This window comes from Falco biarmicus, chromosome 12 (assembly GCF_023638135.1).
Source record: "Falco biarmicus isolate bFalBia1 chromosome 12, bFalBia1.pri, whole genome shotgun sequence".
Taxonomy (NCBI): domain Eukaryota; kingdom Metazoa; phylum Chordata; class Aves; order Falconiformes; family Falconidae; genus Falco; species Falco biarmicus.
Genome location: NC_079299.1, coordinates 9142267 through 9430624, shown reverse-complemented (window position 1 = coordinate 9430624; position 288358 = coordinate 9142267). Strand labels below are relative to the sequence as shown.

The window sequence follows — 288358 nt, the reverse complement described above, 5'->3', positions numbered from 1 at the left end:
CATGGTTAGCAATTTTTTCTCCATTTGAGCACTGCATCCTGCAATGTTGCATGTTGTCAAGTTGGTTGAGTACTTTTCAGCGTGAAATATGGCATGAGATAAAGTCAGAATTAAAACTGCAAGAAATAGGCTAAAACATACTTTGGCTCTATTTGCTTTTCTTAAATTTTGCAACTGATATTCTGGAAGGTTTTAAAGTATCCCTCTCCTAGAAATTTTCACAGTGACTTTCCTTGCTATTAAAGAAAGTCACAGCTATATGACAGTCATAACATTGGGAAAGCCAAATCAAGGTTTTCTCTGAAAATCCCATTGCCAAGACTGTTAACACCCCTTCACAGAACGCTGCCAAGGGCAGGATGGACTCCCAGGACAGTGCTGATACTTGAATCCAGTTGGACAGAGTACTTTTTAAAGCCATATGCTTACCGCAACTTCAGTAAGTCCCTGTCCAATGTTCTGATCTGTACTAGAACACTGGTCTTCCTGCAAACTACTTAAATGGCTCTCTCTGCTGGGCACCTTCCATCCAGCTGTGTTGCAGATACAATGTGAACCTTGAATTTTGAAAATTCTGACTGCCCCAGAAAGTCAATGAAGATTAGGTACCAGATAAGTGATTGAAAACAGGTATATCAGTTTAGGATTGGATCTGTTGTTGAACTTCAAATGTTCATGGCAAAGAGAAAAGAAAAAAAAAAATGATTCTTGGGTTCACCTATCACTTTGAGGATGCCATGAGGATTCCTTTCTCAGATGGATCACTGAGATCCATTTTTACTTCAGATCTGAGTAAGCATAAAGATTTTTCAGAACTGAGAAAATCTGTGGATTGTGTGCTTCAATAAAAATGGTTTGATATGAGAGAGGGAATGTATTTGACACCATTTTTACCAACTGATTTAGATTCACTGGGTTCCAGATAAGGTTCAAAGTAAGATCAGAAATTCAGAAATTGGCCTATTGATGTTTAAAAAGATACTCCAAGTTTGAAAATGTCTGGTCCAGACCCGCCTACAACCAAAACTGTATACTGCTTTGTGAGCAATGAACAAAGATTCTCTGTACTCGTAGGTAAGAAATTACCTGCCGACAGCTCTGCAGGCACTGGTCAGCCTTCCTTCTCTTCAGTCCTCTCACTCAGTTCTGTAGGGCACTGTAGCTCCAAAAGTGCTCTCTTTCCCATGATATGCAACCTGAATATTTAAGGCTCTTAAAAGGTCTCAGAGGATATTACCTGGCTCAGGTCATTACTCCTCTCCCCAGCCAACATGCTGCTTAAGAACTTTATGCTCTGTTTGCCTTAATACTCCTTGCTGGTTCAGTTAGACATGGTGTGCTTCCCCTTTCCTTCTCCTACCAGTTGTAATTTCAAATGCATCAGAATATGACCCAGTTTTATTGTAACAGTGTACTGTTTGCTGCACACGGAGTAGGTAGGAAGCTCCTCTAAGCTCCGTGTCTTTTTGAGTCATGGGAATCATATGGTTAGTCTCACACATCCTGTGCCAAGCTTGTACGAACTGAACTTCTGTCAAAGTAGAGAAACACTCCTGTCATTATAGTATTTAAAGGAAAACCTTTGGCTTTGCGTGCCTTTGGAGAGCCTGCTCTTGAAGTGCAAACATTATATAGGTAGAACTGAATATCAGATCTTTCTATTTCCAAAAATTATTAATAATAAAAATATCCTTCTATCTTCCTGAAACACTGCTTTGCCAAGACTTTCCTGATCAATAACCATGCTCCTATACGATTATTCCATTTAGTGCTATCACCATACACTTTCTATAGCTGGTGAAACTGTTCAGTTCAATTTCATGGTTTCACATTCTGCAAACAGAACACAGAAGAAAAAAGGAAGACACTATCTAGGAGGTGAAGCAAAAACTGAAGCCCAGTCAGTACATATCAGATCTTCATAATCAATATGTTTCAGCTCCACTGGTAAAGAGCTTAAATCACTTCTCCCTATTTAGTTGCCAGAAAAATCTCAATGTTCTTGTACTAAATATAATATATATACATATATATTATTTTATTTTATTGAATGGGTTCCAAAACCAGACCATCAGCTCTAAGAAGTGCTTGTTAATACCTCCATCATATGACAGCATTTGGATGAAAAATTTGGATGCCATGTAGTTTGGACTACCTTTTTTTGTCCCAGGCAACAGCTAAGAATTTTACTGCAGTATTAAGAAATTTTAATCATTGTTAAAAGGTTCCTTAATGACTATAATAAAGGACAATATTTTATTGATGTCAGCAACTAGCAGTTAACTTATGCAGTACTACTTTTTAATCTTCTGGTTTGCTGTGTTCTTCTTATATATCTTTGCGTCAATTCTTAGAGCAAAACCTTCTGGTGCATCTTGGCTGTGACAACAGATTTACTAACAGTGCTAAGGAAGTTAGTGTTGAATTCAGTTAATGAAGTAAGTGCTGTCTCTCCAGTGTATGTTAATTTTGCATGCTCTTTCCATGCTCATCTTCATTTACATTGGGAAGGCTGTCTATGAAGCTGTCCAACAGCTCGCCTAGGCTGGAAATGCAGTCTCATTGTTCATGCCACAGTCATTTTTCCAAGTCATCAGCAGAAGGTCCAAAATCTGATTCACAGGTAAAGAAGACATTCCAGGCTTAGACACCCAGTCCATTTGATTGTCATCTATTTTGGTAACAGAAATTCAAGCAGCCGTTTGTTACTATCTGATGCTCTTTCCTTAATATCTGTAGAAGTGCCTATGATGATCTGTCAGGACATCCTGAAAGACTACAAGGAGAAAGGCAGAAAGTCTTTGAAAAACTGTAAAAAGATAGAATTAAGTAAGCAATATTTTTCCTGAATACACCCACACTGTACAGAAATGAGATGTGGCTGGGGTTCTAATATATTTACATTTCTGATTTACTGTACGACCTTGGGCAAGTCACTCATTCTTTTTGCGCCTCTGTTTTTGTATCTGCATTACAGAAATAGTAATTACATTTTCTGCTTCACACGGTTCTTCTGAGGCTTATTTAGTGTTATCAATACACTGTGCTTCTACAAAACAGTGGAATTATAACAAATATTGCAATCTAGAATGACCACTGACAATAACAAATTCAGAACCAGTTCTTAAAGCAGTTCTTATTTCTGCCCCCAAGATTCCAGCCATCTATCTGATAGAAAAATCTCTTAAAGGATTGTATTATCAATGAAAGGCAGTAGTATCAAAGCCCCAGGGTTGCTCTGGCCTCTAAATGCTATTGTAAGAACATAAAGGTGAAAGAGATGCATGGCTGGAGCAATCCTCATTAACTGCACAAGAAGGAATTAACAGTTAGGGAGAAAGTCTAATGCATTCACTGGCTCCCCTGACTGGGCTGGCTGTTGCACAGCAGAGAACAGCCCATTGAAAATCACACTGCCATCTCACACTGCTCCTTGCAGAATGCTGGAATCCCGTTTGATTACTTCATTGCTTCCCCTGGTCGAACGTGGAGCCACGTCTTGCACACGGAAGGTGAAAGATAGAGAGGACAGAGGCATGAAGGCTTCCTACACAGAAGTCCAGCAGTTTCTTGCAGCTTATTACCAGACCTCCCAGGTCTTTACAGAGACTAGGAGACCGCGAATTAACAGGAGCAATTAATTAGTCACACGTAAGCTGCTGGACTCAGTCTGGGGGAGTGGAGAGGACGACAGTCCACGAGGTCAGAATCGAGCCTTAATGAGCCTTTCTGGCCTCAAACCCTGTGACTATTCAATTAGGCGTGAGACCTTGTTGTGCGCCAAAAGGCCTTTCGCCACAGCCTCCGGTGCCGTAGCTCAGCCTTGCTCTGCACAGCACTTTGTGCCAAGCCACAGACCTTGCCCTGGAAGTCTGGGCCTTGGTTAAACGCCGGGCAGTTGGGCTGCTCTGGATCTCAGCCCTGAAACGAGGGCAAGCAAGTGACAGCCCAGCATAACTGCAGCCGCTCTTCACTTCGGTCTTGCCTTTAAGGGCATTTTGTTTTGTCGTCTTAAATTACAATAAAATTGCAGTCAGCTGGGTAAACCCAAAGGACCGCGTTGTACTTCGCTGGCTTCTGCCATTCACCGAGTTTTCTCTCATTGAATCTCCTACACACCTATGGTTATTCAAAAACGCTTAAACACTATAATGTTCAACTGAAGGGGGGGAATTTTGTGTTTTAAGAAAAATAACCAATTTCTTTTTCATATCCATTTGCTCTTTAAACCTGCCTTACAAATCGCCTTTAAAATGATCCCATTTTAAGTGATTAATTTTCCATGAGAAGATGCTAACACCAGGACAGTGCAAAAATAAATATCAGAAAAGAGCAAGCAAAAGGGAATGTTGTCACATACTGACTACAGGGAAACAGTGCAAAACATCTAATCACGGCAGTGCCAGGAAACTTGAACCTGTCCAAAAGGATCCAGTGCTCTCAATGTTTAATTGCTGTTGATGGCTGCTGGTCAGTCATGCATGACAATGTGTGTGTCACGCTGCTTCCTGCCTATGTTCATTCCTGTCAGCCTTCACTCCAGGTGATGAGTACTGCTTCTCTGACCAGGGGAGAGAGAGAAAGGGAAAAAAAAAGGAGCCCTCACAGACACAAAGCAACATGTACCCAAATAACCCAAGCCACAGGAACAGAGCACCAAAAAGGCACAGCGAACCCCAGCTTTATTCAACCCCTCTACCCTTCCTCATTTAGACTAAAAAAAAACCACCCCAAAATGTAGCATCTGTGACCAACAGTATTCCAACTGGCAAGGCTCAAGTCTCCTGTTTGCCTGATTATACATTTGAACACATGCTTGGGGCTGCATGGAGCAATTTGAATTACAATCGAGTAGCAATGAACATTATCATTTTTGGTGAACTGGGGCTTTAAAAACCTCCTCCTTGAGCTAATAAGAAAGAGATAGTGGGAAATGTAGGAGATATGACTTAAAAGGTCTAGAAATTGTATAACAGCTTTCCACCATTTTCTTAAAGTGACTGTTTAATGGTTTATGTATCTGGGCCCAGATTCAGCAAAGCACTTAAGCATGCATTTAACTTTAAGTATGTGAATGATCTCATCCTTATTCAGCAAAACCCTTAAATAAATGCTTAATTTTAAGCCTATGCTTAGCTGCTTTGCTGTAGCAGGGCCTTGTCATACACTTCTGCATCCTGTTATGTCTGTAATATAATTAGAAGGAGTGCTCCTCTTTTACCTCCCCCATCACTGTCTTTTCAAAACAAAGATCATTATTCCACTGTTGTTTAACTTCATTCTACTTTGGGCAAAACCAATGCCTCAGCATCATTACATTTCTTAAACATCCAGGACATATCTGCTCATTCACGTTTCACTTCAGATCCACCTGCGGGCAAGGGGAGTCCTGCCACTGTCCTCAAGCGGGAGCCAGGTGGGGCTTTCGGTCAGTACCACGCTCGGAATCTGTTGCAGTAATACATGAACTGAGTTGTGTAAGAATGGGAAAGCCAGTGCAACAGGGAGACCTGTCTGCAACAAAAGCATGGTAACAAGGCTGCAGCTGTTTCAAAACCAATTCTACTTTAGCTGCAGTCAGGATACTTTGAGGAAGGAACAAACCCATCATTTCTGGACCACCACATTTTAAGCAATTAGGACACAGAATATGACGTTAGTTTCGATGATGTAATTGTTTTATGGTCATTTAGTTATTCTGGCTGTGTACCGTCTTCATTCATCTCTCCAATAAGTTGGAATTGAAGGTAGAATACAAAGCAGGGAAACGAGGTTGTTTCACATGATTTTCTGGCTCATTTGAAGATGTCCCTATTACAACTGCCACCCTTTTCCCTCTCCATCCTATTGCAATTGCCCCCCTTTCCCCTTTCCATATCCCCACCCACCCACCAGTGAGAGTCAGGAAGGTAGCTCAGTTTCACTGATGGGACTCATCATTCAAGGATGATGATGAGAATCATGTTTAAGCAGCAATACACAGATACACACCGAGAAATGTTGTCTGGGGGACCAGTCCACTTTGTCTTTCCTGAATGGGCTTTTGCTGGCTTTAATATTTGGAACCACTTGACTTCCTCTTACATCGCTGAAGAGAGTCTATGGGTTTTAAAATTATTATTATTACTACTACTACAAAAGAGATGATATGGACTAAGAGAGTAATAGGTGTACAAGGAAGAATAACTCTACTCGATTTATGTTATTTAACATATGTGCTCATTCCTTTTTACCACAGATTGAAAAGCAGTAGCAAAATAACTCTATAAAGAAGTCCTGCGGTACATTCAAGTGTCACATTATCTACATTTGGAAGTGCCATGGAAGGAAAATAAAAACATAAATAAGTAGTTTTGCAAGAACAGAACTAATGAAGCCCTGCTTCCTACTGTTTTGTGCCCCATAATTAATTGTGAGCTACAGTTGAAGCTTTTCCCATGGGTGGGGCACATATGGTGCACCTCTCACACTCTCTGAGAAATATATATACACACACACACACACACAGAGTGTGGATTCTTTACAGTTAATAATGCATGAACTCACTCTGCAGTCTTGTCGTTAGGCAGGGTCCTTATTGGGTGTCTTTTCTTCACCATCCTCCTCCATCCATCCTTCCTTCTGCAAAAAGTAGATGATTTTTTTTTTTTTAAATCTTAAAAATATTTCTGTCAAATCTGGCTGAAAACATTAAATAGATTAAAACCTGATTAGGTTAAAATACACACATGCATATACACAAACGTGCAAACTGTGTGATTGAATAAGCCTTACATCTTTATGAAAGGTGGCTCCAAACTGTATACAATACCAGCAGGCAAGTCTTTTCATAACATTTAAAAGCAAAGGGAAAATACTATTGTTTAATGCCTTGTCCTTTTTAGACATCTAATGTTATAAAAAAGAAGTCACCAAAACTCATGAGAACTGTGATATAGATAAGCCACACGTGCTCACAGAGGGCTGACAAGCTCGCTGCCAGGGTGGGAACATATCATGGACGTTTAGTCTATGAAGTTCAGGTTCTGAATGAATTATGAATTCTGAAGAAAAGCTCAGACCAGTGGTGTACATGCTGGCAATGAAGAACTTTGTTGTACATGTGTCCTTTTCTTTCTCTTCCTCAGGGAAGATTAATGATTTAAAGCATTATAAGGCATTGTTCCCAGTTATGGTGATTTTTAGAAAACGGGGACTGTGAAAACAGGATTATCGAACCCTTGGAAACTTCAAACCAGTTTTGAAGTTCAGGCTGTGTGATGACTGTGTAGAGAGAAGATGCAGCAAATCGCTTGGAACTTGGCCCCCAATAAGATAGCCAAAAAACCTCATGCAAAATTAATAAGCAGGCTTTCTTTTAATTTTAAATGCAACCAAAGCCCAAATGCTGGAATAAATACATTCTGTATACAGACAGAATTTTCATAAATCAGCCATGCTTATCCATATCCTTTGTACTTTGTAACCATTAGCCATACACTCTATTGAACATAATGTTTTCCAAGATCCCCAGTGGCTTCGGTATTAATCTGAATTCTGTGATTCTACTGTCAAGTTTAAATTACAGATCTGACCGCAAACTCATTAGAAAATATACTGCTCTATTCTGTGCTTTGCCTTTCTTGAGGTTTCATATTTTTACAAAAAAATTCCTGTTTGCTCTTGCAAAAAACCTGATCTCTATGATGTGGCAATGTACCAACTTTATTTTAGGAAGTGTTGAAAATAAAAGAAAAAGAAATACTTTCATTTAATCGATAACTCTGAACGTACATTGGATGTTTGATGTTATATATTTATAACAATTCACCCTGCATTTATTTATTTATCTATATTTTATGTAAAGAATGAAAGCTTAATTCTCTTAAATACCAGGGGGCAAGTATAATCTGTCCAGAGGAAAGCATAGTATGGCCAGGCGAAATGATAGCGCTCTCACACTGCTCTGTCATTGCAACTAAGCCCTGACACGAAAGCCTTGGGGGTGTGGTAAAAAGGACTGCCCTCCAGTGTGCTGAGAGGAAACTTCAGCATCCTTGCTCATTCGTTTTTTGTATAAAAACTGACAGATGTGTCAAAGGTGTGATAGTTTCGTGAATAAGTAATAAGTCCTGACAAGTTGGACCTTATCATTCCCTTCAGCCTAAGGTGAGGAAGGAGCCTGGGGTAATAACGAGGGCAACTGAAAAGCCCTGGATGGGACTTGTGGGATGGTTCGCCTTGTTCGTCTGTGCTCCTGCTGGTACAAAATGGATTTGATGACAAATCTGATCAAATTCATCCTCGGTGTAATTTCAGAGAGGTCAGTGGTGTTACACCAGGGAAAGCATTGGTCCCTGGTGTTTATTTAGGGAAGACGACAGAAGCTTTGGAATAAGAGCCGCGCACTGAGCCATAAGCTTTCTTACCCTCAGCAGAGCAGTAAGGATACTTTACAAGGGCAGCGGTTATCAGAATAAGGTACAAGCACTTTGTTAAAAATCTGCGTTTCAGCATGGTTCAGAGGCAGGAAGGTGCAATTAGTGCACTCAGCCACTGTGACCCTTAGATGCCTTGCCCAACACTGCCGGATCCACCTGAAATCTCTTTCCAAACAAAACCAGACCAAGATTCTTCTCTTTGCAGAGGGATATCTGGGTTATATTACAGGAGATTTACATTCAAGTGGAAGAAAAAAGGATTGTAATATATATTTGTGAAGCAAAAGGCTTGCCTTTCTGCAGGGATAGCAAAACTTATATTCAAAATACATACACCTGCAAAGATCACAGTGCACTGAGAAACATGTGTGAGAGATTTTGGAAAGCAGGAATCCCACATGGAAGGCAGCATATTCAAATGGGCACACAGAAATATTTTTACATTTTTACCAGTAAACGCTCATGCCCTCAGTATATGATTTTCATAAAAAGCTTTCATCAGAAGGAAATAAACCAATATGGAAATGACAACAGCTGAGATACTTAGGAATGTGATTAGCTCTCTAACTTGGAAAAAAAAGTGTATGGGAAATGATAATGCTACTTAGTAGATTCACTTATCTATATATTTTCCCACTCAAATATGCAATAAAATAGGAAAACTTAATATAACATTCCAGATAGAGGGAAAAAGGAAAAAAGATCGGGTTAGTATATTGTTATTATACATGCAACCTATGTAGGCCAAATAGACAAAGGATGAGAGAGAGGGATATGGCGTTAGCTACGTGCTGTGCAATAGCAGGCAAATGCCACTGACTTTGCAAGTGATGGATCGAAGACACACAACCTCAGGGACAGAGGAAAACTGGGATATGTGGAAAGCAAAAATGGCAGAAGTGTGAGGGGGGACCTGCAGGAATGCAGTGAAGGACATCTTTGGAAGAAGTCAGGAGAAGGTCAGAGGCAAGAGCCAGACGTCATAGGGAAAAAACCAGAGATCCCATTTTCCTGAACGAAGGGTAGCTGGAAATGAGGTCTGGCAAGGGTGTTGGGGGGCAGAATAGATGCAGTGGGGCACAGATCTGAAATACCCCTCAGTGAGGCCAGACGAGTGCTGGCACACGGGTTTGGGCTGGGGGTAAGAGTCTGTTCCACATTTCCCAGACCTAACTACTGCCTGCCCCTCCCTCCTTATTTTTTAAATTGCCTCAGTACTGTCTTCCCTCATTTTTTCTCCTAAGGCCTGAAATGCAATGCCTGCTATGAACACTGTTTTCTTTTGACATTTTCACTCCCTGATAATGCTGCAAGCTAGCCTTGAATTTTAAAGAGTGGCATGCATGCACACACTCAAGCACTCCCACTCTGAGGCTGTCATTCTCATCAAACATCTGGAAGTCTGTTTGCCAGAGTGCCGCTGCCAAATGCTACTGCCTCATCCAGGCAGAATTGTGCTTCCCTGCTTCCCCTACAGGGTAAGCAAGAAGAGCTTGAGAGCAGATTTACAGCTGTTGATGTGGCAGCACTGAAGTCTCGTGCTGCAGCTCAGAGCTCCTTATTTATGATTTTAGCCCTCAGAGGAGTTTGGTTAGGGAACGGATTGGATGTGGACATCCAAAGCTTTCTTGCAGCCCGAAGAATCCTTCCTTTTCCTTTTATTTCTAAATTCTTTACTATACAGCCCTTCATAACTCTGGCCAAATGCAGATGGCTGTAATTCCCTCAGACTCTGAAGACTGCATCAGCCTTGGTACAGAGACCTTGCTATGTGAAGTGCCACAGGATTTCACCATTTCAGCCCAGGGGAAGAAGGGATGGGGGATCAGACTCCAAGGCATCCAAGTAATTAAATCCCATTCCCTTTCTAAAGAAGTCCCTAACCTGAAGCAAATTCTCTCTACTTCAGGCAGGACACATGAAACTGGTAATAAATATTGTCTTGTCTTAGCTCACGTCATAGGAATAAAGTCCTGTTCCTTTGCCCTTTTCCATCCCCCACCCCTCAAAAAAAAAAAAAAAATCACTAGGGAAATGAGGGGTGGGGGCGGTGAGGAGAAGGCATTAAGGCTTTGAGGTAAAAGAATGAGGAAAGATATGGGTGAAGAACAGAGAGAAATGGACTTTATTCAGCCCCCAAAGGTGTTTCTTTTCAGTACCGGATAGTGAGTGGCAAAGCAGAGGAAGAGCAATGGGAAGTGAACAGCACCAAGGCAAGATAACGACAAGCCACCTGCAGAGGCAGAGAACAGCAAATGGAAAGAAAAAAGCCATTCGTGAACCTCCCACAACATCAGGGTCAACATCCAGGAAACCCAATGCAAACCCCAGACACAGCTGTTACCTTCCTAACCTAAACAACTTAATAGAAAATTTACATCCTGGCTAAGACATTCAGCATGCTGGTGTGCAGCTCAAAACTACCTGATTTCTAAAGGATTTTCCCCCAGAGGAGCAAAGCTTGCACACCAGGACACAGGGAGGCATTTGATAGCACAGCACGGAAGAGGGAATGACTATTCCGTCCCTATTAGGACAGCTGGAAGTTACAGTAAATGGGCTATTGAGAACAATGGGTTGGAGCCAATGGAAAGGCAACTTCCAAATATTTCAATTTAAAGGTCTCTCAGCTATGGAAATTTATTGCCATGGCGCTCTGTTTCAGGTCAGGGCACTAGGGATAGTGCATTTAGAAAGCACGACAGCCCATTTAGCAAGCATTCTTCAGCCATAGGCAGAGATTCCTTCAACAAATGCTCAGTTGTGTGTGTGTGGAGTCTTCATCCCACTTGTAGGAAGAACACTACTAAAAGATGAGCACTTTTCAGTTGTGTTTGAATGGAAAAGCTCCACACAGGCATCTTCTCATAGGAAAAGGAGTTCAGCATAAGGAGAAGCTATTAGTAACTGCTGTGCTATTTTATGGCCAGCCTTTCTGACACACTATGAGAACTATAGTGCATTCAGTTTTGATGATGGAAAAAATGAAACACAGTACATTAACAGCATTATCTTGACTGCTGAACAGCTAGAATAAAATCAAGGCATTTAGACAGTTTTTTCTCCAAGTGTTTATAAACTACTTTAGTACTCCAGTTATGCTTTTCTGTTTAAGAAAAAGTGTGAAGAAAACCAGCCACTCAAATAACCCTGAAGAAGTTTAAAAAGCGCAAAACACATCAAAAGCTTGTTTGTATTTGGACAGTCCCATCATCTGCCTTAGTAATCAACATCTAAACAAAAGGAGGCTTAAAGCTATAATTTTTGTAAGTCCTGAGACAAAATGCAGCCCTGATTACTGTTCACTATGGTTCACTTGAACGGAGGCATCATTTCAAGGAAGGCTGAATAATTGCAGGCAGAGAGAAAGGGTAGCCCCGTACTTGGGACGTACTGTTTTTGAAAGCGTCTGAAGTAAAATTCAAGAAAAACAGGTAAAGGGAAATGTCACTACATTTTGCTTTTTGAACCTTATTTATCACTGCCTGTTTGTGCTCTTACAAAAAGGAGGAGGAGTGAGGTCAAAAACCAGTGAGCTAAGAGTTAATTGGCAGATTTAACACTCGTTAAGTTTAATTTTTGTTGTCCTGCATCATCATGCATTTTATGTCTTGCTTTCTAATATCACACACATCCTGTCACATATGTCCTGCATCAAGTTTCACACTTGTGTCTTTGTATCTGGAGATTCAGGGTAGCGGCCCAGGTGTCAAAATGCCATCTCCTTTTAAGCTCTGAAATGAATCACTTTGGATGCTTGATTACCCAAGAGCAGAGAGACTTATATGGGAATTAGTTGCCGTCAGCAGATGATCAGCTTATTCTACAAGTCTTATAATTTTATCTTGCTTGGGAAGAATAGGATTTAGGGGGAGCCTGAGTCATTCTAATAGAACAGATAATCGTGCCTGTTTTCTAATTGTGAGAGTAGGCTTGCTATATTCATTAGCTATCTCAGTTGGCAGGAGCACTGTTTATAAAGAAGTTTGAAGACTACCTGAGGCAGCTTAGGCTTTTGAACACAAAGGAACAGCAGTTTTGAGGTACTAAAGTATTAATGGTTTATTTCCCAGTCTTCTTCCCATGTATCAGATGTCTCCTATCGTAGAATGTGAATGCAGCATGTATGAAGTATAGCACTCCTGGGAAGAGAGGCAATGAAGACTTACCAGCACACTGGTTCAGAGGTACAGCAGCCAGGGATGTGGAAGAAAGTTTGGTCAAGCGTAATAAATCAAATCTGCAAATATATGAAAGAGTCAACAGAGGTTTTGAGAAAAAAAGCATCATTTATGTCCCCAAATCAGTGTTTGCAGAGTAAAAAAAAGGGTGATGAATAGCTTCAGTCCCAAAATGAAACGGATATGCATTAACCTACCTTTTAGAAACCCTTACAGGCAGAGATCTAGTGGGTACAAAGATGTGTGTAGTAGATTATAAAGATCTTTGTTTGGATTTTTCAGTGGTTCCGTTACAAACTATTCAGTTGTTTCTTGGTTACATGGAAAACATAAAAGTCTCATTCATTCTTTATGAAAAAGACTTCACACAATCTACAGATTATGGGGATTTGGGTCTATTGCGTCTTGCATGGATGGCTATCTGTCTGCTACCTTTTGTTTAGGGATCCTCCCATGTAACCATAAAATGATTCATGTGCCAAAACTTAATCTTCATCAGGGTCAGGGTGCAGATTCAGCACTTGCAGGTTAGAATCTTCTGTCCCTCTTCTATTTTACATTTTTTTCCCCTAGAATGACATTTTAAGAGGAATCCCCCATTTGTTAGCTCTGCTTTTTTCCATTCTAGCCAGCCTTATTATTGTTATGTGCTTATGTGCGAAGGTGGTGACAGCTGATCTGATTTTTACTATATTTGCTTTTCTTCTGTTGCACACTCTTCCATACTTTGACAGAAGTAAGATATCAAGGAAAAAAATCAGAATAGTAACAAAAAATAAGAAAAGATTGACTGCAACAAAATTTTACTTTTAATCAGCTTTGTTCTAATTTCAGCTTGCCCAACAGTTTTTGATATGCAAAAGAAGTGTCCTTCATACTGATTTAATGAAAATGGTCATTTTGCTGAGGGTGTGTGTATGTATCATCCAGTCGAGATTTGAATATGCCCAAATGAGCTTTTTTGAGTTCAATATGACCTCTGGTTTGTTTCCCACTGATTTTAAAATTATAACAACTAAATCTGTTACTTGTGCTGATTCAAACATTATTATTTTTTTTTCATAGCCAAGTCACCTGTCACCACTTTAAGTTACTTCTCTTAAGGCATTTCTCTGGAGGTATTTCTTTTTCTCTCTCTTCAGCCTGTACCCACACCAATTCATCCAATATATCATACAAACTGGTTTGCTTTGAACCTCTCCTTTGGTCAGCCACAATACTGTGAGAGGCAGTGATTTGTAGGCTTGGAGCAGCACAGACAATACATGTCTGGGTCACTAGTAATTAAGGAATGTCAGTGGTTGAGAAGGAGAAAATTCAGTTCAAGCCAAACTGAAGCATTTAGATATTTTACTGCTGCATCTTTTAGGCCTCTCTCAGCTTATAAATATTAATTTAAAGACTACCAACAAGGACAGTAAACGGATTTAGGCATAAAACTTCCTGTCAGCAGTGATTTGTGCCCAATAAAAAGAGAGCTGGATAGAGAAAGCCTGCTTCACTAAGTTTATGATAGACAGTGAAAGACTGCCATCAAAATAAAAAGGCTTTCACTATGTAGTCTTTTGTATTGTGATCTTCTATCCCAACGAGTATCATACGTGTGCTGTGTTATTTTCTTCCATAAGCACATTTGACTCAGTAAGGGAAAGGTCTGGGGCAGGACCAGTGCTGGCAGTGGGCTCTGCACAGTCAGCATCATGAGAGGAGAACTTTTACATCAGCAGTGCCTTGTAGTGAACTCTGTCTTGGAAAAAGTTGACAAAAGTTCATTCCTCTTCCTCCTAATGCCCAACATAAAAGTACAAGTCAGTAGGCCTTGTATAGTCTACGAGAGCATGCCTTTGAAATGTGACTACATTAATTACCTTCTCCTGGTCTCCTCTCTGTAACAGCACAGGAATGATTCACTCTAAACAATGACTTGTTCCATCCCTTGAGAGAAAACAGCATCAGTTTTGGGTCTTTTCTTCATTTCTCTGAAAGATTAGTTTCTTTTTCTTTTCCTGGTAAGCGATGCTATTGTTGGGTGGCATGATGATGAAAAGCTGAATACCTGCTAAATATTAACCAAACATGAAATTTTAAATTAATTCAACTTAGCACTTTCTCCGTACTTAAATAATTGAACCTGGATACAGCAGTTCATGCTTGCCACAAGTTTAGCCTTGGTCTCCGCAATACACACTTGGCTCATGCTCTGTCTCTGTCGCTAGATCCACGAGCAAACAGGCACCTCATATCTGACAGCTGTGTATATTTGGCCAATTTATTTACCCACACACTCCATTTACTGCTAGAACAGCATCGGATGCTGTTACATGGTGCCATATCCTTCTAGTTTGCCTTGTTCATCTCAGGCTTGCAGCTGTAATATTTTAGGAAGGCCAATTAAGAGAAATAAACTCCTCCATGGATTTGTAAATCACTTGTGGTCTCAGTAAGTCATGACGATTATTTCCTTGCCTGGAGACTGTGGGCAGAAGTCATGCACAAAATGGCTGGCCAAAAGTCCTTTCTTCTACAGAAGCCGATACCTCCTCTTCGGTTCATCGTCGAGGCTTCACCCATGGGGGATTGCTGGGGAGAAAGCACTGCAACCTTCCGAGCGGAGGGCAGTGGGAGGAGGAAAAGGGAACATCTATGTGGGGAAATACCCTTATGAAAAAATGCTGAAAGACAGAGCTGCGCTTTGTCAGTGGAATTAACATGAAGCAGGGGCCCTTAGAGAGGATCATTCTGAAAAGAAATGAAAAATACATAAAACTTTGTTTAATTTATGGAATTTATAGGCTGCTGACCAGTAAGTATAAAGTTCTGTTCCCCTGGTCCTCACTATCACTCATGTATTACTTGTCAGTAAATGTGGTGCACTCAGAACATAACAGCTACGGTAATATTTCTGTTCCCACTGCAGCTTTACTACACCCATGAAACTCTGTAATCTTTAAATTCCCTCACTGTTAACATCTGCTGAAACATTATTGGTCCCAGCATAGCCAAGCTGCTCTGAAATTACATTTAGCAGAGTAGTTAATGTTAACAGTATAATTCTAGAAGCAACCATGTTTTAAAAAAGCTTTATAACTGGTGCAGTGGCTGTGCTTCCCCTCTGCTTTCACTCCTTCCCCACTTCTCTGCTTTTTTTGTCATTGTCTCACCTGCACGCCAGAATTCACATTTAAGCAGCATTTTGTTTTCTGTTTTGAATAAAACATTGTAATTTTGCTTCTTGGCCTAGACTGCCAAAACAAACTTCTGAAAGCACCCTTTTTTGTCCTAGATGCAACATTAAATTTTAAGAGTCCAAGAGACTGAAGTTGGAAATTGATACAGCTAAAAGTAATATCTTCTATTGCCCATATAGGAATTTTTAATGACCTAACATATAAACAAAATAAACTGGTTGCCATTATTAATGATGATACTTCAATATATTCCTTTGCAGCTCATAAATGGCTCATCAGTTTGGAGCTTTGCTTTTAAAGTAAATGTTGGACAAAGGGCATATAACTTAATCACTGAATGTTGTAAACATGTAAGTATTACTCAAAAAATTAAAATGCAAATGCAGTAGAGTATCTGCAATTGTGCTATTTTTTTAAATGCTACATAACGTATTTTAAAATATGTATGTATGGCTACATAATGCCATATATAAAGCTTTATTTACAGATATTTGACAAAATAACCATGTCTTAAAAGAAAATAATTCACATCTGTTTTTCTAAAAAACTAAGCTGAAAACAACCACTTTTATTCCAGTCAATGAAAAAAACCCCCATCATTCAGTACTTACCCCTTCAGCTAGCAATGCTGATAGCTCTTTGTCAAAAAGCAGCCTCGAAACACACATTCTAGAGCTGAAAGATGACTATTGTGAAATGTTTATGTTGCCGTTAGATTCTGTAAGTAGTGTATTTAGAATATTACCCTAAATCTAAAAACTATGCTAATTAAAAAAAAATAATCAAGACTTTCTGTTCAGAAAATAATGAGCCATATAGCTTGCAACTTTGAAGAATAATTATTGTATTACCTACCATCGCACAAGGATAGATAGACTGCTAAATCTGTTAAATTTAACTGGTTTCTGATTCATGAACAGCAGTAAATGACATCTGTGCCAGATGGTAGTCAGCATTTGTGCATCGATACTCTGATTTTCTCTTCTCGCATCCCATCTAGTCTCTGTTAGTATTTGCTGCTTAAGTGGCAGTGTCCATCATGAGATCATTTAATGTAGGTTAAACCACGCCAGTGAAGGAATTTCCCAGTAACACCTTGAAGGTTTTCTTAATGCTATTGCAGTAACAACAATGCTATAGTCAAGACAATTTAATATGTATTCTCCAGTCTAGTTTAATACTTCCTCCCCCACATCTTTTCTAGAGACATATTTTTTAAGAGAATTTTTGTTATTGTCTTGTTTAAAATGTGACAGCATGTCTTTTCAGCAAATTAGTAAACTAATGATTTCTTCACAACTATTAAAGCAAGTGTATTGCAGTATGGTGCTCTTTGAAGCAATGTGAAATAATATATTTTGAAACTTTGCATCAAAGTGATGTTCAGTGTAATGTGGTTTGAGGTGTGGATCCCTTCCTTTCCATCTGTCATGCCCACGTCTGAAGTAAGTCCTACTACTTGCCAGGAGAGACTCCAAGTAGTTTTCCCAGCCAGAGGGAATTGCAGAGTCTTTGAAAGTAAAAGCTAGGAGCTGTTTTATGCATCATTATCATTACACATCAATCTCAGAGCACCTCATGTGACAGTATTTTAGAAACTTTTTAATGTGGCTTTTTGGAACCAGAATTTGAATGCATTTTTTCCCTGTCTTCCCCTGTCCTGACAGAAGCTGACACAAAACTGGGTAGAAAAAGCTGTTTCAATGCAATGATTTGGAAATTTCCACCTCTCTCATCTGGAAACCTGTAAAAGCTGCAGAATTTTTGAAAAGGACCAATGTTGGCTAATTAACTTCTAACATTCTTGCTTTAATTAAAACAGAACCTGGGACCAAGCCATTCTGGCTGGAAAGTTGCCTTTGGAAAACTAAAATTCAGATGACAATTGTTTGTGTTTGCTCAATGCCAGCTGTGGGTAGGAATCTCAATTCTGCTATTTCTGAATTGCACTCACATAACAAAGCATAATTTTGAATAATGCAATATTTTAAATCTTACTACTTTAGTCAAATACACATCACCGGAATACTTGTCTCAGTCTTAAAACTGAGGTGCAGCTAGTCTAAGACCTTTTTAAAGGATGCCATACAGGCTGTAGGTCAAATACCAACTGAATTGGTAGCATGGTACCCGTAGGGGTGGTGATATCTTCTGTACTGTGCTATACAATAGGCCTCTCTTGCCTGATGTGCATAAAAAGCCCTACAAAAGTAATTTTGAAACAGCTCTAGAGATAATTGGCACTTGCTGAGGGTTGTCATACCTGCATCATTTATCATAATACTAAACCCAGTACTTCGCTATACAAAGCACTTCCATGCTTCTTGCTTTTTTTCAGTGCTGTACAAATATTTGTTAATTCCATTACTTGCTGATTATAATAATTATGACCTGACTTTAACGATCAATAGATGCACAATATTCTTCTCATTTATTTTATGTGTAACTCCAAGTATCTTAAGAGCCAACATGCCCACGAGCTGCCTTTCACAAAGGGAACAGCAATTTTCTTAGGTCCTAAAAGTCACTCAGCCTTTGGCCACCTTCCCCACCAGTCAGACCACTTGGGATGTGTTGTCCCTCTCGTTGCATTGCTCCATCACAACATGGCCTGGCCAGGGGACAGACAGCTCCCCGGTTCATACACTATCATCAAGACTGCATCGTGCCTGAGCTAAATCTAACTAGCTTATATGTTGGAAGCAGCATAACAGTGGTAGTTATGGTAAAACCATGTTATATCTACTTTCAGGCTGTAAGGACCAAATTAAGGCTGTATAAGCTATAAATCACAGATGGATCCTGGAGTCCTGACTATAAATAGTAATAGCGCTCTTTTAAGTAATGCATGAGACTAAAATAATAATAGAATATAAAATTATACAGTAAATATACAACCCAATATATAATAAATATATCATATATAATATATAAAATGTGTAAAAATATAGAAGGTAAAAATCCATGCCCTTGTGGGCAGAGGAGGAGAGCATGCAGCAATGGAGGAGGAGAGCATGCAGCAATGGAGGAGGAAAGCATGCAGCAATGGAGGAGGAAAGCATGCAGCAATGGAGCTGTACTTCTGTACGTTTGGCCCAAACTTGACTGTCTTAGCCTCTTCCCCTACAGACTGTCCTTTTCCCTATCCTGCTCTTCTCTGCTTTTGATTCCTTCTCTCAGTCCCATTCTCCACACATAATCAGGTCCAGCATTACATCCTGGTCCTCCGTTCACACCCCTGAAGAGCCCTGGAGCAAATGTGTCATAAATTCAGAGTTAGGTCTTTTCTCACTGATTAGATCTACTGGATTTCCCACTCCATGCTCTCACTTTTTGGATAACAGTTTTGGAGCATACAGCCCTTTACTGTAGAGGAAGATGAGGTGTTTAATGCTGAATTAGATTAAATTCTGGCAGCCACAGGCTTAAATGTTAAACGTGGCACTGCCTAACTAGTTCCTGCTCCAAACCGTATATTTTCCTCTAATTGGATTAAATTATTTTAAGTCATTTGGAGATTATACATATATAAAATTTCAACCTCAAAGAAAATATGTGGCATGGTTCATTTCAGCACACGTGTAATTTTGAGGGATTTCTTTACAACTGGAAAATCTAATTACAGGGAAGGCTACAAGCTCATTGTGGAATCAACAGGTCAACACGACCATGTCTACTGAACAATGCTACAAGACAGCACTGACACTATTGGACTTGGTAAGCTAGATCATCATCAGCGGGTTTTGAATTTACAGGTTATGTTCATGAGTAGGGATGCTAATAATAGCTTCCTGTCTTTGCATTTGCAGACATAGGAACGTAGCCCATCCAGTCAAATCCCTCTACCCCCCCCTACCCAAAACCAAGTGCCCCCTCATCCCTTCTTCCTCCTTTCAGAAAACCTTCTTAAAAAAACTCCCCACAGTTGAAATCAGCATGGTCAAGGAAGAACAGAATAAAAGCTCTCAAATCCAACCATTTGTTATAATGCTTTAGATTATCATACTACTCCCACCAGTCAGATCTTCTCGCTCCGAGGCTGACAAGCACCATAGCTCTCATATGAAGACGGCAGGAAAAGAAGAGTCCTAGATCCACACCACGTCCCACCAGCAGTTCAGCCACACACCCTTCCAGACCTGCCCATGCGCTGATCGGCAGCGAGGATTTACGGCTGAGGAGCTGATGCTCTGAGGTGGAGATGCTGCAGTTAAACCTGGCACTATTCTGATGCTCCTCCTGCAGCACTGCGAATGAAAAGTGCAGCTGAAGCAATGCTGCTGTTTACAGATTACAGCTCACCGTACTCACACACTTCAGAGGAGTAATATGTAATAACAGTGTAATGCTATTATTATGATAATGATGATTAATGCACAGCCCTAAGCGATGCTAGTCTAAATGTTGAGCTCCACTGTAACTTTTTCTGTCAGAAAACTAATTCAGAAAGAGGTGAAGAATTTCCTTAAATAGTTTTTAGAAAGACACACAGAAAAACAATGCTTTGATACTTAATGACAACCTTTTTGGAACAATGTGTTGCAACAACTGCTGGCTTCAGCTACTTGTAATGGCATGCAGTAATAAATCGATAAATAAAGACAAAATCAAAATGCAATTTTTACATTGGCCTAGGACAATATTTTATTCTGGGGCACATGGTAAATTTTTTGAAGGGTGGCCTATGGCCTTCTTTCAAAGCACTATCATTAAAGAAGTTCTTCTCTAGCCAGGCTCAGGTACTTCCAAGATCCTTATGCTGCTCCTGATTTTTAAACAAGAGGGTGACATGGGAGGATAAGGATTTGTTCCACAGGCTGCAGTATGTGCTCACATAGGATGTAATATGAAATCATGGATGATTGTTTGCTGCACTAGCATAATAAAAATAACAATTTCTGTATTATTGGTATACAACAGTAATAAAATACCAGTACTGAATGGTAACGTTATTTCGCAGAATTAATTAAATCGAGATTTAGCTGTGAAACTGATGTGGTCAGTGACAACATTTTACTGAGTTTATGAATTGCTTGACCACCTGTGATAGACCCAGTTTCTCCTTCCCCAGTTTTAGCTCTCTATCACAAATATTATTTGGCAAACTTCTTGGATTTCTAGTTTTGCTTCTTCAACGGAAGTCCAAAGCTGCTTAAAAGTCTTACTCACCTAGAAACCTAGAAATGTCTACTGAAATTAGCAACCAAGCTAAGTAGTCTGGGGGGGTGATTTACATTTATGGCACTTTAAGAATCCTTTACCTTTACAGTTCCTGAGCAGTGGAAAGGTAGGTCAGCAAAAATGAGAATCAGGCCTTAGGACTATGCTATTTATAAAACAATCAAAAGAGAATGTATGAAAATGATAGAAAAAACAGTATTTATATCCATGTCCTGCTGTTGTCTTATTCTTATGTCATAAAACCCCTTTCTTTTCTGATTAGGAGAGATTTCACAGTACAGTAAAAATTGTATTTTTGAAAAGAATTGTTTTATACAAAAGTTGAATTAAAATTTGCAGAGCCATACTGTAATAGCATTAAGACACTCCTGGGCATGTTTTAATGGTCCATTAATACACGCCTCTGGTGGCTGAATGCATGAGGCTGCACATCTACAGCATGTATTAATGGACCTCTGAAACATGTCCTGTCATGTGTTAATATTATTTTACAGTGGTACACTACCTGGGAAGCCTCAGAAGTAACTTCAAAAAAACCACAAGAACATTTTTGATCTTTGGAAAATATTATGATTAATCATCTGTCTGCCTGTGTCTATTGTATTGGTCAGATATTCAATAAATACCAAAACTGTATTAAAGCAAATAAACTCTGTAACACCTATAGAAAATGACCTGGCTTTAAATATTAAAATGCACGCTGAACTACATTAAGCCTCTCGTATACATGCAGAATGATGAATCCTTGCCTTAAAGAGCTGATAGGTAAATATGGTATAGCTCAAGGAAGGTTATATATGAAGAAGTTTGGTAAGAGATGCCTGGTCTATTTCAGTATTTTTGCTCTACTATTTTCCTTCTCTATTTTTATCTTCCACTCTAACCTGTCCTTATTTTATCTAATGTAACCCTTTTTTATTCTTTCATAAGAAGGATTTTGAAATATGAGATGTTATGAGCCTTGATTAGCTAGAGCAGAATACTATAGATCCTCATTAGAAAGAACTTCAGGTATTTTTAACTCAGAAGGGCCTTTCAAGAAGTCTTGTGCATGGATAAGCCTCTTGAGAAAAATACTTGAGCATATACTAAAATGTCCTCCCACTCAGCACAGCACTGAAGTTTCTCTATGAGCCTAAATTCCATTGAGCTCCAGTAGAAGTTTCCTAAAGATAAGCACACGTGTACTTCTTGCTGGAAGAAGATGCACTGATGATGCAGGGCCAGAGCGGTCTGTAAAGCTGCCTTTTCCATGACACCACATAATGCTACACATTAAAGTCCTGGGAAAAACAAAAATTTGGCCACAAGGAAGGAAGGAAGGTGTTTTAAAAATATAGTTTCTTTGCCTTAATGGGAGGAAAAAGATACGAGTATTTCATATGCTTAAAAATTGTTGCTTCATTTAGCATCTCCTGTTGTTTTGACAATTAAAAATATAATTGAGGAGAAAATGAGCAATTACCCTACAGATTTATGTTCCTCCTCTCCTGCCTTTTGTGACTATGGTATTTTATATCACTGAGAGGCCTCTTCAATGAGATGTATTAAACAGCTGGATTGAAATAATTGCTTATTTAAAAATAAATAGAATACGCCTTGGAAGAGATAGGAGTAACTACTTACTAGGCAGACTTCTTTTTCAGTCCTTTACTGGCAGATTGTACAATTCCAGCATCACAGCGAATTCTCACCGAGTGGAGGTCTTTACACATTTTCTGGAGTTGTCCTAATGTGTGTGGCTGAGAAGTACCTGAAAGGTTTAAATATTGAAGGAAACGAGACAAATCAAGATTAGGTAACTTTTCGTAAGTTGTGCTTTACTCAAATTGAGCTCATCACAAGAGACACTGGGGAAATGTAAAGTTGCGTGATATACAGAAGGTCTAATACAGCCTCCTGGCAATGAATCGACTTCCTGATTAGTAAGCAATATTTTTTTCTTCCAATTCAGCAAAGGCACGAGCTGTGGTGCTTTGCTTGTAACTGCTCACGCTAGTTGATAGATGTCTGCCTGCTGCCTCTTCCAGGGTCTGAATAGCCCAACAAATGACGAGGAGACCAGACTGCCTTCAGATACTCAGCAGGCTGGGCCCTGAAATATTCTGTGTCAAACCCACCCAGTAAACACATGTCTCAGCGCTACTTGGAAGATCACTATGTCTGTTGGGGTTTCAGATGCTCGGCGAGACAGGATTGTCCAAGCACAATTAATAGCCTGCAAAACAGGCATTTCACCTAGACTCGAAATTTTAAGGAAAACTAGATCAAAACTCTAGGACCAGTGTCCTGGCATTTATCACACAGTTAATTAGACATACTGAAATCAAGACAGAGTTTTAGTTTTTCAAGCACTCTTACATGTCACACTTTGGACCGCATTTCACCCTTCGCCACGCCGGGGAGATGCAGGGCTATATTGACAAGGACCACAGCAGAAAGCTTCTGCCTCTCCTGCCAGTGGTTTCAAGGAAAGGCTCCGGCTCTGGAGCAAATTCCTCAGCCCCGTGAAAGGGCCCTCAGCTCCTTGTTGTGATCCCATTTTGTAAGCGGGTGAACACCTGCACATCCATCAGCTGCAGAGCAGGAGTGCTGGTAGCCCAGCAGCTCTCAGCTGCAGGGGGATGCCTGTGAGGTGCGATAGAACTCCCTCAGAACAGGTCTGCATAGTTGTGCTGCTGATTCAGGCAAACTTCCATTTCTCCTCAACTCTAACATGCTCTCAGTTTTCAGGTAAATTGCTCATTTCTGTATCAGAGGCCTTCCCACATCTGTTTTCTTCTGAAAAACCTCTCCCCTTTGTTTTTTAGACCTCTTACTTGTTGGAGTTTTGCTCTCTGTCATGTTTTCTCTGTCTACTTATGATTTTTCTCTTGGAAGCACTTTCCCATTTCTGAAACCAGTGCTGGCCCCTTACCAAACATAGCAGATGTCAGGGCCTTGTGATTCGGTTACCTGTTAAAATAAACAGCGATATTGTGTCTGGCAACATGATAAGCTCTCTTGCTGTAAATAGGATGCAAACACTAAGGAAACTTTACCTACACATTAAACTGTAAGCCAGACATAAAAAGGAACATGTACTTTAAATTTTTGCTGCAGAGTTATGAAATGGGGATACAGAATCATGTAGTGATACCTCCAAAACAGCACCAATAAGAAAATTCAAACACAGGATATCCCAAGACCAATAGGAAGACATCAAGGTAGAGAAAATTAAAGTTCCCAAGAAAAACTTCCCGACATTGAAATGCACTAAGCTTTCAGCTTATCCCTCAGGGGAACAGAAAGGCCCATCACTTGAAATGTTTAACACTAGACGGGGGGCATCACTAGAAAAATATACTACAGGGAACAACTTGTTATTGGCAGAAAGATGGACTGAATGCTGTAAAAGGGATTTTCTATCTCTAATGTTTACTTTTTATGATAGTCATTTATGTTTTTCCTTCATTACAGGTAGAGAAAAATCTATAAAAGTTATTGGCTCTGGCACAGCATATTTAATTTCTATACAGCAATGTATTTGGTGTGCTCTAGCAAGCTGTAACTCTACCTCTTGCTTTTCCTCATGCGTTTTTTCACATACATTGTGAGGTTCTTCTTAGTAAAAATGGTAAAATCTTCACAGCACTGAATGAATATTCCCTCCTTTTCTCTGAAGCCTTCTTAGCATGTACGCAAACCCCAAGGAAACACCCACCTAAGCACCCAGGTTTGGATTTAGTTTAGGGGAGAGAGAAAATGATGTCAGAGGTTTAAAGGGAAAAGTAAACCAGCGGAAGCATAAATGGAACATTCAGAGCATGAGAAAGGGAAGGAGGACGACATATGGATTTGGGAAAGTGGGAACTGCATGCATCCACAATGGGAGATGGCTTGTGGGTCTTAGAAATCGCCTAGAGCCAAGTGGGCTGGGAGGCACTGCAGAGCCGCACTGTGTAACATGAACCTCTGCTTTGGCAATTCTGACTTTTGAAGGAGATAATTTCCCACATTTCTAAGTGATGAGCTGCATCCGGGATGCGAATATCATTGTTATGAATACAGGAAAAAAACCAAAGAGGGAAAAAGTAAGGGTAAAACTATACCCCATTGCCCTAGTGTGGTGTAGCTTATTTGGGTTAAAAAGATGGGTGCTAACAAATGAAAGCAAACAAATAAAAACCCTTCTCTTTTTGTGCGTAAAAAACATATGCATTCACTACACCCAAACTCTTTTTCTCCCAGCAGCAAAGTCAAAATACCGACTTCAGATTTCAAATAATGTAACAGCACTGAATATGCTAAAGGTTATTTCTCCCCATCAGCCCCTGCCCCTTCACCCTGCTCATTGCAGACCACCGGGAACCCTGGGCTGGCTTTGCCGCAGCAGTGCTACCAGAGGGATGGGTGGAGGACAGAGGTGGTGCGGGGTGACCCCTCCGGGGACACTGCCACGACCCAGCCAAAAGGCATCTATTTTACCATGGAGAGAAGCGGGATGAGGAACCATTTCCAAAGACACAGGCCTCTCATTTTTGCCAAGCAGCTTGAGTCTCCCTGCCTAGCTGCTGAGCAAAGGGTATGATTAATGAAAAGATGTCAGAATGATAATCCTTACTATCAGGAAATAGTGGACAGGATTTTTTTTTTTTTTTTCTTCCTTGGCAAATTGGGATGGTGGTGAGAAGAGTGAGAAGAGAATAAAAAAGCAACCATGAAAAGGGAGAGGTTTTGTAAAGAGAAACCGGTAATTTTATATATATATGTACCTATATATCTATATCTATATGTAAAAATACAACCTCCCCTCTTGCCCACCCTCTTTAATGTTTCTCTGGTGGAGTAATAAGATACCTTCAGCGTTATAAATAGCAGCACAGATGTTGACAGAAAAATGCTCCCTTAATTACCATACAAACTGCTTTACTTGAGTGAACCGTTTAAAGTGGCCTCCAAAGGAAGTTCACTCAAGCAATTCCACAGATTACAGCTAATGAACGATATTTCCTCGCTCCTATTTAGTGCTCATTAAAATGTAAAAGCCTTTCATTTTCAACAGGCACACAATAAATAATTCCTCTCTCTCTCTCTCCACTGCCTGGGAGCAGCCAGGATGGGAGCAGGGAGGGGAAGAGACCGGCAGAGGGAAGGGGGGCTGCAGGAGGCAAATAAGTGGGCTGGAGAACAGCGGCCAATTCATTAAAATCCCTGGAAGGGGCAGTGGTGGCTGCTGCTGCTTGTTGTGAAAGGCGAGGCGTGTGTTTGGCGCTGGGCAGGCAGGATTGGAGTTGAGCAGGCAGCTCGCACCCACCTCGGCCGCGCTGCAGGCAGCCCCAGCAGCCCCGCTCCAGGGACAGCGGGGGCACGAACACCACCTATGCACCCATAAAAGCCACACAGGTAACGGGGAGAGGACAAAAGATGAAAATGCTGTGATGAAAACCCTCGTGCTGAGGTGTGGTTGGCCCCTTTTTAAAATTTCTCTCGCCAGCTTCAAGCCTGCGACTAGCCAGCCATTGCACAGCAAGCCTTTTGTGCTCGTTTGCAGCCCTACCAGGTTGAACAGGATATTTGCGGTGCTGGAGGTTTGCTCCATTCTTTAGCTACGAGATGGAGCACCGTGCAGGGCCAGCCACACAAACGGTGCCTTGCTGAGCAAGTGAGGTACCGGGGGGCGGAAGGCTAGAGGGGTCTGCAGACACTCAGGTGCCATGGGATGAAAGACCCCATGATTACCTATTCCCCATCCTCAACCTACTAGGATTTTAGCTTAATTTATAAAGTAAATGTTTTACAAGTCAGTCGAATTATGAACCAAAGCCTTAGCAAGGCAAAAAAAAAAAAAAGAAAAATCAAAGTCCAAAAATCTGAAATCATTATTTTAAGTAGAATTCCAGTGAAGTGGATGATTGGGAAATGCAGAGGTACCAGCTGGATTCAAGTTAGTCGCTGCACCTGTCTGCTCACAGGTAAATGGCACATAGAAACAATCTCCTTTGATTTACATAGGAATTGTCGAAGAAGCAAAAGATCATTAAAAAAAAGAGTTAGCAAGCCACTGAGATGGCATGCAGACAGATACCCGTTTGAAAGCTGCAGGAAATTGAGCCTATTTCACCCTCTGCTTAAGACGAATGGGTAAACCAGCACGTTAATGAAACACAACACTGATGGTAAGCTGGGGTATACGGCAGAACATAGCTGAAAGGATACAGAAACAGACTTTAACAGGCTGCGATTATAGATGGAAAGATGACTCTTGTTTCCCTCATCTGCCAAAAAACCCACAGTATCCCTTCCCACTGTTTCACTTCACTGCTGTGGTATTTTTCAATTTACTTTTTTTCTTCCCCCCCCCTCCCCGTTCCTCCACACTTCTAAGTGGCAGAGGGGCTTCACAATCCCTTCCCGCAGCCTGTCTTCCTCCCACCCCCGCTGCTGGAGCCCCTGTCCCCTCTGCCCCTGCGAGCCAAGCCACCCCCTCCCCAGCTCTGCACAGCAAAGTGAATTAGCAGGAGAGGCAGTTGTTCTATCAAAGGCAATGTATTCCTGGGGGGGTTGTGTATCTCAACCTTGGCAGGAACTGCCCGAACAAAATCCCTGATATTAGCCTCCCTGAACAGAGGGAACAATCTGAGTAGGATAAAAACCATCAGAGCTTTCTCCTGTCTTTAATTTCAAGGCTTAAAAAATTGACAAGTGTGTTTCCTGCGGTGATACTGGAATACCCTATATCTGAGCCATAAATAAGACTGTAGTGGTATTCAATCATCAGAAAAGAAAAAAGAAAGTGGAGAACTAAGATCTTATATTGACCTAAGCCTCAGACTTAGATAAACTTGTCAGGAATACCACTTTGTGGTGACTTTATCTTTGTTAAACTTGTACGTGGGGAAGAGGCATTCTCACAGCTTGCAGGGGCTGCTGTGACCAGAGGAAACCCACTTGCTGCACTGCCACAATGCCACCCTCTTGCAGTAAAATAAAACCTTGGCTCAAGCATGCAATGAAATTTCTACGTCAGGTTAATAGCTACAATAATATGTTTCCTTTGAGAAAAATATTTGCAATTAAATAATTGCAAAAGGAGCCCAGAGGATTATAGTTCCAGATCCCAGTCCTGCCCGTGTCCCATGTGCTTTCAGAAGAGGTGATGCCCTGCTCTTACTGTGGTCTCACTGACCAAAACCTGTTAGGGTTTGTGCAGTCATGAATGGTGCTACTCAATATCTTGCCCTCACATGCTTCCCGTGAGCTGGCAGCTCTAGCAAAGAACTAAGTTTACTAGCAGTGCAATATTATTGATGCTTTCAGCACTCTGTACTTGGCTTTTAACTAAGGTCATTTGAAAACAGTCTTCAACACCCATCTCATTTCCTTTTTTATACTTGCCAATTTAGTGTTGTATTCACAGTGATTAATTAGTTTGTGGTGAAGGTTTATTAGGTAATCTTTCTGTCAATCAAAAACTCCCAGAGACTCCTGAGCAAAGAACACCCAGAGATTTTATAGATATGGAACTGATATTGTTGCCTTTGTGTTCAAAAAGCAGGAGCTTAGTCTCAACATGTGACCATGTACAAAAGACTTTAAAGCATTTATCCACAATAGCCACAAAAGCAGTTTTATTCCCTCAGATTTTAATATTTTTAACAAGAATCTGGAAATACCTTTACCTTCTATGTCTACAGCCCATGTTTACTGTCTGATGAACTTGCAGGGCTATTCTAAAAGACCAAGCAGACTCCAACAGAAAAAACTGCTGTAGCTCAACACCTTGGAAATCTGCTCTGTAGTTCACTCAGCTTAATATGACCCAAACCAAGATAATACTTCATGAATTTAAAAGCATCTTCATCTCAAAATTCTTTGAAATGTTCACATTTGGGAACACAACTTGTATAAAAAAAGAGAACAATTTTAAGAGATTTCTGGTTTTCCCCCTTTATGTGTGGAATGGTAACAGATTCCTTTTAGGGAGGGGTGAAAGATTATATCAAATTTACTGTTTCTAAAAATCAAGACTCACCAGCATGCTGTGTAAGAAATACAGACAGATTATCATCTGCCTGCCTTCTTTATGCATGTTTTCACTGACCTTCTATATTTTCCCAGCATTGTGTGAAAATTCACTGCAATCCATACTGCATTATTTTCTGTTTATGAGCTTTCTTGTTGATGGACATACCTAAAAAGCTCCACAAAAAACAATTCCCAAAAGAAAACAGAATGAAAATTCAGAAAATTGCAAGACACTTGTTTTCATTTTAAGTAGGTTACTTAAATAATCTACATGAACTCAGTGTTTTCCAGAAGATCTTGAACCTTACTGTGAAAAATATAGTGAAGGTAAATGGCTTTCTTGACCAGAAAAGTTATGATATTGAAGAGGCTGGGAAACGGGCTTGAAGATATTAGCTGATTAAATTACACACTACGTAAACGTATGTCACATTATGATTTTTACAGTATTAAGGTAACATGTAAAAAGATACAGATTAATACTAAGAATCTGTCCAGTTTACCACTTCCCAGAGCCATTACCGTTTTAAATTACATCGGTGTTGGTCTAAGAATGTAAAATGGTATACACCACTGTGAGAATAAGTAGTAAGTTAACTGGACTCCTTCCTCCGTCACCTCCTTGAGAAAGCTGTGGGTTATTTCTGTCACTCAGAGGTGATGAACAGGCAACAGCAAAATCAGATGACAAATTCAGATGAAATTATACAGATGTACCATTTTTTCCCCCCCCTAGCTAAATTCAGGAGTTCTTTTTGTGGGCTTTGGGATTACAATTCTGGAGCTGGAACAGGAGAAGATAAAGGGCACGCGGGGCCACAAATTGGATAACTTTGACATAAGGGCAGATAATATAAAACTATAATCTGTTGAATGTATAATCTGAGTATTTAAAAGCAGCTTTTCCAAATAAAAAAAGAAATAGGCAAGTATATGTCTGTGATAAAATAATTACAGCACATGTTCTAGAGCTTTGATAAACACCCCCTCCCCACACCCACTCATATACAAACCCACTAGAGATTGACTACAACTGATTAATGTGAATATAGACAGACAGGTTTCAGCTGAGAGTTCACCCACAGACTGAGCTTGACTATGTGAATGAAAGTGTCTTGGAGTGTACTATTTCAGTGTTACAAACCTAGCAGCTGTATGAAAATACGTTCAAAATCATTCTGGAAGCCAGAATAATGTAATTTCAATATATCTTGATTAATCACCATTTTTGATTTTATTGTTTCTGTTTTAGTTAGACTGCATTTTATTGAATTGGCTTTTGAAAAGGCTTTCATGGCTTTATTAAAAATGGTAAGGCTCCATTCAGAGGTTTCCTTTCATGCCCAAGCCATGAAATTGTAGTAACCAACAATTTGCACGAATAATTCCAGCATACAAAATGAAGGAACAAAGAGCGAGGCAAAAATTGAATCTGCTGCCTTCCCAGTCTTATTGCAAGAGAGCACTGCAAGGAAAAATAAAAAAAAAGGGAAGAAAATAAAAGAAAAAAAGGCAAATTAGCTGTTTTCTTGAGGTTCCCCCAGAAAGCTGTATCACCAGCATTTCGTCTATGGGTATGCAGGAGACGCCAGTATGCCTCACATGCCCGTGGTAGATGGATGATACTGATGGCAATCTAACTGGAACATCCTGCCTGAATATGAACAACAGATTTGTCAGTGTGTGACAGGCTGACAGCCCAGCTCCCAGCTGCTTGTCCACTGTTGTTAAATCAGTACCTTGTCTAAGTGTTCAGCAAAGAGGCAATCTGCTTCCTCCATTCGTACAGGCAGGTTGCCAGTTAAAAAACAAGTATTGGCTTTAGGCTGCAGTGCCATAATGCATTGGAAAGATGCAATCTAAACCTTTGTATACTCCTTAGGCAACAAAGAGCAGGACTTGGAAGTACAGGCTCAGACTTGAGACTATCCTTTTCAAAACAACAAGGATAACTCCACAGGGGAATCATGAAAGAAATGCATGAGGATTTGAAAGCTGTGGATGACTTAATAGAACTTATTTAAGGAGGAAAATACAGTTTATTTTGGTAGCAGGGAAGCAGGCTCATGCTACTGTACTCAAGAATGTGCCAGAATTTCCTTTATAACTCTATTTTTAAGCAGTTTATAATTCACCAACAGTAACAATTAGCTCTAGGCTGAAATTTCATATGCAAAGATGCAATCCAGAAGCACTTGGGGGTGGGGGGGCAGAGAAAAACAAGAAAGGAAAATCCCCGCTAAAAAACCCCTGCTAATGTACACAGCAACACTAAGTTACAGAACATAAAGAAACAGCTTCCTGCTTTCAGGAGCTTTTTTTTTTTTTTTTTTTTTCCTTTTTCTTTTTTTCCCCTGGTTTTGGTTCTTTAATTTGTTTGTTATTGGTTAACCAAATAAAAGAGACGTTTAAAAATTGTGGTGATAATGAAACAAACTAAGGAAATCACAAACCCCACCATTAATGCTAATGTTTTCAGCTTTTGGGTGTGGGGTGCACATGAGGCAGCCTCTGGGGTGATGCTTAGTGACCCGAGAGCTGAGAAGGATTTACACCACCAACTGCAACGTCTTTTTTGAAACAGTTTTGGTCTGTCAAGTGATTCACAAGGTATATTCAAGAGCCTCTAAATACATATCTATACATCAGACCTCTACAGGCTCAGAAAGAGCCATTGGATCAATAATCATCATAGTCTCATCCACGTCCCCCACGTGAGCCAGGCTTCCAGGTGGTGTCACCAGGCACCCTTGTCCCCAGGTCAGCGTACAGTCGAGGTGGTCTTATCAAGCCTCACATTTTCTCCCATTCTTGGCTAGGAGCCTTGCCCCAGCTTTCCAACCCTTCCAAGCGCTGCTCCTCCCCTGGGCAGAAATTTCATCTGTTGCTTCCTGCACCACGGGGAGCCTGCTGCACCTCCCTGCCACCGTTTAGATGATGCTCACCTTGGGCCAATAAATTATACTCAAGTCCAAAGTATGCAGCCGCATAAACATAAAAGGTTCTTCATGTGCCTGTATCTTCTTCAGCATCTTTTCCACCCGGTCCTAGTTCAGGTAAGTACTCCTGTTCAGAACAATGTTTATAAGCATACATTTCACCTGAAGTCACTGAGATTTAAACATGCACTTGTTACCGTCTTCCCCAATGACAGCCCATCTCCATTTAAAAGTATCTCTGAAAACAAGGGTAAGAAGAATAATATGCATGTACACATATACATATATTTTTGAAAATTACCCATTCCAAAGTAATCACAGAGGCTTCTAAAATATATTAGTTATCAATTTATCTTCTTCAAAACCCATGATATAGCCTTTAGAAAATAAGGCAAACTGGAGGATGAAAAGACATGTAAAAGAAGCCACTGCAACAGAATAATTTGCTTGCAGAATATTTTGCAACCTGTGTGGCCTACATGGAATACATAATGGTTCAGAAAAAAAGATAGAGTTGGCAGGTTTAAGTGTGAATTCTCCTCTTAGTAAGAAAACCATGTCTAATGAATGCCGAAAGAAACTTTAGGTCACTTCACACCATCAAGCATGCTGATAGCTAATAAAACAACTACATCTTATGAATATAATGAGAAAAAATTAAGATAATATTCGATTATCCTGTGTTTCTCCAATTCTCTTACAATTACCAAGTATCAAATCAGTTTGTATTATGATGATTCCCCTTTTTCTAGCAGTTGTGTAAGATTTAGCAGAAAGGTAGGGTACTTGAACTACAAGCTTTAAAGCGAGAGCATGATCTGTGGTTTCCAAGTAAACTGTAGCTGGAGTCATTTTTACTGTTTGCTGTAATTTAAAGGGAAAGGGGGCAAAATATTTATGTAAGAAATGCCCGCTCTGCATCTCATGTCACTGTTGTTAGGATGTGTCACCAAATTCAAACATAATTCTGTGACAATTAGCTTCCTAATAACACATTCAGAAATACAATACTGCATCCTATGCCAGAAACTATTTTCTGCTTCAGTGTTTTACTATGGCTGCACATTTTGAAGGGGCCAACTATTTTAAAGCAAAGCTGCTTTATTTCCCTGCCCCCTCTCCGGAAAAGTAGGGCATTAATGTACTCTGTTGCTACCCACTAGGACTTCCCCATTTGTGGAAGAAGAGTTGTATTACAAAAAAGAATCACCAAATCACTGCTAAAAAGTTCAGTCTCTTCATACACTTCATGTTAGGACATTTATAAAATAATATACTTGTTTTACCAGCCTGCTTGAAGATTATCTTTAATTAAATCTGTAATTTAATTATCTTTTTACTCATTTTGTCCATCTTTGTAACCTGGCTAGTGGCAGCGAACATCTAAATTGCACCTTTATTTACAGCTACTTTCATGTTTGTTTCTCAAGGATAATGAAACGAAATGCCTTCAGCAGCTCTGCTTGCACAAGAATTTTTAAAGCAGCTGTGTATAAATGATAATTACTATGATAATTAATGTGGAGGCATTATCTTACTTCTTTATCATGACGTTGATGCTAATGAAAAAGTTACTGAGATGTTACTTGCTTGGCCAAAAAATAGTAACGATCAAAATTTCTCTTGAATCCAATGGGCTTTGGCTATATTTTTTGGTAGCTTATAGCTAAGAATACAAAAAAACCCTTGCATTATTTCATGGAATTTTTTTTTCCAATTCCTAATCACATACTAAAGTATTAACTTCAACAGCCTGAGACCTGGGGAAAGCAAGAGGATGTCAACGGGTGACATCTGTATCTCCAGTAAACCTGCGGCTCTGACCCTGGAGTTTCCTCTCTCTTCACTACATACATAATCAGGAATAGCAATGTACACCCAGAGAAAACATTCTCCTCTTCCCTCTTTTTTTTTTAAATTCAGAGGGAAGAGGGCTTTGTATGTGGATGACTACTTTTGCCTTCATATTCCCCATTTCAAGATGATTTTCAGTCAGCATAATATTATGAATCCTATTTAACTATGCTTAAGATCTCTCATTTAGAGTTAAGTGGAAGAAGAAAAGGCAAAATTGTCTCTGCAGATGTTAAGAAGAAATTCATTGCAAGCAATCATCATTTAATATCCAGTGCTGACTTTTGGAACAAGTGCTTTCTCTAAATAATAAATCAAATGAGTTGGCACTAACAATAATACCTTCGAATATGAATGAGGAAAACAAGAATATTAAAACAATAGAAACATTAACATACAAACCCCTGCTATTTATGGGAGGGAATGGCAGAGGACAGTGTGAAAAATAGCTGTTGCTTTTATTCAGTTTTGTTGTGAACTGTCACCAGCAGCGATGACTGCTGTCAGGGACAGAGACCTGGGTCCTTCCAGCTGCCAGGTACTGTGTCCCCTAAATCTGAACCTGCAGTGTTTATTCTTTAAACAGTAAGTGACGATGCTGAACAATGCACCAGAGCGGGCTGTTTTCCCCATCCCGTCTCCACCAGTGAGTGCTCACTCACACGGCTGGGTGGGCTGGCAGGACACCCCCAGCAGGAGCCCCCTCTTTCCTTTTGCCGCAGGAGTCTCACCCCGAGCTCTGCTGGTGCTTCCCGGGAGGATGCCCTCCAGAATCACAGCAGTGGAGATAAATATCTGCAACCTGCAACAGATCCATGAGTGCATATGGACCCCAGGAGTGCTGTATGTTACTTTGTCACCAACACGCACCGATGAGATCACCTGGCAAGTACTGGGACCTCGGTGGGTTTATTTTATCTTTGCCTTCTGTCGCTGAAGGGTATTAGATCTCATACTATACAGTAGGTTCCCCTATTAACCAAAAGGTGCCACATAAGAAACAGGAGTAGCATGCAGGTTAAGCAAACTAATTCGAGTTATGGATGCGAAGTCCACACCTGGGGAGAAAAAATACCTGTCTCTATGCAAAGCTAATGATGGTGCTTTTCACATGTCTGTATGTGGGTGCAAGGAATGTGGGACTTGGGAACTAGGCAGCACTTTGATCTAGGTGTACGTTAGCATCACTGCTCTTTCTTTGGTCCATTTTGTATTTTACATGTATATTTTATATATTATGTTCTGGATTAACCACATTACTTGTGAAAATGGCTTTGCCTTAAAATCTTTGCTATATTGACTAGCTGTATAGATAAAATATCAGAGGAAATGAAAAGTGAATTGGCAGGTTGAAGAGACAAGTTCCAAACAAAATGAGCAGCAACTTCAAGATTAGTCATTAAGCACTTAACTGGTTGAACTGTTACGATCAGGGTAGGCAATTACTTTCAGCCACCACGCTCCCGTATGCCTTGACTTTCACAAAGATACCTGGTACATCTTCTAAGCATCCTGATGCCAACAAATATAAAGGAAAATATTAAGGGGAGAATGGTAACCAGGATTGACCTAAATCCATTGACTGTTCTTGTGTTTGGGCTGGATTAACATTACACCTTGAAGCTGTCACGGAAAATGAGACGGAAAGGAATGTGCAGAAATCTAACGCACAGGAATAATCTGGGTTTTCTCTGGGAGAATGGCATCACAGAGAGACTAAATGCCTTCAGCAAGGTCGCAGGGCAAGCCTAGTGTCACCTCTAACCAAATCTCCAAACCAGTCCCTTAAACACAACGCTACCCAAGCAAAATTGCAGTGACATTGAGAATAGGAATGCAACCCCTTATATGCTGTGAACATCGCTGCTTCTTGGGCGTTAAGAACTGAGAAACTCTCCTGCAGACAAGTGCCATGTAAATGTACACACCTGCACATCCCTGATCTGCTCAAGCCTGCTGCCACAGGAGCAGGGCTGGGGGGCATACTGGCAGCCCCGGTCCTGCTGCAGAGGTGAAGGGGTAGCAGCATCAGTGCTTCCCAGCTTTGGGGACTGTGCCAGCCTTGTGTTTCCGATTGCCCCAGACCTCTCTCTGCTGGAGCTGGCACAGGTGGGGAAGCTGACTATTACCTACTTTATTACCAACATAAAAATGGCATAATATTAATTCCTGTTGTTCAGCTCTGTTTTAGTGACCTTATACCAGTTCCCAGTACAAGAGCATTATTTTTTTTAAATCAACAAGTGATTTTAAGGACCCTTGAGATAACTGCACTTCATCTTAATTATATATGAAGTACACCCACATCCTTGCTATGCTTTCTGGAATTCACTGTGGCTTTCTCTTTGCCTTCTTGGGGTATTGTCTACACAATCTCACCTACTATGGATATGTCTAAAATATAAAAAAATAGGGATTTGGAATAAACTGCAACATCCTACAGTTGTTCAGACAGTAAGGGAAGATGCTTTAGCAGCACATTCCTACAGGCTGATGTCCTAGACCCTACAATCAGATGTGATGCTGTATTTGGAAGCAATTGTACCAGATGGCTGCATATTATGGAAAGTTCAGCGCCACTAAGAAATTCAGGATGATAATAATCATAATTAAAGGAGGACGGCTTCATAATTTTGCTCGTGGCAAAACTATGGTCTTTTTAAAGGTGATGACCAAATATTCAGTTTTTAACACCCACTTCGGATGCTTGTTTCAAGTCAGGCTACAGCAGCATGTAGCTACAGCTAACACTCTGCTTAGTGTGTGCAAAGCAGCAGGGAATCTTCAGTGTGAATGGGAGGGGGGAAAAAACAAGGCAGTGATTCACCAAAGCTGAAATCTTCACTTTGCTGTATACTGCTATTCTTCTGAGTGTGCATATATCATCATACTGAGTAACTGCTGAGGGCTGAAATGAAAATTTCTCCTAGATGGCATTCAAGTTAAAATGCCGCTTGTTCAGTATGCACACATGCACGCACACCCAGAGAAAATATAGCAAGTCCATTTTTGGAACATCCTCCACATCATTTCATGACAACTGGGACAACAATGGTTTTGTTGGTGAGTCACATTAGAAAGTCTGCTAAGGAGGGACACAGCAGCCTGCCACAATGAACAGCAAGAGGAGGGGTCACTTCCCACAGGGCAGATGTTGCCATAGTCACAGATGTGAACACAAGCGAGTGTGCGGAGTAGAGGCTGATGATGGAGGGATATGTCATCATGTAGGCTGTGGGCACGCTCTTCACTCCGGGAAACAGCAGGCACCAGCACTGGGATTTCCAAATCCTACTACGTACCTATAAGGATGAACACATTTTGTCAAAGACTTAGAATACTCGCACAGGGGATGGATTTCAGGCTGCTGGGTAGTTCCTTCAGTGGCAGAGGAATGAGTGTTACTAGTCTCTGCTGTTCACAAGCACTGTGTCACAGGATTCAGAAGGTAAATTAATAAAAAATAGCACATACTCAATGCTCTGAGATTGAACTGAGCACCTAAAACTGTAGCAAATGCACTTATTGTATCTGAACGCCTTCAGCTAACTGCAGCTATTTATCCTAGAGATACATCTCTCAAGATATGTTTCTTGTAGCCATTTTGCGTATTTGCCACTACTTTACCCAGAAGCAAATAAAAAAACCTTGTAAAAAAGTTAGCCAATGCTAAAGTGGTAACAAAACTGAGTTAGGAGCAGAGAACTATGAAAGTTACTTCATGAAAATAACATGGAAAAGGTATTTTAGACTTTTTTTTCTGAAATATCTGCTGTAAAACCACAGAAGAATGTAGTTCGGATCATGTAATGCAGTTCCCTCTGAAATCTTGACAAACAGGTCTTCCACCCATCACCCCACTTTAAGTCATCACACAACCCACTGGCCAGCTCTGTACAGGGATCCCTAACAAACTGGAAGTTCACCTTCAAAGATCCAAAGTAAGAGAGCATCTGTTGCTGCTTCCCAGAGACTAGCCTTCTTATATATTCCCTCTCCCACTACCAGAAAGTCCGACTCACAATAAAGTTGCCTTTTGAAATCTTTCGTTGGTACTTGTCAAAAGCTATATATAGATTCAGGACTTGCCAAGAAGAAGGAGGAGAAAAGTTAAATTATCACAAATTCAGTGTAAGATTAAGCAAGAGAACAATACCAGTCATTTAAGTAATATTTACCTGGGATAATGCTAGGCTTGTTGTAGCCATAAACCGAACTGTAACAACTGATCCCAAACTGTAAACTTTTAAATGATTACATGGTGGACAAGTGCAGACATACAGTTTAATATATTGAGATCAGATCCAATTGAGGTCTGGTCGCTCAGGTTGCTACTTACAATTATGATGTATTTTGAATAAAGCAGCTGAAAACAGTCAGGCAAGGCTTTGCCACATGTAAACGTTTAGTATGGGCCTAATTATAGTCCTCTGAGAGAGAGTTTTGATTAACCATCTTCATTAACTCTCTGCTCCAGAACAGAATGTCTAACACGATGGCTGGCCTAGCACTGTGTGGCACCATACTTAGACATATCCAAAGCTGAAGCTTTCAAATCTTTCTTCTCTTGGAACCACGTGCAATCTGTAGGTGGCCATTTCTGCAACCACGCTCATTTAACGTGGTTCGGGCAGCCCGTGCCATGTCTGGCAGGGCTCCAGGAGTCTGGCTGCTCTTCAGGGATAGAGATGTCTGCTCACGAGGACAGGGGCCAGAGGGGACTCGATGAAGACTTCCCAGGTGCTCCTTCTCTGCCATCCCTACTCTTCTTGAAGCAATGGCAAAGCCTCCTGAAGTCAAGACGACATCATCTCATGAAGATAATTTGGATACCAAGGGTTTATGAAGCAGACAGTTTTACAAAATAGTTTCTTTTCACCTCTTTGATGATCAGATGTCAACTGCACAGCTTCCTGGCCAATATATCCCTGTATTTTTACACCATCCTTTCCTAATTCCTTCCCATTGAGGAAAATGAGCTTCCCGTATTTCAGACAATGATTCACGCTTGAAAGCTACTGCCAAAATTGTAGCTTCCTGGTGTTTTGTCAGAACTTGCTTCTTAAATTCATCATTTGCCCTGAAACTTTCTTTAAAATTGTTAGGAAGGTGTAACGGTTGCAGTTTACAGTATACGTGCAATGCTGACCACCTTTTGCTTTGTTGTACTAAATCTCCAATAAGCAAAGTTTCTGTTTGTCATAAATGTATAGCTTGCAATAGGGTACAGCTGTGAAATCTCTTTCTCAGCAATATGGATGGGTTGATGTCTTTTTACAAACGAGTACTTCAGAAAAGGCTTAGCTGAATAGTCCTAAATGATTATATTTAAAATGTAGAAATTATCAAACTATTTATTTCATATATTTTTATGGAAAACCTGCTTATTTAAATACCCTGCACACACTGAATTTCCTGGTTATGAAAAAAGTGAAGAAAAATACTATTTGCTTTTAGGTAATCAGATTCTGTGGGATCTAATCCTATATCCTATTTATGGCTGTGCTAGCTATTCAAAATTAAAATGAACCTTTCATCCGTGTGTATCATAAATGGGCATTTATCAGGATTATATGATTTTGCAATCCATCTGAATATGTAACCAGAATTTGTTTTCTTTCCGTTTCACTATGTAATTACCATGCAACAATAACAAAAGTGACATGTTTGAAGAACAGATAAAATGCTGTAAATTGGCCAGTAATGGTGATATTTCCTCATCTTCTGAAAAACCCATTTATTCTCTCTCTCAACAAATCAAGGCATTGTCAGCCCATACTCATCTTGTGGCCAGAGGGGCCCTACCAATTTCTAGATGTAAGTGAATACTGGAATGCAGATGAGGGCTACTAACTAAGGCTTTCAACCCAGGCAGCTGGTCTTAGCTTGCCTCAATTTCTAAATCATCCATAATGGGGCCAGGACCTCCGAAGCACTAAAAAGAGCGAGCTGACATGCTGGACAAACTGTTAATTTTTTCCTGAAGAAGCTGCTATATTGCACATCTGTCACTGCTGTGCAGACAATTACTCACGGAGTGGAAAAAAAATCTGCTGCTTGTTTCTAGTGTAGTTGTTAACAGGCGTAATGGAGAAACACAAGAGTGTGAGAGCCATGGCAGGAAGGCTCCTCAGCCTTCTCCCTCCTTTTGTAAAGTTGGATTTAGAAATTAAAATACATCCACGCTCCACGGCTTGCAGAGTCTGAACTGCTACAATTAAACTCATACCTTAAGTCGTTTGATATTCTATAGCTATATTAGAGGTGCAAGTTGCAAAAATGTTTCTCCAACTACTAACCACCCTGAAAACCTGTCTCTCTAAATTGTTGCCTTGCTCTGTAGCACACACAGGTCAGATTTTCAGATGCCACCATTGCACGATGATAAACGTAACATGCTGAAAGTGTAATTTTTCATACCAAATTTCTTAGATATCTAGTAAAATTAACATGAAAAAATGCCTAATTGTAAAACGTCCACAAATTTTAGCCCAAGAGGTGCTCAAACTATCAATAATTGTTCTGAGCCAAGTGGGGAAAATGATTGCCAGGGGTCCAAAGCAGGGGCAGCTAGCCAGCCTGCGCTGGGTCCTGGAGAGTGTGGGCAGCAAGAGCTTGGGACCACCCAACGGGCATGAAAACTGCCAGGTTGGACCTCACCGCAATATTCATCAGAGCTGGCAAATACATAAAAATAACAACTTTCAACCATGATAGCCACACCAGTTATTAAACATTTAGTATAAAATACTGACCTAAGACAGGCTGATCTATGGAATAGTTTTAATAATTATTAAATCAGCATAGCGAATGATGAAAATATCAGCATTTGGTGTTCAAACCTTCCTGATGGCAGGAAAACCTTGGCACGGTAACCTGCTGCTCGTCTACAAGCTTTTCCCCCCTGGTTTAAGAGGTTACATGACTCACATGTTGACTGAAGCACACACCTTGTTCCAGACCTAATTCCGCCAACCCCAGATTTTCAGAAGTCTTGGCTCAGAACTAGTCTTCCATCAATTTATTAATTTGAATTGAAATAATTAAATTAACTAAGAAAATAAAATATTACCTTCACGGTTCTTTTTCCTTTCCTCTGGCACAGGAACATCGGACACAGACGGGCGATGTTTTCCAGGTAAAACTTTGCAAGATAACACACAAAGAGAAGCGGTGGTCTTCAGCAAAACATACGGTATTATAGGAAATTTCCAGAATATTACACAGGACACGATCACAAGGCCTCACCTGAGGTCAAAACCAACAAAAAAAATTCAAATCCATTTCTAAGGAAAAGGGGTTGATGCTAGTTTGCAGATCAAAAATTCAAATCCATTTCCAAGGAAGAGGGGTTAATACTAGTTGGCAGATCACCACACCAACAGTAAAAAAGCAGAGGTGGACAGTCCTGGAGGAAAGGTCTGTAGTGGGGGCGGATGGGCAGCTGAGAGCGGGGTGACAATACCCCCCCACGTTCTGCAGGGACATTTAAGAACCACCAAGGAACGCTCTTCTGTGGCACAGCAGGTGGTGTCTGCCCACCAGAGGATGGTTTATGGTCTTTGGCAACTCAAGGGCAGAAGACAACTCCAACGCACAGACAAAACCAAAAGTGGCAGGAGTAGATCGTACCCTTGGCAGCTTGTGGCACTGGCTTGCTGGAGAGAAACTGGGATCTACTCAAAACGCCAGGTGTGGAACGTAAAGCATCTGTGCTTACCAGGACACCAGCATGAGCCTCTGCCAATCATTTGATAGTTGATTACATCTTATCATAAACCTCCTAAATAAAATTGTATTTATTAACAGTTGACTCAAAAACCCCCACCAAACCACAAAACCAGAATGCTTTTAAGAAATCTTTCGATAGAAAAGATTTTTGTCACATTAAACTGAAATTTAAAAATACAGTAAAGATTACGAAGATGGATTAAAAATCAAACCAGACTAAGAGCATATTTCCCTTATCAGAATTAATAGCAATGAGAAAGTGGCAGGTTGCATCACTGCAGAACAGATTTTAATATTTACTTGGGCTGGTTGTGAAAAAATGGGTGAAAGATGCCTCAGAATGGAACAAAACTTCCACTTGTGCCTGCAGCGACTCCTGCCTGATCGGCAGGTGATGCCCATGGCATCAGGCTGGCCACTTCGAAGGACACTGCTGATTTAATGCTTCCTCTGAAAATTCCTGCTTCAAGTAACATCCAAAGTATGAAATCTGGAAAGAAAATGCAGCATCTTGATTTCTGGGGAACCGTGACCTCCCGTGCCTCACACTGCCACACAAGGTCAGGCTTTCAGTTTTCCTTTTTGTTTCTGGGTGGTTTAATTGCATTCCTTCACCACAGATACGACCTACAAGTACGTTTTGTGAATTCTGTCTTCCCTTGTTGTTAGTATCTTCTCTCACGAAGGATCCAAATGACCTCGGCCCACCGGGGCTGCACGTACAATACCTGCAGCAGCCAAAGAGAAGAACGGCTGGCTTTGGGCAGCCAAGAAATTCTGGCCAAGATCCCACATAATTTCCCCTTCCACCTGCCTTCGCAACCCTCACTTTTTCCTTCTCTTTATCAGTATTTACTGTGAGAAATAGCTGCTGAGTGTGGCCCCACGTGAACAAAAGGAGAGGTCTCATTCATCGTGCACTTCAGAAACTGCCTTTTACCCAGGGAAATTTCTTCAGAGTATTTCTCTCTAAAGGTATTTTTCAGAAACAATTAGGATCACAAAGGTACTATATAAAGTGTCACAGAATTTTTCTATGGCTTGAAAAATAATTATCAGCTTATTTGCATTGTTAAACGTTAATTAGCTATGAATGGTAATTTTTTTTTTTAACACTGCAATACTTCAATTTCTCATTACAAAATAATTTCAGCTCTATTAATTAGTTCTAACAGTAACTCATAGTAATGGATGACACCTTAAGTGAGCTATTAAATGCACTTTACCACTGATTAGGAAGAAGACAACTAAAAAACCCAGCTAGGTTTACATAAAGACAGAATATGAAACAATACATTGTAGATTTACTGACTTTCGTAGAAGCTGCTCACCCCTTTTAAGGAACGCAGACTCAGCTTAATCAGAACTTTTGTCACTTCTGAGAGGTATGTGGGGTAACCAGTAACAAATGGTTTAGTCATTTCACTATTTTTTTCGTAATTTTATGCAATACACCGATCTCTTTAGAGGTGTACATCTATATGCATGCATCTGTGTGTGTTTGTATAGACACATACAGGCAAACAACTTCATTTTCTCAACTACACAGTAAAACTGATCATTTTTTTTCTATTTAGTTTTGCCTTTTCATTCACTAGGTCCAAAGACAGCGCAGGGATGTGGTTCTAGCCCAAATTATTCAAACAGCCACTATCCTGGATGGTGACAAAAAGCACTACAGAATACTTCCCTCGCCACAACATTGCAACCTTTTTGTCACAGTCTGGTATAATTAGTCTCGTAGCAGGTTTGGGAGGGTCTCTGGCTCAAGCCACTGCCCAGAAATCTGCACCTGTGACCGATCCTGCAGGCCAAACATACGGACCCCACAGACAAACCAGCTCCTCTGTTCCATGGCAAAGGGGAGCCCATGCCAGGAGCAAAGACCCACGGCAGCGGCCATCAAACCCCAGGAACAGCATATTTGACCCTACTGGCCATGCCGCAGCCCAAACCTCCCACGGCACGGGCAGCCAATGCTCCTCACTTGCAGTAACAGGTAACACCATTGTGAGTGGGTGCAGCAGAAGTTGCCTCAGATGCTGTCCTCCACAGGACATTTCAGCAACTCCAGAAGTTGTGGAGCAAGAACGTTTTTCAAAACCTACTTTGTTGAGCTGGTGCTCCAAGACCTCCCCTCATACCTCACACCTGGGGTCTCTAGACCTGCCCAGGTTGCAGCTCCTTGGTGGGAAGCTTGGGCATTCCTGCCTCCCCGGCTTCCCAACACATGTCCTCCTGACCTGGAAGCATGGAGGCTGCTGCCAGGGCAGCCTCCGACCACTGAGCTGCACCAAAACCACAAAAGCCACAAGGTGATTTCAGGTTTTCCCGTTCTTTGCTCTGTGATGGGGAACATGCAAGTCTGGAGAGATTTTGTGGGATCTCCTTGCTGTGGGACCTGGAGCCAGAAGGTTTCAGGGGCTGTGAATGGCCAAGGCTTCCAAGCTCTTTACTTCCAACGAGGGAGCTCGTCTCCGAGTCCTTGGCCTGTGGAGGGGGCCTGGCGATGCCAGAGGTGAAGGCTGTGGTAATCTGGTCTCTGAACGACCCATGGAATACACAGTATCTTGGCCACAGCTTATTAGAAAAAGCAAAATCCCACAAAATATTAGATTTTGCTGGATAAACATCCTCTGACAGAAAAATTCTTACTTTGGATGCAGTCTAGATTGCGTACGAGAGTAGCTTGAGTCTAAGGAGTGCTTTTTTTTCCTCTGAAGACATGACTTTGGCACCCCATAGTGAAAATTCAGATTTTATTCTATTAAATCTAAGCCGGAGAGGGAGGGTCACAGTCAGAGGCAGCTGCCCAGTGCAAAGTGCCTCTATTATCAGCTCTCCAGAAGCCCCGAGTAGCGTTCGTGGCCCTGGATGTCCAAAAGGGAACCCAGCTATGGGATTAATACTTCTCAGTGTTAGCAATAAACAAGCCTAACAGCCAAATATCAAGTGCTTAGACAGCAGTTGGCAGATCTGAGCCCCTACACCATTTCTTCATGAACCTTCATCATGGAAAACCCCATGCCTACCGGGAAAACTGCAGGTAGGTACAATATAGAGGTTGAAAGATGAGAGGATTCTCTAGATGGTAAATTACTCTCTGCTCCAACACTTTAGCAAGTGGCAACATTCCTGCCTGGACTTCTTGTTTGTTTGAATTCCTGGCCAAGAGCTACTGTTTAGCAGCTGAGCTATCTTTGTGGGTAATGGGTAGAAATTGCCTAAATTCAGTTAATAAGAACTGTAATTCACTAGCATTCATATGCTCACTGCCAAAAAGATGAAAAACAAATCAACTTACACAGCACAATGAGTATAAAGGCAACCTGGTAATTGTGTTACTTATTATTTACATCACATTAAGAAAACCCTTAAAATTATTATTGGTTCACTCTCAAAATCCCTCATTTCAGTAATAAGGTGTACCATGGCATATAAAAAAGAAATCTGTGACAGATTATTAAAGTGTTCTCTCAGATACTGGAACTATTCGTGTTTAATCCAAACTAACATACTGAGTATCACTGATACTCTTGTTCAAGGAATTTTTACATCTTGTATTAACTATACTTATGTATGTATGGTTTATGTTGTAGATCATCTCTGCTACTACCAGAAATGAGAGGGCCAGCATCACCTATACTGAGATTCCGGCATTTAGAAAATTTCAGATAAAATACTCCACTTTTTTTCACAAATGGCAGAACATCTAAATGCTTAAGATAACCTGGAACATTTTGAAAAAAAATAAGGCAACACTCGTGGAATTCAAACTTAAGACTTGAAACCAAAAGCACAAATCTGAAAATTTGCATATTTGCAACTGGAAAAATTCTTGTGCCCTCCACAATATTCTGTAAGAAAACTGCCAAGTTTGTGCAAGAGAGAAACCAATGGGAATATACTGAACAGCAGTAAGGGTCTTCAAAGAAACCAAGAATCTAAATGCAAAAACATTTTATGGGAGGAAAAACTAAAAACCATTTGTCCCAGTTCTTCAAAGAATCTCCTTGCACTGCTTAAATCTACCTTATAGGATAATACGTTGAAACCATGGTATAGGCAATTTCCAAGAGAGTAGGATGAAAAAAATTACCGCTCATTAATGCAGAAAACACAACTTACGTGAACAGACAAGCAGGGAGCAATCTTGAGGCCCAGCACCAACAGTATGAGATGCTTCAGAAGGTGGAAGAAGTTTGAATGTGGACAAGTGTAGAATAGGCTGACTCTCGCTGAGAAAGTAAGTATTCAAAGTGGTAAATGCATGAGAAGTTTAACTTAGCCCAGGTACTAGAGCTGCCAGCATCCTTCAAAGGTGGGTCAAAACGCCGAGTCTGTTTTGCCAAACACTTTGACATCTTTTTTGTAAATTTGAGAAAATATTACCGAGGGCATTTACATTTTCCTTCTGCATACTTTTGATGCATGCTTTTCCTTACTCATCTGCCCCTACATTTAAGAGCAATTTCAAATTTCTCATTGTATCACAGACTCCGAAGTGATTTTGATCCCTTCCGTTATGTGCAATTACTTTTCTGCTATATCCTTCTTGAACTGAAAACATTTTAGATTTTTCTTCCTGTTTTTGTTGTTACTTTGCTGAAATGAAAGACTACATAACACACACAGAATCAGCCACCCAGTACTAGACTGCCTGCCTGATGGTGTTGACTGTGGCCCAGACAACCTGATGAGAGCGGTTTGTTGCGTGTTGTTTTGAGCTGTACAAAATGAAGATAACTCCAGGTTGAAAAGGCACCCCGAGTCCCTGCACTGCCGGGATGTACTGTGTTTGGTACTGGAAGGACGGAGATCAACACGACCCACGAGCCAACCTGTACCTTGCAGCAGCCAGAGAGGTGCTCTGAAGACAGTCAGTGCTGAAGATGGGTGGGCACAATCCAGCAAGGGGGCAGCTGACTCCAGGGCTCTGCGGGAACTCTGATGCATGGAAAATTTAGGACCTGTATCTTTTAATGGGGAAGGAAGTTAAGGCCCCAATCTGCAAACACTTGCATGCAGGCTTATTTTTAGACCTATGTAGTACTTCACGTCTTGAAGTCACTAGATGTGTTTATGCGCAGAAAATATTACCTATCTCACAGCCTTCATCAGTGGCCCTTCATCAGCTTGCGGCCACTGGAAGGAGAGGAGCCAACACAACAGCCTGCCCAGGCTGAAGAAACTTCAAGTTTCCAGTGTCAAAATCTCTTACAACTGACGAAGGCAACAGTAAGATATTCAGAAAACTGGCCTAGGGAGGTACCGAGGAACAACTTCCCCAGCCTAGCAGAAATGATGGAAAATACTGAATGGTACCACTTCGCACATACATGAATGAGATAACACTTTAAGAGAGAAACACTGGTTATTATCACTTAAAACATATATAGGGTTACACTTTTTCACAAAAATGGACAAATATTAAGAATGAAAGACAACACTAAGGACAAGGCACAATTAAATTGAGCATCTCTATGATAAAATATTCTGAAAGATAATATTTTAATGAGCTCACATAATTAATCAGTGTGACTATGTTACAATAAAATATACATTCCTCAGAGACTAATGTCTTATATTCACCGTTTCAGAAGTCAGAGTCCGCTGTTCTTAGACTCATCATAGCAATGCTATAAGCAGTTGGGCAAAATCATAACTTTCTATAGGTGGAATACCTCTTATTAATTCAAACCACTTTTCATAGCTGTTAATAAACACAGTTCTCGTAGGTGCAGTTTACAGAATCTCAGTGATTTTCAGCCTTTTACTTAAAGACTGAATCTTGCAATAAAATCAATATACCATCATGGTCAACATATCTCCCAACATGCGTTTTGTTGTAGAAGAAGGGAACCATAGGAAGCCCAAACCCTATTTCCACTAGAGTTACTTACTACCAGTCAGTCATGAAATGTTTGTTGCTGTTGTAGTCTTCCACAATAACTTAAAAGCACACCTACATTAAAAAAGTTTGTTGATAGTTTTACTGTACAAACTCTCTTATAGCTTAGTAGATACAGCCTATATCAATCTATGCTGGTAAAGTTTTTATGTAGTTCTATTTAGCAAAACACCCCTCCTCAGACAAGGACAACTTCCATGCTGAAATTGCCGCACCTCCTCAAGACTTTTTCCAGTGTAGCGAAGTCATTAAAAAACAAAAAAATATCCCAGTCTTAAATACTGTACCTGCAAAAAACCCCCGCTTGACCACAATAAAACCTTTTCCAGGGAGAATTCAAAGCAAAACCATATAGCAATCTTTAAAAATGCCATTTTCCCTTTCAACATTTTGCGTTAGCTTTACAGCTGGACTACAGGTTGATAAAAGAAATGATTTACACTGCGTCTTTTCAGACTGAACACACACACTGCCCTTAGGTATGGGACTCTACTGTAGGTAACTCAGTTATGCAATTGCTGTGTGCTAACTATGCCACCACTTCTGAAAACGCTGCTAGGGATGGAAGTCTAATTAAAAAGTCTCTTGATTTTAGAGTATGAGGGAAGGGATCCTCATTTATGATATGCCTTTACTGCCCTGGGAGCATGGGGAGAAGGAAAGTAAACCAAAGGCTGTGTGAGAGTTCTCTTTGGAGGAACAGTTTTGGAGAACTGCTTGAAGAGAAAGCACAAAGTCCTGTCACAGTTATCAAAGTGTACACATACTTAAAGAGTGAAGGGAACTTGTATTTAAACGCCTCAGAAGAATACGATAATACAAGTACTGCAAACATCCTAAATGAGGCATTTCCTGACATCGTGGTGTAACCTTTTCAGATGGATAATAATAACCTAGAAAAGTACTAATAAAAAGGTACATATAAGGTAGTATAGTAGCTTTAGCATAATATGCATCTGCTCAGTACAAGATATTAGCAACCTTAATTATATTTTCAGAAACAGCATGTTTTTTACTCCCCTGTGCAGTAACGATGTTATCGATCAGGGCACTTTGAAGAAAAGAACATACAAACCCCATGAAGAACTGTCTATTTATTTTATTTCATCTTGCATTTGTGCTGTTAAAGCAAAGCATTCTACACATATTATTTAGCTATTTACTGCCGTTCTACACCCATCATTGACCTAATTGCAGAAAGACAAATGCAGGGACAAACTTGTTAAAATGAGCATATTGATAACGCTTCTCTGACTTCGACAAATATTTATTTAAAAATAAGATACTGCTCATGGGTTTCTTTTATTAACAGTTAATGGCTCAATTCACAGAACTTTGAGACACCATGGAACATGTAGCAAAATGCAATGCTGATAATACATAATGTCTCCTCACCAAACATTCTGCAGAGGAAGAATATTATGGTAACAGCTGAGCTACTGGTTAATAAAACACCTAGATGGAAAGAATCTGACAAGTGATTGACGGTAACTTTTAGATACAAGATGATCCCATATTTATTTATATAGGCAAAAAAAACCTTCAGTGTCACAACTATTAAGAATTATTATCTGAAAAACTTGCATATGTATTTTAAAATAACATGTGCCAGCTTTACAGTAGGTATCATGGTATGATTGTAAGTTAGGTATGAGGAGGACCTGAAGAAAAAACCCCAATAAATCCAAGTACTTTGCCCTGTTTCAAAGGCAACTAACATTGTAACAGCTCAAAAAAGAAAAAAATACAATTAATTCTTGTTTTGTTTCTTAACACTAGTTTTAACTGTGCAAAAATCACACTACTGGAGTATCTTTTAAAACCACTCCTACGACATGTGGAAAAACAGAAATAAAATGATACTGTGAGTCAGAATGGGAATTCTACAGCAACAAAAAAAATCTCTTTAAACTCTAAAGTATGTTAATAAATCAATTTGTTCTACAGCTTCTAACAGGTAACACTGACTGTCAGCTGCGGCATCTATGAGAATACCTGCTGGAAAACAGACAAACTATATCTATCGCTATATCAAAATCAATTTGACTATTCTTAATGTCTAATAGTTTCTCACTAATGGATTATTTTAAAACAAAAAGTTGTAAGATTTCCAATCAGACTAAGTAGTTCTTCCACTATGGCTGTTTACTAGGCTGGCTGCTTCACTGTATCTGTCTGTATGCATGGATGAATGAAGAGTTGAATGGACTAAAGAGTTTTTCTCTCAACATGTATCCATTATTTCCCTCTCATCTTTTTAAAACAGAAAACTTTTTCAAGTACTTTCGGAGCTGCAGACTGATTTCTTCAGAATCTACTGCTATGGTAAATTGCACAGAAATACTTCAAACAAGTGCTATATGTGCTGTACTTAGAATTTCCAGCCCAAGATATGTAGGGGTTGTAACCAAAGCAAAACAATGGATTTTAATAGGGAATGAACATTCCTTTACATATTTGCAAACAAAGCTAGAACAACCAGAACTTAAAGATTCACTTTCACAATTTACATTTTAAAAATTATTTGAAGGAATTTTTGATTGTGGTGTACAACACAAAGAGCTCTTTAGAATTCCCTTGCTCTCAATAGCACACTGCATCGCAAGAACCGAAGCATGCCAGGTAAATTCGTTATTGTAAATAACGCTTATACAAGTGGGCACCTCTGCTAGCCGCAGAATTTCAGGCTCTCAGCCCTTTGCAATTATGTGGCCCTGAAATCCTTTGGATATGGAATGTTTTTAACTCAGTTTAGTTGTGCAAGAGATAATTGAAGTGGGAAACACGCGTTATGCTATACCCCAGAACCTTTCAATAAAAAGCGTATGTGTTGATTAAAATCCCAAGTCTGTTTAAAATGTCTTGCTGTTTCAAAAAGCAAAACCACACAATCATATCAAGTATTTAAACAGCAATAAATAGTTCTCCTGAAACTCAGAGAACATGCATTCAGCTATCATTTAAAACAGTATCAAGTACCAAAGTTTTACTCGGCACTACATGTACGGTGAAACCATGTTCCCAAACCAACAGTACTCACAGTGGAAAGCACAAACATTTCTTTTAAGCAAACTCAATGCTATAATGCTGCTACTTCTTTTCCTAGTATTAATTTTTCTGGAAAAACAGGTGAAGTTGAGAGAAAAAGTAATAAAAGCACTTAAAATTCATCACTGTATTTCACAGTCACATCAAGGAAGCTGTGTTCTTTTTGTTCTAAGGAAATATCTTTGCAAGCATCTGGAAGTAAGTATTTTTCTCTGCAGTTTGGGAGCAGAGGAAGAGAAAGATCCTCCTCTCGAAGAAAAAAGAAAGACTGGAGAATCAAATCCTGTTACCTCTGCAGTGAGGGTAAATATTGCCGGCTACTCCAGGGGTGGGAGGGGAGGGAGGCAGGATTTTCTCCTTAGTCCACCTGAACAACAGTTTCCTTCAGCCCTATCATTTAATTTTAAAGTGGAATTTGTTTTATACGGCAGACCAATAAGTACCCTAGGAGCTTGATTGGTTGGTGCTTAATGAAATTGCTTCTGCTGACATTAGATACATTAGGATACTGATTAAAACACTTAATGATCCCTCTTGATTTTAAATTGCTAGCTTAGATTTGTGAGATGCCATCAAAGTACCTTTTTCCTTCCTTTCCTTCACCCTAATCCTGCTCCTCCTTGCCCTTTTTCTGTCCATGATCCTTAAGGGTTGTGGCTCACTGGCACCAGCATGATCACAAACCCAATGGTAACATGATGTTGAACACTGCATTGTTTAAAACATGCCAAACCCCAGAATATTAACACTGAAAAGGCAGTCGTCTTTAAAATACAATTTCCTGGTTCAAAGCTCAAACTGTTCTTAAAAGTAGAAACACTGAGGATTATTAATATAAAGGGAAAGCCAAGTCAGAATAATCTTTAACTTTTTAAAATATTTGATGAAAAAAGATCATCCCGTAAATGTGAAAACAAGTATAAAAGCTTTACTTTTGAGCTTGAATGTGGAAGACAGTGATACATTGCCAGATAAACATGTTGGAATGGCATCCTACCAAAAGAAAGCCATTTTTCATGCTCTTATACAAAACTGCACCCCATATCACCTTCCAGTGGGAAATGTGTACACCTTATGGGCAAAATGTCATCTTTTAACAATCAAATATTGTTAATCGCTAGAAACACCAGGTTTGGAAACTTTGCCTGAAAAGGGGAAAAACACAACAGCTGTAGAAAGTTCCATTTTCCTTGACAAATTCTTATCAAGACTCTCGAGATGAAATCATACTTACAAAAAAAAATAAATTTGCTTATATACTAAAACCTGCTGGGTTAGAAGCTTTCATGAAAAAAGGTGAATATACTGAATTTTATGCTTAATACAAACTTTAAGACCAGAGAAAATAAAAAAGTAGAAGTTTTTGTACATTTTAGCACCATTATAAAGTCAGACTCGAATGCCAGTTGTGTCACTGTGGCTGCACCTTGCAGCTGGTGTAGCTAATGTGAAGCACATCGACTTCCATCATCCCGGAGAGAGGAATAACTGGATTTGCTGATCACAACAAATAATATGTTTGCCATTTTTCCTTTTTTTTTTTTTTTTCTCTTTTTTTTTTTTTTCTCCTTTCAAAATTAATTCTAGGCTTTATTTTTATTGGGCAGCCAGAGTGCATTTCTGTCAGCTAAATCCAAGTCCAAGTCCTTTTGGTCTCTGGACAGCTCGTATCGGCTCTGCCATCCCTTTGCCGTCTGGTCCAAGGCCCGTGCCAGGGGTCCAGCCCATACTCTGAAGCATTCTGTTTCCAATGTTGTTTTCTGGGATTGGTTGGGTGTTTTCACCTACAAACCCTGAGATTAAAGAAACACACAGCATTAATCAGCGCTGCCCGCCATGTGGAGAAGAGCAGGATAATCTCCCTTAAAGCCTTAAACCTTCTTATTCTCCTAATTCACCTAACAGGTTGCTAGAACGGGCTGTTTTTGCACATGTTGACCTTATATGCATGACTGCATATGAATCTAAATAATACAGTCTTAAGCTCTGCTTTATTTTTGACGTTTTTAAAGACTCATTCAGTTTTTAAGTATGAAATACTGTCACAAATCTTTTATACACCAATATAGTGGATTCTACATTTCCATCAAAGAACACACATCACCTGCACAAGTCCACCAATACACCAATACAAGGCAAGATTACCTGAATTTCTTGTCCTATACAGTCACATCATATTAACATGACCATTTCTCCATTCTTAGCAATACTTATCAATGCTTAAGATCTCATTCAGTAAAACACAATTTTCTGATTAAACAGTTATAGCTGTTACAGAAACAGTACAGACAAGTGGTCTAGTATTCCAAATTCAGCTATACCTTTACTCAGTTTCTCTTTTACTGATCATGTAAGAGAGAGTTGATATATCCAAGTCTACTTTCGGTATTTTCAATACCATTAAGTGTTTATACACTTTTCTCTCTGTACCATCAGGATGTCTGAGAAAAGCTGCACACATACCGCAGAAAAGATCATCAAGATTGCAAGTGTTAATGTAACAGATGCATTTTTTCAGTAACAGATTATTTTTTTTTCCATGAATGTGTCATAAAAAAAGAAAGTGAAGTCAAGTAACAAAGCTGTTCCCCCCACCATCCACCAAACTCCTCAAGATAGAATTTGGAGGTGAAGCACGGATAAGCCTTCCCATACATAACCGTCCTGCATAAGGGATATAAATGATATTTATTTAAACAATCCGCATTGAAACTTAGCAAGTTACATCATACAAGATTTTAAAAAGCTGAAGTTTTTGAACTAACACAAGCAGTTGCATGTAGGCAGCTGGATTTTGTTTTCAGCTTTGTTCAGCATCTCCCACCCCCGCTGACAAAAGAACAAAAAAAGAACCCCAACATGTGCCCAGCTTCAAATATTCTCTGTTTAACATTGTACCTGTTTATTCTGGACTGCTACTTTTTGAAAAATACTGCAGGAGGAGACTGTGTTTTTGGAGAGTACAATGTCTTCAATCAAGAGTTTACCATTGATGAGCAGCTGGCTCATGATTATATTACCTTACTAAAGAAGAACACAATAAAAGTTGAACATGCACTTCTGAAAAGCTTCAATTATCACACATATACAAAAAAAGCAAAGCCCCACAGTGGAAACTGCATACACATAAGTTCAAAATGAGAGGTGCACATTAAAAAACTCATGATAGTGATGATGAATTTATAGTACTCCAGCATTATCCACCACAGATCTGTTCATATTCAGTAAAACGCTGGCTACATAAAAGGTAGACAGCTTTCTAGTATCTCAGCTCCTCAGACAAAGAAAAAGGGAAATGCATTGAGAGAAGGCATCCTTTAATACTGGTTTGAAGCTATGCTTAATGCTAGGCTTAAAATAAAGGCTTTTAAGTCAGCAGCCTCCGGTCCCCAAGAGGGTTCCTCTTGAACTGACCAGCACAAAATTCAATGTCCAAGACTTCTTTTCTTTTCAGGCCCCCACAGGCAGAGGCAATTTTCATACAGATGAGTCCCTGACACTGCCTGGCATACACAACACAGGCTTTGCAACCTTCTTAGTTATACCTTCTAGCTCAAAAAAAAAAAAAAAAAAAAGGGGAAAGAAAAAAGGCTACTGTTCAACAAAAGTTCTGGTAAACCTCACAGGTAAAACCCTGGAATTGTGTTTTGGTCCACTTTTCACAACAAGTGATGGTAAGAAATGAAGCATCACTTCAATGAATGCCTGTGGAATAATTAAGGGGGAAACTTAGAAGAAAGATCCAACAGCTCCACCAAGCAGGAAAGAGCAAGGCTAAGAGTATATTTTGTGACATCTAGATATCTAAAATATTGAAGTATTCATAATGCTGCTTAGGCAAAGCCAGCAATGCTGCTGGAATGGTATGCAAGGCATAGCCTGAGACAACGTAAACAGCTTTTTCGTTAGTGTATTTGGGGGAAAACCCCCCAGAGCTTTTCTTCTAATACATGTACCATTCTATATGAATTTCAATTCTCAAAAACAGCCAGAGCAACCTCACAAAAAGAGATACGTGAAAGAACAATTTGTACCCTGATGTGGTTTTTAGTACATCGATGTTTCTATTTTTGATACTTTCTGAAGTAGCTTGATGGTGTTTTTTTTTTTTTTCTGTGACTGACAGGATAATTGGAGTATTTTGTTTTTAAAGACATACAAGTCCTTCTAGAATGTATACTGTAACTATTTTTCCCTCCACTAACACCTTGCGTTAGAAGACAAACCTCTCCTGAACAGTTTGTTTTATTCTCAGATGTCACCAGATTAAAAAAAAAAAACTACAAGAAACCACCACAATCTTGACTTCACAACCCACTTTTGGGCAATCAAACAACATATGCTGTCCAAAGGATGATGTGTTTGGAGGCTTTTTATTGCAGCAAGAATAAGGCAAAAGCAAAACCTGACCCAACTTGCCTATATTACTAATCGACTAATTACTGAATTAAATGTGAATATGGATAGCTTTTAATTCTGAAAAATATTTAATATATGCAGGCCACTCTTTTGCAGTACAGTCAGTTTTTATATGAATGCTATCTATACCTGTCTTTAATATTTCTGCAGTTTTCACTCATTGCTTGAAAAAATTATCTGTAATGCAACATATTTTACTTGACTCAGAAGAATATGGATAGTGGCATTGCCATCTTCCTCCACTCCACGTCCCTTCAACATTTGGGGGAAAAAAAAAAATTTGCATTGCTGATTGACTGCATGACGGGAGAGACCTCTTAAAAATCATGCTACACTGTGTGCTATTCCCCCGACCCCCATTCTTGTGCTTTGGGCTTTTATTTTCTAATTAAAAGCAGTAATTGTCCTTGCAATATTCATCTTCAAGTTCAGTTTGTAATTCATGCCTACGGCACACTTCTTGGAGTAGCCAGTAGGGCCTGTTAGGCAGCACGGTCCAAGCACGCTGGCCTTGGAAACAGCTGCGCTACCTGTGGGACGTGTTCAGCCTCGACCCACCCAGGAGCAAGAGCAAAATCAACTCAATCGCGCCGTCCCACAAAAAACAAATACGGAAAATTGGGCTAAGAAAAAAAGTGGGGATGCATTTTTCTAAGTTTATTGCCATCTGAAGCTTTGTGGGGTTCCAGGAGTTACAAGGAAGTCTCTGTACTAATAATTAGTAGGAATCTCCTGTGCAGAGCCTTTTTACTCTATAGACTGAAAATGTTTTTAGCAACTGTTAACAACTTGGTTCTTGATCTACCAGATGAGTAGTCCTGCAGCAGAAGTGGCTGCCATTACACAAGCAAGGAGCAAACACCGAGGAACAGTAACTTGCTTGAACAGACAGCACTGTAAAATACCCTCACTTATGTTCCTTCCCTTTGCCATACTGCCAGCTGAAATAATAAAGGCCAATCCTCAAATGTTTGTGTATATGAATAAACACACTACAAGGTGTACACATATTATGCATATGACCTTACATACATGGAACATGGAACCTATGAGCAGAAAGAGGCAAAACTGGGAAGGGGAAAACAAAACCTCATCACATTAGTTTAATTTTGGTATGATATTTATGATGGCATTAAAGGCAGGTTTCAATGAAAAATAAAGGTAAGTAATCTTTTCTTAACAGCTGTTGAGACAGGTATGTCCTGGTTAAAGAGTACACTAGTATTCAGTGCCATACCCTTGATTTTACAGTGATTGCCATGAATTAATTTAATTCCATCTGTAAGCTAAAATCAGATCAGAGGTCTAATGCTGCTGCAGGCTCCACATCTGTTTAATCATTTTTGGATACAACAGCTTGCAAAAGTTCAGGTTTTAAATTCGCTTCATATTTAAGAAACAATGTTACACCACTGCACATCATCTTCAGCAAGAAACAAATGAGCCTCTGCACAGTTTTGATCTGACAGATCCATTTTGTTTGCAAAATGCTTCTAAAGACTAAAAGCTCATCATTTAAGTTATCATTTATTACAGAATAATAAAGGAACTGTGACCCCACAAACCATACTGTGACAATATTTATTTGTATGGTCCAATTGCTGGATGAGACCAACATCAAGCATGTTTGGTTTATATTGGGGTGAATAAAATCAGAATACAGCCGGGTTCAATCTCTTCAATAACACTTGTTTAAGAAAATGTTGGGGTTTTTTGGTTTGTTTTTTTTCCCTTCCCCCCAGCTGTAAGAAACAAATGAAGGCATATTGAAGTAATTTCATCTCCGGCCACCGAACTATTTTTGATGTTAAGAAAACGGGTTTTTAAACAGTTCTGAAGAAAATGACACTGTACATAAATATAGCCTTGGCCTTTCATCTTTCTTTTATATGATTAAGACTTGTGAGCAGAACAGCAATGCCTTTGCAGACCATACCACAACTATTATTTCCTCTTCTATCGCTCCCAGCAGCCTTAAATCCTTTAAATCCTTTCCTAGAAGGATCTCTCTTTGCTTGGGTAATTTTTGCAATACATGGCCTGCTAACCCTTACCCCCTACCCTGGATCTCACTTATGTCTATCACAGCAGAGTCAGTCTTTCTACTTCAAATCTTCCAAGGAGCATTGTGGATGGTAATTCACTTGCGTAATTGGCTCAAGAGATGAAAATCTTGTATCTGCCTCTCTTAGCCACTAATCTATCCAGCTGACTGCAAGCCTAATTGGCAGCTTGTTTAGTAATTTGGCTCCTAAAGTGTTGTATTGATGTTGGATAAACAGCCAATGGAAGGAGAAACGATACATGCTGCTTTACTTTAAAAGCCAGTGCACTTTCCCCCTCATTTTCTGAAAGCATTTAATATTCCATCTATTCTTTTTCTTTTCTGACTCCTCACTAGGCAGATGAGCTTGGAACAGTAGGGACTGATCCTGATACATAAGACAATTTTACAAGGAATGTAATTAGAATAACACACTGCTGTAGCATATCTTTTTATGCCAGCTCTAAGTAGCAAAATGGGAATCAGACTGCCTAGATGCTTACATTAAAACTGTTTTGGATAATTGCGTGCTCAACATTGTGAGCATAGCCAACAGCCATATTGTGATTTTTAAAATCAGTACCTGCAGTTGTTTTCAAAATTCAGTATGCTGTGGCTGTATATCTAAAAAAAAAAAGTTACAAAAATCCTACATTACTCAGCTAAATATTTGAAATTGCATTTTTACACCAGACTTTCATATATATTCCTCACACCAAGCTATTTAAGATTGTGTCTAAAGAATAACCTTAGAATGATTATAGTTCAAGTGAGCCTGCTTGCATTGTATTTTACCCTAGCTAGCAGAGAGAGAGAAATAGTGGAGAGGACAGAGCTACGGCTTCAGCAGGCGTTGGAAATCTCAGTGTTTACCCACACCCACTATTAAAGCAATAGTCGCGGAATGGCAGCATGGGCAAATGCATTCTTTCTTGCAGCTCAGACCCTAGATTTAAATCTGTTTTCAACTGTCCTGAATATATAAACATAAATCCATGAACTGATGAAAATTGAGACACCGAACTTTAGGGTCAGCTGGTCACCCAGCATCACTTGAACATGGATCTGCAGGTGCTCTGCTCCTGCCATGCTTTACTGCACTGCACTGTGTGTAAAGTGTAACTTCACGCCCGTTCAGTCTCTGCTACTATTAAAATTGGTTGGGAAGAGTTGGAATTACTAGATTCCCATTTATCCCTCTGTAAGGGGAATCTCTTGAATACCCAAGACTGTCTTTTCACTTGGCTCCAGAGGAGGTCAGTTTTACGCCTGCCACCGGACGGCATTTAGGAAGAAGCACTCTCACAGGGGACCATTCCAAAGTTCTCCTCAAACCCCTGGAAACTCGGCAAATTGCTCCCTTCTGATAAGCATTCCCTGACTTTTACAAAAAGGCTTGTAACCTTATACTGAAAGCCACAGGGAAAGGATTTAAATCACAGTAATACTCTCAAAACGGACAGCACAGTTGTTAATTTCAGCAGAAAGATTGAGGATTAAACTGATACTAGGCCCAGGCACACCATGGTAGCTCTATCTGACCCTAACTCAAGTTGGGATGGATTGCCAGGACACTGGAGATGTGCCTATTGCCTATTCTCTGCCTGTACGGTTGGAGTATTCCCTTCTGTCAAATTATCTTAATTTAAAGATGAAGACTAACTCATTAAAACCAGGCAAATATATCTGCATATTTTTTACTATGGGCTAAATAACCATTTGCCTATTTACTTATGCAAACAATGCCCACTGTGATCCCTCTGTTAGTAATGAAGGCATCAGAACACAAATCTTACTTACCACATTAGCACTGGCAGTGTCAATCTATAGGCTGAAAGGTAAACTTCTTTTACAATCAATAAATCCAAATTTCCTCTGACTGTAGAGGAAATCAAAAGCAAAAATTTTCTTTATGAAATCCACAGTATAACAGGTATCTACAACAGCTTTTATCAGAAACCTTTCTACTGATTGCAAAGCTTTTATAGAAAGACAGAAAACAGAAATCCAAACTTGCCTGTACTGAAAACCTGGTCAATTAATTTTATATTCTCACATCATGAAAATATTTTCTCACATCTTAAACAGTTAGTTTTACTCCTCTGAAGTGGTAAAAAAACCTTCTGCATAAAGCTATCAGGTTTATGCATAGGTGGCCTTTCTTATTCAAAAATAAATTACACGCTATCAAACCTTTGAGAAAAGTGACTTTTGCATAATCTATAGCGGGGCCTATTTGCAGCAGCGCTTCCTATACCCTCAGGAGAAAGTAAAACTAGCCACCATCCACTGAGAGGTTGTTACGGAGAGCTGGGAATAGAAGTTAGATTGACTGGGGAAAAACTAGACATATTTCCTTCTTGCACATTTTAATTCCCAAACTTTCTCTGGTTAACAAATGTCCTTTGGTATTACCAATCTAAACCACACTGTCAGAAATATCAGGTACTGCTTTTACTGGTTGAGTTCTAGGAAAACTGCACAATGTACATCAGCCCTTCTGAAAAAGGTGACGCTTCTAACAAACTGCATCCAAAATGAAGGCAGCTCCTCTCTGTGGGGAACCACTTCATTATGGCATCTGGTAGAGAATGAGCAGAATTTCCAGAGCACATAACTGATCTGGAGGATGAGTCTCCCTGCTGACACCTCTCAGTTTCATTCAAAACCATTCCTCAAGTATACAACCATCTAATGAGACATACCTTTGGAACTGGAAAAAAAATGCCTGGTTTAGCTTCTTTTGAGCAGCAATTTCGTATATATTAAGGATGCTCTCAGTGGTGATATTCTCTGTTAAGCTGGTTTATAATTCTTGACAGCAAAGTCCAAAAAAATTAATAGAATCACAGAATGTCTCAAGCTGGAAGGGAACCATGAAGATCAAGTCCAGCTCCCAATGGAGGCAATGTGAATGCTTTCCACAACCAGGAACAGCTACCTTAGGAAACACTCCTAGAGTAAGTTGAGGAATTATTTTTGAACCTTCCGTATTTCAGAAGACAACAGCATTTAGAAAAGACTGGCAGAGTCATCTATCAACCTCAAGGCTGACTTTATATTGGCTATGTGTACAGCCTGAAGAATACTGTCTTCTCTCTAGATCACAAGAAATCCACCAGCAAATTCTCAGTATAAGCTTGGCTCTTGTCGTATTGTGGATCTTTTCTTCTGAACTTTGTTACTGAGCTCTCCTCATTACTCTGGAATTTACATGCAAGGGGTCCCACCTGAACCAATGACCTCAAGCTCAACATGGAAGGCCTTTTGCTCTGAAGGGACAGCAGCTTCCAACGCTGGATGGCACCCTGTGATCTTTCCATTTTTGAACTGCTTTAGTGAGACAATATGGTTGGAAAAACAAAGAAACAAAAAGGGGTCCCTAGAATTTAATCTGCTGCAGAAACCAACGAAAGAAAAAAGTATCCATAGGCTGGATGATCAAGCAGATATACTGCGTGCGCCAGAAAGGACTTTGGTAGACTAAGGATAACAAGTGGTGCAACGCAACGAGGGAAAGCATTCACAACACATGCCAGTGTCAGACTGTCCTGTGACAAGGGATTTCTGTCTATGGAGTTGTAACATTTAGTAGATAGAAAAGCAGGGAACCCAGCCAAAAAGAAAATAGGCATATAACAGTTCGTCTAGAGTTTTGGAAATTTACTGCCAGTTCACCCAAGTACACAAAAGTCTACCCTTTCACTGCAACTGTCTAAGTTGACCTTCACCACAAACTTAGCCTCAGCACCCTCTGTTATCACAGTGTAATCACAATCCTTTTCAAATCATCATTTTGGTACTGCAGATATTCAGGTCTGATTTTTAATCACTGACATATTAAGCATCAGCAAAATAGTTTGCTTAGCTGTTCTGCTGGCAATTTTTAAAAAGGAATGAAAACATGTACCCTTTTGATTACCTTGTTAAAGTGAGTCATGATGGCATTATAGCAGTGCTCAGTATTTCTGCTGTAATTAAGAATCTGTCATATTTTTCATTAAAACACATTCTTTAAAATGAGACTTTTAACTTGGTCATTTCAATCAGTACCAGCCTGAAGTGTAGCATGCAACATGCCAACTAGATAAAGAAAATGACATCTGAAATTTGCTTTTGCAAAATAGAAGTATTAAAGTCCCCATAACATGCACAGTAAATTTATACATTTTATATGCACATTCTCTTTTGTATTTTAAGTACACCATAGCTTTCTCTTTTTGAAGTTACTTTTTGCAGGTTTTCCATGCTGCTCCAAACTGTAAACCATGCTATGTAAGCAACAGAGCAAAGATTGTTTCCAAATAGAAATAAATAGCCATTTACAAGGCACACAAGTAAAACTTAAATTTTTTTGTTCTGAATCAAACTCCCTATGTTCTGAAAATTAAGTTATTAACATCCCACTGATGTGAAGCAGAATTTCATGTTTTTTCTTCCAACATTTAAGATTTAGAGGTTTTTTATTAAAAAAGAAATCTAAAAGATCTTGGGGATTTAACAGAAGCTGATTGAGAAAAAAAGCTTGTACAGAAGAAGATGGAGAGTCAATAGGAAAGGAACTGGGGTAAACATATTCGGTGTATGAACATGGCTTCTAAAATTCTATAGCATCTGCTGGTTTGATACGAGACGTAAACTAGGTAATCTGACTGAAATTACTGTAAATATTCCCAATGTGTCTGTTTCAAATAGTAGTAATACTTTGCAGAGAATGACCTTTCTCTTGCATGCAAATTTTGTTGTTGTTTTTTTGTTATTATTTTCATTAATGCTGGACCCAGTTTTTCTAGGGCTAGTTCTGTGAGAATGAATTAGTTTGTCTAAGAGGTTTTTATACAAACTTGAGGGTACTGTATTGCTGCAATGAAATATGTCAGGGTGTCACGTGAAATAGCTCTACCACTCAGGTAGTCAAAGAGGGCATAAAGTCATTGAGAATGACCTGGTCCCAAATCTGACTAGAATCACTGAAATAATACTGGTTTCATGGAAAGAAGCTGTGCAAAATGTAGGTATTTATAATGTATGACACCTAATTCTTCAAAGAAATCACAGTAAGGAAAGAATTTTTACTAGTATCTTTTTTTAGTCAATAAACTAATTAACTATCCAGGTTCACAACACACAGATGGAGCTATATCAAGCATCCATAAACCAGAAAATTTATCTTAGTAGAAAAGGCAGAATAGGACACTCCTGCCTCAGTACTGTCAGCTCCTAACAATCTGTACCTATATTATCTCCCATTTTCTTCACTGCTTTTCAACACAGCTTTTCTTCACCTTTACAAATGACATTTCTGAAACTATAAAATGCTCTGTGCTGCTCAAACTTTCTTGCTTCAATAGTTCCTCATCGCTGTACAAGTAAATCTACATCCTTTGTTACTAATATACACAAACCTATTGGTATGTGACTTTGACTCCAGGCTGAGAACAGACTATAAATTTAGAAATCAATATCTAACTCTATCAATATTCATTTTACTTTTTCAATACAAAATACAAAGGTGAAAGAGCAGTAAATAAGCTGGAGTACTGAAATAAATTGGGTGTTCTTGTCACAATTAATAAATGTTTAACCAATAACACTGCTTGCTACAGAAGTCTGCGGCTTTGTAAGGTGTCTGAAAGTAGCAGGTGCTACCCTTGTGAGACTCAAAACCAGAGAACACGTTTCGATACCTCATTAGGATCACCAGTCCTTCTCTTCAGTACTACTGAAGCTAAACGTATAAATGACCATTTCTCAACACTGTGCATAGTGCTACAGGAATTTAATATAATGTATTTCTTTCACATTATTGAACAATGCAATTTATTCAAAAAATGCAGATGGGATTTTTTTTTTTCAATGGATTGGCTCATAGTTGGTAAAACTTTGCTTATTTGCAACACATACAGCTCAAGAAAATGTTCGCAATTAATGACTCATTTAGAGACAGCCTTTCAGATTTCACTATGATGTTAAGTATGTCAATTACTAACAATGCCTTTTTCATTTCCATCTTCTGTTCCTGTAAATACGCAACTTTTGCCTTTTTTTTATTTCAAGAAAAAATTTTACAAATTCTTCTATATAAAATCTAGTTCTTCTGTTCCTATACCTTAGCTAATACTGAAAGAATAATCAAATGGTGATCTTTCTTCTTAACGAAATTTCCAAATGTATTTCCCCTCTAAAAGGAAACCTGTCATAAAATGTTATGAAATACTGACAAAGACAAACAAGGAATGCGATGGATAAACAGCAGTTCAGCTGTAGGAGGGTTAGCTTTTGTGAAAACTTACAATTTATAATATGTTATGCATTACCTACACATATCTGTAAGTTTACTCAGAAGTTTATCAAAGTTTCCATTTGCATACAAATTTACAATGATGAAACGTAGAAAAAACCTTTTATAAGACCACATAAATAATTCTCAGTCCTCCTGCCCAGATCAAAATTGAAAATATTACCTTGAACTTGAAAAACCCCACATACTAGTTAAAAAGGCATGTCACATAACAGCGTTAGCCACTGTTATTCTCTGTTGCTCTCCGCGTAAAGGCAAACTTTGGGGGCAAACCAATCTCTAAATCTGTGAATATATAGATACGTAACTTTGAATGACCACATAATGTATTTGCCTTAGTATCAAAATATTGGCTTTGCAAAGTTACGCAGAGGAGCCAGCTTATAAAATAAAATACTGAACGCTGAAAGCCCAAGATAAAATGAATAATAAAATTAATTTCATGATACTTCATCCCCTCTCAGTACAAAATGACATCCTCTAGTACTTGAAAGTTGTGAAGTGAAAATCACCTTGTAGAAATAATGATATTATTCTCTCTTCAGCTATTAAGTATTTTCCTTTCTCACTTCACATATGTTCAGAGTCTTAGAAACTGACCCATACATTCTCTTTTTCCATACTGCTGCCACTAAGGTGCTCTTATAACATTTTAAATGTTATTCTAGGTCTGTTTCTGCCACTGAGCTTTGAAACAAAGACTTTTCAGGAGGGGGTATTCAGCTGGAATACAAATACTAGGCTTCTCTAAAGACATCTATTTGAAGAACAGTATATGTTGCATATGTTACTATAGTAATTGATATACGACTAGGACATGCAATCCAGATTTCCATATTAACAATATATAAAAAGCCTCACACCAGCACACACGCAATCTAATCCTTCCAGTACGCACGTATATAATTAAAACAACAAACTGATGAGGGTCCTATAAATCACTGCTAAGTATTGAAAAAGTCATTTTCCAGCTGTGACATCAGCAGAATGCATCCAGGGCTGTGACCTCGCATCTGTAAAATTCAGAAATGTGCTTCCAAGTGCCTCCTATATAATCTACAGCACTACTTTTAAAGCTGTGTTTCACAGCCTTATCTCCACATTTTCAATTGTTTGCCCAAGTATTCACATCCTATCTTTATTGTGCAGGGTATTTATAGTATTCATATGCATTCCTCACAGAAAAAAAAAAAGTTGCCTCATGGCTTCTACCTTGTAAGGTTTGAACAGACATAAGCGGTAATCTTCACTGTCTACAGTTCTCAGTATATGAAAAAAGATTTATTCTCTTTAAAGAATGGTGTGCAACAAAGGACTAGAAATTGGAAATATTTGGGGGAGAATTAGGAGACCCTCGTTATTTCCTAATCTCTATTAATAAATAAGGATAGGACACATCTGAAGTTATACGGGAAGTTACTGAATTTATGAAGCATTTCCTCAGGTCGCTGACCTACTGCTTTGTATTTAGAGATTTAACATCTTGTATTTTGTGTTCTGTCCCAGGGAAATTGGTTACCTGTGGGTCCTGGCAGGGGAGCAGCTTTCCTTCTCCGTTTGATGTCTCCCATGCACAAGGATCCTAAATGTACGCTGGTTTGCCTGCAAGTAATTATAGGAGAAAACTATTAACAAAGGAAGAAAACCGCCAAATACACAGCTTGTATAATCTGAACCTATATCAAAACATTCTCAACCAAGATGAAACTGCACCGTCGAGCCACCAATCTTGTTTATATCGAAGCATAATTATGTTTGTTGACAAGTGCTCAGTATCTAAATGCAGCATCATAAATTGTTGCCGGAATGAATAATATAAAGGGAATGCTTCTTAATTTTCAAAACCGGCAATCTTTGTAGCTCAACATAAAACAAACTCGCTGTTGCTCCTGACAGGAAAATAGCTAAGATTAATTATCTAAAGAGATCACAATACTCCTGGTAGGTTATCAATTGGCTAGTAATGCCTGACTGTCAGAACAACGTTTATTACATGAAAAGTATTATATTTTTTTTTTTAAAGGTAACATGAAGAATGAATCAGAAAACACAAAACAGTAAACTCTTCAAAGTTGCGTGAAATAAACTTATAGCACAGCAATTTATCCTTTTCTAAGTCACTGGCAGGTTGTGATAATGGTAACATGAAAGCATACTATCTGGTATACTCATTAAACAACTATGACCTTACACCTGGAGACTGGAAAATCAGTGGATCTGCAGAGGATGGCAAACAAGCAAATCTTAGTGCATTAAAGCCAAGCATCAGAAGTCAGGTACCACAGAAAAGGATAAATTTGGAATTTCCAAATATTGGATTTTGGAATATAAAAAGTCTTAAAGGACAATTATATTTATTATTTTTCTTAAAGCAATGTGCGGTGCCTGTGGAATAGATTATACGTAGCTGGCATTTTTCTGGAAAGAACTAGAACAGAAGGGGGAAAAATGCAGCAATTTCTACACTTTACAATTTTAATCTGTCTCCATAAATGTTGCTGAGAAGTATGATTCTTGCCACAGAAATGTAGTGAATTTTGATAAAAATACAAGTTGAGGATTAAATCTGACTGTCTGCTGTAGCATAGTAACACTGTCACTCATGGGATCTGGTTTCAGTGTGGATATATGACTTGTCCTTTACTGCATTTATAAACTTTTAAAAGCTCTGCTGCTTCTAAATGAATAACAAATAGTCATATAATGTTGAGAGACCTCCAATCTGCTCAATAATGTAAAAGAGTGACAACGCTTTGGTGAAAAAGACGACAATGTACAATCCTCTACACACTTCTTCTAGAACGTTAAAGTAAATTAGCAAGTACCAGAACGTTTTCATTCAAACTGTAAAATTTTCCAAGAAATTTAAGTTTCACACAGACGTGTAATGTAACGTCCCCCAGTGAACGCTTATTTCAAGAGTTATTTCTTTTTGTTTTAAACCAGACATTTTCCTTGCAAGCCTTCCAAGTTGAAATTGTGCCCTATTCTAACATCTGGAAACTAAAACACTGTTGAACTGGTACATTAACATGGTGATAAATTTCAGTGATAAATTTAGAAATAAATCAAAAAATGTAATCCTTTGATAACTGATTGTACAATAAAGGAAATTTGTATTTAAATATAATATGGGGAAAATTATTAGAGCAAAAATATTTAGGATATGTTTAATCATTAATAAATCAATGGTTAATGTTGATATTAAACACACAGAATAAGTTGTGTGGTAAATTATACGTTAAAAAGCATGCAGCTCTCCGGTTTCTCTTCCGAATGAAAAAGGGACAAAGTCTCTAGGAATACAAGTAGGATGAAAGATAAAAATTAATAAAGTCAGGCAATTGAACCTGAAGACCTGAGCCACAGCAGTAACAGCTAGCAGCATTTGAGTTATTTTACCCAGAATTGATTATCTGTTACACTACATTGAGATATCTAAATTATTGATCTGTAAGATTATGGTACTGGGGTCTCCCCACTTTTCCTCCAGGCACACCGAATGGAGTTGCAACAAATAACAATAAGTAAGGACTACTTTGTTATTGTTGTCACCCTTCATGTAGAACATAGCAGTTACTTTTTAATTTAAAATCAATGAGTGTCTGAAAGGCAGCCTTGTTCCTTCAGCATAAATGAATCATTCGCCTTTGCTGAGCACAACCACCTGATCACCAGCCAAGGTGAGAGTGGGTATTTCTTTGTTATCGTTGAAAATTCTGTACACCACAAATAAATAACAATATGTCAGAGCACTAATTAAGCTTTGTCAAACCTAATTTTACGGCCACTACCATCAAACATTAAGCTAACTCATGATGCTGAAGTAGCATTTGCTTTCACCAGGTCTTAACATTTGATATGTGCTGCCCATGTAGATCATAGCAAAAAACCCCACAAAATCAAACAACAAAACAGCAACAAAAAAAGGCAAGCTTTTTAATTTTTTTTTTTTTTTTGAGGAAAAGACAGAAACTATCACTGCTCTGGAACTGGCAGGTTAGACAAAATAAGTAGTATTCTGAAGCTGCACAGTACATTTTGAAACGTTTGTAACGGGGGTATTATAAAGCAGTGAGAACTCTGACCCTCAATCAGGCTGAGTTTGGCATTATGTTTCTTAGCATTAAATCAGAAAAGCGTGGATTACAGAAAAACAGCAAGCTATTTGCCTGACTTCTCTCTACTTACCCCTAGCTTGCTTCCAGCTATCATTTATAAATAGTGCTCTGGAGGGAAGCTAGGCATTTTATTAGGGAAAAAAATAAAACTTGTTAAGACCACCTTGCCTGAAAACTTGGCTTTTGACGTGCTGGTGACAGGCACTGGAGCAAGCAGTGTCAAATGGAATAATTTTTAAGGAAAGACAACAGGAACTTGTCGCCTCATTTTATGCATTTACAAATAGAGGCTTTTCAGAGTATTAGGCCTAGTTAAAGCTGCCCTCTGGATAAAAAGTGTTCCCAAGCAGCCTCAGACAAGCTTGGGAGACAAACAGATGTGACTATGGTCCCTGGCGTTTGGCAAGAACACTCACTGTCAATACAAAAGATATGAGCATGGACAGGGCATCAGCTGCACCACGGCCGAGCAGGCCTGCAAGTGCCATAGCGGCGGCAAAGTTGGGGCAGGGGGAATCGGAGGGCTGCAAAAGCCCGGCTGGTGTGAACTTAGGCTAGCATGCCAAGAATTGTTGTTGTTGCTGTTGTGTCATGCCTCAGCGTATTAAAACAAAAACACTGGAAAAGCCACTGTCAATTTTTATTTGTTTTCCATCTTGCACGGTGTTTAGAGTCTCCTTTTTACATGGTAAATAGCCTCAAAACCGGAGGCAGACAGGGAAGGCAGCAACTAAACCCAACAACTACATATTAATAAATAAATAAATAAAATAAAACATAATAAACAATAAAAATAGTTTTGATACAGCAAATACTTTTATAGAAGCAATGACATGCAAAGCAATTCACAAGCGTCTATGCACGCTTCTGACAAACATTCATTCTGACAGAAATTTTGTTATCTCCTCCTTAAATATTTAGTCTCCCTATCACTTCTTTTTTCAAGGCAATTGCCCTTACTATGGTAACATGCCTGAATTGTCTCTAAGCTCCTCAAACATTTCTATCCATGCTTACACAACACAATGTCTTTTACTGTAATTTTCATAGCTTAGTAAGGAATATTTTTTGATGAGTGCCTTTTCTGCAGTTACAAATGTTCGCTTCTCCAGGGCATTTGTAATAGGCTATGTCAGATTTTTATCTGCCCTGACCTTTGCAGCTGATGGACCATTTGGTCACATTCCCCAAATAAACATCTTGTTCTGCAGGGGAACCTACAGCAGCGCTGCTTTAATTGCAATTCACCTTCTGAGCAACTGAGCACACAAAGTGGTTCCTAACTCTTTCACTAGTAGTTACCAGCCCTGCACTATCGAGTTCCAAGTTCACCAGTCCAGCCACTGGTGATAATACCATGAAACGGGTGCAGAATGGCAGATACTCTCTGGTTTATTACATGCTTCTGTAATCACTGTCATCCCATGTGTAAAAAAGATGAAAACAAAACCTCAAATGCCCAGAACCCCACGAAAATGCAAGAACCCCCCTATCTCCCAAATTAAAAAACCCTATTTCAATTCAGCAATTTTTCCAGTCTCTTCAGAAAGATGCAACGAAGCCGTTAGTCTTGCAGGCACCAATACAACAGCCTAAACTAGCGAGACTGTCTCATCTCACTTGGGGGAACCCTGGGTACTAGTGTATTCGATACACAAAGTTTGCATGTGTATTTTATATCCTTGTAACAACACGTCCATTGGTCACTTCACTTTGTCTGCCGCCAGCAGCTGTCCCTTTCCTTGCAAGCTGCAATGCTTTACTTGGTGTCAGTGCAGTTGCTTTTGTTTGTGCACTGTAATCGTGCCAACGGTTACAACATCATTGAAGGCAAACTTAATTTTATCTCTTAGTATATTTAGCGTCAAACCACTTACCAGATGACACTACAACATTGCTCAGATTGCTTGTAAGCAATGGAGGTGATGGCTTTATGTTCTGGTTGTGACAAAACCGTTAGTAATCAGTACTTTCATGCAAAGGCAGACGTGGAAGAATGCGTGTTTTTTGTTTAACAATATTTATTAAATTTCTGTACTCTAACTTGGAAAATCCTGTATGTTTTTGAGAAGAAAGAATGTTTTCAAGAAGACAGATTTCTATTTCATAATTAGATGAACCAGTAATGATCAATACCTGCATAACCCTTATATTCCAATTAACACCTCTCTCACCTGAGGAACAAATCCACAGTAAATAGCGACACACACCGTTCTGCCACAGTATCAATGCATTCCTGCAGATGGCTGTAGAACTCTGCAAGTTTATCACCACTGAATGCTTCAGCTAATGAAGAGGTTTGATAAAAGTTTGTAAGTGAACTTTCTGCACAAGAGATTACAACAAGGCAAGAGCTGACTGCTTTGCAATTTAGAAGGGACCCAAGAGAATTATTTTGAAGGGGAAATCAAACTGTCAGTTCTCTGTCTTAAAATATAGGTACAGAATAGATTTAAATATGGATATGATTGAAGAAAAAATGCAGAAGACCACAACTCACCATAAGCTTGAAATGACTGGACAATTTCTTATAAACTGAAATTGAGTAGGGAGTGTGTGAAGCAATGTTCAGAGTAGCAGTTAAAAATGAAAAAAACACAACTCACAACTGCATAACACAGAAGCAAGCCAATAAAATAAAAAAAAATAATTGAATGTGTAGAATAGCTCAACTTCATAAAAATCAAAGAATAATCTGAGCAGATTTTCCATTATTTAAGTACCTTTTACAGAAAAGTATCACAGAAATAGTTCTTATATCCTTACACAGGATGGACCTGTAGTGCAGATTCTCTCATTTCTTACATGGTTTAAAATGCAGACACCAGTTATCTGGTGGCCCAAGGAACTGCATCCATTAGCATTGCTTAAGTAAGGGAGCCTGGATGAACTTTAACTCCTACTATACATTCCTAAATGTCCAGAAGTGGCAGACAATGGCTTCAAAAGCATCCAGGTCCATGGAACAGTTTATGATCCCCTTAGACATAAACACCATCAAAAACCTGTGGTTTTTATATATATATTTTTAAACATCCAATCATCTTATTAGCTAATCAGATAAGATGAACACAAAATTCTACACTTCTATTAGACTGATTCTCCAGAAGTATGGACTTAATCAAAAGGTATCAATTCAAATACAGGTACTACACACTTGGTGCTGTAAATACGGGAAGACTCTTCTGTGTTATCTGGGTATAACATACACTTCTAATCTTTGCCTCTGGCACATATCTTAATATAACCACAGAAAAGATGCGTGATGATTTCATAGTATTACACTGAAATGTGCAAGGCACGTTTGTTTTTGAGGATAAATATATGAAAAGCAATGGCTAAGGAATTTTGTAAGGAGAGATCTCCTCTTTCCCTTGTAGCACACAGCTTGGCCAGAACACGGACACAGCCTCTGGTCTCCAATCTGAATGCCCAGAGAACAGTAACACACGTGGTAAGGCATGTGCCCTGTGGACAGTTAGGGGAGGGATGGCTCCTTAACTGTTCTGAAGAAGGTACCTACGTTCTTTTGCTTTCTAAAATACGCACAGTGCATGTGCACTTCCAGGAGATGCACAAGACACTACTTTGAGGTCAAAGCTTCTAGGGAGTAAATGAAGGCAGTTAAAAATGAACAAAACAGGTGCTTTAAGAATGAAAATTTGGTCTCCACATCTTAGTATTACGACAGAGGGCAATCTTGAAAAACTATCCAGCAATGTTTGTTAAGAACATTTGAGATGAACCTCACTCAGTACAAATTTACTTGACTTTAGATCAAATCCACGTCTGAAATTTATTTTGTTACAGAGACATTACATGCACGTGTGCCTGGTGACAACCTGGGAAGTCAGTATACTAAGTGTCTACAACAAAGCTGCCGAGACAGATGCATTCTTGGTGAACACTTCCTCACCTGAGCGTTTTCTCCAGAAAAAAAAACCAAACCAAAAAACTTTTGATAATGGGACACAGAGATCATATGCTTAGACTGTACATAAGGGTACCTCTACTTCCATGAAACCCTCTCAAGTGAATTGTGGAAATTTTCACAGCTTTTACGGAATCCTCAAAAGCAGCGTTGGTGATACACAGCATCAGGAGACAGATTCCTGGAAATCAGAAACTTAATCTCTTTTGATATTTCGCTTGATTTTTTTTTTTAATGTGTGAAGTAATTCAGAAATTCATACATCTTCCCTCATGCTAACTTTCTGCAGGTTGTAGAAAGAACCACCCCCACCCCATGCAACACTAGAATGTTGGCGGTGTTGAAAGGATTATCTCTTGTCAAGGAGTGGTAGACCAGTACTGCTGCAAACGAGTCTTGTCTATAAACTAAAATCTTAATGGAAACTTTTCATTCAGTGCTAAAGAACTGGCAATATAATAATGAAATATAATGCATATGCAGCATATATATTAGTTTTTAATGATTATGAAGATGAATATGTATTTCTTCTTGGTATCACTTCTCAGACATTCAGGTGCAATCAGTTCCACACTTGATACCTTCACACCCTTTACAAACAGTAAAGCTTTTCTTCAGACTTTTCTGAAGAATGACATCATCGATACAACAGATTGCTTCATCTGCCACCACAAGTGTGAAAACCACCATTACATTTAACCGGAAGAGCTATGCATTTTATTTTCCTTTTATTAAAACTTAAACAGATGTGATGAAACCATGCAACTCTACTGAACTCCTTTCATACTATGCCAATCTGTTCACAATGTAACTTTAAACATAAGGGTGACATACCTGTATTACTGGAAGTCCTAGTGTAATCCTATTATGAGGTGAACACGATCTTCCCCGGCCCCATCAGATTACCTCATCACCTAACACTATATCCTAATACGTTCTTCTCCTTTATCTTTTTCAGCACTTTTAAGTGTCATTCAGACACAGCAGTAGTCCAAAATTTACCTGACCCCTACATACTGACACATTCAACTCCACACTGGCATAATTTTAGCAAACACCATGGAAAGTAAAAACTTACATCACTACATATGTTTTGACATCCAATCTCAAGTCACTTACGTACTTTATTTGTGAATTGAGTCTCTCAGATATTTTTTTGTAGCAGAGGCCTACTGCCCTCAGAAAGGATAATGCATTGTTTTTTCTTGTTTCTAATTAGTAATTTAAGCATATGTTCAGCATTTAACTCTAAATGTTTGCCTTTTCCCCAAGCTCTAAGACAGCTGTCCAAGATGTGAATGCCAGAAAACATTTAAATATCAACATCTGTTGAATTATGTTAATTTAGTGTAATATAATTGGGCATGAGTTGGAATTGATCAAAAGTATATGAATTACACAAAGGCAAATCCAAACCAATATCTTGGTGTACAAATAAGTCACCAAGGAACACTGAGGGCACAAACCCAAAAAATCCACTTCTGTTAAAAATGAAGTAGCTAAAACCTACAGTTTTCTTCAACAAATGACATGATTCCATATTTTCGAGACAGAAAATGAATATACTCATTCAGAATATAAATTTTATATTAATTCCGAATATTTTAAATATTTTTGACAGCAAGTTCCGTTATTGTTTTGTGTCAAGCAACACCCAATACAAACAATTCTCATAATCACGTAATGGTGAAATGTAGTTAGAAAATAGGTTGCAGTAACAGAATACCATCCTGTTACAGGACAATATTATTTGCTTTAGAATTTGTGAAACATTCTTTAGCTTCTCCTTCATCTTGCAACAACACTGTTGATATCCAAGAGATATAGGCCCCGATCCAGCTTTGAAGTGATTTGGAAAATACCTTTATGACTTGACTTGAGCAATAACCATGGGCTTGAACAGACATTTTAATGGAAGGACTCAATAAGTTTACTCAGCTATATTATTTCTTCCAGATACTTCTGGATACATACTTGTTTACTACAAATGACATTAATTAAATAAACTCATTGCAGGACAAATATATTTTGTTGAAAAGACTTCGAAAAACACCTCTTAGAGTTCTGGATTACACTTATATGGAGTTAGGGTAAAATATGGAGAACAGTAGCATCATATTAAAAATCCTTTCCTTTTAAAACAGGTAAGGAACAAGAAGCAACACTAAAAATCTAAATATCTAATATAACAGCTCAAAAATGGAAGAAAGAAAATGTTTTCTTGGGTTGGAAGCACTCAATACTCAACCTGTATGCCAGTTTATTTACCTCTGTGCTGGTAAAGTGCGCAAGCATGGCCAACTGGAATGAATGCCATCCACCCGACCAATAATTCAATTAATGCAGAAAAACACCCAGCACAATGTTATGTTTTTTAATCAGTCATTCAGACCTAGATCTCGACCAGTGATCCAGAAGCTTTTTGTCATATAACAATCATTGTGGTCAGTCATTAACCTACTGCCTTCCAATAGGTTCCAAGAAAACAGCAGCTCTGCAGCTGGACCCCAGCATCATTCTCCTCCTTAGCCCCTTTCACTTCCCAATTTTTAATACTATGCTTGAGAAACAACTCTTCAAAACATATTTTCTGGCCAAGTTAGTACAGTTGTAATTCAGTCAAGAAACTGATGAACAAAGACACAATGGTATGCAAGTTGGAAAAAAAGTAATTACTAAAGCTGAGACTGAAAATTAAGCAAATAGTGCTTCCTAACACTGCACTCATTCCCCACAGTAACTTCATGCAACTCTGTTGAGTACAAGGGGTCTGCATGTGTAGGAGTGAATACAAAAATGGACTTTCTAATAACAAAGGAGAGAAGTAAGAGATAATTAAAGAAAAAATGACTTTTATTTGGTCCTTTTTAATTTTGAAATTCTTTAATAGCAAAACCTTATGTCTTTCTGCTCTATGTTATTAATTAGCAATATCAACACTTTAAAAACATGCATAAAAAGTAAGAGGAGAATGGCAAAACTAATTCCAAAATCAAAAAATCAGTGGACTGAACAGTGTCTTTTGCTTCCTTTTGGCTAGGACTGTATCTGAGTCTTAGTTTCCAGAAAGGCTGAAATGTATTGCTACAATAAATGATCACAATTTCAAAATATCAAGAAAGAAAATAAACATAAAAATTTTAAGTAATTTGAAACAAACTACTCAAATTTTCTTCTGAACTTCCTTTCCTTACACAAAACCACAGTCTGGATAGAAGCCAGCATGCCTATGCCTCAGTTTTAGTGAACATGCATCACTGGATGCTGATTTACTTATATGAGGACCAGGGATCCCTTGAAGATTAGTAGGAAACTGGTGTAAAAATGGCACAAACAGTTTAACTCACAAAAAGAACTGGAAGAATCAAACCCACCCTTCCTTCACAGATGGGTATTCATCATTATGCCTGTGGTATGTAGCATTCATGTGCCTGTGTGGTGAACCACGCAGAGAAAATCCAAATTTCTCATGGTGGGGGAAGATGCTGGGACAACTGAGCAGTGGAAAAACAGGTGGAAAACCCCCTCTTTCGCCTGCAATGCTGCTTAACAGCAGGTTAAGCAGTTTGTGGAACTTACAGTGGAAGTTACAGCGCATAGCTCTTGCTTAAACAGCAGGAAGAGTCTTCACGCCTCTGAAGCCCAAAATAACTTCACCCTTGTGCTGTTAGCATTTTAACTGGTAAGCTGAGACAAGCAAAGCTTGAGCTCTGGAGCACAAACTTGAGTAAAAATTAAAGTCTAATGCAGTTAAGCCTAAGAAACAAGCGTACCGTGTGCTAAAATTCAGGTACTTGAAAATGAGAAATCTGCTATCAATTTATTCAAGGGAAAATTCAATCCACTTGGTACATCAGGAGGATCCAGAAGTACATAATGTCTGGAGGTTGTGTGATTTACTTTAATATATATATATTTAAAATCAGAATTAACTAACTTTCTGTTAATTAACATACTCATGTGTACCTGGAATTTAATTTTAAATGACAAATTTTCAGTATCATTTAGCAGCTTACATATGTACAATATTACAAAGTGTATTAGATTTTAGTGCAGTAACAACAAAATTCAGCTTGTGGCTTTGTACTTAATTAGCTTTGCGTTAAAGATGCAATGAAACTCCTCAGATCATATGGAAAAATGTATTTTCAAAACAGAGCATGGTCTCTGCAAATTTTCTGCTACTTTGTAACTTCTAATATTCATTTAATCAATGGATACTTTAAAACTACCCACAAACCGAGGCTTGAAGATTTCCATAAAATTAAAAGCATCACATACTAGCTACATTTTGAAATAACAATCAAACTGTTGTCGCCCCATCCCCCTCTCCCAAATGAAAATCTTTTTGGGACCTTAAAAATAAGGCTGTAGTATAAAAAACTCAATCAGGAATGGCCTTTTCCAAAATGGCACCATCTTTTATTCTTCCCAGAGAAAAAAAAAAAAAACAACCAACTACCAAACTGATGGAATAATGTTGTCCCTGAGGGTGACAGCAAGGGAGGAAAGCAATGTGTCCTCAAACATTCACATAATTTAATCTGGAACTGCAAATATTATTAGGCACCAATCATAACAGTAGAGTTACTGCTTCATGGCACTCCAAAGAGGAGATAAAACTGCTTAGTTGTTAATTTCTAATGATGTAAACACATTTGGATTTTAGCATTATATCTGAATCTCCTGCATTATTAGCTCTGGGGTTACAAGATGTTAACTCACTACCTTGAATAATTTTACACTTGATTTAAAGGCTGTGTTTAAATATTACTTTCTTTTAAAGTATTTTTGCTGAGAATACGTGTTCATGAGATGGCAGAAGTGAATCACCTAGTAAAACCGCTATGCATTCCTCAGCTTTACTGCAGTGTAAATGCATGCATGTTTGCATGCGTAATTTTCAAAAACTGGCTGAATTTACCTCCTCTGGTATTGTAATTTCATTCCGCAAAAGCCACATTAAACAATTACAGTTCTTGTAATTAACCAGTAGTCTAATGTACAGTTTTCTTATCCCGATCCATTAACAGCTGCTCAAAAAATGTAGTAATTAATGGTTTCATTTATTTTTGGCAAACCTGCAACTCAACAAATAGTTTTGTATCTGCTGCAAATTAGGACTCTTTCCCAAACAACAGATGACACGGTGGGAAAGAGGGAGCAGGCAGAATCCTTGCACATCCTTGTCTCTTTATAAGATCAAATAAAGAGCAGCTGTAATGCGATTTGTCACATCTGTGTAAAAAAGTGCCATGATCCGTATCATTAAATGAAAATGAACAAGTGCTGTAAAATAGGGGTTTCCCTTCCAAACTGAGGAGGACATAAAGTTCCGCATCAAACTAAAACAGTAACATGCTTTTGAAAAAGGTCTCATCAGGTCTGGTGGTGTTTTTCCTCTTAGAATCTTTCTGTAAATGTGATTCCCAGAGAATACTTGGTTACAAAAAATGAAATTACTGGAGAGTCACCCTCTTGTACCAACACAAGGCACATACTTAAACACGACTGAGACCAATGAGGGCAAGGAGGGAAAAGAGACAGTTGCAGCAAACATGGAGAAGTTATGACTGATGCTCAGGGGTTTTATTGACACTTATCACCATTTAGTAGCATCTGACATATTTCCTTTATGGAACCCATCTACTACTTCCAGAGCCTGCTTTCCTGAACGCCTCCTCCACATGTGCAAAGACCCATATTTCAGCCTGTGCTGTTCGCCATGGCAGGAGAAGACTTCAAAGACTTCTTGCCAGCTCAAAATAGAGCAGCAACAGGTGACCACTGGATGACTGGCACACAGGCCTCTGGCCACATTATAGAAAGTTGAATAGGTGGCTTCTGCTGATGTTTAAAGAAATATCAAGGTACTACCTCTTCCCTCAAGCTATGGTCTGCTTTGCAGCCACAGGAGATGACTAACTAGTTCATACTATGCTGCTGCTACATTGACTAACTTGTTAACACAACATTAGTTAGCTAGTTGAAACCTACCTTGTGTAATTCTACTCTACCTTGAAATCACTTTTATGAGCATGACTTCTTTCAAGCCACGACTGAACTGCATAAAAATTACAAACAGCTATTTTTTTTTCTTTAAAAGATTTGGGAGAGCATAGAGCTCTTCACATTTGCATGTGAAAAGCCAACACAGAATTATCAAGATATGACCAAAAAAAATATTGGTAAGCAGTACAAATTTGGGCACTATTTTCTTTGCAGTTTCTCAATTCATGTGTGTGCTGAATTCCACTTACAGTACAGTAAGAAAAAAAAAAAAGTAGATAAAATAATTAATGCTATTTAACAGCAACACACTGTAAAATAAATACGACACAAGACCATTAAGTATAGTAACGGAAATAATTACACACAGAAACCCAGAATGGCTGGGGTTGGAAGGGACCTCTGGAGATCATCTAGTACAACCCCTGCTAAAGCAGGTTCCCCTCGGGCAGGTTGTACAGAGTGTGTCCAGGTGGGTTTTGAGTGTCTCCAGACAAGAAGGCAGCCTCTCTGGGCAGCCTTTTCCAGTTCTGTGAAGTTTAACTTATTCTATAAACTGTAAATTTAACACAACTTTAACGTATTCCATAGTCTGCTGTTTTCCCAATCTGCAAAAATCTGTCATTTCTAGATTATGGCATAAATTAACTAGTTATGGCATTGACTGTATGAACAAAGGCAAAATATTAACTTGCGTTAAGTATTCTGGTTATTCTGTCAAATGAGGATAAAAGTACTTCCTAACTTCATAAAGGTATTCTGAGGATAAATGCATTCAATATTAATAGACAGGCAGACATGGTGTGATGGAGGTCCCCCATATATTTAACGATATAATCACACATTCAAAATCATGTTATAGCAGCTCAGCAAAACCCTTCAACGCTGTCTCCATTGCTGACCAAAAGAATCTCTCAGCCCTGGGGAGACTTCTTGAGGTAGAACTCATTTTTATAAAATCTTACAAAGGTGACTTAAGAAAACTGCTTTACCTTATGACGGGAGCAGGGAAACCAGGAGCGCGTGATCAGCTCCGGCAGTTCAGCTGCCAAGCAGCAACTTGTTAACTCGCCATAACTCAATCATGTTCAATTGTTTGCCCACAGCCTCGGGCTACAGACAGACATTTGGTCTGCTAACAACTGCGCCAGATGAAGACATTACTATCCCAAGCTATTTGTTATCACACATCTGCTGGAGATTATCATCTCCACAGCTCTGCTGGAGGAAGAAATCACATGAGCACTCCTTAATATGGCTCGTACAAAACCAGCCAATTTAATTTAAATAGGTGAGTTGAGCTAACCAGGCTGGTTTTGCCCAAAGCATGTTAAAAAATGCAGACAAAACCCCTTTCTTTACTGGCAAAAAGAGCACAGGATGGAAACAAGCAGCTGGAAGAATTAACAACTTGGTGTGGCTGAACTGGGGAGGGAACTGTTCCTGTCCTAATGCAGAGAGACAAGGTAGAGAACTTTTTCAAGGCTATACAGGAGAAATAAATGTAGCTTCTAAACCAGTATTGTTTAATAATGTTTATATAGTTTAAATAATTAACGGGGAAATTATGTCTTTGTAGATTAAAGCTTATCTGTAAAGGTAGCTTAAAACATATATCTATGTAAATACACCGAATACAGAAGATCACATGTTGAACTGTATCAGGTTCTAAGTTTTGTGGTGCAGGACTGTTTCCCTCCTTAACATTTGGTTCGCGAGTAGCCATATCAACAGCTCTCAACAACCTACTTATCTTGCCACTAGTACAAGTTCGTGTTAGTTTATATAGAGTTGGCTCATTATTATAGATTTTGACAGAAGACACCCAATACAAGCAGCCCAGGAAAGCAAAGCTCACCCAAAGAGTATCAGTATTATTCCACTACGAAGACACAGCTGCAGACCACTGCCATGCTTAGAGCTCCTCACCTTTTTGATGTATTTACAGAGTAAATTATTCCACAAGTCACTGATCTAATGTAGCATGGGTATTTACATATTGTCTACATGCTGAGACAAGAACTGTGTTCAGTCATCCAAAAGGGGTAAGAAAAGTCAAGGCAAGCACAGAAGAAGCTGTGGGCACGTACACCTTGTATACACACGAAAAACTGAAGAAAGGTCTTCCAGAACAGCAAACAAAAAAGATAGACCCACAATAACAAATACAGTTGCATGATAACTATACCAAGAAAGACACAGAGAAATTCAGTCTTGCAAAAAAAGCAGATTAAACTGTATTCTGGAAAAGCACAATAATTTTATACAATGTCCAGTACTTAGGCACAGCTGCTGTTCTATCACTGCATTATAGCAATGAACAGTAAGAATACAAGGTCCCAGCCATTACTTTTCGTCTGCCTTTTTTTAAGGGGCTCCTGAATTACCTTTATGTGTCAGCTCCAATAGTTTAACACGTGCAAGCACCAATTTAGAGCCCATTTTCAAAAGCTTCAGACTTTCAGGTGTGAGTAAACACTTTCATTCAACAGAAGATTTAACTGCATATGCATACTGTGCACTGAAATAATGACAGATTTACTACAGTGTTACTTCACTCTGTAACTTAACCTTGTAACATTTGGTTGGTACCACTGTAGTTTACTGGGTTTTAAACTGTTTGTGCACATGCAAAAGTCTAAAGGACAGATTTCCATTTTAAGATTTCATACACATTTGCAGCTAAGGTGACGTTCACCATTTCGTTAACTCTGTGAGCAATATTTGCTATTAATTTGTCATGCTAATAATTTCTGTAAGTACCTTGTCAAGCAGAAACCTTTTCCTTCTCTGTACTATCTGGTGAAACTAAGATTAACCCTTTTGGTAGAAGTGATAATTGGAAATTATGTCATAACAAAATCAGCCTTCAGTATTAACTACAGATAAATCTGATATACGTCACTATGCACCACAAATTTTATTTGTAAGGAACAGAATACCAGAGGAATTCTCCTGAATCAAACGAGGATAGGTACTATGAACATATGAGGAGATGAAAAAAAAAAAAATATATATATATAAATGTCATGTGTTGTTCCTATATATCTGAAATTCAGTGTCTATTTTGGTTGTAACAGCTTTTGATAAATAGCAAAATATTAGGTTATAGAACACAGAAACTATAGGAAGAAAGTAGTCACCAGGAATGCTATTGGCCTGACAGAGAACAAGTTTGCATGTTGTACAAATTAAATTCTTATTTTCAGCAGCTAAACTGTAGCAAGGACATTAAAATTTGTTCAATATGCCTTGATATTTTAAGATAGCAGATGGCCTGTTAAAAATATCATTTTCATAGAAGTTTGAGAATTTCTCAAGTAATTTTAAGGAACTAACAATAAAAGTTTCTGTGGTAGGCAGAGAAAATGGTGGTTTTCTGAAAAAGCACAAATAATTTTGAAATAACCTATCTAGAGGGAAAAGCCTTTGAAAACAAAGATGATGGTACCAGGAGATGTTAGCAGGTGAACCTGCTCTTTTTAAGTGTATTACAGCATGATAATATACTGTAGATTTATGTACGTCATAATAATGGTTTATGTAAGTCGTTCTTTAATATTACAGGTATTTTACGGAAAATGCCAGTTTTCAGTCTTGGATTTGCCACCTATTGCTTCTACACAATCCTGGCCAGATGTTGATTGGGATAACAATCTACCAACATACTGCTGATTGGACATGAAGAGAGGTTGAAGATCACTTCAAGTATTTAACACTATTTTAAAAATCTGTTCTAACTGCTTCTGTAGGTAGCCATCACTTCACAAGAGCATCACTAGTCAGAATAATAAACACACAAGTTATGATTCTGCATTCCTCAGACACCAATTTACATTGCTACAGTATAAAAAAGATCCTAAAATGACTTTAAATATAATCTGTTTCTTAATGCTCACTTTATATCTACTTTATACTCTCAGTTTCATCTAAGCAGCCTGATAGTAAGAGTGCATTTATGGTGAAAATTCATATCCAACGTGAACTTATTCTAAAATTCTGAGCAAAAATATGATTTAACAAATGTGCTCTCCAGAAGACACATGCAGAAATTTTCAAAGTTTTTTTGCTTAATATAAAAGGATTAATAGACAAAGATAACCACAATTTCTGAATGCAATGCACCTGGATAACTGATGGTTGACAGCATATAACCAGAAGTTGCATACAATCAAATAGAATCATCTTTAATATGCATGTTTTTGAAAGAAGTGCTCCTTTCCCTTTCTATCCAGGTATTCCGTCAAAGCAAATATTCAACAATATTGAAAACTTATTTCAGGATGATAACATACATACTAAAAGACTGATCACATATATACTAAAAGACTGCCTGAAAGACAACTGTCTCACTCAAACCCACAGTATTACATGACCATATAAATTGATTACCGCTATTTGAAAAAAGTAATTTGATAGCACATTGCCTAATTTACAGAACAACTCAAAAATTGTGTAAGGTGTTGTACATAGTCAGGGCAACATTTTTGTAGTTTCTCATTTAGAAAAAAACAGACCCTAGAATTAAAATAATTATTTAGCAGAGTATATTCAACAGGTATCATGTACATTAAAAACCCTCTAGGAACAGACTCCTAGACCAGTGCCCATCCGTTCAGTGTTGATTTTTTTGTCTTTTGAAGGGGAGGAAAAAAGCTGGAGGATAGAACTAGATTTGTTTTTAGTAAGTCCTCACAATGAAATTTTTATTGTCAAAATACAATATAAGAACAACTTAAGTGATACAGTATTTGAGTTTTCTTCTTGATTTCAAAAGCATGTAGGCATAACGGTCGTTTTATATATTTTCAGAAATTAATTCACATGCCAGAAGCACTTTGGCATCCATTTAATTCTGATGTTTACTAAAGAGATTAAGTTTAGTGAGTATAGTTGGATATAGTCACCAATACAGTCTAACACTCATATTTTAGGCAAAGGTTATGCCATGTAAAAGAAATTCTTGCAAGTAAATCACAAAAAACCAGAAGACCTCTGAAAATACCGCAAAAGAATGGTGGTGTCATTTTTTACATAAAAAATTGAGAGTTAAGAAATCAACACACTCATAAACAGTATTAATGACAGCTGCAGCATTAACTTACCTACTAGCTGTTTTTACAGAGCTGTTCTTCTTGTGTCCTCTCTCCGATCGGTTGTCTCGCAACAGCTGAAGCTATTGAAAAAAAAAGTGTTCAGAACAGTCTCACAAGCAATACCTTTATTTGCTTTTTAGAAATCTTATCCTGACAATGCCATTTCTTTCTGTCTTGAGTAATCTTTCAATAGTTTTCATCCAAGACTCTAAAAGACATGGACATTAATAGAATTTTACAATAAAAGTCAATATTTCAAGATATATCCACCAATTTAAAATTCCTAAATAATTGAAAATGTAAAAATGAAAGCATGCTCAAAGCAGATTAGAAAGACATGCAATTCACAATTTCATAATTAACTTACCTGTATAATTTTATAATTTTCACAATATCAATTTTCAAAATTGTTTAATGAAAAGTGCTGGAGAACACTTAAGTTATGAAAAACTACTCAGGTTGGCACTTGTATCTAAGCAGTTATGACACAGTTACACTATTCTAAGCCCCAGGAGCTTTTGTAATTTGAAAATTGCAGAATGAACAAACCCATGGTATTAAACCTTCCTATAACAGGAATAATGAAGGACTCATTTAACTGAAACAGTGACTCAGCTTCTGGAACAAGCTCTGATTTACTCCATTTATCTTCAGAGAAATAACTTTTCATTCAGGCTGTCTCCAATACTCAGAAATCTGTTTCCAGCATTTTGGTATTTGTCAGGATGAGTAAAGTAGCAATAACAGTAACAAACGACTGTCAAAAAGTTGCACTAAAGAAAACTAGACAGTATTAAACAATAGAACTGTTTCCTGAAATTAATCATATATTGAAGAAAGCATAGAACAAAAGACTGTTTAGAAACAGACCACAGATAAATGGCTCCAACAGTCACAACAAACACACGTAAACATCCACTGGAAATTAGGAAATTATGAACATTATGACTTGGCCAACCACACCTTAATGTTGTACCTGAGCACAGACTCCACAAAATGACACTATCTAGAATAACACTTCATTAATTTGTCCCCAACTGTCTGTAGCTTGCTTCTTGTATAAGGAACGCTCCCTGTCATTTCAACCATCTAGTTCTCAGATGCAGTAAAACAGCAGAGTCTGGTTTCAAAAGGCAACCTGAAGGATACATAACGGTAGGTCACCTTATTCTGATGCATTTTCGCAAAATACTTTATCATTTTCTTAACGTCAGTGAATCAGAGCACTTACAAGTCATATTTAAATGTAGCCACAGTTTTTACCCGCATGACATTCATACAATGTGTATCTATTTCATGGTCAAGCTAAGGAGAACAGTCTCACTGTTATCAGTATTCACTTGCTGGTAAGTAAACTGTAGTTATAGCATGTACAAACACAGATCACCTGCCAGACCTTAAATCTGGCAAGTTAGTTACATGTGTTCTAACAAAAAAACCTTCAACTCCAGAAATCATTTAAAAGACAAAGTAGTAAACTCATGCAACCAATAGTTACGCACTACAGATCTTAACAAATTTAGTGAGAATTTTATAGGCTGTCAAAATCATCACAGTTACATTGCACCATCACTCTAAACTCCTTTACTTGTCTAAAAAACCCCAAAGAACTCATTATGGGCCAGTAACACCTATATTATATGGTAACATTAGCTTTACTTCAAAATACATTAGTAATCTCTAAGTTATAAATACAGTGAACTTCAGATAAGCTCTGAAAACACAGGTCTTAAGAAATATGAAATAAACACAGAAAATTTAAAATTAATTCAAATCTACTATTATCTGTGAAAAATGAATTAACTTGTCCTTATATTCCAGCTAAGCAGACTTTTTCACACTGTATGTGGAATGGATATTGCCAGTATCTATGATGCAGATTGATGTATTTCTCAGCATGGAAATTTCCATAGTGTTTTAAGCTTATAATCTTTTAAAGAAGTAAACAATATATCTTCAGTTAACTATTATGTTATGCGAGACAATCAAGGTATTAAAAAATCCAATATAAAAAAAAATAATCAGTCAAACTCATTCTAACGTAGCAAATTTGACTACTTAAAGCATCAAAATTTCAGCAATAGGATAAAGATTAGCCCAGGAGAACTTTTTATCATGATTAATTAAGACAAAGCATGGTCATATTTGAAAAGCTCTTTGTTATGTGTTTCTTCTACTAGGAAATGTGTTTCAAAATGATGAGTTAAATGCGAATTATATAAAGCCATCTATTTGGATGTTATGTGTCAGTCAGTTTACTGTAACATGTTAGAAGTTCACAATTTACAGCTAAAACTGTACTATGTTCTGGCAGTTTTGGGTAAATAACATCACTTTTGAGAGACTGAGCTTGCTCTGGAATTCAAAAGAAGGGGGAGAGGACATGAAAGAGTATTTCCTTTCTGATATCAACTGATATTTCAACTATGACTTACTGGAGCTACAAGTGTTCATGATGGATCATCCTCAGATGAACCTTCCAAAGATTCTACAGATCTTGTTTCCTTTTGAAGATTGAAATCTGTTCAAGTTTGTAAATGTACTAGTGAACTGGCATAGATCTAATTAAATCAACTACATTGTATCCATTTTTAGCAACTTAAAAAACGTACTATGGAACTTTATAGTCTTAAATTCCAATGCATTGATGGTATATTCAACTACTTTTACTGAATAGTCCAAGTTAACTATATATTGATGAAATGAAACCAAATTTATTTTCACATTTTTTTATAGTTCTTGGACAGTATGCTCTGTTTAGACCTTACTACCATCCATAAGGAAAGGTATTCCTCCATGTCAGAAGACAAGCTAAAGGAATAAGTGTCATGTCGCTAATCAAATATTAAACGTTCCCTCAACCACATCTCTAGGCTTGGACCTCCTAGGGTAGGGGCTCAACAGACAAACTAGTGGAATATTTTCACCAATATCTGCACCATGATGGAGATTTAACAGTTCCTTTTTTACTGCTGTGGTGAAATGCAGAAAAATGGAATTGAAGTCCTTCCTGCAGAAGCCTACCTGCTCTTGTCACTGCTCTGTATTTCTTGATTTTGTAAGTTAAACGCTTTGCTTTCCAGCGTTTTGAGACACACAACATTTGGAGATACTAGGATTAACAAAATCATTATTAATAATAATAATAATCAGACTTTCCATTTAACCTGTTAAAACTCAAAGATAATTTAACTGAAATTAAATGAGTAATTAAAGATTTTTAATTAAGGGACCTTTTGAAATGCACTGCTGTTAATGTATTTCCTTACAAGAAAATATGAAATCATACCTGCTTTGTTTATATTTTCTTAAAACATTAGCCCACTACCTCTGGAGCAGAGGTAGTTAAATTCCTTTATACATCTCAAGTAAACTGTTCTTAATCAAAGCAGTTCTTACCTGGCTATGTTCCTTCCTAGCCCCAGGGCTAAACCAGTGGCTGTGGGAGAAAAAGAAAAGTTTAACAATATAACTAACAAAGCACATGCTGTCATATGACCAGTCTGTGCGTGCTTTTGGGTATTTTATTGTCTGCCAGGAAAATACAGCCTTTGGCGATGCTTTATTTTAATGGGATATTTTTATTGAACTCTCTAAGTATGTAACAGTTTTGAAAGAATGCACCACAAATTTCGCTTCTGAGCAGCTATTGGCTTTATAGGCAATTATATTTTGTCAAACAAGCTAAAATAATATATAAGTGATAGTATTTTAATATACTGTAATGTATGTGCTATAAATAAAAGTAAATCCATATTTAGTACTGAAGTGTTACATATTAATGATTATAGCTGAAAAGATTTTTAAGTACTGTGGGCTACCTGGTAGTTGTTAGTGCATTACTGCACAGGCTGAGGTCTGAGTTTGAATCTAAAGTGAAATCCAAAGTCCATAAATGCAATGACTTCTTATCTCCATACACTTGTACAACTTTGAGTATTGGCAGCCTTATTTCATAGAGGTGAGAATTTTGACCAAGACATTGACATGCAGGGACAAGAACTCACGACGTGACTTTTCCCTCAGTAGCAGTAAAAGCATATTAATACTGGTTCACACACACACTGTGAGCACACAGAACTGAATTACCATCTGAATGTAGCTGTAGTAAGCATTATACAAACCTGGGGCAAATCTTGATACTTGCAAAATACAAAGAAGGAAAAACAATTAAAACAAGGGGGAGCTGATATTACATGTAGTACTTACATATTACTCACATAAACAAGCAGTAGGTTTTAGGCAAAGCATAAAATAATTCCATCCATTATAATATTGCACAAAACGGCCATCACATTACCTGCTATTATGTTTGTGAATTCCTCTGGAAGTGTAACCAAAGATTGTAAGCTTAATCTAGTCACGCTTTTTCATATGTAGTTCAAATATTTTTTTCCCTACAGCAGCCATATGACACTCAAATTTTTACTTCAATTAATAAACTGAGAAGAAGCAAATTCAATAGAATTGTCAGGTTTAAATGACTTTTGTTGTTGTTTTTTAAAAGTCACAAATCTGAAAATTTTGTGGCTTTTTGTCACTTTTTGTGAGTTTGCTGCTGAGCAGTCAACCCTGTAATTCTTGCATACAAGACCAGCTGTCACCAAAACCTGTATACTCCTAACTCCTTTTTCTAATTTTAAGTTGAGTAAGGAAAAGAATGACAGCAATAAAGTTAAAAGTATACCTTGGGATAAGGTAGACATTTATATATTTTGGACATGAAATGTTTATCAACTGCACGGAACAGTTCAAAAGTCTGAGGAAAAGGGGGGAGATCTCATGCACACACAACTTTGATGTTGGCAGCATGTGAAAAGAAAAAACATCACATTTGCAAGTGACCCAGCAAATATGGTCACAAACATCCAGAAGCTGATAAAGACAAGAAATATAATGGGTTAGATCTAAATTCCACAAAAACGAGTGTCTTGTCTCTGAGCAGCGTCAACAGCAAACACTCAAGGAGGAGCAGCAAACTGGGGTATTTTCCTCCACATAAATTCTGCTGCTTTGTGGCAAATTAGTGGATTACAGACTAAATTATTAGTAAAACATATTTCTATTAAAAAAAAAAATCAAACTAATTTGAATACGTCTCGTACTTAAGCATTAAAACCCCTTCATAAAGAGTAAGATCTTGTAACGGGAAAGTGATATTCATATCACACTGATTTTTAGGATTTTGTCCATTTGCTTTAGTATTATTTGATTACTTGTTTTTTTTTAATAAAAAAACCCCCATAAAATACCAGCTGAATTACTGTAGGGTAGAAGTAACATAGAATCAAAACCTCTTTAGTTAACACACATGCTAGCAAGTTATGGGCTGCAAGAGAAGTGGATTAGTAGCATAAAACAGTTTATACTGAGGATCTGATTTATGTAGCATATTCGGCAAATTTTGTTTCAAGCTGTGCATGCTACATCTATTAGCAGTTAGACACCGAAATGTATCCCCAAATATTTGATATCTAGCCTTAAGAAGTGTAGCATTTTAGTAAAGCATATACTTAGCAGTTTAATAAAAATAAATTTACAAAGCACTGAACTTCATGGTTCCTTAAGAAACATAAAATTAATTACAAAGGATTATAAATATTATTATTGAAGATCATTACGTAACTGAGCTGAGGCTCTCTTATCACATTTGTACAGTTGCAAAAATGTGGCCTTGGGGCAGAGGTAGTACTGTAAGGCAAACAATAATAAAAAGTTATAACTCCCATCACTGACACTCACTCATGGTGAAGAGAATCCTGGGACAAGTGAACCGTTTTCCTGCTACCGCCTGGTCCTGGAGTTATCTAATGCGAAAAAGTAGGGGGGGGGGAAAGAGTTAGAATAATGAGGCAGCATACACACAGAGTGATTGTTTATTAAGAAAATTTATCACCAATACTAAATACAAAATACAGACCGTACACTAGACACAGTAAATGCAATCAGCAATATCTGCAATTTTGAAGTAAAGTCCGAGTGCAGAAAGTGCTATACAAGATCTACCGAAATCCTTTAAGTGTAATCCTGATTGGATGTCAGACATCAGACATTTACAGATGCCAGGGGCTCAAGTTACTTTTGAAAAATCCATGAAGCACTTTATCTCCAAAAAATGAAAGTTAGATGTTTTGAAAATCATATTCAACATACTATCCTTATTTATGGATAATACAGCAATGAATGTATTCAAAAATGCTCCCCATCTTTGTATCCCAACACAAAACTTTTGAAATTCACGTTGATGTGGGATAGAAAGCAAAGATAAAATAGGCTTTACCACACTGTACTGCAGTGCTTGCCTAGTGCTTTATACGTACCAAAACCACACATAATATGCTCAATTTAAGAATGATCTTAAGAATGCAGGACAGCACATGCCCAGTTCTGCACATGATGATATTCTGGTATTGCTCAAGAATGCATTCAAAGAGCTTTATTTTATTTTTTGTTTTAAGAACCTGCTTAATTTTCTGCACATGTAGACAGCTAAAAGCAGAACAAGAGACCACCCTGACGAAACTCATGCTTGAAGAAGCAGAGCAGAAGACACACTTTTCCTGTTTCAAAGATTGCAAGGCCAAGTTTTCAGTTCTTTGCAGATAGTTTTATAGTCAGTAGATGACCAGAAGCAGGAATGAAATCAGATGTTCTGCCAGTTTTGAAAGCAGACCACAAAACCTCAATGATAACACATTTATATGGTTCAGGCTTGCCAAAAATACATAAGCAAAAGATTCACAGATAAAAGGGGCCTACTCGTTACTAAAACAACGCACTCATTAAAGAGTACTATCCCTATTCATCTGGTGTCACAATGGAGAAAAGCCAGGGCAGTTGGAGCTCCAAGTCTGGAAAACTCTTGAAAGCACACACACTGAATAATTTGAAAGCTCTACGATGGTTGAAGTACTTGACCAAAATCTGTTTCTTTGGCCTGAAGAATGATGTCACTAAGGGCTGAACTGAGAAACCCTAAAGCGTTGTCACTCTTCTGGCTGATGGCAGCTGAGAAGAACTGGCTATACTTTACCGCAGAAAAACGTATGCAGACATCCAAGTCCCTAGTAGAGGAAACCATGGCAGCTACGTGGGGGAACAGCACCTAGTGCTTTATCCACGTTCGGAATTCCCTGTTTTACCGGCCGTATTGAAGCCTGACAGAGCCACATGCTAAACAATAAACCAGCGACCAAACGTTACTTTTTCAATGTCATAGTTCACCTAATAATAAGGGCAAGAAATGTCAATTCACAAAGACGCAGCTAGAAATACAAACAAGTATTTTAATATGTCATTTCCAAATTTCAAGATTAATACGTAAACTGTTACTTTAACACTGTAAGTAAACATGTAGCTCGGCTCTTGAGAGTTACATCCCGCATTAATCTCAAAATGAGGTTTTCATGCTATTCCAGTGGGTATCCCTGGAATATAGTAATCCATTTTCTACACTCTGGCTATAAGAAAAGCCGACTGTGCCTATGTCATGCTTTGTTAGAGGTTCATGATCACATTATCTCATGGTGGACCTGACACTTTTATTCAGTTTACAGTATGTTCAGTGTACAGGCAACTTATTTCCTTTGCCAGGGCTGCTGACAACCTTTTCCACACTATATTAATCTTGTTTACAGACTTTATCTTGGTACAAATATCAGAAAACTGAACTTTTTATCTCCGGGAGAAAATAAACAACATGTTGACAGAAGCAAAAGCTATTTTCTGGACCAAAATTGGTTGTTTACCTGTAGCCATACTTATGGAAACAAGTTTAAGCTTCCAGCTTACTCAAAATACATAATATCAAATTTAATAAGCATGGAAACTTCAAGAAAAATCACTTGATAAATTGCCAGTTTTAAAATATATAAACTACAGAAGCATGTTTTTCCACTAATTTGTAAGAGACTATGAACTTGCTTGGAATACAGTTACAACTGATCACAAAGTACACTGCTCAGGTTTCTCTTGCACACCCCCAGACAGCTGCAGTAGTCACAAAATATTTATAAAACCAAACTCATAATGCATGCTTATAGATTCTCTGAATAAAACTGAATGCTGATTATTGTAAGATTCACAATATGTTAATGCAAATGAATTCCTATTTGCAAAACTTACCTAGGGTGTAAAAAGCCAGAGACCCTATTGCCCATCTTTTCTGCCAGCTCACAGTTAGAAAAATATACTCCAAAGATCTGCTGACTCGCTACAGAAGACAGCGCCAACTGCTCCAGAAAGCGGCAGCAGATTGCAAGACACTAAAATAAAAATAAATACCCTCTCAACTGTTCAGATTCTTTATTCATGCAAAAAAACCTCCAAAAAAGCGTAATTATCTAGAATTGCTTTAGGTGATGAAATACCAGTGCACAAGAAGAATTCGGGGGTAAAGTAAGTACTACCTTTCCGTTTGGAAACAGCACTGAAGGTTTGCACAAGTAAGACTTGGTTGGGTTTTTTTTCCCTCTTTTCCTTCCCAGTTGAAGGTATGCTGGCATGCATGTCAGCGCACACACGTGTATCAGGGAATCTGAACTGCTGTGATGAGTGTTCAGAAATCTAACAGATCAGGCCAGGCCTGTTTTAATCTTTAAGTTCATTCATTAACATCGCTCCTCTTGGTAACGGTCAATTCTTACACACTATTAAACATCTCCCTTATATATACCAAGAGTGTTAGTTTTTAACTAATTTGTATGCTAAATTAGCTGTGCGTACTTAATTTCGGAGCTGACACTGTAGAGTTAGCACTGACGGCTACGGTCCTTAATGGCTCTTAGCCACAGGGGTGAAGGTGCCCAGGACTAAGCCATCTGAGAAAAGACACTGGAATTGAAATGGGCTTGTCTTCCTTCTCGTCAAATTCTCCTTGCCTATGTCTGATGTCTTTATGTTACCGCTCCCTCTGAAAAAGAGAGGGAGGGTGCACCTTCTCTTTTTTTGTAGCAAGCACCTGAGCCATGGGCAAGTTAAAGTGCAATCTGAAAAAGCATGCTTTGATAACAACAAGTGCTGTAGACCACTTTTGCCACATACTTCGCAGGAAAAACATGCAGCAGATGTTTTTCTAATAATATAAATACAATAGTTTGGGTTTTTTTCCCAAATCTTTTGAAGGATAAACCTTTGGAAATGATGTCATGGCACACTATAGCTCATATAGACACAAACAGAATTCTGCCTTCAAAAGCTCATTTCTATGAGACATGAAAAGGCCTAGGAAACGCCCAATAACCTCTTTCAAGCTTTTTAGCAGTATATTTAATAGTCTGTGTTTCTAGAACTTGTACTACCCCATAACTGAACATAACCATACTGGAACATAGGTAACTATAATATAAAAATTGGAAGTATTTCTATTTCCTCTATTTAAGAATATCTGCTTTTTAAAAGTTTACTAGATGTAGCAAATGACTAGGAATGATGTCTTAGAGGATGAGGAACAATATCAACCTTCAAAAAGTACAAAAGAACTACCACAGGTCTTCACACAGCCCAACTGAGTTGCAATCTGTCCTGTGGCTTAGTTGCATAAAGCAGAAAATAAGTAGGAGTGTAAAGGGAAACCAGGGAAACCTTTGACCCTCCTTGCTTGTCAGCTTCCTCCTGTGCAAAGTCTCCCCAGCAACACATTGCCCAAGAGATACCGTAATCTACAATTGATTTAACTGCTTTAATATGAATAAACTTTAGGGTTATCTTTGGAACTCTTTAATTTCTTCCGGCTGCAAGTCCTTTTACTATTGCTTGAATAAGACAAGGTGGTGGTGGCTGCATACTGTTTAGAGGGTCCCTGAAACACAGGTATTACAACTCAGAGAAAAAGGAATCCTGTTTTGCAAAGATTGCTTTGCCTGAGAAATTGTGACCTATACTGATAAGACACAGTAAAATAGAAAAGTATTCAAGACCAAGGAGTTTTGCATCAAAATACACAACATAGTACACTGCTGCCTGAGATACCACATACCACAAACTTCAGAAGTGATACATGGAAACACAGTGGGATTAAACAGAAAAAGGACAAGAGAGGATTTCACTCTGCAGCAACGTCGAGCACAGCAACTATTGTTAAGTGCTAATAATATAAAAAGACTATTTCATTTGGAAGGGATCTGCAATGAACATTTAGTCCAACAGCCTGTGTGATTCAGGGCTGACCAAAAGTTAAAGCATGTTATTAAGGGTGATACAGATGTACAGATGTGTTCCAAACACAGTACTTTCTTAATACTTAAAATGCATACCCAGCTATACCTCTTTTCCCTTATTTTTCCCCATGCTATCACACAATCAAGTGAACAAGTACACTTCCTCTTTATGTTTAGCTTAGGAAATAACATTTTTGAAAAAATACAGATTGTGTCCTATTCATAATTGTACCTCAGCTATGTTTTCCATTACTGAAAAAATAAATTTCTTAAATTTCAAGTGATTTTTAAATACGAAAAATGACACTTTTGTATTTTAAATTGGATTTTATGCCAAATAATCCATAGCACATGCAGCGAAAAAGACATTACCAAGCTCGTGTTTTACAGGATGCTGTTTCCTCGCTATGATTTGGTAGACTTGGCAGTGTTAGGTTTATGCTTGGACTCAATGATATTACAGGTCTTTTCCAATCTATATAATTTTGATGCGTTTAAAGAATCCACATAAATAATTATGGAAGCATTTGACTTGAATGCTTAACTTAGCCATCACAGCATGTCACATTCATAGTATGCAAACGCAGTAAAACCGCAGCAAAATTTTGCTGAACACTAGTTGCACAAATGAGCTAACCACTTTTCTAAATGAAAGAATATGTTCCTTTTTCCACTCTATAAATTAACTGCTATGATCAACAACAGATTAATACATGTGAAAAGTAATTATACTAAAAAAATCTTTAAAATTCCAGAAGAAGAAAACATACTTTTTTCTGGGTTCACATATTTGTAGTATGTTTCCCTAAAAACACTATATTGACAAATACAATTTGAAAGTTCAGTAGCAAACCTGATTTTTTCAGGCAGCATTTTCCACAAAACAAGTTGTCAAAAACAAAGCGCAACTAAAATGATATCCTGGACGACAGGATTTTGCACTAGAAATTACAGCATCACAATGGCACTCCCATAAGTCACAGTTCTGTAATTGCCAATTTATAGGAAATTAAATCAAACTGTATTAAAGGGAAGAGATAGAGAAAAATGTATTCTTTATGTATTATTGCGCTGATTACAAGCTATTTTTCATAATTTCAGACATCAATTTGTTATCACTCATTTTATACCCTTCTTCACTAGAAGTATTGGGAAGCACCTACACTAAACAAAGCTCTGGATTTAAAATACATCTTTAAAAAAACCACAGATACAAATTCTTTTACTTGGAGCAAAATAAAAATCTAAGAAAATAAAACCAGCTTTCACAGTATACATTACTGAATCATTGCCATAACCCTAGCTTGACACTACCATCACATTTTTATTCCCTCTAGAAGCGCACTCTTGCTGAAGGGCCCAAACTGACCATTCCAGAGAAGCATCTCTTTAATGTACAGGTTAACTTTACACGATGCTCAGTCAAACTCAGCGAAGTCTTCATGAAGACATGGTTCACTGGCACAATAGTTCTGTTCCAGTTTCTTGCTACTCTAATTTTAATTCTTGAAAATTGGCCCCTTACTAACACAGTGTTGCAAAAATCAATGGATCATTGCCATTCTGCTTGCAAAATATACGCAAGTGATAAGGAAGGAGCAAAACCTCGAGAAAAATAGGTCAAAAGACAAGGACTTTAATCCTAAAGCAAACACACATCTCCCTGTACATGTGTTACTGTTTTCTCTTAGTAACAACAAAGAAAAAAAGACCTACGCACCCTAGGTAAAATGTGAATCACTAAGTTTCTTGGAGTTAAAATATATGTTCCAGTTCCTCAATCTCTCCAGTGGTTTCACACACTGTTAAGAGTTTTCTCTAAATTTCCTTTCACACAACTGATCAGAATATGTTTCTCTCTTCATATATGGTTTTCAATTGAATGATTAACAGATAGAAAAAAACCCACTATCGTATCAGAGATTAAAAGGTGGAAAGTGCTATTAAACACAGCTCCTTCAGGAAAAGATGGAAAATTTTCTGACTTACAAAAGCAGAACAATGAATTTCTCTGTAAATCTTCGCTGTTACACAATTTTTCTCTGCTTTTATAGTAACATGAATTTGAAATTAAATAATTATAAATTTTAAACAAAAAAGACTTTTGTAAAGTGACTGGCCTGGGCATAAAGTTTTTTGTTTGTTTTAAAGGGTAACACTAGCAGAAAATACTACAGACTATGCTTTGTCCTAAATCTTTGTCAAAGGGACAAGCTTTTATATACTATAGAATAGGTAACACAATAAGTGTGATGATGCACTGTGATGATATACATCAGTGCATACATGCTGCCTTTAGGTATGTGATATGGTGATGCCGGAAGAGCTATTAAAGCAGAGAAAATAAGTACTCGTGTATCATGTTAAAAAAAAAAAATAAATTATATGGTGTCTGGAGAAAGTATCAGGTAAAATGAAACGTGTAAGTGTCCCATCTGTAAGGAGGTCAGTAAGAAAGCTGCTTTTGAGATAGTAGTATTTCATATTAAATATTAGTTATGTGGCACCATTGCCAAAACAGCAGCTCACAGCACTGCAACAAACTGGCTGATTTGTAAGTCTCAAGAAGAAATATAAACCAGATTTTATTTTGTTTTTAGTTAAACCTGGTGGTAAAAGGCAAATGTAAGATCCTCAGGATGGCATTAACACACCACACAGCACCGCCTTTTCACTTTTTATATTAGGAAAGGGAAAATCTTCCGGACAGTTATCTGAACTGTATTAGTTATGGCAAAAAAACCCCACAAAACAATGGCGAAAATTTTGCTACCTTACTAATCTGTAAATAACAATATTCAAGAAATTTTATTTAAATGCAACCAATTTTTCCTTAGTACATAGAGCTACTAATTAAATGCTGCAGGAATATACTGCGTATAAAAAAAGTCTCTATCATGATGGTTTAGCTGTCTCTTTTATTCTAGGGTGAAAGCTTCACTAAGTCAACAGGATTTTGATTTCAGTAGTGCTGGGACTGTATCCTTATGAGTTAAGTATGATCTAAAATGCAGAAATAATATTTTTACTTGTAAAATTATCGTCACTAAGTGAAGTTACCCACATGGCAATACAGAAAGTAGGAAGGAGCGAGGCAGCGATTAGGATACCAGCCTTGCCCTGGGAGATGCAGGTTCAACTCCTCACTCTGCTGCAGGCTTGCTGTTTTGACTTTTGGTCAGTTGTTTTCTGCAGCTCAGTTCCTCGTTTGAGAAAAACGTGAAAAACAGACAAACAAGACCCTCCTGCCCTTCCCTCAGCAAAGTAATCTGTAATACTTTTCCCTTACTTCATTAAAGTAAGGTAATATAAAGACAGTACAGATTGTACCAACAACAAAGGATGTCATCAAAAAACATTTTCTTTAAGACTGCTTGAGGTATACTACTGAAGGTGATTTTTATTCCTGCTGCCATGGGACTTATTACAGGAAACAGAAAAAAGTCAATATTAAATGCATTTACATACATAAGCAGAATTACTCATAACAGAACTCTGTGCGGGTACAAGTCATACTATGACAGTTCGTGGCAGCACAAGGTTTCTCAGAGCGGATTAAAAAAAACAACCCTGCACACAAACCCCCCATTTTCAAATGACTGCCCAGCTTCAGTAGCAAGCTATGAGTGGCCTCTACTGGCTGACCAAAGGCTACAGAAGTCACTAAGCTTTTGCTATGAGTAACAACCGTGGTTATCAGCTGCGTGAAGAAATGCTAACAGAAAGAGCATGTTCGTCAGTGCTAAATAATTCACTTATGCTATGGCTAAAACTGACGGCAAACATGAGATGAATGATACAATAGACAGTGAGAAAAACCACGTCTAATACCGGTGATCCCAAGACCTGTCGATATCTAGACTGTAAATATATACATGCAAAAGTCCATTTTCCAAAAGCTGATAAAGGAATTCAACAGTATATACTGTGGTAGCTCTGAAGGTGGAAACAAACCTGAAACTCAAGCAGTTTATAATTTGTTTCTACATTTTGTATGAAGACTGAATTACCTCAATTATGGTATCACTGGTTTGATTTAGACGTGCAATTAGGAAGCCTATTGCGTCATCTGAGAAGGTATGAAACCAGAGACAATCTAATTATTCTTCTCATAAATGTGCAACAAATGTGTCCTTTTTTTTTATTTATAAATATATTTATAAATATATTTATAAATAAATTTCTTATTTATAAAATTAAAACCAGTAAAATACAGAATAATAAAAAATGAAAAACCTGAAGTATGGAAGTGTGTCTATTGCCACAAAGCCGATCTACAATTTCCTCAAAGTACATAAAAAATTACATTTTTATTAAAAGAATAAACCATAATTAATTTGTTAACACACAATAATTGTGGACAGCATAATTTGAAGAGGAGAGTAAAAGCTGTCCAAAACACGGAAAAAATACTTATTAGATTTATCATGCAGTATCTCTGTTCAAATAAAAAATGATTAGATAAACAAAATAGCACCAGTAGCAAGGAAGTAATTATTTTACTTCACCTTTCTTTGCTATAGGAATATGTACCTGATTTGCCATTCTCCCACATTTTAATTGTACCCTATCAAGAAGGATTATTGTAAAACATAAGTGACTACTGATGCCAAAAGGTGACTGCCTTCAGAAGCAGCCGTACGGTGCTCACACCGCGCTGTACTGTGTGAGATTTCCAGCTCCTGTTCTGAATTCTGCCCCATTCCGGAGTTCTACCTCATTTCAGAATTCAGTCCCATTATCTCCACCGCTCAAAACTGTTCACAGGGTTATCTAGCTGACATAGAAGATAACCCTCCGTCTCACTAGACACCACTGGGATATGACATGCTGACCCACGGTAAGCCCTGATTATTAGCTTGAAACATACACCGTATAAATGGAGCTTCGAGCCAAATAACTTGTTAAAAAGTATTTTCATTTTACTCTTACATTAAAACTAATTTTAAACATGCTGACATCAGTTCCATTAATCTACGTAGCCATGAACATATTTAAACACGTTAATGTTAGATTGTTACTATTGTCCATAACCAGATGAAAAATGCTATGATTAGAATGCAAACTGCAAGTAATGCCTTTTTCTTTTCAAAAGGGAAAGGGATTTTAGTTTAATAAATTATAGCTAAATGAAAAACAAATGGCCAGCCGCTGCAATTAAAGAGAATGCCCCATTTTCCGCATTGCACTGCAGGCCACAGTGTTATCTTACTGATGGAAGGCTCACAGCCGATGGTACAGCGAGGTCCCATTCTTTCCATCCCATCTTTTCCACACCACTACGCTTCCAGCGACCGGGAGAGCAGTTTGGATTAGCAGCCCCAGACAGAGGTAGGCAGAAGCGACCTGCTCGGCTAAGTCTCCCTCTCGGCTGGGATGCTTTCCTATCATAGCACCCGCAGCTCTGCGCAGTCTTGAAGTCTTCAACCAGTCAAGTTTCATTTGCATGAAAACCTCGTTACCTTTTGTTTTTCACAGGGGCACCCAACGAGCTATATTACAGCCTGGGAAACGCAAGCCAGACAGCATCTAAACTATTTTCAGGAGAATGTGACAAGAGGAAGACTAGGCACAAGGGGATGCAGATAGCAGCATACTAACAGTCTCCCACATGAAGAAAATAACTCAGGTATCAGAAAATTTTGGTTTAAAACATTACACTTTCGTAATATCTGGGATAAAATACCTTTTAAAATTTGTACAGTTTGATCAGTAACAGACCTTACAAAATTTACATACTTGAACTGCTAAAATAAAATTACCTTTTCCCCTTCAGGTTAGGCAACATATAAATAATTAGTGGCCACAAAACAATTTTCCTGCATTTCAAGTGAAATTCTCACCAGAAGGTGGTGAAACAGCAGGAAAAAGGCTTTAGGGGAGTTTCAGGTACAAAGCTGGCCAGTTTCACTGTTGACAGTATTATGTACACACATGACACTTCTCATTACTTTGCGCTTGCCTGTACACACATGTACACCGGGCAAGCTTGCACAATTGGTAGATTTTAGAAATCCTTTATTTCCCACTTTTTTCTCTGCAATCTGAACTTCTAGCGTGTAACTATAACCATTGTTCCAAATTGTAAATGCCAGCAGAGATAAACATAAGCAAGCTGGAAGCTCAGAAATCAACTTTTCATTGGGTACTTTTAAGGTCAAGCTAAATTCAGGCTTAAGATAACTTTTTTTTTTCTCCCTAAGCAAAATGATTTAGAAAAAAAGTAAGTTTTAAGATACGTCACAATAAATATATTTTTTCCTAGCAGGACATTCTCAAGCTTTTCCATCATCTTGCCTTCAAATATCAAATGTAAATAATTCATGACTTCTATTACAGAAGAAATGGAAACAAGTAGGTTCTAATAGGGAAGAAAAAAAAAAGTGGGAATTCCACTCATACATTTTAAAAGAAACTGTCAAGCTTGTTAGGCTTGATAGCAGTCCCACATTGGAATATCAAACATATCAAACACATGACATTTCAAAACTAACATAATGTAGATACTAAAGATGTATCCTACCAAAAGCTCATGAATGGATTCTGCAAAGCCACCATTAACTTTGATTGGAAGACTAAACTGTATTATCTTACTCTCAAAATCCCTCCTTATCAGTAAGAGTGTTCCAAGGTTCTCTTTGTACGATATCAAGCCCTACATAATGGAAAACATCACAGTGCACTCTTAAGGGCGAGCCCATAGTTCCTTATAGTAATTTACATTTGTAATGCATTAAAATGATAGCCATCCCCAAACACTATTCATAAAGGAAGGCAAAGCCTGTGGTCTAGGAGCAGAACGCAGCTTCTCTCCGCTATCCACTCCTCCAGCAAGATGAAATACCATTGCTGTGTGTTGTCCTGGCACACAACGTGCATTTCCTTGGTAGTTTTATGCTATTTTGTTCATGGGGGAAAGACCGTTCACTTTCCCCTAATGTCTCTGGCTGCATCAATTTTATTTTTTTGGCCAGATCCGCAATAGTAAGTTTTGGTCTCTATGTAACACTTTAGCTGCCTCAGGCTTCTGAAATTCCTGATAAAACCATGTATAGGCAACTTTTGGCTACCAAATGCATAACCCTCTACGTATGAAGCATCGTGGTAGAGATAAAGACAAGAGGAGTAACTGGCTTGTTGGGTCCTGACTACACAGGGAATCCAGTAAAGAACACTTTTCTCTCTGTTGTATTTTATGTGTTTCAGGGCACAGAGAGCAACATCATTTTTTCACATGCAAAGCTGTAAAGCACATTTTGCCAGGTCCTGGAGAAGACTGACTTTCCACCCACCTTGGGTAGAGACCATACTTCACAGAATCACAGCCTGTGGCTATCAGCAACTCCTTGCAAAATGATAAGGGAATTTTAAGCAGCCCTTGAGGAGTGAGAAAGTTATTTTCCCTGTTACTAAGGGAGGAAAAAAAATCAGGAGAAGCCAAAAAGAGGGTCTTTGTCACAGAGAAGATCTTGAACCAAATACTGACATTTTACATTTATATGTATATGTTATTCCAGACACACAGAGTTAATTTAGTCCCTAATAAAGACAAATTGACCTAAAAGCTTACCACTTAGATGTATAAGAGCACGATGTAACTCACCAAGAAAACAGCCAAGGTGAGATGGAAGGAGAAGAGTATGGACATGGAAATACATTGCATCCAGCTATGAGTGACAGCCTTGGTGCTCAAAACTTCTACATGTCCGGAAGTTTTCAGAGACTATTTCTGGGTCAATCTGATGGTCTCCAAGATGCAAACTTCACTTTCAGTCAAGGGAAGTATTTTCACTACCAGTACAAAAAGTAAGCATTCTTCTATGGGATGCTGGAATACATATTTGATTTTAGTTTGGGAAGGAAGAGGAAAATGAGCAAAAATGATAGCAGAAGGTACCATGTGTCGAGAATATCATAAAAGTATTTTTGTATGTGGAAAAGCACACCTTCACAGAATTCTACTGCAAGATAAAACCCAAGAATCTGCTGAAAGATAATAGTGACTATCCCTTCAAGAAATGGTGCTTGGGGAATTGTGTGAATCTCTCTGCTTTGTTCAAAGCTTGAAGACACCAGCTTAATATAACCTGACTCATCTTCTTCCCATCCCCAAGATGGTTGAATAAACACTACCAACACAAAGCCTCGCTGAACCCACCACTTGCCATTCAAGTCGGTTGTAGTGTGATCCTGGGCACAATTTATAAAGTGAGTTATTAAGTTTGCATTTCATTTGCTGCCAATGCCTGTCTGTGATTGCTTAATAAACACAAGTTTCTGGATCAGTACCTTTTATTTAGCTGCTGAAGCAATACTATGATGATGGGCTATTCCATTTCCTACCAAACACCTAGACTTTATACTGTACCAGAATGGAGGCTGAATTAAGAGCACCCAGCATGTTATAGGCCTGGTTTGGTTTGCAGGTAGGTTTAACACTAGAAAGTGTGGTAAGCTCCCAACTGTTAATAAGATGCTCAGATTTCTCCTAGAAAAATGAAAATTGCTGTTCAAGACAAAGCTCATTTATTTTGTTAATAACTGGATACCAACAGGGTAAATGTTGCATTCCACAAGCTTAACTGGAAACAGTGAATTTAAGAGGAGTGAGAGAAAATAAAAAGCTCAAGTAATGGATACCCCCCCCAAAAAAAACCCAAAACACAACAAACCTCAACCAACAACCAAACAAACTCAAAACAAAAAACCCCAACAAACTGGCACACTTGTAACTTTGGTTGAATCTCTAAAGAAATTGCATTTGGTGGCAGCATTCAAGAAACTGTATATATTGGCAGAAAGCACTGTTGTGTATATCATACCCTCGATAGCATTAAATTGTGCAGGTGGCCAAGAAAAAAAAATTATGGAAAGAGCCATCTGAATTTGGCATTACGACCCACAAATATTTAAGTAGCACAGAAGAAAATACATATTGAGTTATTTTAAAAAAATAACTTTAAAAGTCATAAACACATAGTGATATATTAATTAGGAAGAATGGTGTTGGCAAGAAATTCACGTTCGCTGAAAAGGTGCTGTAAGTGCCATGAAATATCTGGGAACGTTTTCAAGTTCTTCCTGCATATAGCCACGTGCTGAGGAAAATAATCAACTGAACAAAGAATACGTACAGAAAATTCTGGAAAGTTATCAAAGCAGTTTGTATTCAAAAGCAATGATTCGGCTTACTATTAAATCAGAGGTCGTCTGTCCGATACTGCATCAAAAGATGGGAACTACTGAGGAAATGCCTGTTCCTTGGGGTGGTGGGGAAGTGGTACTAGCTGCATGGTTCAAGATGCCTTCTTGGAAAAGCAACAGACACAACAATCCTTAGGAAAAAAAGTCTTAGTAACTCTGAAATCGAGTGACACAGGCATACTTGACCTACTCCAGTTTTGTCTAGCTCATCCTTAACCTCAACTAAATCAGGTTCAAACAATATTAAGTGTCCTGAACCTTGAAAATTTCCTATTCACCCAAGCTGATACACAAAGAAATGCTGTTTTTTTTAAAGACACCATTAAAAATACTTAACTCCTTCCACACCTAAATAGTTTACCTGAATCTCTGGTGCCAGGGTAAAAGCAGCAGGTAAATTCCTATTCCCACAAGACAAACCTTTGCAGAAATATCTTTGACTTCAGTCCACTACCATTTTTATTTCCTGCTTTTTCTTGCAGACCTGTGAGATCAGCTTTGAAAGTTTCTCCTCTAACGAAAGTCTTACTTTATCATAAGATACGGGGAAAGAACTATGGTTTTAATTCATTCAAAGTGAAAGCCTATCAGCTCCAGAAGTTTTCATACCAAACTACTTAAGACAGATTTTTGTGGCTAAAATTAACAAAAGTATATTTCCCATTTGTACTGTAGCCTAAAATTTCTGAAGTTACTTCCTATAATTTTGTATGGTCCACTGTTATAGCACCATTTAACCCTGATGAACTATTCCTCTTTCCTATTGTGGGACTTTTCCACGCCCCTTGAATTCTTTGAACGGACTTCACCTTTATGGCAAGAGTTTATAGTGTGAAAAAACAGTTCTAATAAAAGGCAACATAAGCAAAGAATGCATTTCAGTGCTCTCGATTGATTCAAGAATTACATACCACTGTATTTTGTGAAACCTAAATATTGATGCAATTTCTGCCCTTTAAAAATATTTAAGGGGAATATTATCTCCAAGGTTTAGTTTTAGAAGTCAAATGATACACGTATGAACAGACAACAGCAGAGGAAAAAATCCTTGATACCTGAAAACAGATATGACATGCTTCCAGATCATCCTTAGGCAACCGGAGTATGTTTTATTCATTACACCATCAGACTTAACATTCCAAAATTTACAAGACCTAGGTAGGGGAGAAAGGGGTGGGATGACCAATGGTTTCTGTATGTATATCTGCATTAACAGAGTTTTTCAAAATATATTACACGCTTGTAAATTACTGCAGTTTAAAAACAGGAGCAATGTTCTAAATCCAAACATTTCAGTGCCTGTCTCCTTCTACGTGACATCAGTCAACCACCAACGAATGCCTCCGTGGCAGAAGAACAGACCTAGTCTCCCCACGAATAACACTTTCTGCACAACGTGCCTAAGGATTCTGATCTATGGAGAAGTAATTGCCCTTTTTTTCCATTATACAAGCGGCTACCTATGCTTTTGGTTTCTATTATATTTATTTTTTAAACCGGGTACAATACTGTGAGAGATTTGTGACAGGGTTTCAAAATTACTACTGATGAAACCAAGTAAAATATTACAAATAAAAATCCTCAATAAAGAAACTTGAGGCTTAGGTTCAGTGTTAGCCCCTCATCGCCCCCCAGTTAAACACAATTCTGGAAAAGCAGCTCCTAGAAGTTGAAGTTTTCACAGTTCCTTGGGAATCCTCATGAAAGTAAACGACTAACAACATCTGAGCTGAAAAATCTCACCCCTAATAAAACAGAGCTCTTTCCTTCCAACTTCAGAACACATTTCTTGACATAGCAAAAACAAACTTGCAGACAACCGTGCAAATAACAAAATGTGTGGTTGACTAAAAAGATCTAGCAAAACCAAACAAAAGCCCTGCTAATTCCCCCAAAGCTGCAGCCATTCATTTTAATGGAGCACTTAGGTTCTCGCTAGATGTCTAAAAGGGGAATAAATACCGGAGATGAGACAATATGCCTCACGATTGTTTTGAAAGTTTGCTGACTTCAGAATCCATAAAACTTCAGGCTGATTAGGACAGGATGTACTTACTTTGCAAGCATTAAAACAGTCCTCATCTATTATTGAATCATCACTTGAATTCAGCTCATAGAAGTGAAGATCTAGAGTTTAAAACATGAAGTTTTAAAGATGCCACACAGCAGCAGAACAATAGGATGGGTAATCTTTAAGCCCTCTGGAAATGGAAAGCCCGAGGAACCCTAAGGGTCAACGTCATTTTTACTTCGTGCTATACACATCTTAAAAGCTGGATTTTTCTTAATATACACAAAATGCATTCTCACTGAGAGTATTTAGTATTTCTCAGCCATATAACTCAGATACATAAATAAAAACGTCTCATTTGACAGTAAGCTCCCAAATCAAACATTGTTGGAGGTCTTAAACATACCTGTATGCACTTCTTCAGGGCTAGAGCAAATATTAACTTTTTTTTCTGAAGTCTGCCCTGCCTGCTGACTGTTTGGAGTGACTTCAGTCCAGATTGCTGCAGCCCATGTGTCAAACAAGCCTTTTTCTGTATCAGAAATGGTATTTCATTTCCACTTGTCCCCTCTTTTTAATAGAATCATTTGGGGATATAGTTGTGACATCAGCACATTCCCGACCAAAGCGTTTTCTGATGAAACAATTCAGTATATTTTCCTTAACAGGAAACTAAAAATCAAATAAATCGTTAACAAATGTACTGGGTGCATCGTCACTGTAGCATTTCTGCTTGTACTAAGTTAAGGGTCAGAATGCGCCCATGTAAAGACAACAAACGTCTTGTTTTAGAGACAGCTTTGTGCACCACTGCATGGCACACTGTTTGTAGACCTGCTATCACTACCTGACGAGCAGGTATGGACTTGCATTCACTGAATTTAATTACCTTACACTTACACTAAATATAACGTTTCTTCCAAACCAGAGTAGAAATACTTTTAAGTAGTAAATTATGTGTCTCGCACATTGACACCTCAGACTAAGCCTATGAAACTGCCAAATCAGACGTTTTAAAGTGTAAAAGTGTAAGTTGCACTTATTTGACAAAATCTCCTCTTTTAGCATTTCACAAGAAAGCGAATGCTGCTGCAGAGACTCTGTACAAATACAGATACTGTACAGATACACTTCCAGCTCTATTAGTTCCAATTTCTTTTATTTACTTTTCTGAAGGGACGAGCCTTTCAGCTAGTATAAATATGAACACTAAATGAGCTACAATTAATTAATTGATAAACCTACCATCCTTCTCCTAGCTGAGGAGCCAGTTCTAAAATGTACACTCATAAATATTTATGTTTCCAGGACAGTAAACTTCAAATAAGCTTGAAAAAGGAAATGTTAAAATCCAGAATACCGCATGTCTCCTTCCATATTGCTAGACTGTAACATTTGTATTAAACAGTTAATTATCTCATGGTGAGAAAAGGCTCATTGGCTTCCATTTTCAAAGCAGTTATATATATATTTAAACTATAAGCATCTTTTGGTTCTTCATCAAGAACAGACTGCTAGATATTTGAAAAGGGCAGCTGCCACATTGTTCCCTGGGTGCAACACAACGGCAGGTCAAACTTTTGTTCCTCTTGTCCTACAAACAATTTTCAAGCCCATGCTCAATAAATAAATTTGGTCTCAGCACTCCCAATCAGGGCTGCACAATCCCCTCAGTAGCAGACCTATGATAAATGGACTTATTTTCCCAAATCAAACACTTGAATTTAAATTCAGATGAGTTAATGCAAAGGTCAACATTGTAATCAGTTCTTTTGATCTTTATAGAATTTCTAGAGTAATACATAATAAATCTGAAACAAGGCAATTTGCAGCTCTGTATGTGTGGCTGGTAATAAAAATCTTAACGATTAGAGCCTTTATGTACTTAGGGAACGTTTTATAGTAATAGCTATAGTGAGAGCCTCAATGCATGGGGAATGATGGCAATAGATAACACTGAAAGACATGATTGCTTGATTCTTTATATAGTTTATACAGTATGTATAGATTATACATTATAAATTAAAGCACAATGTATCTGAAGAGTCTCCCAATGTTTTTCTAATATTCTATTCTGGATTTGTATCCTCCACAAAATATGGCCTTGATAAAAACATGTGAAATTAATCTCGTATTTTGAGAATTTTATTGTTTCACATACTAGTATGTTACTTCAGCTAAGAAAAGCACAAATGAAAATGTTTTGCACAAGTGTGTGTGTCTTGATGTCTTTGATAGAGGAAGATTCATTTTCTTGGAAGTATATATTTAGAAGTACATTATGTCACATCTCCCATGCACAAATAAAAGGTTATTAGACAAAATTTATTCCAATTAAAACCAGAAACATGTACTAGGAGTAGATTTCAATGTCACCAGTCATATGAGGAAATTCTTAAAATCAAAAGGGTAAAAACTGATTTTTTGAAAATAATCCCTTAATTTTAAAGTTTTCTTGATAACAATCTTAGAACTACCTAATCACTAAAAGCCGTAAAAACATCTTCCTTTGCAATACTGATAAAATGAGACATTTAAGAACTGGTGTCAGAGTACACCTTCCATAAACATGCAATTATGTAGTAGAGTGAATACAGGCTATAATTTAGGAACTGCAGAAAGATTACTTCTTCTGGAAAACCAAGACTAAGTAACTGTCAGCAATGACTGCGCAGGAAGGACCAAGAGTTCATCCACGGAAACAGTGACTGAGGATCCCACTATCAGGGCAGATCAGTTGTCCACATCTATTCCGTGAAGTTGAGATATACAAAAAATAGATCGCTTGTTTACTTTTCCTATTCAAAAGTCTCCTGTTCTCACAGAACACATACACGATCTCCAGCAAAAATAGAATTATTCTTAATCTCACTCCAAATTCATTTAGGTGTTAATTATACAACTACCATCACACAGAAGCATTACTGACATTAAACTGCGTTCATGAAAAACCAGTAAGGCTTATTGCTGGGTTTTGGGTGCAAAACACCATCTCTTTCTAATAAACACAGTACACGACAGTGATCCTCTTGGCATGCTTGGAAGAACGTCTTAAGCCTCATCAACCGAGATAACACAACTGTTTTAAGGTGAATACACTTGCTGCATCATAGAGGGGTTATGAAGTACATCTAAGCCTATAGAATTCTCTAAAGAATCCGACTTGATACTGCATGACAGGTCTATTAAAAGTTATCATTAGTCAAAAATCAATACACCACCTAGTATATATATAATGGATTAAAATCACAGCTGATCATCTTCAGCAATAATTACATATGGGGAATCTTCTTCCAATAGATATATTCCTAGAGGCACTCCACAGGAGTCTGACAGAGATACTAAACAGCAAAAAGCTAAGAATGCAAAATTGGTAAAAAAAACCCCAGTAGGTAAGAGCAGCTGGCATGCAGGCAATGTAAAAGAAAGATGCTATCGTGGCAAGTATAGACAGATCAGTTTTCACAGCTCAAGCTGTCCTTTTGAAAGCGGCTGCTGGGTTTTGGTGACTCAATTATTCCGTTAAACTCCCATCTCCCCTCCTTGGAAAATACTGGTTTATCAAAACTCTGTTCCAGGGGATGGACTGACATTTGTAAAACTGTCACAGTGAAAGCTTTCTCCAGTCTTTCACTGCCATTTCTTATAAAAACCAGAGGAAACCATGTGCTACAAAACAACCAGTAATGTCACGAAGTGGACACCTTCTGGGAACACATCACCTGAACAGTGGTGATAAGATATGAGGAACCAAAGTCCTAACTCACAGATCGTACTGGTGGCTTAGTATGAACAAGACAGAGGAAAAGCATGACATACAGGACTTCAAAGAGAGTAAGTTACTACAAAGAAAAGCACATAAATTCTCACCTATGATTATTACAGCAATAAGGTCAAGACTGCAAGAAGGTGGATTTAGACCAAAAACAATTTTCCTAGGATAAGATCATGGACCGCTGGAGCAAAACGCATCGGGTGGCCCAAGGATGGAGATTCTTCGGCTTTATAGAAAAACACCCAAGAAGCGACCTTGTGGTTTTGAAACAGAAGGCAAGTGACAATACAAGCAAGTATGACTGAAGACCACATCCTCATACTGGAGGAACTGCCTTTGCTTTTGGTGTTAAAGTGACAGTTTGACTGCATCCATATTAAAGATACCTGAAGAACCACAAGGCAGCACGATGAAATTGTCATCTTAGTACCTTGTATACAGAGCTACACGGCACAAGAAAAAAAAACAACTAACAACAAACTCATATAAATTTCCCAAAAGCAAGGTGAGAATCTTAAAACACATTTTTTAAGTCAGATACCTTGCTGTACTGGATTGTTGGCTACAAAAATAGATCTGGAAGGATCTTAAAGAAAAGCACCTCAAGTCTGAAAAAATTGGGAAAGGGAAGGCAGTGGAAGGATGATACTGCAAAGACATTTGGCTACAAAAACAATCTTCCTAACCACATTCTAGATGGATATAAACAGGCAAGAATTATGTCAAGGCTAGACAAGAAACTGTAACTGAAAATACAGAAAGATGGGAGCCTGAGCAAAAGATTAAAACTGTGTAGAAAAGACAGAAAAAAAAAAGAGGCTGTTTCTTAGCAAGACAGCCAAATAACACGATTTAGAACGAAAGCTAAGGCAAACTGACACACACTATTGACTGATATGACAAAGGCTGGGAGCATTCTCCACACTGATTAAATAAGGGAGTGCCATATATATTTAAAAAAAAAAAAAAAAGAAAAAAGAAAAAAAGAAAAAAAAAGATAGCCCAGATGGGATACTGGAATATTAGAGGTGAGAGTGAAGGACTGTGTGATGTGGGGATAAAGAGAAGTTATGGATAATGTCTGGTTATAAAAACTTGTTTTATTTGTGCTTTGCTATAACAATTAAAACCCCAATACTGTATACCACATTCTTTCTACTATTCCATCTGCTGGTATATACCAATTTTGTCTTTAGCTGCTATACCATCATGAATATTTCTCTCAGTCAACCATTTTCTTATTTCTGTTCAAACCAAGACCACCACAATAGTATACCATCATTTTCCTGGTAAATACATGTGTTTTAAACAAAACTATGTTTGTAAAATGCTAGCTACAAACTTGCTTTCAGCTGGCAGATTAGAGCTACACACACACACACCCACCCCCCCACCCCCCCCAATATGCAACTATAATTTAGTAATTAAACATTTTGGGACTATAATTAGTGCAAATACATATAACTTGATAAGGAGGAAATATAATAATTAAGATGTGCAATTATACAATTATCATGTGTAATTACACAGGCTTTCTAGAAACTTTGCTTGAAATGATGAAAGACCATGTTATGAGATTCCAGTTTCACAATTTATCTTGTGGATTACATCCAAATAACCAGTTCATATCAGAGATTTAAATGATGGAATGTTTTTCCTCTAGAAATACCTGTCTGCAAAAGCAAACAGTTAAAATGACAGGCCAGTCATGCAATTAAAAAGCTCTGCAATAATACCTGAATTAAGAGTCTGAGCTTCATAGTATAACCGTATTTTCAAGAGAGTTTCTGGTGCAGAAATGCTCATATTATAAAAGGTGCTTTTGCTCTCCCATATTAAAGAAAAACTAAGTTGGGCTGCAACACATCTGTACCAAATGGGCCAAATGAAGCATGACCATAAGTTTCCATCTATTCTTTGGTTACCATTATTTGTTTTTTTTAAATATAAGCACAACTGGGATAAAAAACCCAAACAAGGCAGGAGCACACCTGTTTCAAGATTCTTGAATAGCCATGATAGTTACAATGTTTCAAAAACCTGCACAAAGTTGTTTTTGTTTTGGAACAGCTGAAAAAATGGAAACAATTGTTGCAAGTTTTAAGAGGGTGAATGAAAACATCTCTCCTCCTGCTGAGAGCAGACTGGAAAGACCCTGCCAGAAACTGCTGCCAGTGTAATTTCTGTCACGAAATAGGTTTCTACAAACAAAATTATGAATTCTTACAGTTTTCTTGTACTAATGCTTTACACACTAAAAGCTCTGCTGTTGGAAAAACCCCAGGGAATTGAAGCTGCAGAAGAGAGAAAAAACACCACTGCGGTCCAAGCAATAAACACATCAGTGCCAGCACCGGTGCTGGGCTCACGGCCAGTGCCAGCACCTCACATGCAGGATTTCAGAACCCATCACTGCAGTACCCCCATTCCACCATACCAACAAGAAAACTTAACCACAAACTAAATGCATTCACCGATTCTATTTATAAACAGTACTATAGTCCAGATTTCTAAGAGCAAGTTAATGATAGAGTATCAGTAGAGGTCTGTGTGGGTGGGTTTTTATTTTCTTTTCTTTTTTTATTGTTTTGTTTTGGTTTTTTTTGTTTTGTTTTTAATAGAAAACCTAGCCAGATAACCAACCTGAAGAAGGTAGAGGCTTATTACAGCACTTGCTACAGGAAAGCTTGAAACTCCTTTAAAGGTATTAATCCAGACGACCCTTCTCTCACAAATGAGGTCTGAAGCGTGCTCAAAGTTCTGTTGGAAAAGAACTTCGTAATTTCTTCCCGCCCAAGCGTCACACCTCCATGACCCTAAGCCAGCTCTTTTGCAGCTACACAGTCACTTTCTAATTCTTGAATTAGTGTACAAAATCACAGTATTTATGAAAAAGTATTTTTTTTTTTTACTGAAGGATAAATTAAAAACATGTATAGACAGTCCTATATGTAGATTCACACATTATAACAGCCAGTCACTGGAGAAACTGCAGAAGTAACTCTAGAAGGGAAAATCTAGGAGTTCAACCAACAGCACACGTTCTTGCTTGTTTTGCTTCTTGCCCCCAAGTCCTGCTTTGCGCTGTGCTCAGTGACACACCGACAGCGGGAGAACGATGCCCATACGGCACGGTAAGCTGCTCGCTGCAGAGATGCAAAACAAGGGTAGAGGAGCTTTGCTAGTAGAGATGGGCCATGAGCCTAGAGCCTGCACCCGCCCTGTTCTGTACGATGAATGGTAAGGAGTGACGCAAAGAACAGGTGATGCTCCTGCCACCACCACCACCGGCGTTGCTTCCCAGGACAGCTATGCAGCTTTAGGTAAGCGTCTCATGAGACGGCTCTGAAATCTAAGTTTGCTGTCAGGAAAGGAACCTGCCTACAGCCCTGTCCCAAATGCCTAAATTCTGCAAGGAAAACTGTTTCAGTTGCATCTCTGTTTGCTAATTGTGTGCATTTCTGCATGGGACTTATTTGTGGCCTGACGGTGAAATGCCCAATGACCTACACATGCACTGAATATAACACTAGGGAATGGAACAAATGATTTTTAAAAAATTATTTCTATTTTCCTTTATCAAACAGAAACCAGCAGAATATTTACTGAAGTGTAGTTTATAGGCATTTACATCTTTTGAGTCTTGCTATCCTCTTAGTAGTAAATCCCTTAATCTACTAAACAGTGCAATTGAGATTTAGTACACATCGAAAACGAAGACACCAAAATGGAAAAAAAATTGGGAATGACGAGAACTATCCTTCTTCAAATGTAATTTAATTTTAATATCTCTCAGTGCTTCAGTTTGGTTGGACATAGTCCTTAAGAAGCACAGGTATATGGAGAAACATTTTTATAACAATTTTTTTAAGGTAAGTATTAGACAACATTAATAAATGTTATTTAACTATTAGTGTTTACATCACTTTACAGTTCCCAGTCACTGTCAAAAAATTCTCGATATCACCTGCACAATATTTGCTACATCAGTTCCTACAGGGAAGAAAAAAAAGCAGTTTAAAAAACCCTTTTATTTCTTCCAATTTAGTTGCATTCAGTGACTAGTCTCCAAATTCTTCAATTCTTCCCATTCTATTTTACTATCCTCCCTTTGTTTTTCCCACACTAGTCCCCTGATATCCTCCCTCTTCTTTCAATTCATGCTCTCACATCCAAACCCCAACCCAATCCTACCAAGATGCAACAGGAATAAAAACCACCTATTGCAAACACAATACTGTTTCAATACCTTGTGACTGAAGTAGTGATACCGTGTGAGATAATCTTTTTGTTTCCTGCTTCTGCTAGTCATAAGTATTTAACACTCTAAAGCTCCCTAAGGTCTTGGATTACTTTTATTTTCTACTTCTGTATTGCCCAGCCCAATGAGAACCTGAAGCTTTGGGGGTCTTACAATGCTCATGCTCATCATTAATTAGTTTATTCGCTAAAAATTTCCAGATGTAATTGACAATTTGCAGACAGAATACACACAAGAAATATCTTACTACTGTTAAAAAGAAAAAGCACAGCACCACCCTGACACCATGCTAGACACGGTGATGAATTCAGCTTACACAAAACTAAATAGTACTCTAAAACACCTGCCTTGGGAGCCTGTGTATGGGGGTAGCATCCACATCCAACAGAGGATTTCAGCTGGACAATGATGAAAAGTCCATATGTTACAGTGCCACCATAAATTATGTTAGAACGTATGGTCAGGCCACAGAGGGGCTCCAAAAATAGGTTAGAAACAGCTCTCTGGCTGAAAACAAATTGCCTAAATTCCAATATGAGAAAACAGTGTTCTTGACATATATTTTCATGTGACTACCGCTGTTTCGAGCTAAGCCTATAGAGATAGAATACAATATGCTGCTACTTTAAATTTGGAAGTTGTTATTCCATCAAGACACTAAAATGCAGAGAAATCTGCATGGGTCTGACGCCTCCAGGCTTCAAGATTTATTATAAAATAAAAAAATAATGAATGATCGTATGTCAGTTGGCCTGGACATCAGCTATTGAACCTGCATTATAGACTTTTAATCATCAGAGACATTTAAATGTTTGTAAAATAACTTATTATCACACAGCTGAGGCATGTATAAAGTGTAACACTTTTGAAATATAAACAAAAGAACATACAAGCTAGAATTATATTCTCCCATTGCAGTTAATACTTTTAAAATTAAAAGAACACCTGACTCCACATATCTATAATGCATCACTTCACAACTTTGAATCTTTTAAAGCCAGGATTAAGCTTTGTAAGAACCTACCGTGAATGCAAAATAAGACAGCTTTACAGAAGAAACTGCTGTTAAGCAGCTTGCAATCCAGATACTATAAAATTCTAACCTCTAATAAAATCGCCTTCATTTTAAAATGATGACATCCGATGGAATTTTTTTCTTGCAACTATCTTAAAAGAGAAGTACAAAACAAATATACAAAGTGCAATTATATTGACTTCATAAATTAATATTCAATAATCTCAATTGTCTTCTGTTGAAGAAGTGCTATACCTCTAAGGCGGTGGGGAATCAATCTGGGATTCGCTGATTAACATGTTATGCTGATTAATCCTATGATCTCATTGAAAAGTCTAAAGATCAAACGAATATTAGATAAGCTGCCACGTTAAGCTAAGCACTATTCAGTTTTCACATTTTATTTCTGGCATACAACATTTTTTGGAATAATCCTTCATGCTTGTCTGATAAATATATTTAAAAGCTACACATGTGATGCAAACCCAGCAGAGTTGTACTTGGTAGAGAAAAGTATCAAGTTAAGATGCATTAAGACAATTAGGATTTATAGTAATTACAAGAAACTTGCCAGGGGCTAAGTAACCCTGCTACTATTTATGATGTTTTTGCATTTTCACCAATTTGTGTGTTATTTTGATATTTTCAAGTAGTCTAAACATGCTACTAGGAAAAAACAGGCAAACCTCTCCACTGTGCATGCATTTCTAAATCTTTTTGCATTACAAAAGTTTTCAATAACTTGGCTTTGACTGGTCTAACTTGACTTCCTGACTAGAGACATAAAAAGCTCTGTTAATGTAAAGATCACTCCTTAGGATCACCCTTGGCTAAGGTAAAACAGAAGCTTGAAATAAATGAAAAATTTAGTTATTTTAATTGCCATTGCTGTACCAAACAGCACAAAGCCATATTGTCCCACAGCATGAAGTGATCAGATATCTGCCCAAAATGATGGACAGCTCTGGCCCAGTGAACAGGCAAAAAAATCCCATTTACTCTCTGCCAGATGGGACCTACTGGACGCTTCAGCGCAAACAACTCATCCTTCTTCAGACCTTCTTGTCCGACTCTTGAGCTAGCTCCAGCTGATAATGATGGATATCAAGGCTACAGTAAAGTGGGTGACAACAGCAGCCTTGTTAAAACTGCCAGTCTTTCAGTCTTGTCATTATTACACATTGAAGATTTATTTGAGTTTATTGCTGTGCACCCGGTCTAGCCATTTACAATTCATCACCTACTACAGAAGGTTCAAGATAGTGGCCATAGCTATAATTGCCACCTCCACCTGCTTCTGGAAATTATGAGGTCAGCAGCTAGGGCAGCCCAGCACCCACAGCCAGTCCCCACGAGCACCTGCAGTGAATACCACCAGTGTTACTTCTGGTACCATTACCTTGGACATTCTGGAATGCCAGGTTTTGTTTGTACTTACATATACACATGCTTCAGTGTCCCTGAAGTTCTAATTCTGTAACAGCATAATAAAACTTTACACTTGCTTCATAATCCAGTGAGACAGTGTCCTAAGTCTTCTATATTTGTAAACTAATATTTATTTTATGTATCTATAAAGAATTAATGTTATCTTAAGTACAATACTTTTCAAACAGGCTTTCTGAGTACAAAACAGCACGATGTGCAATGTGCTAATGTTAAACAAATCTAAAACAAGTAACTTAAAATAATTCCATATAAAGAACCATGTACTTTTACCATGGGTTTCTTACTGCATAAAATATCTTAAAAGTGGAAACCGGTTACTCACCGCTGAAGTTTTCTTCGGTATTGGTAAATACTCAAGCAGACAAATGCTGCCTTGAGACCACCACTGGCTCCTCACCAGCTCCTCCATCCCCACTACACCTACTGAAGTGTTTTCTGGTTTTATTACAATACTGTCAATACCGACTTCTTTTTCATTATTAGAACAACTACCTTTATCCAGAGTGAAAATCTTGTGAAACGTTATAGTCTATTAGCAATCGAGGATATATTATTAAGAAAACTCACCAATTTCTCTAACATCCATAATATTCTAAAACCCCTAAAACTCAATATATGGAAACCAAAAGTAATGCTTCTGCTGTTCATTGCAGGCAGTCATTTAAGATGGAAGGGAACAAGTCAAGGTTTTAGTCAAGTGGGTTCGTGAAGGAAAAAAAATTAAAATTCTGTTCAGGCTTAAGCTGGGCTGAAGGTCATCAGTAAAGAGGGTTAACTAGGACCACACAGTAAGTAGTAAATAAACACCGCAGAAATGCTTCTACCTAGAAGTCATTCAAAAGGTGCAGCTTTCAACACATAAAAATAAAATGTAAGTCTGACCTGGTTAATGGTTACGTATGCTACTTAAACCTGAGAAAGGAAGTTTTCTGGTATTGTTAGATCAGTAGCATCCTTTCAGTTCTTACGTTAGCTATATTGCATGAGGGAGAACCGTGTTATATTTACGCAGAATTTCATAAGTAGAAACTTACTATACGCTCTCAGATTTATGGAACCATCACATGAACATTGAGGTTATTAAAAAAATAGTTCAGGATTCAAGTCAGTCATTAAAAAGGTATTTTCCAACAAAGTCTCATACAGAAGTGCAAACATACACCAAATGATTAAATTATTCAGAACTCAACATGACCCAGCATTATTAAAATATCACTGATGGATTTGCACATTTCACTTTCAAGTAACTCCTTTCATCCAGGAGAAGCTCTCTGATTATTTTTTTCCACCCTTCCCCTGATGTCAGACAAGCAAGAGACAGAGAATTGTCTTGGAGTAATTTCTTCTTTTAAGCAGCATCATTTAATTTCCAAATGCAGAACTACCTAATAAAGTAAAATGATTTAAGGTCTCCATCACGAGGTTTCCAATAAAGAGGAGTACCTTTTCCTATACTACACAAATTTCCTACACAAATAGTCTGGAAAAGCATGTCAGTGTAAGAAAATACTGAAGCACTTTTCAGGTTTTTAATCTCAAAGCAAAGCTTTATTCTGCTATTCCCTAGTATAAAGTAAAATACGAGACTGCTTATTTAACAGATTTGCATCATTATTTCACTTTTTTAGAAGCCAAGTCAGGGCTGAACTTCATCATGTGCGATGAAGGAGTAAATCTACATAAAAAATAAAAATACATATTTAGCTTGAATAGAAGATGTGAGAAACAAAGTGTATATTTGCTTTGAATCCTGAATACATATGGGGTTTTAGCAAACATGAGGGTCTCTCATGTTATTTAACTCCAATCAGCAATAAGCTATGATGTTTCATTTTTGAAATGTATTTAATGCAACCCCAAACGTCTGGCTTTTCATTTTACAATTTAAAATATTTTAGTATTTTAGATTTGTTACAAAATACCTTTTAGACTATAATCAACCCCCTGGTAAGAGTCTGACATTACAAAAGTCATTACAACGGCATCAAACTTTCCAGGTTCCACTTAAGTACAAGTGGTATCCACAAGGGGAAAGTGTAATCAATACACTGAGATCATTTCAGACTAGATTCTTTGTCAAATACATTGCATCCAGTTTATGAACGGTATTTCCAAATAACGCAAGAAATCTATGAAGAGTTGCAAAAATATTGTTTTTTCCAGGATTAGTGTCAGATCTTTAAAGTTCTCTTTTTCCAAATATGTTCTCAAGGCTCATCTCACACATTGCTTCTGTAGCTCAGCACGTTTGGGCAGGAACATGGAAATCCAGGTTCCTTTACATTAATGTAATGTAAAAAATCCTTTACATTACTGTAATGCAAAATGAACTGTTTATATCTTAGGTTTTGCAAATGTAGCTACAGTCAAAAAATGCAGAGCTCTTGAAAGGAGACTGCATTACATCTGTTAAAGCAAAGACCGAGCAGACCAAGAAAAAGCAGCAGGCCAAATGGCATTAGCCTTTCGTTCTGCACTGACAGAGTGAATTGGCCTCTTGGTAAAGAGAGGTAGTGGGGCATTTATTTGACACAGCATCCTTGGGCATAAAAAAAAGCTTTCAATTTAGGTTATTTGTTAAATTAGACATTTATTAACAAAAATTATTCAGCAGCATTTCCAATAGACAAGAAACTCAACAGAAAACTTAATATATTAATGGGCCAGATTATGGAATGCCTTCTCATTCATAATGATCAAGAAGCATGAAAAAGTGACTAGTACATGTGTGTCTGTACTTTAAATAAAGGGATGGCAAGTAAATAGATGTCAAGAATCTGAGAGGAAGAATTAATTCTGAAAAATATAAATAAAATAGTGACAGAAATGCAATGCTACAAATTACTAAAATAGCTTTAAAAAGTTTTTTATGCCTTAATTTGACATGTGATAAAAATCATCACTTAAAAAAGATAACATTATTTGCAAATTGAGCAAGAGGACCTGATGATAGCTATATATAATCAGTTGTCACCTTGCAGCTCAATTAGCCCTCATGTAAAAATGAGGCATGTAAGAAGAAATGAGGTTTTGACATTATCTCTGCCAGCAAGATAATTACACAGCCTTCATTTAACAGTAGGGCAACACTACTGTAGCAACAAATTAACTCAGCTCCATTTGCAATTCATGGTGTGTTTTCTCATTTAATACCATTTGTCTTACCCCAAGTGAATGTTTCCATCAGTTTTCTCCAGCATAGCAAAATACTCTTTGACTTCATACATTACATCACCAACTACTTTAGTTCCAGTAACTTTCAGAAAGCTGTATAAATTTGATTAAGTGATTCTGCCCTCCCCCAGTTTTAACTAAACCATTCTTTTTCTGGTTTACAGCCAAATAATAATACAGCAGGTGCTTTTGGATTTAATGAGCAAGGAACTGATTCCATTCCACGTTCATTTCATTCCTGTAGTTGACACCAAAAGCCTCAATTTCCTTCATTTTTATGACAAATACATGAATACACATGTATCTGTTATAGGCCCAAAGGAAACTTTACCAGCGTTGGTAACTAAAATGATACACGCTGCTTAATGGAAGCGTTATTAAATAGAACAAGTTTGAGCATAAAACTGAGAGTCCAATTAAACCCAGCTTGTTATATCTGTCTTGTTAATGTTCAGAAAACACGCACACAAAGGATTTTATTTTTTTTTTTAAATGCAAGCATCTTCTTAAACAACCCTAAGCAAGGGACTGTGGGGCAGAACTAACTTCCCACAAACCTGGATGTATGCTAAGCTAAATCTTCTAGTCTTAGCGTAATGCTTGCCTGCTCACAAGAATAGTTAATGTTTGACTAGAGCTCTGGAGACTGCCTTAGTACATGTACTAAAGATTCCTGTAGAGACCCTAAGAGCACCCTTCCTGGCAGCAGTCAGCTAGCTCTACATGTAGATTTTGAAGTTTGCAGAATAATCAACAGGCACCTCCTGGTGGCTTCACTGCCAACTAAGCAGAAGGTAACATAAATGTCTGAAAATTACCGTACTTTATGGCCTAGGAAAGTGTTTATGTACTATTAGATCCTGTTTTGTAAATACTTTAATTGCTAGTCATCTTTAAAATGTACACAATTGTTAAATCCTTTTCTGAAGCAACATCAATAGCTTAAAGTCTTCTAAATCTTTCAAAATCCCCATCTTCTAAAGGAAGGTCCAGTCTGAATTGGGATGTCAATAACACTGAAACTGGAAAACGCACAAGTGTCTGTCCTATGTTATTTAGCAATAAATGAAGAAATTAGTTACTGATTTCCATAGCTGATTTGTTAGCATCTTCACTTTCTTCCTCAAAACCACTCCTCCATGGTAATAAAAGAAGATTTTTCATTAGTTATGCAAAACTCCAAGATGACCTATAACTTCTTGATCTTCCTAAGAATTCTTACTATAAAAGCCTAAAAACTGCTACAGCTACTATTGTACTGACAAATACAGAGAGGAGGTAGTAGGGGATCGTCCATCACAGTGACAATCCATCACAAAAACAACCCACCCAGAACATGTAGGCCTAAAAACTTAAAACGGTCACTACAGCTAGTATGAATGGCCAAGTTTCTCAAAAGTAAGTTCATTCTTTGTCTACTTAGGAAACGCAGGGCTATTCCCTCAGCATCAATAAACAAATTTTGAAGAGAAGATATGCGTTGGTTTTAATCACATACTGTAAAAGATTAGCTGCTTTTTGCACCAGTTGTAGGTCTGTTATCATTCCCATCATATTGAAAGCTTATCCAACAGATGCCCTCCTCTTACCCTCCAGTGGTTCTTTGTGCACTCAAGATTAACACACTAACACAATGTTTTCCTGCATTAACCAGCATGAGATATTTGGAGGAGTCTTTGTTGCCATAAAATAAGGAAAGTTGCATTAAAGGCATCTAAATTGCATTCAATTGCAAGGAACAAGAGCAAAATACGGTGCCAGCACTTTGTGTAAGGTATTCCATGCAAAAGCTAATTAAAGGGTTTGAAAAACGGTATTATAGATACTCTTTTGAAACTTTACTTCATTTAAAATTGGCTACCAATGATATGCTGAATGTCACCTTTTTCCTAGTAAGAAAGAACAACCTCTCTGATAATAATCTAAACCACTTCAAAAAGCATAACCAGTTTTTTTCTTAAAGTATTTAACAAAAATGAACTCTGTTCTTGTCAGAGCAAAGCAACAACTATTTTCCAAATTAATTAAATAGAATAACAGATACAACTGACACATAGATGATTTATCTAACTAAAGTTCACAAGATATATTTAGCCTATAGTAAAAGAAAGGGTGTCACTTTTTGTTACATGATTCCAAGGTGACTGCTTATATCGTGAACTGCTAGGCTAATTCTAGCCTGAGCACAAATCTGTCTTTTATTTCATAATTAATTCTCAGTGTCAAAACCAGTAGATGTCTTTTTTTGCATCAACGTACTCTGTCTGTTAATTATACCACCATTAAAATCAGGCTTGAAAACAAAATAATGTTGCAACAGTATGAAAACACACGAAGAAATTTCTGAAGGCAATTCAGAATTCAGGCTCAAGCAAGCAAATAAGCAGTGAGCTCCTAAACTTGCTCCCTCAACTTCACAGAAACTTTGGTTTCTTTTAACACAATAACTGAAAGAAGTATGCTCAAAATGAAATTGGTTTGGTCATGCTGGTAATGTGTAAACCAAATGGTGTTTTACATATGCAAGAATTGTATTTTACATCATTTCTCAAAATACTTGTATACAGAATGCAGAACCTCTACCAACAGAGACAAACGTGTTAGGGGTAGAGTGGTGACAGGAGCTAACAGTAGTGCTTTGGATCACTCTTTGAAAGTCCCACTGTCTCTGCAAGGGCTTCAGTTAAGAGCTGAGGCTCCAAAATTAAATTCTTATGAGTCAGACCCCATGAAACAGCTTTTCCAGAACCAGCTCCATCACTGCTGTTAGTCACCATCTCCAATGCCATTAATAGAACACGGCTGTGCACATCACACAAGAACCTGGACTTCCCTATGAAACACACATTCTCCCTGAACTTTCTGCTATGTAGAAATCCTCGGAGAAACTGAAGTCTTCCTGTGTGCTCAGCACGTTGGTCCTGGGCTCTGCCTGTCTGAAATGGGAAGTAATTTCAGTACCACAGTCAGAATTCTCTGAACAGCATTTCAGCTGATTTCTGTTGCAGCTGAATCAAATGGAGGGGGTCCACCTTCAGCAGCTACTCACAGCATCTGTTGGCTTTACACCAAGCTAGGTCCACACTCTAGAGGATGCTTAGCTCTGCAACCTGAAAAACTGAGGTAGCTGAGGTCCTGCAGTCCAGAACATCCATGCTAGTACCTCTCATATATGCCCATCTTCCATTTGCTAGCTTTCATCTAACACTGATCCCAACTCCTTCCCTGAAACCTCACCCAGACATCTCAATACTAATATAGTTCTGAAAGAACAAAACAAAACCCAGACTGTCTGCTCCTTGTCCCTGTTTTCAAAACCTTTTATAACCCTACAAAACTGTGACCAGCAGTGATAGATTTCCCACTCTCCCTCCTTGCCTGCTGTTCTCATTTTAGGCAAAAGTTTAGGTTTCAGATTCAAAGATTACAGGATTATTTCAATTCTACCACCAATATTACAAAATCTTATTCAAGCCTTTATCATTTTTCATGCCACATACACATTTCCCCCTGTTTTCTCTCATGCCATCTCCTTCTTCCTTGTTATGGAGACCAGATTCTGCAATTTTTATTTTTTTTTTTTAATGCTCCTAGCATTAGCATTTCTTTGACTTCGTCCTGTCTCTTGTGCACAGAACATTTTTCATCAACTCATCTGTACAGCTTTCACCCTTCCTCCAGTTAATTCCCTTTGGAAGACCCTCATCTGCCATGCCGCCCATGGGAAATCCAGCTGATTTATACTGACAAGTTAATTAAAAAAAAAATCAGCTTATTCTTATTTACCAGCCAACAGTCAAATACCCTGCTATACTGTTTCCCTCAATCTCCTTTGCATGTATATTTTTATCTCCTTGTGGCAGGGACAGTGTTTTTTTACATTTGGAAAGTACCTATTACTTTGTGAAAAGGAAAGAAAAAGTACAAGCATGTGACAAGTCCACAAGGAACAAAATTCCCAAGCTGTAAACATGTTAGAAGTGACTAATGAACTTCTCCAAATAAAACAGTAAAAGTTTGATCTGCCAATGTTTTTGCTTTCTTTCATTCAACTGTTATCTTTTCTAGATTAGGCTAGGTCTAGCCTTGCTCTGGAATGCAAAAACATTCTTTTAGCAGAACCACCTAAGTTCTGGAGAGGCGAAATAAGTTATTAATCTACCCTTTCCTAAGTTCCTCTTATATTGCATGCCACCTTCCACCAGCTGTGCCATTTCTGGGATAGAGTGAGCTGATTCAACCCACTGAAATGCGAGGGGAGGGATGGTGCAAGCAAGTGGACAAATTCAAGCTGAGCAATTTCAGTAAAACACTGAAATATTCTACTACGTGGAAAGGAGCAGGATCAACTGATAACATGCGTCCTCTTACACTCTCCTTTAGGGACTGCAAACTGCTAAACCAGTTCAGATGTTCCATTTAACTTCTCCTTAATATACTGAATAAATTGTTAATCTTCAGGGTGCTAGTAGGGGAAGAGTAAGGTAGAAGATCAAGTTCTTTACTGAAACAAGGGCCATACTCCTGAATAAACCTTGAACAATAGGGAAATAGAATCCAACAGCCAACAAGCTGTATATATTAGGAAAACACCCAACAAAACATTTCCTTAAAGAATGACATTACTAAATAAGTTTGGATGAATCATCATAGTGTAAGTTGTAGTATTTTTTTTACACTACTGACATTAAGTCAAAAAGCCTTTTAACTGTTTTATTATTTGAAACAATATTTGGTAACTTTTTAAAGGACCTCATGCATACTAAAAATATTCCATAGAATATACCAACAGAAAGATATTTTATAATAAAACAAAGGCTACCCTTTAAAAACATTTAGTAATTTCTTGACTTGCTTGTAATAAGGAAATACACTTATGTATATTTTAAGTGTTTGGTTGTTCTCTTGTAGCCTTAGTTACATTCTCCTGTCCATCTGACAACTGGTTGGCTAAAATTATTTTAACAAGGGAGTTGAATGCATATTAAAAGAAAATATAATTAGAAAACTATGATCTTTGGCAGTTCCCAAACAGGATCTTAGGATGGGATCATTGGCTGAAAGCAATTAACAATTCAGGTGGGAAGAAACATCAGGAGGTCTCTAGTCCAATACCCGGCGCTCCTCAGCCCTGAGGTTAAACTAGGTCATTGAGGCTTTCTTCAGCAGAGTCTTGAAAACTGCCAAAGATGCAGACTGCACAGCCTTCTGGGCAACACCTTCCATTGCTCAGCTGCACTCATGATGAAGTAAGACACTGCCTCCAATCTGAATTCTCAGCTAGTTAGATAAATAAAATGTATTTTGGTCTTCCAGGCAAAATGATTAATGAGAGGAAAATGCAACTGAAATGAGACTGGTATGCTGATGGTAAAAGAAGCTAGTAAAACATTTTTTTAATTAAAACTGTACCACAGTCATATCCAGATTTTTCTTTGGACAAGATTGTTATGAGTTTCAGGTTAACAACAAAAATAATTTCAAAATACTCTTGTTTATCATTACTTGCCGTATTCATATCCCAGCGTGATTAACACTCAGACTATCAGATACTATTAATGCAGAGAACAGCAACGTTGAATGATTCACCTGAGTTTAAGAACAATGATTTATTTCATATTTTTCCTTAAACAGGGGAACAGAGTTCAGCCACTCCCTCCAAACCAGTAGATGATATCCTTACTTTACACAAAAATGACGCTCTATTACTATACAGTGTCTGTGCACGTCTACAGTGGAATGGCAGCATGTTTCCTTCAGGCAGCAATGGTCTATTAAAGCCAAAGTCACACTGGTTACAAGAATTACCTTGTTGGACCAATGAATATGATTATACCTTTTATTGCGTAGATAAAAAATTTCAAGTTCCACTTGTTTATACATCAAGTATTAACTGTTACTACACGTACAACATAATCAAATGAAAATACTTAGCATAACACAGCATTACTTCAAGAAACAGTATGCAATTTTACTTCCAGCAAAGCAGTTCCTATTGTTTTGTAGACTAAAAGAACGTTTCCATAAGCACGTTTCAGATACTGAGCGAGATGCTCAGAAAGCATAGTAATTTTGGGACCTACCTATACTTTAAAGTGGATGTCAAAGACATGCATGGCTTGGCGCCAAGAAACCTAATACTGAAGATAACTTCCCTGCTAAACAGCAAATGCTGTTTTGGAGGTTTTCTTCTCATGCCTGCCCCTTTCTGCTTTCTACTTATCATTCATGCAGAAACATTAAGAGGACAAGCTACTACATTAGACAGAGAAGTGTTAATGGCTGATTTCACTGTAATTGGTCAACAGCTTCACAAAGCGAAGGTTTTGGACGTTTTGGACAGAGGATAAAAAGACAGAGCTTTCATAAGGCAGCCAGCCAGGTTGTAGACTCTGGCTGGTTAACATTCTTTGCTGATTTAACAGTGGTAATTCCCAGGATAGGCATTGCTTCTGATGTAGGACTACCAAAGCACTTGAATTTAAATGTTTCCCTGTAAAATTTAAGCACTTGGTCAAGTGCATAAATCTCTATCAAGAGACTGCAAGCACCCTTTCAATATTGAGTATTAATCAGTTAGCCAAAAGACTAAGTGAGATTAAGTCTCTGCCAAAACTGGTTCTTAACCACTCAATTAAATCTGACATGCTTTAAGAGACAAAAGGTGTTTAATCAGTTGTTACGGGTTTTTCTGACAGCTTGAGCATATGCAGTCTACTTTGTTCTTACTCAAGTCAATACCAAAAACTTGTGCCATGTTGCTTCAAGGCCATGAAAGGCAAAACAAGGCTGACTTCCCATGTCCAGACTGGATACACTTGGGTGCCCAAAACAAATACGAGGCTTCAGGTAATAGGTAATAGAAAAGACAAAACTAAGCGTATGGGTATCAGAAAGATTATCATTAGCCCATCAAACCTAGACAGGTTTCTAAACTACACAGAGCCTTATTTTTCAATTTTAACTTACATAATCAAAACCTAAAGGTAAAAACCCCACTAGGAAACTGTCTGTCCTAAATGACTCAGTATTGCTAAAAAGAGCTGTCCCACAGCCCCCCTTGCCCACCGGCTGTCAGCTTCACATTCCTTGGAGTTGGTGTTTCTGACCTTCTCCAGATCACTTCCAGTTCTTCACTAAAAAGATCAGAAAGTTAACCGCAAAAGTCTGGGTTTCCCCACCCCCACGTCCTGTTTTGGTGAATTGAGGCAGCTCAGAAATGAGTCTTATAATTCAGAGCTGTGGCAAGCTGTAGGGGAGGAAGCAGATGGCCTGGAGCAGGTAGGACATGGGGTTAAGAAGCTACGACAGTGTTAAAGAAAGAGCAAGAAACGAGGAGGCAAGCCAGTTCCTTCTGGTGGCAGGGGCAGGAAACCAGTGGATCAACTCAGCCACCCTGGAGCCCTTACGTTTCAAATTTGCAGAGATGTTTTCCTGAGTCTTAGGAACCCAAAACATCCATTTCAATTCTCATCAACTGGAGACTGAAATAACTTTGAAAATCTCAAACAAGCGATATTTTGTTTCCTTCAAGCTCCTGACATAATTCAGATAATGCATCGCACCTGAAAGAGGCTTACTGAATTTGTGTGTGACCAACTACAGTTCAGTAAACAATTCACATGCAGAACTGCCTCCCTTTACATCAAATGAATTGCATTATAACGGAATGAGTGTGATACTTGAAAGAATTGCTTACAATTGCACATACAAGAGAAGAAGATAGCTAAGTCTAAATTAAGATGTTAGCTATGAAGTTTCCAATAGGACCTTGACATGACTGTTGACCTACTCATGACATGATCACACCAGTAAGGATTTGGAATTCTATTAGTATTACCAGAGGAAAAAAGTCAAGGAGTCATCAGGAAAACAAATCTATATCTGCTACTCCATCAGCCAATTACTGTTGTTAAAGTGGAATTAGATGAGTATTGACAATGCGAAGGGGATAAGGATTAAGCAGATGACAGAGTATACAGCTAGCATTGCTGTTGTGGGTTTTTTTTTTATTATTTTTTTCCCCCTACAGAAAGCCTGAAAAAAATAAGATGGGAAAGGAATATACTATACAGAATACAGTATTATAACTCTGATCATGTCCTGAAGTAGCACTTACATACATTAGTCTTGCAGCCAATCACAAAACCAGGCCAAATGCTAAAGTGTTGGAGTCCGCTAAGGCAAGAGTATGGCGTGACATTAACTTGAAAACTCACTTCAACCTCAATTATCTGAATGTCATGAAGTAATGCAATTAAACGTTTAGTTCTTGAGAACTATTTTAATGTAATAAATGAAACCATAAACATTTCTCAGGTAAATGTAGCAGTCTTCAAAGTCAGTGTTCTTTTGTCATTTAGAAGTTAACTTCATAGCCTATTTGTAAACCTTTTTAAATACCCCAGTAATGTAAAAAAGGGAAAACCTGGAATTCTTACTGATTATTTATTTTGATTGATAGAGTTATCAGGCTGCAACCTGGCTTTATCGTCGGCTACAATCATCACTGATTTCTTTATAAACACAGACTCAAAAGGTAAAGAGTGTATTTCCATATGGAATAACATACAAAAACTTGGCAACCAAGTTCATAGACATACAACTTCCTTAGTATAAGATAAGGGACTTAAGTCAGTGTAAATGAAGCTAATAATGAGGTTAATGAAGTTGTAATTGTATTTTACTGAGGATGCTAGTACTACTGACAAATATGGCAAATCCCCTGGACAGGTTGTGTCAAATTCCCTTTTGAATCAAACACATCTCCTGAATGCCGCTATTTTTAAATAGTGAAAAATATTTGTTTCCAGCAAAAGTATTAAATTTCTGTGGAATTTTCTCCAAGATCAGCAGTACTGAACCATGAGCTCTGTTTCTATGCAAAACAAAGGAAGAAACTTATATTCAAGCAACTTAGTAACACTGTATTAGTTAATTTGTTTATTTGGTCCAAATAAACACTAAGGATGGCAGGTTACATAGTACAATGTAAGAGGAAATTAGAAGGAATGAAATCACTGAATTTCTAGAAATTAATATTTGAAGCGAGAGATAAAAATGATAGTATGAAGATGCATGCACAAAATTTATTTCATTTAATATTTATTAATGCTCATAGATGTAAATGTGCTTCATGTACAGTTCAAATCCAAAGAATTAGTATACTTACTACTTTTTCTGTTCTGTGCTTCACATGACTAAACCTAGCAAAGAGCCGATTCCTACTCTGGGCTACCAAAAAGCATGCCTGCTTCCTCCTTGACCAATCACTCCTGGAACTCAAGGGACCTGCCCTTCTTGAAAATTTGCCAAGAATTTTCTTGGCATTATCTTTTATCAGTACCTCAGGGAAATTTAACCTTAGACTCTATTAAAATAGGAAAACACAACTTTTTAGATTATTCAGAAAAAAACAAAAGCAAGACTTAAAAGGTCATTACAGCCACAGGTCTAGCCACATAAAAGAAAATACCTCAGTATGGCTTCTATTACTAAAAAAGCTTCAAGTACAATGAACTGAAATATAAATAACATTGCCTAAAATCATTAAGGATAACAGAGAATACTGATTACTAAACATAACTGAACTGCCAGCAAATCAATAAAATCAGTGCTTCTGAAGTTTCTATTCTAACTCTCTCTACCTGTGCATCATGAATTCTGGATAAAAATAAAAGGAAACTGGAAACAAAACAAGCAACTCCAACTGGTTTCTTATGGTTTTACACCTGACATTTAATTGAGGTCTAACAAAGGCACAAATGCTGATCAAATGATGAAGCATTTATAAGGTTACTCCCACATGGGCTTCTTTTATGTTAATAACTGAGTTTATGCCAAAAGCCTTTCCTCAAGGGAATTAATAAATTTAGGTTTGTCACCTCAGCCTGGCTACTTCTTTTCAAGAAACTTAAAGTATTTCATAATCCCTTACATCTGAATGACTGTCAAATTTAAGTGGATTGTCAAATTAACTAGGAATTACCTGAAGATATTGGAATGAGACAGGAAGGAAGAAAAATCTGATGATAGCTCACCTCAGTTCCACAGAAAACCCAGGTAAAGGCAAGAAAAAAATTGGTTTTCTACTAGAGTGACAAAGGACAACACACTCCTCCTCCCCAACAAAACATTTATTTTACTGGAAAAAATAAAGGTACCAACACCATAGAGTATGCCTTCAGAAAAGATGCTACACAATTCTACTTATGCATTTCAATTCATCATCATCAAAGAGTCTAAGATACCTAGGAGTTCCAATTAATGTGATTTGCAGAGACAGAGAAACCTGTTGAATTTTTTTTCTAAGTTACATCGTCTCTATGGATATGAAGCAGCCCTGGTATAATTTTTTTTTTTTTTGCCTGTGTACAGAGCAAATGCTACAGACTCAAAGCATGATTACATGTTCCACTGATGCAAGGCTTTGGCAATCACTATCAGCTTAGTCCTGAACACAGAAACTATGTACCTAATTTCCAGAAGTTTCTCTACAACTTTGCTGACAAACATAGCTCAAATGAAGATTTTTCAAAAGCCCATGAAACTGATTCTACAATTTTCCTTTTCTTCCTATGACTTCAATTAAAACGAAGTAGCTGCTATCTTAATCTGTTCTTTCAACTTGCTGCAAGTATTCAGATAAAAAATTACTACAGTTTTTAGATATTTGCTTTTAAAACTTCAGTAACATGCATGTTTAATACCAATAAATACATAAGAGCCAGACCATATTAAGAGAGAATTTTGACCTTTTAAAAGCGGGGAAAAAAAAAAAAAAGACTGCCAGTTTCTTCTTCAGCAGGAAAAAAAACCCTACTTGCATTCATCACTACCAAAGAATCTCTCTGTGATTTTCTAGAGTTTAAGCAACTGGAACGACAGTATTTCAAACCAAAACACACATCATCACTTTTTGGGAAACTGGTCAGTCCCCAGGTGGATCTACCTGGCATTTGGAAAGATTTATATGAACTTACTATATGAACTAAGTATATGGACAAAAAAAAGGCTGTAACCCACAATCCTCCTTTTATTTGCACCAGATTGATGTTGCACTAGCGAACGTTATGTCCAGCTTTACATCTCATCTCCTCTTCACATCAGCAATCAGCAGAATAGGCTGAGCAGATACACAGATACAGACACAGAAATTTTAACAAAGTTAGAGAATGCCTCTTGTAGCCCATCAACTACTACACACTTGTTCATTTGCTTACTTATGGACAAATCAAGCAGTTTAACCTTCAGGTGCAAGAACACAAAGGAGAGAGAAGTAGTAATATTATTTGCATTGGTAAATCTTGTACATATATTCTAAAAGCAAATTACTATTGCACAAGCAGCTGGCTGATGACAAGAAGTGGACAAGAGATAACTATATTGCTATGTCAAAAAAAGTATAGAACTAACATTTTACTTGAGCACTTACAGTAAAAGCAGTCATTTTGAGAATTCATTACTATTACACTACCATTAAGCTTAAGAGCTCTGAAGACCATTTTAAGATTTTTATGTATTAAAAAAAATCCTAACCTTAGGCAGAATTTTCATATTTAAGTACTTGTTAGGAGTTGAAAACTCAGAAAAAAACCAAACTTAAGAAGGGTCACATTTGAATGACTGCAATTTTGTATGAATCCACAGCGCAACTGGCTGCATCTTTTCTCAGTTAGGGGACACTACAAATACCTGTAACAGTGATTGAGAGTAAAGGGCAAAAGAGCAAGATCACACAAACAAGCAACATGCAGAAATATAAACTTAAACCAATCCACTAAGTGTAACCTGCCTTGCCAGATCTTTTTTAACTTACTGGAAAAGTTGTTCTACTTAATATTGACAAAAGATGTATAAATCAATACATTTGGAACAAGCGATGTATTTTAATTTAAAATGTTCAAACTGAAGCAGTAAATCTAAGCACTTAGCACATACAAATCAGAGAGGTCTTCTTGCTGGGTACTTTTGACACGATAAGACAAGATGTATGCAAAGCTCAGACACAAGTAACAACAAAAATAAACTTTTTGAAAAATGTACTAGCTAAAAATATGAACATGTTGAAATGAACTCTTATTACTGTTGGCTCGAATTTACCCAATAAAGTCAAGGAAAGGACACCATGGAAAAACTATACCAAAACTCTCTGAGTACGTCTGTTTTGCAATCCGCTCCACGTATTTGCTACTGTCATAAAGTTCAGACCCAGGCAGTTTTCAGTAAAATGAATGTCAGAAGGAGAAAAGAAAAAGAGGAAAAAACCAGCTCTAAAAGTCTCAAGTGTAAGTAGTCTCCTCATTTCTTTCCTATGGTATAATACTGCCCCCACACATTCTCCCCATGCAACTTCAAAACCACCTTGCTACCTTTCCTAAACTTAGTCTTTTAGATGTACTAAGTGTAACAAACTTCCAGTAAAAACTTACAAATCTAAAATCCATTATGTCAATTTCACATTTTAACATGGACTAAAGAATGCCATACAGAGAAAAAAACAGCAGCAGCTTTTTTTTCTTTTTTAATTTAAAACACATACTATGGTAAAATTAAGAGTCTCTACATCAGCAAAATATACTCTTAGCAAATTCAAAATAAAAGCTTGTGGGAAATCATTAATAAAAGGGGATGAGGGAGGAATCTATTAGCTGTGTATCGAAAGAGTAATTATTTAAGGAGAAAGAGCAGGCAAGCTGGAACAGTCTTAAAGAACCTCTTAAGTTAAAGAAGTGTTAATTAATATATTCCATAACAGTTATTTGTGATTCTCATTTTGTGTTCTTTATCACTGAAAGGTAATTGTGATAAAGGGAGATAAACCATTCTTAACCAAAAAAAAATCTGTAGAGATTATTTCAGCAATGAAATCATTAGTCTTAAATGTATAAAGTTATAATTGCTTATTTTAGAAACAATGATATCACCTTCATTACATACCACTTGTCCAGACTAAAATTTTTCTTGGCAGTGCTACTACCCCTCTTTATGTTTGCCCTATTTGCTATAGCCTAGCATATAACCAAAGTTTCTGCTGTTTCTGCAAACGAATTCATCAAGTTTGGAGTAATTTGCAATTGGACTACAACTTCGATCATGACAAATTAATGCTAATAAGGCTAACTGTTCATTCACCATGATGCTATACCAAATTTGCGATGACTGGTAAAAGACTGACTATTATTTTACTTGTAAATACAGTAAAGAACATTAGAATCAAGAGCCAGTACTAAATCCTTCAAACTGGATTTCAGTAATTGGGATCTTAGGATGAGTGAGAAAATTTTCCTCTTTTCTCTTCCTCTCCATTTCCTGTAAACACTGACGAGTAGCATGTTCATTTCCAGTAACTAACTCCTACCTGAAGTTAAAATCTAAATACATAAACACTCATAAATGGCTCCTGGGATATGGTTGTGGGTAAGAAAATAAACAGGTGTTTTAAGAATTGCCTCTAAACCCCACGGGAATGTGCAAACCCCAAAATAAAATATTATAATAATCAAATCACAGTATTTCCAACTGCTGTAACTGCCCAGCAAGCTGACCTGGTATCCTTTAACATGACTGAGAGGTGTGTTTAAGATATCATGATTGTTCTTTAAAAACATTTCTCATACGGCATTTTAAGTTGAAGACTCAAGAAAGAACACATCATATTCTTGCCACTGAACGTGAAGAACATCAGAAGCATACTGAAAGCAACTGCAACATCTTCCTGATTATTTAGGTTCTATCTTCAAAACCAGCTTTCTCTCTCAGCCCACACACCCGTCCCATAACAGAAGTTTTGCTGTACTTCGTGTAGAGGAAGAAATCTGACCCTTCCTGGTAAGCTGCCAAGGATTTTTATAAAAGTATTAAGAATTTTCCACTTTGAATGCAAGAGGGTTGCCGGTTACAATACTGCAATCCACGTAAATCCCTTTGGCTGGGATGAATGTCTTGAATTGGTCTCTGAAGTCCAGAGCTCCTAATGCTCCAAAGTAGCTACAGTGTCAACACATGGCCAGGCAAAGTCTGCTGGTGCTTTTCAGTCTCTGCCGTTTACCGCTCTTTAATGGATGGCGATGTCTAAGTAAGCATTAGGCTTACTGTGATAAACTGATTTATTGAAACTACTACCAAACCCAGTACAAACAATGCTGGTCAAGAAGGAAATTATGATTGTAAAGAATACTGACAGAAGACCCAAAGAGAAAATGCCACAAAAACGCTGAAGACAAGACAGGAAGAGAAAATGGCATGAAATGTTTGTGGGAAATGAGACTCCAGGAAACAATATATCTGGCACTACAGCAGGTGGCCTTCCCTCTGTTTCCTCTTCCAGACCTGCCTCTGCAGTGATACTAAGAGGTAGTCCGAGGCAGGACTGATGCAAGAGAAAACAGGGGGGTTCTGGCTTATTTTGTCTTAAACAAGACAGTAAAGCAGAACATTTTTAGCTCATATTTGGACAACAGAGAGCTCTTAACATTCTTACCAAATATAGGAAGATTAATGGTCTGTGGTCACGTACCGCGTGCCTCCGTGCAGTGGGTTACATGATGGGAAATAGAGCACGATGGAGGCTGCTGCGCCAGTCCTTTATGCCGTGCCTCTCCGAACGCTTGCCCCCGCTAGCATGCACGTGTCCACTGAGGCCTAAGGAACGTTACACAGATTTTCTGCAGTTTCTGGAATTCATACATCTAAACCAGGTAGAGAGGCGCCCAACTGGCCAAGTCTGACAATTCAGACAGAATGCCAGGGGTGGGAAGAAAGCACAGCACCTCACTGGAAACACAGGCAATACTGACACGACAGCACGAAGAATCAGACTCCTAGAAATAAAAGCCTCAAGCACAAAGATTTGACAAGACTGTTCTTCATTGTTTTACAAGATAAATATTGCAGGATTTTAATTGTTTTTAGTAAATTAAATAATACTTATTTAATAAATTACTTAAGCACAGGGAAACACTTTGCATTTGTTTTGGCAACACGGACTATCATCTGAATAACAAGCAAAGAATAACCTTTTACCATACCCCCATTTTAAAATTCCTTTATTTAATAAATATGCATCTTTCTGCTACATGCTCTACATCAAAGATCTTCCCTTGCTCTTCTTAAAGCCCATGCACTATAAACCCTATTCTGCGTCACCGATTTTAAATTTCATCTATAAAAGTCATTTTACATATACTACAAATAACAATACATGCCCCGGTTTGAATATTAAAGCTGTAATTCAATTTCAAGGTTCTTCTGACAGTATTCCAGTATCACTTTTTTCAAGATGCTACTTGAATCCTTTTCAGTAAATTCACAAACTACCACAAATCAATAGCTTAAAAGCAGATATATTGCATGAACAACTTCACTAGGTCTTATTGCTCTCCATTCAAACAGTACTGAGAAGTTGGTCCTGTAATATAATAGAAATTAACAAAAATAAACAGTTAAAATGAATAACAAAGTTACATGATCCCATGTTGATAATCCATAACCTGCACACATTCTCCACAACTTGCTATGTATTTTCTTCTTGCATTCCTCTCAAACGGGAGGGCATTATTAGCTATTACAGAGATATGAAGACCCACAGACACGTAAACCCAGATTTACAGTGTTAACTCCACCCAAGACTCCATTCCTTAGATTTTATTAGCTTTAATTTCTCAGAGATACCTAAAGAATAGAAAATACTAGGCTCAGACTGGAAGAAACTGATGAAGTCTAGCCTTTATGAATCTGGATTACAGTCTCAAAAGAGACTTTTTCCTCTATAAAGCATGAGATTTTATCAGTATAGTCACTGCTGGAAGATTATGTAACATACAATCACAAGAGGTATAGTGAGCATATTTACTAAAACTATAGAATTTTCTACACTGAAGTCATAGCTTTTTTAAAAGCTAACCACTGTACTTGGAAATTTACTTACTTTCTCCTTGTTAAGAAACAAACCAGTAGCATAGAATTTTCACTGCTTTCTTAAAGTGTGATTAGTATTAGTAATTATGTACATTAAACATAGCTTTTATCCAAGCACACAAGAGTTTTTGTATTAGTTATGTACTCAGTTTTCAGTTCTAATTTTAACTCCTCCAAGGCATTTTATTGAAGCATATAGTTTGTCTAAGTAACCTTAGCAATAAACAAATGAAAAACAAACAAAAAACCCATCGGTAACTTTTCTCACCCTCTCCATTTCCTCAAGTTTCTCTCTGTACCGCTGTAAGGACCTACATATACAAAACCAAACCAAGGCTATCTACCCTGTATCGGGCACAGCTGGCCAGCAGTTTGGCAGCTGGAGGGAAGACTGCAGGGGTGACCTGCACAGGAGGTGCTCAGGGGCTGCTCTGTGCCAGTCACAGTCGGTACCATTTGGCTCCATGATGGATGAAATGGACCCACTGTGCACCAAAATGGAACCAGAGGAGTCCCTGGTGCTTCCACAAAAGCGTTTAGGAATGGGATGCAAAACTCAGAAGGAGATATGCACAGGAGAATACAGAGGGAAATGTCAGAAGAGGACAGATGTTTAACAGAGGAGACACAAGAGCTGATACTGGGAGAGAAGAGATGTGTGAACAGGCGCACAAGCGAGAAACAAGACAAACAGGAGGGCAGACAGTACAGCAGAACTGCTGAAGCAAATGAGCCACCCAAGGAAGGGCTGGAGACAAGACCGAGGAGGAGGTACAACCCCGAAGGGACTGGAGCTGGTAGGGCAACCTGTGCCAGAGCAATTTGGTAAGAAACAAACAGCAGCAAAAGAAAAGGAACCACAATGCACCGACTCCCATCCCACCGAGGGGACTGGAGATCAAAAAGCAGGGAGGAGAGGTGTCTGGAGCCAAGGCAAGGTGGGTTTGTTTAAGTGTTTGAATGTTTCTGGTTTTCAGCACCAGGATCAGCAATCGAAAGGTTGTTAAATGGCAATAAATTAAAGTGATTGACATTCCCTGGCTTGAAGCTGTGTTTTGGCCCACAACACACCCCTAAGCAAGAAAGCTGCCAGTCTTAAAAACAGATAGTTAAGTTTATCCTGGGACCACGGAATTTAGTAAATATACACATATACTTAATACTATATCCTTTATGCTAACCCAGAGCTTTATCGCTGTTAAGACAGTTTACTGTTGTTTTTTCCATAAAAATAATTGTTCTACTCGTGCTTTCACAAAATATTTTTTTTAGCATGGCTTTCTGAGAAAAAGGAAACGCGCATAATTATCTGCAACTTTTGACCTCCTAGCACACTCCCTCACACTAGCTTTTAAGCCCATTAGCAAATTTCAGCTGGCTCTAAAAGGAGAGATGTCATAAAAATAAGTTTGCATTTGCGACACCTAATGGGCAGGAACACCCAAACCAGCACCCTCTCTCCAGTGAGACATCAGCACCAACTCAGCCAGCTCACACGTGGAGCCTGGAAAACTTCACATCACATGCTGCCTCTTTACAAATTTGCGGTTAGGAGTTATGAGGGTTGTATGCATGTAGATATGAAAAAGGAAACTTTGGGCATCAATGGGAACAGAGGAAAAAACCGAAGTAAAAAAAAAAGGAAGGGGGAGCTAAGGTTACTGCTGCTAAAGGATTTTTTAAAGTGGCAGCTGGCAGAAATCCTTAAGAAACTAGAGTTCTCTGTGATGGTCAAGAAGAATTTTATTTGCTAATTGCATTTTATATATTGTCAACAGGCATTTTGTTATACCTTCAACCTGTTAACCATGGATGTTCAGAGTCTGCTGTGTGAAATTAACACAGTAAATATATGCACTTCATTTTTTGAAAGTCCTAGAAACAGCACCCATTCTTCCTGTCCACAAAAACAAGTCATTGCTTCCCAGTGTAAATAAAAATACATATGGAATTCGGAAACATCCACAGCCAGGAGAGCACACCAATTGATCAATACCTGGCCAGAACATCTCTCAGCAAGAGAAAGACACACAAAGATCATAAGCAAAGGACAGGTGTTAATTCATAGCTTTTAGGTCAGCTTGCTTCACTTGGAAGCTAAACAAATTAAAACAAAGCACACAGCAAAACACTGGGACAATCCCAAAGGGGTTCTGCTGCATATGACAAAACCTGATGGTAATGCCTGCCAACAATGCTATCTAACCTCGAGTGCTTTCAAATCAGCCACTGCCACACAGTAGGTGAGACCCTGCCATACTCGGGAGATCCTTGACCAGGTGTAATTGGCACCAACAGAATTAACAAGGATTCCAGTTCTGGATTATCACTGTTGCAAGAGAAAACTTAAAGTGCCTGCGGTTTGTCAGCCTTCTCCAAATTCTTCTTGAGAGACAAGTTCTGAAGGGTATAGGTGCTGATGCTCAAACAGCAACAAGCAATATCAGGCCACACACCACCTAGGTGATACTAAACAACGTTGGACACATGGCTCGAAAGGACTGATAAATACAAAGCACACAGCCACGCAAACTCAGCATGATGTACAAACCTAGACAAGAACCACCACCTTCCTCAGAACACTCGGAGTCAGATGATGTGCGTTAAGGAAAACGTACAAAGCTTTAAAGAGTCTGCTCTGAGAGAAACTGTGCCAGGCATTTTGCCAAAGGACAGATCATTAATGGTTTCAACAATCTCCCCTCGGAGAGGGGGCTGCCAAGACAAATCCTCTTAGTTATACTAGAAAGGTTAAGTGAGGTCAAAAAGACCCACCTCTCCCCAGCTGTGGGCACTTCACCAGTTTGATAATTTTGATAAAGAAATAAATGAATGCTTTAGGTGTTTACAATTAATTAGCCTTATGCCAGCAGAGTTTCTAATAACTGGTATTATACTTGGGTCTGTGTCCGCTTTGATTAGCTCTCTTAACAGCCGACCAGCTCTGTCACCCTACTGGAATAATCTATTTTGCGCAAGTCAAGGCCATTTGCAACCTCTGGGCTATGTATGTGCTGACAGCACGGCTGGCCACTTCCAGCTCCTCCAGCAAGACAGCAAAAAAACTGAAGGGGACACCAGATGTACCTGAATCTCCAGGCAGTTTTCTATCTCCCTTTAGGTTAAGGTAGACAAGAGAGCCTGTGTATTTTCTTCTGAAGGCATAACAAACAGGTGCACTCGGTAACTCACTTCGAAAGCCACAGGCAGCACGGTGGACAATACCTCAAGGATATTACTTACCTTCCAAAGCAGAGTGTCTAAACATTAATCTGTTCCCTAAACACTGCCATGCACAGGAGGCAAGAATTAATGTCCTTTCAAGAATAATACTTTTACAGTTGATCTTCATGGCAACAAAGGAATAACTGAAAATTGAACAGTATCGTAACGTTTAGTATCCTATCAGAATAGCCACGAGTACTCAGCGCTATTCACTCAAACACATTCTTCACAGTGCAATGTTCCCATTTCATTTCTTTTGAGATTAAGTTTCTTTGCCTTACTAATTTAATGGAAGAACTGTAGAAGAAAAACATCCCAAAAATACAGAACTTTTGGACATAAAAACCCCAGCATTAACTGAAAGGTCACCATTTTCTCTCAAAGAGTAACAAAGAGTACATCACTAGTCTGCAATAATCTTGGATAGTTTTTCTAGAATTTTAGTGAAACCTCTCTTTGAACTCTACGTATCTTCTACTCTCGCCACCACTACATGGTAACCTGGCAGACTACAGATACAATGGATGCAATCTAACACAATATAGTAGTTTCAGATCTATTAACCTATCATTAAAAGAACGCTGAATGGTTAACAATCTACTCTAAGGTCTCACAACCTCTCAGCACGTCACCACAACTAAAAGCAGGCAGTTATACTGAAGCTTTCCGTGTTCATGAGATTTTGAGTCTGCTGCATACTAAGACTGCTCAACAACTCTGACCATAACACTTGCAGTAGTAATTCCCCTGAAATAAGCAAATAATGTACAAACTTCCCTCCACAGAAAAAAACCCAAAATAATCCCCCTGACCAAAACCTTGAAAAAACACCCAAGCAGCCAAGCAGACTGTTTTTTAGAAAACACCTTTCCCACCCCATAACATCTGAAAGAAAGAAAAATATAATGGAACATCTGGAGTGCCACTGGAGTTTGCTGCTAATGGGTTATATTGACTCTGCTTATGTTTTGCCACTTTGTGTTGCTGTACTGTACATGTCTCAACTTTTTTTTTTTTTTTTAAATTGTGCTCACTATAGGACAGTCTTCTGATGTTGAAGAAAACACATCTGCACTGAAAAGATAAGAGAATTCTTTTCCATACAACACATGCACGTTCTGAAACAAAAAAAATCTTGGCAAATAGTAACGTCTAAGAAAGGATAGTACAATGAAGTACTGAGAAAATTATGTTTTGAAGTTAGATTTAACATAAAGTGAAAACGATCAAGTTTTTCTGATACGGCAGTTGTTCCTTTTCGGCGTTTATTTACAACCTTGTGTCAGTTTACTCCATTAAACATTCCTTAAATAAACTACACTTACTGACGCTTTGCTAGCTTCTTCCCTCTCATACACTGCTTCCAAACACGAAGAACGTGGCAAAAAAGCAGAGTTACTCTTCCTACAGATCATGCATCCTCAGGCTGTTGGTTGCAAATGCTCCTTTCAAAGGTAACGTCTTTCTAGATCTTGCCAATTATTAGTACTAGTTAGGTGACCTCCACCGCCCCATGGCAGTGACACATACATATTCAAAGCAATTAGAACAGACAAAGTATTTACAACAATTTGCTAAAGGACAAAATGAACATACACTATAACTGTTAGGTTCTTCCTCTAATTCTGTGGGTAGCTTACCTTCCTCACGCAGGCTATTGTCCTATAGAGTACATACCTCAGGGTTAAGAGTCCAAAGAACATTCTAGACAGATCTGTGTAATTGCTGGAAACTCAGCTTTGTTGCAAGCGTTTTTGACTATTTTTGTAACACACGCTATTATAACTGAAAATAAGAGTCATACTGGGTAGTACTGATTTTGACATTTTGAAGAGGCAATCTTTACCCAACTTAAAAGAATTTTCTAAATACACACATTGTGATATATGCACCCCTTAATAAGTACTCTGATTACCAGACTGCTATTTGTACACAATTAGAGTAAGGCTTAACGAATATATAATAGACTTCCATATAAAAATAAGAAATTAACTTCGGAGAGAGAGGGAGACGTGAACATATTGACACTATTTTTAGATGAGCAGGTAAGACCCGTAATTAAAGCCTGATCTTTGCCTAAGAAAACATCTGTTTTCTTCACTGTGTAATTAGTAAAATTAATGAATTCCAATCCATCCACACAAATGATTTTTTTAACTCCGAAATCAATCACTTTAAAACCCAAGATGCCTTCAGCTACACAAATTGGCTAATAAGTGATACTGTAGATCAAGTTCAAATTATGAATGTAATTTTCTTCATAGTTATGTTCAAAACATTTTCTAGCCCTCTCCCTCTATTCTGCCAACACTGACATTTATGTTATTAAGAAAACAGATCTGTGGCTAAGAAATCTGATATGGCTACATAATAGATTAATACGTAATTCTTGTCAGAAAACTGACTAACAGATCACACTGTTGAACTGGATCAGAACAGGAAATAAGCTTATTCAGAGATTTTGTAAAAAATTAAGACTATCCCTCTCTGACATATTTTATTATATACAGAGCAGGAAACTGCTGAACAGTGAACACAATTTCACCACGCAGATTAGGAGATCAATCATTAGAGGAAGTGATGAAAAATTCCTTTTAAAATATTTCCTTCTTAAGAAAGTGTTACTCCTAAGAATGCGAAGGGGCAGATGAACACATTTGAAGGGGTTAGCCCTGGATAGTCACAGCCACGACAAAGAACGGGAAACACAGTATGCTTTAGCATGCTCCAGTACTATTACTGTCTCCCTGCCATAAAGGGACAACAAAAAGAGGTCTCTTAGCATACCCTGCATGGTCACAGCTGGATTCTAATCCAAAAGGGCAATTCCGATCATCCATACCAAAAATCTTTGGCCAAAACCTATGTATCTGTTCATTTGCTGTAATTGTTTCGATCTTCCTCTTTGAATCAGGGAGACGTGCAGGAGAAAACCAGCTAACAAGCTCATAAGTACTTGTTTTATGAATCTGGCCCTCAGTCAAGAAGTTGCAGTGAAAAGTCTTTTAATCACCTTCTGATCAGAATTTACTGGATTGTATCTAAGTTCAAGGGTATTAAAATGTGCAAAGGAGACTATGAAAAAATGGCTAGGTTATAGATTTTAACTTCTTAACTAGAAAATTGACTCAAAATAGATTTTCTAATTTACAATGAATCAAAAGAAAAAACATTAGACCATAGCAAAAGTGGCACAAATGTATCAAAAAGCAAATGAATAAACATTTGAAAAGATTTATTATTAGAAATTGTAATAAATTTTGGAAAGATGAATCGATTTTAGTTAAAAGGTATAACTGACAATTTATTGGGCGGGAAGATGCATTATTTTCCAATTGTTATCCACCTACAGTAAAACTGATTTGTGTCCTATTGTATTTTATGGAAAAGGAGAGAGCAACTTTCAGTGATTTAGATTAAATGTATTAATCATAACCAAGCACTGTGAACTATATATCTACTATTAAAGAAGATTTTTGACATTTAATTCTGTAGCAATATTTTGGCTCTGTACCACTCTTCCTAAATCCAATTCCTGCTACAGTTGGCAGATTTCTCCCTTTTAATTTTATGGGGCTTAAAGTAGCATTTAACCACCCATGCGGTAAATAATGCAGGATTAGAAATATTTAGTGTTTTGTTTCCCTTTGAAGAGTACTAATCCATCAACCCCCAAATATTTTTAAAACATTTTCCACATTCTAGTAATATTTAATGTAAGATTCAGTAAAGCATCCTATGCAAATAAAGTTGTTTTACTGAAACAAAAAAAATCACATTAAACCCTAAAGAAAATATGCATATACATCACTGACATAGGGGTATTCATTGTATAAAGATATCAGTTTCTGTACAAAGAAAACTTTAATAAATCCTTCGGAGTTTTTAAATATTATATATGATGTGACTATTACATACTTTATTCCCAATAATCTGACAAAAGATAAATTTCCTGAACAAGGGAAAACAGTATGTTTATATGTTTTACAATATTTATGTCCAACTTAACACTGAAACGCTAATTTTTATTTATGCAAAAACCTCCCTCACTTTCATGCAGTCATTTCCCATCTTTCCCTTAAGTGCTATATTGTACTGCACGGGAAAGCTGCTTTATGGTAACTTCTAACAGACAATGTTCTTAAAGTTATTCCAGGTACTGCAAATTGTCTTAAATTGCCTTAGACCTGCGCCAATGATTAGATTCCAGATTTTGAAAACACATCAACAAAAGAGAGAAAGCAGCATGGCAACTAATTCTCAATTGCCATATGCATGCTTTCTTCTTGAAAGCAGAACAGCATGACATAAAACAGGAAAAAGATTTCTTTTCCTCTACTTTGACTATATTCTACAGAGAAAAAAACTCGCAAGCTACTGTAAACCTAGTATCTGTTTAGGTCTTTGTAACATTAAGTCTTTTAGAACTAAGCATTCCAACAGGAAGGGGCCAGGGAGAAGGGGAAAAGGCGTATATTTTATCTAATGCTTTTTAAAGTGAATTTCACAGGCATTTAAAAAAACCCCAAACATCTATAGCAGGACAGCTGCAACAGAGTTTGCCCATCAGCCCGCAGTAAGAAAACGACTGCCTAAATAAACAGTTTTCAGTTCTCTGAACTGAGGGTAAGCTTCTTCCTCGACCTTTAAAACCATAATCTGCAGGAGTGTGAAGTCAAGGTTGAGAAACAAAAGAGTAAGAAAGTTATTCTCATTCCTGTGAATGCAGGTTTTAAAACCACCCGTCAAACAAGGGGCTGAAGTGAATAGCGAGACAAGGAAAAACAAACCACAGCAAAAAGATCATCAGAAGCAAGAGTTTGCTGAATCAAATTGCAAGGGGCTGTGTGGAACAGATTTTGAACAGTTATCAGAACTGTTGGACTGCAAAAGTTCACTTGATCAGTTACAACAGTTTACACTTCACATGGCAAAGAGACAAAAAAAGCAGCTGCTGTGTCCTAACTGAAGGGACAGTAATTAAAAGGCAAGGGCCAACAGCCTGTTGAACAACTCTAGTTGGAAGTGTGCTGATGGCTAAACTTTTTTTTGTTGTCCTCTTTTTCTGATATATATGTCATGTCATTCAGGAATTGGACAAATGATTTAGGTGCACACAAACCAGAAAGATCACAATGTTTTGGAAAGATCATACCAACATTACATGTAAGGTTTTCCACCGCATCAAGAGATCACCAAACAGGGCTGCTTCAAGTTTTCCTGTGACTCGCATCACAACTCACAGCATTATTAATTTATTGATTGCCTTCAAGAAATGACCTTTCCATTCTAGAATTGCTTGTTACCATTAAAGTTAGCATTTCAGTCTCTGATACTGGATGAACATGTTTAAGAAAGTATTCACTTGTGCAACTCCTTCAATTTGAAGATGTCAGAAACACATTAAACAAAGCCTACAGTTCTGGAAAGAAAGGTCTTACCTGCATTCAGTTACATGTTCACTTGCTGTAAACACCACACTATAACGACCAGAACTGGCAGACCCCTGAGAAGTTTTGAGTACTTTCTTCCCTCCTCAAAACCACACTCTCAGTATGCACATTCGATTTTCTTATTTCAAGAATCAAAATGGTAGCAAACGTGCCATTTCCCAGCTAAGTCACTGGTAAGTTAGGCTACAACAACCGTGGTTCGCTCCACTTCTTTATGGTTCTTTTTAACAGGTTATAGAACATTGTCTTTACATCTGACTAACTAAAGTCACAGTAATCAAACAGAATGGCAGAGAAGTACCACTTCATTCCTGTATTATATCTCACATTACAAAAGCAGCAGAACAATTTTCTTGTGCGATTCCATTTCAACCCAATGCATCATGTGTGTTTGCTACTTTGTTTTCGGTGCTGTATTTTGAAGTTATTTTATATACACATCTCCATGACAAATTGCTGGAGAGGGCACTAAAGATCCAGTTGAATTCACTATTTTTACAGTTGCTTCTTACTCGGGGTACAAGCCATATGAACTCAGAATGTATACAGAACCCCACCACCACCATTTTACGTTGTGGTTTATATTTTTGCTTTTGTTATAAATCAAACAAGATTAAAACATTTTAATTTCCCATCTGTGCCTCATAGTAATGATTTGAAAGATAAACTGCCAAATGATATTGATCACTTCTCAGACAAGAATATTTTTAGTATGTATTCTATAAAGCTAGAACAGAGCTAGCAAACAAACGAGTGCATCTGAGTATAAAGCGTGTATCTCTGAACAAATCTAGGTGGTTAGTATTAATAGAGTTAATCTAGATGTCTAAGAGATAGGCTTAGTACTTCCATCAGGTATCTAAAGGGCCACTGTTTTCCCTACAGATGGCCACCGTATGAAATGTGACTGAAAAACCAGACGGATTATTTTCAAGTTCCATCTATTGGTATAGCTCTCATTCTTCCACACCACCTATTCTAGGCAAAAGGACAAAGTTTCCTATGGAGTGGAAAACCTACTCCTGTGAATAAGTTACTATGGTTTGAACTAGCAAGAAACTTCTAACAGTTTAGGAGCTGCATCTGAACTTGTACTTGCCTTCCGTTATAAAAATGCTAAACAGTGTGCTAGCTGAAATCACTGTCATGATTTACTTGATGCTTATGATGCTACTACAACACGAGATGCTGCTCATCAGCTAAGCCATGGTATCTGTGCATGTGTTCCTTGCCTATTACACATACGACTTTCTGCCTATTCTCAGCATTAAATGATCAACTCCCCCATCAAGCTCAGTACAAGGAAATAAAACTCCTAACTTGTCTCCGGATTATTCCGGAGGAACATTAATCCTCCAAAACACTGCCACTGAGGCGTCAAGAAGTTTGTAGAAGAGACACAACTGAGTGAAATTTTTGCAGAAAAGATACTAAACCCAATTACATTTTAAGATAAAATATTCTCATTAGAAACTGCACTGAAATATAAAAGATCAAAAGAACTAGTATGGACTTAGGAAGTCAAAACAAGCAAATTCCAAATGTCTGCAGAAGAAGCATTTCACACAGTCAGACACCAGAAAGGGGGATTTCTTTGTGATAAGCGCAGAAAACACAAAGAATAATTATGCTGCCTCATATTTTCAAGTCAGAGGTTTTAAAAATCATTATTACCTGCGAGGAGTGCTGCAAAACTGTATTAAATGTGTTTTCAAGACAGTCACTAAGTGAAGAATAAAAGGGGTAGTATTATGCTATTTGCCCTGGTTTAAAAGCAAACTTAAGTGAAATGGTAGATGACTACCATTTGAGCGGTTGGGTTAAGGTGAACTACAAGGAATACTGCTCAGACTAACAGTTCATAGCACTTGTCACCATGAATAAACCACAAATTCATTTAAAAAATAAGCAGTGCATTTGGCATTTCCAAAACTAACGCTGGAGGGCAACTATTTTGCTGAAGTGGAATGCTGGTTTTGACACTATATTTGAAATAAGAGTCCAAGAAAAGAGACTGCATCATCACATTCACTTTAGCTAGACACAAGTCAATCTTTGACATTTTAAAGGTGTGCTTTGATCCTCACAGCAGGTGAAACATACCAAGAAAAAAACACTGTGAGCTCTGTTCCACAGAGTATCTTGTAGGTATAACTAGTGAAACAGCTATCTTTGTTTTGTCAATAAGCTACAGTTGTGACCTCTACCAGCTATTAATTCCTTGCTGCATTTCAACTATTACCTTTTTTCTTGATCGGCATACGTTTCATAAGAGTGAAACTAGGACACACCCAATTCGAGACTACATACTAATGTACAAGGTAGGTGATATAGAAGAAACAAATAAACCAAACACATGCTTACCTTCACCAGTTAGTGCCTTTAAAGCTATCAAAAATTAGCTGAGCATCTCTCTAGCTATTTTAGTTAAAGCAGGGAAGTTTTACACTTAGGTGACAGAACTAGTAACAAAACTGACCGACCTTAGATTTTCTGAAATCTAAACACTGGGTATTTGAGTCACTTGTAATTCCTTTTTGGCTAGTGAACTGCAGTTCCAAATGAGACAGAAAAGCTGTGTAGTATTTGTGCCTGTTTACTGGTTTGTTGACACAAAGATGATCACAGATTTTCATTAGACAACTACAAGTGACACAAAAACCACTGTTGGTTAAAACAAACATAGGTTGTAAGGCACACTTTACTAAACCATTCAGATCTCATAAACGATAGGTAGAGTTCAGAATACTTTGTACCAATGACAACTACACTGACAAAACTGATTAATTCTAGTGTTCGGCCTTGAACAATCACAATATTTAAGTGTGCCTTAAGTATGGGTACCACCACTGGTACTACCAGTAATGGGAGCCACTTTGAGAAATACTGACCTACTCTAAAAAAGGGTACAGGTATAATTATGATGCTTTTGATTAGTAAGTATGCTAAGCTATTAACAGAAGTCACTAAGAAGCTTCTAATCTTCCATCAGGTGCTTACCACAAGAGGTGGAACAAATTATATTAAGCCTGCATCATTGAAAGCTTTAGCAAAAATGCACTTCAAAATTAATTTGTGGGAAAAAAAAAAGAAAAAAAAGAACTTCTTACTATGCAAAATACATAGCAGGTATAAGAACAGTAAGCAGTTCTCCCAAAAAATATTAGATACATGAAGTTAAGAACATCACAGATAACATCATCCCCAATATTTATGCTCCATTTTTGAAACCTACACTGTTTATAATGGGTTTTGGAATTGACAGAAGCTTTTCGTTTTTCCCCTTTTCTCATAAATTAAACTTATTTCACCATGTCTAAGTTCTGAAGTCCAGAAGAGTGCCATTTGATTCATTCCTTGGGAAAATTGTAGCATTTTTGCCAATAGTGACTGAACACTGGAAGAATTGAAGGTGGGGCCTAAACTGCCATCCCAGCAGCACATCCTCTGCTAACAAACTGAATTTTCCTGCCTGAAATCTGTATCTGCAGGAAGCACATGACTGCAGGAAACCACCCACTCCTCCAGAAAGTTTTTCCCTCTATGGTGTAAAACTAAAGTACTGAGTTAACTAAAGTGAGGATAAAAGAGCATAACTTACTCACTACATTTTGCATAAGCAGATACAAAGTTAAGACAATTACAAACAAGAAAAAATTTTGAAAAAATAAGAGGAAAAACACAGCAAGAAATGCTTTAAATAGGTGAAAATATTTTTGGTGACAGAAAATCTTAATAACCCCCCCCCCCCCCTACAAAACCCAAAAGCCCCTAACTTCCTACCCACTAAAAAGAAAATTCATTTGCAGCTTTAGCAGCATAAGCTTTCCAAATGTCGTCCTCAGACCCAGAGGCCTAATATTCCTGATCCTGAACAAGTGGAAAGTCTGGAATCCAACAAGACTTTCATTTTGTTAACAGGCATCATATAATACCACTCATATTTCCACAGAGTCTGACATAGACACTATCACTCCAAATGATAGAAGTCATTAAGTGAATAAAAATAATTAAACCCCCCCACACACATTATTTCACGCACCTCACTGAAACTGACTGGTGTTTTATCTGACTGTATGCCACACATCCAATGTAAAAGAATCCTCTGCAACACCAAATCAACTTTACCTTGAGAAACAGTGTTTTTCCCAAAGTTGCAAAGCATCCACTGATACTGTAAAAACAACACCCAACTTACTCCAAGGGAACATGCCTTAGATCTGTAACAAGGTTTCTTACCTAGTACTGTTTCATTCAATTTCCAAAATATTTTGACAAGCAAAATCCTGAAAACACCTAGCTGTTTCTTCAGTTACAAAGCACTTAGAAAGCAGAAACATTTGGTTTGATTTTACATTTTGAAAGCAGTTAACAAAAAGCTCAATACATCTTTTCTCCTCACATCAATAGAGGAGTAGTTATCTGACAACAACTTTTTTGCAAAAAGCTCTTTTATCTTTGAACTTCTGAAAAACTGTCACAGGATTTGACAGAAATACCCAAACACCTTCAGATAATGTCTCAGAAATGTAACTTTCATTTTTTATGTACTTTTTGAATAATTACAACTAGGTATAGTCAAGCTCAATAGTGTAACTGTGCAAAAGGAAAAAAAAGAAAAATCTATCCTAGGACTGCAAGACTTAAAATAGCCTGTCTTTAATATCATGAAATCAAATGCCATGACACAGAGGTGATGGAAAAATTGGCAGAGCTGAAAGAAAGCATCCTTTTCACTGGTCGTGTTTTTTACACTTTAGCCCAGTGAAATCACTTCCAGCTTCCAGCCCAGCCAGGGAATCAAAGCAGGAAAAGACGACGCACAAGAGTCCTCAAACAAAACCCTACAGTGTCTCTCCCTGTCTCAGAGAAGGAACTCCATAACCGCACAAGGAACAGCTAACAGCAGCACTGATTTTTAAAACCTTCACTTATTTATATGGAGGAGTTGTGAACAAAAGTGAAATTTTTCAGTCATCGAGTACTAAGCTGGGCAAAATATTCTGAAGGAAATGAAGAAGTAGTCATGTTCTTCAGCTGCTGTAATTATTAACTCTTTATTTTCTTTAATTAGGGTTTTTGTGAGCTCCCCAGGAATCCATCTGAGATAAGTACAGTGGCCTTATATATTGAAGGTAAACAGTTCACCTAGTATTCTGCATTATAGAAATGCATCTTCACATTTCCAATGCATCTAAAATGTCAGATTTCTGATTTTATTCTGCTACATACCAAAGTTTCATATATAAATGTTGGAAAGGTCAGAGATATAGTCATAGATAAATAATGTGCAAGTTATAAACACATACAGAAAAAAGACTGGATGGAAAAAGCATTCCTCCTAAGAAATCAGCATTTCATTCACAGAACACTACTAAATTGTTTAAATTTTGTGTTACAAAAGAATGTGGGGGTTGGGAATAATTGATCGGGTCATATATAACTGCAAAGTTCAACCAAGCACAGCTAAGATTTCAGGCAATATACCTTGTTAGAGTACTTTAAATACTGGTATGGTATGAAAGTACATGTATCTGATTATAATTACAAAGTTGCTGCTAGCAACTTCACACAGGCAGGATCAAAAGCACAGTGTATTAGAAAAGTCAGAAGTTTTTCTATTTGTTTTCAAACAAAGTTCTTTTACAAATGATGCTGCCACTAAAAGCAATGAAGACTTGAGAAACCAGCATTATCATTGTATGCCAAAATATACGACTGATAAACTATTTAATTAGGGATACCATAAAAAACATGCCTATCACAAGCTGTACAATCCAAAGCATATAACCCCGTTGTGATCAATATATTTTCTTCCATTTTCTTGCTGAGTTTTTTCAGCTGTTATCTGCTGTATGACACCACATTCAAACTGCACATTGCTTTAGGTGAGGATTTTCATAGTATTTGCATGCTAGGTTTTTACTTCTCTTGCTCGTCCAGTGTTATATGATCATTAAAAAAGTATTTTGACTCTAAGGCAGTACACTTGATGACAGAAAGACCCATGAGTTTGTTCAAATTAAGCAACTCATCAATGAAATGCAGGCAGAGCATCTGGACAGAATCTGAGTGCCAGCTGTGGCTACTTCAAGTTAAAGTTCACTAACTGGCCCATAAAATGCAGCATTCTTCCTCTGATTCTCAGCTCCCGCTGCTTCTGGAAACCGTGGTGTGAAAATAACATAAGCTGGCAGTTTCCTCAGTATATAGCAAGTAATAATCACACTCTTAGCCTGATGTTTCTCTTACAAGAAAACACCCAAACACTTGGGCTTGAAATCCATTTTGACAGAGGATGATGATGATGTAGCAAGGTATTATAGCTATTAATTCTGCTTTCCCTAAACCACTAATCTCTTCAAGGCTTTGCTAGCTGCTATAATTGTGAACCTTCAACTAAACTTTCCAAAAAAGTTAAAACACACATTGACTGTATGCAAAGGGCTAACCATATACTCACATCTCCTAGATACAGGATATAGTGCGTGCCTTTTAGGTAGTGTATCTCAGTAGGAAACTCCATTTTTTACTTTTTCTCCCTTTAAAGTCTGTGTAAAAGCAGTGATACAGACATCAGACTCCTTGCTGTTAAAAAAAGAATTAATTCACAACACAACTGTTCAATGAGTTCAGTCAGCAGTGTTCTCTCCTCAGGATATTAATCTTTCTAAAAGCATTCTTGCTCCTCTTCACTGTTACCATCTAATAGCAGTAATTACTTCTTGTTCTGTGTTATCAGATGTCACAGGTATTAAATGACTTTTTTTTTTTTTCCTGTCATTGGATTGAAGTATCTAAAAAAGATTTTCTTTAAGAAGCAATCACTGACAAAAGGAAGCACATGAGCTCTGGCTTATATAGCTATGTTTGCAAAGACTGATGCAGCAGATGTGCCCACAAACATAAATAGTCATTAAGGTGGTCAAAAAACTGCATCTGAAGAGCCAACTGCACATCCATTCTATATATGCATTCCTGCCTAAACATAGTGGCTTAGAAGGTACACTCACACATCAACCTTGCTTCACAACACTAAGATATATTTAATAACTGGAGGTAACTGAATTATCAGTTTTTAGTAGATCAGCTTACGTTTTTGTTACAAAGGGAACTATGTTCCCATCTTTATATATGAGATATCATGACTGGAAGACAAAATGGGCTCCTAAGGACAATCCAGAAAGCGTAGCAGAAAATAAACATTAGGATTTTTTATTGTATATACGCATTCACAGTATATCTTCATCAATTGAAATTTAATCACCTTTTTACAATTTAGAAGAAAAGGCAGTTTTTAGGGTAGTTAAGCCATGTATCATCAATACCATGAAGCTAACCTATCAGTTATAATAGCTCCTATAAAATACCAGAGTGAAATTGCAATAAGCCTAGAAAATGGGCTACAAATCCCAGATATGCTCAAGCAAGCACTGAACCAAAAATAAAAATAGGTAGATAGGAAACCAAGAACTAGATAGCATTCATCTAATTCACAACCACTAGCAGCAGAGATCACAGGCCAAGGTTTTAAGGAATCTTATTCAGCTCCAAATGGAAATTATTGGACAGGGGCTTTAATTATAAAAACCTTTCCCTTTCAGAACGAGTTAAATTCTAACAATCTCATTCTATTCTCTGGTTATATAATAGCTCTTACATTTCTCAGAAGCACCTTATTTTGTTTAGGCAAATTAAAATTTGAAAACATACAATGTTCTCAAATAATAAAGAACATCGAGGTTGCAGTATTTATCATGCTGGAATATGTTTATTACACACTGAGAAAGAGTCTCCCACATTCTCCTTCTCTTCCAAACACTGTTCTGATAAAGTTTTCACTGTGCTACAATGAATACATTTTAACATTGTAATTTAAAAAGTCAAAATTCTCTTCTCATGCCCTCCTCCAATGAAGAAATTCTTAAAAATTCATTAGAACCTTGTCTTAGAAAAAAAGCTATGGGAAAATCCAATTATTAGACTGTACAAGAATGCAAGGACAGCTGGATTTTTTCCTTCACTTATAAAACACTGCTCCTAGAGCTGAAGGCACTAAAACACCCCAAACATCTTTCATTTGTAGTCACAGCCTTAAAACGGACCCAGTCTGAAGGAATGCATGATGTCTATGACAAGTGCATTGCTAACTTGTTTTAAATTTTTTTAATATACCCTTTCCCCAATCACATAGAAATTAAGCAAACAAAAGAGCATAAGGTCAGATTTTTCAAAGCAGACTTTGGAGAGGAAAAAAAAAAAAAAGAGAAAAGTCAGAACTGTACCACAATCCATCCTAGAATGCTTTCAGTTTTAGAAAAAACTTAAAACAGTATCAGACTGCTTCTACCATTCAAGTACACGCAAGTATTCCATTACAATAAAATTGCAGTGGGAAGAGCCTAACTACCAAAAAAAGCAGACGCAGAATATCAGGCAGCAGTGGCAATGTAGTCTTAGCATTTCATTAGCTATCTACAACATTAGGAAACACGCATGAGAGGAATATGCTTTTTTTACAAAAAAAACCCCATAAAACTCTTGAGAATAGTGTATGTAAGCTTACAATAATAAAGGCACCTACCAATGCATTCTGATTTCCTGAAGCCTTTTTTATGTTTCTTGCTGGCATTCCATGAAGATGACTAAATCTACTCTGGAAACCTACAAAAAAGAAGTACAAATTGATTTAAGAATATGTCCTATACCACGTAACCAATAAAATCAAACTTTACATACCAATCTATTAATCTGACTTTAGTTAAACAAAACCATCTTAATATTGTCAAACATTGTATTGGTAGAAACAAAGTGCACAGAATGGGCAAAATAGGGAAAGGCTAAGTTGTCATGAAAATGAACATTTCTGTACTGTCACATACTGCCATCCCGGTTCTATGCACAGTTACCTGCACAAGCAGAGCATACTGAACTACAGTAGGAGTGATTTTTGTATCACTTACAACTTTGTTAGTACTAGAAAATGTTAAATCTGGTGAATATGCAGAGATCTAGTCCTCAGAAACAATTCCAAGCACCTGGAAAATAAGCCTCACAAAAAAATTCAGTACTTTCTGTGTGCAGAGTAGTTTAAAAGTTATTTGACCACTGCTCACACAAGAGATCTGTATTTGAATGTGAAAGGTGATCCTTGTGGCAGAGGGAAGGTACAACAAAATTCTTTGGCAGCTGAGGTCTGACAACTTCAGCCCTTAGACAAGCGTGGGTTCCTAGCTGTAAATGCAATCTAACATTGGTACAACTTACCACTGGATACACTGGGATCCACAGGTGACTAAAGTATTTTAAAGAAGAATAAAAAAAATAGTTTCTAAGTTACAATCTCAATCCTAGTGCTAATGGAACCCCTCCCTCTTCACTACAAACAATAAGGCCTGGCCATAAAGCAAAGCAGATGGTCACACTAGCCTTTCCAGCCTTTGAATTAATGAACTTCCACAGAATTTCTGAACATTACCACAGTGGACAGGAACAAAATGAAATACAAAAATGCACTTTAAATCATACTTAAGAATCCTCTATGCAGACACTGAGACAACAAATAAAAAGGGTAGGCTAATCAAAATGAGCCAAGCTTTACGCTGACTTTAATAACTGACTTTTTGATTTATTTCTCTCTAATGATATCTTAAAAATCACAGTTCAAGGAAACAACCTGCTAACTCCAAGATCTTGTTAACATTTTACATACTCTGTATAATCCAGAGATCTCTTTCTACTGTACCCAAGTGATTCTACAGTTTGCATTTGCTTGATTACTACTTACCTCTCCTCCCTGAACGGGACATAAGAGGGAAAGTACCAGTTAAGATACTTTCAAAGACTGGATCAGGCAATTCTCTCTCCAGTTCTGTGGAGTCTTCTTGTTCCCACCATGGAATGACCCCCGTAATTCCACATGCTCCACCAGATTCATTTTCATGAAACCAGTCACTCTGCTCATCATCACCTGTGTGAGGCCAGTATCCCCCACAAGCCCCCCAAAAAAAACAGGGAGGAGCAGAAGAGAGAAAAATCAGATGTTACCATCAATAAACACTCTGACAGAACAATTATTTTTTTCTTTATAGCTGTGTAACAATTACTCATATATAGCAGTTCTATTTGGAAAACGTTTCTCAGTAGCATGACAAGCACTGCTATCAATGAAACCACATAAAATGTAATGTTTTAAAACCAATTTACAATACTGAAAAACAATAATAAACTAGTTAAACCTTTGGCAATAACCGCAGGGAAATCCATTTAAGTTACTGCACTTTACATATTAACAAAAAACAAGCCTTAATCTCCTGCAGGGAATTAAAAGGTATAAAACTGTGAAACTAGTTCTTTGCAGCTGATAATGGTATATAATTAGCTTAATTTCATGATTTGTATGGCTAGTAAAAGGGGAAAACAATCATGAACAGATGTGACTAAATGAAGTTAATCTGATTAAGTTCATTTAGAAATAAGTTTTGAAAAAGTTGATTTTAAATGAAAACTGACAGTATCGTGTGATTGAGAATTATACTGCATTATACCACAAAGCTGGTCATTTTTACTGACAATATTTATAGATGTAGTATTTAAATACTTGGATTTAAAGTCACAAGTAAGACTAGACTGAAAATCTGATCTTAAACACACTGGCAACTAAAAATAGTTACTTTTGTTTTGAAACACAGTCTTTTATACAAACATGGTAGTTTACAGAGATCAGAAAATATCTTCATAAGACATCGAAAATTTCCTTTCCTACACCCCAAAATTAGATTTCAAAGTGTTGTATATTTTAATTCTACTTCAACTTATCCAAACTATGCCTCACTATTTCTGCATATAAATTATTTGTTTGGCATTTTTTAATCAGGCAGAACTAACCAAGACAATGCAAGATTTTATTAGACACAATTTTCAAGAACAAAAAGCATTTGTGTAAAATTTCATTGCCGCTCAACCTCACAATGGGAAAACACAAATAATGAAAATGCAAGCCAGAATTTGAGGGAAAATAACTCCAAATAAATCATTGCAATGAAAAGAATACTTCAAGACCAAGCACAGGTGAAAATGGCTGTAAACATTCATCAGGACAAGTACTTCAAGAAAATATAGAATAATTAAGGCCCCTCACCAGTCACTTGCAGGTGAAATGTGATCCTTATATCTTTAATGATCACTGTTAAAACCAAAATTAACAGAGGCTAGGAAACAGGGAACTTTAGATGGAGGAAAGGGAAAACAAAGGTGGAAAGTGATACACAGGTCCAAATAAGATTTAGTTTTCTTTGCATTCCTGAAGCATTTCAGATTACTCTCCACATTTAATCTAATCCTCATTTATAGGTTTGCCATTCCACAAAGGTGTTCACCGTTAATTCTTTCCTCATTTCATTACAGGCAGGTATAGTTCTTTGGAAGATGTCTAAGAGTGCTGAACAGAGACACTGGTGGTGGTGGAGGAAGAACCACACCTTTTCATTAGACTGATCTGTGGTTCAGAATTAAGTTTGAACTCCTTTGTTTTGATTTTCCAAACATTTATGTAGACAAACTTTGTCTGAATATTTTCTCATGAGACCTCTAGACACCTTGACTAATAAGAAATACTATCAAGAACTCAAAAGAAGTCCTGTTACAGATAATTCAGCTATGAAAGCAAGAACAGAACTCTGAGATTGGGTTTCACAATCGGCTTGAGGACAGAAGCCTGTAAGAAGTACATAATGCAGTCTTGGAAGAAAGCGCTAGAATTTAAGACTGGGTTGGTGGACTGCAGCATAAGGCAAACAGTGGCTATGGAAGGAAACTTGTATCTTCATTTATATGCACAAAAAGAGTTATCTGTGAAAAAATACAAAATTGATTTTCCTTTTTATGCGGTAAGAATATTATTATGTTAAGCAACTACCCGTTAAGGTATCTTATCTGTTCTGTTATTATACACTTCCCTAAGCACTTATGTTGCTTACTGCCAAAAGCAGACTTATGATCTAAACCTGGTAGGCTTTCCTCGTGTGACACCAGCATCCAGTATACCTGTCTTTTAGCTTCCTTGTTTGTGCACTTCTAACAGCTCTGAATCCTCCGACTACTTCAATCATATTACCACCCTGAGGTGAACATAAGCCTATTACTACTACTCTTATCCAGGTGACAGCACCCACAGGCATTTTGTCTTCTAGTTGCTCCACCTTGAAGGGATGCCACTTACAAATGGGGTCAGGGAAGACCACTGCATTTAATAAATTCCTGACTTCATATGTATAGGCAATGTAACACAGAGGCCTCCCCGCTCAACAGTTTGGTAACCAAATACTTGTTTTTAATCTACTTAATTTGCAGCTCTCAAAAGGCAACACAGTATCCACAGCAAGTATGAACTCAGGAGAATTACAAATTCAAAGCAACATTTCTGACTTCACAATACTTGAAAAGATTCACTACTGTCCTTTCCTATTAGGGATGCTGATTCAGCACAAGATTACAGCAAAGTACTGCATTCTTCCAAGCTACAGAAAAGGTAAAACAACCTCCAGATGTCCAGAAACTGATCGCCAAGCCCAAGCATTCTCCCAGCCACACATTTAAAATACAACAAACTTGTTTGTGGGTAATGCCAGTGCTTGAAGGAATTACTTCAAAGCAATTTACATTCAATTATTACTGTACTGATCGCTACCAAAAAAACCCCAGAATCAATTTAAGGCTCAGAAATGTCAACTTCAATTCTAAAATTTCAAGGCATTCAGTTCCTGGCTCTATTTATTTGTAAGCTTTCCCCTCCCCCTAATTACTGTTTTCCTAATTTTCACTCTATATTATTGAGTCTACATATTTATCTAATTACTACTCTTTCATGTTAAATTACTTGCCTTCCTCTTTAAAGAATTTTAGAAAGTGATTTATGTGGGCTTCTTAGGATTTCTCTATAAACACAGACCCCATCTGCATCACCATCAGTTTCACATTCAGAATAGCTTCACGTGAATCTTATTTTAGCTAAAGCAATGCAGGATGATAAGGCTTTCCACTGCACACAAATAAAGAGTTTTCCCCGCTCTTCCTAGTTTTCTTTTATTTCAAAATGGCTAGACTACCCTCCAAAGAAGTCATATATGTGTACACGTGCTTGCCTATAACAACTACAACCTACTTTGAGAGGCTACCACAAAAAGAGTTCAGCATCAGTGTCCTATAAACACCACTTGATACTGTGCTGCTCCATCATCCACACAGAGAGCAATAGCACATAGCCTGTAAATATCCTAGGATGCTAGTCTCATTTCCATGACCAGTGTACCTCTTTCTAGGTAAAAAAACCCACCATCCCTCTATTAACAGCTGTAATGATCATTTGGAGACATCAGAAGATTCACTGTATCACATACAAGCAGTTTCAGGAAAGCACAAGCTTAAGTTACCTAGTCCACAGAGGTACGTTGCATCTCGCTCTCAGTGCTCTGCAGCGCTGCCTTGGCAAAAGGGATAGCAGGACACCACGCAACTGAAGCAGCTAGCTCTTTTGATTCAAGCCTGAAAACTTCACATGAAGGCCTCCTCCCACCCCTCCTGTCCAATGTAATAACAAACTCTGCTCTTGAGCAGGACGATTGTACAGGTGTGCTGTTAACAAATTAGGATGTCACGTGATCTCAGCTTTATGTTCACCTCTGTGATCCACATGCAATATTTAGGATTTCAACTATTCAGGTTGTATACAACAACTTCATGTTATTTCTTTTTCACCTGCAAAGACTATAAAATAATTAACCACAACAATTCAAGACTGGTGTGATTACACTTAGCATTGCATGCTCCATTTCTTTATACAGGCACAACGGCACTCTGACAACCTGCAGCTGCTGAGATGCTATATGAAGTCTAAATTAGTTTCTCGCTAGAGAAGACATAAGGATGGAATTCTCATATACTGAATCAGTAGTGGGTCATCTTCATAAAGGACACAGTAATGAATATATGTTTAATCATAAAACAATGAACAGCTATCTTTAAAAGCTTAACCACATCCACAGTGGAACTCTGACATTCCCTGACCTTCTCCAATTTTAACTGTTTAACACTTTATTAATATAATTTTCCTTCCTTCTTGCTTCGATCTTAAAGGACATTTCAAGTGCTGCATGTCATGATTTAAGAGGCCTTAAGACAACTTTGAATTTCCCCATGTGTACTAGTAGGTGTAGATGGACTAAGAATGAAGAATATGTTTTATTTGCCATCCCTTACACTACAGAATACATTAAAGAATATACTTGCAATTGGACTTTGTTTTTCCCCCCAAACAGCAACAACATCAACCAGTGTTTGAGTAATATTACAATTTTGTTAACACTGTGTTGAAAGCTTAACTTACTTTATAAGTGCCTTTCAACTTCCAAAGCCCCTTTAAACTGCAGGTGATCCTACTAGCTTGGCCTATAATAGAGTTGTATTATAGGTCGCAATGTAAGATTAGACCTTTTGTTTCAAAACTCTTCTTGCAAAAGTTTCTACACTGGGCATAACACTGCTTATCATTAATGTTTTTAATAACTGAAAAACAGACATTTATGAAAATACTATTAGGAACAAAGGAAGGAGTATGAAGAAAGGAAAGTCGTAAGGATTTCTCATACATAAGCTTCAGCCACTGTTTAGTACTTTCAATTACTTTGTTGGCAGGTTCTCCCACCACCATACTCAAGGGCTTGACACTTCCATAGGATTCTGTTTTTATATATTAACCATATAAAGTCCCAAAAGAATATTTTAACTTTATTAAATCTTGCCCCAAAGTTTACCAATTTACAAACCTCTGGAAAAAAAATACAACCCATAAGAAGTCACTGGAGGTTTGTTCAGCAGCTATCTTCTTCACTGACTGTACTTGCAATGAGTATTTTTCATGATCTGTGAGCTTTTGCTGGCTAACTGTACAGGGTATGCAATGTTTCACAGAAGAAATACATTTGCCACAGTGGGATTGCAAAAACATCGAGTACCAATTACTTCTGCCGGAAAGTAATATGACAGTGGGATAAAGCACAGCAAGAGAGCCGCTGTTGCCCTCTCACAGAACCTAACGTAAGCACTTGGGTAACTTGGAAAAGGAGGACGAGCACGGCTAGGCTCATATGAGGACTTCATGGGAACAAAACAGATCAAACAAAAAAGCCATGAGACTAGAACAGAGGCAGGCTGGAAAGGAAAAGGGTATAGAGGTTTTTTTTTTAAAAAGTGTTAATGGCACAGCACATATTTGAAGTTGAACATAGGATTTTCAAGTCTCAGCAATTTTCTTTTATCATAGCAATTGATGGCAATTAAAATATATCTAGCAATTAACCCACTGCTACCCCCAATTACAGCTACACCTGGTTTTCTTGAATCAAATTATGAAAGTCAAAACTCTTCCAAGAGTCTATGAACAGCAGAGTACAGTTACTGTGATGGAATTTAATTCCATTTGCTTTCTGAAATGATTTTGGAAAAATATTAGAAGTTGCAAGGTCAGGCACTCCAGAGTTCAGAACTAAATACTCAACTATTTAACTGGCCAACTGCTTGAAGAAATTGCTGATTTAGATCACTTTCTCTTCTAGAATGTCTGTTCCATAGTATCAATATGCTTTGGGAATTAATTAGGGTTTTACAAAGAGTATTTGTCTGCAATAAATGAGATATGGTTCTTAATCCCAGAGACACAAAATGAACAAATGTTGCCCTGGAGAACAGGATCTTCTTGTCCTCTGCTACCCAAACTTCTGAATGATGGCAGGCACATCGTTTAAACTAAGTATTTTATCAGGCGGCATTAATCTCTGGTTCTCCACTTGACTTAGCAGAAACCTGAAGTCAGAAGTGCAGAAAATTTGAACTACAAATGAGGTCAAGATGCTGATGTTCTGAATATATATCCTGGAGGAGGGACACTGAGAAGACAGGAATCTGAGTCTAGCTTTTAAAACTGGACAAGAAAATCAGCCAGTTTTTCTCTTAATACATTTTTCATCCTGTCCTCTTCCAGCTTTGTTTCCCTCACCTAGGCTTTTCCTTTGTTTTTATGAGATTTATTTTCTCCTTCCTTAATTCTCTTTCTTTTTTTCTTTGTCTCAGTACAGCTATAAATTGGAGATAAAATAACCTCATCTTACTTCATAAGGCAGTACAAAGATAAAAATTACTAGTGCTTTCTTTAGGGGGGGAATAAATGTTATTAGAAAATAAACAATTTTGGTTTTGCAGTAGGATCTCTTATAGTACTTTCACGGAAAAGTCTTCACAAAATCAAAGCTATAATGCAATCTAAGAACATTTGAGATCCAGTGTGAAGCTAATGGTCTTCTGATCATACCCACCAAATTAGTCCAAAACAGCGATTAAAAAATGTTTTGTCCCGAAACCATCCTTCTGAAGTTTAATTATTGTTGTTCTTTTTATTTATATTTAAGAATATGGTTTCAGGTCTAATGCTTTCTGCTTGAAAATTGCAGTCAAACTGAATCAAGGTTCAAAAAATATCAAGCAGGCAAAAGTAAGAACTGCAGATCTACAGTAAAGAACCGACACTAAAAAGGTAACGCCACACCAATGGAAGACCACTGTTGTTCACCGATATCTCCCTTTTTCTCCTCCCACAAAACATTTAAGAAAAACAGAAAGTAACTGAGACATTTTCAACCATATTATTCAAAGATTTAAATTAGTTTAGGATTTAAGGACAAAAATATTCATAGAAATACATTGGAAGGGTACTTAAAGGCATGCAATTATTAAATATGGTAGGTCACGTTACATAAAAATACAGAGGACAAATGTTTTAAAAATTGCAAGTCCAAAGAGAAATTCATATAGGGAAGTAAAAGCAAATCTTTTTGACGCGTCATATTGAAATACTTAAAGTACTGAAATATTGGAGTCAAAAGATTGATCTAAACTTCCAAGAGAGCCTAAATTCTTCAAAAAAAGATATGTGTTAGCACAACTGACAACAGATACTCAGACTGGGAGGTTACAGTTTATGTAACACAAGTTACCATTGAGCAAGGATGGTAACACCGCTGTTCAAAGTCTGAAAAATTATCTCCCTACTGTACCATTAACATAGAAGATTAAAAAAAACAAACAGAAGAGACTGAATTATACATTAGAAAGAGAAAAAGGCAAACAATATTCCTTCAACCTAGATCTGTGGAATGGGCCAGGATTTGTTTTCTTGCACGCACAGGTAGTCTGTGGCAAACAGCATACAGAAACGATGTCCATTACCGTTAACTTAGAACTGCCAACAGAAAAGCAAGTCTTAATTACCTGAAAGACTATTTTTTGCCCCATTTTTGTATACTGTCAAAGACAGCGAGTTCCTAGTCTATGAGCTGGGCACGAAGATGCTAGTATAATACAGGTGAATGTGTTGCAATAAACACTAAATCTGAAAAAAAAATCTTGCATTTCCACCCTCAACAGTTTTATTACATAAAACCACGTAAGAACAGTACGCATAGTAAAAGAAAATTTTCAATCTTCAATGCATTTTATATTAAAGAATTTTCAGAGGGGAAAGACTTTAAACTGCATGCATCTTCTAATCTCAGTCTTAGACTCCTGAAAAAATTGTTTGAAACTACTTTTCAAACAAACTACTTAATGAAAAAGAACTATAAAACCCTGCAGTATCAACTTGGAAGAAAGAAAAAAGCCACCTCAAAAACAGTTTGAGAAGCAGTACTACGATCACAGAGTCCTGTCTGAAAATTGGTGCAACCAAAGGATTAAAACTTGGTATAGACGATCTTTTCGAGATGCTCAAGTTGTAAATAAGTTTATTATATTAGAGAGATCGCTTCTCAAGACAGCGTTTGACTAAGTCATGGATTCAGGACATCCTCCGGTAACATTTCAAAAAACCAAGAAAGCAAGCTATACTTCAACTCATTAAAATAGTAATAGCAACTGAAATATAGTAATTAACCTATGAAATAAGTTGTAACGCTTACAGAATTTCAACTGATGTGGTTTGAGGGGTGGAGAAGGGAAAGATTGTTTCAATACCTTGTCTTCCCTCATCATTGGTAAACAAACCAGCATCACTGCTGCTCAGACTGCTGGATTCACTGTAAGAAGAAAAAGAAAGAAACAGATCAAAAGAACAATTGATCTTTCAGTCGTAAAATTTTAAGGAGACAAGGCTGTGCTCAGATTGAACTTAAGCCCAACAGAGATTGGAAAAAAAATAGGATGATTTTTTTTAATCAAACTGCAAATATCCTAGTTCCATTAACTACAAAGCATATTATTTTTGGCACATAAAACCACAGGAATCTAATGGTACCCTGACAGTAAGCCAGATGTGACTGCAACGAGGTGCTGACACAATTGATGCATTTTATTATCTGCTTCCATCAAATGTTCACTGCTTCCTTCTTATGCTGTGCAATTCAGGTTGATCCTGGAACACCACTGCTCAATAAAATAGGAAAAGTCTCAATCAAAAGCAGCCTAAGCCTTCCTTCAGTACATGAAATATGAGAGTCTGAAAATCAAACTACCTTTCTCAAAATCATTTGCAAACATTCTGGAAAAGGCGTTGCTTCATGACATACTACTTGGGAATAAAGAACAAAGTTTATATCAAATGTAGCCAATTAGACTAAAATAAAGGTCACCCTGAAGGAAGTAAGTACAAACAATGATCATAAAAAAAAAAAGGTACAGTTTACTTTTTTTGTGACTTTCATCACAGCCTTAAAATTAAAATGTGTGTATACAACATCAACACACTTCTAATTTTGAAAAAAGGTAAAGTATTTTGTTCTTTGCTGCATACACACTCTTACAAAATATATTCTACACCTCTAAATAGTAAAACAGACTTGTCTTTTAATAACACAGCTCACAATTTGGTGAGTTTCATGTGAAAGGATTTTTTTCAAACTATTTCTTTCATTTTTTGTCAGCAGAGTAGCTCTGCTAAGTAATATTCTCAACAAAATTTAGCTACATTTTACTTACGCTGAGAGGTAGAACAATTTGAAAAAAGTAAATCGCATCTGTTCACCGCACAAATCCAGGTACAAGTTAAAAATGCTGTGGTTATTCTCCATGTCACATTCAAACTACTTAAAAGAACTCGACCTGTTTACCTTTCTATACTTGTTCATATCAAAACACATACAACAATCCTGTATTTGAGTTCAACTTGTCTCAATTATTTTTACTTTCTAATAACGAATTAGCTTTACTTTTATTTCTAAATAACTAGTACACTTAGGAAAATTATTTCCTTTAAAATGGTAATTTCTCAAAAATAAGCCTCAATTTTTTAAAGCTTGTACTATGATTTACATAAAATTAGTCTAATTCTTATTTAATTATAAGCATGTGTTTGCCTTTTGTACCTTCCTTTGGGAGGCATCCCAAGTATGGTACCAGGAGACAAAGCAGTGACTATTTTTTTTTAATAAGTATATATATATACACACACAGAGCTCTGTGTTTGAAGAGTGTGTTCTTAATCTTTGCTGTATCATCTGCTTATCCGTATTCTTACTGTATAAGCAATACTTATACCATCTTTTATACATAATATAATCAGAACAGACTTAGGCACTTGCACAGTTGCCCCAAGCAGAAGAAAGATGACAGGCATGCAATGACAATGGAATCATCTTTCATAAGTGAGACGAAAACTTGAACTTCCTAACATTGCGAATGCTAGCAACCTCCCTCTAGCAAGCATCCCATCATCATTTTAATTACAAATACAACACTTGAATTAAAATAATGGCTTTACTGTTCTTACATTGCATTGTGCACAATTTTACTTCACACATCTCAAAGAAAAAACATCCTGTTTTCACAGGTTCTTCCTGTCCATTTACCTGGAGTTTTTTGTCTTGTTTAATTGTACTTTTTTTTAAAAAAAAAGTTAGGAAATCCTTTCAACCTTAGTATTTTAGCCACTTTCCCTATCAAAATTTCCAATTTTGAGAACAGTGTACTATTTTTTAAAAAAAATATTTTAAATGTGCAATAATTCTTACTGAATGACTAGCCAGTTCATGAAAACACAACCACTTGAAAGTCTGAAAATTACACATAATAATGTTTTGTTGGTGCTTTTTTGTTTTTGTGGTTTGTGTTTTTTTTTTTTTTTTTTAAAAATTGAACCGTAACAGCAGCGTATCCATGGCAGCCACTGTTCTCAGGCCACAGTCAAATAGGGCAGGGATTACAGCCATGGTAATTGCTACATGGCAGTCATTTCACTGAAAAAATTCAAAACCTCTGGAATTAATAAATTAATATCGAAGTACCTGAAAGCTGTTACAAATTTATTTCCAGTTTTAATATGATTTTGCACTGTATGTTGCCAATTCCTTTGTTTTGCAACAAGATTCCTCCTTCCAGCAAGACTTCCAGGAAAAAGAAAAAAGCCACAGATTCCTTTTAGTCCTATAATAAGAGTATGCAAGCAAAAACTTGGAAGGAACAGCTCTACTATCCCCAAGAAACTTTCACAGCTTGCTTTATGCATGTGGAAACAAAGAAATTATTTTATTATTAGTTATTACTACTAGTCAACTGTCCCATACCTTGATTTCATGTGAGACTTGTGACCTTTGTTTACCCACCAAGCCTGTGCCCAAGGAATGACCAGCCACTGGCAGGTCAGTGGGTGGCCATCTCCAAGTTCCACTGCTCTCTTTCAAGAAGAGCAATTGAAATTTTTCCTCTAGTCACTTAAACAATTGCCACAGCTTGGAGAAATCAAGCACCATCTAGAAGTCCATGCACTGCCAAATTTGGCTGAACCGGGCCAAGGAGCTAAGCACTGAGGACAAGGGAGAATGAGCAAAGGAGAGGCTCTGATCATGGAAGTAATTTCCAGCACCCAAACCCAACCGCACAGGAATTAATCTTTGGGATCATTCAGATGTTGACATTTTAAGAGCTTGAAGATTCCTCCTACTGCTCCTGAATCCTCACTTAAAATCTGGTGGTTGTTGTTGTGTTTGGTGTTAGAAAACACACAGATAAAAGACTACAAAAGAAATGTCATTTAGCATTTTTAATGGGCACTTCAAAAAAATATATATGTTATTTTAAAGTAATTTCATGTATACACTGAAGACTTTTCCTCACAGTTTAGATCCAAGCAGTTTAATTCCCATTAAAAACTATTGGTTTTGTTCTCTTTTTACAAACTCAACTTCTAACAAAGACCCTCATCTTTTGAATAATAAAACTGTATGCACACAAACATACAAAATTAAAGAACTTTTGCACACATTTTCTTTCCCTCTCTTCCAGTGAGTGCTGCTGAAGCATGAGTCTTATCCAAGCTGCTTTTTTAGCTCTCCAGATCCTGCAAAGTCTTACAAAAGTCATGTTCCCTTTTAAAATCTCAACTTTTACTTTAAGGACATACTCTTAGGAACAATTTGCTAGTTGAGTCCAATTGTTCTGGCTGAACCATCTCAAGCAATAGAGGCAATTGCATTTCAGTAAAGTTAGATTAACATTATTCACATACAGAATATTCAGATACAGTATGCACCCGAGAGGCTTACATATGGTGGATTTCTAATCACGTTATAGAATGCAAATTTTCTAATTCAGTGGTTCCCAAACTTTTTGGCACAGTAAACCACTGCAAGAAATTTGGTGGGATGACAGACCATCACTCTGAACATGGAGAGGAATGACAGATATATGCATGAGCAGAAAACACTATGAAGATGAGAATGGTTTTAAAGGCCATTTATTGGGGCCAGAGACAAACATTTCAAGTATGATTTACAAAACAACATCATTTGGTGTAACAAAACATTAAGCACTTTGAAGAGGAAGATGAATTTTTAAATGGATAATGTTTCTTTTGTGAAAATATAAAAAGGTATTCAGACTAACTGGAAGTAGCAGTTTGGGGAGTCTACAAGAGGATTTTCATATTTATCACTCTTCTCTCCATCCAAAAATTAGCTAAGGAATTTTTGAGTTGGAGAATTGTTACCCTTGTAGCATAACATAAAATCTTTTATAAATAAAAAAAAAGTGACAAGACCACGGACATATGATAAACTATGCAATGGTTCCTAGTTCCAAGGAAATGTTTAATCATCTGTCTTTAGGTATCAAAAGTAGGGGAACAGATTCCCAGTATCATCAAAGAGTGAAGTTTTCTAAAGGCTGTCTGACAACACGCTCCTGTCTTGAATGTCAGTGAGATGTCTGAAGTTACACTGACCACCCTGAAGGGTTGCTTCTGCTCTAGTAATTAAGACATCAGGAACAATCTTTAAGACTCAGGATTCATTCAGCTCTTTCAGCTTCTTACTGCTTGCAGGTGAGGGACAAGTCTAAAAAGTAATATGACTTAGAAAAACTTCTGCAACAATAACTAGTTAGTCACTTTCCAATACTGCTGTTATTACAGTAACCGATCTGCCTGCTCTGGTCAAAGCACCTGGGTACTCTGCATCTCAATTCTACCTCTCCAGTAAGGAAAAGGCTTAAGAGTTTATAGATAAAATGCCTACAGAAAAACCAGAGATACTAGTGCTGTCAAGCAACTGACCAAAATTACATGTTTTAATATAACTGTTTCTTGTTGACAGTTCTGCATTCAGAACCAGGTACATGAAATAAACATAATCAAGTTTACCAGGCCCTGCAGGTAACATCCCTAGTGTATGGTGGAAAAATGACTTACACCTTACTGTGTTGTCAAAACAGAACTTTGGAAACAATTACCATTGTAGTATGACTGCTGTCTGGAATGGATGGATGAGGTGTACTGCCCAAAGGGTCATCATTCCCCCATTTTTTTAATGGTAAGCTCAGGTGTTTCTGAACTGTAAATTGGTTTTTGCATTTCGTAAATGATGTATATCCTTGGCAACCTGCAGACTTTTTATGCCCATGACACATAAGAACATACTGTCTAAATGGTGACTCTAAACACTGACAACCTTTCTGATGAATAGAGATAACAATCAAAGCACCAATGTCTAGAAATTGGAAAAACACTTAATTTTTGTCCGAGAACTGTCACCAGTTGAAATACCTTGAAAAAACCCCCATATTCATTATTTGTATATTGTGTTATTCTTAATCTTGAAACAATTAGAAAGCAGCATTTCAAGAAACTGTTTTCTTGGTTATTCCTCTGCTACATGACACTATTTTATGCTGAACTCCTTAATCTGAGCAACTCAATATATTAGCACATGTAAAAAGTTTAAGAGTAACTTGTTAAAACACGATACTATTGATGCATTTTAACTCTGGAATTAAAGAAAAAAATCCAAAAGATTCCCAATACAAGCAACAGTAATAAAACCAAACAAATATTATCCAATGCTTCTGTAAAAAGGAAGAGAAAGAATAACCTGTCACTCATGTTCTCATCTGAGCCTTTTTGCTCCTCATACTCCATTTTGTCCTTAGTTGCCTGGTTCACTTCTTCATTTTCTATAACTACTCCTTCATCCAAGATTTCCGGTCCTTGTCGAGCCGCAGCTACTTTTCTTTTTTTCACTTTGCTCTTGGAAAACTCTTGGTGTTGGTATGATTTATTGTTATTGTCCATTTCTTGATCTCTGCTGTTATCCTGCTGTTGAGTTATTGTCAGTGCATTAGAGACTTCTGACGGCAGATCTATTGCCATCCGTTTTACCTTTCTTCTCCTGCGCAAAGTTCTGTTTCCCAAACTGTCAACAGCCAAGTCTGGTTCATGCCACAGAGGTCTCTTGCCCCTGATATTATTTAGGTTTGAGGAAGGCCTACGTTTAGCAACCAACAACTGGTCATCAGAGTCACTATGGTCTTTCTTATTAGCATGATTCTCCCTGTAGTCTTTGTTTGATTCCTCTAAACTGGAATCAGAACCTTCACTTAAGCAGTGACCAGTCTCCCAGGGATGATGGGTCGTAAATGAACGTCTTTTGCGTCCCCTCCTTTTCCTTGCCTGTCGCTTTAGAAGACACGACACACTTCGAGAATGATCTCCAGTATCAGCAAAACCTCCTCTGGCTTGCTCTGAACTTTCTTCCAGTGCTGAGACCAGATCATGAACCAGTTCCTCCATAGTCCTACTGAAATGCCTGCATATTTCAAGGAAAAACACACACACAAGAAAACAACAAATGAATCTGAGGTGTTAAGCATAAACTCTATAAACATTTTACCTGGAAAAATCATTTTAGTCACTTTAGGCAAGGTAGTCTTAATGTCCATCCTATAAACACTATTCTGCTGAAAGACAAAGCCTTGCCAACCAGTCCTGTGCAACTCGCAACACATCAGCATACATTCCATTTAAATGGTATCTTCTCAAATCTCTGTCTTGGAAAGAAGGGTGGGTGGGTGTGCGTATGCATCCATCCCTCCCATTTGTTTTTGATCTCACTATTTTTATTCGGTTATAATTCACCTCATGTTTTTATGATTTTCAGGGATTCCACAGGGTGAAAGCATCAACAGAGACCATTCACTCTAACTGCAGGCAGGGAACACATTTAAAATTTATGAATGTGAAATGAAATGCATAATATACCTCCTTGATAGTATATTAGAGAGCTCTGTTTAAAAGTTGTCATTATGATAAAATATTTTTAAGGATAATTATCTCCTGATGCTGCCTAAATGCCAAAATGAAGTTAAGACAGCAATTCTTTGATAATATATGACTTTTTTTTCTAATAGTGACTAATTCTGTCTTTCCAAATGGCTGATATGTTTGATTTTTTAGAAAAATATTGATTCTGTGGAGTGATATTAAGTTGAGAGAATACCCTGCTATAGGTAATTCTAGAGTATTAAATGCAAAGTTTCCTACCACGTGTAGGCACTCACATCCATAGAATCACACGCTTGTGTAGAGAAAAGTATCCCTAAACACACACAGTGTCTGATTAAGGCCTTACCCTTTTATGTTTTGCTCCTTCCTCCTCCAATTTCACTAGCATTTATCATGTCTTTAACTCCATATTCTTCAGTAAGTTCACCCATGCATTACATGAACGTAATTACGAAAAGAAGAGACATTAAATGATTGCTGCTGAACTCTAATCCTTCCCTGAAGGCTATGAACCTTCTCTGTAACCACAGCAATAGATTCTCACATCAAAGCATCAGAAGATCCCATTTGCTGAGGTAAAGCAGAGAATAACATTCATGCTGTTTACCACATTACACCAACTGATAAACATGAAGACACTCAGTAAATTGTGTAGAGGACGTTTAAAAGCAAGACTCTTCACTTTGTTTTACAATATAAATTGACAAAATAATTATCAAACAGTTCTCTGCCCATACCAGTAGAGTTGAAGATGTAGAGAAAATCTGGACACGTAGCACAGAGGTTCCCTCTCTCACCACAGACTTCAGCGTTAAAGGTTAATGGTGATGGCTGAATGGACAGTCATGACCACACAGTATACAAATTTTAAATATTAATGGGGGAAGAGCACGTTTAAGAAGAAATCCAAGCTGGTTATGAAATATGCCACCTAAAAAAATTTATATTTTCTCCTTTTAAGCCATTTTCAGAAATACTGATTTTTAACATTTCAATTGCAAGATCACCAAAAGCACAGGTTGTGGTAGAAACACAAGATCGTTTTGAATTCCTTGTGTCACTTGCATTCATTCCTCATACCTCTTTTCTGTCCTGCTGTAATCTCTAGTCCTATTACTCCCTCTTAACCTAAGATTTTCTTTGGTTCTTAGTACAGCAGAATCATCATATTACCTTGTAAGGGGGCAGACAGCTCTGGAAGAATGCTACACTTTCTCCTTAATCCATTTGGTTCACAAGAATCAAAGCCTCCATAATCACACAAAAATACTTCTCAGAAGCAATAGACCTACACAGTAGGAAAAGCATTTCAAATGAGGCAACTGTTTTCAAAACATTCAGAGAGAAAGAAAAGTGGAAGCCAATTAACACAAATTACTTTGAGACACGTGGCATCAATATTATTTTAAACTAATTCTTTCTTTGAGGTTTTGAAGTTTCAGTTACTGCTGAGTTTCAGGGGCATGTGGGGGTTTTGTTCAGTTTTTCCTTGTTTTTTTTTTTTGGTGGTTTTTTTTTGTTGTTGTTGTTTTGTTTGTCTAAGAATTTCAACCACCAGTAGAGACAAATCCAGGTATATTTGTACAGGGCTTCTATGCATGATGCTTAAATAGATATATTAACCCATGTTTTTCAGTAGCTATAACTGCACAATCGGTAGGGTACTAGCCCCTTTAGCCCATGAAGACAGCTATCCTTGCAGGTGTGCATAGGAGAAATGAGATGCCCTTGAGATCTGCACTAATATAACTGGAGTCATAGGATGCAAACAAACTCCAGCGCATTTATTTGGGTTAATTTGAGACATCAATTCCCCCAGCTGCCAGTCCAGCCCTTCTGCCACAGGCTTTGATACTTACATCGAACTGACCGAAGTGGAGGTGAACTAGTAGGCTTAAACCTGCATTTAGCTCAAAATGAACAGACTGCTGCTAACTTGTCAGAATATGAAGATACATAATCTCTTGCAGACTATTCTGCTAGTGTCCCTGCAGCACAAAGCAAAAGGAGACTGGAAGACAGGGACACTAATACCACAGTTTATGATTAATTTGTTCAATTCAGTGGCCCTAATCCGTATGAATAACTATATCACTAAAATCAATGTAGCTCCTAGAGTGGATGTACCCATTTGCTCCATGTAATGGCATAAGTATGGTGGCAAAGTTGCCTTAGTTCTATGAAATACTTCAAGATCAAACACAATATATCCAGCTTGCACTTATATATCTGATCTACGCTTGTCTCGAATCCCCCACAAAATGCTCTCAATACAGATGGTGCCAGATCAAAAGATGAAACTGAAGAAGAGTGAACACCCTTAACTGTTTTTGAAGTAAAGGGATAATACGATTCTTAAAAAGCCCTGAGCTGTAAAGGCACTTAATTTCCATCAGACTACGACTTTGAATCTTTTGCACTCCTGCAATTAATCTTTTCTATTGAATTATCAAGTCTCTTCATTGCAACTCCTGAACTTAGATCTGTACAGGGCAGCGACCTTGTTTACCCTGAAAATTACAGCCAACTGCATTACCTTTGAAACAAATCAGACAAATTAATATTATAATTACTTCAACATGTTTCCTTAGAATGATTATGAGAATTATTTGATCAATTTGGGACAGTGGAAGATCCTTTGTAATAGACTGAGAATACAACACACATACTACTTCAGCTTTTTATTCACATTGCACTTTCAACATGCCAGTGTTCCACATTAAAACTCCTTTTCCTGGAGGTCCAAGAAATCTCTTCTGATTAATTTTATTGGAGGTCTGATTTCTCTTGCTATAATTAAAGAAAAAAACCCGAAGATCATGGCAACAGCAACCAGATAGAATGGTTAATCTGAAACCTGTCTCCAAAATTCAGGAGTATATTTCTATTACAGCATTATCAAATCAGTGTTGCAACTTTCTCCATTTTTCACAGCCAGCTGTCAAGCTTGTATTCCAAATCCATTAAGTAATTTTAATCATCATCACAGATGTTACTGTAACAAAAATATTTGCATTTGAAATAGGTTGAAAAATAACTACAAGTAGTATTAAAGACATTACCAGTGACTATCAACTGCATTCAGTAAGATGAGAAATTTCAAAGGTTGTAATAAGGAATGTAGAACAACATACCGAGGCACATAAAAAAACAGGCTGAGCCATAGTTTAGCATGACTCACATAAGGCTATAAAACTGCTGTTACAGCAACAGCCCACAGCTAGCAATAAACTGTAAAGTCTTCGCTAGGAGAAGATTCTGCTTTACTATAAAAAAAAAATAAAAATCTAGTTTGCCTGCACTGACCTTTACATTTATCTGAAGCTATTTTAACGTAGTTCACCAAAGGCTGACCCATTTCCTCTCTAATCCTTAAGAGAATATACCATAAAAGTACTGTTGCAGGAAACAGTATAACTGCTTTCACCTACTCCAAAACAGTTCACACAGCTTCTGCTCAGTATTTATATTCATATTGAAACTCCTAATGGAAATAATGGGCACTTGCTTTTTTCAGTGAAAAATCAAGTAGCATTTTTGTTTGCTTCCCACCTAAAGCACGTAACAATACAGAGCTCTGACTGCTCACAAAATATTTAACAAACACATGCTGACAGGAAAGCTCATTTACTTGCACAACTCATAATGACAGGCAGTATCTTTTACTAAACCAACAGCTGCATTTACATTCTAGTTCTATACCTCTTCCTGTTAGATATGGGGTTTCTTGCAGCTAAAGTTATGTTGCATCTGTGTCTCATCAATTCTGATTTTTGCTGCCTTCACAACCCAACTTGATCACAAGCTAATAGCACAAGAAAAATCAACTAGTTCCTTGAACAGTGGGATTATAAAACCTGGCTTTCTATAATCTTTTCCCATACGGATTCTCTGATGTCTTGTAAAACAGCTGTATTCACAGTGTACCTTTATCTTCAGACAGGTACTAATTTAAATCCCAGTTCTCCACCTCTGAAGTTATTTTCACAAAGCCTTAGAAACGTTAGTTTTCAGACCTCAGCTTTATTGTTGAATGTGACTGAAATTTGGATTGAACAGGTGCAAGTATTTGGGAGAGAGCAGCAGATGATAAATCTCACCACCTTGCCTGAAGAATTTACAGATTCAAAAAAAGAGAAGTATCCGAGTTCATGGGATACACAAAGGAGAAAGCAAAATGGAGCAACACAACTTAGTTAAAGGTATTAAAAAGCTAGCAAAAGATTATGATAGATTAGGAAATAACCAATAAACCTACGTTACATAGAAGCTTATAGCATACAGAAACAGAAGTCGCACCCAGATTATTTAAATTTGCTTGTCATCAAACAGCCATCACCAAGAGGAGGACACAAAGTATCCAATTCCAAGTCCACATCTACTGATGTCCTTAGGCATTGTCCATTGGACAGCCACCTACACAAAGCTACAAAATGACCAAAATGCACTCTACCCCACACTAATCATTGCGGGGGGGCATAACAGCTACCTACCGAGAATCCCCATACTCTTCCACTTCTGAGGACCCTGCCCAGTGCTTCCTGTAAAGACTAAGAGCCAACACACTGGCAACACATTCAAAGTAAATCTGACACACAGCCCAAAGAAACTTAACACAAACGTGGTGTTTATACTACAGTTTTAAAATGTGACAGTGTCAGAACAGAAACTTACAGAAATCATATGTCAGAAAACATAATTATTTTGAGTTCCATATAAGATAGTGTGAACAGCTATAAAAATTGAGGGTTCTTGAAACGTCAGGATATTATGTTGGAGCAGGTCTTTATCCGAAAAAGGGAAAAACAAACCCAGAATTCCCAGGCTATTTCTCATCTTCAAGGTACACCAACTCTCCTATTTTGCAGTCAGTTACACGTGTATATAAGTCAGTTTCACAAAGCAATAAAAGTATAGAAGTTTTTTAAAAAATGCAAGTCATTGTTCTATAATTAAAGACACAACGCTGGAAATGCCTATGAACTCTTTTTTTATATCAAACGTAGGGTACCCATACATTTAGTTGCATACAATTACTAGCAACATTTTATTCCTCCAATCATATACTACACAACAATTCTTAGTATCAACTCTGTATTCAAGAAACTTCCTTAGACAGGTTTTGGAATTTCCTTACACTTGTCCTATACAACAAAAAGTTATTAGTATTTGAGGAATGATGGAATTTTATTAATTATGTTGCTGACCCCCCTAAAAATTAGGGCCAGGCAAACTTGCAATAAGTACATCTGACTTTCCTACAGTTGCTGCATATCTAAGAAGGCTCAACAATAAACACTATCAAGTCTACTCATATTTTAGAGTGAAAAAGGTTCAGTACAGAGCAATGGTATACAGTCAGAAAGATGCTGACAAGAACTGCATTTAATAAAGCTCTAACACAAATGAATTGGTCAGCCAGAAATGAGATTTGGAGCAATTTATCATGAGGGGCAGCAATTCTTACAATCCCATTGCTGCCATTTACTGATATGCTTGCCCTTTTCAGATGTATGACTTCATTAATTAATTGTCAAGGTGGAGAATCACATGAACTGTCAAATGATGGTAATATACTACAGCACCGAAGTCATTACCAAAAGAATCAGAGTGCCCAGTAAGTACCCAAAATGCAAACTATTCCTAAATTGTCACATGTATTCACAATATAAATGAGAAACATTCAGCTTCAGAGGAGCTTTACCACCCAAAGTGAACACTCTTACCCTGTGGCTGTTCTCAATCCACTCCCTTCTTTAGGGTCTTAATGTTTTTAGAAAGCACATGTTCTTAATTTTCTATATCAAGCATTAGACACTGAAAAAAGTACTTTTCTGCATCTCACTCAAACAGGTTTCCTTTGACAGTCAGCTTCTGAAATAACTTATGTAAAAGAAAAGGGAGTGACTGAGTAGTAGTCAAAATTTTTAACAAGTCTTCCTTCAGAACTGCTAAACTAACAATCCCATAGATCAGATCTCACTAATTCTATCTGTACTGAATTCCTCCGGGCAGTGTATTTGCACAAGCAAAATCATTAATGCCTCACAACAAATACAGAAGAATATGCCAAATTCCCACACCCTGTATTGCTGAACACTATTTTTGAAGCCTCTGGAACCAAATTTACATGCATACAAGACAGTATAATTTAAGGGAAATGACAGGTCAAATGTATAATGAAAACTTTCTCAGAGTACAGATACAAGTTTGGAATGTCTTAGGCAATGTTTCTACCATATACAGCATCAGTAGACAAAAATACTTCTGCCACTAAAGTATACCTTATACTCTGAAATGTTCTGAATTATACCAACAGAAGTTAGATTTACACCAGGCAAATCTGCATATCTAGCAATACCAGCAAACAACTTCTAGCAAATAAATCACTCTTTGGAAGTTTTCTCATTTAGAAAAACGTAAAGAAGCCATGAAAATACCGACTAGAAATAAGTGGTGGTATCAGCAGAAGTGGAGAATGAATGGAGTTTCCTGTGTAAGAAAACAAAAGTGCTAAGCCTTTCTCTTCCTCCTCTTCCCCAACTCCAGAAAAGAAACAAATCAAAACATAGAAGAAAATCTATTCCAGATCTGGGAACTCTACAAGTAGGTATCTGCATACATAACATAGTTCCTAAAAAAAGCCTCAGGGCCTCAAATTATCAACATTCAAGAAAAAAAACCCAACAAACAAAACCTCACCATGCTCCTCCTCACTTCCATTAATAAAAATGAATGAACTAGAAGTTACACACATCAGTTGATACCTATGATATCACAAAATAGCTAACATTTAATGAAAGAAACAAAAGGCTTCCCTGCTAGTTGTTTGGGCCATCTCGCTTTCACCAAGTTTCTCTGGTCCCAGTCTTCATATCTCTATGGCCTATTAACAAAACTCACTTTTCCCTTTTTCTATTCTGTCAGTTTCCCCTCTTCACAGTTCTACAATAAAAACAATAGGGACCTTTGGGGTTGCTATGCTTGTATATGGAGTTACAAAAAGCAGTAAATCTGTGAACTCTGCCAGAGCAGAACTACCCAGACTGTCCTTGCCCACTGGCTACAGCTGCACTTGTTGATTCTTGGTTTGCAACAGAACAGCTCCAGAGCAGCAACCACACGTAAATGGATGTTTCTGCAACATACACTGCAAAGGGTTTTGGCCTTGCAGGATCTACCACAATTAGAAAAACCCAAATCCACACAAAAAACTAAATAAGCCTGTGACAAAAGTTTTCATCTATTATTTGCCTGCCGTCCTTTTTTAGCAACGAGAGGAAGTTTGCCCCTCCAGCCCACTGCTCACTTACCAAGGCAGCGACCCACTGAGACGTGCCAGTGGCACCCTGCCAGGCCTCCAGCTCCGTCCCCGCGGTGGCCTTGGGCGCAGAGGAAAGCACCAACGCCTCTCCCCCACGCACCGGGCAGCAGCGGGGGCGCAGGCCGGGAGAGGCCTGGCAGCCCGCCGGGCACCGCCGGGCAGCGGGGAGGGCCGGCCGCAGCGGGGGCTGCGCTTCCCCCACGTCTCCAAATCCCTCACAGGGCGCGGAGATGGGGTTCCTGACCCCCACCCCCAAACACCGGCCCCGCGACAGTGCAGGGGCGGCGGAGGCGCCCCCCTCCCGGCCCCGCGGAGCGGCCCCGGCGCCCCCCGGTCCACCGGGCCTGGGCTTACCAGCTCTTTCTCGCCGCCTGAGCTCGGGTCGGGGTAGGTTCAGCGACCCGGAACATGAACCCGGCGCCTCCCCCGGCCGCTCCCCAGGGAGGCTGGCGCCACTTCGCAGAGACTGAGCCGAGGAGAGGCGGGGCGGGGGCCGGCGGTAGCGCCGGGGACCAGCGGGCGAGGGCCGGGAGGGGAGGACGCGGGCGGCCAACGCTGCTCCTCAGTCCCCCATGATGAGAGCCCGGAAGCAGCTGCGGCAGCGGGAGGAAGTAGGACGCCACCACCTGGACTCTTCCCCTCCATCTCCCGACCGCTGCCCAGGGGCGCCGCGTCCCCTCCGGCACTCCCCGCCTGGGCTCCGCTTCCGTCCCGGTCCAGCTCCGCCGGGCTCCCGCTGCCGCCGGTGCTCTGCTGTTCCCTGCCGGCAGGGCTGCGGTGGGGGGGGCCACCCCCGCGGCCGCGCGGAGTGGTACGGTCCCGTTGCCATGGTGGCGGCGTCGGGCGGGCGGGTAGGAGGGAGGAAGCATGGCCGCCCTGGCCCGGCTTCAGGCGAGGCTATCGGGGCTGCGGGAGGAGTATTTCCGTAGGAACAGGTAACTGGGTCATGCCGGTGGTGGGGCGGGACGCACCCCCTCATGCAGGGCTGGGGCTGGAGCTGGCGGGGCGGGCAGCCCCCCGGCTTCCCCGTCAACGAGATGGCGGCGCTCCTGCGGGAAACGCTTTAGCTTTGAAACCCCTGCTGAGAGCACCCTCCTCCTCGCCCCCAGGGCCGGCCAGAGTGCTCTGGGGAGCCCTGATGCACAGTTCCTTTAAGGGGGCCCTATATGCCCTGCAAACAGCGGCCTGCTCATCCCCTGCCCCTGCCAGCCTGCTACCCTGCACCGGCCGGGCGGTTTGCGCTGCTGGGTTTTCTGACTGCTAAAGATGATGGTGGCCAACTTTTCCCGGATCAAATTTTAAGAAATAAAATGTTTTAAGACCTGTGTTAAGATTGTATAGATCTGTCCTGTAAACCCTTTTTATTCAACTGTGTTGTTGCTGCTGCTGTACATCTAATGCTAATACTCAAACAGGAAAAAAAAAAGAAGCATATTTAGCATCGTTGCAGTGTTTGTGTTTTTTTCTTTCTTCACTACTCTAATGAGTCATTTGGTTTAGAATCTAATTACGGCATCATTAGCATCAATAACAAGGCTCCCGAACACAGCTAAAAGTTACATGGAGTTCAGGTCCTGCCTGCATATGAAGCGCTCTGCTTCCCTGTTCTTTCCCTGGGATTTGGCTGGTGCTGCTGTGGCTGTAAACACCGCCGTTCCCTAAACTAGCATCAGTTATGGGAGACTCCACTTGTATTTTGCTTATTTCAGGTTAAAAAGAGCAGGCTGAGCCAGACATGGAAATCCATTGGAGGGCAGCATGCTTGATGTTCGGGGATTTGGGATTTTTTGGCAGAGCTTTCAAAAAATGAATTGTTTCCCTTTTAAGAAGAGGCTATAATCCATCAGTTTCTTGAAATTCAGTTTTTCAGCTAAGAATTTAAATGAGAGGCTTCCAACAGTCCAGCTCAGCAACTGAAGAGGTAGCTGATCAGTAATCTGATCTTTATTCTTTAAGGTGAAAATCTCCAACTGCTTCAACACAGCTGCTGGTAAAATCCTGAAACGAATCAGAATATCTTGTTTAGAGATTTTGGTAGATCCTTATTTAACTTTTAAACTTAAGAAATAAGTTTTGGGCATTAATGCGCATCAAATTTGCAGTGGTCTTTGAAGTATTTTTGAAGCATTTGTATTTTGAAGTCAGACAACATCTTTTAATTTCCCTTTCAGAACTATGCTTTATCCACATAATGTAATAGTGCCCTCAAAAATGCCAAATCTGAGATGCTGTGGGCGCACGAGTCAGTGTAATCTGTGCAGTCACTCATCATTCACAACCAGATTCAGGGCATTCAGACAAAAATACATGATACTGTAAAGAAAGTGGTTACTTACTCTGTGAAGTCAGTATTCTGCAGTGAAGTACCAGATTCCTCAAAGGATCTGAGTTGATCTGAAACATCAGAAGGTGCAAAAGAATGTAAATTACCAAGTATTTACCTTTTTTTTGTATGAGTTACCCTGTTTGCAAATAACTTCTAAGGGTAAGACCTGAAGGATTTAGTTCCAGGTGTGTCAAACACATTTTAAGACAAAAGAAAAATGTTTCTTTCTTCACCTATCTGTCAAGACCCAAAAGCAGAATTCTGTAGAACATCTACAACACACAGACTCCCCGGAGCAGCTTGACTTAAAGCCACCCTGGTACAAACTAAGGACTCTTTGCAGGAGGCATGGTAATTGAAGTGCTTTGAAGTAAATCCCAGAATCAGAATAGTTTATCTTTGAAAATGCATTTACTATTTTAGGACTTTACACCTGTTCCATTAAAAATTAGGGCAGACTGATGACTGTAAGATCTTGCCTGTTGGTTGTGGTTAGGCAGGTTTACCTGATCTGGATAATGTTCTTCAGATCTTAATAATCTTCCTGTCGGGCTTTATGCAGAACTGTTCATGTCAGAGGTATGTGGTCTCCTAAACTGACTTTTTAGGGAAAGCACCTTTCTGGGAAGGACTTGCCCAATGACGGCACAATACAAAAATACCATAAGCCTGCACCTCAAGAAATACCCTGTCAACATAAGCATTAGAATATACAGGATCTGCTAGTGCATTCTCTTAAGCGTTAAACAATACTATCACTTACTCATTCAAGAACCTACTTTTATTTACTGTAACATCTGTATGTCACGTGCTGACCTTGAGCATGCCTTTTTAACATTCAGTGAAGTCTTTGAGAGGTATCTGTGATTCTAAAAGCTTAATTCAGACAGTATGGCAACTATGCCATCTGATCAGAAGGGCAGATACCAGCTTGAGCAATTTACACCTCTAACCACTTATTCTGCTGGCAAGGCCAGTTGAAAGTGTTTGTGGAACTGTACTGTGAGAAAAACAGTTGTTGTTGGTCTGCTTCAATAAACTTTACAAGGACTTCTAAACTGACTTGGCCAGGCAAGACAGAATGCCAACTAAAAAACCTTACGGGGGTAATAGAGGTGAAGGCTTCTGCTTTTCCAGAAGCAGACTGCTGCCATTGCCAAGTGGGTAGCACTGGTTTTGGAGCTGTCACCTCTGACACAACCTGTCCCACATCTCCTTTTCCAGGCTGCAACTGCGGCTGCCTGTCCAGGGTGAAATCACTCATACCCTTGTAATCAAAATCATTTACCTCTAGGTAAAAGTGTTCTGGAGGTGTCTGCTTCTTATGAAGTCTAGGAAGCTGCACAGGAAAGACACGAGGAAGCTCTCTAGCATAAACGCCAGCTTTAGCATCAACTTGTTTTGTGGTCTTAGGTAAAAGAAGTCTGTTTTCCACAGTTTCCAGGTACTAGACAGGTCTGATGCATGTGAGATGATGATGAAAATTTGGGCCCACTTAATGTGATTTGAGAGCACATGCTGCACTGGATGATGTAAAATGATGGAGCTAATGCTTCTTGATCTCTGGTAGTAAATCTGTGTTTCGTTTTTCAAGAAATATAATGAGGATAATCCTAATTTATCAGATAAAAATTCATCTTGTGTATACTTACTGAGGCAATTAATGTTGACACAACACTTTGTTAGGAGAGTTAACTGATATCAAATAGTTAAGAAAACTAACTAATAGTGAATGAATTATTCTTTTGTGGCAGGTATAATAGATTAAACTACCTGGTAAATATGTTCCTAATAAAAATGGGGTAGCAAAAAGTCCATGAAGATTAAAATGTAGTTTTAAGTTCAAAGACTTGGCAGCTATTGACATTTTGAAACAAACAAAAAGTAAATTAAAGCTAGAGGTGATCTCATAGCTGAGTTCCACCCCTCAGCATTGAAACTCTTCACAGTGATTTTTCCTGAATTCTCTGAAATCTCTTCCAGATTCATATATTTCTTTAACTGCAACAGTAGGACATATTTAGAAGAAGTTTTCTGCTTTGGTACTAAAATACCATGCTGAACAAGTATTACTACTTTTATATTTTCAGATCTGTAGATGAATACAGAAAAATAGAGTACAAAGCTGCTGTCAAAATTCAGAGCTGGTTTCGAGGATGCAGAGTCCGAGCCTATCTGAGGTATTATACTAAGCCTATCTTAATCTGTATGTCAATCTTGACTTCTTTCCCAAAATTTCTCATGGTATTACTTGATTTTAATAAAATTAGAGCATTTGGGAAAAAAGCCACAACCCCACGTTATTCTGCTTTTAAATAGAATGTAACATATAAGCTGTGGCACTGTAAGAAATAATTTTTGATTTTCAGAACTGCATACAATTAAAATGGCATGATGCTAGTAAGTAGCATGGAAATAATACATCTTCAGAATAGATAGAGTATTGTTTTAAGAAATATTGGCATGACTTTAAAAAAAAAGGTGTCCCTCAGGCTGTTTGCAGAGACTTTTCTTATCTCTGTTATTCTGTCTGATACAGAAGGATTCTCTAGTGAGTGTAAGGTAACTGGACTCTTATTGTAGAAAATTAAGTTCTACTGCTGGATTTGACCAGTCCATTTTTAAAAAAAATAGATCTTCTTTTACATAATTTTCTCCATTTATAAAACAGAGATCACATGCAATTACTTTGTTCTGTAAAACGCTATATCAGCATTGTTACAAGTTTTTTTGAAACACTGTGGTTGGTCCCTTCTCCCAGGAGGCCCCGAGATATTTTTTTTTATGATCATAAGCCCAATTGGTCAAACTCATGTGCTCAATTTTCTGTATCTTCATAAAAATTAAGGCTGTGAGGGAGAGGGACTGTTACATCTTCTAGTTTGACCTCTTGCCTGTTGCAAATCATTATGTATCATCCGGACGTACTATATCAAGTATAAAGAATTACTAGGTTAAATAACATTAATCACTTAATGGACACTATTTCCCTCATAAAAAGGCTACAGCCATTATGTGCACTTGTTAAAAAAAGCATGGGTAATGTGTTTTCCATTGCTGGTTCAAGTGTGTTGTCACAGGATGCAGCCATCACATGCAAGTGTCCAGCAGGCAGGCAAACCTGGTATTTCCACCCTCCAAGGAGTATCAGCCATGCCATCAATGTCAAAAGCCCCAAAGACAGAGGATTGGTTAGTGCTTCTCCGTTTCCAGCACGAGTAACAACAGCGTGCTGCAGAAGGAAGTGAAAACCCAAGTGTCTTTACCAATCTATTCTGTAGGAAAATCTCATTCACATGCACATTTGTGTTTAGTAATGACCAATGTAAGAAGAACAATGTAGTTGGAACGAACATGGTAGAAGAACTAAATCAGCTAAGTGTAGAAGAGGTTTGTGTCTGCAGCTGTGTACAGAGTGATTCTACTCAGTGTCCTCTTTCCGAAGATGGATGTGGTGTCTGCCTTAGAAGCACAGGCTCAATATAACCAGTTGTCAGTGTTCTGAATTAATCTCTCATTTAGGTCCTTTGAATTACCTGCTGGAAAAGACTGCCTCCACTGAGTGACTTAAGCTGTACTGCAAGGCTTCTAAATTTGATGTCCATTGTTAGGTGGTATGAATGCTCCCCTATATAGCTTTTTCTAAGCAGTCCCAAAGTAATGATTGCATTAATTTCTGCAAAACTGATGTGCGACATCAATTATGGAATTTTTATTAGCATAATAAAGTGTATTTATATATATATATATAGTAAGGACAGAGTAAACGTTTGCTTACAATTAAGCTAGGTGTAATTTTATAAAAGCAAAAAAGTAGTCTAAAAATTCCAGATGTCTGTGGGTTTTGTCAAATATTTTAAAATTGTAAAGCTATGAAAGTGTTGCATGTGACTGAAAAAAATTCTGAACTGCTCAGATATGTTGGTTGAAACCATCCATGAAAATACAATCACCCATCATGCAAACTACATTCGTAAGCCTTTCATTAAACTTTTGTAATGATAACTGAAATAGTATACAGGTAAATTTGCAGTAATCTGTTTTTTCCAAAAGCAAAGTATGTGAGTCTATATAAATATATGTATATATTGGTTTGTAAGTGTGTATGTGTGTACATATGTATATGTGCATACATGTATAAAATAGTCTGCAGTGGCCATCTGTTTGGAGTAAGTATGGATAATGTACTATACATTATTTTTAATATTAGGAAAAAATAAAGTTATATTGTAAAGTCTCAATAATAAATTTTTAAATGTATTTTATTTTAGATATCTGAGAAAAATGACAATTGTTATACAGAAGTGGTGGAGAGGTTATCGAAGCAGAAGATACTTCAGAAAAATGGTGAAGGTAGAAAACTATTTTTTAAAGTTTTGGTTATTTATAAAATATATATGAAGCAATTCATTCACTCATCTTGAAATTAAAAAGCTGAAACTTGGTCCTTTATACACACAGACACATACTTAACTTTACTATCATGAAAAGCACCATTAATTTCAGTAAGCCTACTCATAATGGTCAAGTTAAGTCAGTGTTTAAGTGTTTGCAGCTCTGGAGTATTAGTCCCCAAACCAGCAATGAGATCTGCTCATGCAGAAGCCTGCCCACATGATGCTAATTGCAGGACTGGAGCTTTTCAAGATGCTTGTTTTCCTGGCAGAACTTTTAATTCTGAAAATAAAAGAAGCCAATGTGTCTACACATCGGTGTTCTATGTTTTAGTGGTTTAAATTTCTTACTTAATGAACCTTGAAGTACTTGAGGTTTTGCCTTAAGGCACACAGCAGATCACAGTCAATCTAATTCCCTTGACTTACTTGAAGATAGCAAAAGTGTATGATAGCCCACAAGCTAATACCTCTGTTAACAGGTTTAGGAGATTAAAAAGAAACTAATTTGCCTTTAACATAAAACAATTAATTTTTTAATATGTAGTTTACTTCACTAATTTGTCAATTTATGTTAATATTTTACAATAATTTTGAACTTGTTAGTCACTTATTCTTTATTATTTTGTTAAAGTTAAATTGTGTTTCAGTCAAAACAGACAAGTCAAGAAAAAGCAAAAAAATGAGCCATAATAACTCATTTATTACAGGCTAAAGTCCATATTTCCTGCTAAACTATGTTTTCTAGTAGCAGGACTTGTGTGCCTGAAAGCTTGTCTATTTTCCCCCCTTATTTATCAGTAATCTTATTAAAGATTTCATCTCTTCTAACTTACCTGGCTTAAATAATAAATTATGAGTCATCCTTTCAGGCTATGTTTTTCAATCTATCTTCTAAAACACTAGGTTTTGTATATAGGGCAGATAGCTGCATGGTTGGATTGGGTTCTGCTTTAAAAAAATGAGACTTGAGTTGAATATTGTCCCTGAGTTTAGGGAAGGTTTGTTTAATCTATAAATGCTTCTGTAGAATAAGAAAGACATCATGATGTCAATGCATGTTAAAATTTGCTAATTAAAAGAAAGAATCTGTGATCAAATACTGTAATGGCTTGCACGGAGAGTGCAAGCTGTTCTTGTAGAGTCTTCAACCTTTGAGATATTCAAAACTCAACTGAATGAGGCCCTGTACAACTTGCTGTAATTGACCCTGCTTTGAGTACTGGTTTGGAGCTCCAGAGGCTCCTGCTAATCGCAATTGTTGTATGCATCTATGAAATTGGAGGTCTTTTACCTGTTTGCTTTATTACTTCTTTCTTCTTTTGCCCTCTCTTAAAAAACACTTTGTCAGTTCCATTTTGAGACAGTCTTTCAAATTCGCACAGGTTTCTGCAATAACCAAGCTGAGATGGCATTATAAAACACCCTCAGCTTTTCATTCTTGAAATATATTTCTGAAAAAGAAAATTTAAAAAAGCTTTAACCAATAAATCCTGGTTCATATGTAGTTCTTCAAATAGACATAACTGACAAGCCCTTGCCAACTCTCAAGTCTGTGGAAAAATGCAGAACAAAAAATTGTGCAAGCCCACGCTTAATACATTCTAAATTGGACCATGAATTCATCCAGCTTCTGGATTCCAGTACATATCCAATATTAGTCAGGGCTCTAGAGAAACAGTATCTCATCAGCAAGCTTACAAATTGTACAGCAATCAGCACAGAAAGCCACCTTTTTCCCTCAAATACTTCATTTTGTGCTTGCTGTCTGTTTGACTGGAAAGGACTAAATAGGACAGCTGGGTTGGAAGCTAACCTCAAACTCATACGAAGTAGCAGACAAAAAGGCACCTTTTTCTCCCTTCAGACCGCTGTATTCAGTATTATATGTTTTAGGGTAGGCTTAAATATAAAGTTCAAGTTCATTTCCTATATTCATTGTTATACTATCTTTACTTATCAATGGCTGAATTTGGCATATTTTAAAAAGAAACAAAAATCTCCTCAGTAGCTTAATGCAACTTTTAAATTAAAGATCAGTTAATGTTTACATTGAACTCTTGCTAATAACTGTTGTAATGATTCCTGATTATGAAACACAATGATACATTTGACACTGGTCACTTTAAAATTTGTCCGCTGATAATGATTGGATTGGTATCTGCTGCCAGCAAACAAGGCAAAGCATATGCACAAAATACCCATGATTACTTGATAATAAATCATTTTAATGATTATATTCAAAATTGTGAAATGTGAGTGGTACTGATGCGGAAAATAAAGGCTGAGGCTCATCAGATTGGCTGTCCATATGTGCATTACTACTAGTATTTCATTTGTTACTCCTCTAGTGCCTTTTCCTTTGATTGTTAAAATATATATTACATTTAAAAAACCCCTATTGATGGTGTTTATATGACTAAACTTATGTGCCTTCCTATATTCTAAATATAGGTGCTTTGATATAAAGCTTTGTTTCCTAATATTAATCTCAAAGTAAAATTAAGAACTGCACTCTGATCGTTTTCTTAATAGCTTAGTTACATTGGTTGTACTGGGTTCTTAAAGTCTTGCATAACATGCAGGAAAGTATGAATTTTAAAACCAGGCAAGCACCAGAAAAAGTAGGCAAACTGTACATCACTGTTTCTTTTTACAATATTTCTCAAACTCAAGAAATCACTTGTTAAAGCAAAGGGAATTGTTACATGTCGTTATATGAAGTCGGCATGCATGATGGCTGTATTTTCAGCTCGCTTTGGAAGAAAGTGCAGTTGAAAAAAGCAAATATTTTCTGTGCTATAGTTTTGTGTGCTATAGTTTGACACCACCCTAAATAGTTTAGCTTCAGCTTAGTAACTGGTTTTAAATTGGCCCAGTCCTACAGGAATTGGGCAAATGCCTATTTGCTCTACCTAAAAAAAAAAACAAAGGTGCCTGTTCCCAACTTAGACCATGTGTTGGTTCCTTCTTTCATTCTACTCATAATCAAATTTCTGGTTCTTCTTTGAATTTGTCATTTTGTATTACCTGTTTAAAGAAAAAGAGAACGCCAATCAGGATCAGATCATATTTGTAGATCCCCAAACATGTTTTTTAAACAGAAAAGGAGAAAGTAGTACAACAGTTTATAAACAAAAGGCTTCAAATATATTTTGGAATCATAGACTTACAAGTAAACTAGTAGAGACCTGTATATTAACATCATCAGTGGCAGATCCAAAGACTTCATGGTTCAGAACTGGAGGTGGTGCATGTGGGTGAGATTGCAAGATAATTCTTCCCAGAGAGTCCACCTTGCCACGTAACCTTGGAATTGGCACCCAGTGAAAAAATGAGAGGCAGTGCAATGGGCACAAGCTGAAATGCAGGAAATTCCACATAAGCTTAAGAAAAGAGTCTGCTGGACAAGAAGGCCCCAGTTCAGGAAAGAATCTTTCATTTACTAGGAAAGCGCTTAAATACAGACTGGGATTGAAGCACTAAATTATGGCTATGCTTTTGTGAATAGCGATGAACACATTCTCCATCACTTGTAATAGCAGAACTAGCACCTATTATTCTAAGCAGGGTTAGAAAACAGAGGGCAAATCCATTTGCAAAAGAACCTAGATGGTGACACAGGCTTTGGCTTTTGCCACAAGGATAAAGCTGTAAGACAGTTATATGACCAGTTCTGCATTTGGCTGACTTGTAATTTAGAACAACGTTGAGTAAAAGCAGGAATGTGTAATTTCCTTTTCGTTGGGAGTGACCTTGTTAAGTAGTGGTAGGGTAAGGCCTGGATTCCTTACACCTAAGTGAGGTTTGCAGGTTAGGGCCCTAGTTGCCATCAACGGTCTTCGTAAAGAGCAGGCAGAGATGCAATTACAGAGCTCTTCAGTACTTTGCCAAGCTCGGAGGGAAAGTGGTCCCACTGTCTTTCAGTATTGATGATAGAGAGAGCATAATGACGTTAGGTCTCCAATTTAGGTTCTTCAGTGAAATGGGATGGATTCAGACTTCAGTGCTCACAGGCTTCAAATATGAGAGAATAAAAAAAAAGGTATAAGGTTGTTTAGTTTAATCATTGATGGACAGAAATCTGATGATCATTTTTAAGTTTAAGAATTTCCATCAAAAACGTACTTTGTCTATCTGGTGGTGCGGCAGCTCTCACATTCCATTCCAAAGAAAAAAAAGATGAGCTGCAAAGCAAAATTGTATCAATTTAATCAGACACTTTAGGCATATACTTAGGTCTGGCAACCATTATTTCCTTCCAGTGTTAGCTATCTAGTTAGTATCGCTCAGAAAACATTTATTGATAAAAAAGGGGAGATAAGTCCAGTATTTATTCTATTTCATACCTTTGGGGCAGAGATCCCCTCACATATATATATATATATATATATATGTGTGTGTGTGTGTACGTGTGTGTGTGTGTGTATACATCTACACTCATACGTGAAACTTTTTTGAAATTTCACAGTCCTGCATTTTTCTTTCGCGTAAGAAATATCTTTTCCACTGTTTCCATTATTAGTAGATTGGTATGATATTAAAGTGAGCATTTTAAATGCACCTTAATTAAACTGCAGGAATTATGCCTTGCTTAATGTAATGAAGAAAGAGAATTTAAAATGAAGTAGCATCATTGTGTTCATTTGTAAATAACATATTGCAGCCAACTGTTTCTTAATTGCCCAGACTGTTGATAAATAATCCAGTCCTGCTGCTCTCCACAGACAATTTGCTTTGGATCAGACTAGGCAATTCAAATAACACTAATTACAGTGAAACCCTTTTATAGTGAATTCCTGTTTGCCATGGGGGAGAAAATCACTATATCAGGGGAAAGCACTTTTGCCTTTGATTTGTGTCTAAAACATGAGAAACACATAAAAGCTGCATGTTGTGCTAAATAAAGGACATACTCTTGCATTCAAAGTACTTATATTTTACTTTTTATGATACAATTGTGAATTATGTTCATTTTGCATTTGTAATTAGAGGGCGGAACAGATGTGAAAGCTTAGTTTAAAGTGATGTATCCATTAAAATAACCTATGCTGCCAAGTGATTGCTTAGTATAATAGGGGATTCGTTCACTATGAGAGGAATTCTACTTTATTGGAAGGAAACCAGGACTACAGGAAATGTTTTCTATATCAGGGGATTCACTGTAACATGGTATCATTGTATTTATGATTTTATGATGTTAAAATGAATATTAAATGAAACAAAATTCCCAAGGATTACTCGGGAGGCAGCTAAGTACATAACATTTAGTACAGATGGTTGGAAGGCACAATTTTGCTCCATCACTGCATCCGTATCCTTGAACGATTTCGACTGAAGACAGCATTTCTTTGAATTTTTCATTAAACCAGACGTCTTGAAATATGAATTCCTTTTATGTTTCTGTGAGTTTTGGCTAAAAGAACCCCAGTGAATAAATCATACAATACTGCGTGTCACCACCACTTGTGAATATTTCTGCTTTGTTATTCTACTCTCAGTAGAGCACCATTGATTATCAAACTCAGCGGAGAGCATTTTATGATCATATATCTCCATTAGCTCCTAGTTTGACTACCATAGATTTTTCTGGTTAAGCCTGCATTATGTATTAGGAAGCCTATCTCTTCAATACAAAGTTTGATTTTATTCTCTCTAAGCCTAGAACTCTTATTATGTATTATGTATAAAGATTCTTATCTTTTATATGTAAAAATAGGAGCACTGTCTTTGTGTAACTGAAATATATGCCATCTTTTTTTTTCCTTGATTCACAGACAGCATATTTTATTATGAAGATGAATTTCTACAATGAAATGGCTGTCAGGGTAAATATTTCTTCACTTGTTAAACAAATGAAAAGTCAATTGTGCTCCGAATTTGCTTTTAATAAAATGAGCAAACCAGAATAATATACACTTGATTGATATGCTGATGGCAACAGCGGGAAATAGTACATAGTTAAAAATTAAAGTTACAGTCAGTAGTCTGGGTTGTATTTGAAAACTGTAGCTGAATTTAAGGCATGTGTCTTGCCCAATTTAAATGTTCATTGTACCTTACCATATGTGATACTGATAAAACCCCCAAACATTCTATCTGTGAGTATTCCTATAAATGTAGACATCTATTTACAATTCTGACAAATGATAGGGCTTTGATGTTTGTTGATGTGGCTGTGCTTTTTCTTTTGTTAGTGCATGACATTTGAGATATTGAATCTCCGAAGAGTTACTCAGAAAGCACAAGACAATTTCATTGCCTAAACATAGAGATGGAACTGCACTGATCTCAGTGATGATATTATGAGTGAATTTTGCTAGATGAAGAAGAGTATAGACAGTCTTTGAACCTTAATAAATATATATAAAATGAAGTTTGTTATGGGGAAAAGTGCAAAATATACTTAACTAGAAATTAGCATTTCTTTCCTGAACTTGGAACTGTACTTAAACAAATACGTGAAACAAATATGGGAAGGACATGAGATAATTCTTGGAATGAAATCTTTCTATCTTACTTAATGCTTTTATTTTCTGGAATAGACCTACCTTACTTTAAAGGCCTATATGATTTTAGGCAAGGCATCTTACCTTTTGAATTCTAGCAAATATAGGAATGTGGTGGGGATGGATAGTAACCCAAGGAAACTCCTGTAAAGTAGGAAGATTCTCAGAATGGATTTTAATTTTATGACCTTTCTCATTCCAGAATAACCCAGACTGAAGAGATGTGTTCCCACCAGTTTTTTGACTTGGTGCTGGTTCTCTCAAAGGCACAAAATAGAATCTTACTTTTGGTGCATGTTAGAGAGCTGAAGGTGTTTAACAGCAGTCTAATTCCTCAGAAATGCACCTTTTTTCCTTCCCCCCCCCCCCCCCGGTTTGTTCCTTAGCTAGTTTTAAAATATTCTACAGGGGATAAATGCTGTATACTCATAGAGCTGTAATGAGTGAGAAAACACAAGATGCAAGCCAGCTCTTAAAAGTTGGCTGTGTACTTTTAGAAGGCATTTGAAGACTAAATTTCAGAGGTAATTATGTATTCTAGTCAAATGGAGTTTTGCATTTGGTCTTTCATTTTTAAAAGAAATTGAATGTGTTCCCATTCATTTGTAATGGAAATATAATGTTGAATCATTAGGTGATATAAATCTTCAAAGTACCATTTTTTCAGTCATGTCCTTTTCTTTAATGGAAATTTAAATCAGTAGGAAACAATAGAACAGATCTTTCTTTAGTTGCAAATGTCAGAATCTGATTTTCCTCTATCAAAATCTTGTGCACCTATACCTGCAGAGCAGATTTAAGATGCTACCATTCTGAAACACTGAGTGTTTTTTTTTTTTTTTGCTTTCATCTGTTGTTCGAAGAACTAACCAAGATCCAGGACAACAGACGATTAGGCCTGTTGAGTTTCTGCACAGAAGATAATGTGGCTACACTTTAGGTTTCCTAAGCCACCTGTGCCTCATATTCACCCATTGCGAGCTTGATTCATGATTAATAATCTTCAGTGTTCTGAAAATATAATAATAACTGTGTATGATTTTCTACTTAATCATTGGTTTTGCCTCATAGTATCATTACAATTGCAGTTTATATTCAGTGATAAGAAAGGCACTTTCAATTTTGGCAATTCAAGTAACGCTGAAGGCATAGACATGCTCGTACTTTTGAAGCCGGTCTACATCTCTGCCTGCCTGGTTTGTGTTTAGTTGTAACCAGAACTATCAGTTTCACCTTTTAAAATTAAATCAGATTACTTGTTTTAATCAATTTCAGTTTTGAGTACTAGGTCAGAATATGATTCTCTCCCTTAAAAGATTTAAAGTTGCTATAAATTTTCAGCAGCAAAAGTAATCCTATGGAAAAAAATATTTCCATGAGCAGATGGCTTTTGATATATCAAGGTTTTGCCATTTGTTTTAGTGCTTAAAATAAACATTATTTATAAGACCACTTACATTTTGATGTTACTTAATGAGGAATATGCATCATTGATTTGACTAGCTTAAGAGGTCATTTAGAACTTGCCCGTTAACAAGCTGTAATCTGCTGAGCACACAATGACTTTGTTTAAAATTATCTGTTCAGTGCTGATCAATGACAATAATTGTTTTGTACCAATCACTGTTGAAACTTGCTAATTACTTTGAAGGGCATACACACTTGTCTCTCTTTTTTCAAGAATTTTTTAAACAATCACCTTGGAATTAAGAAGAAATATAGTCATACTACATTGTACTTCCTTATAAAAGCAAATATTCAGAACTTTCACATTGAAAATAGGAACGTCATCAGAAGCTTTGTGTAAAATGTTCTTTTCCAAGAAGATTAGTCTTCAGTTTTGTGATCTCTGACATTCGGTATGAGGGAAGCAGTAATCTAGCATAAACTAATTTGAGACATAATGCAGTTTTTCTTACTTATGTTTCATTCAGTTGTAATCAGTGAGGTCATTCTGAACAGAAAGTGGTGTAAATAAAGGTAGAATGTGGCATTTAATTGGTACTCCTAGCCCATTGGAGATAATTATAGCTTTTTACAATTTGAGTCTTTTGTCTTTCAGTTTGAGTTTTGATCCTTTAACCTAGAAATATCTAGTCTACATTTATAACTGTGAGGTGAAGACTGTCAGAAAGAGTTTCAAAGGGACCGTAATCCTGCATTAATGAGCACACAGCTATATGGGAGCCAAGTTGCTCTTGTTGGGAAATTTTGAAGCCAAACAGAAAAACAAAGCTAAGATCCTTATTCACATGCAAAAGATTTTGCTTAATCCCAGATCTCTGAAGAATACTCGTTCTTTGCTCTTTCTCTATCCCTTTTTAACCCAATAAGCTTGTGTGTGAGAAAGTGGAGTTGCAAAGAATATGAAATTTACTATAACCTAGTGCAAAGAATCATGTCTAGTGCTTAACCTTTCTTGTTCCCATGTTCAGCTGCTCACTTAGCTATTATTTATACATATTATAACGATGTATACATGTCCAAAATCCTTTTTATTCAAAAAACCCACCCAAAATAAACAACACAACACGTAAAAGAAAATGCCAACTTAAAATTAATTTTGAGCCTTATTTGAGAAGAGAGGAAGATACATGGTGATGCACAAAGGGGAAACAGAAGAATGTGTTAACACTAGAAGGTAATATCCTCTTATTCCTAATAGCTTTAGTGCATCATTTTATTTTCTTGGTGACACATTACTCAAAGACTTATTGAAAACTTCCCTGTGGTACTTATTCTCTTGTTAAATCTCACGTAAAGAGATAACCACAACTCTACCACAAAGTGCCATCAGTTGAGACCAAACACTAGTTTTAACTTTAAGGAATAGCGTCTTGGATTTTGTGGTTGCAAAATGGTACCAAAGACAAAGTGTGAAACCATGCGACACTACGTTCATTAGTCTTCTTATAGTTAGCTCTAGCGCATCACTCTTTTCCGCTCAGGAAACAGCAGGAGATGGAAAAATTGCAATAACTGTTGACAGTTATCACAGACAGCGGTTCAGAAGTGAACTGCAGGGGAACTGGAATGACTAGAGAGAATTTTGCCTGTTACTGAAGACTCTTACTCCCAAGACTTGATGATACAGACTCTGAAGTCACAGCGTGCAAAGGTTGATTGACAGTGTGGGCAACGGGCAGCTTTTTTTTCCTTGCCTTCTTCCTGAATCAAACACCACAAACCATTGCACTCTTTTCTTTTTTTAAATGTTTCTTTGGAATAAGAGAGGGTAATAAAAAAGCCAACACCACAAACACATGGATTGCACTCCATTTACCAAGTCATCCCTTGGTTCTGGAAAGAGAAGCATTGGTGTAAAGGAAAAAAAAAAAGAAAAACATTCCCTTTAGATACACTGAAGAGCTAAGTTGAAAAGTCCAGTGGGCAGAGGCCCACAGGAAAAGGAGGGCTCTTGGCAAATTACAACATTCTTCTCTTCAATGCACTTAGTGAAAGGTAGTAGCTTCTCACTTTGGAGATGTTTCTGGATCATAAGACCTCAGTCGTCTTGCTTTTTTAATGTGGATTCTGCCTTTCAGCTGTTATGTCTCTTAAGATTTCAAAGCTGTAAAGGTTAAAAAGATGGACGTTGGAGCAGGACTGAAGGTAATGCAGACTGGAAGAGATTAATATAGAAATGTATTTAAAAGAAAGGGAGACAAAATGAAAGGAAGGAAGTAAAGAATATTTTTGCAGGAAGATAAGTAAGTTCAAGGTTGGAAGAATCTAAAGAAGAGGAACTAGACCCTGAGACCAGAGGAAAAAAATCATTAATCTATTTTTCAGATGTATTGATCTAGAATACACTGACCTCTTACAGGAAAGAAAATGCGGAGTGAGAGCAGCCCTCAGCATGACTGAACAGAGCAAGTTGCATCTTTCACCTGTACATGTCGTGGCATAGGGATAGATCTGGCTAACAAAGGGGCAGTACTGATAAATTTTTGCCTAATTAGTACTTACTTTCCCTTCCCACAAAACAGATAGCCAGTAAACCTGTAATCATGTCAGCAACATCATGATTAGAAATGTTAAGTATCAGAGAAGGTGTAAGTGGTTTTGTTGAAATAAATTTTGGGGGAAAGTTGAACTAGACTAAGTCTTTTTTTCCCCTCTCTCTCTTTTTTTTCCCCCAACCGATGCCTTTTAAAGTGCACCAGAATATGAATTCTTTCTGGTGGAGGATGCTACCTGATTTCTGTTCTTAATGCAACTTTAGGACTAGCTACAGATAAAGAGGTTTCGTTTTCCAGTTTAAGCTTTTATCTGTTATGCAGGAGGAATAGTATTTTGTGAGATTATAATTAACATGCAACAAATAAAGATGCATCACTTAGATTGCAGATGAAAGGACTGCAATTGGTAAATGATGGTTCCAGAAAGCCTGAGAAGTTCACTTACTGAGAAGGCTTCTATTCAGTTTAACTTGTATCCACAGCACAAAGGTAGCGTGTGACAGAAGATACTGGCGAGGTGGTGACTCAGTAGGGAGCGCATGTTGTACCTGAGAAAAGGCACCAATTCTCTTGTCTGCTTTTTTACCATTCTTACACGGAGCAATGCCACTGGCAGCAGCAGACATTTCTTTTCATTGTCACACCACAATATAACCAGTGGTTTAAAACTTGATATTATTTTTTTTTAATTTTAGCAATTAATAGTAAATTCATATCACCATTTAACTACAATATGTTGTCCTACCCTCACTTTTTCTGTGAAACATATTGGTGCTTCTACTTTATAAGACTTTTAAGGAAACCATATTATTTGGGAAATACAACAGATACTTGATATGCATCCAAACTTTTGATTTGAAATATACTAAGCAAATATTTATTTCCTCTAGATTCAGAAAAGATGGCGAGGCTATTATGTTCGGAAGTATATCCATAATTATTATGCACTGAAGAAATACCTGGAAGCCATTTCTGTGAATAACGAGATTATCAGGTAAGGATAAAAACTCCATGTGGTAAAGCATTAATTTCCTCTGCTTTTATTTGTAAAATGTTTATGGCACCAACTAAACTATTTGAGTGTAATTCCCCTCTATGATCGAGTATATATATTAGTCATTATTCTTTTTATCCTAGGTCTGTGCACATTGTGCCACATTCTGTTCTCATTTACACTGTTTCAAGTTCAGAATGATTTCTTTGAATTAATTAGATGTACTCTGTGAGTGCATACCAGTTTAATAAAACTGATTTTGGCTCTTCACCTATGCTCAGAACTCATAGATTATTATGCCCTAAATATGGCTTGTTGAACTAGATTATTTTTTTTCCCAGTATACACAAGCTGAAAAAAAATTATTTTCATAGTTTGTTTTGAAAATTGATTATTGACAATGAAAAAAAGTGCAGATTTGGATCTAAATTACATGCATGAGCCTTACTATGAATATTAATTGTGAGATACTCATGTGGATATAGTGAAGCAGATTCTTTTCATAGTTACAGAAGAGATTCATTTGCCTGTTATTCTGGCTAGAACTGTTGGTGCTTTATTTTTTTTATTATAAATATAATAAACGATATGTATTTGAATAATATATAAAATACATATTATCATAAATATATATTATTATAAATAACTTATTATTTATGTTCCTACTCTATTTCTCCTATCCATCCCTTATCTTTCCCTGTACTTAAGTTGGAAGCTCTCTAAAATAAAGGCAATTATTTCCCTCTAGCACATTTGATGTCCTGATCCATGACTATTTCTTCAGATAACACTGGAAACACAGAATACTGGGTGACCGTGATCATTACTTTCTCATTGCAAGTGAAAGGTGTTGGACAAAATCCTTGCAGTTTTTGCTGTTCAGAAAACCTGAGACAAACCTTTGCTTTCTGAGCTGTGGGAATATAAGGGAATCTAGTGAAAAAGTATTTCTGGAAGTCTTACCTAGATCACATGGCAAAGACAATTTAGCCAGGAGGCTGTTAAAAAACCAGCATGTACAAGTTATAGGGGGTGTGGGGTGGGGGGAAGAATTAGCCAACTTCTTTGGAAGCTGCTTATTAGTTTATATTGTTTTTCCATAGTTATAGCTGATGCTACATTCTCTTTGTCATAACATTATAACTCATGCATTACATTTTCATATATAATGAAGCATGCTAATAACCGCCTACCTCTAGTATCTCATTACTTTTCATTTAAATATATTCTATGCAGAAAGTTAGATCATCACTCAGCAAAATCAAACTTAAAAAAATCTGTCATCTCTTGTATAGCACATTCTTGTTCTGAAATACTTGAAATATGTGCTCTTCTTGAAAGGGTAGAATTCTAGGAAGACTAAATGAAATCTTGGAAAGTAAATGAAGACATAACTTTTCTGATTTAAAATGAATATAACTGGATAAACTGCAGAAACACAACCTGCTTCTCTGTTCATAATAGTTCTGTTGCTCTTCTCCATTCCCTGACTAAGCCTGCAACAAGACTCATAATTTGTCAGTTAGGTTGACTTTTGATGTGTGTGAATAGAAGAAGATAGCAAGTGGTATTCCGGCTGTACTGAACAGAAATTGATTAGAGCTTTGCATTTTATTTCCCCATACCCACAATAGATCTCTGTTGTGTACATCTAACTTTGGAGGACTACAAAAATGATTTGCCTTTCAGTACTTTGCCATGTTCATCAAATTCCCTGGTATTGTTTCCAGGTCATTAAAAAACTTTAAACCTATGCATCAAGTAGGTATTTAATCAAGAAATAATTTTGTGATGTTTTTCTTTAACAGGTAAGGTGAGCACTATGACTCAGGTATATCAAAATGTGTCCAAGTGTCTGTGTGAGCTCTTACCTGGCAACTGATATATTGATACTCTGCTAATTTGAGTTCTGTCTTCCTGAGTTCACAGAAATGTATGTGTTTCAGGTGAAAAATTCCATGTTTTGGATTTTAAAAAGTTTAAAATTAGTTTTTGTGCAAATTTGGTCAAATGGATCATATAATTTAATTTTTAAAAAGGCATCAGTTCTCAAGTGCAGTCAAGAATCACTGTAGTAATCTCTTTATACTGGGGTATGTTTGAAAACTAATATGTATATTATCTTCAACATTCTTCGCATGAAATCTAACAGATGTTTAGTGAAGATCAGGTGAAGACCCTCAGCCAAACAGATTTTTCCTGTCATTGGGCTAAGTTGCTGCCAACTACTTTGGCCCCAAGGTGGCTTATTGTGTTTCTTTATAGGAATAGTGAACAAGGTGGAGGAGAGATTCTCTCTATATTTTCATCAGCCATGACATCAAATGTGGGAGTATACAAGCTCATTGTCCATAAACATTTTTACATGTATGAAATTATTGCAATTGTGCATTGTAAAAAACACCAGGAATTGCCTGAATAGAGTGCATTTATGAGATGCTGGGTTTTATTCCAGCATCAGCACTATGGAAATTTGCATGTTAGTGGACAGAGCCACTAATATACTTGTGCACTCAGATTCGTCTGGCTTTGTTTCACAATCTAGAACACCATGAAACAATGCAACATGATACATGAAGTAATACATTTTTTTCTTATTTTTCTTACAGCTGTATTCATCAGAATATATGCATTAATGCAGTGTCAGTTTTAGTAAAGAACCAATTTTGTTCACAAATGGCAATACAACCACAGTAAAACAGAAACTGCTTTGAGGAACTCCAGGGTGGTATAACACCCCACCCTCCAAAAAACCACAACCACCCCCCCAACAAAATACACACTAGAAGTTTATAATTTCAAAAGTTTATTTAAATTGTATTCTTTCTGGAATTATGATGTAATTCTGTGTAGGGTATGTATGGTTCTCAGTATTCTAGAATAATGCTGACAGATTTTTTATTTATCAACTACTTCAAATCACATTGCAGGTCCTTCTGAGATATGTTTTTACCTCTTGGTCTCCAGAATTGGGAGTTGTGCTGTATTTTCTTCCCTTTCATTAAGGAGCTATCAAATTACCACTCACCTGTTTCTAAGAGAAACTTCAAAGGAAATTGCCATGAAACTTTGGTCATTCTGTTAGTTTCTTATGAGTATGTTGTAGGAGTTATTGAACATAGTTTGTTTCCCGCTCTCTCCTCATTCACCCTATTTTTCTTAAATACAAGACACATCCCTTACTAAGGGGTTTTCTTAACCAGTAGCCACATCTTTACCATTCAGCTTTAATACAAGCCGTCCTTATTTAATAGCTGCCCTCATTTAGTAGCCAGACCTTTATCATTTGCTTTACTGTGAAAACCCCAGGAGAAAGTAAACTTAATAGAAGCTGCCCCAGTTTAAAGCCATAGAGGGATGTAATTAAGTTTAACAGAAATTGATTTAACAGAAATTGACCTAAAATATAATTAAATAATAATAGTCATGTTATGTGTGAGTTTCCACTCACTTAGCAGACTTCTTATCCTAACTTAAGGCACTGTTTTTGTATGAACTGTCAGTTTAGCTCCCAGACTGACTGAAGAGCGTGTGGGCTTTCCTCCAGCATTCCCGTTACCTCCCACTGCTACAGAACCAACAGGTGTGGCGTCTGCTGGTGTCCCCTGTAGAGTCTATAGTAGTTAAGTTGAGAAGTGATTCAAAGAATCCCTAGACAGATGTCCACAGAATGACTTTGAACCCTGAACTCCATCTACATAAGGACATACTCAGATTTTTCTTGACATTTGTGCAGTTTAGCCTCAGTGTAATGGTGAAATGGGTTCATTAGTCCTGAATTCTGGTTTTCCTACAAGATTTAGGAAGTTCTAAACCAACCAAGTAGGAAACCTGATTTTAAATATTTATTTTACAAAATTGTGTTATTTAGATTTTAGTAATAAAACTTCTTCTATAACATCCATTTGTATTAGAATAAATACCCCCCCCCCCCCCCCACTGTATTCTAAGTATGGATTTGTTGGGTGCTTGTTTATATAAATGCATGTGTTAAAATAATTTCCATTACTTTTCAGTGAAGTTAGCGTATTTAATTTTAAGGGGAAATATCTTGTTTTGAAACATTCTTAAAGCTGCCTTTAACATCTGTAAGAGCTGGCAGAATGGTTACAAGGGGAAATATGCCAAAAGCAATTAGCATAGGCTATAACTCCATATGATGCATTAGAATTTTGTTTTATGTGAAACAGTTTCTAATCCATGATAAGCAAATGGACATCACTTCACATAAATTAGCATGCTGGTGCCATTATATCAGAAGAATTTATGGATGATGTCAGTTGCCCAACTGTGTGATTAACTTGCGGTTCTTTGACTAAGGTTATCTGCAGGCTGGCCTTTAAACTACAGTAAAACAACTTTGCTGTATGTCAGGTGTGCAAGTGGAGATAAGATTTTGGGATGTAGTGCTCCATTTATTGATGAATGGCACCATTTAAATTTTTCCCTAGGTGCAGAACTCAATAAGACAGCAGTACCAGAAAGCCAAGAAAGCAGTGGCGAAGTACTGGTATTGGGGTTCTTGTGCAATCCAGGCAGCTTTCTTGGTTAATGAACACACACTGACTTAAAGGTAGCAAACTATGACCTGAGTCTAGCTTTAGCAAGCATCATAGTGTGCATAAATACTGTTATGATCATAAATCATGAATCTCACACACTTAAAAGATTGATGCCAAATTCTTTTTTCCATTGTTGTTGGCTTTAGTAGTGAGTGGCCCTGAAGAGTGTGACTTTAATCCAAGTTCCATCAGCAGGTTTAGTATCACAGTCATCATTAAAGCTTTTTGGTCTTTAAGAAATGTCAGGGAAATAGAAAATGCAAAGTGATAAAATCACTTCCTAGGCAATATGTACATTCACAATGCCTTTGTGCAGTCTGATTTTTTATAATCTTAATGAACAGTGAAATACAGTACTGTTACATGTTGCTGGTGATCTAATCCAGTGTTTAGCTTTTCTGCAAATATGCCCGAGCATGTAGTACTGAAAAAAGTAAAAGTATGTAGCTTATTCTTAATTACTAGAGCAATACTAAGGTCTATTTACTTTTACCAGAAGTACTTTGCTTCTTAAAGCTTCTGAGGTATTGCTGTTTTCCATGAAGAGGTCTTGAAATTAATCATCTGTTGTCATAGTAATATGAGGAGAACTTTCTCAGCCTCCATCTCTCTGTTCCTTTCTGGTAAAGATAAGTCCAGGTGCTGGCCATTTTCTCAAGTGTCAAAGTGTTTTGAAGAATGTATATATTGTCTTATAATTCAATTAAAATGTTCCTCCTCATTGACTGCAGAAGCAATTGATTCTGTAGTCTATTTTCAATTAGTGCCAAATCCTTTCAGACAGCTCCTTGGAATTCTTGCAACAATAAAACCCTCATTTTTGTAATGTTGTCTTTCACTTGATGTTTAATTAACTAATTTATCTTCAACCATCTTCTTTTCCTTGTCTTCAAAGATATCTAGAGGAAATACATTAAGCTTTTTAACTTATTTACCTGTAATTAGAATTTTCTGAATGTAAACTTATCCTGTTGGCTTTCTTTGGGAGCCACAGAAATAGAAGCAAGTGCCAAATATGCTTTCTTTTATTTAAATTTTGAGTGGTAGGGCACATAATCTGACACATCTGTGCCTTTTCCAGAGGAGTTTAGATATAACTGCTGGATCTTGTAGGAAACAGAGCTGTAATCCACTGAGGATCCCAGAGTACTTCCATAGCTCCAAACGTGATGTTGTTAGGATGAGTAAGACTTAAAAAACGCATTATTTCATTCTTCTCTGTGATTTGACCTAGTTCCCACTGAACAATATTAAGATGGTCATATTAAGTGGGAGTTAGACCAGCTTAAAGGGATTCACATCTGGTTAAAATATTCCCTACAGTTATGTATTTTGTGATGGTTGTTCCTTCTTAAACATGTTGTCCATAAATCCAGCTTTCTTCACATGTTCCGAGCATAAAAACCCTCTTTGACAAGTCAGTCCATTTTTAGGTCTTTTCCTACATATTAATACAGTTTCATTTACATATATGCTTGTATACGGCATATATGCTTATATACCTGTAGGCTTTTAATAATGAATTTTACAAACCAAGACATTTTAGATGGACTTTTTGTCTTTTTAGTTTGTCCATGAAATTGTAATGGATTGGGTAAAGCTATAAAGCAGGCAATACCCTGTTTTAACTCCATAGGAAAGCACTTTCTGAATGCAGTGAGGCTAAGGTAGGAACCGTTACGATTACACAGTAAGCTGAATTTCCAATGCAGATTCAGCTAGACATACCTCAAGTGCTTTATTCTTTCTATACATGTCTGTCTTGAGCAAGTGGTGAAAACAATCTTGGCCATGTTTTCAGCTAGCTCTGTGTAATGTAGAACAACTTTTGCAGATACACATGAATATCATATTTAAAATAAGTAACTGATTAGATTGTAATCTTTAAAGATCGAAGGCTGTATTTTCTCATGTATTTTTGTATAGCACTAAACACACCATTAGGAGTAACTGTTTAAACATTATGCTTTATTTTACTGGTATCCAAAGGAAAATTTTTAATCTGAGTGAGTAGAAAGAAATTTGAGATCCTTGCATTCCCTCATTGAACAAAATAGCCTGGTGTAGCTGATTACTTTTGGTGAAGGTGGAATAGAACAGGTGTGACAACATAGCATTATATATATCTATATCTATATCTATATATAAAAACAGTTATACCTGTGAGCTTTGAAGGCACTGTAGTGTCTGAATAGATTTTTTATTTTTAAATAGGTCAGTTAGAATTATTGACAGCTAATAAATTTTTTTTCTGCAGATAAAGACTAACTAATCTTAGCATTATATATTGTCTTATATAGACAGATTTCACAGTCTTATATTTTGTCTGAAGCAGGATCTTCACTGTGAAATAAGTAGAAAAGGGGAAGCGGTACAGTTCCGTTAAGCCCTAACATATCATTGACTGTCAGGTAGGTCTTGTTATGCTGTCCATCCTCATTTAACTATCCCACAAGATCTCTTAATGAAGTTAAGCCCCAAGTTCACTCCAGTAATTCTGTGGCAAGAGTTTGTGCAATGTAACAATTCATCACTTGTCAGGAAGGCACTTTTAGTTTATACATTTAATAAGGGCATCCTCTAGCTTGGTTAATTAGAAGTGAACAGTTTGCATATTTACTAAATGCAGAGTGTCATTGCCACCACGGCCTATTGCCTACATGAATTATTTCTCTATCTGCAATAAACAGCTGGGTAATTATTACTGCCATAATCAGATAAATTCCCTCTGTAAGGCTTTTCTTACATGGCAATTCTTTGAACTCATCCAAAGCTGAACAAAATTTATGAACTCCAGCAGCTAGGCCACTTTTTCATAGTGTAGTGTCCCTGTTCCCTATTTCAAGGACATGTAGAGTATCATAAATATTGTGTAAATTAGGAGGATAAATATGATTACCTAAAGATTACATATTAATAAACTTGATTTTCAAAATATAATTTTCAGGTTGTAACTGATTACATTATAGCAGTTCTGTTTTATCTAATTGTAGAGACATGACAGGCCATCTATATACAGGCTATACTAGGTTATCAAGGAAGAGCTGTAGCACTTGAAGACTAAAGACTCATGAAAAACTATATAAATATTTTTCATGTGCCTTTTGGAGAACCAGTCATTTCAGCTGTTTAGGTCATTAGAATTATGACAAATTTTATGTGCCATTTATTCAACTCACTTAAAGCAGTTCTTTTGTCATTAAAACGAGGTGATAGTTCTTTTTGGTGTGCAATTTTCAGTTTAATAATGAAGCATAAAATTTCAATGCACAAATTTATGTGTTACATTAGAAGATTAGATATTTCTTTTATTTGTAGAAGCAATTTGTATACAAACGATTATGTAACTAAGCTTGCTCTATACTATCCAAATATTCCAGCTCATATGTGGGTATATCTGCAGACACATCAGTGAGTACTTAATTTACACATGCAGTTTTTCCAGAATGTGCTGGAATGTAGCCTATTCTTGAGTTCTCCAAAGAAACAAAAGACAATCAAAATACATGTGTCAAATTTTTTTGAATTAATGCACAACAGTCCGTTTGATTTAACACAAGGGGTTTTTATCATAATGTAAGATACAGTGTTTGAGTGCAACTAGAAAATTGCCATTAGCTGCTCACACACTTTGTAACTCCTTATTAAGTAAGTAGCATACCTCAGTTTAGCAAAATGCTCAGAGACAGCAGGAATCTTAAGGCAAACCAAACTAAGTAAGTGTTCTTTGGCACTGCCTTATCTAATGGAAGTCTTTTGAGGCTAGACTGCCTTTCTCATTTCCCATTTATGAGGGAGAAATAGCGACTACAGTGGTGAAGATCTTTAAAAAGAGCCGCACTACTGTTGTGTTTTGTTATTAGAAGTGTGGTATATATGCCTTGCATTTTTGCAAGTTCATGATCTGATTTTTGACTTGAGTATTTGAAGGCTTATTGATCTTTCCTTGACATTTCAGATTTTTTAATGGTGGAAAGTTATGGTCCTTCCCTTTATATTGATGTATCTTGTAATATCCCATGAAGTGTCATGGAATTGCATGAGATGCAAAGCATCACACAGTCTCTCATAACCACTTCTCTTTTTGTTTTAAAAGAAAAATGTCTGAAATGAAAAAAAGGGGTTTAAGAATAAGAAAGAACTCATAGTCCCATTTAATTATTTTTTTAACTTTCTAGACCATTATAAATAGACCCTTCTGTTATCTAAGACGAGTTAGTTCTCTTAATTACTGACTCAGAGAAGAGAATGGAAAAACTAATTGTCTTCTATTTTTACAGTCTAGAAGAGTAATGAGGAATGAAAAAAACAGTGTTGGTTTTTTTGTTCTATGATACTCAAAATAATGTTATTCTGAATCAGATGGTCTAGTCTGACTTCAGATCTATCACCGATATAATATTTATCAATAAAAAATTACAGATATAACAATATCTGTAAAAAGCCAATTAAATTTTGGCTGAACAACCTAGTCTTGATTTAAGAACATAAAAAGATATAAAATACCCTTTTTATTCTACTATAGGAGTTAATTACCTTTGGTGTTCAAAGTATGTCCCATATTTCCCCATTGAAATAGTTTCATTTTATCTTTGAACCGTTGCTTCTTGTTATGTCCTCCTCTGCTAGACTGAAAACTCCTTTATTATTCAGAATCCATACATGAATCTAGCTATCTTTTAGTTTTCGTTGTACCAAACTTAAGCAATGGAGGTCATTGCAAGATGTCTCTCTGCTTAAAATAATTTTAGTGACCATTTTGGACACTTTCAATCATCTTTTAAAATACTGTCAGCATCAGAACTCCACACAGTTAAGGTGTGTAAGAAATTAAAAAAAAAATAATTCCTTCTAATGTGTTGTCAGTTTATGCATTGATTTATATACCTTTTCATCACAGTATCATAAAAAAAGCTTCATCTCTCTGAATGCTACTAGGAATAACCCCTTTAAAAGCTATAGTCACCCATACTGCGTGCATGATTTTTTTAAAGCAGTGCACAACTTTTACTTATTATTATCCCCTTTTGAAATTCTTCAGACTCTTCACCTTGTAGGGATAATTACATGAATGCATTAAGTTGTTTATCCTTGACAGTGAGGCTAAATCACAATGTTTTACCTTGAACTTCATAGTTCCTACTGCCTTCAAACCGAATCCACACAACAAAGTATTTCAAGAAAGCAACATCTGCCACCTCTTTTCCTCAAGCAGGCTATTCTTGTCCAATTAACTAGCTGATTGCAAATGTTTTGATCTTTCAGCTTACATGACACACAAAATGATGCAGCACTCATAAGCTTACTTGTATTTGGGGGTGGGCAGCCTCTCCACCATCTAGCATTGTGCTTGGCTACTCAAGAAGGGATCTAGTACTCAAATCAGAAAGTTAAATGCTCAGGTGTAGGCAATAGAATCTAAATGTTGGATGTATTCCTTAGGCATGAAGAATTGGATACCTAAATCTATAATTTAATGTAGCCTGGTTTATACGGTAGAACCCAAATTTCAGAGAATAAACTTTAATTCTGAGTGTAATTTCTTGCATGCCATCCTAAAAAAAGCCTGATTTTTTTGGGTTATTGATGCCTTCAAAGTTTTCAAGACAGTAAGAGATAAGATTTCCTAGCACTTCTGAAAATTGGGATCTAGTTGATAATTTTAGTTTGGCAATTAGCCACTTCTGTGAAATCACATACTTACAAGTAGCACTGCAGTATTTAAAAATGCGTCAGATCTCTCCCAAAATAATTGCATTTGCTATATAAAAGATGTACTAATTTGCTGTGTCTTTCATAATGTTTTATGCTTCATTAAAAATGACATCATAGACGCTCAAGTGGTAACACCATTCCATGAATACAGAATTTGAGAAAACCATCAGGTACCGTGAAAATTACTACGAAGTTGTGAGATTTGGCATTAGTGCTCAGCTATACGTAATGGGTCAATACATAAAAACTCTGCCTGCCTTGCCATTGTAAAACCTGATTAATGTGGACGAAGCATACCATTTTATTTGGAAACATATGCAGACTTTTACATGAAAGTAAGTGAAAAATGTGAGTTAGGGAGTAGGTCTCAGTCAAACTGTTTCATAACACCCTGAGAAGGAAAATCAACTTAGCTGATGACCTTTAGAAGTTATAATGTCATGTTTGCTTTCTAAATCACATAATGTTGAATATTGTAAATGTTGCCAAGTACCATATATTAAAGTAAAAGGAATACAGATATGTCTACATTGTCCTGCACTGCAGCAGAGAGATAACAGTTAGCTTAAATGAGTTCATTCTAGTACTGGGAACAGCTTAACTGTAGCAAAACATAGCAGTGTGCTTTCCTCTAGTTATTACTGCGCAGATGGTAGCATATATAGTCTTCTGGGAATTGCAGTGCCAAAAGATAACAGATACTTTACATGACATTCACTAGAAAACTTTCAATGGTATTTGGCCGTGGTAGACATCCTCTTTATATGTTGCTGGAAAAATTAAGAACAGGACTGCTGTCCTAGCAGCTTAGCAGTGACACTGTGCTAGAAATGATCACTGCTGCTAAATTGCTATCAGCATAATTTGTGTTAGGGCTCTGTTATCCGTTCTGGGCCGGATCAGCTTTGTTACCACAAATACTAATTTCACTGTTTAAGCTAATCAGTAAGGCTGATTTTCCATGGAGGTGTAAATAGCAAACAGACATGGAGTAAAAATATTTTTCCTGCTATGGTCAGCTTTACTAGTATAGACCTGAGCATAAATAATCTTGAACCACTGTACTTGCATCCAGTTCCTCAGTCAACAGAAGCTTCGGTGTTGTAGTTACTCTTATGCACATCCGTAAAGGGTGGGTTTTGCAGTTTAATGAAATCAAAATAGTTAAGTAACAAAACATCATTTAAATTGGGCTTTTTATAAAAAATATTTTTAACTTCACAGAATTCTGTGCTGCAAATGCAGTATCAAGTAAATTCATTTTAAGGATTTATACACACAAAGGAAAAATGTTTTGACCAATAAGTTGCATATATCCAGAAAATGGAAAAATTTGAAAATATTATATATTACCAAAAAAGTAGTTTTTAAATAGATGTGAGTAAATACACTGTATGAGTTGTTATTGAAAACTTAATAAAAAGGTTCTGTACAATGGATTAGGGAAAATACTCCCTTTTTATTTATAAACTGGCTCTGCAATCAGTATTTTGAAAAGCTGTTGCACTTTCTTGAGTAACTGTGCAGCAGTGGAAATTGGAAGGATAAGAAAGATGTATCAGTCTGTTCCTTCCTATCGTCTGGTACATGCTGTGTCCTGATCTCCTGATCTGCACAAGGTATTCATTCACTGTATGCCCTTCACTGCTATGTTCATCACATTTCCTGCGTAGTATATTGATCACATTGTGGACCTTGACATTTGAACTCGTATGTCACTTAATTCCATTGGCAGTGTGCACTACGTGACTAAGGAAGGATGGGCACAGTATGTTCTGCTATGCACAAATTATAATGGGATGTTAAAGTGTTATTAATTTCTTTCTGTAAAATTAATAAGAATAGAAACTGTAGGGTTTTTTTGCATGCTTACATACTAGCTTTATTTATTTTTGGTTTTTTCATCCTAAGGAGTCAAATTAGTTTCCTATTCACTGCACTGCAATGACAGAGCAGTAGCATTCTTCCAGATTTTGAAGGGAGTGTTGTGATTAAGTTTTTGAATGGGTTGATGTAAACATTCACATTTAAAACTAGTAAGAATTTTGGGCACACATTTGTGATGGGTCTCCTAGGCAGTAAGATTACCTTGTACAACTAATAATTGACTGCCTCTTAGACCATGTTTCACTGCAACTTGAGATCAAACAGTTTGGCCAAGGGATTCTGTCAGGATACACACAGAAGTATACATCACGGTAGAGAGGAGTAAGGGGGTTACAGAGCTGCTGTAGTCTGTTCAGTAAATTTGAACAGGTTCATTCAAAAAGTCAGGAAAAAGTTGAGGATGATCAAGCTATCTGATGTTACGTAGCTAAGTATGTAGTATGTATGTTCTGTTAAAACTGTGCCTTTAAAGTACAGAGCTCTCCAAACTATTTTTACATCCTAGGCTAGTCTGTACATATATTTCATTTTTTCCCAAATATAATAGATTAAGTCAAATGATATTACCATGGCAGGTCATATTGCATTCTCGCCTACACCAATGTAATGTGAAATCAAGTGGCATGCAGTGGTGTATCAGAAGTATTGTCCAACTAATTTCATTTTCAATTCCATATTCTGTATTTGAGGAGGTAGGATGATATATAGTTGGGAAGGTAAAATCGATTTAGGTTATCTTCTTTTATGCTAAGGTTGCCTACTGCCTGTGTAGCAGAAATTTTATGATTTGGGGTCTGAATTGTTTAAAATCACAATAACTTTATACACTTTCTGGGTACTCTAGGCAACTATACCAATTATTGATTTTCTCAGATGCCCTTTACTTTAGTTCATATTATAATTTTATGGTTATCTGGTCAAAGGACCATAGAATGCCAGTGAAAATGCAAACAGAATGCAATAGTTTGATAAAGTTCAATAAATGTAGGTCAGTATGAATTTGTAAGACGATGAAGTTCTATGCAGAATTATTAAAATCTGTATATTACTGAAATAATCACTTGAAGACCTTTCCAAAAGTGCCAGGAACAATATTATATGTGTATTTTTAACCTTTATACAGACAGCAGGAGCACTGTCAACTGAATTTGCATCTCATATCTTGAACCGACACCACTGCATACTGCATATGCTTACTGCATAATGAAGTATCAGAATAACAATAAGTTACCTTGTCATATGAAAATGTTTTATTTTCAAATTGTATAAAGCAATAATTTTATCATTTACAAATCAATAGCTACTTCACCTATTTGCTACACAAGATAATTTTTAATTCTGGGCTTTGAGCACACATATTGGTAACCCTATGCCTATTTTCAATTACATGAAACATTCTCTATGACAAGTAAAACACACTTTGTGTTACCCAGTATATTCATTGTTTTAACAAAATAAAAATGCATCCTAAGCCTGTGCTAATAGATTTTGACATTCTTCTGATTTGTTGAACAATTTTAGATCATGATAAGACATTATGTTTGTCAAAACTTACACATATTTAATCTACAAAGAAATTCCATAAAAATCTGTGTGGGAGAACTCTGGATTAAGCCTATATGGGAATCCAGGTTTGCAGGAAGATGCAGCAGATGCTGTTAATATACTGAGATAAACTTTAATGTAATGAAAAGATTATGTGCTAAAAAAATTACCCACTTTTTCAGTTTTAACCGTTTAATAAGCAGTACTATTCCAACTATGAGCCATGCTACAGACAAATCATTTATAAAAATAGAACAAGATTATTAATTAACCTAAAACATGTTATGCATTTACAGAACTCTTTTTTTTTCCCAAAAAATTGATGAAGCTTTAAAAATACAGGCCAAACAATTTGTGCGTATTCAATTGTCCCACTTCACAATGAACCATGAAAAGTTCATCCAGAAGCAAATTTGGTCCAAAGTCCACACAGTATCTTGCATCACATTTAGTATTCATAATATCACACAGTTCCATGAAAATATTGCTTATTATTGCTCAATCAACCTAAGATATGTGTAGACAAAGAGAAGGCTGGCAGTCAGTGTAAGGGTTTAATCTGAAGATACTGAATTTCAAAAATTTTTCAATTTACTTTAATGGAATTTGGATTTATTTTCTCTGGGAAGACATACATGTAGAAGGTCATGAGCATGAAACTTCTCAATGAACACATTTACATGTAAGGTGTCTGGAAGTCTAACTGTGTTTGGAAGTCTAAAGTTATGTCTTCAGTATCACTTGTACACATTATTGTGTATGGTAACAGTGAAGCCACCTGCACGGTGTGTAACATGTTAGTATTAATCTGCTAATGTGTGAAAAATTATACACGTATCCAACTACTTTTCGATTCTCTGCTTTTGTTGCTCCTCTGAAATTCTTGAAAGTATGGTAAAAGGGATGAAAGTTTCAGGTTCAAATAGCTTTAAAATAAATCTATGTTTATGCTAAAGCATCTATGCTTCCCAGTCAAGCAATGTTTGGACTACTACATACTCCTGATTTTGTACTGCTTCTCAGGAGACAATCAGCTTGGGAGCTACTATCCCTGAGACAGAATTATCTGCATGTTCTGTACAACTGTGCAGAGCGGTATAACGCAGGATGGAAATATTTTAGCACAACTGTCAAAATGTGTAGGCTGCCAAAGTATGTTAAAAATTATTTGTAACTGCTTAAAAAAATCCCTCAAGCTTTTAAAAAGATTATGGTACAGCATTGGTAAGGATGTGTGATAAGCAGGAAGGATCATGATGATTTGGATGATAGTACTGTTTGAAAAGATCATGAATTACATTCAGCTTCAACAAGCATTTTAGACTTCATTTAATTTCAGGAAATAATGATTATTAATCATTCATTCAAAGTAATCTGGTAAATTCAGACAAATGACAATGGGAAACATTTTGCATCCCACTATCATTACATCTGTAATACAAATTTATATTTTTATCATTATTTGAGGGTTTTCATCACCAGTTGTGTTCTAAATAATAGAGCTCCCGTATCTGTTGTTGGGAAGAAGTACATGAGTATATAAGAACATGAATAAGCGGCAGTAATATGTTGATAGACATTTCATCAGTTCTAGATAGTGGTACTAAAGCTGAATAGAGGGCTCTGTAATCAAAAAGGAACAAGAAATAGTATTAAGTATGTAAAACACTGATCATACACTCTGATTTTGAAGGTAAAGTGGCATAAAATAAAAGAACAAAGTCGATACTATATGCATTGTCTCTTTATCCATTTGTTTATGATTGATTGATATAGAACAAAGAGTTTCCAAGTAAAAATGTTGATGTACCTACATGCGGTGACTCTGAAATCTGTACCTTAAGGACAAAGAAAGGTCGCCAATCTCTACAACTCCTAGTTCTTTGTCAAAAATGGACACAGTTAATGAGGTTTGTTTGGTACAGCACAAATTCCCAGACACAGATAGAGATCCTTTCAATGGAAACAAATTTGTTTGGCTTTACCAGGTTACTTAGCGATTAATAATAGCCTTGAGATGCAGGTCAGAAAGGTCATCGTCCCCGCTTGCCAACACAATCTAAAATGTGCAGCTAGTCCGGCTCTGCAGGCTTTGAGGCCCCAAAATGCTATGCATAAAGTAAAACAGGCTATTTTCCAACTTCTTTTTTCATATTAATAAGCAATTTTCAAGAGAAGGGTGGCAAAATGGGGGCCATGCCACTCTAAGTAATTCATTTATTTTGCAATTTAATCTTATGTTGGAAAAAATTACACTGCTGCAAAAGCATAGCATGGTGATTTTTAAACGTCAATGTGCTTCATAAGTAACCTTGTATGAAATATTGTATTACAGCCTTTAACAGTAAACTGCAACAAAAAATATTTCCAGAGATTGAAACAGACCTATACATCTTTTCTGATCTTTAATTTATTTCCTTTTCATTCTATTTTTGTTACATTTTAAATAAACCATATTTAATTACTTAATATTGTACTTATTTTAGTTGATAAAAACTTGAAAGATACCATCAAACAAATAAAAATTCTTCATTGCAATTGTATTTAAGAATGTGATTTCATAGTGTTTGTACTTATAAAGCAATTACTGCTCTTTCACGTATTTTGATGAGCTAATTTAATATTATGATAATTAAAATATGAAGAAAAAGTCTGAGTCACAGTCTCAAAAACACTTTCAGGAGCAGTATGACTTTCCCATGGGATTATTCATATCAGCAAACTTATCCATGTGCATATTTTGACAGGATTTGACCCTTGTCCTGGAGTGTCTTATTTGTTACTCATTGAAACAACTGAGACTCTTAATGTGAACCTCTCTAAATGATCTGTTTTGCTGGAGTTTTTGAGTTATCCATATATGTGAATAGTATCTTTTTCTTTGCTTTTTGTTTTAACATATACATGCATGCTTAAAAAAATGAAAACTAGAATTTACTCATTTAATGACCTTTTAAACAATCTAAATGCCTGATTGAATATGCTCAGTGTCTTTGGCACACAGGTTATTTTGAACTAGCCACTTCTTAGTAACAAAAATAACAGTTGTTAATCACACTAACCTTTTTTAACTGGGTCAAAAAAATTCCATACATGTGCACTATGCACAATAGCATGGAATTTTGTTTCATATAGAACATTAATTCACTCCACGGTTTGTGTAATTTATGGCAAGCCTGGCTTTATGAAAAAAAGCCATTGAGGGGGAAATCTACACCCATTTTCTGTTAAAGTTTTCTTCTAAACATTCAGTTAAGATCATTAGTTTTCTCCATTCTTTGAGAGCTAGCGTTGGGTACAGTTCCTTATTTCTTTTACAATGAAAGAATTTTGCATAACCTATTGAATACACGGACCCACCCATTTAGATGACACTGTGTGTTTGCAAACCTTGGTCATGAGTAGCTCATAAGGCAATTACATTTTGGTTTTTTTGTGGTGACTGGACCGTTGCTGTCAGACCAGGGTAGGAAGTAACCTGTGCAAGAAGCCTAGTGCTATGGAAACTCCTTTCAAGGACATTGCAAGCGTAAAAGGTTTACATCCAGTTCTTCTCTCTGCCTATATTCTCAGCCTTACAAAAGGCTCAAGGATCTAGAAGTGAATACCAACTCTTACCCTGTGTCTGCTGTCCTCTCTCATTCCATAAGGTCTCCCCTGTTTGCAGATCAGAAGGAGGTGTTGCTAGGCCTTGGCTGAAATATGTGAACCACTTTTATTTTACAACCATTTGAAACAAAATCACTAAATTATAACTTCTGCTTAGAGACATTCAAACTAAAATAATGCTTGAAGGCAAAAAAAAGCACATTGAAGAATACTATTTTATCAGGCTATAGAAATATGTAGGTTGACATATTCTTCAGTACAGTAAGCAATATGAACTAATATACTATTCATAGTTTTTATCACTTTAATCCTATTTCTTCAGTTATATCCATGTAGAATGCTGCTGCTGAGGAATTTAACTGTAATTTTGCATTCCGGTGGTGTCACTGTACTGCTAATACATAACAGCAGAACACCATGAAGCTATACAAGGGTTAAAGTAAAATAAACCATTAGCACATCTTTTATTGTTGTAATGCTATTAGCAGATTTATTTCATTGCAGGAGTGAACTCCAAAAGTACACAGAAATGAAGGAAAATGAAGAGAAAAGGAAAGACCTAGAAAAGAAGGAAAAGGAAAAGCAATACCAAGCCCGAAAGATGCATTACCTCCTTAGCACTGAGCAGGTTGGTGTACCTGTCCCTGACAGCTCATGCAAACCACTTGGGCCCCCAGCCTGACAGAGATAAACTAGCAGGCTGAATGGGACATGACTTGTTGAAAAGATATCACAAAGACACTACTTCGAGTTCAATTTAGTGCTTTTCTATAGGCAAGAGCAGGTACCATGACTATTCTGTGACAGTAGCTTCATAGAGGCAGCATCAGCACTGCTGGCAGAAAGAGTCCAAGTCAGCAGTTTGATCTGCCACTGTGATAACACAACATGAAGGGCATAACCTCGCTTTAAAAACTCATTTTGACTGGCTTATTGTTGTGTTGTTGCACTTGTCAAGAACTAACAAGTTATTAAGCTGAGAAGGGATTTCATTTTTTTTCCTTTTTTTAATTGAGCTAATGCTTGGATTGGTGCTGTGTTCTGCTTGTTTTTAGGATAGATTGTAAATCCAGGTTTTCAGCTAAAGCTTTTCCTAGAACTGCCTGAATCAGCTTATTTAGTGTGATTGTTTTCACATAGAAATGCCTCATAAATTTTAAATATTTACTGATTCATTTGTTTTATATTGATAAAAGTGGTAGATTTTTTCAAGCTTTCTTATGTAAGCTGCTTTACAGACAGGTGAATATGGCAGTACATCTCTCTTAAACAAAATTGATATGATTGGTAAAGCTTGTGGGTTTCTTTTTTTTAGTCCCTTTTTGTGAACTTTTGTAAAAAAAATAAATGTTTGGTGACTGCTTGTTCTTCATATGAATAAGGAATTAACATGCAATCAGGGTACGCTAGTGCAAAGGAAGTGCTTGGTTTTCATAGGTTCTTAATGATAATCTGTCTGTAAAAACTGCTAATTCTAAAGAACGCAGGAAAAACACCATGACACTTAGTGGCAAAATGTTTAGTCTTTCCCTCTGTCTGGGAATAACCTGTGACCTATCAAATAAATAGAAATATAGTTTAATTAACTGGATATCAGTTAATGAAAACGCAATCTGTAAATCGAATTTAAGTAATTTTATTTGCAAAAAAAAGCATTGTAAAATATTAGCAAAAAATATATTTTTTTTTTCTGAGTGGCTTTTAGACAGGGGAGCTAGTTAATAACTGAAATTAGCTGACAATAATTGATTTGTCCGGATGTAGATCTAGAATATTAAGAATAATTGTGCAGTATTTTTATATTGTTTTATACTGTAGAAAATTGGGAATTCTTGTTTTGAACAGAGCAATTTATGTAAAGAAATGCATACACATAAATATGTGTAGTTGGAGTACAAAAATTGTCTGGTTAGATGCATTGAGCGACCTGTGGTCTAAAAAGATTTTAGTCAACTTAGTTCAGTTCTGATGAGACTAGTTTAGCAAGCCTTAACATGTTTTTAAGGAATGGCAAGTAGCGCCTTATTTCAGCCATCCGCCTGGAGGACTTCTGGTAGAGGGCAGCAGTAACTATTATGTTCTGATGAATTCAGGTTTCTAATTTTACAAAATTAGAATTTAGCTAGCAGCATTTTGCAGAACAAAAATATGTTTGTTTTTGCTTGCTGAGACATTTTGTGAATAGTGGGACTCAGAGCCCACAGAATTTTTCCTTTATCACAGGTCTGTGCTCCAAGAACCATCTTCTTTTTTGCAGGTAACATTTTGAAACATGAATGAGTGTAAATCAATGCAACACCTACAGACAAACTGAAAACCAGCAAAGACATACATGAACTACTTATAGCAGTCAAAGTCTGTATTTCACAATTGCACATAATTATAGAATTTGGTATCTTGCAAAGTCTGTATTCCACAATTGCACATAATTATAGAATTTGTTATCTTGCTAAGGTACTGGGCAAATTGTTTCAGTGCAGAATTTACTGGTTTGGTGCTCTGACATTTTACTCTCTATACACCTGGTCTTCTGATCTGACTACAGCTGCGTCTTGCTGTCTTCAAAGGACAGTTAATTGCATTACTGAGCAAGGTCCATTCATGTCTCAGTAGAAACAGGCAGCAAAAGTCAACACTTTTGGGTGAGTTAAGGAAAAACCATAATTTGTAAGCAGCAGGCATAGCAAATGAAAAGAGAGGGTTGGTGAGCTGGACTTACTGTAGAGTCATGTATTGACTAAAGCCAAATAAGTTATAGAGATGATCTGCTAAAGTTTGCAACAATCTCCTTGCCTTCCTGCCAAGCATAATGAGGTGCAATGATGGAGCTGAGCCACCTCATGCATCAAGGCTGCAGGTGTTCAGGCAGGTTATACGGACAGCATTGCAAAATCTGTATTTGCAACAATTGTTTCAAATATATCCTATAGTTTTGAATCTTTTTGTTTTACTACAGGCAAAAAGGGCGAGAAAAGGGTATTTGCTTTCTGACAGAAGGGAATTAAGAAGTTGTAGCTCCTCAGTCTTAGTAAAGAAAGGCATGGCAAGTTCCATTCTCTACTCCCTATGAGCTGAAGCTCAGAAACCCATCTCAGAAGCATGTTACAGATTGAACAGGGAGATGGTCCAACACTGTAGCATTGTACAACATAGCAGATGCAGTGATCCTTTCTGGCCTTAAATCTATGAATCCTTTATTGATTGCAGAATTTGCTCTTCTTATTCCACAGATTTTATATATATGTACATATATATATATATATATATATATAAAAGGTTGGACCCATTCCTAATTGCTAGCATTGTTTTACATTTCAAAAAGTAAAACTTAAGAATGCTAGCTAGTGTCATGAATGTACAGGGCTGTCTTGTATGTATATAATAGCATGGCCTGTGATGAAGTCAGTGTGTTTTTTCTTTTTCTGGAATTAACTTGCTATTCAAATATTTATTTCTTCCATAAACTGTTACCTTTATAAAGAAAAAAAGAAAAAAAAAAAGAGGAAGAAATGAATATCAAACTGAGAATTAGTATGCATTATTTCTTGTTAGTGGTACCAGGTATATACACATGGTCTTATATAGACAGATGTGAGCTTGCTTTGATTACTTTCCAAGCCAATCTGGAGCTATAACATGGGGTTGAACCCAAACTAATTAGCCCTGTTGAGAGCCACGGTATATTAGCTCAAGAATTAATGCAGTTACACAGCTCCTGGTCAGCTCAAAATATGGGCAGAGTAAGTGTGTGCATGCTTTAAACTCAAGAACAAGGAGTTTGATCTGCCTAAAAAATATTATATAGGCATACCTACATGTAAGTTGTTTTGCCTGCATTTCCCCACTTTTTGGGGAGAGGGAGGTATGTTATTGAGTATCATTGCTATGAAACTGACATTCGGGGAAATCATTGGGTGATAAAAAATGTTTGGTATTATACTGTACAGTTTTCTTATATACTTTGCACACAGTTGACTGAGTGTATTTTGCCAGAGAAACTTACCCAAATATGACCATTTCCCATTGCTACTTGTAGAAATACATAGCACTTACACAAAAATTTTAATCCACATAAAACTAAGCAGTTCATTTGAATAAAAGGATGTTAGTATTTAAGAAAGTTAAACATGTTAGAATGTGTAATCAATAACTACTAACAGTAGTAATGTTATTTTGCTCTTAATAATACATATTAGTAATGTAATTATTGACTTTTTTTTGGTGAAAGTACAGTGTTATGCATCCTGCGAACTTCAAAACAGTTTTTTGCTTTACTAAAACCCATCTACATATTTTTTTCTGTAGACCAGTAATATCCATGTGACACAAATTTAACTGTATTTGTAGGCATGAGTGGCCCTGAAAAAAGAAAGTAAATTTTTATTTTATTTAAATTAAGTTCGTTGCCAAATAATGTCTGGAGAAATAAAGCATGAGCTCTTAAACTTCATGCTTATGAAATACTGAGATTTTAATCAACTTGCTATATATGCCAGCAGTATCAGTAACTGGTCAAGTAACATCTTATAAACATGAGCTTCTTTTCTTTGAAGGAAATTTCTCCTTCAAAATTATAAAAAAACCATAACAGTGAAGTCCATGCCCTTCTTATCATGTGCTAAGTTATCTTGTCTGCTCCACTTACTGGTTGCTTGTTGCAAGAGATTCCACTGTAAAATACTGCAAGAAATAAATCTGTGAGGTGACAACTGTCAGGCTTCCAAACTAAATTCCATTTTAAAACCAAGATTCTCTATATTTCAGATTTTAAAATTTATATATATAAAACAATGTTTTCCTTGTCTGTTTTTATCCTTGAGTCATAACTTCTGACTTCATGATTAACATGATAAAAATGGCAGTACATATTTAACAAACCTTTGCGTTTGTTAAGAATATTTCTTGTCATTTCATATTGGTAACACAATAGAAATGAGTACAGATTTTTTTTTTCATTTTTTAATCCATTTTATCATGAACTGCTTTGTAATTTCTTATTGAGACATGAAACTTGTTAATTAAGTTTTTATTTTTAGTCCGTAATCACAGTATGCTATTTCCACTATAGTGGTAATGATTCCTTTTTTTTCAGTTGTCAATAATACATGAACTACTTATTAAACGTGTTTTTTTGTTATAAACAGGTTTACCTATGTAGATTGCACTTCTATACCCCTTTCCGTATTAACAAAATTCACTATAATTGAACAGGTTCTTACTTCTGATCCATCATATTGGCAAGGCTGACATTTGTAGTAAGGGCCACCCTCGGCAGAGCGCTGGCAAACAGCATTTAAAGTAAATGAAAGACAGAATCACTGAATACACGGATGGCACTTTGTGGGGGTGGGTATGAAGAGCCCACATGTGTTGGAACATGTGGTTGCACGATTCCAGTCGCTGGCATTTCCAGCCTGCCAAGAAATTTTGAGGTTGGTCTTTGTCTTACAATGATGATTAGAATTAGGTATAACAGACTAAATCCAAAGATCCGGTACCAGCCCAGAATGCAGGCCTGTATCGTGTTAGGTATCTGCTGACAGAGCAAGCAGCAACGCTGGGGGGAGTGTGAGTGAGAGCAAGTGTGTCAGCTCTGCCAGCCCTAGTGTTGCTGCCCAGGTGAAGGACCTGCAAGTCCACAGTGTGGTGGGGAGCAGAAGGCAGTGGTAACCGAAAGGAACCAGAGCAGAAGTGGTAGAAGGAGCAGAGTGGTGTGTGCCTTGTAAAGTCGTTGAGATCAGGAAAAGATTCCCACAGAAACAGTCTTCAGAGTGCCAGAGCTGAAAAGCCTTTTCTATTACAGTTTCTCCTGTCACTGAGGAAAGGGTTGGAGAATCAGCAGAGCAACTGATATTTACCCTTTATGTTTATTTCCCATATAGCAAACAGTACTGGGTGAGGTTAAAGAGAACGTGAATTCTCTTTCCTCCAGCTTTCTTCTGTTTCTAAACAAATAAACCACTTTACCTTTTGTCAAGAGAAAATGAATGTACGACTAGTCCAGAAAGCCAAAGTTCTTTGTGATATCATGTCTAAGAAAGCTTGAGAGCTTTGTCACGCAATTACAAAATCTACTTTGACATTATTGAGAATGTGATGTTATACATGCATCACTTAAGCTTATCATTGCTCTGGCTGGTGGACTGAGTCCCAGCCTCATTTCCGAACCTGAACTCCTGCTCTGTGATAAATCATGCTGACATTAGATGAGGTAATACTGGTCCTCTGTTCTGGGGGATCTCCTGTTCTATCTGAAGGCTTTAACTATTGAGAACTTGAGAAGAATTAATCATGCAGTTGTGTGTGTATGCCTACTCTTGGGTTTTATACACCATCCTGTCTTTGACAATGGCCAACCGCATGTGCCCAGGGAAGACAAATAAAATGGGGCAATGGAACAGTATAATGACATGCCAAGAATACTCTGCAGTTTCCAGCAATCGGTAGTTGAAGGATTTTTAGTTTTTTGGTGTACAGCTTTCCATTTTTGGATTATTAAGTTGTTCACTTTTTGCCTCTGTATTGCTCCAATTCCTGCCTCTCTTAATACTCAGAGAAGGAATAACCTAAACAGAGAGAGAGTATGGTAAGAGATCTAGGTCTATCCACAACAGCAGCTCTCAAATTCTGCTTCCTTGGAAGACCAAGTTCACTCATTCTTCTTGCAGTATTGTTTTGCAGCATACTCATTTCACAGCATATACTGTCTCTGCTATTCCATCACAGGAGAATATGCAACTGTGAAGTGCCTTGCCCTTTCTCACAGTTTGGAGAGGTTCTGCAGATTGCGTCTTCCACTCCAAGTGACACTAAAGTCCATCACTTTTCAACCCTCTTTAGCAGGGTGACAATTTCTCGTGATACCCTTTGGCAGTTTGTGAACAATACTGTTCATAAGCTCTTAGGCGGTTTAGAGTTGCAAGAGAAGAACAAAGCCCATGTGTAATAATAGGCCCTTTCTGTTGTAGAAGTTACAAAATCTATGACATTTCTTTTAGTAATTGCCCATAACAAGACACGAGTTAGCTTTTTGAGTTGCAGTAGTTCCTTCAGTTTTCAGTGCCCGCTTGAGTGTGTCACCGTCTCGCTGTTGAGTCAAGGCTGATGTGTTTAGATATGTGGCCCATGTATAGTCCCATTGAACTAATGCGTTGGAAAGGATTACTTGTAGGATTATGATAGCTGGTGCTGTAAAATAAGGGAGCATTTTTAACTGAAATGGTCTTGACTGAGATAACCCTTTCTAGGGAGACAGAAACATGAAAATATAACTCTTTAACAGTTTAGCACTATAGAAAACAACCCCCCCCACTTTAAGAATAATGTTCTGTGAGGAGGAAGGAGATGTTAGCATCAAGTAGCAGTGAAAAGTTCCAATTTCAGCAATGAGAACCAAGTTTTTAAATTCTTGCTCTCTCTGTGTAACACCCATACTCTATAAGCAATTCCACTTTAAGATAATGGGAGTTGCTTTGCAAACTTCTGTTAACTCTGGATTAAGGCTTTTGAGTATAAAGATAGCAAAAATGTGCCCCAATGCTACTTTTCAGCTTTTGTTTTTCAGACCAGTTTTGTTTTTATCCTCTGTAGTTATTATAGAACTCAAATTTATATCAATTGCATCAGTCATTATTTTGTGTTTGTCAGTTCATAGAGTAAAATACTTTAAATTCAAACTCTGTTCAATGCTAAGGTATTTTTATTGCATTTTTCTTGTCAAAAGAGATGTTAATTCATAAACATTACACTGACTGCGTGTTCCCCCTTTATACACTATTGGAAATCAGGAGTTAACTCTATTGAAGTTACTGCACTCACATCAGGCGTAAATGTTCTAAGTGAGTAGAAAAGACAAGCCACAGAATCCTTCCTGGAGCAGGGTAATGAATATTCAGAAGGCACAACCGATTAATATGCTTCTAACCTAATGTGCTGTCCTGTAAGAACTTGAAAAACAATTGGTCTGAAATGACACTGTTTGACACCCACACTGTCTCTGGGCACCTGACAGTTTTATTCTTATAAAGGTGAGGGCTCAGTGGATAAAGCTCTGGCCTTTGATCTTCAGATCCACAGTTTAAGAGACAAGGCTGCAAGTTTGGTCATTTGAGCTTAGTCCCGAGTGAACAGTGCACATCACAAAATGGTTATACATAATTTGTTACTATTGGCAGTGTCTGTTCAGGAAAGGCCAAGGACTGAGCTAGCATGAAGAATGAATTAGCTCTTACCTTTTACATTTTATTTCCTCCCTCTTTACTGTTGTAATTTTATTATCCTGTCTCTAAAACATTCAGGGAAGAAATTATCATTCATTATAAGTACTAATACTTCCTGAAGATGAACTAAAATGGTTAATTTTTTTTTTAATGTAGGTACCCCAATCACTGATCATCCCCACCTATCCATGGGTGTTTAATATCCACTCATCGCATCTCTGCCAAGAAGTCAGATATTTCTGAGTAGTTTCCCAAGCTTGTACCATAAAAAAAATCCCATTTAAATTTAAGAGGAAAGAGTGAGCTCTCCTAGCTCTCAGGCAGGCTAGCAGCCTACATTTAAATAGCATTAGTATATTAAGCATTTCATGCTGCAGTGTTCTGTTTTTATAAAAATATTTTCCAAAGGATGCTCAATTTGCATGAAATCCTTCTTACAGTACTTGTGACAGGTATGTTTGAGCAGCCAGCCCTCCACGTTGGAAGCCAGATGTATCAGTCTATTCACAGGTACTCACTGTAGGAAAATCATTCAGCTGTTGTGCCTCATGGGGCACTATACACACAACCTCAGCTCACTTGCAAGGAATCTCAGTTAATGTTGCTTAATGTTTCTGTCAAAAAGAAGGACAAAGTAAGGTAAACTGAAAGCAGCCAGTAACTGAGCTGTTTGTGATTCTGGAAGACGTTGTACCTGAACAAAGAAAAATGCTTATGTCTAGAAGATTAGTTCCACTAGGTCTGAATTCCAAAACTGAGCTTGAAGTGATTTGCACATACAATCAAAAATCTTCAGTTCTCTTAGAATTTGAGTCCAGCTCTTGCCCTTTGGGATTACTTATCCTGGGAATACTCAGTATCATGGTGATGTAAAAAGAAGGCAAGTACTGGAAGCCAACATCCTCCAGAACCTGCCTGGTGCACACTCTGCCAAAACCATCTAGAGACCATGTTTACAACTTTAGTAGATTTTCCAGTTTTCCTCATATCCTTTTCAATCACCCTTTCTTTTTCTCTGGGAAGGGGTGATTGTCTCCCTGGAGAGGGCAAGTACAATCGAAGCCAAAACTAAGATGGCAATGATCTTCATGCCCAGAAAAGGGTAGCTCCGTATGATTAGGGAGCGATGGGAAGAGGATGGGAAGGTGCTATCTGCTGATACCATAACCTGTCTCCTGTAGGAAACAGATGGCTATGTACAATTTCAGATTTATTTCTTCCCATACACTCTTCTCCTAAGTCTCATTCTAGCACTAGTTGTAAGTGAAAGTGCTTCCAACAGAAATCAGTAATTTCTCCCTTTGCCACACTTCCCAGAAAACAAGATCTTGACATCCTATTTTTTAAAGATAGTGAGTGAAAGAACTTAAAAATAGAAAAAATGTAATAATTTTAGGCGTGTTCTGTGGCAGTATTGCAAACTATTTTTCCTGAGGACTGCTTATTGTAAAATCATGTCAGTGTGTTTGCTAAGTGGATAACTGTGCGAAAGAAATGAGAAGGAATTTTACACTGAAAGATCATCTGTCATTAGAAAGAGCTTAAGACACAAAAGGCTGTAAAGTTTGAGTGCTGTTTTGTGATTGATCCTATGCAAGCTCAGTTTTTAAAGGCATATACATGTAGACACGGCAATATTCCTCCGAGCTTCTTCTAAATAGCTTGTTTCTAGCTGTGTCATTCATACTAAGCATATGTTATTATAGCGTAGTGGCATCTCTGCACCTACCATGCATTACAGCATTTAGCATCTCCGCATCTAGCATTAGTCATTTAAAAATCCAATAGCTAGAAGGTCCTTAAACTGTCTTTTTCAGCATCTGAATTACATAATCACTATCTGTGTGGATTTTTTTCTAGACAACAAACTTCTTGCTCAACTCCTGTGGGTAGGATTAATGGCAGAGTTTAAAGGACAAGCTGTGTGATCTATCAAAAGTGTACATGCTGAGATCTTAGAAAAACATGACCACATTTTGTGTATTACTGTCAATTGGGGTGGCAAAAGGTTGGATTGCTGCAGGGTCAGAAAACTGATAAGAGTGGGTTATATATTGAATGCTGGCTTTGTGCGTGATGTGGTATGCATGTTTAAAAAAAGATCTACGTTACAGGGAAATTGCAATGTAGTGCAAATATCAGCTAAATAGCTCACACACAGAGCCACATTCACACACACTTGCATAGAGTGGAACTCCAGTGACATTCCTGAAATTGTTACTGGGATAAATTTAGTTGATGAGTAGTAGTCCATCTGGTGTTTATACAAGTTAGATGTGATGTATGGTCTTGCTGAGGTAATTTTTGAAACTATTATATCAGAAGAAGTACATGCTAAATAAGAGATAAGTGCGTAAGAAGGGGGAGGTTAGGAATGGCATGAGAAGTCGTGAAGATAAAATACTGTACATTTCTCAACAGCAACCCTTCCTGTTGATTAAGAAGTGGCACTGATGGTATCCTTGCTTTAATGAGACTTCAAGATGAGTGATGTACACACCAATTCTTTTGTTTTTCAGCTCTTAGGCAAGCGAATAGTATAATGGTAAAGTTCTTTCATTAACTTGCACAGTTTATTCAATATTCAGTGCTTTTGTTTAGTATCTAATATATACTGTTAATTTGGGAATTGTGTCTGTCCTGCAACGGACATGATGAAAACTGTGTATCTTCCCCCATCTATTGTGCTCTTTGCTTCCAGTTTTTCTATTGCAACAATCTTTTAATAAAAACTTTATCTTTTAATTTTTTCTTATTAAATCACTCTTTTCTACTCATTTCTGACTACCTTTACTAATCTGATGAACATGGTTCTGTTCTCTCTTCTTTATTCTTTCCTGTATACGATGCTGACTGTTCATTAAACCTTAACCTCATTGTTGGTCTCATTGAAGACTGCTTTGTTAAACATACTGCCACTTTTCAAGTTCTTAGTCATTGTTTCAACCTATAGGTTTACTACAGTAAATTCTTTAATAAATCTATCAGACCTTATGTCTGTAGGGGAAGATTCACATGTAAGCACAATGCAGCAGACATAAGAAACAATGAAAAGCCATGAATTGTTGCATTGTTTAGTTGCACATATGTATTTTTGGAAAAGTTAATGAATTCTCTTTTTAGCAATTTCCTTAAGAAAGGAAATTTCCTTATATTTTTTATCTCTATCTGTTAAGAAGGGCTTCTGTCTTCTGATACATTGTAGGTAACTTCTGGTGTTACAAATTCAAAGATGCTACATGGTATAATTACAAGGATTTTTCTCAATCCAGTGAGAAAAGGAAGGAATTTTGAGCTGATTTTTTTTTTTACAAAGCTAATCTTTTCCATTATGACAATGACAGTAGATGAAATTTTAATTTTAAAGATGTAAATAGTATCACACATTTAAATAAGTGTTTTAAGTCTCTGAAAACTTCTCACAAGCATAAATAATTTTAGCCTGAAAATAACTCTGTGAATTAAGGAAATACTGTGTGTGTGTTCACACGCAGTTATGGAGACATGGAAGAATAAAATCACCTTCAGAGGATATTCTTCAGACTAAGCTCTTTAATTCCCATTCATAGAGTGGTTGTAGAAACAGGTTGGTTTGCAGAGATTCCTGGAATTTATACAGGATCCCATACTGACCCCAGCACTTCTTAAAGAAAAAAGGATAACATTTCCCATTCCTATTTTTAAAACAAAGTCATCAAGCAAGTTAAAATGTATTTTTCTGCTTCTTTTGGAATCAGAAGTCAAATGAGAAGTCAGTAAGAGAACTTTGAATGCTCTTTGTTTTGTGCCTTCATCATAAGAGTTCTGTTTCCTGTGCCATCGCTCCCTCATTCAAGTTATTATCCCTGATCTAGTCAAGTCATCGAGAGCCTGTGTCAGAATTATGTTTGACAGAGTAAGACTTGGTCAGGGAGACAATCAACGAAAGGTGGATGTGTTTTTGAGCTGCCTCTGCATTTGCTGGGCTGCCTGTGTTTTGGATGTTGTGCCACAATGATCCATGCATTGAACTAAGAGTTTGTTTCTCTTTTGTCTTGTTGCCTAAATACCCAGGCAGTTGGTACCTGTTTGGAAACTCAATTACAGTTTTGTTTCCTGCAATTGAACTTAGTGCCTGTGCAGGTTTAAAGGTTGATTTTATGGTCGGTGGCCAAGATACTGGACGTGAATGTTTCCTTAACACCTCATTGTATAGTCCATAAAGTTGCAGCCTGGTATACTTATAAAAGTGCATTTAAAACATGATTGCACTATTATTTTGATATCAAGCAAACATTTCACAGATGAAAAGGACTGACCCAAGCTTTACAATCTGAAGACAGAATAACAATAATTAATGCTTTTATTACTCTGTTTAAACAGAATATATATTAAGCAGAAGACAGGTAATTAATCCCACTTGAAAGAATATATGCTACTCATCACTCATTTATGTATTCTTCAGTCTCTGCATAAAAGCAGTATCTCAAACAATGCTAAAATACCTTAGCTACAGTAACAGGCTAGGTCCTTCAGTTCTTATTTAGATGAAATTCCGGAGACTATACCTTTACAAGGATTACAGGATCAGGCCTAAGGAGTAGCATTAGCTCAGTGAGAACTGAACCTCCACTTATAAAGTTGGGTGACATTTTTCCCATTGTCAGCCATGGTAAGGAAATTTTATCTCAAATTGAAATGCTAAACCATCTTATGGTATTTTTTCCATATCTGAATGAAGTTTGCACTATATTTCTTAAGCTTTAATATAAAAAAATTTCATATTAGTTTAAAACCCATAGATTATTCCTAGTAGAATACATTCTAAGGTGGCTTAAATATTTTGATGTTTCAAGTTTGAGACATAGTTTTATTATACTTGTTGCTAGAACAGTATTTACAGAATTTTTATAAATGGCTCTTTCCCCAATACATTTCATATTAAAGATATTATCCTTTTATTTTCACATCGTATTCTACTTATCGAGAAATTTTACATTCCTTTTCTTTTACGGACATGGTTACGGCATCATATAAACATATTTTTTCCTTGTGAATCATTAATGTTTTAAGGTATTTCTTTTATAAGGTATTTCTTTTACCTCCTAGAGAAACTATATCTGGGGATTAACAAGATTGTTCACTGGAATTCATGTGGAAGCATAACTGCAGTAGCTGAGGAATGATCATGTTTCCTTTTAGTTCGCAGCAAGAGTAATTGAATGTTGAATATCTTACTAAACGCTGGACTGTGACAGTGTGTTAACACTCCGACTATCTCCTAACAGCAGGGCAATTATTTGCTGAGTGGGATTTTTATAAATCCCCTGGCAGTAGTATGTCCTGATAATTATGATGAAGTGCACTGGTCAGTGTTGATTCAGCAATCCCATCTCTAGCAAATATTTCATTCACAGCTCTCCTTCATGCTTTTACTTTTATGGCTTTTAAAGATCTCTTACCTCTCCTCTCAGCTTGCTTAGTTTTTTACAAATTACAATGGAGTAAAAAAAAGGATTTTCAAGCTAAGTCTCTACTTTGTTGAAGTCTTTTCCTTCTCATTTAACTCCTCATTAAAAGACCAGAGTGAAAATGTAGGACTTTATTTAGGTTCTTACTGTGACAATCACTGGCAAAAGCTTCCTCCCTCAAAACTATTTTTCTCAAGATTAAATGACTGTTAAATGAAACGTATTCATGATATATGTTGATTATTTCAGTCTTTTGGAGCTGATATGGAAAAGTAATTAAAATAGAACATACCTTTATTATTGTTTAGTTAAATTACAGTAAAAGATATTTTAAAGATTTGAGGATATACTTTCTATCAACTTCATGCTTACATTTGATCTTCAGCTCAACTTCTTCAATTTTTAATTTTGCATGTGTGTAATTATTTGCAGTGCAGTAGCTACACTGTATCTATTAGGGCATATTTTGTTTGTAATTTTACATGTAGACTTTAAAAGCTCAGTCAAGAAATAAGAATAAGAAATTAATTCATAAATAACAATTGCAGCATCTAAAATGGTTCACATTTTATTACAGCACTTGGGATCACTGATCTTTTCTGTGGAAGTATCCAGCATAATCAACACAGCCTTGTCTTTCCCTTTGTACCTGCACCTTTTTCTTCCCTTTCTTCCTTCTTTCCTTCTTTCTATTTCTTTTGCTGCTGCCTTCCTTCATAGATTAGCTTTCAAGGCAAGCTCCTTAATAATTTCTTTGTTGTATTCTGGGAAAAAACAGTTAAGTCTTTCTCTCCATATGGAAACAGGAAAAAACAAAAATAGATACTCTACAGCATAGAGTAGATTTAGGATTAGAGGTGGAAGCAATACACAAATACATAAACCCCCGAAATCTTTTCTTTGCTAATGTTCATTAAATTAATATTTGTTTTCTTATGATTTTTTTCTTTCTTTATATGTGACCATTAATTATAAAGATAAGAAAATGATTGGTAGGAAACTAAATGATAGAGTGTTAGAAATGCAAAATGATTCAAAATATTAATGTAATGCTAAGGATGACTGGGTAACAAATGGTACATTTGCCAGTACGCTTGACCTGACACAATTAATATTCCAGGTCATGCTTGGGTTTCCATGATGGAGGGTCTGAGGCAGAGAATTCTAGGGGAAAAATATATCTATTGTATAACTCATTTCTCTCTCTCTCTCTCTTTTTTTTTTTTTTTTATTTTCCCTGACGAGTCAGAACCACAGTCTTAAAAAAAAAAATAAATAATCTGTGCTTTCACACCTCATTTGCCGTATTCACCACTGGGCCACCATTCACCAGAAGGGCCTGATGGAGGGAGGTCAGTAAGAAGCTATTAGCAGAGTCCCCTCCTGAGATTTCTTTGGTCTTATTGAGGTGGAAGTTAGCATGACAGTACTGCAAATAACTCAGTTGTAGGTTTTTTAACAGTTAGCACAGATTTCCCCACAGGGTTTGTCACTTTAGGAAATTGTTCCTGGAAATGAAGTCCCAGAAAGCTGGCTTTGACAGCATCCCTTCTTAGTTGTGAAGAATATGGGTACAGAAAAAAGTCATTCTCCCTGCAGACGAGAGGTGCTTTTTGTAATATATGATAATATTTTGGAGGGAACATATTTTCTTATAGGCTAAAAGTGGAGGAAATATTGAAATCAAGAGTATGAGGTAATATCTCAAGACAGATACTTTTCTACCATTGAAAATGCAGTATTATCTACAATGGTCTGTAGTTGAGAGAATATTGTCATGAAGTAGGGAAAGGATGAAGTAATGCTTTTAACACATTGTACTGGTCTCAAGAAGATATGCAAATTTATGAAGCACCAAAGGCTCTGATCCTCCAGATTCTTAGATTTCTGCAGACTGCCAGCTCCCTGCAGAGGACAGAGTGAATAGGGCATTCATTCTGCGCACAGCACATGTGCAAGATATTACAAAAATAAGCCTCTGATTCACAGAGATATTTAAAAATGAATGGAACCGATTTTGCTAGAGATTGATCTGAACTGGAAAGTAGAATCAAACTCATCTTCTTGTCTTTCCTACCAAACTTTGCCAGTTTTAAATCTAGGCCTAAAAACTTACCACATACCTTAGGGAATTTAGTATTAATTATTAGTATTAATTTGATCTGTCTAGATACTAACTCTGCTGATTGTTCTGCTGTCTGTCTGGTTGAATACTTGAACATATGTAATTAAAATGTAAAGTAATTAACAAAGATTGCTTGAAAAATTGTTATTTAAAAATGCACTTCATAATAAATTTTGACCCTGATCTTACAAAAAGTTTCAATTGTAGAAAAAACATCAACTTTTAAAATGTCCAGCTGGCCTCACTAAAATTCCAAATCCAGTTTCATAGTTAGTACACTATCTATATGTGTATCTATATCTGATAGTATGTGGAAAAAAACCAACTAAAGGTGGCTCTTTGTTAAGACACCTTTTCAGCAATAATAATTTAAAAGACACCAAATCAGTTCCCTCATCTATTATGGCTAATTTGGGTTTCATTAAAAGTGCTAAAAGCCAATCCTATTTGTGCACCTTGAGATATTCAGTAACATTTCAGTGTTTGAACCCTTTTTCTACAGCCAAACATTTAAAGAAAGAAAGATCAAGCAGAATATATGTAGTATCTCAATATAGATTGCAAAATGCAGACAGCCATTGTATTTGTGGAGCCATTTATACTTGCTCCAAGTATGACTAACAGAAGCAATGCCATTTCTTAGAGGCCAGACAGCACATCAGTTTAAAGTTATTCCTGCCTGTATTTCTTTAGACAAAAAAATGTTTAAATTATTTAAGACCATGTGGTTTTCCACTTTGGGGAAACAAAAAACAAAACCTGTGCTATTGGCATTGAAATAATCTTTTTTTTTTTTTTTGTTAAAATTTTCTACCCAATTTGCTCTTTGTCCTTTTCTTAAAATTTATTATATTTTTTAAAGAGAAGGCTTAACAAGGGGGATAAATTTTGGGCAAATGCAGGATGTGCTACAGATCAACAAATCCATACCCATCAACTTCAGAGTTGTTATGCCATAGTGGTTTATTGCGGATCATCCTGATCCTCAGTGATGCACATGGAGATGTTTTTCTTCTGGAAAACGTTTACATTTTCAGTGATTTTGCAGGTGTCTCTGAAATATGTGTTTCACAGACATCCCATGAGAGAGCAGTATCCCTCCAGCCAGCTGGGGACCCTGCTGACTCATGGCATGGCTAGAACGCAGTGTGCACGTTAGGTGGGATACAGCAGCTGAATGTGGGTGGCATAGCAATGGGTGGAAGGATGAAGTAGCAATACAGTGAGTAGTTCAGTGACATGTCAAAAAAGGTAGTCACAGGCAATCACTTTTCTATTTTACTGTCATCAGTGGAGTGAAGGCAAAAATTAATTGATCAGTATGTAGGCAGATCCAATGGCCATGGTAGGACTAATGAGTGAAGAGCCATAATGACCATGGCATAGAGATGGTTTGTATGATCTAATTTGATTTAATTTGTGTGGAAGACCTTGACTGTGGCATTTTATATTTGAGAATAACTTGTGTAACAAGTGTATAAGTGTAACTGCCGTCAGTAATTGTGGAACAGTGCAATAGTGCCCGAGACAACACATGCAACTTGTGTTTCTGTAGCACTTCCAAGTCACTGACTTGTAAGCAAAAATGTACTGGACTGAGAAGACAATTGCAATAGGACAGTGTATGAAATGCTACAAAAATAGTAACAGCATTAGGAGAATTCGTAACTTTATGAGATGTTTAGGTGAGTAAGAGCCAGACTTGTAGAACCAAACTGTTACGATGCAGCTGGATTTTGCAGATTGTGCAGATGTACCTGCAGTTTCCCCTTCAGTCCAGTGATTCTCCTTGCCTGCTATTTGAAGCATGGATCCCTGCCCTTTTACTTTGGCATCCCAAAGAGCCGAAGGAACTACCAGTGGTTGTCTGGCATACATATGTTTCTACTGCTCATCCATTCGTGTCCTCTTTCCCATTACACATTTAGACTGATAGTGTAGTGAAATAGTTTATAGGGTTGGCGCTAAGAGGGGAACATGTAACAGTGGCCCAAAATAAATCGTTATTAGGGCCAGATCACTTACAGAGTTGAAGAATACAGCCCATAACATGTTGACTAGCCCAACAATATTTTGAATAATCTACCATCTCTGAATATTTTTGTCCATTAAACAATAAGTATTATATGACCCTTATTTAACTGTTTTGACACAAGAAATTGGAACTTCCCAGTAGAATATGTTAATGAAAAATGCATTAGAGCTAATTGGGGAGTGTTCAGTCCTCTCAGCCCCAAGAGATTAATACTTTATGAGGAGGCTGATGCTCTACTTTGTTTTCTCATGATCCTCAGCAGTGTTCTAAAGGAGAAATGCAAGATTTTAAAAACTTACTCTTTTCCTTACCTTTCCCCACATCACAAAGCTAATTTCTTTTCCTACTATTTTTATTCAATACTTCTTAGCACTTAAAGTTACCGTAAAAGGAAAGGACAGTATATTGTAACCGAGCATATTACTTTAAAAGTCTTAAGAATACTCTGAGTATACTGTGGTAAAAAATATAATTATCCTTAAAGCAATTCAGTATCTTTAAATTAATTTTTTCCAGGTGTATTTTAAGCATGTATCATCTGTTTTATAGGAGATTTAGTGGCTCTGTGCAATATGGTACAGGAATTCTCATGTTTAACAATTCATAATTAATTCAGTAAACTCACATATGTCTATTTGTTTATGTGCAACTGATAAAATCCCTACATTTATAAGAATGAATTGGGAACAGTGTCACATAATTTTGATTTGCCAGATATTCACAGATTGTTAATTACATAGGTTGCTAGTTCAGAATTTGAAATGTGTGCTTTATATTAGTAATTGTTATATTAGATTACCCTAGTGATGCAATTAATGCTGTATCCTGAAAAAATGAAATATAAAATTCAATGAATAATGAATCTTTTGGTTTAATTCACAATTCAGAGCTTCTTTTCTAAATTTTTGTTTTTCACAAGTTTTATACTATTAAAACTAAATAAATTTGAATTGTTAAAGGACTTTAATGTGAACATTTTGTTGGAAAAAAGCAATTTACTGGTTTTTGGTATTCCATAAATTTTCTTGTATTTCCCCTTAAATAATCACTCAGTTTTACTTTTAAAAATGCTGCAGGTGCCACTGTCTTACTCCACATTGTAAGTCAACTAGCACAGAGTTTAAAGGGACAAGAGTTATGTTCCCTTGCATAAGCATTTATTTTACTCTCTAAATATGTGTTTGGAAATAATACGTAATATATTTTTGTGTCTATTGTGTATAGGAATATAAATTGGAATTTCAATTAAACTTTAAATTTCAAACCAACTGTAATAGTTTGCCTTTAAAACTAGGTGCAAATTTGTACACAAATATTTTTTTAAGGGAAAACTGGCGTGTTTCTTTGGCTCCTGCTATGGAAGGTGGAATACTGAATGTGACTGAAAAAATCATGGGTTTGAGGTACAGGAAACTCTTCCTCCCATAAAATTGAAGTTACCCTCACGTGAAAGGCTGACACCCAGATTATACATTGCATTATCCTATTCAAACCCTTTTGTAACTGTAATGCAATGTCCAGAGATGCATTTAAAGTATAGATTTATCCCATGCCAGTTAGAAACTTTGTGCAGAACTGTATATTATGTAGGGGGTTTTTAGATTAGTTTGATTTATAGATGCAAGAATAAGTTCTGAATAGTTGAAGCCAAAGATAACATCACCTTCTGTTCAGATTGCAGGCATCTACAATTCACCGTTCAGAAAATCCCCGGATCCAATGGAACTGCTGCTACGGAAATCGAAGCCCTTGAGCCACAGACGGCAGCAAACAAAAAGTCCCTTTGCCTGTGAGCTCCATGACTGGCCAACTTGTAAAAGGCCTCCGAGCTTCTCTATGGCACAGCCTCTGCCGTGTATTGGCAGGCAGAAACCTCAGGTAACATTTTTCAGTGTCTCTGAGGCAGCTTTTGTTCATATCTTTAACCACAGCTTATTATAGGATATCTCAAGTTGGATCACCAAGTCAAAAAATCCCTTTTGTGGGTTTGTTTCTTTTATATAGGTCTAGCACTTGCATTCAGAATATAAGGTCTTTGAAACACGTTTGTCTTAAAGAAAAAGAAATTTAGGTGGTATGTAAAAACAGGGTAATATGATCTTTTATACTTTACTTTTGCCCTTTGGGGAAAAAAATGTCTTTTCCAATATTTCAAATGGAAGACCTGATACAAATGAATGCCAGTATCATGATTCATTAAAGGTAGAAGTAATAATTTCCAATTTTAAATCAGTAAAAAAGTAGGAGAAATGAAAGGTAATAGGACAAATTAGCCAGTTGTGATAACTTTTTCCTCTTTTTGCAGTTGTTTTCCATATGAAGACCAGGAGACGTCTTCTCAGTATAGAACAGTTCCTGCTCTTTTGTGTCCACTAGCTGTGTGTCAACTTTCATTACAAAAATTTCTAGTTTTTTCTGCATCACAGCCAAGTTGCCCAGCTCCCATTCTTAACTGTCATAGTCTCAATTTTAATTTCAGCTGATGGCAACATATGTTGCAGATAGCTTTTTTCTCTTCTATAAAGTAATGGATATCTCTGAGATAATGCATCAGAGAGAACATCCCACAAGACGGCAAAATAGCTTTTGACACCTTATTGTCAAAACCTGCTGAGAATATGCCCAATATGCACAGCAGACAGACTTTTGAGACCTTTGTGTTTCTCGCTTGATGACAATACAATGACACGTAGCTTTCGCCAGTAAATGCCTGATACAGTTACTTTTGGTATAATATTCTGTTTTACCCTCTATTCTGAAGAATTTTTCAGTTTCCCAATCTACTGAACCTTCTACTTACCTCACACATACGCTTTCAGTGCTGGTTTGACTGTGAATGACCACGGTGTCTACAGAACTTCTTACGCTGTTTTTTTTATTTTTTTGCTCCATCCTAAATTTTCTCATCCATATTTTGCTTAGAAAGACAATACTTCTAAATGGGTCCTTCTCAGTAACTTTTATGGAAGCTATCGTTTAGCTGCAGAAATTAAACAGCAATGACAAGCAATAAGCAATGTATAATACATTTTTATTGGTATTTTACTCCTCTGAATTGATATGGTTATTTTCACTATATTATTACAGCCCTTGGTAGAGGTGATCTGAACACAATCTTAAGTTTGAACTACTGCTGGGTTCAAACTATGTGTACCACACTATCTGCCACATTTTGCCTGTGGCTTATTAATTGCATCCACATTGTTCTTCAGCGGGGATGGCTGTGGGCATACTTTCTAACTCCCACACAAGAGGCTTTTCTCACCTTTATGTCACAACTGACTTGTCCATAGCAGGATGAGTCTCTGCCAGTGGTGTGACATGAAGGCAAAGGCAATTGCATTAAAGAACAAGAAGATGCACAACACCTCTGGAGAAGTGGAGGTGAGCCACACAGAGATCTACACTGCTTGTAACAGTAAGGATCAACTTCAGGGCAGTTCTCCACCTTCATCCTTGCCTCCTTATGTTCTCCCTACCTTGACTGCTTGAGCTTCCTCATTGAATGAATTAATTGACTCACATTAGAATCGAGACAAAGTGTGAGCCCATCAGTTGGGGTGGTCAGGGAGTTTGGAGATGAGATAAATATGACATTATAGCTTTACCTTGTGGCACCAAAGGGGCTATGGCAGTCCTTCAGTGGGTTGTGACTGAATGCACTGTCTCTCAGGATGGAGGGGAAGATTTTGCCTAGAGGACATAGTACAGGAATCATGCTCTTAAATAAAGAGGGAACTCAGAGGTTTTCCAGTTGAGTTGCATTTACAAAACTGCTTTGCTGTATAGTAAGTATCTTACAAGCTTCTGTTTGGATTTGGAATATTTTATAGACCTTTCTAAGTTCAGACGCACTCACAGCAGTGGTGCACAGATAGCCTTTTAGAACAAACCAGAAGAGTTCTGTTTATTTTCTGCACCTCAAAGAGGGAATTTACTATATAATACTTTAATCCTTTCAGCACCCTGGGATGTACACTGTGGGGTAAATTTTCAAAGCACAGCGCGTGGATTTAGCTGCGCGACTCTTATTGATGTTAATGGGAGTCACACGGCTAAATCCCTGCACAACACTTGGACAATTTAGGGTTGTATGTCTAAGAAAAGGACACTGGTCTGAGCTGATGAAACAGCTGGAAATGAAACCCCATCAGAACACATCATCCTGCAAGTTGTCTGGTGTGACAATAAGGAATTTAATTACTAGATATACTTGTGTCCTACTTGTCTGTGGTAACACTTTTTGGCACCAAGCTTCTTTTCCTAGTACCTAGAGTCACTGTGAGTCACTTGTTACTTCACTGTTCTTTCAGGTATCTAAAGTTTGTATTGCCCATAGAGTTAGATATTTTATATGAGCATGTCAATTATATATGTTTGAAGGAACAGAAATCTACCATCTTTCAGCTTCTCTTAGGAAAATGGGTATTTAGCATTTTATAGGTAAGCACTGTGTGTGTAAGATAGAGTATTTAAAAGAAAAGTTTTAATGATACTTATGCATCAGTTAGATCTATCATTTTTATTACTGAGTTAACTAGAATTACAGTTTGATGGTAACACAGATAATGCTAAAATTAGTCATCTATTCATTAAAAGGCATTAATAACAGAAAGGACATTGCCATTTTTAGGGGATTTTTTGCATGCTGTTAGCTGTTCTGGAATGGGGGCAGTGAAGATTGTGTAATTTCATGTAGATCATAATCTTTATCATGAGTTTCTGATTTTATGCTAAAGTAGTAAGAATGCTGATCTACTAACCTTTATTTGGGAGTCCAATCAGTAGTGAGAAGATTTATGCCACCCAGTACAAATCCCAAAGATAGACCATAGGGCTGTGTGAGTTGCTTTCAGGGTGCAAGCTCTTGGTTGACTCCCTCCCTTCCTGCCCTAGCCTAACTTCCTCAGGAAGATCTCCGTTTTGAAGCAGGATGCCTGAAATGCTTGCAGGCACTGCCAGTTTGAAAACATTTGTAAGCACCGTTCTACCACACATTCCACAAATCTTAAAGTTAAACTTGTAAAATGGAAATAGGTAAATGGATTTTTTAGAGGCCTTGTCATCTTGGATATATTTCTTATGTGCCTATTGCTAGGTAAGCTTCTTCAAATACATGATTCAGAGGAATGGAAAAATCTGCAGGGAATGTTTAGAATTTCCTAGTATTCTAACACATATACCATTAATGATGACACAGCCTGGCTTGAGAGACCTTTGCTTAGTTAACGCTCTTTCCTTCCCTCCTTCCATGCATAGCTGGACTCTATTAATTTCATTTAAACTATGGATTGAGAAAGCATTAGAAGGTCTTAGAAATTAAAGATGGAAAAAACACCTTGCTTGGATATCTGATTTGGCCCTTACCCTGGTGGAATATGAGTCAATATTTTACAGTGAAGAAGAAATACAATATTCTGACAGACTGTTTTCTAAAAGCCAACACATTTATCTTGATATTATTTGATAATAGTACACTCCTTTCTTCTTTCCTCCATGGATCCACTTGATGCAAATGTCGTCCAAAAAAAATATTCATTCTTTATTATAAATTTTAAACTTTTTTAATATCTCAATCACCAGATTATGTATTAGTTGAACATTACCTACTAGTTTTAATGACCTGTTCTAGTATTGATTATTCTCTCACAGGTGATAATTCTTTCCAGTCTGTTTTTAAACTTACCATGGTCATATTAGATGAACTTTTTTTAATGCAGACTTAGAAAATAGAAGCAAGAAAATATCTGCAAGGAGTGCAAATATTATGCTCATTTGCTTACTAGGACCTTTAAAAAGATCTCCGAATCATGGTGCTGTGCCTTTAAAAAGAAAAGTTCCGATAAAAATCCATTAACTACTTTCAAATATAGCAATCCTCCTGTCCAGCTGTGAAAAGTACTAGATGATACTTATTTGCCATTTGTGTTATTTACGGTCCATGACTTTTATGGTAACTGGTTCCTATTATTGGTTTCTATTAATGTAAAACATAAGTGAACATAAATGAGGCGTGAATCATTTCTTTTTATTAGCCCCACAGTCTTCACTCAGTGCTTGCAGTAACTCCAGCTGTGACTTGTTAGTGATAACCTATTTAAAGAAGGATATCTTTTAAGAATAAAGGCTGTGATTAGGATTCTTTGTTCGTAGTTTCAGAAGGTTTCACTAGTTCATTGCAGGATCAACAATGATGAAAATAAAACAAAAATCAATTAGCAACACTTCTAAATCCAGAGTTGCTACTGAACTGTCCTGAGCGTAACATGGCACTAATTATACTTTGTGTAAGTTCTTGCTGGTTAGTACCAAAAGTGAGATGTAGGAGATGTCACTTTGACAGCACAGGAAAGGACTTCCTGCTGATATTTATTTGTGTTGTTAAATGGAAGATACTGATCTGATCAGTTATTAAACAATGTACTCTGGAGAAAAAGATATATATGTGTATATAGGGAGAGACTTGTCAAAGAATTATGAGATTGCATTTTTTTTTTTTTTTAAGAATAATGAAGTTAATGTGGAATTAGACTTTTCAAAAATGGACTATTCACCTATATTATAGAAGTAATTTGTATCAGTTGTATTAGAAGAATTGTATCGTAACTCACGTATTAAGTTCCTTTCCAGGCAGCTTTATAGTTAAATTGAAAAGAGCATGTTAAGGTAAAACATTGTTTATACTCTGAAAAGGAAAAAACTTAAGCTTTCTGCTTCAGCAGCGTCTAGATAAAGTTAATACTTGTGTATCAGATTTTATTTCACCAATATTTTTTTCTATGGAAAAACTTAGTTTTCCTAATCAGCTCTAACAATGTATTGTTTGAAAATAATAAAACATTTTTAGTCGTTAAATAAATCTGGAGTGCACATATCTCATTCTCTCTTTGGAGCTTTAGAGCATTTTATCAACCTTTATGTTATCTTTAACTCTGTCAAAATGAACTGCCTTGATTATTTTGGAAGAAAATTCTTCCTACACTTCCCAGACATTCTGTGTCCTCTTTCATCAATTGTCATGAATAAAAGAAGGAAAGAAAAGAACTGGAACCCTACAATAAAACACTTACGTTATCCTATACCTTTCAGGGGCCTTTCCGCGATCCTGCTGAAGTATTGCGGCAGCGCTACAAGCCTTTGGAACCAACCTTGCGAGTGGCAGCATCAATCAGTTCACCACTAGAGAAGGCCAGAGAGGAAATGAAAAGGGAGGAATGGAGAAACCGTGTACATGACAATGAGTAAGTCCTTTGGTTTTTCTTATATTTTTATGAGAATGTTTTCTTTATTCCGTTGCTTTCTGAAACCTTCCATGCCTGACAAAATGAAATGTCGAACGTGACAGCTTACTAGCAAACATTCTGTGTACATACTTCTAAATTCTGTGTCCTTAGATTATAAACTGTTCAGGGCAGAGACCCTATCTTGTAATTGTGTGACATGTGCCATCCATATCTATGAATCTATAGAAGAACTTGTAATAATAATAATAATATGTGCTGCAACAGATGGGTATAATGGGAAATGAGAAAACAAATGCAGATCATATTTTGCCACATGCACCTTGCCAAGGAAAAAATACTGCTCGAGTGTTCGTATTCAGGGAGCTGACAGACTATGGGAGGAAAAAATGGTGCTGCATGCCAATGAGACTTGCTTTCTCTCCCAGTAGACTACCAAAGCTCTCTTGGAAGGGGAGGGAGCATATGCTGCACTTGTTAGAACATGATGCAAAAACTGTAATCATCTTTGAAGCAGTTCGGTTTCCTAAACCGTAGCATCTGCAATAGTGTCAGACGGGCCAGTTCTTTTCCATACGATCCCAAATACAGATGTAATCCATCCCAAAAGATATAAGGCTTCTGTCCCTAAAGATTTAAGGCTCTTGCCAAAATATTTTCAAGTTTTTTCTTATCATGACGGAACTCTTTTGTCCAGTCATAATAAAAGCCTGTTTAAATCACCTGCTCTGACTTTGTAGTTAACTAGAAAAAATGGATGTCAACTTTTCCCCTGAGATCACTGCTCTTGGCAATCCTTTGACACTTTAATAGCAGAATTCAGGACAGAAAGGAGTCACTTTTCCTCATGAGCAACCTGTGATCCACTGATTCACTGGGACACGATGCTTTGCTATCTTTCATCTGTTTCAAGATTTTCTATCAGTTCCAAGTTGCCATGTGTCAGCTTCAGGTCTGGGGCTTAAGAATCCCGAATGAATTGCGTTTTCATGGTTTGGCTTTTATGTTTTTGTTGTTGGATCATTTTTTTCACATTTTCCCTGATTTCATATTAACAGTGGCTTAAAATGGAAATTCTACTAAAAACCAGTTTTGAAATAAAGAAAAATCTCTTCATTCGGTTACTTTTCCCCTTCTAGGCAATGTTATTTTTACATTCGGTGCCAAAAATGAGATATAGTACTTTTTATTCTATTCATTCCATAAACATAACTGAGTTAAGTTACAAGTAGAAAGGTACTTCTGTTTTCTATTTCCCTCTAGTCTTTCATTTATTGGGGTGAAGTGGAAGCAGCTTAACTTTCACATCTCAGCTTAAATCTGGGCCTTCTTTTGTTATTAACTTTTTATTTCTTGCTTCTGCCAGTGAAACTTAAAAAGAAAAAAACCCACCCACTAGGTAATAATTAATGTTCTACCTCTCATTTAAGGTGTTCTTTTTACTGAGTAAGTTTTGACTGATGAATTCCAAGTAAGAATGGATTATATCCTTCGTTTATAGGCATGACTATATTGCCCGGTCTTTATTTGATGAGGTTTACCCCAGACATCACGTATCAACAGTTTCAGAAGGTCAGATCTTGTAATAAATATTTCCCTGACTCTCTTCAGTGAGTGAACTGTGAAGCTTTGCTCTCATACAGTTTAAATTTGGAGTCTCCAACTTTGACAGCTATTAATTGAGCAGGGGTCTTTATTTACCTTATGGGTAAGGAAGCGTTTAGTGCCATCCTTAATGCACAGAAGCAATGTCCTAACACCAATGATTCTCAGCTTCATGCATGCTAAATGCATAGTGTATTATACTTTTTCGGGCTGTGATCATTCCGTTTGTGCTTCATATTCAACCAACCGTGCAAGGGTCACATCTGTAACCTTGAAAAGGTGATGACAGAGTTGCAGGTCATCATCAGAACCAACACTCACTAGTAATGCTGCAGCTGCTGCGTGGGATGTCAGCCTCTAGGGAGGAGTCAGCAAAGGGTTACTTAGATTCTACAGTAGTTTTTTCTCAGCAGTGTCTATTATGAATTGACAAATTTCTGTCTTTTTCTATGTAATTGTGTACTTTGGGACTGTATTTCTTCCTGGTAGTGCTTCCTATGCTGATTATTCTTCTATTTTAGAAAATAAGGAGAGAATGGAAGTGTGTGGCATTTGTTGAGAAAGCTTGTGTTTGCATAAAATGAAAAACTGAATCCTTGATCTGAATGTTTCTAGAATGAGTATTGTGTGATATCTCATAAGATAGAAAAATCGTTGCTGTATACCTGCAATTTCCAACAACATTCAGAATTTCCACTCACCTCTGAATATCTTTAAAGGGGTAATATGTTTTCTTTAAGTGTTTCAAGCTCTAAGAAAGTTTTTACTTCTGATAAAATGCAAAAATAATTGAGAAAGCTGTGGGAGAGTTTGGGGCAGGTGGAAGCAGTACGAATGAAAGCAAGAGAGAATGTTGTGCTTACTTAAAGCAACTGCTGGAATTTCCTGTTTCGTAATGAAGGAGCAACTGGGTAATCTAGCCTAATAAGAATGATACCTTTTTCTCGTGTAATTGAAGCTGTTACTGCTTTATTGTGCTATTTTTCATACAAATGAAGTGATTTCCCCCTCCTCTTGGAGAGGAATGACAATTGCACTCCTTCGGGATGGCCACTTAATAAACTAGTGTCTAGTTTGAGGCACCAACTGCTGGATCCAACAGATTTAGATCACTAAGCATGAAAAGTTCTTTACAGAGTTGCATGCAGCTGCATGCTGGCATAATTTTCCAAAGAACAAAGATGTAAATTATGTTCATTCATTTTGCTGAAATCTGTCTCACATAGCATGCCTCGTGCTTCAAAGTCTACTATTAAACATCTTTATAAAAGTCAACATACATCAGAGTGAGTTGCAATATGGTGACAGGATAGGGATAAACCTGCAATAGTATAAGGCTGAGGTTTCCTGATTTATTGTCGTCTTCTGGTGTGACATCAGGCAAGTCATCTCAGCTTCTGGCTACGTCTGTGCTCCATGCTGTCCTGGAGGCAGCCAAGCTAGTCCTGAGCACGCTGGTTCACTTGTGTGCAGCAGAGTGCAATGTTTGCACGCCCTGCCTCTCAGTGCGATGTGAACAATGCAGCACCAAGCTCCTCCTGGGCTTATTCTCAGCCAGCTGGTGCTTTCCTTTAGAACCAGCTTAGGTGCTTCTGTTCTGTGCAGTGCTGTGCACGAAAGGTACGCTCACAGCGAAGTTGATGAGCTAAACGAACTCTATACTTGGAGAGCATCAGTGTCATGAGCTGCCTGGTATTAATGGTAATAAAATTGAAAAAGCAAGCCACTTTGATTAGATTTAGTATTTTTAAAAAAGTCGTTTAATTTCTACATTTACAAGAACTTTTACTGTATTTCTGATTTATCTGCAGTGAAAATGGCTACTATATTTTATGTCATACAAGTAGAACAAATCTGAAAACTTTTTAAAAATCATGCTTAGTTTTTCATATGCTTTGCAACTTCATCCATTTACATATTTTCCGGACTGTTATTGTATTATGATAAACAGGGATTATCATATATTTTCAGATAATGTTTTCTTAACAATTCAACTTCTATTTGTAACTCTTCCATTTATTTTAATTACTAGCACAGTGTGCAACATTTATTAATCAGCAGAGTCTTTTTAAGTTAAAATACTAAATTAGCTAACCCCATTAACACAGAATACTCCAAACAAGCAGTAATAGGAGAGGTAGTTACTGTGCAAATCGTATTATACATGCGGGTGCTCTAGGGCACAGTTAAGCATGATTACCCTCTTTTGATCCAGTATTCCTCTGCTTCTTCCAGCTAATTTCCACTGGAAATTTACAAAGTAGCGCCTTCATTTTTCCATCTTAATTTTTCTAATGAAGTTCTGGTACTTTATAACACTGGGGATGCAGATAATAAGTCTGTGTATAATTAAGAAGTTCCGGAATTTGCTGCAGAAGAGATCTCTTTTACTTCCTACAAGAACTAAACTATACTTTTCTTTGCCACTTCACAGTATCTCAGACAGGGGTTAAACAATAACGGAGAGAGGATTCTTAGATTTACTGACATTGGGATAAAAGTGATAGCTTATTGAAAAAATATGTATTTAAAATATTATAGACAATATCTGTAATAATGCACCCAAAATAAGTTTCTTATGACAAAAATATTCTGGTAATGGTAATCTGACTAGATATGTTGAGTGAAATAGTCTATCTTTATTTTTGTAAATAACACTTTGATTTTAATATGCATTCATAATGAACTAAATAATGGGTGCCCTGCTGCAGTTGTTTTGCTGTGGAAAACCATTGTGCTTCTTCCTTTGTTCCCCGAGTGAAAAGATAGACATAGGTGGATCTGAAGAACAAATTATTTGAGGTATAACCCAAATTTGAAAGCTTAAAATTAATTTCATGTTTTATTTAAAGAAAAAAAAAGAAAAGATAAAGATTCAGAGCTTTTGGATAGAGAAACATAGTTTGTTCAGAGCTAATTGTTCATGGTCTTTGAAAAGATATTAAATTGTTTTATTTGAATTGGATCAAGACAGCAAGGAATTTACTTGCTGTTGCTTAGAACCATTTTAGATAAAAATTTAACACTCACATCTAGAGTTAAGATTTTGGTAGTATTTTTACTACTACATTACAAAAATGTATGGTACATACAAATATGATGAACGTTTGAAGAACTGTGTGAGCAGAATATTCCTTCTAGTTCTCTGGTTTTAATATTTCTTATTGTGCCCTGGTAGTGCAGCACGTACAGCAGTGTGGCAGTAGATCTACTGCCTGTTCTTTCTCAGAAGCCTGTGTAAAGTTTGAAGCATTTCCGATATCAGTATTACATGCTTGCACTGGGGGGATTTTGCCCCTTGGGCAGGTCCTGAAGGACCACTCTGCTTTTCTGCTGCCATTTGAATTCAAGAAAAAGTTAATGCCTCTGAACTATGTCCTGCTGGTGGGTACCAGATAGCATTGGGATGCTGCTGCCCAGCAGTAAATGATGGACCTGACAAATCCTCCTTCCTGTCCATGCGGCTGCTCTCTCCTCTCGCAGTGCCGTAGATGTTACCCCCAGTACCTACTGCTGCTTCTATTGTCTCGGTTGATCCAACTGGAAAGCCTTCAGTGTCTAAAATGCCTCTTCCATGCCCTGTCACAATAGTGAGAGCTATTACATAAAAGAGACAGAATGGAGGAAGGAGATGGTAGGTGAGCAATGCAGGAAGAAAGATCATGAAAATGTGGGGAAAAGAAGGTTTAGAAAGATGAAATTAATACTAGCAAGGAGATGCAGGATAGATTGAGTCAAGGGAGAGAGAAAGCACCTTTTATTTTTGTTAACAACAAAGAGCTAGGGTATCTTTTGAAATGTAAGTACACACCGCTAGCAGCTGTCAGGTCTGGGATTGGCTGCTAAGTGAAGGCTTCTAGGTATTTTTACGTTAATTGCTTTCAACATAGTGTGGTCCTGGTGACAGTGCAGCTCGCCTTCATTACCAGCGATGCTGCCAGCTTTGGTCCTGGTCCTCCCTCGGGTTGTCTATGTGTAATACTATTTGCAGAACCTGAGATAGTTTCCCATTTTTGGTTCCAACTCTTTCTGCCTGTCTTGAATGTATCATTTGGCATATCTCTCATTCAAGCTTTTGTGGTGGGTGAAATGAAATAATTTTTTATTTTTAAATATATTTCTGTAGGGAAAGTTCACCTCCCATTAAATCATCAACTTTTGGAAAGCCTCAGCTTACACTGACTATGTTTTATGGCACGCTGTAACATCTATACAGAATTTAGTTCTTTGAACCTGCTACTTTTGTCTCGTCATCTTTACTGAAAACCTTCAAGAATTTCTGAATTTGCACTTAAATCACAAGGAAAACCTGAAAATCAGATGTAAGAATCCTGAAAGTGAGCTTTTTGTGGAAAAAAAACTATTGAGGTCTAAACCTGTCAGTTGATAATGGTACCATACCATTTCCTGTATCTAATTTTCTTCTCCTTCCATCACTCTCTTCTGTCACATTCAGAGCACATACTGTCATTAATTTGGGGAAAAGCAGTGTCAGGTGTATACACAGAGATACAGAACACAATACCATTACTGAAGTGTTTTGCAGTGCTGTTGCTTTTTAATGTTATTATTGGTTGTGGGGGTATATTGACTTCTGTATGACTCCCATTAATTTGGTTACCCTACTTAACACAAAATTATTTTAATGATCTTTTTAATTACTTATTCACACACAGTAATGAAAACTTTACTTGTTTGCAACAGACATTGAATTTGCAAGCATACGATCCTTTCTTGTAGTTAGATTGCTATTGCTATAAGGATCAGCCCACCTGGCTCTGACAGCAGAATTATAGACAGAAGGAAAAAAAAAAAAAAGAAAATTTGTTCTTTAGGCTGTTTTATACCATTATCCCTATTATATTTTCGATGTTCTTTCATTTCAATTTTAATATTTTTTATCGTTCAGTGTTCTCCCTCAAAAATTCATAGTTGATTTAATATTTTTTTACTCAGCCAGACATACATTCCAGGTTGTATGGCACATACTTCAGTTAATGATCTTAAAAGAGGTACACAGCAGAATGCTGAAGATCACATTTGTGCTAAACTACATGTAGAACATACTGTTGTGTCTGAACTGTTACAACAGATGTACACTTTTTGTTTGGAATCATAGTAGAACATAGATTACTCTGAGTATTCATTTACTAAAAAGACAAAGATTAACTGATCCACACTAATATCAAAATGTCTATGTAGGAAATTTTGTAGGGAAAACTATAATAATTTACTTTTTTACTTTCCTCAATATTTTTTTTTTGCCATTTTGTGTATAAATTTTATAGACATAGTATTCGTATTAAATTATGAATGCTATGGCTCAACTGAATTCTATGCATATATGGGCAAATCCCTAAACTGCTAGCCTTGTCTTCTCAGCTATCCAATCCCCTGAGAAAGCCAATTTTCTTTCATGTCTGAACAAAAGAAAAATGTACTATTAAAATGCAATTCAGAAGTGATAAAAACTGCAAGTGGAGCAGCCGGCTCGCAGCACCTTCGATGTATTCTCTGGGACACTGGGGCCACATTAATTTTTGTGTGTGTACGATGTCCATCCCATGTGCAAATTAGCATTACAAGTACCATAATCTGTCATGTGAGAGTGTCCTTTCCCATGAGTATACACATGATACTGTAGCTTTGTATAATTTAAAAGTCTGCTAACTCAGTGTTTTTCTTTCGCTAACTTTACATGACATCTGTTTGTGGTACTTGATAGAATAAATTGATATAGCTGGCAAGATTCTGAAATAGTTTCTTTTTATGAAGTGGAAAGAAAGGAAGTTAATTTAAGAAAACAAATGTTCAAACAGCTGCTGATAGATCAGTTAGTCCAAATAAATAATTTTCCGAATCTGTATCAGCTGAAAGAAAGGTATTTTGATGCCTGTCTTTATCAAACACTTGTTTAACTGTCTAACTCCTCTAGGGACTCTGGATTCTGAAAAGCTTTCAACTAGGAAAGGTTTTAATTAACTACACCTGTTGTCATGGCAGTTAAAATGATGTTTTAAACTTCTGAAGCACATTTTTCTAATTTTAATGTATAATATTTTTTCCTGCAATTGTAGAATAAAGAATGCATGTTGCTTTTTCAGAATACCAGCAATAGCAAGCTTAATTCACAAGGTTTTACCCCATACTAAAAGGTACTTTTTTGCTCTCATAACTCTCTTGAAAACTGAAATAGGTGGAACAAATACATCGTTACAGGGTCTCTTGTGGATCCTTTATATATAAGATGTTTTTCACCTTCCTCCATATGGTTTACTATGGAACCTACCCAGAAAACCTGTCGCTGTCCATGAGAGTTAGGGACGTGCATCTGAAAACCTCTTCCATGCCCAAAGCAGGCAGCTGGAGCTTCACTGTTCAGTGGCAGTACACAAGCAGGGAGTCCACCATCAGTACGACCAAAAGCAAAATAAAAGGCTCCAAAAGATTGCTAATTAGGACATAATTATAACTTCAGAGTAAAGTACACAATTTGTGTATTCAGAAGAAATCACTTCTTTGATTTGTGGTCTGCCAATATAGGAAAGTCGACAGTACTATTTGTGTAAGTTTCTATTCTGCTAAAAGAGAGTATGGTTTATTTAGCTTTGATTAGCAAATATCAAAGGATGCATACCTAGTTTAAGGTACAGGGGTGTTCTTTATTGTGCAAATTTGCCTTGGGTTATGCTTGTACTGCCGGCATGCTTGAAAAGTTTCCATCCTGATGGAACGATCAGGTTGAGGTTGTACGTTTGGGGCTTATGTGATCTGTAAAGTGGATGCAAAGTTCTCTAGGAAGGAGCAATGTCCTTATGTGTGGGGCCACCTGAGGCTTGAAGTGTCGGCGTGCAGATCCCAGCAAACTGAACCCTGCTCGTTCTTCACATCACACCAACTGGTAGTGCAAATACAGCCAAGGTAATAGTCTAGTAATGCAAGTGGACCCAGTTATATCTTCTTACAGAAAATCTTCATTTTATCCTGTTGAAACTCTGTATCTTTTTGCTCCAAATTTAATTTAAAAGCAGCTGTAGGAGAAATTGCAGAAATCCTCTCACAGTACCAAGGGGGAGCATTAAGAAGGCAGTGGAAAATAACAGGAACATGTTTCCATGTCAGGAACATGTGTCCATGTCACCTCCTGTTGCATTGATACCTACGATTTACATCAATCCTGTGGCATTTAGAGTAGAGCATAACTGATATTAAAATATTGCTGAATTTCAGATTTCTGCCATTTTCTTCGTATCATAAAAATGAGAAGTATGACCCATCAATTCACCGGTCAGGCAAATATGGCCAAGAAGCTTATGGAATTAAACACTTCCGAGAAGTACAGCCTAAGAAGTGGGTAACAGACAAGGTAAGTCGCTGCAAAAATTAAAGAACGGTTTAGTTTTTTTAAATTGTTATTGTGTTAGAACTAAGTGAATTTGGGCCTGATCCAGAGATCATGGAATCCAATGGGAATCTTTCTAGCATGTTATGAAATCACATACTTAGAGCTGATGTGATGTCAGATTTCCTCGACTCTCTTTCTGGTAAGTTCAGTTTAAGGAAATTCAATACCTCTCCCACCTTACAAGGTAAGGATTTAAAAGCCTGCTGAAGTACAGCTTTGGTTATATAAGTTTTGCAAAGTTCTATCTGTATTGCCCTTTCTGATTTAAGAGAGATCTCATATTTACTCTTGCACATTAAGATAAACCTTCAGAAAATTATGGCAAAGCCTGATTACAACCAACAAAGAATTTTACTGCTTACATTCTTTGGAAAAATTCTAAAAAGTGAATAGCTGTTTTTATTTCAAGATAGTTTCATTAAACTGCCTGCTTTGTCAGGAGCATCTCATATATTTCTGGTTTTGTAGTGCTACAAGAGGTAATTTTCCTCAGAACATGTTCTAACATGAGTTTGTGTAATGTTTGCATTACTTCTATTTCCATTAAGTATCATAATCATATTAAGATTTCCCAGTACAAGGAAGATAATGGACTTGGTAGAGAGTGAAGCACAGAGTCACGAAGATAGTTAAGGGAATGGAGCATCTTTTGTAGCAGGAGAGGCTGAGAGAACTGGAACCCTTGAGTCTGGATAAGAGAAGGCTCAGGGGACATGGTAGCAACGTATATAAACACCTGATAGGAGGGAATGAAGAAGGAGTCAGACTCCTCTGAGATTCAGTAGTGTTCAGTGACAGGACAAGAGGCAATAGACATAAACTGAAATGTGTGAAATTTGAAATTCCATCTGAATGTGAGAAAACACTCTTTTCTTTTTGCTGTGAGGGTGACAGAACACTGGCACAGGTTACCCAAAGAGACTGTGGGCTCTACATCCTTAGAGGTTTTCAAACCTCAAGTGGACATGGACCTGAGCAACCTAGTCCAGCTGAGTACGGGTGCTGGACTAGATGATCTCAAGAGGTCTATTCCAACCTAAACAATTCTGGGATTTTGTGAAATATCATTACTTATTTCCCTGAAGGTAACTTAACCTTTCTAATGTATAACAAGGTCCAAGAAGTCTTAGTTTGAGAAGTAATATTTTTTACAAGAACTCTTTCTCAAAACTTTAAGCTTTACAAGTGAGCTCAGAGTAAAATTTTGGTATTTTAACATACATTAATTTAATCTTATTGCAAATACAGGCACAAAGTTCAACATTCAGACAAAAAGATCTGAATTTGTCTTTCAAAAGCAATGAGTGGAGGATGCGAGTGGCTGCATAAGTATGATATATGAAAAAAATTTAAAAGTTCTTATTGGTGGTACTCATCTTGTCCTGTAGTCCTTAGTAGTTCTTGTTCAGGCTCGGATGATGGCATCAAACAATGTAAAGATATTTATATTGTATATCATATTGCACATATATAGTATTAAATAAATTATGTGCTTAGCTGAAACAACTAAACTCACTTGTGATCTTGGATAGATTTCAACCTAAGTCTCTGGAGGTGAATAGCTGTATACATTAACCCAACATGACATACAGCCTTCCAACCCCAATTCTAAATCAATATGAAGCTTCAATTAGGAGCCGCTTACCCAAACAGAGAGATAAGTGTAGAAAAGAGCTATTTATGGCCTACCTGCTGCTTTAATGGGTCATTATTATCAGAAAAAAACCACAACAAAAAACCAAGCCAAAAAAACTCCACCTCCTCACTATATTTTTATGAAAAGGGTCCTATAGGCAGGTGTGAGGTCATACTTTCATAACTATTAAATTTGAAAGAACTCTCTGTCACTTTCTTATTTCTAAACTGTATTAAAACTATATATCTGTGCTATGAACAAAATTATCCTGTTCAATGAATCACAAGGCTAAATGGCATGTATCGAAATACTACCAAAAAAATTTCCAATTTTTGCTTAACACTTGGTCTGCTAAACATAGCCCTCCTTTGAGTTTCCCGTGAGATGATATTTTAGTGGATGCAACTTCTCTTACAACCTGAATAACTGATAACCCTGCCAGGATGTATATTCAGCTTCTGACAGTGTGTACTAGAGAAGTTTCTTTTATCATTGTTGGTAAGACAAACTACTGTGTAAGTTCTTCCAAGGAGTCAGTTCCATGGTCAGTGGATCAGTGACCCCACTCTGTTGCTGAGGTATTATTTAATATTGGCTGATATTAGCTGGCTTTTTTTAAAGCTATGTATAAAAAATTTTCCCTGTGTATGTTCATGAGCATGTCCTATGGTTGTATTTTCATGTGTTTAGAAGTATGCATTTTAATTCAAGTCACAAAAAGATTAGTATGTAAATTATATAATTACTTTAGAAGCAAAATGAACAGCAATGAAAAATATTGCCTTGTTATATTTCTTCTGGAAAATGAAAGGGTATTAGCATAGACTTCCTCTAAACATAATAATTACCATATCTATGTGAGGAAAAGTGAATAGTTCTTCTTTTCATCTAATTATAATCAGAAAAATTTTATCTCATTCCATTTACGTTTCAAAGAAGTTTCTGAGTTAAGGGGAAAACTATTGTATTCTAATTCTTCATTAAAAATAAACAAGAAGTGGAAATACTATACCTCTAGCAAAACTAAATCTAGTTAGCTTACCCAGTTGTAAATCACTACAAAAATAAAAATGCTTACATATTTTAAGTTTAGTATCATATGTCTAAATACCTTGGAATGCCTTTGACAGGATTTATGTGAGAACTATCAATAAAAAAAAAACTTACCAGTCAGTATGAATTTAACGTACAATGATAGGTTGCAGTGTAGCTGGGCAGTCAAGGGATCAAATACACCAACTATAATCTTTCAGTTGTCAAAACACTCACATATGTTTGTATTTACTGAGGCAGAAATGATAGCTTACAGCCTTTAATCGGTATTGGAATTAGTTTGCATATGCATTTTAGAAAACTGACTTTAATGACAGCATTTAATGTTTTCTTATTTGCAAAATTCAGTAAGTGACATTTTAAGATGTTCCTTCCTGATAGATTCTTCCCTCTGATGCCTTATTATAGGTGAATTACAGTACGACTGCATCACTGTTTCATTATTTGCACAGGCATTTTGGCCCTAAACAGAATTTTATTATCTACAAAGCATAAAAATACCCAGTACTGCAAAGAATTAATTTGGAGAACCTAAGCATATTGCACAGAACATAAAGTTGACCTTTACCGTCTACAGCTTTTGGAATGGAGTGGGATGTGGAACACATCATAGATTTAATGTGGCACAACGCTGTCTGCAGAAACTTGGGTGGGACTGTGACTGCCTGCCCATTGCACCCGATGATTGAATCTGCTGTCACCAGCATCCTGATAATAATGAACATTCAGCTTAACGACCGTGATTATGATTATCATAATTGATGTGCAAGTGCAGTGTGTGGGGATCATTACAGCTGAACTGTACAGCAGAGAAACATGCCTTAGTTATGGATAATTTTACTTTCATGCATTGATTGGGATAAAATATGCCTTTCAAGTTCAACAGGCCAGCTTGATATAATTTTAGGAAGATTTCTACATGTATGAATTGATTATTACGAGCTTCCTGCAAAACAGTCATTCTATTCTAGCTGTTTGTTTTGAATTGTTCCATTCCATTAATAACGGGAAATAATTAAATAGTTAGATGTTGTCAAGTGGAAATCACTTATAGAGTACTGCCAGCATTAATCAAGTATCAAATTCAAATATTTCTGATTGGCATGGCCTCGCCTAGGCTAGGAAAAATAGCCCTTGTAATTCACCACCGATGCAATTCTGGTTTTGGTGGAGTAGCTGTAGTCACCACTACTGGCATTTTCACACTGTATTGCATAGCCATTAGAGCCAGCAATAGTTGTTCCTTATATACATTATATCACTTCCATCTTTGTCACCAGAGGCAGAGAATAACAGGCTCATCTTCAGCCAGTGTAGATAAAGGCACCATCGACAGCTTCAGTTGATTTTGTTGGACAGGGATTGCCTTCAGCTGAAGTTGCAGAAGTATTTAATTAAATCATAACATGTATAACAGATAAACAACGTGTGTACCTTTTTAAGCCAGAGTTTATACAAAGAATGTTATGATGTAAGTATAATGCAAAATATAAAGTTTCATTGATTTACACTAGGTGTAAATCTGGCTTTTTGTCCAAGAACTGGCAGAAATTTCTGATCTGGCATAAGAGAGATAACAGACTGTGGAAAAAATTCTTGGTCTTTGACTTGCTTTCTACAACAAAGAAGATCGTAAGGATCAAATCTCTGTGACTGTCTCAACTGCATAATGCCTCTCACATGACTTTGCTAACTTTGGACTTTCTATGATGAAAAAGAGAGTCCCCCCTGTGTGTCCAAGGATGGTACGCTGTTTTATAGAGTCTGTGGCCTCTGAAAATTCAGTAGCCTCAGTGGTTTTCATTGTTGCTCACATTATGGCCCAAGTGGACTCACGTAATCAGGTAGGGCTCTAATAACCAGATATGTGGGAAGAGGTCCACAAGGAGAACCTCATATGGCCTGAAAATGTCAGTGCCTTAGAAAGTGAGTGTGACTTTTCTTCATGGCCATGGCCAACCCATTTTCTTCTGCATTCTTCTAAGACCACTGTGTCCTGCAGTTCCACAGCAAAAAGTTACCTTTTAATAGTATTAATGTGAGGGAAAAATAGGGCAGGGAGGGGAGAAATGATTTCTGTTTGAAAATTAGTTTCAACCCTTGTAGGACCGACAGCATACTCACAGCGATCATGTCTCTAGTGGATCATATCATTATGTGGCAGAATTGTTTGATACACTATTCATGCTTTTCCATGCCTGAATATACTGAAATTTATTCGAATTTTACCTTAACTTCATTTTTCCTAGCCTTGCAGTGACTGGACTTGGGATAGGTATGATGTATGTGTGAAGCTTTAAACTTTTTCTCTCTCTGATTGGGACTCCAGGACTTTTTAAAAAAGGATTTTGCTTCTTTTCATTCAAATTAGGAAAAAAAGATTAAACAAGCATGTTTTCTTATACAGTGTGGTATTAGGCAATGAACCTGCATCTGTACTATCAACTTTATGACATGTTTTAAAGCTTTCAAGGCCATATTTACTTGTGTGCCTTGTGACAGGAGTCATTAATATACAAGGAGAAGAGCTAGCACGTATTTTGAGTACCAGGTTCTTAGCTCCCCAATCCAACTGCAATGTGTTTTCCTAGGCAATGCAGAGCTGGCATAATGAGGCAGCCAGAAGTGACTCTGTTGTAGGGGAATTATTAGATGATCTGTAAGAGTTTGCTTGTTACACTACTGGTTTCCTCATGAGCCATGTCAGGGATAATAAAGGTTGTTGCCAAAGTGTGCTGCACTCCAGCAATCCCCGGCCGATGACATGGCTCCTGTGTGATTATTACTGCTGGTATGACTTGATGTATCTATTCAGACGCTCCAAATGGACCCTTAGTTTGAGTTATCCGCTATCTGTTTCCAAGGTAAGACTGCTTTCTGTCACTTTTCTTCCTATCCTGAGTCCTGCAACAAACCAAATAATTGAAACCCAAGGATCTGGTCCTACAGCACTACATCCTATACTATTAATGGAAAGCCTGTCCTTTGTAGCATATATTTTCTGCACTCAGAACACTCATTGTGAGTCAAAAGACTGCTGTGTCTTCATGTGAAGATCAGCTTGAGTAATTCCCTGCCTCCACTTAAGGCAATTCCCACAGCAACATTACACTTAAGAACTGTGAGCTCCTTGGAGCCCAGGTGTTTGGCTACCTGGTTAGATAGTACAAAAAAAGAGCAGTGTTTTTCAACATTAATATCATAAAGCAGCTTAATAAGCAAATGGTCTCTGAAACTGGGTAACAAGACATGGCTTAAAGTCACTTTTGCAACTTTTACTTCTGAATTTTATACTTTTTTTTTTTTTTTATTAAATTGTCGTGGTTTAACCCTGGCTAGCAACCAAGCACCACGCAGCCGTTCACTCACTCCCCCTCACCCAGAGGGGTGCGGCGGAGAATCAGAAAGGATGTAAATGCAAAATTCGAGGGTTGAGATAAGAACAATTTAATAAGTAAAGCAAAAGCCACGCATGCTAGCAAAGCGAAATAAGGAATTAATTCACTACTTCCCATGGGCAGGCAGGTGTTCAGCCATCTCCAGGGAAGCAGGGCTCCATCACGCATAATGGTTACTCAAGAAGACAAATGCTATAAAGCCGAATGTCCCCCCCTTCCTTCTTCTTCCCCCAGTTTATATACTGAGCATGGCATTTTATGGTATGGAATATCCCTCTGGCCAGTTCGCGTCAGCTGTCCTGGCTGTGTCCCCTCCCAGTTTCCAGTGTCCCTCCAGCCTGCTCACTGGTAGGGCCCAAGAAACCAAAGAGCCCTTGACAGTATAAGCACTACTTAGCAAGGACTGAAAACATCAGTGTGTTACCAACATTATTCTCCCACCAAACCCAAAACACAGCACTGCACCAGCAACTAAGAAGAAAATTAACTCTATCCCAGCTGAAACCAGGACATAAATGTCATAACATACTGTTGAGAAGGAAATATATTAAAAAATGCAGGAGAAATGTATTTAAAAAGGCAGACGTTACCTCTCATTCACAGTACTAGAATGATATATCTCTCATTGTAAGATGCACCCATTCAGTCTTCCAGGAAAGTAAATGACACTTTCAGCTTTTGACAGTTGACATAATGATCTTTCCAGATTCCTTACGGAATGACTGTATCGTATTTACAGAAATACGTTTTGTTGTGAAGATTGCTGTCAGTGCTCCCACTGGAAAAGTTCTTGAACTGTAGATTGTTTCCTTTGAGAAAATCCTTAAGGTCACCACTGCTGGGCTGCCTTTGAAAAATGCTACTATTGATATATGCAATGCTGATGATTATGAACTATCAGGAATCTTTCAAATTATTTTCTTAGATGTAGAAGGAAGGTAAACGCTGTGAAGCAAGGTAAAACATACAAAATGTATCCCTGGCTTTAAGTGCAGAAAAGTCTGTGGGTAACTGGAAGGCTGAAAAGCAAGGCTGAAAAAACTTTCTGGTGAAGGTTACTGGTGAGTTACGGGTCTGATTTTGAAAGAATGCTACAAAGTAGTGACTGGGAAGAGTCAAACCATTCAGTTATTTGCATAAGAAAAGATACTGTCATGACTTGTCTAATCAAATCCATTCTAGTGGTTATTTGTAAGGGTTTGTCGGCAACTAGTTGAATATCTTATAAAACGTGATTTTCAGTTCTGTAATTTCTCAACGGGAAAATGCAGTCCCTTGATGATGATCCAAGGCTTTGAAGAATAAATTGATTCGAAAGAGAAAATTAGATGGTACTTATTATACTGTCTAACTAGCAATCCTGTGTCATTTGTCTGTTGGATGATAAATGTCTTGCTTTGCCTACCTTCCTCATTTAATAATGTAACTTGTATGCTAGTGGCATACAAGAAAATCTTGCTTTTTAGTAAGAGCTAACTTTAACCAATATTTCTTTGAGGGAGATACATGCATGTTTTAACGTTCTAAATAATTCCCATTGTACACATTGCTTAAACATTTTAAAGCCTCATGTTTAATCACAAGCACTTTAGAAATAAACTATCTTGACCAATTCCTTTAGCACATGCTTAGAGTACATTACAGTAACTTGTGGCACAGCTTTTAATGAAAAAAAAATATAAAAAAACCCCAGCTGAGCAGGAAACAGTAGAGTTTGAAGTTATACCTAATTTGTTTTGTTTATATTGGGTTTAGGTTTTCACTGTTTGGAAATTATTTTGTTGGAATGGAAAATTCTTGCACTAAACTGGGAAGTGCTTGGCCTTGCCTTTTGATGATGGTTTTGGATGGGCTGTTCAGCATTCTTGGAATTGATTTGTTTATAAATCTGCCAAACGTAATGTATTTCAGCCCAATTCAGTTTGCCATAATATTAAATTAAAAAGGCTATATTTTGAAGTCACTTAAAATTCTTTATGGAACATATCTGCAAAAGCAAACTACTTATTATTTGATAGTACTCACCTAGACCATGTTTGTGCTGGTTAAATAGAGTTGAAATGAAAGTAACAGAAAGCTTTTCACCATCCTCTAAGAAATATGTGGTCCATATAACAGTTGAAAAATGCAGGTATAAGAACTGATCCTCAGTGCCTAGCATAACTGAGATATATCCATTGAGCTAGGCTAATCTGTGTCAGGTAAGGATCTGGCTCATAGTGCGTATAATCAATATGTAGATAAATGTTATTTAGAAACAATGTTCTAGGAAAAATGGTGTTACCCATTTTCACAGAAAAATAGACATTTTTAAATCTCATGTTTTAATACACGTTGACGGTCTCTTCTTGCGACCGATACGCTTAAGACTACAGAATGCTACATCTTAAAATAATGCCTGAATGACATGTTACAGTGACCCATTACAGTTGAACAGTTCTATAATTTGTAGTGCTATTAATACCTATAGCTGTTCTGGATGGATTCTAAGAGGTTATGCCAGGTATCTGCTCAAGCTGAGAGAAACGCTGCAAGTTTTTGTTGTTTCGATGATCTCTCCAGAAAGCAAAAGTAGATTATTCTCTGAGCAGTAGGAATTCAGTGCAGTAAAGTGGATTTTAGAGTAATCTACATTCCCTGAATAGGAAAAATTACAGTAAAAGATAGCTTTGTGCTCTTATGTGGAGTGAATGAGAGACTGTAAGTAATACAGACTGCTTGTTCTCTTAATGGCTTGATGTGAGCAGCTACTGCTTCTTTCTTTAAAATTTATATCATGAATCAACTCTGAACTCAACTACTCCATTTTAAATAGTACTATGATATTCACTTTGCAATACACTTCAGTGTTTATTCATTTAATGCAATGAACGAGTTGGTTTCAACATGCCCTTTATAAACTCAGGTTAAAAGGATGTTCCACCATGATAGAGATAAGAAACTATATTCTTTCTTCTCTTACAGTTTTTGTTGATCTCAGCATAAAATATGTAGGGAAACTGAAAGGCATATCCACATAAGGAGTTATTTATGAGTAGGTGTATTACCATGTGTTAATATTCTAGAATGAGAGTTATGGAATTATTCAGGAATAACCTTTCCACTTCAAATTCAGACTTCACTTCCATTTAAATAACCTTACAAGCTTTGAGTTAATGTACATAGGTAATAACACCTAAAGTAAAGGGGATAAGATATAAGGGCTGTGATGCACACAGTATCTGTTTCACAACTGTATTGGTTTTGTTTTCCATAATGAGACTGTTGGAGTAGGAATTTACATTTTGACTGCGATAATAGGAACCGATAATATTCCCAGCCAGCAGCTTTGAGACAGTTAGGATCTCTCACCTGTAGTTGTATAAAGGAATGACAGCCTAAGTGGTAAGTGCTGATCATTAGCAACTGAATAACCCTCATTTTAAAGTATAACTTGTTAGATATCAGAGTCTCAGACATGGGGGGTGGGGGGAAGAAAAAGAAAAAGAGAAACTATACAAACATTGCATATTAACTGACTTTGTACACTAATGCGAAGCTGCTTGATTGAGCAGTGTAGTGTCAACCATGTCTTTCTTCTAATGCTAAAAGTAATGCACATAGACAGAGTGACAATCAGAGTACAGCCTCCCATCAGCTGTAATTAATCTTTTAGTTAACAGAGACTAGAAAAGCTTCTCATCAGCCTCTTCTGAAGTCTGAGGCACCCTGTTTTTTGATGTTTGCATTCTGAGTAAAATTGTCCCCACCAGTTCTAACAAATTGAAACACCAGGCTAATTATGGCAGCTAATGAAGTGTGTGGAATGGTCACAGCTTGTCGTGAAACTGTTCCTTCAGCTCAGATTAGAGTTTCATCAATCACTTTTTTAAACTGATCCAGAATTGCTTCTGCCCAGTGCTTGGCATTTTTAATGCTGTTTCTGTAATTGGTTTTTTCCCCAAAGCTTAGGCTATTTTTTGAAATATTACATTCTCAGGACAGGACTTACAAACTCCAGTTTATAAAAAAACATTTCATTATCGCCTCTATCAGCTGATCAAGTGCTAGAAAGCCAATAAAAGAAGCAGAAATATAAAATTTGATATATTGCTTTTAATCCAGCTAAAGGTAGCAATAAAGCATATACACATATATGTATATGAATCATTATTACTGTGGGCTGGATGTATACTGCAATCTCATGAGACATGGTTTGTGGGCTGGATGGTTCAAATCCCACTGAAGGACCTAAATGAAATGAATGAGTTGGTCTTAGCTTATTTCCTAGTGGATTGTGGTCCTCCATATATCACTCAAAGAGTTTGGCATGATTTGTAGTTTTTGCAGATGCCCAAGCCTTTGGCAGGAGGAAGACCAAAATGTGTTGCTGTTTAAAGAATTTCCACACTGCAGGTCAAATCCAAAGTCCTTAAGAGAAGTATGGAAAAGTTTACAGTATAACTTATATTGCTGTCAATGAATAAATTAGCATATAAAGCATTGTAAAAATTCCTAGTTCCTGTTCATTTATAAGATATAATAGTACTCAGCTATACATTGAAAGTTCTGCATAGACATTAAAGACATAGATGTTAAAGGAAGTCTAAGGCTAAACTCTTTCCTCAACATGGACAACTGAGTGTAGAATTTCGTTTGGATGTTATCCAGCTGAAAAATGAAATAAACTTTTGCTTATGTACTGCCATAGAATATGTTTGCACAAGCTGTTACGTTTAGTATATATAACTGGTATTCATATCAGAACCAAGACTGCATGATTTTAGGTTTTGAAGTGTTCAACAATCTGCTGCTTAAATTTGTGCTAATACAAGTAATCCGTTTCATTTTTCTGAACACTGTTGAATCTGAAACAATGTCTGGCTATAAATATCAGCTGTTCTGCTCCCCCAGAGTTTCTTAATCAGCAACGGTTTGACAGAACTAGCTTCATGTCAATGCCAAAACAAATCTGTGGCCCCCGAGTGACTAACCTGTGTTGTTGATGCTGTTCCTGAACTGTATCAAAGAACCGGTGGATATACACAGGGGGAAAAGTGCCACTGAAAGATGAAGAAAAACATGACACACAAAGAAGATGCTATCATATATGAATAAATACAGACAGGAAAAATAGCAATAGGTATTAGCCTAAAAGCTGTTGTTCCAGTTTTATCCATTAGTGAGAGTGTTTGTGGAGACTGGATAGGAGCTGAGTAGTTTTTCTGGTGTTAGCTGATCTCCAAAGCAGGCTGCCTGCAAAATGAGAAAGGCCTTTTCCTGTTCGATCATTTCAATCTCTTCTGAAGGCAGCACATATTTACAAAACAGAAAAGCTGATTTTCTCTTTAGCTTTCATCACTTTTAGGGCACATTGCTGACTCATGTTTAGCTCATCACCCACCAGGACCCCCAGGTTCTCTTCTGCAGAGCTACCACCCAGCCTGTCAGCCTCCAGCCTCCTTTGTTCCAGGGTTAATCTGTGCCAGGTGATTTTGTCCATTTTGTGAGGTTCTGTCAGGCCATTCCTCTAGCCTATCTACACCACTCTGATAGCCCTCAACTGTATTGGTGGTACCCTTAGTTTGGTGTTGTCCATGGTCTTGATGGGAGTGCATTCCATCGCCACCTCCCAGGCCACTGATGAAGGTATTATACAAAACAGGTCCCCAGATAGCACCTGAGGAAATACATTTGTACCCAGGTTCCAGTTAGCATACAAATCATTCATTGCTACCCTTTGAACCTGATACTCCAGACATCTATTAGTCTGCACATCTAGGCTATAATTTACCAACTTGGCTAAAAAGATTCTCTGGGAGATTGTATTGAAAGCATTGCCAAAGCTCAGCCAGCATCCACTGTTCTCCTTTGATCTGCGTATCTAGTCGTTTCATCACAGAAAGCAATCAGGTTTGAAACCATCATCCAGAACAATGTCAAACCAAATGAAATCTTACTGAAGTACTAGTTTTGCTACATATGCCTAATACAATGCAATCAATGTGCTTTTATTTATTTATTTATTTATCAATTCTAAATAATTGCATCTTTTTTTTTAAACAGATACAAGTTAACCTGATAAAGATAACAAATATTTTTGGGATTTCAACTCAGTTTTTCCTTCTTGTGTCCTAGTGGCATGATTTTAGCAAGTTAGGCGTAGATGCAACTTGATCTTGGCAGGGTAAACATTTTCTGGCTTTAGTCCAGCAGGTTAAAAGTGGTTCTGAGTTTGTCTTGGCAGTCCACACTTGGCAGCAGCTTCTTTTCAGCTGGAAAGAGAATGTGGTGGTTGAACAGATTAGACAACGAAAGGAGCAGTTTATAAATGGTGTAAGTCAAGATACTTATCCCTAAGTACATTATTTCCTAATACAAGTCCTGTTGCTAGCAGAGTGTGGGTGATGGACAGGCCAAGGAGTTGGTTTAAAAATATGAGTGCCATGATAAAAATGTCATTTACTTTTGCATCAGATGCTTTTGGGGCTCTTTATATTTTTCTGTACGCAGGAATGTATTGTTAGGCAGAGCTCCACCTCAGATTTAATAACTTCATAAAAGTTTTTTTAAAAAAACCCCAAAACTATGTATTACTCACCAGTGTTTCACACTTGAAGATGTTATTTATATGTCTTAATTAAATTAAGTAGAACATCTACTATCTTCTTCAAAAATATTTTCTTAAAATACCCTGCAAGAAGTAGACATTTGCATGACAATAGCAAATAAACACCTCTTGGGATTCTGAACACCTACTGAACTATTTCAACTGCACATTTGTTTTTTAGCTCAGATTCAGTAAAGTTCAAGGGTATCCAAGTATGAAATAGCTTGTGGAGAAATTCACATTGGTTTCTTAATTTAATTTACTTGTAAAAAAAAGGCTACATTAGTTGAAAAAATAGAATATTATCTTTGGAAATTTTGGTTTAAATACAGACATTCAGAACAGAATTTGGGTAACGTTGTTTCATAACACTGACTGAAGTATGGTACAGCATGCACTGTAACTTTATGTGTGGCAAACTATACTTTTAATACTGATACTGGCTCTGAATATGTCTAAAAGTACCTGAGAAGTGTACTAAAGGTGATTTGTTCTTCTTCAGTGGATTAGCTTTATACACGTAAATAGATTCATCATCTGAACAGTTATTTATAAAGGAGAATATATTTCTTTTTAAAGCATTACAAAGCTAGTACATGTTTGGGAGGGAGGACCAGACAGTGTCTGGCTTGCAGATCATCAATAAATGGAATAAATGGACTTAGAGGGTACAGCTGGGAATTCTGCCCTTCTTCCCCTTGGGCAACCACAACGACTGCAGGGTACTAAGCAAATGTAACAAATGCAAATTTGAACCACAAATCTTCATTGCTGGTTATATTACACATGACAAAAAAGACAGGCTAGTTTCAGAGCCCAGGTTAATTTTAGAGGGGCCATACTTACGGGAAAAGGTAATTCACTGGACCAAATCCTTCCCCTTTTTTCCTTTGTCCTTCCTTGCATGAAACTTCCATCAAAGCCAAGAGACTATTTGCCTTTGCTTGTGAGGAAGCACTGAAAGAGTTGACACATTTGTAATCCTTAATGAACACAGCTATTGCAAAATATCTGATTTGTTTAGAAATATTTGTACTCTCCTTGTACAATGGTTTAAACTATTGTGTTTTCAAAAGCATCTTTATTTCCTGTCATGTCATAGCTTAATTTGTGCAGTTTTGGAAGGTTGCAGTGAAATACGCTTTTGTTCCATTCTCCAAACTGCTTCTAACCATGCAGGAGCAGAAATAGGCTCTTTTCAAAGCTAGAAGACATCTTCTCTCACCATGCACGGATGAGGACAAGAAGTTTTAGAGCTTGACTTGTGTTAGCCAGTTATCTCCGCTTATCTCCAAAGAACAGATTAACTTAGCAGCTGAACTAAGAAAGCAAACTTCATTGAGCACGGATTTGTAGCAGAATGCTTCCTTCTCAGGATTTTAGGGAAAGGGAGGAATAGAGTTATCATTTCCATGTTGGGCTGTCACAGAGGAGCACACACTGCTGTGCTGCTTGCACTGGACATGCCATGCAGGAAGTATCTAAACCTGTGTGATTATCAGGTCAGTGGTTTTTCAAATTCATGAACCATAATTAGAAATCTTTCATAATTTCTAGCAAGCACTCTTTGGGTTTGGTTGCCTCATTTATAATCCAAAAGATTAAATGTGTAAGAGTCAGTGATAGTTAGAAATCTCCATGAAAATTTAAGTGTAATAATACTGAAATGTTTGTTACATAAATTAAATTGCAATTAATGTTTTCTCTTTCTGTTTGGAAGATAGGATATTAAAATCGTGTTGTTAGACTTCCTACTGTGAACATAATTTCCTGATTTTTTTTTTTACAACACATTATCATAATGTCAATAGAAGACTAAAACTAACAAGTAGAAAAAACTTGCCTGATGTAAGCATAACACAGTAGGTTATAAAGTTTCCTTTTATGATGACTATACAATACCATTTTATTTTAAGATCTAATAGCAAGTTGATTCAAAGGGTAAGGCTTGCACTTAACGAAGTCATTAAAGCAAGTAGAAAATTGCCTTCTACCATAGCCACCCAGTCTTTTTAAATCAAAGAGTTTTATTGTTGTTGGTGATGTTTGCATTTGCAGGAGGTAATTAGGGAATGACTTAGACATCACACCCAGAGTCCTCAAGCTTGTCAAGAAGAACCATAAACTTCACTTGCCAAAAGAAAAAAAAAAAAAAAAAAAGCAAGCAGCCAGTTTAGGTGGCAAATTGCAGAGAACAGAAGGGAACAGGATCATCAAATTTTAGGTCAGTCTGACCACCGCTGTGTTGATCCACAATATGGAGCAGCTCATAAAGTCTTCGTGGAAGTGCAGGTTTTTTCAATGCACTTACTCAAAAGAGCAAAATTTAGAGGTTTTAGAATTGGTAGCAGTAGCAGCCAGTTAAAGGAGGAGATAGCTGATGGCTCCTTGTCCTTGTCCTCCGCATTGCACTGGCAAGCTGGATGGGGAAAGGTGTCATTGTACCCACTTCGTCACAGCAGTGGTCACTGTCCTGTCGCTCAGGAGCTGCGATTAGGCATGCTTTTCCCTGGAAGTCAATACCTCCTCCTGACACAATGAGATCCAGCCCCTAAGGCATGAGCCAGGCTTTTGTTATTATCTCTTATTTGAAGGGGCTAGTTGACCCAATTGGTAAACACATTAGCTTTTCAATTTTATAGCCTGAAGTCATAGAAGACCTATTCCTCGGTTTTGGATATTTCTCCACGGCGGAAAGCAAAATCGGCAGTCTGTGCCCACCAGCCACAAAAACGGAGTTATGCCAAACAACTGTGTCCTGAACTTTATGGCTAATTAGCTGCTGAAGCTGTGCCCAAGAAATAGGTTCTTTTGCCCATGGGAAGAAGTGTGTAGCCATTATTAATGTCCCAGCTCATATCCCTCCATAGGTCTTACGAGCAAACCTGCTTAAAGAGACTAAATGTACAACAGGGAATTAAAAATTGAGGTACCCCTTTCACTGAGTGAAATATTGTAAACTTGTTTCACTGGGGCCAGGATTGGTGTCAATGTACTTTGTGTGAAAAGTGCAATAGAAGCATTAGTATTTGACAGCCCTGGTTGAAATAAGTGAAATTAATGGAGCTCTTTTCATATACGACAAGGCCATGGCACCCCTTTCATGCTGCTTACAGACAGAGAAAAGTCAATACTTTTTTATTACTTGATGCTGACCTACATTCTGCACTACAAGTGCCAGGCCCACTAATTGGTTTCAGTTGTGAGAAAAGTTTGCCCCAAAGAAATACTGGAGCAGATAAATCAATCTTTTTTAGGGCAGCTTAGTGGGTTTTGAGCACTTGAAATGACATTTGTGTTGTATTGACAGAATGGATTGTTACACTCATTTTGTCATGTCAGAAGGCCCTGTACTAGTTGGAAGTACTGTTAACCAGTATTGATAAATTTGCTAAGAATAAGTTAGCTGGATCAACGTTTTACTGGTATAACAGCTTGCCATTTCTGGTTTGCTTCCTTGTTAGAGACCTCTGTGGCTATTAATAGGTCAGGAGGCTTGCTATGACAGCTCAATTTAAAACTCGAATTTTACTATTACGACCATTAGGATCATAAGGAATACTTAAATATGACCACTTAGTATTAAACAGAGGGGGTTGTGGACTATGGCTGTACAGCGCCACTTGGCAGTACTGCCTGGTTTTCCGATGAGGTGTGCAAATGAGGGGTGTCCCAGCTTTGTGGGGAAAGCAAGTGGTGGGCTTACCCTGCACTAGCAATGTAACTGCTGCGTGGACTGTTATGCAGAATTTGGCATTGCCTCCTCTAAAATCTTGATGTGTACCTGTGGATGTTGATTTCAGGCTAAAGAAAAGTGAGTTTTGTTCCCCATTTCGTTCAGCAGCATGAAGATAGTACTAGGATTCGAGCAGCTGTGCCCACTTTTCCTTCTGCCATTGATTTTTAACAGATGTTACCTACAGTAGTAGGTCTCTATAGGAGCAAAAAATAATTCCAGCACTACAAAAAAGTTTTTTTATGAGATACAGACCTTTTGTGGATTGGTTTAGTTTTTGCACAGCACATGGTGTCATGTGCTGACATTGTGCAATTATAGAGTGTATTCAGTATTGTTAGATTGTCTCGGAAGAGGACTTTGCGCTCAGACAAATTTACATGCATTCAACCTAATGCAACTTTAATCTTCATTTATGCAACCAAACCTCTCTTTATGCAACAAAATGAAATTTTGTCATTATAGAGAAAGACTGCAAAGCTGTAAATTAGGTATCATAAGTGTATTGTTCCAAGTTTATCACATGCTTAACAGCTTCATAATTATTATGGACTTGATAGATTTGCTATAGGAAATTACCTGAAGTGTGTCTGCAGAAGCTGAGAATAAATGGTCATAATGGTACTTTCTGGCTGCTGTCGGCCTATTCTTGCTTTGGTCTGAAGCACCTGACTTTCTAAATCATTACGTTTCCAAGAAGATACTTAATTGTAATTCCTGTCTCATTCCAAAGTGCATTTTAATATTACAGGAAATCGTACAATACTCTCAAAATTGAAAAGAAACAAAGTTAGTGCACATTTATCACTAGAACATGAGGGAATGCATTCTTGAAGGCCTTCAAGCTGATGCGTTGGTCCATGAGGTCTTGTTGGTTTGCCATTGTTACCTGTACATCATCTGTATTTATGTATGTCTGCCTATTCTGATGTAAAATCTCTTGAGAATTTGCTTTAATAATAGCATTCCAAAGATAAGCTGCGAGCATTTAGCAAGTCTAATCCACGACATCAGAGTGTGCTGATTGAGCCGAATCTTTGGTGGCTTTATGTCACCTTTGTTGACTTCATTGTTTAGAACTGATGAGCACACGTGACAGTCAAGTAGTCAAATATATCAAAAGGGTCCGTAGGTCTTGTTGAGCTCTGTCAGTTGAACTTGAGTCAATTATGATTTACCAGGGTGAAAGGAGTCAAAGCTTGACAAGGTTAAAAAGGAAGTGTTATATTAACTTTGTTTCGGAGTTTAAAAATAGGTCTTGGGCCTGAGAATTAGAGGTTTCTGGTGCTGAGAATTATACAGAATGATTGAAGAAAGCATTGTGGAAAAACTCCATAAAGCTCAGCTCCATGCTGCTCTGATCCTGAGACCGCAAAACGGTAGGGTCAGTCCCACCAATATGTGGGAGTTTGTATTTATAAGCGAATTCATTCCATCTACCAGCAATGAGGGAATAACAGTGAAAAGAATTTTGAAGAAGCCTGTTTTTCTCCACTCACAATTGTTGTTCTTGCAACTTCAAAAGGATTATTTACATACCTTCATACATCCTAGACTATGCAGCAATCAGCTTAAAATCAAGAAGATCCTGGCAGTCTACCAGAACCCACCAGCAGTGCATTGCAGTGCTTCACTGCACGATTTAACTTACATTTCACCATCAAATTAGGTAGATGTGAGAACCCAGCTTCTATTTCCTTTCCCTTTGTGGCACAGACACCCTTCAGTGCTGTGAGGTGCATCTTGCAAGGCCACGTGGTGTTTTCAGGCTGTACTTTCTCATACCTGATTAAAATCTAAGTCTTCAACTACAGAAATGCCTGGGGTTCTTTTCTCAAAAATATATTTATATTTTATATGCATACTGTGCGACATTTATCTGGTGCACATTCTAAACTTCTTTGATTAGCCTAACCGTAAAGGCAGCAACACTTTTATTTATCCATCAGGCTATGTGATGTTTCCTAAATGTGGTCAAACATAACTGCTGTCGTCATAATCGGAGCCAGTTGTTTAAATGCTCAGTTGTGAGTATCTAGTGAAATAGCTTTAAATAACAAGATAAACAGTACAGCTGCCAACCCAAAGTAATCTTACACCGAGGGGGCGTGTGGCACAGAAAATTTCCTCTTTGTCATTTTGATTTGAGTTTGAAGCTGGACCTGGGCTTAGTTCCAGCTCAAAAAACTGTTCACTTCAAAGGCTCCTAAATTGTCCCAAGGAGCTAATTTTGGCAGCCAATTGTTTTTGTTTGGCTAGGCATCCTAATAGCAAAAGCCGTCTGCTCCAGCAAATGAAGACTTCTTCAGTGCTCAGACTTCCTATTCCTGATTTTATCCTGATGTGGGGGGGGGGGGTACACTTTTACTGGTTTCCCTGTCTCACCCCAAGTTCACTGCTTTTTTTGTTAAACTGTACCTAACCGTCCTGCATGTAATACTTCCTATTTTCAAAATAAAGGATCCTGTCTTCTGCTCTGAATTACTGCTTCATCCTAAATTACAGCTGTATTATCTATTTGCTTTCTCGGCAACTAGAGCTGGGTTTTTTTCCATTCCCCTGAACAATATTAGCCTGGTGGATTTACTGAATAAAATACATGTAGCTTCACTTTCAAAGGGAACTATTTGCAGTTATGCTGGAGTTATAACAATATTTATTATAATAATTACATGGACAACTTTTCCTGCAGTAAGAAGGTGCTTGTGATGCCAAGTACACCATGAAAATTAAAAAAACTGTGCTGTTTTTAAAGTATAATAGGAAAATATGCAAATAAGCTTTCTTGGGTAAGAAATTGGGCAGTACAAGGCATAGAGAAACATTAAAAATTAAATCCTGTGAACAGTTAAGAATGGGGCAGTACTCACTTCCATACCACACAGAGAGTATGTCGTTTTGCGTCTGTATGTCTACCTTGCTATTTTAAGATTTACGCACCACAATGTTGGAGGAATCATAGCAAATAAATTGAAGTATGAGATGTAAGAAATGATGTGGTCACGGTCTGGCAATGCACACTGCAGAAGAAAGGCAGGCAGGCCATGGCAGTGTTTGCAAGAAGCTTACCAGAAGTTGTAGTTGTCCTGTTTATGAAGATTCAGCTAAACTATGGTCTGTGAAGTAGCTATATCTAAATTAGCCACGGAATGATAATTCTGCTTCATGTCATTTTTCAGAAAAAAAGTTTTCATTCTTTTTAAGAGAAAACAAAACTTTTCAAATTGTGAAGTGTGTTGAAAAGGTGAAAAATTTAGCTTTCATTCACCCAAGCACTTTCACAGAGCATCATGTTGATGATAGAAAACAGCAGAAAGTGTTCAGACCAACTTCTTTCGTCGAAGTTAATCAACAGATCCTAGAAAGCTGGTAATTCGTCTGTGGCATGTTACTTTCTGAAAGGGAAAACAATTTTAATGCAAAACAAACATTTTGTATTGATGACACTATTCCCTGTATTTCTAGGGTCAAAGAAAATAATTTTATTAAGAATGCTTTAAAATCTTGATCTGAAACACCACAGACTTGCTCATTTAGCATGAGTGTTTATTAGTAAGTAGTTAAATCAAAATACTCTTTAGAATACTTAGATTATTTTACTTTCTTGTTTGTTGGCTGTATTTAGATTGTGCTCTCAGGTCACAGGTTGACTTACATTTCTCTCTTATTCAATTTAGCTTTGTAAGCATTTTCATTTTAAAAAAAATGAATGCACTTTTCCTGGAAAAAACATGTTCAGGAATCACCCTGCTTGTATTTTTTCTACCGGAACACCTAATAATTTTGTGGCTACTAATACTTATTGATATATATTCATTTTATTACCATTTCTCAGGGAGCTGGTTTACTATCCATGTTTGAATGTTAACCAAGGTAGAAAAGTTAAAATATTGCAAGGATATTTTGCTGCCTTTAACCTACCTGGTTGCCAAGGAGGAGAATAAGATTTTGTATACCATGATTTGCAAAAGACTATAAAATCATTTTTGGAGCAGGAAATATTTGCAGTGCCTATAGTCATTTAGAGTTTGAAATACATATTTGCTTGCAGTTAAATCAATCAGTCCTTGTGCTCTTCTTCAAAGTAATATACATATAATGAAAAAAATGTATGCCTCTATACACTATTTTGCATCATTTGCATTCTAATTCATATGATGAAATGTAACTAGAAGACAATATTTAGAGCTCTAAAATACCTATTAAAAAAAACACTGAACATGTAAAACTGTGAAAGCCAACTTAACACTTTTTTTGTCTCTCTTATTTCTTTAGGACTTTCGAACAGTGTTACCATCGATTGTTCTCTTCGAAAAGTTTGGGAAAACTTATTCCAGAACTGGTCAAATAGTGTAAACTAGACTGTATAAGACACCTGATAAGTAATCAATAAATGTATTTCAGCAAATGCACAGCAGTATGTTGATGGAGTGTCCCATAAAGTACTCTTTCTGTAAAGCAATGTATACTGTGTCTGAAGTAGTCTTAATTGGTTTTGCTTGATCTTTAAGCAATACAGCTTCCAAGATTTATATTATTTATTTTTTTAAAAAAAAAATAATAAAAAATATTATCTTAGGAAAATGGTTTCTGAAATTGCTATATTTTCTGTAATGTAAATCCTTTAGGATACAGAACTAGAGTAATTAAGTAACAGACTTGGAATCATGTTTGTTTATTACAGATTTGTAAATGAGTTTAACACTTAAAAAAGAAAAAAAGTTTAAAAGTTACATCTACGTTGTTTTTTCTCACAACTATAAATGGATCTGGTTCATCATTGTTGTTCATCATTTTCAGTGTTAATATACATCCTTTTTGGATACTGATTCATCTCTTCAGAAGGACAGGATAGGCTCTTTACATGGAAGATACTATTTTATATACTTTTAGCACTTCCTTGGGTGACATAACATCAGCGTGGAAAAAAGAGAGTTCTAACAATATATACACCTTATTATTAGATCGTTTTTTCTATAGCCACTTGATTTCCTTTCTCAGTAGCTGTGTATTTACTCCTAGTGCCATGTTATGTGGGTACATAACCATGTCGTGCTTGGCAAAGAGGAACACATTTGATCACACAAAACTGGTATTGCTGTGTTCACTAGCACGCAATCCTGCAAAATATCGAGTATCTTCAAAGCCCATTAGCTTCAAAAGACAAACAATTCAGTGTCATGGGAAGACTTCAGCATTTCTTAAGAGCAAATTGTAAGCTAATTCTTAAAATCATGAGTGAATTTTTACAGGAGTTTTGTGCTGAATCTGCTAGGATACCATGTTTGCTTTTCACATCATTTGACTATATTTGAATCAAATGTATCTGTTCATCTGTTGCTCAATGGTAGGCTTTTTATTACTGAATTTTGTTATGTGATTCTTTTTTCCTCTACAAATATGCAGAAAACCTCCATGAGATGTCTGTGTGAATACTTTCTGGAGTCACAAAATTCACTTCTGCGGTTTTCAACTGTTAGCCTACGTGAAAAAAGTTTTACTGCTGTCATACATCAGAGTAAAAGCACTTTCAGTTCCATTACAGTAGGTTATGGGTGCAGACAGCGGGCTGTACTGTTGTTACTTTTTGTAGTTTGTCATTTTCAAGCTTTGAATAGTTTATTCTTCTGCATGTCAATGAGAAATTAACTTTGGGAAGTGAGAAGCAGCCAGCTCAGTGGCTGGGTCTCCCCTGTAAGATTTAATCTGACCAAATGTATCAGAGTGCTTTAGATGTTCATGGAAGGGATTGAACATGAAACTCTTGTGCAAAACTGTTGATGAATAAAGATGCCACAGTAATTTTTATATGTGAGAGTTATCTATTTGATTGCTTCAGCTTTAAGGTAGTTCATCCCAGTAATTCACCCTGTGTTGCCTCTTTAACTTCGTACCATAGTTTCCCATCAGTCCGATTAGAAATGCCTTTATCAGATTAATCTTTCTTTCTCTTTCTCTTTCTTCCTTTCAGTCTCTGTGACCCCAAGACAAAAGGAAGCCTACTATGCAGCCCGTACTGCACTGGCAGTAGTGCCCATAGCTAAGGGTCTGGAGCACAGATGGAGGTTAAAACCAACACTTCTAATTTTAATCTTTTGATGCATACACGCTTTTCCTCCTCTTAAGAAAAAAACCCCAACTTTTCCATTTCTAAGCCGCTAGGTACTTGCCAGAAACCTTCTTACATGAAAACAGATCTGTTAATTTTATTAGATAAATAAATACCCACAAAATTAATAAAGTATTAACCGTATTGCCTGCCAGGTTTGGGTTTTGGGGTTCTTTTACCAATTAAGTTTCATAGGGAATCAATACTTTTCTTTAACTGGAGCTCACACAGAATTTATGTCATTTGTGGGCATATATCATCCAAATTATTTTGTGTGGCCACACTATAATCCCAGAACCCTTCAATTTCTCATTAAATACATTCAGCACTTATGCAGTACATTTATACAAACTATTTGATAATTATTCTAGTGAGACCTTTACCAATTCTTCCATTAAGTATAGACTTTTTATTATTTTTATTACTCTCTTAAACTGCATATAAACACATGCAGAGAGTCAACAGAGGATTAGCTTGAATATATTTTGAAATAGAAAAACATGTCAAACTCTGAAGCTTCAGATAGATTTTTAATTTTTTTATTATTATTATTATTTATTTTTTTTTTTAGTTTTAATTCCCAGTCAGATGCTGCAGAGTCCAGGAACCTTTGTAAGCATGGACTAGGGAACCTGCCCCTACATTTTTTCTACCTATGGATGAGGCTGACAGAGAAAACTCTCAGTATTAAAAGGAACTGCTAGTAAAAATATCCCAGTTTTGGGATACCTTCGGCATGTTGTACTCCCTTGATTACAAAAGCTCAGAATGTATAATATAGCGCAGAGAACACCAGTAGGTTTTTATTATGTAGAGGAACTGGACATCAGGAATCATTCAAAAATAACTTGGAAGTGAATGCTAGCAACTCTGCAGTATATAGGAAAGGAGATAAAAGATAAACTTTAGCCCTGTGGTGGACCTAATTTCTGTAACTCTGGGATAGACTACCACTTCCTTTGGTAACCCTCTGTGGCAAGCAAGTGAATGTGTCTGTCTGGCAAAGAAAGTTTTTCTGCTGTCTTGTTTAAATAAAAAATGTTTGCATGTAGCAAACTTAACAGTTTTTATCTAAAGCCAGTTAAAGATAAAATGTTGATTTTTTTTTTTTTTTGGCAATAATATAGTGAACAAGACAGTAAGGATCTTGATGAAGTCATTAAGTAACCAGTCTATCACTATAAACACTAAGTGACTGTGTGATTTTACTTTACTCCTGTTTATCTTTCTTATTGATATAGTTTACCGTATCAATTTTAGTTATCAAATTACTCTTTGTAATATATTTGGAGTAATGTATTTTTAATATTCTATTTACTGTAGGCTTTCCTTATTTATAAAATTGTTGTTTTATAACATTCCGATAATGAATGGTGTGTACTTTAGAGAAGGGTTTTCTCTCTTATAGGGGATGGTACAATCTGTTCTCACAGTACAAAATCTTAACACACAGAATGGGTATAGATAAGGGCATCGGGAAAGGAACGCTGAAAATTTGAAATGGACTCATGGATCTTGATGACTCTGAACTTATGTAGCCTCTTAGAAATGTAGTTAGCTATGACATTTAGCAAACTACTCCCAGCAGTATCTAAAAATCTAAAAGAATCACTGTAATGCCAGAGAAATAGACAAACATAAGAAACTGTTTATCAGTCTTCAGAAAAAGAGGCATAATTACCCTAATTGTCCCATTAAATGTATTTCAGTCAATTGTAGTTGAACAAAAGCGAACAGTAGAACGTATATAGCCAAACTCTACCAAAGCAACCTCATTGCTGTTCTCTGCGATAACAAAATATGGCCTTCAGCGAGGCATGCACGATCCTTGCTTTTCAGCCACAGGAACAGACATATTTTTTGTGATTGGGACTGGTTTAGTCCACATGTACAGAGGAAAAAAATTACTGTTGGGTTTTTTCATACTCATGGTTGAAGAGGCTTATGAAACACCTTTAGGAAGCTGTAGTTACTGGAAAGAACCTGTCATACTAGCTCACTAGTAGAGTATCTCTAGCATGTCACTTAGAGATCTTTGTTTAATGTATAAAAAGTCTGGAACATCATACTTTGATGTCTACCGATATCTGAACACATTGTATAGATAGCAGATCTTGAAAGAGTCAAATAATAATGTTATTTATTTCTATATCAGATATGCTGGCCTACTTGCCAAGCACTAAGGATTCAAAGCCTCTGTGCTACTGGCCAACGATCTTTGTGTTTAACCACCACTGCGGATCACAGCACTCATAAAAAGGATTCAGGCGAAGACATTAAAATGGAAGAGCAATGTGCTAGAAGTTGCTCACGACATCTCGCATCATGAGATTCAGGGCTATTAGAAAATGTCTGGTAACTTCTTACCAAATCTATCCTTTGTTACTCAGAGGATTAAGGATCTTTCAGTGTTGCTGCCCAATAATTTTGTTTGACTCCTACATAGCTGATGTTGTAAACACAGAAAAATATCTTAATTTAGGTAATTTAAGAACTGCCTTCTGGGCAGATCCAAGATGTTCTCAACGCTTGCCAGAGAAAACATTTAGCTTGTAATGCCCTCTAGAGGCAAGATGGCTATAGTAGCGTTGACCACGGCTTTACTCCACACTTTCTGGTCCAACTGTGATGCTGTCGCTTTCAAGGAACCGCTTTTTTTTTTTTTTTCCTTTTCTTTTCTTTTTTGTTTTCCTTTTTCTTTTATTTTCTCTCTCTCTCTCTTTTTTTTTTTTTTTTTACCGTATAAGAGCAGAGGTCTTAGAACCGTTAAGGGCTCTGCAGTTGATCTAGATGCCTCATTCTTGACTTGTACTGAAGCGGTCTCAGCTGACATGTGGCCATACTTAAACTGCAAAGCAAGATGGTCATGCTTGTAGACAATAATGGAATTAGACATACCGATGCTTGACATTGAATAAGACTCTGAAAGCATCAAAATTAAAAAAGATTGCTAGACGTTTACAGTTATTTCAAAGGATGTGTTTGCAGCATGTCTTTCATAAATCCTCGGTCCTCAGTTTACTGAATGTAGAAGTTCTGCGTAGTTGGCTTTGTTAGAAAGATGAGGAGCTCTGCCTTTTACTGGTGGCCATGGGCTCCTATACTGGGAATAGCAGAGGCTGAAAAGCTGAGGATGTGCATAATTCCTTAATTTTAAAACCTGGATTACCCGAATACAACAGAAACACTGAACCACAAAGGAGTCACATCCATGCAATCAGCAATGGAATTTCAGCCTTGAAGCTTTTATTTGTCTGAACTGTATTTGTAAAACTTTTTTTTTTTTTTGTGAATTTTCTTTCCTGTGTTGACAAAGGTTTCTGGTATGCCTGGAAGAATGTCAACAAAGAAGCTCAGACAATGCAAAGCTGGCTTGGCTTTGTATTCTTCCATCTTTCAGTAGTTCAGCTCATTAATGAGAAAATCATCTGGCTGCTGGCACAATCAGATACAGTCACTTATCAGTACATTGAGTTCAGTTTATAGTACTCCGATTCATATTCATGATCAGAGGATGCAGTGGAGCAATTCATTAGTGCACTGCTGCATTAAGCATTCACTGCCAAAATGTGGCATAGTGAGAGTTTGCATTAAACCGCTTCCTTTGAGAATCTTTTGGTCAAGAAATTCCCAAGTGCAGAAATCTGTTGAGGTAAATCACTCGGGCACTTCAAGGAAAACATTGAGACTCAAATGTTATATAACATTTAGTTAAAAAAAATTCATTCACTGGTGCTATTGTATGTGTGACATGATTGCTCTCAAATACAAGTTTAGATTATTGTAGTGGCTAATAACACGTATAATCTAGATTAGAATTATCCCACACTGAATCCTCTTTCTTACTCTTAATTATGCTGTCTAATGAAAGGTGAGATTTTTTTTGTTTTGGGTCAAGGTATTCAACATCAAAACCCCAGCCTTCTCCATTCTGTGTGTTTGCTCATGGTACAAACAGGGGGCACTTGCAATTGCAGTCTGAGCTACTCAGTGGTAAGAGAGGAGCAGAAAGAAACAAAGACAGAATGGAAGTAGAACTGTAAACTAGTGATCACTCATACATAAGCAAAATAGGTGCTAAACTTTCTTTTCATGTGCCCTTAATGTAACTCCTCTCCCTTGATCGAGATTACTCTTGTTTTTTCTCACTGGTATTTTGACCAAAATCTGGGCCAGTGGATCGCTGCTAAGAGGAGAATATATGCATAATTTGTAAAAAAATACGAAACAGACTGCCCATACTTTGTTTTGCATGTTTTTGCAGCAATAATAATCACACATATACCTAATAGTTTTGAATAAGAATGTGTAGTGAGCTGTGTTTCAGACACTGACCAAACAGCCTCTGACATGGGTCTCCCATTACTTCAGAAGATAATGTCTGGCTTCGTTTTTCCTGTTTTCCAAAGCTGTGTGCCAGATGCTAGGTGAGACTCCCGTGTGCCTGCTAGGAATTGGTCACCCTCTTGATTTTTTTTTTCTGTGCTTGATCTTTGCTTTTTTGCTTCCACTTGTTCTGTTTTCCCTGCAACACAGGATACCTACCTCTGGTTTATGCTAATAGCAACATACAAAAGCCTTGTCAGAAACTAGTTAAAGATCAATTGGGAGAAAAAAAGCTCAAATCTTTAAGAAATTTGTGCCTGTAGGATTTCTTTCTCTCTTAAGCTTCTGTATCTTCTCCACTGCAAAGTGTTGCCATCTGCAGATGAGGCAAGAATTAGTTTGCCATCTATCTTTTGCTCTGGACAACAGAGCAATTGGGTACTCTGAAACAGTCAGTGTGGCTTTTAAACAACACCTAAACATTTCTTTGGAACAGAAAGGTCCTTCCTATTTCCTCACAGTCCCCTGAACACATATATGACAATGCCATAAACATGAACATTTTGCAACCATTGGCCTGACTGAACAGTTTGTATCTTAATCTCATTCAGAATATATCAATGTATGTAACGATGGGTATATTTTGTAAAACTAAAACTTCATCCTTAAGTCCTCCTTAGTCCAGATCATTACTTAAACTACCCGTATTGCTAGGCTCTGTTTCCAGAGTCATTTACAGCCAGTACAACCAGCTACAACTACTGAAGTGTGTAGTCGTTCCAGTGCTAAACCAGATGCCAAGAGCACTAGACTGTGTATCTAAAAACTTGTCCAGCTCTCTGCCCATCCCCTTTTTGGGGGAGTCTGTTGCGAGGACGGACACTGTTACGGTTTCACAAGAGGGTTCGTGTGCCCAGTTCAGAACCGAGACCCTTCTGTGCCACTACTGCTGCACAGATCTAAAGGAAAAAGAAATTAAAAAGGGGGCAGTGCAAGTTTAATAACCGGGGCAAACAAGCAAAGGAAGTAGTGACTTGAAGAAACATAGAAACAATCTTCCCCATGAAATCTAACTAATGACATTTATGGCAATTATTGGGAACGCTTTATCTAGGCCTCAAACAGGAAAAAGAAAAGAAAAAACTATTCTGGGCAAGGGCATGAGTCACGCTGCTTTGTGCAAGCCAGTGATGGCAGCCGCTCGCCATCGACGGCGCAGTGACCCAGAGCCGTGTCTCTGTGGTGAAGAACAAACTGGAAATTCATTGTTGCCCCCGAGAAGGCAGGAATTCTGACTGAGGCCACTTTTCGTGTAGGTGCTTGGTACCACAGCTCCTGCAACTTGTTAGTTCATCACTTGTAGTCTAATGACAGTTGAAGAGGATGACGGTGACAGACAGCTGTGTCTGTAAGCATCAAGAGAGAGCTTATGTTTGACCTAGTTCTGGAAATGATTAACACATGATTTAGCTCTCATTCATTTCTATTCATGGTCATATATATCACAGCTGTTGCTGAACACCAAGAATCAGGAAAGGTTTTTGATGACTTTATACTTTACAAATGCATAATCAAATGGTGAGAACTGGCCATTTACATTAACGAGATATTTTTCCTGTTAAAAAATCAGAATATTTTCTCCTGTTGCTCTGAAGTTTTTGTTTCCTTTAACCATCAGCTTATTCTAGTAATGTGAAAACAGTGATGGTGTATGTCATTTCTTATAAAATATATCCATCTGCTTATTTAATTCTTCACAGCTACTATACATTAAGATGAGACTACATATGTTATAACAAGTATAACTACAATATTGAAGAGGCTTGAAGACTTCCAAGTGTAAGTCTCCTTTTTTAATATTATATTTTTACAGTGAAGAATGCATGATTATTCCTCCAGCATAATCGTAGCTAAAAGGACAAGGTGCTTTACTGCATTGATGATGTTTAATCCGCTTACGTCTGTCTCATAACAAAGAAAAAAATTATAAATCTATGGCCAACTGGGAACTTCACAGTGCCACAATAGTTCCACATGTATGCACTTAGAAATTCATAGCTTTGTTAGAGGTAGCATGTAGTAGGTGATTTTGCTGCTCGGTAGCAACCTGGTAGATCACGGTGTCTGGACTGGGAAAGGATCTCCACTGGCTGGAAAGATTTCCGGCAGGTTTACTCGTTTGTCCTGAAGAAGGCAACACGGCACGCTGTGCAAACATAGCCCTTCTGTGAGAAGCTTTTAGAAGCTCTGAGTAAGGGCAGGCACGTGTGAGGTTTTGTATGCTAACATTTTGTTAGAGTTCACAGAATATTCAAATTTTTGCAGATCTCTCCCACATTATTACCTTCTGGGATCCCCAGCAGTGAAGTGTGTAAAATCTGGCTCTTTCAGGTATCTCTGTTGCTGTTTCCTATCATTTTCATCCACTTGTCTGGCTCTTCTTTGATAATGACTGCTCCAAATACCAGCAGATTTTGATAGGACTTGCTCACCTCTCACTGGTCTTTGCTTCCAATCTTCATGCATCTGGCTGATACAGACAAACTCGTAAAGGTTCAGATGCAAAAGATTTTCAAAGCTGCTCTAGCTGAAGGCCTTCAAGCTTGAAAAATGTGTTCTTTCATCAGAGGTTTTTTTAAAAGCAGATAAAGAATTGGCAAAGAAAGTAAGGGTAGTTTTTTACAGAGCTTATTGTATTGACATGGGTTAAAGAAATTGTTCTGACAATTTAAGAAATTAGAAAAATTGAAACTTCTGTTTCATATCGTAAATGTTTACTAAGTGTTTTGGTTTTGTTATACATATATTTTCTCAAAGCCCAGCAGTTACCCAGAATTAATATTTTTTTAAAAATCTGGCTTTACGTCCATTTGGGAAGAAAATAACAATATCTGTGCCAATGATTCTTAAGAATTCTTCTTTCTAAGGAATCTCAGATTCTATTATAAACATGAAAAAATCATTTAAACAGCTGAAATTTGAAAGGCTTAGATTTGCTCCTCATTATGTATACATAAAGATAGGTTGAGAGAAGATTCACCTTGAACAAGTCACTACCAAACGTCCTGCTGAGCCTGAAAACTAGTAGGCTGCCTCAGTTTTCACACTGATAAAAGGAAACTGGCTAGGCTGTTTTTTCAAAATATGTTAATAAACTGGCTCTTCAGAGCAAGAACACATTTAGCTGATACATCTGTTACTCAGATTGTCGCACAGAATTAGAAAACAAAATAGTAAGTATTTTATTGCTATCTAGAAGTTAGAAGCAAGGACTAGGGAAATAGGTCTTGGCACTTTCTATGCAGAATTTAGAAGTCTTAGAAACGACTGAGTCATCTCTGATAAAAGAAGGTGATTAAAGAAGGCAAAAGGATTTGTAGAGGACTCAAAATTTTAAAAATTCAAAAAGTGGCTTTACAAGAGAGATTTAAAATTCACAGAAATGCTCTCCTGGTGATATCCAACAGGTGGATTTAGAATATTTGTCCTAATCCAAATGCGCCTGGGGTGTAAAAGCACTTACAAGTAAGTGAAAAGCAAAACAAAAAGGTATAGTTTGAAATGGCATTCAGAGGACACCAATCCACTGCCAAAATATGTCTATAGAGACCATTCACTACTTAGTTGCTTTGTATGCATATCTCTTCAGTTCTTCTCAACTTCGGTACAGATGATTTTGTACTCTAAAACACAGGTGGAAGACGATTTGTACTCTAAAATACATAGAAAGTGTAGGCAGCATAGCTCCATATTTCAATAAGCATTAGAAGTTTGTCTGCCAGAGCAGAGCCTTGCACAATAGGCAGTGCAACGGTTTAATTCAGAAGAGACCAATGTAAGAGCCTGCAATTGTGTGTGGCTACCAAGCAACTTTGTGCAGAAAGTATGTCTTCCTCCCTGGGAGGGGGACTGTGATGGGGCACCAAGCTGAAGGGGGAACTAAATTGCCAGCTGAGGAGGGAAGTCAGTCAGAAGAGCGATGGGGTTTGACACTGGTCAAGGTCCCAGCTGTGGGCCTAACCCAACTTGGGTTACTGGGACTATTCAGAGGCTGCTTGTTACCACTTGTTTTGAACCACTCGCTCCTGGGACCTCAGAGGTAGGAGGTATATGTTTTATAGCTCTCTGTCACAAAGCCTTTGATGGGTTGCTGAAAGTGTTGGCAAAATTGGATATTCTTACACTTTTTTATCTTTGACAGAGCTGACTTTAAAAACTACACCTAAACAACGAAGTTATAGAAAGTGAAAAGTTATTTCTATGTCATCGACTGGAATTAGAAGCTGAAAGTAATCTATTCATCCTTGCGAGGCTAGTGATGTCCCTTCTGATGATGAAGCCTCATTGTATTTGTTACTCAGTGATGGATTGTAAGAGATACAATGTGTATTTTCACGTGTCAAAGAAAAGGATTGTGCTGATCTTTTTCCAAAATAAAAAGTCGCACTATTGGTGCCCAAATAATCCAAATCTTTATTTAGGGACCTGAAGTGGAACCTATCAGAAAAGAGGAAGGCGTGGAGCTGAACAAATTTTTGTTCCCATCTCTGTCTGTTCCATCGAAAACTATAGCAGAGAGCCTCAAGAAAAGAGCTAGTCTTCCCTTGATCACAATTTATATCATTTCTCAAAAAAAGATCAGGCAGGAAAAGTAGTGATGCATGTCTGATATTGATGGAAAGCAAGTATGTACCTCATCCATTGGAAACATTGATCAAGGCCACTTCGCTCTTTTTTAATGACGGCCCCGTAAATCTGCCAGTATCAATGAAAGTCACTGTTATCTACTCGAGGGTCGAAATAGCTGCGCTAAGGAAGTTAAGTCATAGCTAATGGTTCTTTGCTTCGGGAGCCAAATTGTCATGCTTACCTCTTCCAAAACTTTCTTTCTGCCTTTTTTTTTTCTTTTTTTTTTTTTCTTGTTTGTTTGGGATTTTTTTTTTTATTTATTTTGAAACAACACAGAAACAAAACCAGGACTCATAAAAAAAGAGGAAGAAATGCCACATACCCGTGGTAATTTTAGTGAAGTGGTTTTAATGTTCAAAGGTTTTTTGCACATCTTTTGTCTCCACAGGTTTCAGTCAAGAAGGATGAGAACCCAAGAGTATGTGGCATTTTTTCTGTGCGTACAGGCTATTGACTGGCAAACAAGCTTGAATAAAAAAAGGCCTGGAAAAGTGATATTCCTGTTAAATGTCAATGTATAGTTTGAGGTTCAAGGTCAAATTAGAAATCGGATTTAAATTCAACAGCAATAAAACCTTACAAGTTATTCTGATCAAAATGCTGTGGAAGATGTTCTCTTCACCCTGATCTTCACCAGTGATGGACAGAAATCAATGGCTGACCCAAAATTTTATATGGACAGTAATCATAGGATCTTTTTAGTATCACTCAACCTAAACCAGAGCAGAAAGATGGGACTGAATCTAGAATGGTAAAATAAGCATCTGTTGCCAGTTAGGTGGTTGGGTGTGACTGTCCCATAACTACTTTATGTCTTCTTTAAGTAATAGGCTGAGGGCAGAAGCTAAGACGAAGTGTCTGCTATGGCTGAAACAGAACCCAGATCACAGGGGCTTCAACCAGAAGGACACTATGAATACAGAGTATGGGAAGAGGACTGGGAAATCTAGTCCTCTGGAAGTATGGTCATTTTAAAAAGTCACCTTACAACCACAGCTGGGGAAGAATTACAACTGCCAAAATTCCCACTTGCAAAACATACTGTACTTTGTTCAGTAAATCAAGGCATTTGATTTACCTACTGAACAAAGTCAAGGAGGTGCAAGACACCGTATGTAGGTTGCTAAGGGGATACGAAGGAAAGAAGCAGCAGGTGGGACTGAGCTCATCCTAGCTCACAAACTGTGTTTAAACACGTGGGCTTGTTCTGCACTGCTGCACTGTCTGCCAGCAGCCCAGTTCCACAGCTCCCAGTATTACACCTTTGTCAGGGACTCCTCCGCAATACCTGGGGCAGGCTGAAGAATATTTCTTGGGAATTCCAGCATAAAAACAGGGATTACTATTTCAGTGTTTTATACTAAATATGTTCAGGATTGAGGTATATCCTCAGTGGAATACTTCACCTCACACAATGGGAAGCAATAAACAATTCTTCTGCAAAGAGATGTTGAGAACATTTTGAAAAATGAATTTGCTTATTATTTGCCTCAAGAATATTGAAGACATTCTCTAGACAGATCTGACTGTATTTCAGCTATCTTGGCAATGAAATCCCTCCTTAGCCTTTCCCCAGCACACATTCCTGTGTAATATGTATGTGAATCTCAGAAACAGATGGAGTATACTTTACCCAGAATCTAATCCTAGTGAGGTAGAGAGGCCAGATGGTCTCACTTTCCAAATGAAAACTTTCAGAGACTCTTTAAAATAAGCAAAGATTTTATTAACAATGATGGCTGGATATAGTGTAATACACAGAGAAGATTAATTAGAAACCCTAATTAAATGTAGCAGTGCAAAAGAACCAGAGGACTATTTGGCATCAAACAGCTTTTGAAGATTCTTGTTGAAACCTGGAGTCTTCAGCATGGCTGAGCCGCAAAACAAACAACAGAAAAGCAGAAACAATGAGATTTACTAAAAGGTGCCAGACTCAATTCTACATGCAATCATTTCCTGTATTTTTTTATAGAATCATAGGAAAGAGGGCTGAAAGGAACCTTTAGAGGTCGTCTAGTTCATCCCCCTACCCCAAGGCAAGATCAGCTATGCCTAAATCATTCCTGACAGATGTTTGTCTAACCTGTTCTCATAAAGCTCCGATCACGGAGATTCCAAAACATCCCTAGGCAATCTATTCTGGTGTTTAACTATCCTTGTTGTTTGAAAGTTTTTCCTAATGTTTAACTCTAAATCACCATTGCTTTTTTGTTCTTTTGTTCTATCGATGAAGGACGTGGAGAAAAGTTTATTCCTTTTTTTTTTTTTTAAACCAGGTGCCTGTTACAAATAGGAATATCACTCCTGTTTCCCTGCTATTGTTTTCTTTTTTTTTTTTTTTTTTCTTCTTAGACCAAGCAATCCCAGTTCTTTCATTTTCTTCCCATTTAGACTTCTGATCATTTGGTTTCCCTTTATTAGGACTACATGCCTCTCAGTGGCATCACATCAGAAACAACGTTGTAGCTGCACTCTTAGTTGTGCTCAGCAGAACAAAAGGACTGTATCATGTGTTATGGACAACATTCCTGTTATGTATCCTCGTGGGAGGCTTGCTTCTTTTCTAAGCTTTGACTTTGTTGTTTTGTGCTAAATTCATGTTCCTTTCCTACAGAACTCTTTCCTAACCTCTCATTTCCAGGTTGGTTTTAGTAGAGGTTGACTGAATATATTGAAGAAGGGATTCCATTCCTGTTTTTCATTGCAGACAACTGCAGAAAAAGAATATTTATTTGCATGAAGACATCATCGTGCCCCCCAAGCAAATGAGGTGAAAGAGTCAGTTTTCTTTGGCCTGTTAAAGGAATGTACATCTGGAAGTAATGTTTTAATTCTCAGACATATGGAGTGGGGAGCTTGAGGATACAAGTGTCACACATCACTTCTCCCTGTAAATTCTGTGCTCATATCTCTGGCTCGCAGCAGGAATTCTTGTGGATCATGGACAGTAACCAGGAAAGCGTTGCCACGTTTTCATAGCGTCCTCACCGCTAGGCTGTTACTTAGTTGATTAGTTGACAATACAACCCTACAAGGTTGTACTATCTTACTAAAACCAGTTCGTATCTTCAAGAGGTGACCAGCATACTTAGGTAATGCCTCCTCCTGCTCCCACCCACCAAGCGTGCTCCTACCTCAGCTCCCTAGGAAAATGCTGCAGTGAAGTATCGTAGGCAAGCACAAGAAGAGGCATCTGGACCCCGACTGTTGTGGAGGTTTGCTGAGACAAACACAAGTTTATAGCTCACAGAAAAGGGAACAGATGTGCAGATTCAAGGAATTTTATCCCCCCAAATGCTGCAGTCGCAGCTAAAGAAGAAGTAAAAATAGATGCAGTTGTAGGAGCAGCAGCAATGGCAAGGACTAATGCTGAAAGGGTGCAGTGAGGGAGGAGAGGACAACTTGTCATAGGAGCAAGGATAAGTGAGGAGGGCATTAATTATGGACTGCCCTGAATAGTGACAGCACCCAAACTGCCTCTCTCAACAAGTTTCCTCTTTTGTAGTTTCCCAGCATCAGCTGCATACCACCCTTTCCCACTACCAGTGTGCAGCACATATGGCTGCCTTGCAAGAATCACACAAATCATCTAGTAAGTTCATTTTTATTAGTAGCTTCTGCTTAATTAAGGGATGCATCATGCTTCATCAATCAGCTTCTGTGCATGTGAGTTGGTCTCAGCCACTCTGCTGATTCAAACTCCAAGCAGATACAGTTCTTGTGCTGTACACAAGAGCCTGGCTAGCTTGACTTTGGGGAGCCAGGGGCAGAACTGTATCCCTGACCATTAAAGGGAAGTTTCATACCACAGCTATGGCAATGGTAGCTCCATAATGACTTTCTGCTATTGTGCACTGAAAGATTGATGCAAAAAGCTGTTGTGCAGAAAACTGTTAGTGTTAAGGCAGTGAAAAGCACAGTTACAGATTGAAAGCTGTTGTTTATGAACATACACTTTTTTTATCTTTCTGTTTTTTAAAGAAACCCATAAAATTAGCTTCTGGAGTCACCACAGGTTTACACTGGTGATTTCCAGCCCTGTAGGCAGAGGTGCTCTTTGGGCAGGTGTGGCTAATGCAGCCCAGCACAGTGCCAAACAGAGATGGTATGGGCAGAGTATAGCTTTACTTCCCAGAATGGGCATGTGAACCTACACAAGTATACATATCTACAAGTGCTGCATCTAGCTAGCCTGGGGTTGGCTTGGGATCTCTTCATGGTGCTGCACAGTGAGATGTGTATGTAATTACAGATAATCACATTCCCTGGTCTTTCAGTTAATGATAAAAAGGGCTGTCTGTTATCACCAGTCCATTACTGGCTCTGGAATAATGCTCATAGCAGCAACTCAGTGAATTACTTTTTATTTGCTTAATAACATTAAAGGCGTAATTGGTCAGATAGAAGCTTTGCAGTTTAGCTCTTCCATTGCAACCTCTTTCATGATCTCAGACCCACTTTTCCTAGATTCCTTCTGTGCAGGAAAGATTAATTCTGCTGAATTATACCAAAAACTCTTTCGCAGTTTTGCTGCTGGAAAGCTTCATTAAGAAGTGGAACCTACCAAAACCCAGCTCACAGCCAAATCAAATTTGACTTCAGTCTTCTGATGTGAAAAACCAGTGCATTAACCCGTCACAATATCTAACCCTTAAACTTCTTAATAAATGGTTAGGTGAATGTAAGTAACACCATAACATACATGTAAGCTACTTCATCTGAAATACACAGGTCATCATTTTCCTCTGCAATTTTCATGGTAGCTTATCCTTTACATATTTTATTATTAATTTTTATGATAGCTATTAAAGGCCTTCAGATGCTTTATGGATTGCTTGTGAAATAGTGTATGTACAGTATATATGGTTTTTAATAGTGCAATTAAGGTAGATGCAATAGCTGTACTATATTATTATATACAACTCTGCAATTAATACATCGTAAATGCTGCAAAAGGTATATATGACTTTTACTTCTGCAATGCATATATAAAAGCATATATTTTGTTTTATTTTTTTTTAAACATTCAGCAGAAAGTAAGAAAAAATATAATTTCTCAAAATGCCTCTCACTTACATTGCAGGCACCTGCAAATTCAGAAGTTCATCCCAGCCTAGTTAAAGACGGGTGTTTTGTTACTGGCATCACCAGTCCTGACTCAAGATGGGGACTATCCTGTCCTTTTCTCATTCTGCAATATAATAACAAGAGTTAGTGACTCTGGAAAGTAATGCCAACACGTGTTAGTGCCAGAGGCTATTACTCAGTTTGGGTGAGAAGTTGCACACAGAATTTATACATCCTACACAGGACACAGAACCACATGTGGTTTTGTAGACATCCTCCACATCGGGATCTACTGGAAACTGACTATTTCAGTCAAATTTATTTTCAAGGAAATAAATCTGTGAACCAGATGATATGGAGCTGTAGACTGCTGACCTCTGTTAGGTAGAATTGAGACCATTCATTGTTCCTAAAGGAACAGTGATGAAAATTATTGCCTAACCATCATAAATTAGCGACAAGCAGCATACCCTTTCCCCACATTTTGTTTTGATGTGTTGTATTGTCCCCAGAGCTAGAGAATCCTACTTGGAAAAAGAGAACAAGCCATTTCTGAGCTTCACTACACATCTCTGTAAATGGATTTCCCAATAGCTATGAATTTTAGGCTGTTCCTATTTGGCTGATATGATATCTGGGACTATTCCATACTCTGAATCTCAAGGGGGAAGAGAGCTGCGCTTTCAAAACTGCATTTAAGAAAAATGAAAGAGTAAGACCCAACCTTTATTCTTTCATCATCTACCAGTTACTAAACTAGGATTGCTCAACAGTCCTTAGGAGCAACTTGGCACTACACAAACTTGAACTGACCTTATTTCCCAAACACCTGTGATTAGAAGGGACCCTTCACACATGTTCCTCACACCGTAAATAGAGTAAAGATTCACTTTACACCTTAGCTCACTTCCTTAAATCTGCTAGCCCGTGAGGTGGAGAGGAAGGAGAGAAACCAGGCTACAGACTGGGAAGGACAGCCCAAAGTACTTCATATAATTTCCTTTCATCTGTGTGGTTCACTTTTCACAGTGGGCCTGTGAAAATAACAATGAAGATTTGTCAGCAATCCTGCTCAAGTTTAGTTCAGGTTGTTGGGAAGCAGCTGAAGTTACAATGGCATCAAAACCTTTTGGAAAGACTATTCTGACCTTGCAAAAATTTCTTGTGAGCCACAGCTTTGGGGAGCAGATCACAGAAAGGGAGGTGCTGTGACAGAAGCACAGGCAGACTTTTTTCCCCCCTTAGACCACTCTCTGATACACCTTGAAGGCTGCACTGCCAGTCAGTGAGACCTGGATAGGCTGGAGAGTTGGGCAGAGAGACACCTCATGAAGTTCAACCAAGGCAAGTGTAGGGTCCTGCCCCTGGGGAGGGACAACCCCACGCACCAGCACAGCTGGGGCTGCCCTGCTGGGAGGCAGCTCTGCGGAGCAGGACCTGGGAGTGCTGGCGGGCAGCAGGTTGCCCATGAGCCAGCAGTGTGCCCTGGTGGCCAAGGCTGCCGGTGGGATCCTGGGGTGCATTGGGAGCAGCGTGGCCAGCAGGACGAGGGGGGTGACCCTCCCCCTCTACTCTGCCTGGCGAGGCCACACCTGCAGTGCTGTGCCCAGTGCTGGGCTGCCCAGGTCAAGGGAGATGGGGAGCTACTGGAGAGGGTCCAGCGGGGGCTGTGAAGATGATGAGGGGGCTGGAGCATCTCCCTGCTGAGGAAAGGCTGAGAGCGCTGGGGCTGTTCGGCCTGGAGAAGGCTGAGGGGGATCTTATCACTGCATACAAATGTCTTCAGGGCGAGTGTCAAGGGGACAGAGCCAGGCTCCTTTCAGTGGTGCCCAGCGACAGGTCAAGGAGCAACAGGCACAAACTGCAACACAAGAAATTCCTTCTGAATATGGGGAAGAACTTCTTTACCTTGAAGGTGGCAGAGCCCTGGCACAGGCTGCCCAGAGAGGCTGGGGAATCTCCTGCTCTGGAGACATTTAAAACCCGCCTGGATGTGACTCTGTGCAACCTGCTCGAGGGGAACTGCTTCAGCAGGTGTTGGACTAGATGATTTCCAGAGGTCTCCCAACCGCAACCATTCTGTGATTCTCCTATACATTTCTCCTTGATTCCCTTATCCATCACTTCATTGACATACTTACAAGTACATAATCAGAACAAAACTAGAGCTCTCAGACGGATTCCTCCCACATTGTGAGGGAATTCTGGTTTTGATCAAGTTCTGGACCCGATTACTGTATTTAGTTTATCAACAAATAGATCAGTAGGTAAATCCAGCAAAGGAATCATTCTTAACTACTTGATATTAATGCACATTAAGGCCTTTGCTTTCAGGCTGCGTTTAATTGCAGGGTGTGCTTAGGTCTTTCTGCTGAAATACAACTAATCTAATCCAGGGAAAAGAGCAAACCCCTGGAATAAAATACACGTTCCCAAATGACCAACTGATGCATTTTGCCAGGGAATCAAGCTCGACATGTAGGGATGGAGAACAAGTTCCCTTAATCTATGGCTTACTAGCGGTTTCTAAGTGATTCTGGCTGTGTCGATATATTTGTTCACAGCTCTACTTGTGTTAATGAATTGAACATAATGAAACTTACAGCATGTCACAAGCTTCCTTTGGCAACTTTAGTAGGTTGCTTAAGCAACAGGTCCTAAGTGTTGCTTAAACTTCTCTACACTTCCTGTTGTAGGAAAGGTCGGTGGAAACTTGGAGCCAGCAGCTTTAACATTAATAGCTGGAGTAGACAAAGCCTATAAATCATGGTATATGAACTGTAACAACCATATTACAACATGCCAAATAGCTAACTGCAGAATCACCTGAAACCACCCTGGGAGGATGCGAAGATAGAAGAAGATAGGTAGAAGATGATGACCACTTAGCAAGTCCTTATTGACAAAAGAGCAAACAAATGAAACCAATAAGAAGTAAGAAGACCCTACACCTTAATATTGCTCTTGGTCAGAATTATTGCATGAGGGGTGAGGAACTTTGATTGTAAGGGTGTAATTGCCCAGGGTTTTCTTTCTTTGGAGGCACCCAGCTTGAACTGTAGTGCTATTAATAAAAAGTTCTTTCATAAAGGAATCTATCTTTCGGCTTATGTGGAAACCTAGAGTCGAACCTGTTATGAAGATTACACCTATCAGCCACCATAACATTCCACACACAAAAGCTCATCTGAATTCTGAAATTTGTCTTGAAACCCAGCTTTGCCATGTCTGCAACATGAAAGGGGGGAGCATGTGAAGTGTTCTTACTTAAAAGTGGAGTGTTTCATTCATTTTTCACCAGTTATTTTGCTGGGATGATAAATAACTTATTGTTCATATACACACAGCTGGGAGTGACAAGTCCTTTCATCTACCTCCACTGAGGTTTTTAAAGTCATCCTCCGTTTGGCTACTCCTTAAGTATTTAAAGAATTGTAATAATTCATGCATTTTCCAAGCCATTTCATTTTGATCTGTCTTGGTAAAACCTTAGACAGTGAAAATGTTATATATTCTTCATCCTAGAACTCGATCTCCTTGCTGCACATACAAATCTTTTACAATCAATAATTAAGCAGTATTAACAAATAGCAAGATATTATGCATTCTTTTCTAAGTTATATCATCACTAAAAATTTACCCTTAAACTTGTATCTTATTCTCATGTTTTTCTTCATGTTAAAACTGTTCTTAACATGTACAGAATTTGCTATTTTTAATTTAAAAATGTAATCAAGAAATGATGCCTATTCACTCTTTAATGGTAACATTCTCATTTGTTGAAGGACCTATACAGGATCTATAGTCCCAGCTGAAAAAAATGATAGTATATATATGTTGTTTTTTAATCAATAGACTATATTTATAAAAACACAATTGATTCTCTTTCAGTGTTTTCATAATAGCACGAAGCATTGTAGGAATTACTGATGGTGCAGAACATTATTAGGTGCACACAGCATGATGCCTGCACTGTTTTCACAATGTAATTTTTAAAGAAACTCCAGCAAACTAAACTCTTCTGATTCAGCACTAGATAAAAATATGGAACAAATAAAACCATCTAGCAGAAATGTTGCCTCCAGCACAAATGACTGGATCTCATTAATACCCACGCAGTTATCTGTGGACCACAAAAAATACATCTCTCTGTATTAGCTAGCACAGATACCTCCATGCAGTACTGCATTTAGGTTGTACAGGCATGCACAGAGTATTTTCTGGTTAAATTAACCTGTGTCAGGTTCTTAGGGTTATGTTTTTCTTTCTTGTGCATTCATATCTAACCTGATGGTCAGCCTTATTTTCAGCATCTGTCTTAATAAAAATTTCGTGGTGAACCTCAGGTCAAAGAATTTCTGCTTTGAATATTTTCATTATTACACTATGCTTTGTGGACCAAACACTAGCAAACCCCCAGTGCAACTTAACCTTTTTTCAGTACTGGGAGAAGGCCGGGTATCATCTTAAGTGATTAGATAAGCACAACACAATCAAACTTGTAGGATACACACGTACCATGTATGTGTCACAGACGTTCATGTGATAAATTGCACAGACCATGTGGTAAATTGCAGCTTGCGCTTTTGACTGCCTCATCTACCCTCTGCTTACTAATCCATCTCCACTGGGACCACTTCTATCATTTAAAAGATCTGATCAACATCAAATAGCTCCCTTAAAAACCCCACAAAACAACCTGCCACTATACATAAAGCAGGTTTATCTACCCATAGTAAATGCTGGATATATCAGCAACCTTCAGCTAACCCATTTCATGTCATTTTAAAGGGCCATAAATGGCAAAAAAAAGAGTGGAACACTATATGGAAAGGCCTTACCACGGCTCTTAACAGAGATCTTACTGCCCCTGCAAAAATCCATATGGTGGAACTAAAAGGTGAGGTCAGGCTCCCAGCATAGTCCAGGAATAGTACTTGGTACTGAAAAAAACCCCAAACAACATGGTTTAACCCCAGCTGGCAACCAAGCACCACACAGCTGCTCACTCCCTCCCCCCACCTCAGTGGGATGGGGGAGAGAATCAGGAGGGTAAAAGTGAGAAAACTTACGGGTTAAGATAAAGACAGTTTAGTGGGACAGAAAAGGAAGGTAATAATAATAGGAGAATTAAAATATACAAAGCAAGTGATGCACAATGCAATTGGTCACCACTGGCCGACCGATGCCCAGCCAGCTCCCAAGCAGTGGCCCCTCACCAGCTTTGCCCCCGGTTTATATACTGAGGATGATGCCATATGGTATGGAATATCCCTCTGGCCAGTTTGGGTCAGCTGCTCTGGCTGTGGCCTCTCCCAGATTTGTGTGCCCCTCCAGCCTTCTCGCTGGCAGGGCATGAGAAGCTGAAAAGTCTTTGACTTAGTATAAACACTCCTTGGAAAGAACCAGAAACATCCGTGTGTTATCAATGTAATTCTCATACTAAATCCAAACCACAACACTGGACCAGCTACTAAGAAGGAAATTGACTGTCCCAAACAAAACTGGAACATAGAAAAACAAACAAACCAACCAAACCAAACAAATACAAAACTCCAACCCAAAACAAAAACAGGAAAAAAAAAGGAAGAAAATTTACCACCTCTCTCCTTCTCTAATCTACCCACATCCACAGGCGTTCTATAAACTCTCAAAATCCTAAATCAGAAAATAATCTGACATCTGATGCAATATTGAGACTGATACACTAATTCCACACGGTTAGATTAATCCATTAATCATTGCTAAAAATAACTGCGTATGTACCTAAATTAGCTGGATCTTTCTTATGGGAATCAAAGAAGAATAAAAGGCTTTAAAAAAAATAAAAGTAATTCCTGTGGATGATAATTAGCATTGTATTTAAACATTCATTCTTACACTGCTGCTTTCCCTTGAAAAAAAGCAAAGCAATATCCTCATATTCACTGAACATGGTATTAGCACCTCAGAACTGCACTGCTCTGGAGCCCAGACTTAATTAAATAACAACATTAGAATCAGACAATATATCAAGGTTATAAACCAGAGCACTAACCTTCTGGAGGGGAGAGATTCTCAGCTTTCCAACGGAAACAGGATTTTGTATCTATATTTGGAAGGTCCTGGGAGAACAAACTTTAGTATCAGCATAAATTAAGTACAGAGAAAGTAATTTAAGTATGGTTAGCCTCTTCTTCCTGTCTGTGCCTCGGTTCACAACTAGAGCTCCCAAGCATACAGTGGTAGTGCTGCCACAGCTGATAACAGCACCAAAACGAAAGCAGGCTGATTTATGGGAGCTTTGGGTCAGGGCCTCAATAGCTGCAGCTGGTGGCTGGTCTTTAGGAAGGGACATCACCTGAGTTTCAGCTTCAGCTCAGGGTTCTTGCTGCTTTCTTCTTTCCCCTCACTACTCGATTTCAGGTTCAGTGGTGCTGACAGCCTCTGGTTCCAGAGCTCACCCTGACACCAAGGACATTTCTTGATGTACTGTGGCTACTCCAAAAATGTGCATCTCCATAAGAAGAAAGCTGAACGTAGGCTGATGCCTAACAGAAGGAGGAACTCTCTTTTCTGAAATATACCTATACCAGCAGCCCACTGCCCTTTAGAGCAGCAAGGTCTGTTCGCAGAGGAAGCTGCTGTAAAAAGCAGGCAGAGTCCTTCTGCATGTGGAGAGAGACTGTAAGGATTAGACCCTAAGTGTTTAACTGAGGGGAGATTGTCTGGCGTGCTAACCCTGCTTGTTTGGCAAAACCCAAGGAAGTACTACAAATTAGACAAGTAATCAATAGCATTCAGATTTCCAAGAGAACAACATAGGATAGAAACCTCAAACTCATTTAGTTGTATTGCTGGAAAGCTTCCCTCTATTCCAAATTATAAAATGCTTATTATAGTTTTGTAAAATATATTAGTAATTTAATTGCAACTGTTTTTTCTAAAAAGAAGATAAAGCATTGTTATTAAATTTTCATGCAAACTATTATGCATGGAGTAACTCATTATGAAAGAACTATTATATTTCCAGAGTCAATACTTGAAAGGTTAATAGCACTTCGTTGAAACAAAGGTTGAAAGGTCTGAAGATACATAGTGGAAGCCTGGCTAAACAACAAATAGGGGAGGATGAGCTAATGGTTCGCAGTGATCTGTAGTGTGAATGAGCCAGAAGGAATGAAGAGTTATAGAAAGGTACAGCAAAGTACAACAGGGGCTAATGGAATGAAAATAAGAAATGTAAAATTTAGGCTGAGCACATCAGGAAAAAGTTCTTATTGGAAAAAAGATTATTAGATGGCCAAACAGCCTCACAAATATATATGCTGGAAATGCTGAAATTCTCTGAAAGAGTTAAAGTGAATTTACATACAATACCATAGTGGAAAGAGCAATGTCAGGATTTGTGCCAAGGAAAAGGTCTCAGCTTACAGTTGCCTGGTTTCAGCTCCTCATTGCATCATCCTGAGACTCCAGTGGAAGCACCATGATGTAAGCGGGAAGAAGAGAAGTAGCTGCTGAAAGAAAAAAATCCACATTTACGTAGGTTTTGTGCCTTTGTAAAAAAAAAAGCATTTAAACTGAAAAGGCCCACCTTCACAGTCACCAGAACAGTATGTGAATTACACAAATGTGGCCCCGACCAGTCTGTGGGGATAGGAATTCCACAAATAACTGCCTTCAGTTCCTCATCAGTGAGTTTCCAGGCTGAAACTCAGTCTCAGTCTGTTTAACCAAATTTGATGATATCAGGTCAATTTTTCCTTAGCTGAAAGGCTCACAATCTTTACATGCATCCAGGCTGGGGTAACTGCCTAATGGCATTATTTTGTTGTGGGAAAAGGTATCCTTTTTGATGTAGAAGGGTTACTTTATAACCAAACTTCTGGAAAAGATCTTTTCAATGTATACATACAGTAGGATTACTTTATAACCAAAGTTTTTCCTTCCTGATAGCAACATTTGCTCATTCCAACTTACTCATTCCAGTCCTGCCACTAAAAACCCTATGCTAATTAACAGGGTACTTGTGGACACCTCAGCTAATATTGTTGCTAACCCTACCTAGCAGTGTCACTTACTAAGAACAGCCTGCTTGGGCTCAGATATACAGCATATCCGCCAAGGAAGAACCCAGCTCTATGTGAGGCTGCAGATACTGGGGAACTGATTGAAAGAACTGAAACTATTTTGAGATTGGCAGAGGGGTAAGAGCTGAAGAGCTGAAGGAGGATGGATAGTACAGTGG

General features: G+C 37.4%; 2 protein-coding genes across 5 annotated transcripts; one reads left to right on the top strand and one right to left on the bottom strand.

Annotated features, from left to right (window-relative positions):
* Window positions 1-48491: 48491 nt before the first annotated feature.
* GPATCH2 (G-patch domain containing 2) lies at window positions 48492-174823 on the bottom strand. The gene is made up of 10 exons (XM_056357110.1): window positions 174294-174823; window positions 165426-166139; window positions 160084-160145; window positions 151811-151993; window positions 150608-150687; window positions 88124-88188; window positions 85781-85820; window positions 82391-82461; window positions 64744-64826; window positions 48492-52253 (listed from the first exon to the last, which is right to left on the bottom strand). Exons 1-10 carry the CDS (start codon window positions 174806-174808, stop codon window positions 52084-52086), a joined length of 1983 nt encoding a protein of 660 aa, XP_056213085.1. The 5' UTR covers window positions 174809-174823; the 3' UTR covers window positions 48492-52083.
* SPATA17 (spermatogenesis associated 17) lies at window positions 174764-264478 on the top strand. 4 transcript variants are annotated; one of them, XM_056357111.1, is made up of 10 exons: window positions 174764-174874; window positions 178356-178445; window positions 180537-180618; window positions 186437-186487; window positions 192021-192124; window positions 209947-210070; window positions 228946-229149; window positions 234361-234512; window positions 243348-243483; window positions 264210-264478. In XM_056357111.1, the coding sequence occupies exons 1-10, from the start codon at window positions 174807-174809 to the stop codon at window positions 264288-264290; spliced, it is 1092 nt and encodes a 363-aa protein (XP_056213086.1). In that variant the 5' UTR covers window positions 174764-174806; the 3' UTR covers window positions 264291-264478. The 4 variants fall into 4 exon arrangements, with proteins under 4 accessions (XP_056213086.1, XP_056213088.1, XP_056213087.1 ...); XM_056357113.1 differs by lacking the exon at window positions 178356-178445; XM_056357112.1 differs by lacking the exon at window positions 186437-186487.
* The last annotated feature ends 23880 nt before the right edge of the window (window positions 264479-288358 follow it).

Excerpts from the sequence above, each read along its gene's own strand:
- GPATCH2 (XM_056357110.1), bottom strand. The coding sequence starts at position 174,808 with ATGCTTCCTCCCTCCTACCCGCCCGCCCGACGCCGCCACCATGGCAAC. Across the intron at positions 85,821-88,123 it reads CAGGATTCTCTTCACCATGA|CCACTGGTTTAGCCCTGGGG; the intron begins GTGAGTGTCAGT and ends TTTCTCCCACAG. Across the intron at positions 52,254-64,743 it reads TCCCCTGCCAGGACCCACAG|GGTTTGTAGGTGAAAACACC; the intron begins GTAACCAATTTC and ends CTTTAATCTCAG.
- SPATA17 (XM_056357111.1), top strand. The coding sequence starts at position 174,807 with ATGGCCGCCCTGGCCCGGCTTCAGGCGAGGCTATCGGGGCTGCGGGAG. Across the intron at positions 192,125-209,946 it reads GTGAATAACGAGATTATCAG|GAGTGAACTCCAAAAGTACA; the intron begins GTAAGGATAAAA and ends ATTTCATTGCAG. Across the intron at positions 229,150-234,360 it reads TTGGCAGGCAGAAACCTCAG|GGGCCTTTCCGCGATCCTGC; the intron begins GTAACATTTTTC and ends TATACCTTTCAG.